We start from the raw sequence: 288,358 nt of genomic DNA on the forward strand, positions 1-288,358 counted from the left end.
GACATCATCAGCAGTGGATTGTGGGTAACAGTATCTCTTGTTTACTCCCTAGAGCTGTCTTTCTTTTCACATAACTGTCTGTTTCCTTCCTTTATACTTACTGTTCTTTTTTTTTTTAAATAATTTTTTTGGTTAGCTTCCGGTTCGCGTACCGGGTAGCGCTCCGGGGAGCGAACTAAGAGAAATAGAGGTTGGCAGAGTTCCAAATATTCTACCAATTTTTTTATAACGGGGAGGTAGTTCTGAAAAGAACTTTTTTTTTCATGTTTTTGTTGTTTTATATTTTTTTTAGTATTTTTTGAACATTTTTTTACTTTTTTTGTATTTTCTGAACGTTTTTATATTTTTTTTGGTTTTTTTTGGGGGGGGGAAACAAAAACGATCCATTGGAAAGGGCTCAACAGGAGCAACAAAAAAAAAAGAATTTATTTTTTGGGGCTTTTCGGACAAACATTAACATGATTCTGAATAGCTCGCATAATCAAAATGATGCTACTTTCCCTGTAGCAAATGAAATCGCCGCAGTGCACGCACACTTGCTTCACGTGCCCAAACAACATTTGAATGTTTGGGATCATCTCCCTCGCCTCTGGTCCCGACACCTCTGGAACAACCGATCTTCTTGCCATCGGAAGGGGATTTTGTTGCTCATCACGTAGCTGGGCAGCACTATAATTATTAGGATGCCACCTACTCATATGCCGATGCATAGTGTAGTTGCCGTAACTGTACTTTTTTTCAGTTCCCCTTGACAGTCTATCACCGCATATACGGCAAAACACGTAGCGTGCATTTACTTTTTTTTGCCCCTCAGGAAATTTATAGAATTGCCAAATGTAGTTCTCTTTTCGATTATACCTCCTGGGCTCCTCTGGCAAAAACCTTGGCTCTTCCTCCTCTTCCTCCTCTTCCTGTTCTTCCTCTTCTTGTTGTAAAATTACTTCAGCAGGTGGTCCTCTCTTCTTTGGATTTGGTGGAGGTGGTGGGTTAGAACCAGCTGAAGCCACTAATGAAGCCATGTCAGAATGCAAATAAAGGGTCTTTCTCTCACCAAGATGAAAGTCAGAGTGAGGAAAGAAGGAGGGGTTTTCATCATTTTGGGAAAAGCAAAAGTTCTAAACCAATGAAAAGTGTTCATTTTAGATCACATGACCTAGTATTACATCATTAGGAAACCAAAAGTGAAATGAACCAATGAAAAGTGTTATTACCGAGTCACATGACCTGCTGTGTTTACGTTACGCGGTCGGCGCCGCGCCGCGGATCGCTTCCGGTTCGCGTACCGCTGCGCTTCCGGGTACGCTACCGTAGCACGTCATATGACGTATCACGCGAGAACGCGAAACGTCATGCTGACGCGACGCGACAGTTGCGCAAACGGAACGTTTACCGGTTCGCGGACCAGGTCGCGGCTCCGAATTGAGCTAACGGGAAGCTAACCGGTTCGCGTACCGGGAGCGAAACAATAAAAATAATTTAAAAAAAATTGTATTAAAAACATGTAAAAAATATTTTTCGATTTAAAGAAGAATACATTGTAAAGGTTTTGATATTTGCTATTAAAAAACCATTGAAATTCACTGAAAAAACCATAGGTTATAGACCATATATAGTTAGGAATTAGCATTTACAAAACCTTGAAAATTCACTGAAAAAACCATAGGTTATAGACCATATATAGTTAGGGATTAGCATTTACAAAACCTTATTTTACTCACACAAAACCATTGAAATTCCATATATAGTTAGTTGTACTAACTATATATCGCGCACCCGCAATCCACTGCTGATCATGTCACATATTACATCATTCATGACATGGTCAGTGACATCACTGATGACATCACTGATGACATCTCAAATGACATCACTGATGACATCTCAAATGACATCACTGATGACATCACTGATGACATCTCAAATGACATCACTGATGACAATACCCAGTGACTGTATTTTTCTGTAAAGTTAAAATATGTCTTGAGTGGATGTATAAGTGTCTGGATGAAGGATTTAGTAGGTGCATGACTGACTGTATGAGTGAGTGATTAAATGTGTCTCACTGAGTGCATGGGTTAGTGACTAAACTGTCTTAATTTGTGCATCATTATGTCTGTTGTTCTGAAAACTGCTGCATGTGTTGTTCAGTAGCTATATGAGTAACTATATGGGTTATTGATTGGTTGCCCAAGTATTTGTATGGGAGACTGAGTGTATGTGTGGGTGGCTGGGAGGTGTATGACTCTGTGCATAGATGTGTGAGCAGTTGATTCACTAGATGTATGGGTTCAAAAGTGCATGTGGAAACAGCTGTATGGGCGGTTGACTGTGTGCATCAGTTTATTGGTGAGTGAATGGATATCTCAGTGCTACATGTCAAAGTAAGTACATATGTAAAACACAGTACATGTGAGACTTGACATATATAAATAACTGTCCATAAGAGCCAGTGAATGTGTGAGTGGCTGTATGCATCATTGTGAACTTGTATCCAGGATTGTATAAGAGAGTAAATATGTTTTAGTATATGTTTGAATAAGTAAGGTGTGTATAACTGAATAGTTGGGAAAATGGAGGTGTGATTGATTGTTTGCATGACTGACTAGGTGTGTGTGTGTAACTTCATGGATGAATGACAATCTGTGAGTCTGTGTTTACACTGAGTGTATCTAAGGTTATATTAGAGTCTGAAGAGGTTCATCGTATTATCACATGAATGATGTCATCAGTGATGTGATCAGTAATGTCAAATGAGATGTCATCAGTGATGTCATCAGTGATGTCATTTGAGATGTCATCAGTGATGTCATCAGTGATGTCATTTGAGATGTCATCAGTGATGTCATCAGTGATGTCATTTGAGATGTCATCAGTGATGTCATCAGTGATGTCATTTGAGATGTCATCAGTGATGTCATCAGTGATGTCACTGACCATGTCATGAATGATGTAATATGTGACATGATCAGCAGTGGATTGCGGGTGCGCGATATATAGTTAGTACAACTAACTACATATGGAATTTCAATGGTTTTGTGTGAGTAAAATAAGGTTTTGTAAATGCTAATCCCTAACTATATATGGTCTATAACCTATGGTTTTTTCAGTGAATAATATATAAGGTTAGGATGTCTGCTGTACAATACATCATATGTTGTGAGCTTAGTTGCTTAGTTCTATCATGATGTAGGAAATAGATTATGGGAATAGAGGACACCCAAAAGATGGACATAACAAATGTGTGATATCTCATTCCAAAATGAGCTTTGTGACTTTATGGGTATGGAAGCACAAATGACACACAAAATGTACCTGACTATTGCACATCTCACATATGAACTCTGCAATGCAATGTTTGAACTGATGTGCAAATGTGAAACTGGTCAGCCTGTGAATGTACACTCCTTTCAACTTGTCAACAGACATCATACTCATGAGACATGTTAGTCTTAACGGTGAAGGTGTAATCAATGTAATGTGGTGGCATCCTGATTATTTCCCCCTTCCTTCAAATATCAGTAACCTTCTCATACACATTTGTCTGTTGATGTGTCATCTCATTGATGTCAGTGTTGTGTGGAGGTAGCAGCTGGCAATTGCTGCATCTGAGCAGGGGCCCACATGTAAAGTCCACAAAGTAAACATGCTGCACATTGTCCAGGAGTATCCTATTCATGGTCATTGGGAATGACATATACATGTTAGCCCATAGCTACCATCTGGTGTACTGCAATATGGACATGTATGTCTCATCACAGCTGCGGACAGGATGACACCAGTACAGCATACAACAGCATCCTGGGGAATGCAAGACATCCTGGCTGTAGCAGTGAAACCCTTTTGCACCTGTCCAACAGGTAATTGTGGCGTGAAGTGTTTCCCTATCAAAACCATGACAAAGATCAAAATCCCCTTCTGCATAGAACCTGTAGTCGGTATTTACAAAGTTACATACATATAATAAGTGTCACATGTGCCTGTTTGTATATTAGTAATGCAGATGATTGAGAATGGTGTCACTTCCCTCTACAGCTGCTGGATCGGGGACCACTTTGTGAACAAAACCTATGAGGAGCATGGACAACAGTTGACATTGGGGGGATCGCAAAGGGACATAAACTGAGATGTACATTGCACAAGCAAACTCACCATCTCCAGCCACAGCTTTAACACCTCAGTGCTATGGTGTGAGCTGCCACTTGTAGGGGAACCCAAACCAGATCACATGTGCGTCATGTGTTGATGTAAAGTACAGTATAACTAACCCTTGTGTTGCACTACATCTTATACTAGGTCAATTACTTATCTTATTGCAACCTCTGTGTTCCAGGTGATGATGACAATGAGGAGGATGGACCTTCCACCAGTGTTGGACGACGGACAATCAAAGGGGAAAATCCACTGCTCCTCCGGGCAGTATTGTCAGCTGCAAGTGCTGCACAAGTGGAGGAGGAAGTACCTGAGGAGGATGAATGATCGGAAGATGATAGTGACTCTCTGTTCATCCTCTCAGAAGATGAAGATTCTGATGCCATGGGCAGATATTTTCCCACATCGCCCACATTTTGCAAGGCCTCACACCCTCTGCCCTGCAAAGTGCCTCAGCCTCCTCCAAAACAAAAGATTGCCTGTCCCCAGCATAGAGCTAACCAGCCACGGCTTACACATACCCTATCACAGACATCACTCCCTCACAGCCCTCACATCCGGGACAGACGTGGTGGTTCCCCTAGACACTCCTCCCTTGATAATGTGTCCCAGTCATTCTCTCCACCATCTGAGGGACATGCCTGCCCTGTTGTGGTACAGGTATCCCTTGGGCACCATTCTCCTGTACACATGCTTCCACCTGCCACCCTCCCCCGGCTGTTAGACCTGGCGTTCTCATCCATGGCCGACTCCAGCAGAGAGGACCTGCACCTGGCCATGGTGGCCAGTGGGAGCAGGATTTGTTCAAACAGCAGGAAAATGTGAGACAGGATATTAGTGCCATAGGGGCTACCCTGTCAGACATGACTGAGGCCCTGCAGAACATGCGCCAAATCCCTCATGTGGTGGACGGACTGACCCATGTTTTGGATAGGATGGATAGATCTTGGCAAGACATGTCCAAGAATATCAGAGACATAATATCTATCCAAAGGGAAAAGAGTTTAATATACCATGCCTTGGCCATGAAGATGATGGAGAGCATGATGAAAATGATCCAAAGTCTCCCTTCACGGTCAACGCAGGAAGGGGAGCCATCACATGTGCTTGCAGCACATCACACCCACATACCTGTACCACAAACTGCACAGGTCCACAGCAAGGGTACAAACCCACCACAGTGCCCTGAACAGGCACTCACACCACTTCTGCATCTATCACCACCCCCTGAACAGGCACTACCAACACCTGCACAACCAGCCCCTGTCCACACACAAACACCAACTGTACTTATGCCATCCACTCCTGCACATGAACTTCACCCTGTACAGGCACATGCACAACACCCACTTGCACCTCGGCAACCACCCAGATACGATCCCTCACAGCGATCCTCACATCTGAAATTGTGAAGTCGCAAGCACAATCCCCATTGATCACATCCCAAAAACCTTTTGACCAGTGTGAATACGTGTAAATAAAAAGTAGTTTGCTTCACAAATCAACACTCTGTTGCGTATCATGTCCTGATTGGCAAATGTATACCAATCGTGGTGGCCTAGAGATGTGAGGATGTATGTGTGTGTGTGACACATTTACAAGTGTAACCCAATCATTGCAACAAGCCATAACGTGCAGAGCAGATGACTCCCAAAATATATGTTCATATTTTGTACAAGACATTCACAATGAAGTTAAATAAGATAGAGAAAGTATAGTTCAAAATAAGATTTTATGTAAAAACAAGTGTGGGATTTAAAAAACAACAACAGTCCGTTTGGAAGGGAGAAAGGAACAAATGATGTTCTTACTACAGAAGGAGAAGGGTACTTGGATTGGGGTGAGGCAACATAAATAACACATCAGGGAGCGTCAGGGGAACCAGTCTATTTACAAGGGAAGAAGTCACTAATTGTCCACAAAGAAAATTCTGTCCAACAGGTCAAGTGTCCTTCTGGTCATCCTCTAGTATCACAATGTCCAGATCCTCTGAGCCTGATGCAGGCTCCTTGCTGGACAGTTCAGGACCTGGCACCACACAGGGTTGGGACACACAAGGAGTACAGGGGAAACAGTGTGGCGCAATGGACATGGGGAGACTTTGACGGTGGTATGGGAGGGATATTGGGATATGACAGACAACGTGGTTGCAGACAGGGAATTGACACTGGCAGTGAGGGTGGCCAGAGTTCGGGCATTTTCCTCTTGCATCCTGTGCAGCTCTAGACACATCTGCAGCATGATGCGAGTGGACATGTATGGCTGACCCTCATATGCCCAGATCAAGACCTCTGGTACAGCCACAGGAGGAAAAGCACAGGGAGGGGTTTGGGTTGAATATGAGGGGTGCGGTACCTCAGGTTCGGAGCCAATGTTAGTGTCGACCTGGCAGCTACGATGAGGGGGACTGGTTGTAAGGGATGCAGTTGGAAGCCCTGATGGAATGGGGGCCTCTAGAGTTGGAGAGGGGCTGATGACAGGCCCAGGTTGTGTAGTGGTCTGCCCCGGGGAAACCTCACCAAAAGTAACAGGTGAATGGTTCGGGGGAGAGTAGATTTTCCCACCGGCCATAGGTGTCCAGTTCTTCCCCTCTTCAATGTCTTCAGCCTCCACCCGGTCTGTAGCACCAGAGAGGTCTCAATAGCCCTGCCTCCTGATGTCGAAGGTCCAGCCTCATCCTCTTCTTCCTCACAAGTGGAAAGAGGTCCTAGCGTCCGGTGCACCACGGACGTCCTGCTCTGAACCGTGTCCGGCTGTTGGTCCCTTTGGCCAGCTGAGCCCACTAAAATGTAAGACAAATCATGATGTAGTGGCTGTACACGTCAGGACAAGAAAAATGAGCCAAGGTCTTACTTTGTTCTTCTCTGATTACACTATACAGTTGTCAGTGCTTATAAGCTTAGATTACGTGTATGTTCACTGTCATCTCCTGATTTGAGTCTAACATGGACATCTCACAAGATTTTTGGTGGCTTACACATCTGTACTGGCCAACCCTCAACTTTGGCATTAGTGTGATCTGTATGTCCTGTAATGGGCAAGTTCCATTCCCAGTCTACAAAAGGAGATCAGAGAGAGTCCAGATGGTATTGAAATAGGCCTGTTAAATGGAGTCTCTGCACTTTTATGTCTGGACAAATGTTATCTGCTGTGTAGCATTGAATGAGACAACACACATGCCGATTGGGGGGGGGTCACACATCCATATAGGGTCTGGGCAATTAGGTTTGCTAAGTTGTGAGTTTAACCTTTTGATATTCCCTCACAAATGCTGACAATCAAGTGCCACATATTGGCTTCGGAAACTGATCAGGTAGGGCTGTGCACTGGTGAACAGTAGTGGCTTGTTGTTACAGCTACCTGTACAAAAAAAATTGACATACAAGCCACTGAAGGTAAGACATGTGTCTGTGGACACACTTGGCAAAATTGGAAACACTTAAGAGTGTTTAATGGAGGCCGCTGCATCAAAGGCAAGCCCGACTGTGCCCGTCCCTGACCCGTTGAGACTAGCGCCAGGAACCCTGGATCTATAACCACCCTCAGCTACAATGCAACTACCCTTCTCGCCCTGAAGCCCGCAAGGAGCAAATACTGCCAGCTGTCTATGCTAAGCACCACCCACGGGCAGTTCTCCTGCCACCACTGCTGCCAGACCTTCAGCACCAACACCACCCGCTCTGAATTGCAACACCCCCAAAACCCTGAGGTGCATCCTTTTCAAGGTGCGTTTCCTGCACAGACACGTACATAAACTTATAGGAAACAATTCAACAAGTGGACCCATACTCTATTAGACAAAAAAGTACTAACCCAAATGGACATGAAAACATAAATACATAATTTATTAATGACAGAGTTGGTTCTGAAAAATAATGTTTTTCTGTTCAATATTAAATGGTATAAACAATGCCTTGGCACGGCGATGGGTTCCAGATTCGCTCCATTTTTTGCCAACCTCTTCATGGGGTGGTTTGAGACGGAGTGGATCTGGGGCCGTCATGGACACAGATGGATAGAATATATCCATTATTGGGGTCGCTTTATAGACGACTGCCTGATGATATGGACTGGTCCAGTGGAGAAAGTTAGGGAGTTCTTCATTTATTTGAATGATAATTATGTGGATTTGAAGTTTACCACACAGTATGATCAAGAGAGAATAGCATTCCTGGACTTTGAGCTATTTGTTTGTGGTAGCAAGTTGTGTAGTAGAATGTAAAGAAAAGAGACGAGTTGCAATGCATTATTACATGCGAAAAGTTGTCACCCGATGAGTCAAATCAACACGATACCTTTTTGGGAGATGGTGAGAGCGAGACGGAACTGCTCGAATGACAGTGATTTTGATTGGAATGTGGAGGATATTACAAGGAGATTTCAAGTTAGGGGTTATGACCGGATGGTTATAGATAAAGCGAGGAAGAGAGTACGTGGATTGAAGCGGGCACAGACACTGACACCTAAGGTATCAGATACTAAAAACCAGGAAGGGAGCAAAATCAGATTAATTACAAATAACAACATAGAGAGTCATGAGCTATACTCTACTTTGAATAAACACTGGCACCTGCTGACAGCTGATAAAGATGTATCACCCTTTATCGGAACAAGACCAAGTTTGACATTTAGGAAAGGAAGAACATTGGCCAATATTGTCAGTCCTAGTTACCCGTATATAGCAGAGGGTACTTGGCTGGGTGATAAAATTAAGGGTTTCTACAAATGTGGTCGATGTAGCTCTTGTAGGTGGGCTATGAATAGGACTAAGACATTTAGCTACAACAACACAGGAACATATGAGATTGATGTGTTTATCAAATGTGATACCACTTATGTGGTATATGTAATATCTTCTTGTGGTCAGATATACGTGGGCAGCACGATTAGAAGATTACGGAACAGGATAATGGAACACTTTAGAGCATGGAAAAATGGGGATACTAGGTACCCTATTGCAGCTCATGCGGTGCAGAATCATGATGACCATAACAAGCACACTTTCCGATTTCATGGTATAGACCATATGAGGCAGGTCCCGAGAGGGGGTAACAGACAATTGAAGCTCAGGCGGAAAGAGGTTATCTGGTTAATGAAATTGAAAGCAGTAGAATGTGGCATGAATATTGATAACGAATTTCAATATTTTCTGGGACAAGACTGATAAGCAATTAAGATAATACTAGTTTGTGCCCTGGTACAGTTTAGTGAACGATAATAAGACAACTGTCTGGTTCATGGAATGATGATATTGATTTGTATATTTCAAAGGCGTAGCTAGAGCTTGTGGCACCCGGGGCTATCCCTCAGATTGCCGTCCCTGGGGAGGGGGGAGAGGGCTGGGGAAAAAGGACTGAGAGACACGTAGTATTGCGCTAATAGTTACCTCGATCATGCAAGTTACATGCACATACATGACACAGTCCAAGGCTACACAGTTAAATACACCGGTGACCGGCAGTACAAAGGAGAACACACAGGCTGCCACCACACTAACACTTACGTTTGAGACATTTAATTGCAGCTCTCTTCAGCACCAGCACCGCCACATATGCAGTTCAATTCTTAAATCAAATATTGTAGCGTGAAGAACAAACTGACGACTTAACGTTCACTATAAGACAACACATCTTTGCTAACATGGATTGTATGACTTGGATGCATTTCTCAGAATATGTATCTACAAATTGCAAAATGCTCTGACGTCATCCTGAACATCTCTTTGTAAATATATATGTTAATTATTTGGAAACATTCCTCACATTTTTTGTGAAAAAAATAACTGTAAAGGTACTTTAATGTTGTCTGCGTGTGGTATAAAATTTCTTATAAAGAAATAAAAACGTAGAAATTACGAGCATTCGCAGGGTTCTATACTTTATGGAATGTTGTCCGACACCCCACTGTACATCCGGCGGCCATGTCTACGTTTCTGCAGTTGCAGGGCAATGCCTGCAATGTTCAGCTCATGGTTTGTGCACGTGGAGGGGCGCAGCTGGCACTGGAAGTACAGGTAACAACAGCAGGCCGGACATAACATAGCTGCCAAGATTTCAGATTGCTAAGTGTGACATTTTTATAATGTCAACGTAATTATGAGTGACATTTCAACAACTATGAGTGACACTTTTTTGCAAGGAAAATCAAGTAATAAAAACAACGGAAACATAAATATCAGAAATTACACCCATTTGAGCAAAGAGAACTGTAAGAAGGCACACTTACTTCAGTTCACACATCATGCAAAAACATTGTACATCAGGCCCAACCTCTTTCCTGCAATACTTTCTTTGACAGATCAATTTGCTAATGGTAAATGGGTAAATGTGCAGTTTAATTTGTCATAAAAGTCATAACTTTCTAACAGAAATAAGAAAGTAGAAATATTTGTAGTTCTTGCCAAGATGTGAGGTTTTTAACAAACCTACACAAAGGCTCTGAAAAATCTCTTTACATCTTCACGCATGGCTGCATGGATCAGTATCACACATCACTGCCTGGCACATTCCTGCTTGAAACACGACAGCAGGCCACTGAAGACTATCATAATGACCACGCTATTAATTTAAAAGAGAATTTTATTGAGCAGAGAGCTATCATTAGGAACTCACTATTGAGTAACGGGCCGCCTCAAGGTCGCAATGACTCCCACGGAAAACACAGCAGTCTGGCATGCTTCTGGGGCTCAGCGCAGCTCTGCGCAGAAGTGAAGTGCAATCATAGTGGTGGTGTCTTGTCTGGGCTGCTGATAAACCACTCCAGCGTCGACCAGCAGGGTGAGTGTGGTTCACTCAGCTGCCGGTGGATCGTTGGGTCTGCTCGCTGGATTGGCATTTACTTTACCGTGACACACGCAGGAGCAGCACACACTGCCATTGCCAATGCACATAGCTGAAGAGGTTTCAGATTGCTATGTGTGAGATTTTCATAATTTTACTGTAATTATGAGTGACATTTCAATGTCTGTGAGTGATAGAGCGCGCGAGGTCACCCAGCCAATGATTTCGCCGTTTCCGGCTTCAGGGCCCATATACTTTCAATTCACACTATTCATTGACCAGGCGACTTCACGGGCTGCTACCAATTGGGTGTGTTCCCTACTGTTATTACTCAGTGTACCCGACTTACCATCCACCGACACGGGTACCTATGACTTCAATGGATCAGGGGCCTAGCTGTAAAAGGAAAGGCAACAAATGCAATTTCAAATAACATTCAATATTGTTTAAATGACCACGGACAACTGGAAGTTTTAAAATGTTTATCTAAAGTTCGTTTTCTGAAGCATGAGATTTACAAGAATAAGGCAATCGATAATCAAGATAATGAAAAGTACATAACTATAGAGAAATAAAGTCAGGGTAATCATTAAAATGCAATTATGAGATGCAAAGGAAATATACTATGCATTCAAGGCAGGAATTCTTTAGAAAATCTAAGTAAGGTCGTTCTAGACCATATCAGAAAATGACAAACTGCAATGCAAAATATGATTTCTAAAAGATAGGGTAACATGAGAACATATCAAGAAAATTATGCAAAATGACTTTACGTTTCAATAGTTTGCGGCAAAAGCATGGAAAAATCAACGTGTGCAAAGGAGTGTCTTTATTTAAGCAAAAGACAGAAATATAGAAAGGTGCAAGTTTTAAGGAACTTAGAGCAGTATTTACCTAGACTGGTGTGGAAACCAAACCCTGGCCACGGGTCAGTTAAGGACAGGAAACCCTCAAGGAAGGATACCCCTCAAAGGACAGCAGGTGCAGAATGGACACCCCGGACAGGACAGGATACCCTCAGATTAGGAATCAGGACAGGACCTCAGGACAGGACAGCAAACCCTCAGGACAGGACCGCTCAGGACAGGACCGCACCCGCAGTTTGGAAGCAACGCCTGCGCTCCACCCTCTCTGCAGCTATCGATCAAGACCCCGATTGGGTCAGCGAACTCCCAGCAAAGTGCTTCGCCAGCACTTTAAGGTTCAGTAAAACCTTAGTCTATGGTCAATTTCGGACAGAGTGCTCCGCAGCGCTCTGTATCTTCAGTCACCTATTGAGTACGATGGGTCAGTGACAGGTCAGCTAAACCAGACAAGTCGGACGATTTCCCTAGGTGAACCCAGGGTAGATATACTCTTTTGGGTCAGTGTACCACCCCCCAATGTTGCAAAGTGTCAGAATCCCCAATTTCGATTGGTCCTAAGGTAGGCTTTGGGTAACACACCAATCATATCAGTCTATTTAGATGCTACATTTACATATTTGGGTACCGCCTAGCGAGATTGGGGTTCCCATGAGAAACCGTGCAGAAATACGAGTGACAAATTAACAATGTAACACATGAGGAGCAACATTCTCCGCTCTCATAGCGCAGAGGTGGCTTTCCCAGGCGCATCTTGACTGTGGCTGCCAGCTGGCTGAGTTCCACTGTCCAAAGTGGCCACCTTTCAGTGCTCCCTGGTCATGCGCAGAAGAGACCGTCAATATGGCTCCCAATCAGTTCGGACCCCCATTCCCCGCGGTACATGAAAAGTAAGCGAGAACAAATTAATACACAAACATAACGTTATGAAATCACATCACAGGGTTGTACTTTCAACTTATCATCATAAAATATACTTATGCAGTCTAAATGTTAGCTACATAGAAACGGTGACAAGAGCAGTGGCACGAGCAGTACCACGTTGCAGGCAAAGCTATGAATTACGCATGCGCATAAATTTCCCTCCACTTCTGCAGACCCGTCAGGACACGTGAGTGTGGCTGACGCATGCGCAGTAACTAAATACAAGCGGCGGCCATATTTTACAGACACGGATTAACATCATTAGGAATACACATAGGCAAGCTTCTTAATCCTTATTCAAACTAAATATAAACGTTAGTAAGACGTACACTTATTACCTTGTTACACATAAACGAGGTTCATGACTTCGGCAAGATCGCAAAATATGCGAAGCTTTGCTTCATCAATCCCCTCTTTGATGATATTTACTATCATCACAAATAAATGGAACCAGATGCCAACTTTTCTTTCACACCTTATACACTTCTATCTCTTCTAGCAATCGCTCCAGCTTCTCTCGTTCAGTTTTGGTAGGGTGAGAATTCTTCACCTTTTTATAGATCTGATTATTCATCTCTTCTAATTCGAGCTCATCCACACTCCGTTTCACTCCTCTTGTATTTACTTCTCTCGCATTCACCTCATACTTCTTTGTGTGCTTGCGACATTTGCAACAGACAAATATGAAAAATAGGATGAGACCTATAATTCCAATTGGCATTAGTACTTTGAGTAATAAGCCTTTACCTATACTAGCGAACCAATGACCTACATTTGAGAGACCATCTACCAGTCTCTTCCATGCACTATCAACCTCGAGTGGTCTGAGTTCCTTTGCCAAATTAGTAACGTTTCTCACATATCTTTTGAGCTGCACACTTTTATCCGGAATATAAGTGCAACAATGTTGCGCCTTCAACATCCGGCAGACTCCGCCCTCTTTCGCTAATAAGGTGTCAAGAGCAAGTCGATTCTGCAAAACCATTGATCTGATCGCAACCATTTCGGTATTGACCAGCAGAAATCCATGAGCTGTCTCAGTCGACAACACATCCACTATAGTGGACAATTTGCAAATTCTGTGAGTGTTCAGAACCACTCCCACTCCAGGTATCAGTGCACTGAAAATACTACCCATAATTTCACCTATACTTTCTCTTTTACTACGCACTAAGCCATTAGTACTTTCACTGCTTCCAGCAACTCCATTCACATGGTATATTTTCGGGAAGACAATGCCAAAATAGCAACTTCCATACCAGTGATCCGGCAATTTGAAATAAGCCTTGTCCCCACAAATATAATAAATTCCAGGAAACACAGGCTCTGACCCATTTTTGAAACCCCAACCTCCAATTACCTTGTAATTATGTTCGCATTCACTGGAACCAATGAAAATGTTATTATAATAGCTAGTCTTCTCGCGGTGAAGACATAGCTTGCCTTTCTTTTCAAAATCCAGCAACAGAGCAGGACCCGCCCCACCAGTTGAGGTGCCTTCCATGTTCTCTGCCCACTTTGGCCTTTTCTGACTTTCGTCATTTGCCTTCTTTTGTATTTTAATTCTCCTTTTCTCTGCCATGTTTAGGAACATCTTTTCCTGCTCATGCAAAGAACAAGTCAAGTTATCTCTGTGTGCGTCCGCTATGTCAATGTTACCTATAGTCAGGAAATAATCCCCCATGTATCGTATTGCGTCACTTTTGGTATGTACAGGATTCAAGTTCCCACGTATAGGAAGCTCAGAAAAGATCACGTCATTGTTAGAGTAATAGTACTGTAACGGTCCTCTTTTGTAAAATAAACTAGCTAAAATGCTACAGGAAATTCCGTATGTCAGCGGTAAGTGATGGTATGTCACGCCTTCAGCTACAGAAGTAGGTAGCTTCATGCAGACATAGCAATCTTCAATTTCCATAGTCTCTACATAGTGTATCAATAAGTTTGCGAAAACATTTAAGCGTGTCCTGTTTTTGATTCTATGATAATGTAGTTCTTCCTCATCTGATGCTTCTAAGTCTTGTTTTGTTTGTCTCAGTGCTCTCTCATGTCTAGCTACACTCTGTGTTGTCAGGTCTTCACTGTCAGTATTTACAATTTCAGTAGGGACAATATTAGTGTCTTTGCTTACAGCAAAGGGAATGAAAATTGTTAGTCCTATCCAGAGTAATATCAGGACAACTACACTACAGACACATACCTTGCAGCAAGTTTTACAACCGCTGCGACTAGGTCTACCATTCACGTTTGAATCAGACATTTTGGCTTCAGAAGAAGTTTCTCAACCCCTCTTTGTGTCTCTACACAAGTATCTTACTTTGTGCAAATTCACGGTGGCTCGTCTTCTTCTTCGTCAGAGTACTCAGGGACGGGCTCTCCGTCGCTTACGTCAGTGATATCGAGATCTTCAAGTTCTTCTAACACAAGTGTCCATTCAGGTGACTTGTACTTTTTGTTTTGTCTCTTTATCCGATCACTCCTTCTTTTGGAAGAGTCTTCTGGTTGTTCTGCTATACGAGCACTTCTCCTTTCTTCTGCACGGTTTTCTTCTACTGTTTTTATTCTCAATCTCAATTTCTTTATGTATTTAGGCTCAAGATGCTTTCTTTTCTTAAGTCTTTTGGTTGGTACTTGGACTTCGTTTTCTTCTCTTGCCCTCTTATTTTCATTAGCTTGTGGCAATTCTGCTTCAGTTTCTTCTTCTTCTATCTGACTAATTCCAGGGCTAGCATCTGTTTCTTCTTCCTGGGTACTAATCTGGCCTTGTTCAGGTATACTGTGTGTTTGCTCTTCAAGTGTCTCTGACTCTGTTTCCTGAACACGTTCTTCTAATTCTATCTGATCCTGTTCAAGCACTTCGATCTCTGGACTTTCTTCTGCTCGAACTATTACACTATGTCTAGTCTGTCCCTTCCCGATATCAGGTGTCAGTGGAGGAGTATCAATCACTTGTTCTGTATTCCTCTCTTGTTCAGGATCCTTCACTTGTTCAGTATCGGGCACTTGTTCAGTCTTATTCACTTGTTCTGTATCAATCACGTGCTCTATCCCTGTCTGACCTTCTCCTTCCTCAGTTTTGATGTGAATCTCAAGAGTCTGAGGTTCTTCGCCTGTGCCTTGCTTTTCCTCTCTAGTCCACTCTCTACCTTCTTGTAGTCGCTCACTTGTTCGAATGGGGTCTTCAGTGAGATCAATCAAGGGAATCCACTCTTCTGGCCATATGCTTGGCAGCTCGTCTTCAGCTACTTCTGGCTCAGCTTCTTGGACCCCTTCAGCAGGCTGGACTCCTGGCAGTTCGTTATCAACTATTCTTGGGCCAACATCTGCTGATTCTGCAGCTCGACTGGTACTGGGCTGTACGTCGTCAGCTACTTCCGGTCTGGCTCCTGCAGAGTCCTCTGCTGGACGTCCTTCTGCTTCAGGCACTTCGTCTGGTGGTACCTTCTGGGTGTGGCTGGCGTGTATCCAACGCGGAACCCCAGCACACTTGACTGCTGTGGTAGTCACCAGAATCACCTGACGTTTTTCTCCCCACCTTGGCTCCAGGCAGCTCTTCCGAGTATGCTTCTTTATCTTCACCCAATCCCCCGGGACCAGCTTGTGGAGAGGAGTCGTTGGATTGAGGATGGCGTCTTCTCCGATCTGGCGAGAGATAGAACGCACTTGGTCACCCAATCTCTTGCAGTATTCAAGCACCAAATCATTAGTAATACTCAACAGTTTGCTTCCAGGCACCCATGCTTGTCTCATCACTCTTCCCATAATGATTTCATGGGGACTTAGGCCTGTCTTGCGATCAGGAATACTTCTGAGTCCCATCAGGACCAAGGGCAGGGCCTTCACCCAGGTCAGTTTAGTTGCATCACACAGTTTTGCTAGTCTGTTTTTGATAGTTCCATTTATTTGTTCCACTACTCCAGAAGCCTCTGGACGGTAGGCACAGTGAAGCTTTTGGGAAATTCCAAAGGCCTTACAGAGTTCGTCGATCACTTCATTATGAAAATGTGAGCCTTGGTCTGATTCAATAGTGACTGGAACCCCGAACCTAGGTATCAGTTCTTTTAATAAACACTTAGCTACTGTTTTTGCGTCATTTTGGGGAGTAGGGAAAGCTTCCACCCACTTTGAAAATAAACAGACCATGACAAGGACATATCGTTTCCCTTCACAACGGGGCATGGTGATGAAATCAACCTGTATCCTTACAAAGGGACCCCCGGACCTCCCAATTTTCCCCAGTTCCACTACAGTCTTTTTCCCTGGGTTTATCTTTTGACATGTCAGGCACCTCTGGCAGAGGGACTCTGCTACTTTCCTGAACTTTTTACTGTACCAAGTCTGTTGGAACACTAGAATCATGGCGTCCCTACCAATGTGTGATCCTTCATGTATCAACCTTGCCATTGTGCTAAGTAGGTGTCTAGGTAATACAGGCATACCAGTTGGACCTATAATGACACCATCCACACGTCTTGGTCTACACCCATCGTCCTTCCACTTCTCTCTTTCTTGCCAAGGTGCCGCCTGCTGCCACTCTTTCACTTCATCCCATGTAGGCACTTCCTCAAACACTTGAAGTTGGCAGCTGATTCCTGGCCCCCCTCATTTTGGATTTACGATATACCGATCTCTTGCGCACCATTGGGCCACTCGATCAGCATAATCGTTTCCCAGTGATACCTTGTCCATGCTCTTCTTATGAGCAGCACATTTTACCACTGCCAGTTCCTTTGGTAACTGGATTGCCTCTAAAAGGTCTTGGACAACTTTTCCATTTCGAATAGGGGTACCTGATGAAGTCAGGAACTCCCTCTGTAGCCACAACTGGCCAAAGTCATGCACAACCCCATAACAGTACTGACTGTCAGTATACACTGTTATGCGTATGTTCTTCCCAATTTGGCAAGCTTTTATCATAGCAATCAATTCGGCTACTTGTGCAGACTTGATGTGATATAGATAACCTGCTTCCTCAATTTTCTCTAGGGACACTACTGCATAGGCAGCACTCAGGCCTCCTTGTTCATGCCTTAGACATGAACCATCTACAAATAGTTCTTTATCATGCACAGGCAATGGCGTTTCTTTTATGTCTGGGCGTGGCTTGGTATTGAATTCTGTTAGATCAATACAATCATGTTCATCATCCACCCTCCCTTCCATATCCTTTGGGTCGGGGAGTAAGGTGGCTGGGTTCAGAATACTGCACCTAACAATGTTTACATTTGCAGCACCCACAAGAATCCTCTCATATTTAGTCAGCCGACTAGGGGTGAGATACTGAGTTTTTGTTCTGGTCAACAAAATTACCACTCCATGCGGAACATACACAGTTACCGGATGTCCCATGACAATTGACTCACTCTGCTCTAAACTGGCACAGGTAGCAGCTACTGCTTTCAGACAACCTGGTAATCCAGCAGCTACTGGATCTAGAGTGGCAGAGAAATATGCCACAGGCCTTCTCGTCGTGCCATGTTCTTGAGTTAGGACTGACAATGCGCAATTATCGCGAGTGTCACAGAATAGGGCAAACTCTTTGGAATAGTCTGGCATCCCCAATGCAGGAGCAGTACACAGACAATCTCGTAGTTTGGTGAAGGCTGTTAAGCTTTCATCATCCCATTCTACAATTTCGGGTGTTCCTCTCTTAGTCATTTTTATCAAGGGCCTTGCTAGGACTGCAAATCCCAGAATCCACTGCCTGCAGTATCCTATCACACCCAGGAACATTCTGATTTCTTTCTGAGTACGGGGCAACTGCATCTTTTGAATTATCCTCACTCTCTCCGATGTCACTTTTCTGACACCTTTTTCTATCTGATGCCCCAGATATTTCACCGATTTTGCACAAAACTGTAACTTGTCAGGGGACACTTTATGTCCCTTTTCACACAGGTGATTCAGTAGGGCAATGGTGTCAATCACACAATCCTTATGACTTTTAGACGCCACCAAGAGGTCGTCTATGTATTGCACTAAGACAGAGTTCCCAGGTAGGACTAAAGTTTCCAAACATTTTTTCAAGATCTGATTAAAGATAGAGGGGCTCTCTGTATACCCTTGAGGGACCCGGTTCCAGCAATACACGTGACCCTCGAAGGCAAATGAGAAAAGAAATTTGCTATCTGGATGCAAAGGAATGGAAAAGAATGCATGACACAAATCTATCACAGTGAACCACTCAGCATCCCAGGGAATCTGATACAGAATAACTGCTGGATTCGGGACAATAGGGCAACAGGGAACTACTATTTTGTTGACTTTTCGTAGATCCTGTACTACTCTGTACTTGCCACTAGGCTTCTTAATACCCATAATCGAAGAGTTACATGGGCTACTCATCACCTCCTGTATGATGTTTCCTTCTAACAATTTCTGTATTTCCACAGCAACACCAGCTTTCACTTCTGCATTCATCCTGTAGGGTTTAGTATTGGGGTATACTGCATTGTCCTTTATTGCTATCTGTATGGGGTCCACATTTTTCATCAACCCTACATCTTTCCCAGTAAAGTCCCACACCTCTGGCTTCACGGCTTCTTGTAGTTCTTGGGGTAAATCCTGCATGGTCATTCGTTTAATTTCCGAGTCAGGGCGGACTAACATTAATTTATAAATGCCGTCTTCATCTGGGGTCTGAATTTCAACACCCTTTGGTGTGCAAAAGATGGTGCAGTTCATTTTGCACAGCAAATCACGTCCCAGCAAGTTCACTGGACTGGTGTCGCACACGACAAATCTATGCATTTCCTTAAAGTTTCCAATTGAGATCTCCATGGGCTTGGTAACAGGAGTACCAATCAATTGATTAGATACACCCACTACTTGGATGGCTTCTCCCGAGAGGGGTAGGTTTGGAACGTCCACTGTTCTCACAGTAGAACGGGTAGCGCCAGTGTCCAACAGAAAGGTGACATCATTTCCGTCAACCTTTCCTTCAATGTATGGTCCGGACTGGTCTACCGGCAAGGAGGCGCCAAGTACGCACTCCTCGTCCTCCCCTCTCAGGCCCCGTCAGTACTGGTCATCACAAAGGAAGGTATCATTTAAAAGATACTGCGAAGTTGCTGTATTTCCGTTCTCATTGCTTTCCCAGACTTCTATTTCATCTCCCTCTGCCTGTTTTCCCCTGTATACTTGCTTTGGTGCTCGGGGCACCTGAACTGTTTTTACCTGTGGTTGAGTCTTTCTTGGCCTCTCTTTCTGCGTCTGTGGAGTTAAATCAGGAGTTTTGGGGTTATCTTCGGGCAAGTAAGGACACTCGTTACGCCAGTGTCCAATTTCGCCGCTCGCCGCACTGATGGCAGGGAAATTTCTTCAGAGCCTCTTCCCTGCTCATTTTGGGCCGGGGCTTGCCTCCTCCCCCTCCCCCAGGGCCTTCGTTCTTTGCATTTTTGACCATGTTACTCAACTGCTTTTCCTGCTGTTCTGCGAGCTTCACCTGAGCCCACATCACTTTTTCCTTGAGAGCCTTTTTCTTTTCTGCCATCTCGTCCTCGCAGTACTTTGCGTACCGCAGGACCTCGTCTACCTTTTTGGAGTGCCAACAGATTTTGTTATCTTTTATCCACTGACAAATTTCAGGTCTTAAACCGTTTACAAACCTGTAAATGAAGTGCGTCATGTCCTTCATCTCGATGTTATCTATACCACTGTATGTTTTAAACACCTGCAACAGCCTTTCATAATAGGAGTGCACTGTCTCCTCTCTTTCCTGCGTTGTTCTATCTATCCTGGTCCAATCAGTTTCCTTAGCTGGCACCTTTAGTTTCAAGTGCTGAATTACTTGTTCATACTTTCTCATGACTTCCTTCGAAGGTTCCCCTGTTTCTTTATCTCTTGTGTACTCCTCACTGGGCCAGGCTATGGCTATTTTACACTCGGTCCATAGATCGACCGGGACCACAATATCGAAAAACCCATCCAGGTCTTTCCACAGGCATTTCTGCACCTTTACGAACCTTTCCACTTGCCGGTACCATTCAACTGGCTTCTCGCGCAGTTTCGGAAAATCGTTAGTAAAGGACACAATATCCTGTCTGGACCATGGAACGTGCACATACCTCCCACCTGGTACTTCACGCATGGGGCATAATGTTTCGGGCTTGTCTACTTCTCTCAGAGGGAACTCAGGGGTAGCTTGTCTTGATCGGGCCTCATCTTTCTTACGTGCCCACCTCGTTTTCCACCTTTCCACATCTCCCCATTTTTGCAAGACTGCAAGCAATTCTTTAATCTGCAACTTCCTCCCTGACACATTCAAGTTCTCTAAATCCTTATCTGAGAACTCAGCTCGGTATGGTTTCTGCAAGGGCTTCGATCTCGATATATCTATCCCCATACTAGCTGCGGTGTCGGTCAGTTTTTCGTGGAGCACCCTAGTACTTCTGGTAAGACTTTTACACATAAACAGCAACTCTTCTTCAGAATAGGTATTCAATCTGTCTAACCCCACATTTCCTGCCATCAATTCCTCTATTTCTACCCTCAGCTTGTAGAGGTCTAAAGGTTTCGTTTGCGGAGCCTGTTTTTCTAACTCACGACTCCAATTTTCAATCTCTTCTGGCGTTACCAAGGAAACACTCCTAGTCCCTGTTGCTGATTCTAATTTAATTTCTTTCGCATCAAAAGGATTATGCCTCTTCTGCACTCCCTTTCCGGTCTGTTTGTTTGGTAGATCCAAGAACACCACTTCGGACTCGCACACACTGGACTGATCGTCTATCAGTAGGGGCTCTTGCCTCGGCGGGGCCATTATCGGGTTCATAACTGGAGTGTTCGAACTTCCTTGATTATTCCCGTACAATGGAACCACTGGTCCGATTGTTACCGGAATAGTCAAAGCTTCAGGACTGGTATTTAACTGGGAGATCTTCGGAATTATTTCTGTCCTCTGTCTAGCTAGGGCCTCTTGCTCCCTTTCATCTAGTACTCTTCCTAATGTCCGGTCAGGTATCATCTGTGGGGTCAAGTGAGGGGTAAGACTCGGGGCAGTAGGATGCGTTTCACTTGGACCCCCACCATAATTTGGTTTCGGGAACAAAGTTCCTGTCCCCAACGACCTGCGCTCTTCCCCATATGGAGGCTGCAAAAAGGGTACCCCTGAACCTACTGGCTTTTCTTCGTTCTCATAAAGAGGTCTGGGGTAAAATGTTCTTTCACGGGAATATTTTTCCTCTGAGCTCTCGGGCATTCTAGGATATATATTGCGTACCTCCGGGGGCTCGGGCTTCTCGAAATAGGGCAATACCTGGCCCCCTCCCCCCCACATAGGGATCTGTCCTCCTCCTTAATTGATGGACGCTGGAGATTCTCTCCTGCACTGGAAGGTCGGGCTCCCTCATTATAAGGGGGCGGACTTCTCGTAAAGATGTCATCTAACAATTCATCATCTGACTCTCCAAGAGCTCCCCAATGCTTACACTTTTCTGTCCTTTTTTCTCCCCCCGACGGGGTACATGCTGGCATCATAGGAAACAGACCCTCAACAATCATGCTCTGCCTCCACTGTTTCATCCTCTTATCCCTGGTCTCCTGTTTCAGCCTTGGGTACCACTTGGTCAGACCTTTGTCCATCCGGGGTTTCTCCCTTTCGAAAGCCTCAATTTCCCATTCCTCTAATGCCTCATACTGCGTTAGTCTCGGTCTGGGATGTAATTCATTCATGCGGGTTCTCAAATTAAATAAAATTCTGCCATTAAAAGTACCGTCTAACGGAAAAGCCAATACTCCGTCATCTTTTGTGTACTTTACCCAATTCTCCAACCACACACAGGTGTTGTACCCTCGGTCAAACATCATGAATGAGGCAGGAGTATTCGGTGGCGGGATAGTAACGCCCTCTCTAGACTTAATCGGGCTGTCCGTTTTGAAGAAATTCTTTACCCTGCTTACAAGGGACATCTTTCTCTTAGCTCCGTACATAATATCGTATCTATCAGCTTTCCACTGATCCCTTTCAAACCCTTGGTTTCTTGGATCGGGTCTAGTCTCTGGACAATACGAGTGCCACATACGATTTTTATGCTTAACTCTGTTTACAAAGTCACCTCCAATCAGAACGCGTCTTGTAATTCCGTGCGACCAATGAGGTGCACGCGTTCAAGTATTTTCGGCCAATGGGTGCGCGGCCCCTTCGTGAGACTGTTCTCACGCTCCGGCGCTTCACCCCTCCTTTACAATTCCAGCCCCGCTACCCGCCCGCTGCTTCTACCAATCCCAGCGCGGCACGGAGTGACGTCAGAGGCGCTTCGCGACTGACTCCCTCCCTTCACAAGGTAACGGAAACTTTCTTTCCTTTTAAAGTGCTCAGTGCTTGGTTATTTTACAACAAATACACATTCGCCACAGTGCTCAAGTGTCTAGACAGGAAAGATTTCTTTTACTGCAAGTAAACTACTTCCATTTACTTTTCACGCGCTGCGGGCAGATCTCTTCCGCCTACCCTTCACTCTAGCATCGGTGAACCTGTTATTCCCCTAAACTCATCCACTTCTTTCCGGGATATATCCGAGTCTAAGGTTTCCCAGCGGACCCCTTTGCTTTCACCCAAGCTCCGATGAACCTGCTACTCTTCCGATGTGACCCTTACTAGGTTACGCCACTATGGGAATTTTGCCAATGAACCTCGTTACTGACATTTATTCACACATATATTCAGAAAAACCCTAGTTAGTGCTTCCCGGTTATCCTAACCTGCACCTAACTTTCCTTAAGCCTGTGACCTCAGGACAATGGATTCTATTCACCACTTGCCCTTTCAATTCCCCGGGGAGTTCGGACAACAAGAAACAATACGGTTTACAAATACATGGATTAATACATATAACAATATAAGAACAAGAATAATAATGAAAAAACTGTTCATTGATTTCAGCAGCGTATTCACAAGAGAGTGATCAGTCCCCTCGGAACAGCCGCTCTTATAGCAGCATTAATGTACTAGCAGCTTCCGACTTAACTAGTCTAACTAATCCTGCCTAACCTTTAGCTAGTCCCTAACCATCCTCTGATCTACCAGAAAACTGATAGAGCGCGCGAGGTCACCCAGCCAATGATTTCGCCGTTTCCGGCTTCAGGGCCCATATACTTTCAATTCACACTATTCATTGACCAGGCGACTTCACGGGCTGCTACCAATTGGGTGTGTTCCCTACTGTTATTACTCAGTGTACCCGACTTACCATCCACCGACACGGGTACCTATGACTTCAATGGATCAGGGGCCTAGCTGTAAAAGGAAAGGCAACAAATGCAATTTCAAATAACATTCAATATTGTTTAAATGACCACGGACAACTGGAAGTTTTAAAATGTTTATCTAAAGTTCGTTTTCTGAAGCATGAGATTTACAAGAATAAGGCAATCGATAATCAAGATAATGAAAAGTACATAACTATAGAGAAATAAAGTCAGGGTAATCATTAAAATGCAATTATGAGATGCAAAGGAAATATACTATGCATTCAAGGCAGGAATTCTTTAGAAAATCTAAGTAAGGTCGTTCTAGACCATATCAGAAAATGACAAACTGCAATGCAAAATATGATTTCTAAAAGATAGGGTAACATGAGAACATATCAAGAAAATTATGCAAAATGACTTTACGTTTCAATAGTTTGCGGCAAAAGCATGGAAAAATCAACGTGTGCAAAGGAGTGTCTTTATTTAAGCAAAAGACAGAAATATAGAAAGGTGCAAGTTTTAAGGAACTTAGAGCAGTATTTACCTAGACTGGTGTGGAAACCAAACCCTGGCCACGGGTCAGTTAAGGACAGGAAACCCTCAAGGAAGGATACCCCTCAAAGGACAGCAGGTGCAGAATGGACACCCCGGACAGGACAGGATACCCTCAGATTAGGAATCAGGACAGGACCTCAGGACAGGACAGCAAACCCTCAGGACAGGACCGCTCAGGACAGGACCGCACCCGCAGTTTGGAAGCAACGCCTGCGCTCCACCCTCTCTGCAGCTATCGATCAAGACCCCGATTGGGTCAGCGAACTCCCAGCAAAGTGCTTCGCCAGCACTTTAAGGTTCAGTAAAACCTTAGTCTATGGTCAATTTCGGACAGAGTGCTCCGCAGCGCTCTGTATCTTCAGTCACCTATTGAGTACGATGGGTCAGTGACAGGTCAGCTAAACCAGACAAGTCGGACGATTTCCCTAGGTGAACCCAGGGTAGATATACTCTTTTGGGTCAGTGTACCACCCCCCAATGTTGCAAAGTGTCAGAATCCCCAATTTCGATTGGTCCTAAGGTAGGCTTTGGGTAACACACCAATCATATCAGTCTATTTAGATGCTACATTTACATATTTGGGTACCGCCTAGCGAGATTGGGGTTCCCATGAGAAACCGTGCAGAAATACGAGTGACAAATTAACAATGTAACACATGAGGAGCAACATTCTCCGCTCTCATAGCGCAGAGGTGGCTTTCCCAGGCGCATCTTGACTGTGGCTGCCAGCTGGCTGAGTTCCACTGTCCAAAGTGGCCACCTTTCAGTGCTCCCTGGTCATGCGCAGAAGAGACCGTCAATATGGCTCCCAATCAGTTCGGACCCCCATTCCCCGCGGTACATGAAAAGTAAGCGAGAACAAATTAATACACAAACATAACGTTATGAAATCACATCACAGGGTTGTACTTTCAACTTATCATCATAAAATATACTTATGCAGTCTAAATGTTAGCTACATAGAAACGGTGACAAGAGCAGTGGCACGAGCAGTACCACGTTGCAGGCAAAGCTATGAATTACGCATGCGCATAAATTTCCCTCCACTTCTGCAGACCCGTCAGGACACGTGAGTGTGGCTGACGCATGCGCAGTAACTAAATACAAGCGGCGGCCATATTTTACAGACACGGATTAACATCATTAGGAATACACATAGGCAAGCTTCTTAATCCTTATTCAAACTAAATATAAACGTTAGTAAGACGTACACTTATTACCTTGTTACACATAAACGAGGTTCATGACTTCGGCAAGATCGCAAAATATGCGAAGCTTTGCTTCATCAATCCCCTCTTTGATGATATTTACTATCATCACAAATAAATGGAACCAGATGCCAACTTTTCTTTCACACCTTATACACTTCTATCTCTTCTAGCAATCGCTCCAGCTTCTCTCGTTCAGTTTTGGTAGGGTGAGAATTCTTCACCTTTTTATAGATCTGATTATTCATCTCTTCTAATTCGAGCTCATCCACACTCCGTTTCACTCCTCTTGTATTTACTTCTCTCGCATTCACCTCATACTTCTTTGTGTGCTTGCGACATTTGCAACAGACAAATATGAAAAATAGGATGAGACCTATAATTCCAATTGGCATTAGTACTTTGAGTAATAAGCCTTTACCTATACTAGCGAACCAATGACCTACATTTGAGAGACCATCTACCAGTCTCTTCCATGCACTATCAACCTCGAGTGGTCTGAGTTCCTTTGCCAAATTAGTAACGTTTCTCACATATCTTTTGAGCTGCACACTTTTATCCGGAATATAAGTGCAACAATGTTGCGCCTTCAACATCCGGCAGACTCCGCCCTCTTTCGCTAATAAGGTGTCAAGAGCAAGTCGATTCTGCAAAACCATTGATCTGATCGCAACCATTTCGGTATTGACCAGCAGAAATCCATGAGCTGTCTCAGTCGACAACACATCCACTATAGTGGACAATTTGCAAATTCTGTGAGTGTTCAGAACCACTCCCACTCCAGGTATCAGTGCACTGAAAATACTACCCATAATTTCACCTATACTTTCTCTTTTACTACGCACTAAGCCATTAGTACTTTCACTGCTTCCAGCAACTCCATTCACATGGTATATTTTCGGGAAGACAATGCCAAAATAGCAACTTCCATACCAGTGATCCGGCAATTTGAAATAAGCCTTGTCCCCACAAATATAATAAATTCCAGGAAACACAGGCTCTGACCCATTTTTGAAACCCCAACCTCCAATTACCTTGTAATTATGTTCGCATTCACTGGAACCAATGAAAATGTTATTATAATAGCTAGTCTTCTCGCGGTGAAGACATAGCTTGCCTTTCTTTTCAAAATCCAGCAACAGAGCAGGACCCGCCCCACCAGTTGAGGTGCCTTCCATGTTCTCTGCCCACTTTGGCCTTTTCTGACTTTCGTCATTTGCCTTCTTTTGTATTTTAATTCTCCTTTTCTCTGCCATGTTTAGGAACATCTTTTCCTGCTCATGCAAAGAACAAGTCAAGTTATCTCTGTGTGCGTCCGCTATGTCAATGTTACCTATAGTCAGGAAATAATCCCCCATGTATCGTATTGCGTCACTTTTGGTATGTACAGGATTCAAGTTCCCACGTATAGGAAGCTCAGAAAAGATCACGTCATTGTTAGAGTAATAGTACTGTAACGGTCCTCTTTTGTAAAATAAACTAGCTAAAATGCTACAGGAAATTCCGTATGTCAGCGGTAAGTGATGGTATGTCACGCCTTCAGCTACAGAAGTAGGTAGCTTCATGCAGACATAGTGTGAGAAGTTGGCCTGATGTGCAGTGCTCACTATTCTAGTGATCACTATATATCAGTCCAAACAACCCTTATTGATGATTGGTTGTAAGTCAACCTTATAGACCAGCTATCCTAGTAGCATGGATACGAGCAGTCTAAGGCTAAGACTCTAGAGGGCGTGTTAAGCCAGCTGTTTTACCATCACATTACCCCTTGAACACCCAGTGAAAGGACACCACACAAGTGTTATGAAAATAAACAATGTATTTATTAGAATCACAACAACCCTGTACTCTTTATGAGGACAGGGTGCTAAGCACACAACAAAACTCTTATGAAAATACTTAAGTTAGCACGTTATACACAAATGCCCGAGGGGCACGAAAAACCATATACTTTAAAAGTGGAATGCGAAATTACTAGCAGGTAAGTACAGTACTAATAGGCTTTGGAATCGCTAGGACTTGACTAGGGAATCGTTAGATTACTACTAGGAGACCTAGGGGACTCGGGTGCAGAGTGTGCACTCTCACGCGGGATGCGGGACAAAGTCTATGGAGGCTAGTAAAGGCAAAGTTAGTGTTCACGGGCGAACCCGACCTGGTAGGAAGAAAACGACAGTGGATCCTGACCCTAGGGTAGTGAGGCTATGCTGGGACACCGAAGTGCCGAAGTTACCTAGCCCAGGGGCTGCAGCTGCATAGGTCTGAAAAGACGTCGGGGATCTCGTTGCCGGACCAGGAGCCTGGAAGGAAGAAGTTGCTGGCAGGCGACCAGTGAAGGAAAGTTCGATGGATCCAAGCCTGGATCAAGGAAGAAGAAAACCTGAAAGCAGAGGGGACCAAGTTCTTAAATCACTAGCCAGTGATTAAGTGGGCACCAGGATGGCACCGGGCGAAGTCACCGCAGTCAGGTGAGTGGGCGCTGCTGGGCTCTGCAGTCTCTCGGACCAGGAGGCGTTGTCGGCGACCAGGATGGAGGTGCGAGCTGTCCCACGAAGGTTCTTGCTGTCGACGTCGCTGGACCCAGGATTGGGCAACAAGTCTTGGCAAATGCAAGGCCCACGCGGTGGACCTAAAATGGCGTCTTGAGTGGACCAGGAGGGTCCAGGGTACTTCTCCGATGGAGGGAAGCAAGGGCCAGTCTGGAGCAACCAGACCAGCAGCAGAAATGTCGTCGGGCGTCGTCAGGAAGGCCACAAGCCAGCGGGCTAGTAGCCAAACAACGCGGTGAGCAGCAAAAAGCAGAAGGGCCCCACGCAGATCGTGGAGATGCTGGGGGGCTGCTCTTCGGTGCTGGAGCTGCTCAGGGTGGGGGCTTCTCGGACCCCAAAGCACTCACCAGGAATTCACTCGGCGGGCTTGTTGTTCAGAAGTCGTGCAGTCTTGAAGATGGCCGGTCCCTCGAGGTCTCGTCACACCCACGAATCTCAGCGTGACTGATGATGCAGGTAGAGGTCAGAGGTGCCAGGGAAGCCGGTTCTCGTCGAGCTGGACAGTCGGATTCCGGAGGAAGGACTTGCAGCAGACCGCAGTGTTCTGTAGATGGTGCCTGCGGATGCAGGGTGACTACTCCTTAGTCACAAGGGAGAAATCTTAGGAAGAAGTCTTGAGTTCCTTTCGTGGAAAGTAGTTTCAGGATTCAAAGATGATCTGATTTGGAAGGGGGCCAGTCTCTACCTTTATCCTGTAAAAAGGGGCTGGCACGCGACTAAGTCCTGCCCTATGGGTGGGACTAGGAGGGGGGTGGTTACACCCACTTCCTTGGCGGGCTTTTCCCCAGCACAGGGTCTGGAGTGACCCTGGAACTGGTTCCAGCCAGCCTATGCACAGTGAGCACCGGGGTGCCACGTGCAGTCACCTTCCTCTAAAGCCCTGCCTACCTACAATACACAAAACCCTGTCTGGGACGGTGCTGGCACCGCCCCTGGCAGGAAACCCTTTGTCCTTATCTCCTGCTCTGGGAGGACTCCCAGCAGCAGGAGGGCAGACTTGTGTCTCGGTGGCAGCATCCATTTTGTGGATGCTAAGGCTCTGTCTGACTTTTAACCGGGTTATAGGTTACATGCATGTCGTGTCCCTCTAGAAGGGTGGAATGCTAACCCCGTCGCCAGAATTGGCGAGGGGTTAGTATTCCAATTCGTATGACACCTTACTCGACATGTTTTGATAAAGCGATACCAGAGTTGGCACATAACCGCGAGGATTATAATGCACTTAAGAGTATATGGTATGCGATATCATGGAAACGGCTAAGGGATAGATCCCGAAAGCCGCAGACAGGCTCAGCTCATGCCAGAGCACCATCTCACACGATTCCAAGCACTCTGCCTTCAGGATTGTTAAGGCCTGCCATAGGAGTGACTGATAGGAGATCTGTGTGTCCATTTTAGGGTTAGATATAGGTATACTATATCTAAAGCAAAGGGTGAGTACACCACCTTGCCCCAGCTGTCGTGCAGCCAGTTGTGTCAGTTTTAGTTAGTCAATCCAGGGGTGGCACAATACATGCTTCAGCCCCTGGGAGACTTCTGGGTGCACCTCAGCCCTGGGTACAGGGACTTGGAGAGGGCCCAGTGCCAATTCAGTACCTGAGTACAATTTGGATAGAGAGAACAGCTAGGCTGTGGGTCTGATTAGCAGGCCCACAGCCAGGGAAAGTCGTAAACCAGTGCAGCAAAAAGCAAAAATCTGGGTGATCATAGGATTGCAGCCCCTACTCTCCTACATGACCCCCCCCCCAAACTTTGGGACAATAAACTAACCTTGACCAGGTGAGTCTTCTTGCTCTAAGTGGAAATACCTGGAGAGCCCATCAGCATTGCTGTGATCAGTCCCAGGTCTATGCTCCACTGTAAAATCCATCCCCTGTAGGGAAATGGACCACCTAAGCAGTTTGGGGTTTTCACCCTTCATCTGATTTAGCCACAAGAGGGGCTTATGGTCTGTCTGAATGGTGAAGTGAGTGCCAAACAAGTAGGCCCTCAGCTTCTTCAGGGCCCAGACCACAGCAAAGGCCTCCCTCTCAATAGCTGACCAATTTTTCTCTCTGGGTGTCAACCTTCTACTAATGAAAGCAATAGGCTGATCATTACCATCAAAATTCAGTTGAGACAGAACAGCTCCCACACCCAACTCAGAAGCATCTGTTTGGACAATGAATGGCTTGGAGTAATCTGGACTCTTGAGGATAGGTGCTGTGCACATGGCCTGCTTTAGGTCATTGAATGCTTTCTGACAGCTTGCTGTCCACTGAACTTTCTTTGGCATCTTCTTGCTTGTCAGGTCATTAAGGGGGGTCACTATGGACCCATAATTTCTGACAAACTTCCTATAGTACCCAGTCAGGCTCAAGAAAGCTCAAACCTGAGTCTGGGTGATTGGAGGAGTCCAGTCCTTGATGGCCTGTATCTTACTCTCCAGTGGCTGAACCTGGCCTCCACCTACAAGGTGGCCCAGGTATACAACCTGTGACTGCCCTATCTGGCACTTTGTGGCCTTGATAGTGAGGCCTGCCTTTTGCAGGGCCTCTAACACTTTCCTCAGGTGGACCAGGTGATCCTCCCAGGTGGAGCTAAAGACAGCAATATCGTCAAGATAAGCTGCACAGAAGTCATCCAGCCCAGTGAGGACTTGATTCACCAACCTTTGGAAGGTGGCAGGTGCATTTTTCAGTCCAAAGGGCATTACCACAAATTGATAATGCCCTCCAGGGGTAGAAAATGCTGTCTTAGGTTTGGCTTCCTCAGCTAACCTGATTTGCCAATACCCAGCTGTCAAATCAAATGTGCTTAAGAAGTTGGCAGAAGCCAATCTATCTATAAGCTCATCTGCTCTTGGTATTGGGTGGGCATCAGTCTTAGTGACTGCATTGAGGCCTCTGTAGTCTACGCAAAACCTCATCTCTCTCTTACCACCCTGGGTGTGAGGCTTTGGCACTAGAACTACTGGGCTAGCCCAAGGGCTATCTGAGGGCTCAATGACTCCCAGTTCCAACATTTTCTGCACTTCAGTTTTGATGCAGTCTCTAACATGATCAGGCTGTCTGTAGATTTTACTCTTGACAGGCAGACTGTCTCCAGTGTCAACATCATGGGTACACCAATCAGTTTGGCTGGGTGTCAGAGAGAACATATGTCGAAAGGATTGCAGAACTTGCCTGCAATCCTGTTGCTGATGTTCAGTGAGGCTGCCACAAAAGACAACACCATCAACTGACCCATCATCAGGATTCTGAGTGAGCAGGTCTGGGAGAGGGTCACTCTCTTCCTCCTGTCCCTCATCTGTGGCCATGAGCAAGCTCATGTCCTTCCTGTCAACATATGCCTTGAGCCTGTTAACATGGAGCACTCTGAGAGGGCTCCTGGGAGTTCCAAGGTCCACCAAGTAGGTAACCTCTCCCTTTTGCTCAATGATGGTGTGGGGCCCAGACCATTTGTCTTTCAGAGCTGCTGGGGCCACTGGCTCCAGCACCCACACCTTCTGTCCTGGCTGGTACACAGTCAGTACAGCCTTTTGGTCATGCCAAGCTTTTTGAAGTTCCTGGCTGGCCTCAAGGTTTTTGGATGCCTTTTCCATATACTCAGCCATCCTGGAGCGGAGACCAAGTACATAGTCCACTATGTTGGTTGCAGGCTTTTTGAGAGGTCTCTCCCATCCTTCCTTCACCAAACACAGGGGTCCTCTTACAGGATGCCCATACAGAAGCTCAAAAGGGCTGTAGCCAACCCCCTTCTGTGAGACCTCTCTGTAAGCAAACAAGAGGCAGGGGATCAGGACATCCCATCTTCTCCTAAGAGGTTCAGGTAGTCCCAGAATCATCCCTTTCAGGGTCCTGTTGAATCTCTCAACAAGCCCATTGCATTGTGGATGATAGGGTGTGGTGAACTTGTAGTTCACACCACACTCTTTCCACATGGCAGTCAGATATCCTGACATGAAGTTTGTACCTCTGTCAGAAACGACCTCCTTAGGGAAACCCACTCTGGAGAACACTCCAACTAGGGCTCTTGCCACTACAGGGGCTGTAGTGGTCCTAAGGGGAATAGCCTCAGGATACCTGGTGGCATGGTCCACCACCACCAGTATAAACTTGTGTCCTGATGCTGTCTGGGGTTCCATTGGACCAACAATGTCAATCCCCACTCTTTCAAAGGGAACCCCCACCACAGGTAGTGGTATGAGGGGGGCCTTTGTTGTGCCACCTGACTTACCACTGGCTTGGCAAGTGACACATGAGCGACAAAACTCCTTGGTATTCTCATTCATATGGGGCCAGTGAAAGTGTGAGACAAGCCTGTCCCAAGTCTTTGTCTGACCTAAATGACCTGCAAGGGGAATCTCATGGGCCAAGGTGAGAAGGAAACCTCTCAGAGACAAGGGGATGACCAGCCTCCTGGTTGCACCAGGCTTGGGGTCTCTTGACTCAGAGTACAGGAGTCCATCTTCCCAGTATACCCTGTGGGCACCTGTGGCATTCCCTGCAGCCTCAGCAGCAGCCTGCTGTCTGAGGGGTTCAAGGGAAGGGCAGCTCAACTGTTCCTTCCCCAGGTCTGCTCTGGAGGGTCCCCCTGAGCCCAGAAACTCAACTTGATCAAGTTCAAGCTCTTTAGGCTCAGTTTCCCTCAGCTCTTCTAGATCAGCCTCCTCAGAGACTTGATCCTCAACCTGGGGCAAGGGGGAAGGCAAAGCCTTACCCTTACTGCTCTTCTTCTTGGGAGGTGTCTGGTCCATAATTTCAGGATCCAGCACCTGTTCAGTGGGGCATCTTCTGGCCTGTGACCTAGTCACAGCAAGCACATGTGCTGGCAAGCCTAACATCTCCATGTGAGTCCTCTGCTCCACTTCTGACCATTGTGATGACTCCAAATCATTGCCCAACAAACAATCAACTGGGAGGTCTGAACTGACTACAACTTTCTTTTGTCCCTTCACTCCACCCCAGGAGAAAGCCACAATTGCCACACTATGGCTAGTAGTGACATTGCTGGCATTGGTCACCAGGAAATCAGTACCTGGCATGATCTGTCCAGGGTCCACAAAGTTAGGTGTCACCATGGTGACACTGGCACAAGTGTCCCTATAGGCCTGAGCCATCTTGCCATTAATCAAAGGTGTCTGCCTGTATTTGCCCAAAGTATTGGGACTTATTTCAGGGGACATATCCATATCCCCTGTACAGACAAGGACAGCCTGAGTGAGTGTGCCAACTAAGTTGTCAGACCCCTCAGTACCCAAGGTTAACCCAACTAATGCCTTGGGAGTGACACTACCACTACTGACTGTACTAGGGGGTGCAGTTGCTTTAGGAGCTGTAGTGGCAGGAGTTTGTCCTCCTCTTTTGGTGCACTCACTAAACCAGTGAGATTTACTTTTGCAGTACTGGCACCACCTTTTTGACTGGCCTTCCTGAGTCTTCTTCTTCTGGGAAGCCTGACCCCCACCCTCTTTGGTTTGTTGGGGACCTGGTGAAGACTTCTGGTCATTTTGCTCATTCTTAACATTACCCTTCTGGTCTGCTTTCTTCTGACCACCCTGGTTCTGGTTCTGGTTCTGCTTGATCCTTGTCCTGACCCATTTGTCTGCCTTCTTTCCCAATTCTTGGGGAGAGGTCAGATCTGAATCAACAAGGTGCTGGTGCAGCAACTGGTTCTGACAATTGTTCAAAATTTGTTCTCTCATCATTAGATTATACAATCCTGTGTAATCTGTAACCTTGCTACCCAGCAACCAGCCCTCCAAAGCCTTAGTGGCACAATCCACAAAATCAGACCAGTCCTGAGACTGAGTTTTCTGGGTGTCTCTGAACAGCAACCTGTACTGCTCAGTGGTTAAACCAAACCCATCAACCAGTGTATTCTTCAGGACCTGGTAATTGTTAGCATCCTCCACTCTTGTAGTGAGGAGCTTATCTCTACCTTTACCATCAAAGGAGAGCCACAGTATAGCTGCCCACTGACTCTGGGGAATGCCCTGCACAGTGCAGGCCCTCTCCAGAGCAGCCATCCATTTCTGGATATCATCCCCTTGCTTAAAGGGGGGCACTATTTTAGTCAGGTGTTTAGTATCTAAACCCTTCTCTCTATCTCTTGGGAGATTGCTGCCACCAGTGGGAGCTAGCCCACTCATCTGCTGCTCTCTTGCCAGGGCAAGCTTCTCTTTGGCCAGGGCAATTTCTTCCCTTTCAATCCTCAGTTCAGCTTGTCTCATCCTAGCTTCATGCTCCCTTCTCTGAGGGGAAGCAAACCTCCTCTGTGGAGGATTCCTTCTTCCCTGAGAAGAGGCATTAGAGTGCAGAGATCTATTGGAGTCCCTAGAAAGAGATCTATCTCTCCTAACTCCAAGGTTAGGCCCACTTCGGGTTAGTACTGGGGGGCCCCCAGATCCTAGCCCAAGTAAGTCTAAGTTGGTCCTAGTTAGCCTTCTGACTACCTCAAGACCTTTGTCTACCTCATCCCCAGAGAGTACCTCTTGATCCTCCTCCTCAACTGCTGAATCAGTGTTGGGGAGGTCTGGATCCCCAGAGGTTCCCTCTAAGGCTGGCATGTTCTCATGTAACTGAGAAAGCTTTCTGGCATCATATGTCTCTAAGAGACCTATCAGAAAGGGAGTGGTGGGGTTAGACCCCTGCTTCAGTTTTCTGGAGACACAGATTTGTCTCATCTCCTGGAAACTGAGAGCTGCATATCTTGAAGTGACCTGTGGAGGGTCAACACTGACCAGGGGAGTCTCAGTAGATTCTCCCTGGGTAGACATGCTTTTCTAGTGAGGTGTAAGTGGTGCACTTACCTACACTATATGTTTGCCTACTGATCCCTTGCTAGAGTTGTAGTTTAGGGTGTGCTAGGCCCTAGGAGCTACAACAGCTGGTTCAGTAGAACTCAGAGTATTCTAAGCTAAGTTATATGTACCTTTAGTACTTATGTGATCTTTCACAAGATATTCTTAGGGCATGTGTGGTAAAACAACAGCAAGCTCAAATCCCAACCGCTGCTCACCAATGTGAGAAGTTGGCCTGATGTGCAGTGCTCACTATTCTAGTGATCACTATATATCAGTCCAAACAACCCTTATTGATGATTGGTTGTAAGTCAACCTTATAGACCAGCTATCCTAGTAGCATGGATACGAGCAGTCTAAGGCTAAGACTCTAGAGGGCGTGTTAAGCCAGCTGTTTTACCATCACATTACCCCTTGAACACCCAGTGAAAGGACACCACACAAGTGTTATGAAAATAAACAATGTATTTATTAGAATCACAACAACCCTGTACTCTTTATGAGGACAGGGTGCTAAGCACACAACAAAACTCTTATGAAAATACTTAAGTTAGCACGTTATACACAAATGCCCGAGGGGCACGAAAAACCATATACTTTAAAAGTGGAATGCGAAATTACTAGCAGGTAAGTACAGTACTAATAGGCTTTGGAATCGCTAGGACTTGACTAGGGAATCGTTAGATTACTACTAGGAGACCTAGGGGACTCGGGTGCAGAGTGTGCACTCTCACGCGGGATGCGGGACAAAGTCTATGGAGGCTAGTAAAGGCAAAGTTAGTGTTCACGGGCGAACCCGACCTGGTAGGAAGAAAACGACAGTGGATCCTGACCCTAGGGTAGTGAGGCTATGCTGGGACACCGAAGTGCCGAAGTTACCTAGCCCAGGGGCTGCAGCTGCATAGGTCTGAAAAGACGTCGGGGATCTCGTTGCCGGACCAGGAGCCTGGAAGGAAGAAGTTGCTGGCAGGCGACCAGTGAAGGAAAGTTCGATGGATCCAAGCCTGGATCAAGGAAGAAGAAAACCTGAAAGCAGAGGGGACCAAGTTCTTAAATCACTAGCCAGTGATTAAGTGGGCACCAGGATGGCACCGGGCGAAGTCACCGCAGTCAGGTGAGTGGGCGCTGCTGGGCTCTGCAGTCTCTCGGACCAGGAGGCGTTGTCGGCGACCAGGATGGAGGTGCGAGCTGTCCCACGAAGGTTCTTGCTGTCGACGTCGCTGGACCCAGGATTGGGCAACAAGTCTTGGCAAATGCAAGGCCCACGCGGTGGACCTAAAATGGCGTCTTGAGTGGACCAGGAGGGTCCAGGGTACTTCTCCGATGGAGGGAAGCAAGGGCCAGTCTGGAGCAACCAGACCAGCAGCAGAAATGTCGTCGGGCGTCGTCAGGAAGGCCACAAGCCAGCGGGCTAGTAGCCAAACAACGCGGTGAGCAGCAAAAAGCAGAAGGGCCCCACGCAGATCGTGGAGATGCTGGGGGGCTGCTCTTCGGTGCTGGAGCTGCTCAGGGTGGGGGCTTCTCGGACCCCAAAGCACTCACCAGGAATTCACTCGGCGGGCTTGTTGTTCAGAAGTCGTGCAGTCTTGAAGATGGCCGGTCCCTCGAGGTCTCGTCACACCCACGAATCTCAGCGTGACTGATGATGCAGGTAGAGGTCAGAGGTGCCAGGGAAGCCGGTTCTCGTCGAGCTGGACAGTCGGATTCCGGAGGAAGGACTTGCAGCAGACCGCAGTGTTCTGTAGATGGTGCCTGCGGATGCAGGGTGACTACTCCTTAGTCACAAGGGAGAAATCTTAGGAAGAAGTCTTGAGTTCCTTTCGTGGAAAGTAGTTTCAGGATTCAAAGATGATCTGATTTGGAAGGGGGCCAGTCTCTACCTTTATCCTGTAAAAAGGGGCTGGCACGCGACTAAGTCCTGCCCTATGGGTGGGACTAGGAGGGGGGTGGTTACACCCACTTCCTTGGCGGGCTTTTCCCCAGCACAGGGTCTGGAGTGACCCTGGAACTGGTCCAGCCAGCCTATGCACAGTGAGCACCGGGGTGCCACGTGCAGTCACCTTCCTCTAAAGCCCTGCCTACCTACAATACACAAAACCCTGTCTGGGACGGTGCTGGCACCGCCCCTGGCAGGAAACCCTTTGTCCTTATCTCCTGCTCTGGGAGGACTCCCAGCAGCAGGAGGGCAGACTTGTGTCTCGGTGGCAGCATCCATTTTGTGGATGCTAAGGCTCTGTCTGACTTTTAACCGGGTTATAGGTTACATGCATGTCGTGTCCCTCTAGAAGGGTGGAATGCTAACCCCGTCGCCAGAATTGGCGAGGGGTTAGTATTCCAATTCGTATGACACCTTACTCGACATGTTTTGATAAAGCGATACCAGAGTTGGCACATAACCGCGAGGATTATAATGCACTTAAGAGTATATGGTATGCGATATCATGGAAACGGCTAAGGGATAGATCCCGAAAGCCGCAGACAGGCTCAGCTCATGCCAGAGCACCATCTCACACGATTCCAAGCACTCTGCCTTCAGGATTGTTAAGGCCTGCCATAGGAGTGACTGATAGGAGATCTGTGTGTCCATTTTAGGGTTAGATATAGGTATACTGTATCTAAAGCAAAGGGTGAGTACACCACCTTGCCCCAGCTGTCGTGCAGCCAGTTGTGTCAGTTTTAGTTAGTCAATCCAGGGGTGGCACAATACATGCTTCAGCCCCTGGGAGACTTCTGGGTGCACCTCAGCCCTGGGTACAGGGACTTGGAGAGGGCCCAGTGCCAATTCAGTACCTGAGTACAATTTGGATAGAGAGAACAGCTAGGCTGTGGGTCTGATTAGCAGGCCCACAGCCAGGGAAAGTCGTAAACCAGTGCAGCAAAAAGCAAAAATCTGGGTGATCATAGGATTGCAGACCCTACTCTCCTACACATAGCAATCTTCAATTTCCATAGTCTCTACATAGTGTATCAATAAGTTTGCGAAAACATTTAAGCGTGTCCTGTTTTTGATTCTATGATAATGTAGTTCTTCCTCATCTGATGCTTCTAAGTCTTGTTTTGTTTGTCTCAGTGCTCTCTCATGTCTAGCTACACTCTGTGTTGTCAGGTCTTCACTGTCAGTATTTACAATTTCAGTAGGGACAATATTAGTGTCTTTGCTTACAGCAAAGGGAATGAAAATTGTTAGTCCTATCCAGAGTAATATCAGGACAACTACACTACAGACACATACCTTGCAGCAAGTTTTACAACCGCTGCGACTAGGTCTACCATTCACGTTTGAATCAGACATTTTGGCTTCAGAAGAAGTTTCTCAACCCCTCTTTGTGTCTCTACACAAGTATCTTACTTTGTGCAAATTCACGGTGGCTCGTCTTCTTCTTCGTCAGAGTACTCAGGGACGGGCTCTCCGTCGCTTACGTCAGTGATATCGAGATCTTCAAGTTCTTCTAACACAAGTGTCCATTCAGGTGACTTGTACTTTTTGTTTTGTCTCTTTATCCGATCACTCCTTCTTTTGGAAGAGTCTTCTGGTTGTTCTGCTATACGAGCACTTCTCCTTTCTTCTGCACGGTTTTCTTCTACTGTTTTTATTCTCAATCTCAATTTCTTTATGTATTTAGGCTCAAGATGCTTTCTTTTCTTAAGTCTTTTGGTTGGTACTTGGACTTCGTTTTCTTCTCTTGCCCTCTTATTTTCATTAGCTTGTGGCAATTCTGCTTCAGTTTCTTCTTCTTCTATCTGACTAATTCCAGGGCTAGCATCTGTTTCTTCTTCCTGGGTACTAATCTGGCCTTGTTCAGGTATACTGTGTGTTTGCTCTTCAAGTGTCTCTGACTCTGTTTCCTGAACACGTTCTTCTAATTCTATCTGATCCTGTTCAAGCACTTCGATCTCTGGACTTTCTTCTGCTCGAACTATTACACTATGTCTAGTCTGTCCCTTCCCGATATCAGGTGTCAGTGGAGGAGTATCAATCACTTGTTCTGTATTCCTCTCTTGTTCAGGATCCTTCACTTGTTCAGTATCGGGCACTTGTTCAGTCTTATTCACTTGTTCTGTATCAATCACGTGCTCTATCCCTGTCTGACCTTCTCCTTCCTCAGTTTTGATGTGAATCTCAAGAGTCTGAGGTTCTTCGCCTGTGCCTTGCTTTTCCTCTCTAGTCCACTCTCTACCTTCTTGTAGTCGCTCACTTGTTCGAATGGGGTCTTCAGTGAGATCAATCAAGGGAATCCACTCTTCTGGCCATATGCTTGGCAGCTCGTCTTCAGCTACTTCTGGCTCAGCTTCTTGGACCCCTTCAGCAGGCTGGACTCCTGGCAGTTCGTTATCAACTATTCTTGGGCCAACATCTGCTGATTCTGCAGCTCGACTGGTACTGGGCTGTACGTCGTCAGCTACTTCCGGTCTGGCTCCTGCAGAGTCCTCTGCTGGACGTCCTTCTGCTTCAGGCACTTCGTCTGGTGGTACCTTCTGGGTGTGGCTGGCGTGTATCCAACGCGGAACCCCAGCACACTTGACTGCTGTGGTAGTCACCAGAATCACCTGACGTTTTTCTCCCCACCTTGGCTCCAGGCAGCTCTTCCGAGTATGCTTCTTTATCTTCACCCAGTCCCCCGGGACCAGCTTGTGGAGAGGAGTCGTTGGATTGAGGATGGCGTCTTCTCCGATCTGGCGAGAGATAGAACGCACTTGGTCACCCAATCTCTTGCAGTATTCAAGCACCAAATCATTAGTAATACTCAACAGTTTGCTTCCAGGCACCCATGCTTGTCTCATCACTCTTTCCATAATGATTTCATGGGGACTTAGGCCTGTCTTGCGATCAGGAATACTTCTGAGTTCACTCTAGCATCGGTGAACCTGTTATTCCCCTAAACTCATCCACTTCTTTCCGGGATATATCCGAGTCTAAGGTTTCCCAGCGGACCCCTTTGCTTTCACCCAAGCTCAGATGAACCTGCTACTCTTCCGATGTGACCCTTACTAGGTTACGCCACTATGGGAATTTTGCCAATGAACCTCGTTACTGACATTTATTCACACATATATTCAGAAAAACCCTAGTTAGTGCTTCCCGGTTATCCTAACCTGCACCTAACTTTCCTTAAGCCTGTGACCTCAGGACAATGGATTCTATTCACCACTTGCCCTTTCAATTCCCCGGGGAGTTCGGACAACAAGAAACAATACGGTTTACAAATACATGGATTAATACATATAACAATATAAGAACAAGAATAATAATGAAAAAACAGTTCATTGATTTCAGCAGTGTATTCACAAGAGAGTGACCAGTCCCCTCGGAACAGCCGCTCTTATAGCAGCATTAATGTACTAGCAGCTTCCGACTTAACTAGTCTAACTAATCCTGCCTAACCTTTAGCTAGTCCCTAACCATCCTCTGATCTACCAGAAAACTGATAGAGCGCGCGAGGTCACCCAGCCAATGATTTCGCCGTTTCCGGCTTCAGGGCCCATATACTTTCAATTCACACTATTCATTGACCAGGCGACTTCACGGGCTGCTACCAATTGGGTGTGTTCCCTACTGTTATTACTCAGTGTACCCGACTTACCATCCACCGACACGGGTACCTATGACTTCAATGGATCAGGGGCCTAGCTGTAAAAGGAAAGGCAACAAATGCAATTTCAAATAACATTCAATATTGTTTAAATGACCACGGACAACTGGAAGTTTTAAAATGTTTATCTAAAGTTCGTTTTCTGAAGCATGAGATTTACAAGAATAAGGCAATCGATAATCAAGATAATGAAAAGTACATAACTATAGAGAAATAAAGTCAGGGTAATCATTAAAATGCAATTATGAGATGCAAAGGAAATATACTATGCATTCAAGGCAGGAATTCTTTAGAAAATCTAAGTAAGGTCGTTCTAGACCATATCAGAAAATGACAAACTGCAATGCAAAATATGATTTCTAAAAGATAGGGTAACATGAGAACATATCAAGAAAATTATGCAAAATGACTTTACGTTTCAATACTTTGCACCAAAAGCATGGAAAAATCAACGTGTGCAAAGGAGTGTCTTTATTTAAGCAAAAGACAGAAATATAGAAAGGTGCAAGTTTTAAGGAACTTAGAGCAGTATTTACCTAGACTGGTGTGGAAACCAAACCCTGGCCACGGGTCAGTTAAGGACAGGAAACCCTCAAGGAAGGATACCCCTCAAAGGACAGCAGGTGCAGAATGGACACCCCGGACAGGACAGGATACCCTCAGATTAGGAATCAGGACAGGACCTCAGGACAGGACAGCAAACCCTCAGGACAGGACCGCTCAGGACAGGACCGCACCCGCAGTTTGGAAGCAACGCCTGCGCTCCACCCTCTCTGCAGCTATCGATCAAGACCCCGATTGGGTCAGCGAACTCCCAGCAAAGTGCTTCGCCAGCACTTTAAGGTTCAGTAAAACCTTAGTCTATGGTCAATTTCGGACAGAGTGCTCCAGAGCGCTCTGTATCTTCAGTCACCTATTGAGTACGATGGGTCAGTGACAGGTCAGCTAAACCAGACAAGTCGGACGATTTCCCTAGGTGAACCCAGGGTAGATATACTCTTTTGGGTCAGTGTACCACCCCCCAATGTTGCAAAGTGTCAGAATCCCCAATTTCGATTGGTCCTAAGGTAGGCTTTGGGTAACACACCAATCATATCAGTCTATTTAGATGCTACATTTACATATTTGGGTACCGCCTAGCGAGATTGGGGTTCCCATGAGAAACCGTGCAGAAATACGAGTGACAAATTAACAATGTAACACATGAGGAGCAACATTCTCCGCTCTCATAGCGCAGAGGTGGCTTTCCCAGGCGCATCTTGACTGTGGCTGCCAGCTGGCTGAGTTCCACTGTCCAAAGTGGCCACCTTTCAGTGCTCCCTGGTCATGCGCAGAAGAGACCGTCAATATGGCTCCCAATCAGTTCGGACCCCCATTCCCCGCGGTACATGAAAAGTAAGCGAGAACAAATTAATACACAAACATAACGTTATGAAATCACATCACAGGGTTGTACTTTCAACTTATCATCATAAAATATACTTATGCAGTCTAAATGTTAGCTACATAGAAACGGTGACAAGAGCAGTGGCACGAGCAGTACCACGTTGCTGGCAAAGCTATGAATTACGCATGCGCATAAATTTCCCTCCACTTCTGCAGACCCGTCAGGACACGTGAGTGTGGCTGACGCATGCGCAGTAACTAAATACAAGCGGCGGCCATATTTTACAGACACGGATTAACATCATTAGGAATACACATAGGCAAGCTTCTTAATCCTTATTCAAACTAAATATAAACGTTAGTAAGACGTACACTTATTACCTTGTTACACATAAACGAGGTTCATGACTTCGGCAAGATCGCAAAATATGCGAAGCTTTGCTTCATCATGAGTGACACTTTGTCACGTGCAAAATCACGTGATGAGGGAAACCTAAATATCAGAAAAGACACCCGTTTGAGCAACGAGAAACTCAAGTGACGCCGGCCGTGCTGAAAGTTGACAGGCACCAGTGTGGTCACTGAACGCTGGCGCTGTCTCTGCACTGATTAGGGCTGCCTGGGCCTCCGGTGCTATCTTGATCCTCGGAGGAGATATCTCGGGCCAATTCTTTAGGAATCTATGTGCTGCCCACAGTGGCTCGGGAGATTGTGCCAAGAGGTTTTGTTGCCTGGCAGCTTTGTATGTGGCGAGTACTTCTCGCCTCTTCTCACTCCATTACGTCTCTCAAGTGCATTGGCACTTCTCTTGTGTGTGGTGAGTACTTCTCTACTTATATGTGGTGAGTACTTCTATGCTCTCCACGTGTCTGGCGAGTACTTCTCTTCTCACTCCATAAGCGCGTCTTTCAAGTGCGTTGGGTACTTCTCTTGGGTGGTGAGTACTTCTCTCCATTTGCGTTGCGAGTAGAACTTCTCTCAATATATGTGGCGAGTACTTCTCTGCTCTGAACATGTGTGGCGAGTACTGCTTTCTTTTTCTTTCTTTTTCTCGCCCCATAAGTACGTCTCCCAAGTGCGATGGGTGGGTACTTCCTTGTGTGCGGTGAGTACTTTTACCTCATCTGGCCGCGTGTGCGGTGAGTACTTTTACCTCCTCTGGCCGCGTGTGTGGTGAGTACTTTTCTCACACCCTCCGTCAGCCGTCCTTTTCTCATAGATAATGGTGCTGTCTGTTTTACTGACATGCTGTCATTTACAAGGTTTTGGGTGATAACAGGGGTCAACTTTGGGGTCCCGGGGAGGATTCAGACAAACGGCAACCAACTTTCACTTTTGGTGAAAAACGGTGAATTTGTTTGCACCATATTGGTGCAGGTGCGGTGCCACACAATGCCGCATATAGAGGTCGCTCCGGTTTGTCACAGAAAGATGTGTGCACCAGTCCAAACATTGGGAGATTCATTGTGAAACCAAATGAAAGTATTACATATAAATTATTTTAAATGTGTTGTTGCTGAGTTCTGTCCATACATAACCCTTTTGAGACGCCCAACTAATGTTTTTAACTACAAGCAAGAAAAAACGTAACTAAACGAGTTTGCATCAAACTCAATTGAATGTTTCACAGCTGAAAATTATTGAAAAATATATTTACCTAATTCCGTGTTACATAAATTAAGCAAAAAAATAAATAAAACAAAAACCTGAATTCAAGGTGCTGGAATTTTCCTCTTGTCCAAATGTTAAATCTAGAGAAAATATAGTTTGGTCCAGTCCATGCTAGACACACACCGAAGTTGGTGGAAATGGGTCTGCTCGGCTTCCGTTTGCATCGACGCTGCTTTCAGGATGCGATTGGTGGGAGCTGTGGGAACAGGCAACTGCTCCAGTGGCAAGCGTCGGCTCCGCCATGATTATGCAGCCTGACTTTGGAGTGACCCGGTCACGACCACACCCCCATGCGTGCAACGTGCGTGCGCTGCAGGCAGTAGTTGCAAGCAGGTGAGTTTGCTTGCACTTGATCAAACTGTGCCGCGGCGAGGGCACAGCACTGGTGGCCCGTTGCGGCGGCCTTAATAATTTATTTAGGGGCTGGGGACACTGACCGACAAAGTGTCAGACAGTGAGTGTCCCCAAATAAATCACTAAGGCTGCCGCAACGGGCCACAAGTGCATGCTTGCCGCTGCCAAAACAGTGCCGCCTGGGGCGGTCCGCCCCCCTCACCCCCCCCCTAGCTATGCGGCTGGTATATTTTAGTGTAGAATTTTGCATCACTTGGGTCAGGTTTGATCCTTTGTACTATTGCTCAATAATGACAGTATTTGTATGATGCAAGTCGCTTTAGGCTTTATGAGAATAGAAATAATGGCAATTTTGAAATCTATTTAGGATGTAATGGAGAATGAGAAATTAAGTGTAAAGATAATATTTGTTGTAACACAGGCTTTCGTACCTCTACTTTTCAACTATCATTCTATTCTATTTCTTATATATTTTCCTATTTTCTCACCTCACTTCTAATCATATGGAGTAATATTGGTGTATATATAGTAAGATAATGTACTCATCCCATAAGTCATTATTGGGATATCTTTAGAGGCAATTTTCTCATCCCATGAGTGATTCTGATATATTATTCTCATCCCATGCAAATAGAATAGTGTCTAATACGGATGTATGAGATTCATAGTCTTTAATGTTTGGTTCATGGAACGGTTGAGGTCAAACAGTACTAAGTGTATTATAGGAAGTATGGACGTGGAAAGAAACCTAGGAGCTTGCGCATATGAATTTTGCCATTGGATAATCTAATAAATTAATGGTTGGCGAATCTGAATAATTGGAATGATTCTGGTATTCCAATAATCAAGTGGAGTACCTGTACTTGTTTAGTAACATGGTACTGATAGATACACATGGTTTTTAATGTTCGTTTCATAAACGGTGGAGATCAGGTCTGGCTAAGTCAAAAATGGCTTCTCTAGCCAGAAAGTTGTTAAACCTAACCAAAATCGCTCGTGGGTAGTCCCCCTCTTTTGGCTTTGATTTTAAAGAAAAAGGAAAACAATGAGCACGTTCGATTACCACTTGCCAATCCCAAGACGTAAGTTCAGGAAATGCTGAGGAAAATAGATCACACACAAATTTACGAACATCAGAACCACCTAAATTTTCTGGAACCCCCAAAACTCGTAGATTATTCCTCCGAGACTGATTTTCAAGCTCAGTGAGTTTAAAACTAATATCGTCTCGTTGTGCTTTAACTTGTTTAAGTTCATTTTTTTGAGTAGCAACTTTGTCCTCTAAGGTGGATTTTCTATTCTCAGTCTCTGATACCCTGACGGATATATCGGTACATATTTTGGTGATACGTCGAACTGCATTCTTTTTGGCAAGTGGCTTGGGCACGTGCAATCTCAGTTTTAGTGTCAGATCGATGGGCTAGCATAGTTTGATAAATCATTGACAAAGTCACCTCCGGATCAGAACTAGAATCAATTGTTCCTGAAAGTACTTGATCATTTATGGAGCATGATTGTGTCGATTGCTGGTCTTCCTGGTTACTTGATTTGCTTCTCGAGGACGGTAATTTCCTCAACCGATGTTTCTTGACTGTAATAGTCGAGCCGGGCGAGATCTCACTGACCCCATCATCTTCTTCCTCTTCCATGCTGCTATCTTCTACTGGATAATCAGCCCAATCTTTGTCCAGGCTCTCATCAGATGTTAAATCGGACATGGAGAAAAAAAATTCACTAGCCTCCTGTATAGTGGTTAGATTAGAAACTTCATCACCTTCTCGGAGTACACCAGATTCTGCCATTAATTTAGTTGTGCCCCCCTCAGATGTAATAGAGTTTTTGTTAAATGCAGTTCCAACAGTTCCAACAGCACCAGTACCATTAGATTCAGAAGGGACTACAAGTCCCAGAATGCCGTTTGATGATGCATCTAAATCTAGCCGGGGATTTGTGGCAGAAATTAAATCTGAGGCTACATCTTATTCGTTTATAACTTCATTTATAATTTCAACTCCGGGTTGAGATTCAAGTTCAATGCCAGGTTCATTAGCCCCAGACTCCCCAAAAGTTAGAAAATGCCCAGCCCAGCTTTCTGTGCTCTCTAAGGGAGATAATGCACCATCCGGATGAATAATTTGAGAAGATTGCACCAAAGCGTTTTTTGCTGCTTGTTTCTCGAAAAGAGCAGGTAAAGTTTGGGGTAAATTCTTACTACTATGCTCTCCTCCCCGTTTAATTAGTGAAGCAACAGCAGACTCACCGGTTTTTTGAGCACCCTGGGCTGGGCCAGTAGTTACAGTCTCTTCAGCCCCATTTACATCCGGTACCGCTACAGACTTCAATTTACCGCTCCTGGTGTTAGGAAGTTTCGGCTGAGCATTAGCATTCTTTGGAGGCATTGTCGAAAAAAGCTGAAGGTTGAACGGTAGCCGAACAAGGCACCTGGAAGAAAATCGCTGATATGAGAGTATATGCGGAAAAAGCCGCCGGGAGCAAAGCAGAAGGAGCAGCTGCATCAAATGCCACAGAACAGGTCCTGGTGTTGAACCAAAATCCTGGCGTCGGATTCAAGGAAAGCACCTAAACGGGAGCCCAGAGCCAGGAGCTGGAGAAGCCGGGAAACCGGAGAAGCTGAGGAACCGCAGCTGGAGGAGCCGGAGGAGCCGGGAGCCGGGAGCTGGAAAGAAGGAAATACCGAAATGCCGTAATGCCGTAAGTACAAAGGTCAGTAGTACGGCAAAAAAGCCAAAACAGCAAACAGGGTTCAGTTCCTGCCCCACTGTCGATCATTTCTTCCTTCAAGTCGGGAGCGAGGGAAAGAGCAACTCACACCGCTAGCATAGCGGCCGCCATCTTGCCTCAGCCATGACATGTCATCACCCAGTATCCTCTCATGAGCTCTGCAAAAGGGTGTAGTTTCTTTGTGAGACCCGACTTTTGTCAAGCAACAGTGTCCAAACGCTGGCATCTTAGACAGCTAATTTCTGGTTTTCAAGATTAGGGCGCCACAGTCTACCTCCAGAATCCGGCCAAATTGAAAGTCACTGTAAAAGGACAAACAAGATTTTTTGTGTCTGAAATTGTTGCTAAAGAATACCTGGCTTCTTTATGACCGTTTGTTAAATATGTTGCTAAATGCTCATAGATAAGTATTATTGTGTGTAGTTATACATAGTTCATTTTGAGTGCAATTAACTACTATGACTCTATGCTGATTTAGAATTTTTAGGTTGTTCCTGGCTGGGTTAGGTCGGGCTAGGCTGTCAATCTGCTCGCCTTTTTTTTTCTATTGCTTAGCTTTAAAAAAAAAATTGTTTCTTCCTTTGAGTCAGATGGGAGGGGGGGGGAAAGCACTCGGTGATCCCAGGGACTGGCTGTCCCTGTGCCTCATAAGGTGGGTTGGGGGTGTGGGTGGGGTGGTTGGGTGGGTGTGGGTTGTTTGGGGGGGTGGTGGTGGGGGTGTAAATCAACAGCAGCTGGAACTGAGCAAAACTTGTATATTATGGTACTTTTTTTGTACGGTTTTCCTTCTTTAGATAATTTAGTCTGTCTTACTAAAAGTCCTGATAATAGTATCATAAGGAGATTTCTATTAAATAAATTTTCAATTGGCAAGAATAATAATTGTTTGGTTTTTGGTGGAGACTTGCCGATATTCAATTATTACTTTTGCTGATGGGTAGGGAAATTAAAATTTGTACCTTTAATGTTAACGGTCTTAACGATGGTAAAAAAAGAGGAATCCTAGCCAAAATGATATATCTGTTACAAATTGATATTCTTTGCCTCCAAGAAACTCATGTTTCTTGGGGGAAAAGAGATCTATTAAAGAATCTGGGACTAGACCTGCTGGTTTGCTCCAAACAAACAGGCATTAAACGGGGAGTAGCTATACTTATGAGGCGGAATCTAGGCACTGTTATTCAGACGTCAGCTGATAAGTGGGGTAGGTGGGCCTCGGCAGAAATTCTACTATTTCAGAACAAGATTATGATTTGGCCCCAATCTAGATGATTCAGAATTGTTTAATTCTCTAAACCAGGAGCTCGCATTATGTAATATTCCTATTATTTTTAACGGAGACTTAAACATTCATTTGGAAGCTAGTTTTAATATTAGGAAAAATTAAAGTTATGTTGGCTCTAAACCACGGACGTTTAAGGCTTTAAGGTCTTTGGTAACAGATAATGGTCTCTTTGATGCATGGCACACTTTACATTCTGCAATTCCTGGGTATAGTTTTTTTTCTGCCCCACATAGGAAATTTGTCCGCCTCGATTATTTTTTTCTTTCCCAATTCTTTTCTGATAAATATAAGATACAAGTTCTTCCAAAATTATTGTCTGATCATAATCCTATTTTTCTCAGTTTTAATTTGCCATCTATTGGGCCGTCCCCACAATTCACCTGGTCTTTCCAGAGGAACCTGTTACTACAACAATATTATATACTTTTCATGTTGAATATTATTCAAGAGTTCTTCCAGATAAATAACGGATCCGCATCAATTCCAATAGTCTGGGATACATTTAAATCTATTATAAGAGGTGAAACTTTAAAGTATTCGAATTTTCAGCGTAAATGCAATCGGGATAAATTTAAAAAAGATTGTGATATGGTTCTAGAAGCAGAATTACGATTGGCAGAAAGTACTAAATATAACAGGAATGTAGAAGAATCTCAAATTGATTTAGGCATTAAACGTAACTTAGTTTATTCTCATATTGCTGACCAGGTAGCATTACGCTATTCTCAATATCGTACAGAAAGTTATGAACTGAGCGAACAAACAGGGAAAGTTTTGGCCCAAAGACTTCGTCAGCGCGCAATGTCTAACGAGATCTTTAAAATCTTCGATATAAATGGAAATGTGAAAACTTCGAAAGGTGACATTGTGGTTGCATTTAATGAATTTTATAAAATACTAGTGGCCAGATGTAGGTCGCCAATTACCTGTTGGTAACGGCCGATTTCGGCCGTTACCGACCGGTAATTGGTTTTCGAGATGTAGGGGCAAATATTATACAGATTCGGTAAATTTACCGAAACGGTAAATTTACCGAATCTGTAAAATACCGAATCGGTAATTTTACCGATTCGGTAAAACCCAGATGTAGGTAGCACTGTTGACAGTGCTACAGGCCTTCAGAATTCGGTATTTTACCACCCAATCCAATTGGGTGGTAAAATACCGAATACAGGTGTGCATGGCACACATGTCTGTATTTGGGGTGCTAGAGGGTGTCAAAGTGACACCCCCTGCACCCTTGCTGTAATCGGTATTTACCGAATCTGTAAATACCGATTCGGTAATGCCCATTGATTCCTATGGGCTTCAATGCCCATAGGAATCAACGGGCATTACCGATTCGGTATTTACAGAATCGGTAAATACCGAATCTTAACGATTCGGTATTTACCGATTCAGAAATACCTACATCTCCCCCCATCTATTTTACCACTTCTTAAATACCTAATCGGTATGATTCGGTATTTAAGAAGTGGTAAAATAAAATTACCTACATCTGGCCCTTTATCACCAAGTTAATCAACCATCCGATTTAGATATTAAACAATACCTTGACGCAATTCCTAGAACAGAACTATCGACTGTACAAAAAGAGATACTTAGCGCTCCAATTATCTGGGAAGAAATAGAATCAGCCATTCTTAGCCTAGCTGCCGGCAAGGCAATGGGACCAGATCAGATTCCATTAGAATTTTATCGGGTCTTTATGACTGTCTTAAAGCCAGAATTGACCAAGATTTTTCAGTCTGCTTTTGCCGGTTATCCACCAGAATCATGGTCGTCCGCCACAATAATTATTTTTTAGAAAAAAAGGTCAAAATAGTGAAGAGTTAGGCTCATACAGACCTATTTCTCTTATTACGGCCGACAGCAAAATCTTTTCTAAGATTTTGGCTAATAGATTAAATACATTAATGCCATCTTTAGTTTATATTAGACAACACGGATTTATTTTTAAAAGAGACACCACTGATCATGTAAAAAAAATCATAGCCTTGCTGGATTGGGCTCAGGCCTCAGAGTCCCCCGTTGCGGTGGCCCTGTTGGACGCTGAAAAAGCGTTCGACAGGGTCACCTGGGGGTTTCTCTGGTCTGTACTAACGTGGATGGGATTTCCACATTTCTACCTTACTGCAGTAAAAGCTCTTTATTCCAATCCCAAAGCAGTTATTAGGGTTACAGATACCAATTCTGAAGGTTTTTCTATTTCAAGGGGGACAAGGCAAGGCTGCCCTTGTTTCCCCTTGCTGTTTGCCTTATACTTAGAACCCTACCTTCGCAAACTATGCACTGCAATAGACATCATTCCTGCAACAATTGGTGAGAACCGCTTTAAAGTATTTGCTTATGCAGATGATGTCGCTATTACCACCACAGACATTAGATGGGCACTCCCAAAAATAATTAGTCTAGCCGAAGAATTTGGCGTACTTTCTGGTTATAAATTAAATATAACCAAAACTCAATTGATTCACTCGGATTGGGGGCGTCCACACGAAATAGCCTTTGCTCCAGAAGCCCAATACCTGGGGATAACTATTTCCCCTAAGATTGATGACATTATACACCTCAACATCGAGCCTGTTCTAGCATCTTCTAATAAAGTGTTAGAAAGGTTAAATAATCTACACCTTTCCTTATTCGGCCGTGTGAATGTCATTAAAATGTTAACTTTTCCGAAGTTTTTATACTTATTTCGCACAATTCCTTTACTAATTTCATCACTTTACTTTACAAAAATTGACAGAATGGTATCTAGTTTCCTCTGGGGCTACCATCGCTCAAGGCGTGCCTTAAAATGGTGTATTCTGCCAAGATTAAGAGGCGGCTGGAGAGTCCCGAATTTCCGGCTGTATTATTGGCTTATTTTTTTAAGACATATGGGCATATTACTTTTTAGGGATGTTACCATCGAGGAGTCAGTATATCCGTCAGTTTATGAATTATTGTTAGGTGATAGAGTATCACAAAGCTTGGTAAAAATCTTAGAACCCAGCTATTACAAAAAAAACAAATTCAAAATTATTTTAGCGGCACTTACTGTTTGGCGGCAAATAAAGCGGAAAATGGTAGGCTTAAAAGAATTTCACTACTATTCCCCTATTATAAACAATCATAGCTTGCCAGCAGTTTTCCATGATCAAATTATTACAAGATGGTATCAATCTGGCATCTATGTATTAGGAGATTAATATCAAGATTCTAAACTTATTTCTTTTGCAGATCTCCAAGTTAAATATAGTTTGTCAAAAAATGATTTTTTCAAATACCTCCAGATCCAGAGTTTTTTAGAATCCAAAGGCCTTCTAGATCATAGCTGTATGAATAAAAATTCTATTTTAGAAATAAGTAAGAAAGTTAAAAAAAAAATAGGTTTAGTTTATACTACTGCAATAAGTTTATTTGAAGATGTTCTTTCATCAATAGAGAGTAGATGGAAAAGGAAATTTGAACTTGAGAGCGTTGATATCGGAAGATCTATTGAATTATCAATTAAGATTCTCTTTAACGGCTCACTACAAAGTCAACACTACATGTCAATCTTTGATTTGTATTATTCTCCTATTAAAATAGCGAGATGGAAAACAGGTGCTGATGATAGCTGTAACCGATGTGATGAGACCGGGGCTGATTCTGTCCATATGTTTTTTAAATGTCGGAAACTTTCACGATTTATTGCTGATATAGAAATTTTCATAAATAATTGTTTAGAACTTGATGTAAAGTTAACCCCTAAATTAGTAATTTTAGGTATAAAAACGGATCACATCGGTACTAGATCGACAGCCGAAGAATCTTTTTTGTTTATCTGTATGTCAATTTTTCCTTACTGTATTACTTCTAGATGGATTGATGCTGAACCCCCAATCTTTCATCATTGGCGTTCCAAACTGCTCTCTATTTATCGTTTAGAAATTGCAATGTATAAACTTAAAGGGATAAAAAGAAGGTCACTGGGTTTAAAAATATGGGAGCCTATAATTAACTCGGTTTAACGTGATTTAAGTACCTTACAATAACTGTTTGCATCTTAGAAGTATCATGTATTATCTGATATTTTTATTCATTTGTCTTGGTTTTGATATTCATTTTGCTCATTGTACAGCAGGCTGTTGAAATAAATGCAAAATAAAATAAAAAATAAAAAAACATAAGCGGTGGAGATTTTGTTTATTATGGAACGTGTGGATGCGGTAAATGTCCTAGGAGTTTGCCCATATTATTTGTGCCATTGGATAATTATATTAATGAAGGGTACGCCAAGATAGCGTGGATACAGCTTGACGGCGTCTGAAGACTAGGAGGTGACCGCGTAATGATTTCAGTGACCGCTACATATATAAGCAATTATATCAGATTTAACAGTAGACTAACTGTTAAACTAAATCGTTCTAAGATGGCGCTCATGTGCGCAAGATATCATATGGAATTCCAAGATGGCGCCGGCGTAGAACGCCGGCCACAGAGGATTAGGACACGTGCCCATGTGCGCATAATATAAGTAGGAATTCCAAGATGGCGCCGACGTAGAACGCCGGCTACCGAAGATTGGGACACGGTTTTTGTTAAGCTCCGGGATTAACCCTGGGTGAGTTGTATACTGTGTACTCCACCGGGGCATTTCGGAAACATGTACTTAGATGTACATGGGATATTATAAATGTGGTAATCAATAGATACAACCTGTGAGTTTCTTTGACACGGGATACTCACAACTATGTAACACGGGTATTGGGTGGAGGTTTGCTTAAGATTAAAATGTAGGTACAGGTTGATAGTTTGGACTACTTTACGGGAGTAGGATAAAGAGCATGATTTAGTATATATTGGGGCATGTCACTACAGTGATGACAGTGTTTGGATTATTTTCACGTGAATAGGATAAAGAACATGATTTAGTATATACGGGGGCATGTCACTGCAGTGATGACTGTGTTTATGTACACAATGTTATTATGGCCCCATTACATTTAGGTACCTGTACCCGGGAGGTTTGCTAACTGGGGACGAGGAGCTGGAGAAGTCAAAGTTTGTGAATTTTGGATAACAGGGGGTGAGTAGTCAGGAGGTTTATGTGATATAGGTATACATATGAATTCATATGGGACATTGGTCTAAACATTATTTCTAATTACAATTATAAGAAAGATACATACTGAAAGGATATACTAACAGGAGATATTAAGATTGTGATTACACGGCGATGAACTACAACTATATGGTACATATATATTTTCTGGTATTGGATGCTTACATGGAGTAGTGGCATATGGGACAGAGAATAGGGAATTGTGTTGTTGGTAATATGTATAGAGTAACATTTGACTATATTTTAGGTTATTGAGTTTACTGGTTCTTTGTGAAGAAGCTGAGGAAGACCTTTGTGTTGAGACGGTATAGGAAAGGTGATTTTTTGTATATAGTACTCTTACCTTTATCTTCTTCAGATCTCATTAGGCATCTTGGAACTATGAGTGGTGAGGCTTTTTGTTACTTATGCTTACCACATATTTGGTAATTTGGGATTTGGATCTATACTTTTTCTTTTCTCGCACAGTATTCTTGTACTCTTTATTTTATGGATGTGATGTGCTCTACTGCGTAGTGCGCTTTTGATAGATTTACCCTTATGTAAATTGCAGTGTGTTGATGTATTGTTTGTTTGGGTTGCAGCCCTGACGAAGTCATTGTGCCTCACATAGCACAACGAAACACGTGTGGCTGCCGCTTTGAAGTGAACATTGGATGAAACAAAATTATCTGGAATACAAGGAATTGTCGATTGGATCAATACATGGATTGAATATTTCATACTTTCTGCGATTGGACAAAAACATTTTTGGGGAATATTTATAGACTTTGAGGACATTTGGTTTATATATTTGGTTGGAGTGCTCAGGGAGAAGTCTTTCACATAATTTATTAATACAAAAATATTTTTATTATTATTTTCTTTTCCTTTCTGTATTTTATATATATATATATATATATATATATATATATATATTACCTACTGGCGGTCGCCAGTAGGTATATATAGTTAGGATTTTTTCTCTATGGGATTTTTGAAAATTCTATGTCTAATAACTTTGGCGTTTGTGGACGGAATTGGCTGACATTTTCAGGAAAATGGAACATTTTGTTTCTGAGCAGCCCCTGAAAATTTGGGGGGGGGGGGTCGTCAAGGGGGGGCCGAGAAAAAAGGGGGGTCCCAAAACGTGTTTTTGCCATGCAATTTTCCATAGGGCGGTTGGCCTCACTTTTAGCTCGAACGGCTGAATGGATTTCCACGAAACTTGGCAAAATTGTAGATATTGTTTGCCCGATGTGTCTTTGCTAGGTCTCAAGATATGTGGTCCTGTGAATTTTGAGTAAATTAGGTTTAAAAAAAGATATATATCTAGAGCCGCGCCCGGTACGCGTACAGGGGAGCGCTTCGGGCGCGCCACGCGACTTGCGCACGGCAAGCTGATTGGTTCTCGGGTGTCTGTAAACATTCGAAACAGTCCGCAGCGGCCGCCATCTTGTGTCTCGGTAGGATTGAGACACAAGAGGTGGCAAAAATCAAAGGGGGGAAATGAGCAAAAGGGGGCAGGGTACACCCCCCTGACCCCCTAGTTTTGATGTGGGGGCCATAAAAGGCTCCCGCGGGTAAAAAAAAATAAAATTTTAAAAATCGATTTTCGCGGGGGGGAGCGCCCGGTACGCGCACCGGGGAGCTTACTGGGGAGCGTACCAGGAGATAAAAAATGACAGACTTTTTTTTTTTTTTAAAAAGCATTTTTTTATAAATTGGCGGTAGTTCTGAAAAGAACTTTTTTTTGATTTTGTTGTTTTATATATTTTTTTTTTATTATTTATTTTTTTATTTTTTTTTAGACTTTTTTAAACAATTTTATATTTTTTTGGGATTTTTGTCAAGGGAAAAACAAAAACAGGGATTCCAAAACTGCTCAACAGGAGCAAAAAAAATTGAAAATTTAGGGACTGACAGAGCAGCGGTGTTGCTGTTTCTTTAGGGCAATGAGTTCAACACTCTGCTCCCCATAGCAGAGCAGTTCGTCACACTCCGTGCACAGAAATTTGATGCCTGCAAACACCGGCTGAATGTTAGGGACCATTCTTCCACGGGGTGGTCCCGAAGGTGTTGCTCCACCAGTGGAGGTGCTGCCGCCATCTGTGGGTACATTCCGTGCCAGGTCTCTGACACTCTCCCTGGCAAAGTTGTTAGGGTGTCTTCTTTTCACATGCCTGATTAAATTAGCATTTCCAAAACTATATTTTTTCAGAGGATTGCCTCTGGATAAACTACTCCCACATATTTTGCAGGTTACTTTGGGAGCGTTGACTTTTCTTTGTCCTTCAGGGATGTCATAAAATTTCCAGATGAAATGGGTTTTTTTCTTCTGCTGAGGAGGGTCCTCATCTAAAAATCCCTCTGAATCACTGCTGGATGACTCTCTTGCAGCCATTGCTGTAGATCAGAAAAGTAGGAGATAAACACAGTACACAGAACAGCTCTTGCTCTCTCCAAGTACAAAGCAATAGTGAGAGAAATGGGTGGGTTTCACACAATTTGGAAAAAAAAAAGTTCTGAACCAATGAAAAGTGTTATTTTAAAGTCACATGGTTTGACGCGCTTACGCTATGCGCCCCGGGGCGTGTATCGTAAGCGCATCGGGGCGCTTACGTTGCGCGATCGTATGCGCTTCCGGGTGCCCTTACGCGGTGCGTCATAAGACGCATCTCGCGGTTACGCGATACGTGTCTTATGACGCAAGGCGTGGCGGCTACGCGATACATCACGATGTTGTTTTCGTTCGCGGCAATAGCGCTATCGGGACGCTCATCAGTACTCGCCCCGGGGCGCGTCGCAAGATTGCGCTTACCCGTGCGTTCACCTGTCCGCGCCCCGGGAGCGCACCAAAAAGAATTTTAAAAAAAAATGACAGAATTATAAAATATAAAATTCGATTTAAAATGTATTATTTTTATAAAGATTTGCTATTAAAAAACCTATGAAATTCACTGAAAAAACCATAGGTTATAGACCATATATAGTTAGGAATTAGCATTTACAAAACCTTGAAAATTCACTGAAAAAACCATAGGTTATAGACCATATATAGTTAGGAATTAGCATTTACAAAACCTTGAAAATTCACTGAAAAAACCATAGGTTATAGACCATATATAGTTAGGAATTAGCCTTTACAAAACCTTATTTTACTCACACAAAACCATTGAAATTCCATATATAGTTAGTTGCACTAACTATATATCGCGCACCCACAATCCACTGCTGATGATGTCACATATTATATCATTCATGACATGGTCAGTGACATCACTGATGACATCTCAAATGACATCACTGATGACATCACTGATGACAACATCCAGTGACTGTATGTTTCTGTAAAGTTAAAATATGTCTTACATATTGAAGAATGAGTGGATGTATAAGTGTCTGGATGAAGGATTTAGTAGGTGCATGACTGACAGTATAAGTGAGTGATTAAATGTGTCTCACTGAGTGCATGGGTTAGTGACTAAACTGTTTTAAATTCTGCATCATTGTGTCTGTTGTTTTGTAATCTGATGCATGTGTTGATCATTAGCTATATGACTAACTATATGGGTTATTGATTAGTTGGCCAAGTATTTGTATGGGAGACTGAGTGTGTGTGTGGGTGTCTGGGAGGTGTATGACTCTGTGCATAGATGTGTGAGCAGTTGATTCACTAGATGTATGGGTTCAAAAATGCATGTGGAAACAGCTGTATGGGCGGTTGATTGTGTGCATGAGTGTATTGGTGAGTGAATGGATATCTCAGTGCTACATGTCAAAGTAAGTACATATGTAAAACACAGTACATGTGATAGTTGACATATATAAATAACTGTGCATAAGAGCCAGTGAATGTGTGAGTGGCTGTATGGATTATTGTGAACTTGTATCAGGGATTGTATAACAGAGTAAATATGTGTTATTATATGTTTCAATAAGTAAGGTGTGTATAACTATATAGTTGAGGAAATGGAGGTGTGATTGATTCTTTGCAAGACTGACTAGGTGTGTGAGTAACTCCATGGATGAGTGACAGTCTGTGAGTGTCTGTTTACACTGAGTGTATCTAAGGTTATATTAGAGTCTGAAGAGGTTCATCGTATCATCACATGAATGATGTCATCAGTGATGTGATCAGTAATGTCAAATGAGATGTCATCAGTGATGTCATCAGTGATGTCATTTGAGATGTCATCAGTGATGTCATCAGTGATGTCACTGACCATGTCATGAATGATGTAATATGTGACATCATCAGCAGTGGATTGCGGGTGCGCGATATATAGTTAGTGCAACTAACTATATATGGAATTTCAATGGTTTTGTGTGAGTAAAATAAGGTTTTGTAAATGCTAATTCCTAACTATATATGGTCTATAACCTATGGTTTTTTCAGTGAATATATATATATATATATATATATATATATATATATATATATATATATATATATATTACCTACTGGCGGTCGCCAGTTGTTAGGTATAGTTAGGATCGTTTTCCATAGGAAATCCGCAACATTCTATTGGGAATAACTTTGGCGCCGAATGAGGGATCTGCCTGTAGTTTTCCTTAACTTTGCCTCGTTGCGCTCCGCTCCTTCCCTGAAAGTTTCGGGGGATCCGTCAAGCGGGGGCCGAGATAAAAGGGGGTCCCAAAACGTGTTTTCCCCATGTTAATTTCCATAGGGCGGTTGGACTCACTTTTAGCCCGAACGGCTGAATGGATTTCCACCAAACTTGGCAAAATTGTAGGGACTGGTACCCCGATGTGCCTTTGCTATGTCTCAAGATATATGCTCCAGTGGTTTTTACGAAAATTAACTTTGAAAAAATATATATTGGGCTACATTGGGCTATATATATGTTAGAGCCCAAATGTAGCCCAATGTAGCCCAATGTAGCCCAAAGATGGCCACCAGAGACCAAAAAAAACAAATGTAGCCCAAATATCAGCCAGATGTAGCCCAACTATATCCCAATGACAGAATGTCCCAGAGTGTTCTAAAGAACAACTAGAGCGCTAACAGTCTTACTTATGACAAAAGTATGGCACACCTGAAGTCATCTTGATTGGAATAAAGTGTTAACACTTAAAACATTTAATTTGCAAAGGAACAAAATGAGGGGGTTCATTTTGCCATAGAAATTATGATTAGTGCTGAAGAAAGAAAAATTAGGGCACATTTTGAGTGACTTCTCAAATCCTCTTATATTTCATTAAAAAAATTCTGATATGCAGTCTCCCAAGATGGCCACCAGAGACAAAAGAGCCCAAATGTAGCCCAAATATCAGCCAGATGTAGCCCAACTATAGCCCAATGACAGAATGTCCCAGAGTGTTCTAAAGAAGAACTAGAACGCTAACAGTCTTACTTATGAAAAAAGTATGGCACACCTGAAGTCATCTTGATTGGAATAAAGTGGTAACACTTAATACATTTAATTTGAAAAGGAACAAAATGAGGGGTTTCATTTTGCCATAGAAATTTTATATATATATATATATATATATATATATATATATATATATATATATATATATATATATATATATATCTCCAAACACGCAGCACGAATCCCCGAGCTGTTCACCAAGTAACGACACTCCAGACAATTTTCTTTGTCTCTGCGTTTGATTTATTTTCACGCACACACTCAGTCAACAAACGCGTTTCGGCGTTGCCGCCTTCGTCAGTGTTGGCTGACAGAGACATTTTTCTCATTTAAATAAAGTTTTCAAAAAAGCACATCACATGTTAAAAATGTTTGCTTTTGGCAGCCATCTTGTAACGTCTCAGAGACGTTACAAGATGGCTGCCAAAAGCAAATGAATCAGTGTGCCTCTCTTTATGTTTACCTTTTTAACATGTGATGTGCTTTTTTGAAAACTTCAGTGATGTCATTTGAGATGTCATCAGTGATGTCATGAGTGATGTCACTGACCATGTCATGAGTGATGTAATATGTGACGTCATCAGCAGTGCATTGCACACGCAAGTTATAGTGAGTCCAACTAACTATAACGTGGGAATTTCAATGGTTTTATGCGAGTAAAATTTCCACCTAACTATAACTGGTGTGAAACCTATGGTTTTTTTTCAGTGAATATATATATATATATATATATAAATGCAGAGATGTGACACAATGGCACCATATAAACATATATGTCTGTACAATCAGTAGACTACACTCAACAATATACACATCAGTTTCTATTGGGCGTCTTAATTCATTGACTTCATTCATAGATCGCCAAATGTACAATGGTGCACTTAGACACTTCAGAAAAATCCTTCTTTTGTTGAAACAAACACTAAAACATATCTGATGCAATATATTTACATCAAACATTGTAGATCATCACAAAATTTCATGGCTAAAAAGAAATATATACTGTCTACGTGTGTTTCGGCTGAGCCTTCATCAGGTAGCCATGTATTTTTGATATCTGGAAAAAAAAAGCAAAGGAACACCACTTGTTGTCACAACATTGGTCCAAATGAAAACTAAAGGTAAGTACATACATTAAGAGTCCTACTATATACATCTTATAAATACTATGTTCTAAACAGAACTAATTAATAAAAACCTATACTATACCATACTATTTACACTTATATTACTAGTCACCTGGTAAATAACATGAAAAGCACAGTGAAACCGTGGAGGCCAAATGCAGAAATTAATAATAAACCAGAGAATAGAGCGAATGTAATTAACATGATAACATGATTATTAGCGAGTGAACCAAATAGGGACGGGTGGTGGGAAGGAGGGCGGGGAAGGGGGAATAAAAAAAGGGTAAGGAGGGAAGGGAAAAGACAATGAAGGGGGAGGAAAAGAAAGGCAAAATAAAAGAAAAGGGGAAAAGGGAAAAAAGGAGAAAAAGAAAAGAGAGGAAAGAAAGAAAGGGAAAGGGACAAAATGCGTACACTCTAGAGTCGCCTGCCTCATTAGTAAAGTAATACCAACTATCACTAGGCAATCTACACATTGACTAAAAGCGACAGCTATAAAACAACCTAAAAGGTACCTTTAATTACGACATGTACGGAACCGTGATGGGGGCCCCCTTCTGTATATCGTGAATAGATTGAAGATTGCTAGATCTAGACAGAAACAAAGGTGAATTACTCATGATGTAGTCCTAAGATCCATATAGAGTATCTGAAAATAAAATAAACTAAGAACTGCAATACTGACCCCCTAAGCAAAATCCGGAGGGTTGAAAAAACTCTAGAGGTATGTCAACCACTGTTTTCCCCGGATAGCATTCATCCTAGAACGATAAGCATATACACGTAAGAGCGGTAAATAATGAACGCAACATCCGCTAACGTTCAAAATCCGGAGAGTGTAAAGAAGTTCTAGAAGTATGTCACACACTGTGTTCCCCGGATAGTATACATCCTCGAACGATCTGCATATACACGTAAAAGCGGTGAATAATAAAGCACCACCCGCTAACATTATTCAAAGATTCACTACACATATCCCCTGCGTCCAGACTACTCACAAACCGATCACATGGGGTGGGGTCTAAATAAATACTCCCAAATGAAAGAACTATAACTGAACTACCACGAAGTAAGTAAACACGCCAATAAATGCTGAACGCATTCAGGCGAAATAGCGGTGGCAAGATTCTATCACCTACCTTAAATAGCATAAATTGACAAAAGTGGTGATGTTTGCTGATGATATCGCTAGATGAGATGGCGTCGGCAACATTTCCTGCACAGACACGCCACGGAAGTCTAGGACCTCCTCGACACCCTCTCACCAGACGTTACCTTCTTTACAGAGACCTGGACCAACGCCTCTTCCGCACCCAACATCGCCACTGCCATCCTCGACGGATACAAGATCCAGAAAAAAAGACCGCCCCAACCTCCCAGGAAGAGGACTCACCATCGCACACAAGAGCTCCCTCCGATTCTCCACCTTCACCGCAAATGAACCCATCTCCACCACCGAGTCCCTTCACTTCCAGATACAAACAATCCCGAGAACTACTCTTCATGGCACCCTCACCTACAGACCTCCCAGACCTTGTGGCTCATTCGCTGCAACCATCGCCGACGTCATCACACCCCACGCCATCGCCTCCATAGACTACATGCTCATCGGAGACCTGAACTTCCACCTCGACAACGCCATCAACCCCAACTCCACCACCCTCCTGAACAACCTTGCCAACATCGGCCGGGAAAAGCTCATCACCACACCCACCCACAAGGCAGGACACACCCTTGACCCCATCTTCGCAGGAAGGAGCAACATTAATTTCAGCCATACTACGCAAAACCCCTGGAGGGACCACCACTGCGTACACTTCAACGTCGACAAACCCACCGCCCCCAAACCGGCAATGCACCCTCCACGGAGGAACTGGAGCAAAATCACTGAGGAGCAGCTCAACCACACCTTCATCCGCTGCGCCCCCACAACCTCGGCCGACGCCAACCTCGCTGCCAAAGAACTCCACACATGGATCTCCAACTGCGCAGACAAACTCGCACCCCTATGCAACTCGAACATACAGCGCCCCAGAAAAGTCACCTGGCTCACCACTAACCTCCAAAAATCCAGACGCACCTAAAGACATCTCAAGAAGAACTGGAGAAACAGCTAAACCCGGGAGATCACAACACCTACAAAACTGCCATGACAGAATACCACAAACACATCAGAGCCACCAAAAGGACTTTCATCCAAAATAAGATCACCTCCAACTCCAGCAACTCCAAGGAACTCTTCAGCATCATCCAGGAATCCACCATGCCCCAGCGAAACCACTGACATCACCCCTTCCTAAGACCTCTCCGACAAGCTCAAATCTAAATTCCATCTGAAAATCAAGGGCCTCTACGACTATTTCAGCTACCAAGCAGCTTAGACCCAAACCACCAACCTATCCAGCAACACCAACGGGCCTACCATCTCCTGCTGGACCCCAGCAACCACTGAGGGTACCACCTTGGCCATGAAAGGCATTCACACAGGAGCCCCCATGGACCCCTGCCCACCACACATCTACCACAGAGCCGCCATTGCTCCCAAACTTTGATGCACCATCAACACCACCTTCAAGACTGGCACTTTCAGCGACAACTGGAAACGCGCAGAAGTCAGACCCCTGCTCAAAAAACCATCAGCAGACCCCCACGGACCTCAAGAACGACTGAACCATCTCCCTCCAACCTTTCGTGGTCAAAGACACAGAGAAGCTCGTCAATGCCGAGCTAACTACATTCATTGAAGAAAACTCCATCCTCTACCCCTCCTAATCCGGATTCTGAAGCAACCACAGCACAGAGATCGCCCTATTCGCCGCCACAGACGACATCCGCATCCTCCTCGGCCAAGGACACACCACGGTTCTGATCCTACTCGACCTCTTCGCAATGATTGACACCGTCTACTACCGCACACTAAACAACAGACTCCACGATGCCGGCATACAGGGAACCACCCTCAAATGGATCTGCTTCTTCCTCACAAGCAGAACGCAAAGAATCGGACTGCCACCTTTCTTCTCTACAACCTCGGAAATCAACTGCGGCGTACCCCAAAGATCGTCACCCAGACCCACAATCTTCAACATCTACATGGCTCCCCTCGCCGCCATCATCAGAAACCACGGACTGAGAATAATATCATAATATCCTATGCCGATGACACCCAACTAATCGTCCCCGTCACCAAGGACCCCACCACCACCAGACTCAACTTTCAGGAAGCAATGAAGGACTTCGCATCCTGGATGAGCAACAGCTGCCTGAAGCTCAACTCAGAGAAGACAGAAGTTCTCATCCTCGGACCCTCCCCCTCCACATGGGACAATACCTGGCAGCCCACCGCCCTCTGCAGCCCTCCCACACCCACGAACCACACTAGAAACCTCAGTGTCATACTCAACTTCTCCCTCTCCATGACCCGACTGGTCAACTCTGTTGCCTCCAGCTGCTTCAACATCCACTGCATACTCAGAAAGACCTTCAAATGGATCCCCCTGAATCAAGGATGACCGTCACCCAAGCACTCATAACCAGCAGACTGGACTACGGAAATGCCCTCTACGCTGGAATCAACAAGTCTCTGACCCTGAAACTAAAGACCATACCGAACACCACAGCCAGAGTCGTCATCCCTCGACAGGTACACATCACCCAACACCTGCGCAACCTCCACTGGTTCCCTGTAGAGAAGAGTCACTTTCAAGATACTCACACACGCCTACAAATGACTTTACAATACCAAACCCCAATACCTCAACGAGAGAATCTCCTTCCACGTACCCAAGAGAAACCTCTGATCCGCCAACCTTGCCCTCGCTGAAACCCAACGCACCAGCAAAGAAAGGACAGGAAAAGCATTCTCCCATATAGCGGCCAAGACCTGGAACGCACTCCGCAATCGACATCATACTCGCCCCCCTCCCTAAACATCTTCAGGAAAACACTCAAGACCTGGCTCTTCGACTGAACGGATTTGCGAACCCTCCCCCCCAGCGCCTTGAGACCCTCACGGTCAATCCTTTGACTACTGTCAACAGCTGTGGTTTACATGCACTTAATGTGTCTTGCAAAGTAGTTTCAGGATGGAATTTTGGACAGAGTCGTAATTATCCAACTTTCATCATTGACACCAGACTGCAAACCACATTTTGTCCATGACACAACAGGTTGCTCATATGAAAAACATGGCAACCAGCTGATCAAGGACTTGTATACCCTGACCCCTGTTATGTGCAATTGCCCGTTGTAGGAAAGTAGGATCTGCTTCTTATGGTTACCCCCACATTTTGCTGATGTATCACTGTTTTTGGACTAGTCTGACTGGGATCCTGCTATCCAGGACCCCAGTCTATCAGCTTTGTCCCTTAAAATGTTATGTATGTAATTTAGGTACACTCCAGGTTGGATACTGGGTACCCTTATCAGTCCCTAGTATATGGTACACCATGTACCCAGGGCATAGGTACCCCAGAGGCCTCCCATGGACTGAAGCATATATTATGCCACCCATGAGAGGCCACTCAAAATTACACCACAGGTCTGCTACAGCAGCCTGTGTAACCTGATGCTTGCACCATTTACTTAGATATACGTTCACTATATCTATCTAAATCACTACACTTAAAAACCTATCAGTCACCCCTACCACAGGCAGGTTGCTGGGTTTTACGTGAGAGGGTGCCCCTGCATGAGCAGAGCCCCTCTGCAGCCTTCGGAGACCATTCTCCAGGGTTGGGTGTGATGCAGCCAGACATATAGGTCTAAGTGCATTATAACCTCGCGGTAAATGCTAACTTTAAAACGGCTGCTTAGAAACATGTCGTGTTTGGTGTCAAACACCTTGGAATCATATCTCCACACAGGTAACTGGTGTGGGAGGTATGATTCCACCCTTCTAGAACCACTACTGTGGGTCACCGGTCTACCCGGTACCAGCTTTTTCAACCTGGGCAGCACAAAATGAACGCTCCCAGCCACAGACACGATTCTGCTCTCCTGCTACTGAGCCAAGCTTGCGCAAAGGAAGGCATGACAATAGGCATCCTGTCACAGCGAGGTGTAACCACCTCCCAGACAGGATTTAGTGTATTGGGTGGGTGCACTCTGAGAGTGCCAGAAAGTCTGCACTGGGGGCACATTTGGTGTCCCTGGGCATAGTCCAGCTCAAACCAGTTCTGGGAGCCATTGGCTCCTGCTCTGGCATGAAACTGGACAGATGATGTGAGTGTAGCCACCCCTCTGTCCTGCCCCTCCCCTAGGAGGTCCCACATAATCTTTCCAACCTCTTCCCATGGGTATGAAGTGGGTTACCTGACTACAAGACTTTAGATTTTACCTGGACAAAATTCTGCTAAGAAGAAACTAAGTACTTCGACTGCCTGCATCACGATTGCACAACTGAAGAATCTCCCTTGGAGTAAAGGAGTTTCTCCCCTGCAGTAGCAGGCACCTAAGCGCATCTGACCGGCTTGCTTCTCCAGGGCTCCCGCATACTCCAAAGATTTCAGAAACACAGGAGGTGGCTTCCCAAAGGTCCCTGAGGTAGAGCTGACCTCTCAGTGATTCTGAGACCAGTATCCCTCGTGGGGACCGTGCAACCCGAACCCCTGTGCACCACGTACATTTGCAAGTGCATACACTTGTTGGAGATCCCCGAGCTTGTGCATTGGACTCCATGTAGTCCTGACCCCGAGCAGTCTTTGCACTGAAGATATCCGCCCTCCACTCACAGAGTGATCTGTGGGCTGGTGCTTTGCAGACTCGCTTGAGGTCTCCTTGCAATCCCTGGTTCGTTGTCCTGTGGGTCCTGGCGAGGGTTTTCTTGTTTGTTCTTGGGCTTACCTGGTTTCTACAGACATGCCCTGTCTCCCCATTGCTTGGAGAGTCCCCTGGACATTGCCGGTCCACACCGTAACCTCTTTGCTCTGCCTGCATGGGTTGCATTTTTCAAGGCTTGTTGGTGCTCCAGCCAGACACAACCCCTCAGCACTCGACATCCTTCATGGGACGGCTCACCTATGGATCCTGGTTGTCCTCTACATCTCCTGGTCCCCGTAGCTGCAGAGTCAAGCATCCTTTCGTCGCACCTGAAGCACTGACATCGGTGGGCATTCGACTACCGAGCCCCTGGTCAACTGACGTGACCCAGACTCTGTTCTCTCTGCTTTCAGGTTCCTCTCACCTCAAATCCAGGTTTGGATTCCACCAGACACTCTTGGCCTTCCTGGCAGCAGTACTTCTTTGCCGCTCTCCATTGAAAACAACAGGGTTTCAGACATAACTTGACCCCTATGTACCCGGCTCCTCTGAGATAGGTAACATGGGTACTTCGGTACTCCCTGGTGGGTAAGCTCTAGAACCTCTTATGTTCCAAAGGGTTTGCTTGAAGTCCTTGTAGAAATGTCCTTAAACCTTAACTTTGCAACCGCGACTTCCCATAGAGTTGTACGGAGCATGCAGTCGTGTTTCCTCACTGCACCCATCCTCAGTGGGCTCCCTGTGTCACTCCTCTGGGTGGCTCCATGGGATCTCAGTGATTCTACGTGCTCTAGGCACTGTGTCTATTGAAGTCATGATTGTTATACCATTTTTTTAGAATATGGTTCCGTCTCCCCCTGGAGCCCCCTATCTATTGTGCTACTTACGCATGTTCTTTTGTTACAGTATTGTGTGCTTTATGTTCTAATCTCGTTTAGTGATTAGTAGAGATAGTTATATTAATAAATACATATTTTTATATAACTACTGTCTGCTTCTCCTTTTATTTAGTCATTCAGGAGGTGATATTCTGGTAAAAACATGCTGCTTTACTTTCCTTCAAGATCAAGCCTGAAGGCTGCCTCCATAGCTACCATTAGGTTAGTTTCCAAAAAGGTTATCTTTGACCTCATACATCATAAGGGTTGTGTGGACTGGTACAAGGTGCCCACTTTAATTAGTGAACAGCATATACCAACCCACCTTCTCACACCCATTTTCCTGGAACCAGAGCTATCCAACGTAGAAGAGGTTTGTGTAAGCCATGCGTTAAAGTTATATTGTGCAAAACACAACAGGCTAAAGTGATCTTGCACACGACTTCAGGAGAGTACATCAGCACACCCCCTGTACGGTCAAGACATCTGAATAGTGACTTCAACAGACCAAAAGTATGCTCTTTGATGGCTCGAGTTCGCATGTGTGCTCTATTGTACCTACGCTGCAGTACAGTGGTTAGATGTCTGTAAGGTGTGAGGAGTTGTAGGGAGAGTGCATACCCAGCATCGCCTGAGGAGGAAAAAAGGCGCAATTGGTTACATTTCCCTATTTTATTTACACAGAACATGATCTATACTTTGTTACATGCAGTATCTGTTGAGACCGTGTATGTTGCTTGATCATTCTTACTGTACAATAGTTGTTAATGTAAGGTGGCATTCATACATTTCATTTACACTTATCCCTCACTTTTAGTTCTTGGTACTTACTCAGTAGCCACATGTTGCCAAATTCTCCTGCAGCCATCCGCCGGGCAAGAGATGATATGCGGAATCCAAAGCTGTCATGGGTGCTGCCTGGAAAACACTGCATGCACATCAAAGAATCTTCCACTGGCATCACTGAGAGCCTGCACTTTGATGGAATGCCATCAGTATCTGTTGAAGATGTGCGCAATGTGGCGGGGTGGCTGAAGGGCCACATGGGTACAATCAATTGCAATACATCCAGGGGCGCTAATGCGCGCCCCACCTACCACACTGCAAACATGGGGAACCTTCCCCATATTTCTGTGTCCATTTCTTCAACATTATCCAATGTTATTATCATATAATCTTGTAACATCCATCGTAATCATTGTTTTTAAACACTTTCCAGTCTTTAAAACACAGCAGAGACAGCGTCCTTTCACCTGCAATCTTTTTTTTGGCGTCTTACAAAGTTTACTGAGTGCCCATCCAGGCCTTTTCACAGCAACTCCATACATCAAAGGTGAAACAAAACAGAGTTGGTTCACCCCGTTATGTTCCCAATGCATTTCGAGCCTCATGGGCTCTTAGTCAGGGGTTTCTATAAGAAACAAAAGACAATTCCACTGGTTGTTTTCTGCTGACCTTCACTGTTAAATACCTATCATAAAGACAATCATAATGCACGATATGTGCCCAAGCCTACTACCGCCCATTCATTTCTACATCCCGTGATTCCCTCAATATCTAACCAGACTGGTCAAACAGCAAACAGTCCCCTCCCTTCCATTTCCAACTATACGTGCCCTCTCTCACTAAATTGCCTAAAATAAACAGATGAAACTGAAATGTAATTCCCGATTTTCTATGAACAGAACCCACTTTTAAACAATTGGATTACTCCTCCATTGTGACTCCCTACCTACTCCCCACATTTCGGTGCCCCATCATATGGAATAATAGTGGAATACCTTGATGAAACCGCAGCAAGCGGCCTGACCTCCTCATCCACAATCAATTGCACCCAGCACACGTGGGACGGGAGCAAGGAGATAGAAATCTCTAACTGCCCTTTGTCTCATGGCCAGTGTATGGGGCATTCGTATGTGGTGGTGGGCTCTTGCAGTGATGTAGCTCAGTACCTGATGCAAGCACTACGACTGGCTTGCCTGAGAGATGCCCACAAGGTCACTGGAGACCCTTTTGGAATGCACCTCGTTGCACAAAAATGGAGAGCATAAAGGATCTTGAGATAGTCTGGAATGGCATGGGTGCTGCAGGTCACAGAGTCAAGTTCCTGCTCCCATCCCATCTCCAAGATGACTTCTGGAGGGAAACGGTATCTGGCCCTGACATCTTGGCTGGAAATCCCAAATAGGTAGATCCTTTGTCTGAAGATCCTTTCTAGTCTCCACCTCAAGTATTCTTGTCGCATGGCAAGGGGCAGAGCAACAAACACATTCAGCAACAAGTTGAAAGAGTTTGTGTCTGCTTTCATACATACTACAGGGCTGGGATTGGCTGTTGGGCTGCAGCGTGTCAGCTGATGCATCGTGGGGGATGGTAGGCACTTGGACACGTGTTCAACATTGAGGAAAATGATCGACGGCCAGAGTGCGGGTATTCTGGCCCGGATACGGAGATTCCGGCCCAGGTGTGTGGAAATTTCAGCACAAGTGCTGGATTTTCGCTTCAGGTGCAGAAATTCCAGTCCAAGTGCGGAAATTCCAGCTGAGTGCGGAAGTAAAGTTAGGAGTCGTAAGTGATTTCTGTGAATACCCTGAATCGTAATTGTCTTCTATGAATACCAAAAGTAGTAAGTTTAGAATTTTGTTTCAGATTAGTTCCACTTCCTTTAGAGGACACCTTTTCAGATTGAAATTTTCAGGTGAAATGTATGTTTTGAGCTCTTGTAGAGTTTGTCCTTCACTGGTTTGGTTGTAGCATCTCCGTCAAATAATGCGTTTGTTGGAAGAAGATCATGAGACAGAATGTCTTTGATAAATCCACCCCTTTCTTTTGCTACATCTATCTCTTTATGTGCTTGCAAAAGTTGTTTTTTGTATCCTGTTTTGTAGTGGCTGGTTGGCCAAAACTCTTACTATGGCAATTAAAGTGTGGACGTTTAGCTTTGGTGATTATTTCAAACAGCGTTTTCTCTTTCAATACAAATATCTCCTGCTTCAGTTCTGCGTATAGTTACGAGCCATGTTCCAGGACATCTAGTAGGCATGTCTTTATATCATTATTCATATATTGTTTGGTCACAAAGTTGTGTAGTCGCACAGGCTCAGTCATTTCAAAGGTGTTTCCTTGCTGCTGCATGAAATGAAGAAGGCTGTCAACATGCTAAAACATTCCCCTCTCTTTCCCACAAGTTCATGGTGAAGAACAATTTCACAATGGTCCATTAATTTTCAATTTGTCCTCTCTCTGAAAATATTGCAAATAGAAAGGACTTCATGGTAAACTAGCTGCCATTGAGCAACATATTTACTTTTATCTGTCCGTCCAACAATTCTCTTAGAGCTTTTCTGTGATCTCTGGATCGTCCTTTCCAGTTTCATATCTGAAGCCACAGCATTGAACCTTCCCTCTCCCTTCCCACAACATATCTTTGGATACATTTTCTGTAGACATACCCATATCTCAGGTTGTTTTGCAATCAAATTCACGAAATACAGTATCAGTGACTCCACAGTCTTCATGTGCAGCTCCCAATCACTTCCCGATCAGCATTTAACCAGTTTTTTACTAGAGCTATGATGTGTAAAAAACTTTTCCCCAGTACTTGCAAAGTTCTGATTTTTCATCACATTCTTTGACTGACTCTACTCACTTGATTTTCAGGTCTTCTGAATTTGGACTGAGTGTATTGAACATTGTCTGGCTTTTCATTATGTCTTTTAATTGAAGCGCACCCAGTGCCTTGTTCACTTCTGAGATAAGATATGCAAAACCTAATCTTTCATTCTTGTTCCAGAAAGCATTCCAACATAATGCTTCTATAGCCTCAGATAAGATGAGCTAACCTTATAACAAAGAAACATAATGAGTTTCACTCAGCTCTGACTGGGCATATTGCTTCAAAAGATCTCAGTCTCAATACCTGCACTGTCTATGCCACATCCACTAAAATAACTTCCTGCACATAGCAATGTAACCTTTGTCATGTGGAAACCCCCCATCATTGGATAAAGATCATCAAATTCGACTGGATTGCTCATAAAAATGTCACCTACAAGACAGAAAGCAACTTTCATCACAGAAAAGTGGCAGGATAAGCTGGTCTTCAAGCTGAGCATGCACATTTTGGAATTATTTTTTGAACTGTGTATACTATTGCGTAGTTTGTGACCTGGAGATGGTATTACTAATAAAAAACAAACCTTCTTCAGTGGAATGGAATTCTGGGAGATTAGAGCATGGATTTCAGCTTTTCTTCATCCTTCGATCAGCACCGAATGAGCAATGTGATAAATTCTGTTAAATCAGCTTTGCAGAACACAGCATAAGGCAGAAGAAGATCCATATCCTCAACAACTTTGAAACTTTCTGGTAGAGTGTTACTTGTTGATGGCTTGTAGTGATTTTGCATACATTGGCAAGGTAGTTGGGTTATGAGTTTGCAACTTCGATTGTGTATACCTACAGCTGACACAGCTTGTTTTCCAGCAGCTACTTCATTGGTACAGTGTTGAAAAAACACCATGATAGTTTCATGGTGTGCTGGATGTTCCAGACAAAGAAAAGCTGTCTTCAAAATTAAAATTATCAAGCACAGCAATTGTAAATCCTTTCCTGGTAAAGGGACTAGGAAGGGATATGTTGTCGGATTCACAAGATTTTGCAGCATGAGCTGCCAGCAAATTCCTATGCCGTACTATATTATTATAACTTGTTGATACACCATCTTAATCATTAAAGTGATTAGCTCTCTGCTTTGTCATTGATTGCATGGGCAGTCATCATGTGTAGTGGAGTTTTCTTTTTGACGTAATGAAATTCATAAAACATGATTTGGAAAAGACAGTGCATTTTCACAGCATAAGCCTGTAGGTCAGAGGTCTTCAATCTGTGGGGCGCAACCCCCAGGGGGGCCGTGGGGTCACGGGAAGGGGGGCGCGCATTCACCAGCCTTCTTGTCGACACACACAACAAAGATTGCTTAATGGCATCAGCTCCGAGCGGTAATACTAGACAAAGCCTCGCACTGGGAGCTGCTCAGAAGCAAACATATCTTGCATACTCGTCACTAGTTGATGAAGGAGGATGGGTCTTGGCAACCACGACGAATAGGAAGCAGTCAGGCTCTGCAGGAGGCAAGTGCCAGCTTAATTGAGCCCAGCAGGCCTGTTCATGCAGTGCGCCCACAAGGAAAAGTGTGAGCTGGGCTGGTGGGGGATGAGTATAGGGGGGCGTTCTCACCGAGGGGAAAATGGGATGGAAGTCAGAGGCCAGAACCACCCAACTACAAACTTTCCTTACGTTCTGCTATCATGACATTTGTCATTTTACCTGTGTATATTTCACTTGTACTTAATCTTGCCTTCTGTAAGAGTGTTTGCAGGCCACAACTGAGAGCCCTGGAGTTCCTTGCTCAAAGCAGTGTGAGTTTCTCACAGTGGCCGTCAGTGGTGTCATGTAGGTGTTCAGAATACATGACCATTCAGTCCTTGGCCTCTCCGAAGAAAAAAAGTTCTAGTATTCCAGTTGCAAATGTAATTCTGTACAAATGAGCGTGTGAAGGAGGTAAACAGTTGCCTAAATATTGACACAGCGTGGTCAAAGAAAATGCAGTGCTTACAGGCGAGTGAGTTCTTAGTGTTTTTGTGATGAGTTACGACGTGAAGGAGATATGAAAAAGTGCATTCCAGAGTGACTGAAAAGACAGTGCTGAAGTAGAAACAGAATAGGTGTCGGATAATTAGATGAAAGATGCAGCAAGAAAGAGCGTAGGTGCCGATTGTAGAGTGAAAATTACAGGCGTGATTGAGACACTGAACACCACTACCCACTACTTCCTCAGGCTTCATTAATGTTTATTTACAGTCTCATATGTTCAGTCTGTAAACATATTCAATATTATTTCTAAAATCATTGTTCGTATACATTTATCTTAAATAGTTTCACAATGTACTATTGTGCATTTTCCACTGAGTATCAACTTTTTACATTTATTTTTCATTTAAGCTACCCGTTATTTTATACGTAGCTACCTGGCGGTGTAAAACATTTACAAAGTACAGTGTTTAATATTATTTCCCCACCTTAAAATGATTTGCCAGGAGGGGGTCCTTACACCTAAAAACTTTTGACAAGGGGGTCTTGGCATCAAAAAAGTTTGAAGACCTCTGCTGTAGGTTCATCAGATTGTCCTTCACTTCTTCGCTTATATCTTCAAAGCCATCATCAATGGTGTTGGCTTCTGTTCTGAACTCAAGAACTTTAGTTTGTAACAGTTTCGCTTTGCTGATTTTAAACTATATTGTAAAAAAATGTTAAGACAACATCAGGCCTTCCTGCTGACACCCATGATTTGCAGAGTTCTGGGGCACCACAAAATGTGTCATTAAGCCCAAAATCTAAATCTTTCATGACATTTCTTAAAATGGTTCCTCTTGATTTTACTGTATCCTGTGATCTTATTTTGGCAGAAAGAACTTCAGGAGTTAAATCAGCTGAGAATACCATAAGTGGCTTGTTCTTTTCATTAAACTGACAGAAACGAATTCTGTCAAGTTACATTCTCACCAGAAAAATCTTGATTTAAATAGCACGGATCAATACAGTTTCATCAATGTTGACCATTATTTCTCTAATCTCACTGAGTGTCTACCCGTAGCCAGCACTTAAGAGTGGCTTTAAAACTTATTTTGCTTTTTCACAGAGTGCAAACTTAACTGAAGGCTGGCGGTTAAGTTGCTGCTGGGAACTCATTGTACATTCATATTTTCGAATGTATGCACGCATGCAGTTTGAGTGGGCATACAAATCAACTTAAAGTACATTCACTTCACTGTTTAGATCAGCTACTTGGCTGAAAACGTAATCTTGGAAGGGGGGAAAGAAGTTGGCCTAACGGCTAGGGTGGTCGTCCTTGAATCTGGGAAACTGAGGGGCATATTATCAAGGGATTTATCTCCGCTTTTTTGGCTTTAAAAGCCAAGAAAGCGGAGATAAAATTATCTCCCTATCAGCAACAGGGTGCTAACACGCAAATTTGCATGTTAGCACCCTTTTTCTCTACGCTTCCCCTTGCATCTCTAATGAGATGCAAAGGGGGCGTTCCAGAGAAAAATAATAGGAGAAATGTTGTTAAGCGACATTTCTCCTATTATCAAGGATTTCGCTAACCCTGTTAGTGATAAAAAAAGCAGCGCTAACCGCGGTTAGCACTGCTTTTTTTACACCTGGTATTTTCCTGACTTAGCCATGATATCCTATGGAAGGTGGATATCATGGCTAAGTTTGTGAGCCCCCTATCATCAAGCTAACACCAAACTTCGAGAGATTATCGTTGGTTTTCCAGCGATAATCTCTCATTTGGCAGTTAGCGCGAGGATTTTTATCACTTCTGAGATAAACCTTGCTAATAGCAAGTTATCTCTGCGATAATTTCCGGCGATGCTTAGCGTTAAAAAATTTGTTGCTAAGCATCGTTAGCGATAAATATCGCTACTTGTTGGTAATATGCCCCTGAGTTCGAGTCTCGGCACCGACGTAGAACAGCCTGTGATTCTGGGCAAATCACTTAATCTCCCTTTGCCTAACAAAAAATGAATGTGTCCTCATGTAATGCAACTAGGGCTATATAAAGTGCTTTGATACCCGATTCGGGTCAAGTTCGCTCTATATAAAACTCGGTAAAAAAAACAACTAGCTGCAGATATGAACAGGTTTGCCTTTGAGACTAACATACTCTGTACTTTGTTCTTTCGTCAATCCTTTTGGCCTGTGTTCTGGATAAACCACATATAAAACATTGAAGATCCTCTGTGTTATGATCAGTTGTTGGAAATGGACGAGGGGTAGCCATCTATCTTCTAAGTGAATGGGCATTGGGCTTAGTTGTAGTCACTTTCTCAGAAGACTCGGATTCTTGTTGTGATTCACTGGTTTCTGCTATTTTTTGACAATTTCTTTCCAGACATTTTTCCATTGCATGCAACTTGTAGCACTTGTTGTTACAATGATAAAATATTTGATCCTTTCACTAATCAGTTTCAATCTTTTGTGAACTTCTTCTTGCCGTATTTCTGCAGCATCTCGAACTTTCTTCTGTCCAGCCGCAGTTGCTGTTAGCTTTTCTTTCCAATTGGTTTAGAATATGAAAAATTCTTCCTCGTTGAAGTAGTCCTCAGATTTTTTAGTTATCAACACTCTGTCAGGAGGTACAGATGTGCTACCACCTGCTTCGCTCATGTTTACAAATTTGAATGAATGGAAAGACTAAGAAAAACCAATATTGAAATAAATTACCATATGATGGCTAAAACACATCACTATAGAGCCGTCATTTTGAAAAATGGCAGAAGGGTTACTCTGAGGAGTTATTTTCTGTCTCTATACGACTACTTGACTCCCAATCCTATGTATTGACATCAAAATGAAGTATATAGTTTTCATGTTTCCTGAAATATTACATCATCATTGCAACACATCTGTGATTTTTAGAAATGTCGTCCAGAAAAATTCAGTGCAGATTAGCAATGTCTACCCAAGCTAAATTACTTCTCTAATGATACAAAAAAATGAATCAAAAAAAGAAAATCTCTGGATCCAGTTCCTCCGTCTATGCTCAATGAGAGTACCAATTAGAGGATGCACAGGCCTTCTGATACATGCAAGTTAGGTGTGCATTAACAACTCACTTATTAAAGGACTCTATCATACAGAATTCCTCCCCATCAGAGGACTGCGTCCTAGCAGAACTCTTTTTAAAAAAGGCTATCTCACTGATATATAAGAAAATCATTAACAAATCCCAGACCCTCATGGTGAAGTTGAGGAGTGACTGAGACAGAGATATAGGGAGTTGTGCCCGTTCTGCTTGCGTAGTCTGTTCCCCTCCTGACACAACCACTGCATCGCTAGGTACCCCTTAGGCCATTCCTCAATCACACATCGCGCTTCCCCATACTGTAAATTCCCTTCAGGCCCTCCCACCCTTCCCATCTCTGTCCGTTAGGCCTACCTTTTCTTGGTTAGGTAGGTAACGTGTAAGCAAAATCCATTACCTGGGACCACCTTGGGCATACTTGACTTCTGTTCCACCTCCCAGAGCCTTCAGGCTCCACTTGTTAGGCTACTCAAGCCTAGAATTAGAAAGGCCTCCACTTGTTGTCGGGTGTTTTCTAGAAGGCACGCTCGGGAATGGCAGCCATCTTGCTTGGCCTCAACCCATCTGCAAAGTGAGAGAGAAATTACGTGACCCAGTACTTCACTTACCTGCAGGACGTCATTGGAGCTCATCCGGCACAACTTCCTTGAAACCCATAACCTAGAGAAAAGAAGGAAAAGAACATAGACTAAGTCAAGGTGATAAGATTAGATATTGCAGCAAGAAAAAAGGATACAAATAAGGTTAGTTCATACATTTCGGCAATACCCACGAAGGGTTATGTTTAACAGATTTCCGATGAGTTCTGAGGAAACAAGTCAGACTTGCGAGTGAGTTATTAGGTAACAACTCGAAAATCAATGCCATTTTAAATAAAACAGACATTCAGAGCTGTAGATGATCAACAGGGATTTTATGATTTGAGCGATTTTCAAGACTACACTTCAGAGTCTGAAGGGGGTGGGCAGTCCGGCGACATGTTGACTGACATGCATTGTCAGACCAGCCAGGGACAGGCAGCAGCACAAAAGCGCATAAGTGGGGAAGGTGAGCTAATTTTTTGCCTGTGTCTAGTCATGCGCACTTGTGTTTGCACTGACTTGCGCATGCCCATTAGGAGCCCCTCGGTCTCCTAATGGGCAGGCGGTGTGCGAAGAGTTACCTGTGCCCCAAGCCAATCGGCTGAGGAGTTGCCACTCCATTGCTGTTCCTGTCTGAAGAGGCGCCAAAGCGGACCAGGAGCAGAGGCGGTCAGGTAAGTTTTATAAATTTGTATTCTCCCTCGGACCCCCACCCCCGCTCGACCCCCCCCCCTGCGAGTGCTGCGGGCGATTTGCATGCAAAAACACAGCCCTGCTACTGCTGAAAAAAGACACTGTTATTAGGCTTTTGGTTGCAAATTACATCAGAACATTTGATTGTGCTACGTACAGCATTAGAATTAACATAATAAGCTGCGGGAACAAATAGTAGAAGAAAGTATTAGTTAATCCAAGCACGTTCTCATGCAAAACAAAAAGATTAGCGATCGCGGGCTGCTGGAGCACGACTTTTTAATATGCAAAAAAAGAAACACTGATTAATCAAGTGCATTAGCCATGGCTCTCTGACCCGAAGCCAACCCCCTTCATCCAACTTTATCAACAGCAAGCAAGGTTACATTTAATATTTCCCAAAGATAAATTAGAACATCATCCGATGGTACCCCTAAAGATCAGAGTGAATACTTTGCTTCCCTGTCGATCTTAAGGTCAATGCTCTAATTTTAGACATGCACATGTTACATGTGTTACAGGTGGGGCGCACTTTAGTTTACAGCTAGCAATTCTCCCAGATAATGTTTGATATGGAAAAGATGATTTATTTATCTGCACTTTTATATAGCGTGAAAATTGACCAAGGACATTACAGCGCTTTAAAGGAGGACAGATGCGAACAATCAATAAATTCATGCACACAAACTGGGGATGGAAGCATTACGTGGCATGAGCGTGCTTAACAGAAGGAACTGGTACAGACAGTTGTCACGATCAGACAAAAACGAAAAAGCATTAAAGCATAACAGGGACCTAGCCCAGGTGGATATTAGGAGGGTGTTTTTTAAAAAAAACGTTGGCAAAGTCTCATTCAAGGAAAAGGATTTTGAGTTCCTTTTTAAACGAGGAGTGTCAGCAGAATGGCCACATCGAGAAGTAGGGCTCGAGGGTAACAGTCCACGTAGGTGAGTGTCCATGAGGCTTTAGGGTTTTAGTCTAGCTCTGACTCCTGAAGCCATTGCTCTGTTGCGGGAGGAAGATGACGGCCACATCTATTGGCTAGTGCCAGGCGGGCAACTAGAGCCAAATTTCGGGGAGGGGCTGAAAATATTTCGGGGGGGGGGGCGGGCTAATTCTTCCAACCACGGACAAAGTGGCTGTGAGAAGGGGTGACCACACAACAAGAGCCTCATTTACAACTAAATGGTCTTTTAAAGATCTGTTAAGTACTCGGGGGCGGCTGCAATTACATGCTCGCCAGCCCGCGAAGCTGTGTCAGCCCGGGCTGACAGGCACGACGGGGGGGAAAGGGGAGGGGGCTGAAGCCCCGTGAGCCCAATAGGTGTTGCGCGCCTGGCTAGTGCCGGGAATCAGTTTGCCACCATCTTGATTACCGTAGGGCAGAATTCTGTCACTTTGATAAACCCCTTGCATATCTGAGCAGTGCCTCTTCCACTTACCAGCCTTCAGGAACAGAAACAGTGAGAATGATTATACACTTATCACAGTATTTAAAGGTGATTTTATTTTCCTCTAAATAAACTTTATGAATTGCATGTTTTCTGACAAAGTTTAAAATCTCAAATGGGCACTATTACTTCCATGGAACATACGCGTCGGCTCTACATCCAAGAATGAAATACTTAAATTGAGGTCCATGCACAATGCGCAAACTATTTATATTGCAGTTGTTGCAGGGGCTGCAGTTTGATATCATTGTTCTGAAATATCAAATGAGTGGGTGGTGATACAGCTAATGTGTACTAAAAAATATGTTGTATTCATGTGGGTACCTCATGCAAACTGGCTAATTTCTTCCAGACCTTGTGCGTATCCCTTTAAGCAATCTGTGATGGCCAGGTCAAGATGCCAGCCAGAGGCAGTGGAACTGGTACTTTTCCTACTAGGCGAACTGGCCACAGGCTTAGGCCACTGAAATTATAGGGTTTCTGTAACAAATGAAGCTGTTACTATCCAAGCAACTGCAGCACATGAGCAAAAAAACTTTAAGTGGAGAGCTGAAGGGAAAGAGGTGGATGAGATGGCAGTCAGATACATTTTGTGAAATATGGTTCAGACTGTGTTATGATGCAATATATGAATACATTCTGCTAAAAAAAGAGTTACTAAAAAGAGACTATTGTACCATTTATTTTTTGGATCACTGACATAACCTCGAATGACCGAATATCGACTAGACAAAATATCGGTGACAAATTATCGACCACAAAAATATCGACTGCCAATACTTAACTAAGAAAATACATAAATATCAAAACCACAATATCGTCAATATAAAATATCGACTACATCATTATCGACCTACAATATTATCGATTTCAAAAACCCCAATTTTCACATCTTAACGTGAAACATAGCCAAAATATCGAATACAATATTATAGAATACAAAAATATCGTCATTTAAACATTATCGACTTTAGAAATAACATAAATTATACACTTTGTAATGAAATATAACTATTACATTCTTCACAAATAAACATAAACTCTTTTATAAAATATATACAACATACAATAAATATTACTAAATGTAAAAAATAAACATTTACAACAAACAAACATTTTTAAACACATAAGCAATCTTTGTTAATTATAAAACATTGCTTACCGCACAATATAAAAAAGATAACACTTTAATTAAATAAAATGGCCTTACCTATAGAAAAAAAGTCCCTTGCACTTAAAAAAAATAGTAATTGGCGTCACCCATATAAGGAAACTAATTAGCAAAAATGTAAAAAAAAATCAAATTCACAAATCAGAATAAGCTATCAATTTAAACAACCAATAAACTTTCAGAAACAATTAAACAAATGCTATAAAAACAAGATTTACACCTGCTAAAATTTCTGCCAATACCTCCAAACAAAAGGAAGGAGAAACTCTGCAGGATTGCTACAATAAAACTGATTGACTTCAACTGAAAACCAGCTAAACCTATCTAAAGTAAGTACTACCACCTTGAAATATATCCAAAACCTAACTCTAACTCCTCAAACATTTTTTTAAAATAACAAATATCTTAAACATGTCTTTTATTTCTACTCTATTTTCTACAGAAGTAAAGAAAATACAGAATACCTACACAACATCTGCACTTCAAAGAAAAAAGATAAAAAGTAAGTATATATTTAGAACATTACCTAAAACCTTAATATAGAGGTAGCAAAGTACAAACCAGCTAGCAGAGCACAACCAAAGAAACATAACTGCTTTAAAAAGATCGTAACACATTTTCTCAATGTCCACAGGTACAAAAGAAATTAACAGTAAAGAACAGTTTGAAAAAAATCAACACATCAAAAGAAGAATTTAAAGAAAAGCAACAACTGAAATCAACATACAAATATACAGGTAAATAATAAATGTGCTAAATTGTGTAATTATAATTCAAAATACCTATTTTAAATACTTGTCTAATATTTAAATTTTAATTTCTCCTAGCACCAAAAAGCAAGCATGACTGAAGGAGCTAAATTTATTTATTCTCAAAAAGGGAAAATGCTTCTTTGTTATATGGGATATGTTTACACTCAAGAGAAACAGAAAGATTTGAAAGTTTTTTGGAAGTGTACAAAATATTATTCTAGCAAATGTTATGGTAGAGCTATAACTCAGGAGACCACTGTTACTTATACTAAAGAACATAATCATCCACCCAATGTAACAGAAATAGAGATTAGACAAATGCTAGATTCCCTCAAAGAAGCCAGTACTAGTACGGATAAACCATCAACTACTATTTTGAAAGAACATTTAAGAACACTGCCCCAACATGCTTCTAGCCAACTACCAACTATTGAATCCCTTAAAAGAACTATAGCTAGACAAAAAAGAGCTACATCAACTACTCCTCCCACACCTACATCTTTTGAAGAAGTGCAAATTCCCCCTGAACTCTCTGTAACGCACAATAAAGACCCATTTATACTATATGACAACAACTCTAATGATAAAAGAGTGATACTGTTTGCTACTGCAAACAACATGAATAAACTAAAGCTATGCCAAACTTGGATGATGAACGGTACTTTTTCAGTTTGCCCTAAACCTTTTTACCAATTGTACACTATCCACGGTCATTTCCAAAATGCTAATATTCCCTTCCTATATGCCCTCCTACCAAACAGACAACAAGCTACCTACCAGGAATTACTAACCCAAGTCAAACAACATACTAATGACTATTTTCCCCTAAAAATAATCATTGACTTTGAAAAAGCAATGATAAACAGCATCCTTAAAACATACCCACACACAGCAATACAAGGTTGCTACTATCATTTCAATCAGTGTATATGGCGACGCTTACAAAAACATTAACATTAAGTGTCCAATACGCCACAGACAGCACTTTTGCTTATCAAATAAAAAACTAAATGCCCTAGCCTATGTATCCGTCACAGATGTTGCTGAACACTATAACTTATTAATAGACAGCCCCTACTATAAAAGAAATGAAGAAAGACTAAGCCCTATGCTTCACTACTTCGAAGATACATGGGTAGGCAGACTACACCGATCTGGCCATAGAAGACAGCCAAAATATCAAATAGCCTGGTGGATTGTCTACCTTAGCACATTAAACAAAGAAGCAAAAACAAACAACGCAGATGAAGGATGGCATAATGCCTTCCAATCAACTACAGACAGAGGGAGACCTACCATTCACAAATTACTACAATCCTTACAAAAAGAACAGAGTTACCAAGAGCTCAGAATGGAACAATCAGTAACCCAGATAGGACCGAAAATATGCAAAGAAACCAAAAAAAATGTTTAACCCACTCCAAAGCCAAGTTACCCTCTATCCAACTAGCAAAGGACTGGAATATCTCTCAATGATCGCTAAAACTCTTCTATAAAATATAACATAAATATACATCCAACATTAGCCACTTTGAAATATAAAAATTGCTACCTTTCTTATATGTAACAAATAGTAATTAAATTATCAAATACATTGTAAAAACATATATTAAATGTAATATGATAATTTATTTACCAAATGTTACATATAACATAACAATATAACAAATTAATACAGTTTTCCCATCCAAAAACAAATTTTTTTAATACTTACATTTCCGTCAACGGTTCTGAAGAAATCCAATGGCAAACAATCCATACGAAAGAGTTCAAAATGTCGATATAATCCAAGTAAGCCCAAAAAAATGAAAAAATACAAGCAAATCCACGGCGACTCCTCTCCAATGTAATCCACAGGATGTACCCTTCAAAACCCGAAAATAGTACTTTAAAAAAATAAACGCTCCTGGAAAACCCGAAAATAAAAGTATGTGTGTAAAAATAAGAGTATATAATACTCGTCACACAACTTTAAAAAAAAAAACGACCTCCTCCTAAACTTCGAACCGCGAAGAAAACCTGAAAAATAGAAAACAACATACCCACCAACACAAATACACCCATACAGATATAAAAACACATATTTATACTCTAAACATATCAATTTAAAAACATTTAAACATATTAGCATACCTCACACACCTAGACCTGAAACACGGTAAAAAACAAATATCGTACACTCTAGCTAACACCTATAACACAATCTATGATCGATAATACCATCTAACTAGCCTAAACACACCACACATACACTTGAAATAACTTCATTAAGTAATAAAATATAATTTAACAAACTTACCCTCTCCAACACGAAGCAGCATCCAACCGCTAGCTGTTGAAGCAACAAATGAGCCAAAGTAACATTACGCGGTTAAATAATAGTCCCTGTAAATATGAAAAGGCTATTTAATTTCTATTTTTCAACACTTTAAAGTAAAAAACACAGCCTTCTATTATATATTATTATGGATGAATATTTTTTTTATTATTTATAAAATGGGCTTTATTTTTAAAAATTATTTCCACTATTATTTAACTGACTGTTAAATAGAAACTATTATTTAGATGTACACTTTGTAATTAATTTCAATGAAAAAATGTCTTCTATATGTAACTTACTGTTAATATGATCATAAATATGTTAATGTTATTTTCACAATTGCCTATGTATTTTATTATCTTTTGTATTATTTACCTACGTAAAAATATATATTATTAATATTTTCAATATAAATTTTATTAATTTCTAAATTAACTTATTGCAATTGTTGAACAAAAATTCTTTTATTCTTGTAAAATCTTTATAAAAATGTATCCATCAATATTCTGTACATTAAAATTTAAAAAAATGTATGTACAACAAATATAACAATTATTTGCACCATGTTTATTATTCAAATATTTGTATTTTGTATGTGATTTAAATAATTGTTATTAAATCAATTGTACAATATGTTATTATGTTTATTTGTAAAATTTGCTTTTAAAATAAATGTGAATAAACATAAACATTATTTAAATATAATTTTTAAATATATTGTTAAATGTATATTTTGACTTTCTATATTTTTTGTGATAATAAACACTATCTACTTATTTAATTTGTACTGCTAATAAAATTATTTACTCTACTTACCATTTCTTTTTCAATTTCAATAAACTGTATTTCAATAAGTCCAACAAAATAGCTCAACAAAAAAGAGGCATAACCCACCTCACACCAAATTTCTCCTGACCCGTGGCAGAGTTACAAAACCAATTTAAACTCATGCTCTAGATGTGTACCTTAACACTATACTTCAGGGTCATGGTGTGTTAGTTACTTACCCCCACATGCATCAATGTTCCCGTTTGCGAATTCTTAATTGCGAAAATTAAGGAATCGCAATTAAGAATTCGCAAGCGGCTATGCATTAAAAAATCGCAATTTATTTTGCAATTCCTTAATATTCCTTAATTGCGATTCACAATTTGCGAATCGCAATTAAGGAATCCCTTTCCATTGATTCCTATGGGCCTAGAGGCCCATAGGAATGAATGTGAAGGCATTCTTATTTTGCGATTCGCAAATAAGGAATCGCAAAATGAGAATGCAATTTCAAGGGTGCAGGGGGGGGTCCATTGGACCCCCCCCTGCACCCCTGAAATGTACCTTAAAGTGCTTTTTTCACACACACATGCCCAAAGGGCATGTGTGTGTTTAAAATGAAACTTTGAAAAATGCACTTTTGTGCATTTTTGAAAGTTTTTGAAAATTACCATGAAGGTTAACTTCATGGTAATTTACCACTTCCAATTTGCGAATTCGCAATTGTGAAAAAGTCATGCATTGTATTTAAGAAATCACAAAATTGCGATTTCTTAAATGCAATCACAATTTAAGAAATCGCAAATAAATTGCGATTTCTTAAATTGCGAAAAAGCCAAAAAGGTTAATGCATCCCAAAACAATGAATTGCATTCGCAAATGGCCGAATTTTGCGATTCGCACCGTTTGTGAATGCAATTCAGTTTGATGCATGTGGGCATATTTCCTATAAAATTGCACCCAGGTCAACTCCCTCTCTAAACACTAGAAAAAGTGAGCAAAAAGAGAGTGCCTCACGGTAACACTGCCCGAGGGAGTTCCTGGCTGACAATTGCCATTGTACCCACTTCTCATCATCGGCCACTCTCTCTTTGTGTGAAAAAAGAAAGGAAATTACAAATAGTGATTCCCTAGCTGCTGAAAACACAGTGCAAAAAAGTGAAAATCTTCTAAGTTCCCCAAACTAAATTCAAGTGAAACTCAAATGTGTGTACACTTAGAACCCCTATGATAGCCAAAAACCATCAAAATTAAAAAGGAAACAACTTGCTAGCTGGACTGTTTTATTCGAATGCTGCAACGTCTCCCGTTTAAAAATGGTTAATAATATACCATGTGTCTTTACTCTGTGCCGACATGTTTCATTGCCATGAATTTCAGCAATTTCATCAGGGCAAAATTGGGTTCAGTTTTCAGTCTTTGCTTTAGTAAGTCAGCAGGACCTGATGGCTGCCAGCTACTGCATACCTACAGCCATCAAACGCATTAGACACCGTGTCGTAAGATCACGTGTCTGGTGGTGGCGCAGTTCAAATCTGGCCCCCGCTGCTGAGTCTGCTCTGTCCCAATCGCTGCTGTTGACGCTCCCTTGGTCCTTACTACAGGTTGCAGTGAAAACTTGTTAGGCATGGATTTACTGAAAGCTCTGTATGCGACCATATCATGTAGTCCCCAAGGTGTATCCCTAACAATTCCCCCCACCGAAGCTTCCTATATTTATCTATCAGGTCCCCTCCCACCAGAGTTGCAGTCTTTACCTTCCTTCCTCTGGGCATCATCAGACACTGATGTAGGGTGTCTCAACATATTCCCTCATGTGGTACGCATTCAGCCAGGGACACTTCTCCCCCGCCTCCAGCAGTATCGACTGCCCGCGGAAGGAGAAATGGCCCTTTTAACTATAATATCTGAATTAATGGACAAGGGCGTAGTGGAGGAGACACGTGGAAATATCAGTAACAGTCCCATTATTCCCGTTCTTAAAAAGAACAATGGAGATGCTCTCTCCCCTAAAATATACAGATTTGCGATTGACCTGAGAGCCCTTAACAAAATAGCAATCTCCCAATATCCTGTTGTTCCCGACATTACAGCCCTCTTAACGATGGTCCCTTCTGAAGCCACGCTCGTTTCTGTCATAGACCTGAAGAATGCTTTTTTCAGCATTCCTATACATCCTGACAGCAGACTTTTTTTGGTTTCTCCCTTGGTGGGCGGAGCTTTAGATTCTGCCGCACCCCTCAAGGTTTCACTGAGAGCCCCAGTATCTATAGTCAAGCCCTAAAAAGTCAACTAGATTCCTTGGAACTCCCTGATAATTCCACACTATTACAATATGTAGATGACCTCCTCATTGCTGCAAATTCTACCCCAGCATGTAAAGAAGCTACTCTCTGGTTGTTACGCCACCTTGCCCTCCATAATCACAAAGTCTCCTTTAAAAAGCTTCAGTTTTGTCAAGAGAAGGTGACCTATTTAGGTCATCTCCTCTCGAAGGAGGGAAGGCAGCTCACCGCTGATCGTGTAGCCATTTTCAATGCTATGATGGCCCCACGAACACAAAAGCAGGTGCAAGCCTTCATAGACCTAACCTCATACTGTAGACAGTGGATTTCCAATTTGTCGGCCATGGTCAAACCTCTTCTTGCCCTCACCACTAAAGACATATCAGACAGTTTCTTTCCTTGGACTAGAGAGCATGCGAAGGCCTTCCAAGACTTAAAGAGGGCTCTGTGTACTGCTCCAGTCCTCGGTACTCCTGATTATAACAAACAATTTTTTCTTTTTGTACATGAGACAGACAGCTGTGCATGTGCTGTCTTGACCCAGATGTTCGGAGGTCACCATCGGCCATGTGCCTATTTTTCAGCCACCTTAGATCCTGTTGGAAGGGCTCTCCCAGGATGTCTACGGGCGACCGCTGCGGCTGCCCTCATGGTCCGTCAGAGTTTGGGGATCGTCATGAACTTCCCCCTGATGGTCGCCCATTCTGTAGATACCCTCCTTAATAACACCAAGACACAGTACCTCACTAGCGCACGATTCACAGGACATGAACTGACACTCTTTGCCAGCCACATTAACATGAAAAGATGCACTGTACTAAACCCCACCACATTACTCCCACTGGATACTCAGGATGCCCGCTTAGACCCACATGACTGCATATTAAGGACAGAGGAGGAGACGAAGTGACGGGGTGACTTACAGGACAGTCCGATAGCAGAACCAGAAGGTAAACTGTATGTGGACGGATCATGTCTCAGATGGTAACACCTCAGCCGCCTACGCCCTCACGACATTAGGGCGAGTAGTAGAAACAGCTCAGATTCCGCAGTGCTCTGCTCAAGTAGCAGAATTAGTGGCCCTCACTAGAGCTTGTGAGTTAAGCAGACGGATGACGGTAAATATTTATACTGACAGCCAATATTCCTTCGGGTTGGCCCACAACTTTGGGAGGTTGTGGAAAGAAAGGAATTTCCTTACTTCCCATGGGACCAAGATTCAACATGGTCCCCTAATTCACCGACTGTCAGACTCCCTGACACTCCCCAGAAAGGTGGCCATCATAAAATGTAAAGCCCATAAGAAAGTGACGGATGATGTTGGGAAAGGCAATGCCCTGGCTGACCAGATGGCCAGTGTAGGAACTGGGGTCACCAGTTCCCCGGGGGTAGCCTGGCACGAGCAGGTAGGCACCCAAAAGCTTAGGTGTTAAGTGACTACACAGCACACACATCCACCGAGACAATAAACGCACACGCAATGACTGAGACCACACCAGTGAGTTTGATTTAAAACAATATATTTTTATATAAGATCAAGGTTCAGGGTAATCAAAAGTCACAGCATCAATCACTCATCAAAGCATTTCATCAGAGGGAAGTAAAGAGAGCAGTTCAATATCCAATTTAACACGTCACAAAAAACATTTCATGAAAGGATTAGCATCTCATTACTTCACAATGAACCAGAGTAAACATTTCATGGAGCATTAACTATCAAGGCACCCCGTGAAGGTGAGCCTTCTCATTACACATGGACGACCAGCTCATCAAGCAAGGATAAGCATGTCATGTAGCAAAGGTCCACATGTCATCAGTAACCTGTTCAGTGGGCAAAACAATTAACTTCTCACCAAGCAAGGGTGAACATTTCATTAAACTCCTTTGCAGGAATGAACTTTCAAATAAGCCTAGGTAATTAATTCATTGGCAACATCTCATCATAAGAGAACAAGCATCTCATTAGATAAGGCCAACATTTCATTGAATAGGGATGACCTTCTCATTATGTAAGCAACCTCTTCCTGATAGAACTGTAGGCACTTCAGTCCCCAGGTCAGTAGATCAGAATCAACACTTCAGTACCTACCCTAAGCAGGCATAAACATTTCATTCAGCAGGAATGACTTGTCAGCACTCAAGAGTAACCCTGTTGGTAGATAGAAGTTAGAACACTGGGGCAGGAAGAACAGTTAGTTCAGCATAGGAAAACCATCCCCTAAGCATGGGGAACACATTTCATGGACTAACTGCGGGCTTTCATTTAGCATTTCATTTTATCAGAGTAAACATTTCCTTTAACCAGGGTAGAATTTCCTTACTTAGCAATGAACATTTCACCCTGCCAAGAATGAGCAGGTTATTAAACAAGAGCAAAACATTTCCTGAGGCTGGAGTGAACAGCTCAGTATCCGAAGTAAACCCTTCAGTAATCACCTGGCGCAGGGATAAACACTTCCTCAGGCCAGGAGAACCATCTCAATAATCAAGAAGAACATCCCATTAGGTAAACATGCCCATTTCATTGTGGAAGGTGACCATACATAACGCTTAAATGAGTATTTCATTAATACAAGATAAACACTGCATCAGGCAACAAGGAGTATCACATTAGGCTTGAACATTCCATTAAAGATGGGCCACAATTCATTAGGCAGTGATAACCATGGCATCAAGCGAGGGGAGTATCTCATCAGGCAGGGGGAAACCATGCATAAGGCTCAAATGAGTAATTAACTTTACCCCAGGCAGGGGTTTAACTTATCTAGCCTCGGGCCTAGAGGGCCCGTAACATCCCCCCCCCAGCAGTACTATCCTTGGGGCCTGCCTAGGGCCAGGGTTGAGCAAACAGGCCCCCAACACGGGGGTAACTTCATTAACTCCGGGTCCCCAGCGTGTCCCTCCGGGCTCTAGCCCAGTTCTAGGCCTTGTATACGGCCAACGGGGCCCAGTCACCCCCGAGGGGAGGGGCGGTGGGGAGAGCTACGGCCCTCTGGCAGGCCTCCCGATCGATTTCCGGACTTCCGGGGGCCTACGCTGGCAGGTGGGGCTCTCGGACTCCTCCCGAGCCCCGGGCCGACTCAGAGTCAATCGGGCACAGCTATTGGGGAAGGCGCGGTGACTCCTACCAATGGTGGGGCAGCCTTAGCATGTGCCGAGACCCCAGAGCCAATCCGAGGCTTGCCTGCCGGGGCACGGCCACGAGGCCAATCGCTGTGCGGCGTTGGCAGGGGCGGGCCAGTGACGCCGCCGTCGCCCCCGTCAGGTGACTGTGGATTGCGGCTTCAGGCCCTGTAGGGCCTTGTGCGGCCTAATGTGGACTGCAGTGGCGGCCCTCTCCTGGCTCCGAGGGCCGCCGGGAGGATGCCGATGACAGCGGAGGTCTCCACCAGTGGCGTTGGGTCAGCGACGGTAAGTGTCACCTGCGACCGCGCGTCTCCGCCTCAGCACTTCAGGGCGGGGACACCATGAGACAGGTCGGCGCTCCCTCCCTCAGGGCACAGCGCAGGAAAGCAGACAGGCACTTGGCACTTCTAGCGCCTTAGGAGGCACGGCGCTCTAATGGCCAGCGGCGCTTCAGGCAGCCCAGCGCTAGCAGGACAGGAAGAGCGCCCAGGCACTTCGTGGCGCTTCGGTAGGGGCAGTTATAGCAGTTCTGGTCAAGCTAGCACTTGTGGATACAACAATAGTGCTTTTAAGGGCACCACACTTCTGGGGGGCTAGCGCTCAGCAGTTTCAGTCAGCTTTAGCAGTGGAGATGCGGCAGGACAGTGCAGGGGTCCAGGTTGAGGTCAAGGGGCGCAGAGTGGACACGGCCCGGTACCTGGTTAATCCCAAGTAGTCCTGTGGTAGTTAGGTTCCTTCTTGATGCTTGATGGTCTGGCGCCCTTTGTAAATAGCAGTTTCTGGGTTTCTTGAAGGGGGGGTTGAGTTGAGGGCTGCTGACAGGATTCCTCAGCAGGTCACTTCAGGTGGTCCCTGGGTTCCCCTCCCGCCGGGCCAGATCAGTGGGCTAGTTCAGGGTTCCTCACTCAACTTGAAAGGCAGCACCTAAGCCCTGTCACTCCCAGTGGCATAGGTCCCTGACTAGGCCCTACCGCCTAAATCTCCTGCGTGGGTCCCCCAGGTCAGTGATGCCCCAACTGACTGGAAAGTTTCCCTCCCTTTCTTCATACAGGCCCCGGTCAGGTGACCACCCTCTAAGGCGGCAAAAATAGGCTCCGCCCCTATTCTAGAAGGTGCCAGGAGCTTCCCTGCTCTAACTGTGGGCAGGAAAGGCAGGCTGGAATGGCAACAATGTTTGGGGTCCCAGCCAGGTCCTGGCAACTAGAATGTGCCTGAAAAGACCACGCTGCAGTAACAGGGGCCTATGGCAGCCATGTTGAAGGTAGAGAGCACCTGCACCAAGCATAGATTTTAATAATACACAGGGCATCTCAACCTCACAGGGCCTATACAAAAGTATTACAATGGGGGGACATCCTGAATTAGGGGAAGCAAAAAGCAAAACATTTCCGGGAAAAGGGCCAAGTCCAACAGCCAGACAAACAGCTCTTAAGAAAAGGGAAGGAATGTATGTAGGAGGTCCCCCTAGGTGGGTGGCAGACGAGGGCATGGTTGAAAACACAGTACAGAGTGTGATTGATATTCAGTCCCATACTACTCCTGAGGAACTAAGGGTGTGGAAGGAGCAATTAGCAAAGGAGGGAATTGATGGTTGTTGGGTCCGTACGACTATGAAAAGACAATGGATGTTACCTGACAGTCACGTGCTACCAGTAGTTACGATGGCCCATGGTCCTGCTCACATCAGTGCAAAAGGGATATGTAAACTGTTGGAACCTACATGGTACAACTCTAAGATACCAGCATATGCTGACAAACTGCTTAAAACATGCATGATTTGCCTAATGTATAACCCAGGAAAAGGAACAGTTACTCCTAAGGGAGGATTCTCTCCTCCTACCTTCCCTTTTGAAGTCCTCCAAATGGATTACATCCAGATGGACCGATGTAACAATTTGAAATATGTCCTAGTGGTGGTCTGTACCTTCAACCAATGGGTGGAGGCCTACCCCGTCAAAGACTGCACCGCTATCACTACCGCCAAAGTGCTATTAAAAGAGTACCTCCCACGATTCGGTTTCCCCGCTTGGTCTGGAGTGACAACGGGACCCACTTTACGGCTCAAATTAGGAGTATGTCTGTACAGCATTGGGTATAAAACAAACATTTCATGCAGCTAACCACCCCCAGTCAGCAGGTCTAGTGGAGGTGTACAATGACATCCTAAAAACTAAAATGGCCAAAATAGTAGCCGAGACAGGTGTCACTTGGGTTAATGCTCTGCTCTTAGCCCTACTGTCCACGAGAACAACGGCCCACACCAGAATAGGGCTATCCTCGCATGGAATTGTGTTCGGGAGGCCTGCCAATATATGGGGTGTCCCACGGCCTAAGAAACTGTCTGATGTTGAATACCCTATACTAACTGATTATCTGTACAGTTTAACTAATACCTTTCGTACTCTTTATCACCAGGTGCATGAGGCCATACCTGACAAAAGCGAGGGCCCAGGACACGTCATCCTAACCTGGTGAATATGCCGTGGTGAAAAATGTTCAACGGACTAAGAGCCTAGAGCCCCAATGGACACAGCCCCGTCAGGTGTTGCTGGCCACCAGCACCGCCGTGAAAGTAGAAGGTCAGAAGAATTGGGTGCATTTGTCGCACTGCAGGCGTGTGCCTCTGCCCCTTCCCTATGATCACTAGGTGAGGGAAGGACAAGGAGACTCAGAAACAGAAATAGTCCCGAAGTTTGTCCCATTCAGCGATGCCTGACTGCATTCTACATCTACCGAAGCAGAGAGTGACAGCATACTGAAAGGAAGGGTGGAACCCTCCCTTAACTCTGCTCAACACCAAGAACAATTGTTTACCGACCATACTATCCCTAATTCCGACCGATATAACTTGCGCCCCCGAGGGAAGGCTTGCCCTTGACTTCGCCAATTGCCCATAGGCTGTATGGCTGTGATCTTCCCCGGCTGAGAGTAATGCTGGTTTGTCAGACTAAGGTACGCCAAAGGGCCCTTGGCACCTGCGCCCAGTTAAGCAACCACCAATCATAGACAGCCACTAGAGGTCCCTGGCTTAGCACAATGGCTGCCGTCCAACACACCAGAATCCAGAAACAATATGTTAGTCTCCGACATAGTAAATGCTTCATGGCCACCGTGGTAACACTGTTTGTCTCCCTCATCCTGTCTATCCTTGGTTGGCTGTTCCTGATCTACCACCCTGAAACCTCACCAACTCCTACCTCGACTCCTGCAGAACACCAGTATTTCACGCTACCAGCCCACGAATTACCCCGCCGTGCAGAATTCTTCAATAACACCTTCATCCAAATGTTGCATCATCACCAGCTGATCATGAACACTTCCAACCGCTGGGTTTGTGGACTGATGCCGCATTCCATGATACACCCTGTCCCATTCTTTCCCTACCCCCTTTCCATCTCTGGGTCTTGTCTTGCATAGTGGATGTTGATGCAGGAAGCCTACACTGTCAATGGTACTGCCAATTCTGCCCTTGGAACATTTCGGGACGACTTCTGGCAGAACAGATCTGGCCATGTCAATGCTCCTTTTTGCCCGACCAGCTCGTTCACATCTCTACTATCACCAGATGAACTCGGTGAGATGGTAGTATTCAACTCAACTAATCAACGAACATTTTCCAGATTCCGCACAAGATGGATACTGCCTGATGAAAGAGACACTGTGAATGTCATAAATGTGCAAGGCTGTGTCTGCATCCGTGGCCTAGGTACTAAGAAAGTTGGTACCAGTACGTGTGATATCACAAAAGCTTTACATTCTACATCTCCTCCGAAGCTGGTGGAATCCCCCAACGAATATTTCATCTGTGGCACTGCCGCCTACACTTGGCTCCCCCGTAACTCGTCTGGTACCTGCTATCTGGCCTTCCTACTTCCACCAACGTATTCTACCCATGGAGGTTAACACCTGTCAATGAAGGGCGCTCTGCGCCGCTCACATAGGGGCGTCATATCAGCCGGGGATACAGCAGGCCAGGAAACCGGGGACTTCTTTAAAGGTTTCCTTCCTTTCTGGGGCCCCATGGCAAACAGTCGGGCTGTACGAGGACTGACCAGGGTCCTTGAAGCTACCATCACAGTAACAGCTGGTGCCCTCTCCAACATCACTGTAGAGCTACAGGCGGACCGCCTTATAACGCTTCAGAACCGCATGGTCCTAGACGTCATCCTTGCTGATCGTGCGGTGTGTGTAAATTGATCGGCTCCAGCTGCTGCGTGTACATCCCAGACAACGCACCTACAGTGTACGATGCCATCCAACGTCTGCATCGCCTTTCTTCCGAAATTCATCTGGATGAAGGCAACTGGTCCCTCACAGCCTCCTTTCCCAGTGGGGGTGGAGGATCCTCATCTTCCTTGCCTTGGGAGTAACTGTCCTGGTCTCCTGCTGTTTGTGCTTTTAGTGCCTGCCAGTGCTCTAACATTCACAACACCAATATGATGATGATGCTCCAACAAGAAACCGTTGGCCTTAAGAACATTGACATTTCTTAAAGTATTTGCCACTCAATGGCAAAAGGAGGGACCGAGGAAAAGTGTTCTTCTGATCCGCATCATTTGTACCGGTACTCCATTGTTTTTCCATTGCCATCTTGTGTCAAACACTTCCACATGACCCACCTGGTCGTTTCTGCTGATGCCTGAGGAAAATCTAACTAACACAACAACAACCATCTTGCATTTCTGCCCAGGAACTGTCACACACCCAACCCCCCCTGTTCTTGCAGTTCAACAGAAAGCCATGAGACACTCACACCCTGTGTAAATTATTTGTTTTCCATCTCCTGCTCCCAGCCTGGTAAACATCCTTGACACCGTGATCAGGTTATCTGGACAATGGTCTGACTGCTGGGCCTTGCTCAGGGTGATTAAACAATGACCTGAAAGACCGGGCTTTGATCAAGCTGAGTGAACAATGACCTGAAAGACTGAGCCTTGATCAAGCCGAGTGAACAATGATTTGTGTCCCAAGCCTTGACCAGGTCACCATCTACAAACGTCGTCTGGATCTGGTTATCAACTGCAAACACTGCCCTGATTGAACAATGAACTAACAGCCAAAAGACCAGAATGAAAAAGTATAAAAGGCTTGTAAGCTGCGGAGTAAAGCAGCAGCCTCCTCTGTCTTGTTTCTGACGAGCTTGGGACTCTGTTCCATAGCCTGGGCTATTTGAATAAATCTGGGTTCCTCCTGCAGACGAAGGCTCCTGTGTCTACTTTTACTATGTATGAAGGGTATGGAAGAATTGGGTGATTCCCCCGCCGCCGAGACCCAGTAAGTGGGTTATTACAGTTCTTCAGGAACAAGTCTTCTTAATCAATATATCCAAAAATGAGAATAACACATCAGCACTTCGGGCATACATTCCAGGCCACTTGACTCCAAATGACTTCCAACTCTTCTATATAATCTTCATTTGTTCCAAAATCATTAATTACCCTACAATCTCTGTTTTTTAGCTAAATTTGCATTCTCTAAATTCCAGCATATGTAGATGTACAAAGTACAGTCACAGAAAGTATGCTAATATGAAGCGCATGGTGAGGTATGTTTTCCCATATGTGGCTGCAAGCAGACCACCCTAAATGACACTGGACTGCACAACAAGCAAACACGTTCTTCTCACACAGTGGAGACTTCTGAATTGCTGTCTAATTGTGGTTTGCTAAGGAAATCCAGGCAAGGTATCGTGTATACGCAAAAAGTTTTTATTATTCTACAAAAAGAAAAAAGGTTGTCTTGTCACCCATGTCTTCGGTTCAGAGGTAGGGAAATCATAAGCCTTCTAAATCCTCTACAAAGGGTGTTCCTCATAAACAGGCAAAACAGAAAAGAGGATGTTTTATCAATCCGTCCTGAACAGATCCTAACTAGGAAATTGGGAGTGAGGGGCGAGCTAAGCACCTGGTTTCTCCATCACCAGTGTTGCGGTTCTCCTTTACAGCTGTCAGCTTTACGCGCTCCCAGACCTACAGCTATTTCTTCACCAAGCGTGCTCAACCCCCTTCCTTCTGTTTTAGTGGCATTTCAGTGTCTGAGGTGCCTTTAACAAACCACCCCCTGAGACGGCCACATACCTCAGTGAGCCACGTTCCTCCAGGAACACGGCTGGCAATCTCTTGCTGTCAGATGGGGTCCAGCACCCTTCTTTTACTGCTTTCCTGGCTATTCAGTCCCAGAACAGGGGTGGGTGTCTTCCTTGCGGAGCTATCGAGGTTTTCCTCCTCTTTGTCCTGGATTTCAGGATCCCTTATATGCTGGGTCTCTTCGTCACTCCTTGACTCCTCCTGGTTACTCGGGAACGCCGTCTTCTCCCTTAGGATACCGAATTTGTAGTGAGCTCTCCAGACTTTGAGGGCTCCAATTGGTTCATGTGGCTTAGTCACGTGGGTCGGTGTGGCTTCTAGGTAGTTTAGCTGATTAAAGATATTGTTGAATTCCTCCTCGCCCCGATCAAAGGGAGACTGAAAATAGAGTAGAGGATAGATGTAAGAAGGGAATACATCCTCACTCTCTTCTTCCTCCCGGCCCCGACCAGGCAAGTTGTGACACACCCCTCACCTAGACAGTTCTCATTCGGGGAACTGTGCAATCCGGGAAAGAAAGTCAGCGTTCCCATTTTCAGTACCCTTTCATTGTCGTACTTCAAAGGAAAATGGTTGCAAAGACAAAAACCATCTCAGGATACAGGGGTTGTTCCCATTGTTGTGACACATCCACTATAGGGGTGCGTGGTCAGTGAAAGGGAAAAAAGGGGATCCGCTAGATAGTAACATAGCTTATGTACAGCCCGTGTGACAGCTAAACACTCCTTATCAATGATAGGATATTTCTGTTCACTGGGATATAATTTACGGCTGATAAACACCACAGGAAGTTCCAGCACTTCATTAGAGAGCTGTGATAACACTGCGCCCAAACCCGATTCAGAGACATCTGTTGTAAGGATAAAAGGTTTAGAGAAATCAGGGAAGGTCAAGACAGGACTAGATGTAATGGCCTGTTTTAGCTTGTGAACGCTTGTTTGGCTTGCGGAGGGGGAGAAAAGAAATCTTTAGCTCTCACCTCTTTCTTTAGGAGGTTTATCAAGGGGGATGCTGTCTCAGAGTATTTCGGGATGAATCTACGATAGTATCCTAGCGACCCTAGGAAAGGCCTGACTTCTCTTTTGGTTGTGGGGAACGGAGGGTTGACAATGGCTTTTACTTTTTCTTGCTGAGGTTCGATGACCCCGTTCCCTAGGAGATAGGTTAGCGTGGGCAAACTCTCTCAATTTGTGGATGCAGGACCTTAGGCATTGGGTATAATCAAAAAGGGTTTTACACTTGTCTGGTTTCTCCTGTTTCCAGGCCTCTTTAGTCATTTTCAGGAGGGTACGGGGTTGCCTCCCATGAAGGAGCTCAAAGGGGGAACACCCCAGTCTGCTCTGTTTCTGACACCGAATGACAAAGAGTTCTAAGGGAAGAAGCCTATCCCAATCTTTTCATTCTACCGTCATCATCTTCTTCAGTGTCAACTTGAGGGTGGCATTATACCTCTCACATAAACCATCCATCTGTGGATGGTAAACCGATGTCTTAATCTGGTATATTTTCAATGACTTACAGACCTGACCCATCAGACGGGAATCTAACAGGGCACCTTGGTCTGTGAGGATGTCCCAAGGAAATCCGAGAAGGGAAAATAGTTTGAGGAGTTTGTCACAGATGTTAGAGGTGGTGGAGGCTCTTAGGGAAAAGGCTTCTGGATATCAGGTGGCGTAATCAATTATGACCAAGGCATATTGGTTCCCTTTTCTGGATTTTGGAAGCGGTCCAACAAGATCCACCCCTACCTTTTCAAAGGGATTCCCGATTATTGGAAGTGGTTGTAGTGAAACAGCAGGGACCGATAGGGGTTCTTTTTCTGACATATCTCACATTTTTGGCAATATTTGGTTATGTGAGCAGATATACCAGGCCAATAAAAGTGCTCTAGAATGTTTTGACTAGTTTTCTGTGTTCCGGTATGTCCTGCTAGTAGATGGCTATGGACTCCTACTCTCACATGTATACTATTCCCATCTGGCAACCATACGAGCACCTGTACAACAGAGTAAGTTTTGATGTCCCCATGTACACACCATATAAGTATCTGTTGGTTCCTGAGGATTTGTTCTGGGTCTACTAGGGACCTTTGGATAACCGACTGGCAGTAACCTGAGCCTATTAAGGTTTTTACGTGAACCCAGTTTATCAAGAAACTTACATAAAAACAGGAACCTAGTTCTTCAGTGTACATAATATTTTTGGTGAGGTAACTGACATCCATCGGTTCTTCGTTGGTTTTCTTGTGTGGACGGAATCGTTCTATGTGTCCCCAATTTCCACAGTCAAAACATTGAGGCCCCTTTGACAGGATGGGATCAGGCCTAGGGACACGCATTCTTGGTGGGTCTATTGTGGGTTTATTATATTTCTTTTCAGACTTTCCCATGTAAGAGTGTGTAGTTTTGTCAGTTTCCCAGTAAGGTATTCTTGGTTGAGCTCTAGAGTAAGTGGGGGCCATTTCTACTGCCTCTTCCACTGTGAGTCATGTGTGCTGTCTAAGCCAGCGTTGTGTTGGGAAGGGTAGAGCTTTAATGTATTGCTCCAAATATATCAGCGACATGATCTCCTCCTTTGTTTTTTCTTGATGTTCAGCCGCTGCTTTTAGCTTGCAGAACAAGGTTTTTGGATTATCTCCGGGTGCTCCTCTCTCTTTCCTAAACCTCACTCTGTATGCTTCTGAGTCCATACCCAACTGATCCAATATTATCTCTTTAACCTCATTATAGGACGTGTTTCCTGATGGGTTAGCCACTTGGTAGGCAGCTTGGGCTTTGCTCCTTAACAAAGGAGCTAGAAAGAAAGGCCACTTCTGTTCTGGCCAACCTGAAGCTTTGGCTGCTCTTTCAAAGTTCAAGAGAAAAGCATCAGGGTCATCCCCTGGAGTGTATTTCTGCTAAGCTATATTGGAAAAATCGGGCTGGACTCCCTGTCGAATAGGCATTTGTACAGCGACCCAGCCTTGAGTCTCAGAAACCCTATGGATATATTCCAGCTGTTGGGTGACAGTATCCTTTAACAAGTCCCGATCTGCCTGGGCTGATTTCATCTGTCTTTCTAACGCTTATTCTAGCTTCTCCTGTCCTTGGACTAACTGTTGTATCAAGGTCTCCATATTGGCTTTTCTGTGGAAAAGTTTCCCGCATTCTCCACCACGTGTGGTTTGTTAAAGAAGTCCAGGCAAGGTATTGGGTATACCAAAAGGTTTTTATTATTCTACAAAGAATAAAGGTAGTCTTGTCTCCCACATCTTTGGCTCAGATGTAGGGGAATCCTTAACTCTTTTTAATCCTCCACAAAGAAAGGGTATTCCTCAAAAGAAGACAAAACAGAAAAGAGGATGTTTTAGGACATTCCATCGTGAACAGATACTAACTAGGGAATTGGGAGTGAGTGGTGAGATAAACACCCGGTTCCTCCATCACCAGTGTCGCAGTTCTCCTTTACAGCTGCCAGCTTTATGCGCTCCCAAGCCGACAGCTATTTCTTCGCCAAACATACTCAACCCCCTCCCTTCTCTTTTAGTGGCATCTCAGCATCGGAAGTGCCTTTAACAAACCACCCCCTGAGACGGCACGCTACCTCAGCGTACCACGCTCCTCCAGGAACGCGGCTGGCAATCTTCTGTTGCTGGAAGGGGTCCAGCTCTCTTCTTGTACTACTCTCCCTGCTCTTCAGTGCCAGGTCAGGGGTGGGCATCTTCCTTTCAAAGCCGTTGGGGTTTTCCTCCTATTCGTCCTGGATTATAGGATCCCTTATACGCTGGGTCTCTGTTCTGCTTTCGTCACTCCTTGACTCTTCCTGGTCACTTTCGAACACTGTCTTCTCCCTCAGGATACCGGATATGTAGTCCGCTCTCCAAACTTCGAGGGCTGCAATTGGTTCATGTAACGTAGTCATGTAGGTCAGTTCAGCTTGTAGGAAGTTGAGTCGATTAAAGGTATCGTCGATTTCATCCTGACCCTGATCAAAGGGAGACTGAAAATAGAGTAGAGGAGAGACGTAAGGGGGGAATACATCCTCACTATCTTCTGCCTCCCAGCCCCGACCAGGCAAGTCGTGACACCAATATATTTCCAAAGCACTCAACTACAGTTCCTTGATATCGTGCAATGAACAAGTTATTTATCCCTGAGCAATAAAACTAGTACTTAAAGTCCATTAAACTCCACCCTTTCTCAATGGGTAATTACAATGGCAATATGTGAAGGGCTCCAAATATATGCCACAACTACTTGCAGTTAGGCCAGAAAAACATGCTCCTCTTTTCCAGGCGCCATAGTTCTGTGTGCCCAAGTACCTACTGTTTCCTCATGTTTCTACAGCTAAATAAATGTTAAGCAATCAGGTCTTACAGCGAGGGCAAGATTTGCAGGCATGTAGAGTGGATGTTGTAGAGGGAGTTATTCCATGGGAATCCATGACTCCTGATGCTCCAAGATTAGTACTGAAAACTAGTGCTTGATTTGTAAAAACAAATAGGTGCCATGGACTGTGTCAGGACGCCACTGCAGCTTGCAACACCCATTCCCTCTGACATTGGCTGCCAATTACAGGATAGTGATATGGAGATTCTAGCACTTCTCTGTTCAAAGCCAGAAGTTTTCAAGAAACGTGTGCTGACCTTACCCCCCCCGGTAGGCAGTATGGGGTTAAATGAAGTGGGAGGACTAGGGTGATTATCATTACAAGGGAAGGGAGATCACACTATAATTTGCTCTGTATATTTGGTGCCAGTAAAATGAGAAGAGTTAAAGGAGAATATCAAGTTGACAGCTCTCTGGGGGGGGGGGGCGTGGTGAGCAGCCGAGCATGGCGGTCGTCTCGTAGACGAGCTCCGGGCCTGGGCCGAAGAATCCTGGCGTACACTTGCTAAAAAATGCTGGATGGACACCAAAAGTGAAGAGGTGAAGAGGCGATCAGCTGAGGCAGGCGTGAGGACTCAGTGCTGCTTACCGGACGGAGGTTGCGGACACATTTGATGCTACGATCCCTGAGGCTTATCGGCGCAGCCGAGTGCTGACAGCCATGAAGGGACTGGCAGGAGGAGTCCTAAAACCAACGGCTACGGGACTGTGGCGGTAACAAGTGTGCGCCGCTCCACCGGCTGTGAAAGTCCTATGCCGGGAAGTGAATGAGGAAAAGCGAGGCTACAAGAACCAGGAGTGGATCGCTGCAGGGGAGGTGAGCCTGCAGAGCAGGACCTGCGATTACGTGAGCCCGGGGATGTGGAGTGGCCTGCTCTCCTGTGACGCAGAAGGAAGTTGTGGTGTACTGATGGTGGCGGCGCTTCCCAGATAGTGCCAACACTGACGGCAGGCAAAAGGCAAAAGAGGCCACAAGTGTATGCGGAGCAGAAGCCTAGTGGATGATCCCCGACGGTTTCGAACTGTTGTGGTGGCTTGAGGAACTATTGGACAGTGCTAGGTGTGTGGCCATTACGCTGACACAGAGAAGCACGGGCGAGATGGCGGAGTACAGCGGCCAGTAACTCCTTCGACATACATGAGGAGGGGGTGTTGGCAAGAAAGAGGCGGCATAATTTTGATGACTCCTGAGGGAACAAAGGAGGCAGCGAAGGCTATATAAAAACTGCTGAGATGGGGTCGACTGCACAGGAATCGCAGAGTGTCTTGGAGTAGTCAAACGCCGGAGGGACTCCTGGTTGCTGTGACTCGGCATGATTGCACCACATGTCTCTGCAAACACGGAGCGCGAACAATGGTATACTACAGCGAGTGAATTTGCGCTGAACTTGCCGAGATTGCTACGGCGCATCTGGTGCAATCAGACTAAGGCCGCCCACCCCTGTTCGGATACCACGTTACCGCACTGAAGGGCAGGCATTGAAAGGCAGTGTGGTGTCTGGTGTGAGTGAGAGGCGAAACGGCTAAAGGAGGACTGAGGGGGAGTGCTGAGGTAGTGTACTGAAGAACCTTGACAGGACTGCTGGGAGACTGCTCTCGACCTAACCAACCTGTCTGTTGTAGGATCGACCTGTAAGATGGGGCGTAATAGAGTGAAGCAGCAGGACCAAGGCGGACAGGACAAGTAAGAATGGATGTACTCTGCCTACTGACATGCCCGCACGTGTGGACAAGCTGGATCTCATACTACAGGAAGTGCGTGACTTGAGGAAGGTGATAGAACTTCAGGTTGGGGCGCTGACTACTGGCCTTAACTTGCTTCGGGCGGACCACACTAAGCTGGCGGACAAAGTGAAAGAGAATGCCGCAACGCTGGAGGAAGTGATCCCACGACAAAAACAGATTGAAACCAAGGTAAAACAGCTACAGGACCAGGTAGCTATCCTACTAGACCGGGTGGAAGACGCAGAAGGCAGGGCCCACCGTAATAACATACGAGTCATTGGACTGCCCGAAAAAAGTGAGGGGAATGATGGGACAAGATATATGGAGCAGTGGTTCCGGGATCATGTCACTACTGAGGGACTTTCTACACAATACTGCATAGAGCGAGTGCACAGGATACCTACCGGCCGACCAAAACCAGGGGCTCCCCCTCGGCCTCTCATTGTGAAACTACGGAACTTTAGCGACAGAGACACTCTCCTGCAAAAAGCTTGTGAATCATCCCGACACATTTTGAAAATACAAAAATTTCATTGTACCCGGACTACACAGTGTTGGTACAAAGACAGCGGTCTTACTTCTTGGAGGTTAAAAAGAAGCTCAGAGACTTAAACCTGAAATACGCACTACTCTACCCAGCGCGTTTAAAAATTTAGCATGAACAAAAATCTTATTTCTTTGAGAGCCCCGGGAATGTGGAGAACTGGCTTGAAGTGATGGAACTAACTAATGCTGCAACAACTAACACTGAACTCACCTGAAAGAGCCAAACCAGCTTAGCAGCATCCGTTGCTTGAGGCAGTGGGAGAATGTGCCGGACTCCTGCATGCAAGTATATCACCATGCAACAGATGCGACAGAATAAATCACAGGCGATTATCGCTGCGGCCACCTTCACGCATGCCTCAGGACTGGAGGCCAAGTCCTCCTCGGAAGAAGAAGCCACGCACGAATCGGACTCTGAAGGCGGTGTGGCTCTGTTCCCGTCTGCGACTCTACAACTCATTAAGGACTTATATGGCTGATTTATTTATTTATTTATTTATTTATTTAACTTATATAGCGCGTTATAACCACCGGGGTCTCTAAGCGCTGTTTGTCCAGATTTACATGATGAGGTATAGCATTCACTTGATCCCATTTCTGCGCCTAGGAACTGCTCCATGCTTGTTTAAAGAGTAACGTTTTTAATTTTCTCCTAAAGGATAGTAGATTACTTTCCTTCCTAAGCTCTGGAGCCAATTTGTTCCACAGGGCTGGGAGTGTGTTAGAGAAAGCACGACCCCCCACCGTGGTCAATTTAAAGCGGGATTGGGACAGAAGGGTAGCATCCGACGAGCGCAAAGTCCTTCCAGGTATGTAAGGGAATAGACGGGATTTCACATAACTTGGAGCTTTGCCATACAACGCCTTGTGTACGATGCACATTCCTTTGAAGACGACCCTCTGGCGGATCGGGAGCCAGTGTAACTCCTGCATCAGGGGGGAAGAACGGGCGGATCTGGGTTTTTTATAGATCAACCTGGCTGCATCGTTCATAACCCCCTGTAATTTGTCCAGCAGCCGCTGGGGTAGGCCTATGTATAAGGAGTTCCCGTAGTCCAGCCTAGCCAAAATTGTGGCTGAGACCACGTGCCTCAAAGTGGAGAAAGAAAGTAAGGCAGAGATCTTCCTTAGTTGATTGTACCCACGAGTATAGCTTTTGTAACTGTAGAGTGTTCTATTGTAACATGATAACGGTAGCAGAAAGTACATTCGAAGTGTTTAAATACTAATTAGGCCCAGGCTCCTTAGAAGCTTATCTGTATTGTTATGTCAAAGGATGCATTGTGTGCGAAGCGCTGGTGATGTCCCCCAAATGGCGAAGGCACTTTTAATGACTAGTGAGTTCTTATTGGTTCAGTTAAGTTATGTGGTCCGGAATAGTTGGACGACCAGACCGAGTATTGGGTTGTTTAGCGGGTGGGACAGTCTCATGGTACGGATGTGGATAGTTAGGCTCTATCATTTGTATATTACACTAGCATTTCAACAGATACAGAAACTACACGATGAATGCACATGGTAAATACACCATAATAACCAGGAACATACGGGGTATGGGTTCGATACAGAAGCGGCATAGAATACATACACAGCTGCAGCGCCGCAAGGCGTAGATAGTATATTTACAAGAGTCTCATATAGTGGATAGCGAAGCGGTGATATAGCGCAAAAAATGGAGGGGACACATTTTCTCCACTTCTTACTCCAGCTTTGCGAGGGGGACCACAATATGGGTGAGGTATGGAGTACCATTCATAGCTTTGGAACAAAGGGTGGACAAGTTAGGGAGGTATATATTTTTCAAGGGTACGTCAGATGGCCAACCTGTAATATTGGGTACGGTGTATGCTCCAAATTTTGATCAAGATAAATATTGGGACATAGTGAGCGGGGCGCTAGCGGGATGGGATTCACAACCGTGGATAATGGGAGGAGACTTCAACACGGTAATGGACGTGTCCCTATATATGTCACACCCGCCCCTCAATGGAGCAGGAGTGTTGAAGCAAACTGAGGCATTGGGTAGACAGGCGGCTGGATGGGAACTATGTGATGTTTGGAGGATGCGGCACCCAGCACACAAAGAGTACTCATATTATTCCGCAATGCATGATTTACATACCAGAATAGATAAGATATATTTCTCCACCAGGATAGCGATGCAAACACTTTACGCCACGTATTTGCCCAAAACCTTCTCGGATCATAATCCACTAGAGATCATTATTGGGTGGGGAAGGGTGCCCACCCCGGTTCCCACGTGGCGGCTGTGGCTACAGATGCTGGAAGATTCAGTATTCCGTAGTGATCTAATAGAGACCATTGATCATTATTTTGCAGAAAATAGCAATACAGCGACTAGGAGGCTAACAGAATGGGATGCTTTTAAAGTTGTAATACAGGGGAAGGCTATTACTACGACTGTGGGCGTGAGACAGGAATACATCAGGCTATAATAGAAGTAGAAGATAATATGGGCAAGTTGGAGCAAGAGGCGATAGCGAATGAAGACCGAAAGGGCCCACTACTAGAGTCATTGTGGGTCATTGACTATCAGGCATATTCGAGGCGCGCCCACACCAAAGCGGATAAGTCTGGGACTCTGCTCGCCAGGCTAATCCGAGATGCCCCTCCTACGGTGGTAATTTCTGAAGTCACAACTGTGGACGGGAACAAGGTCAACACTCAGGCAGATATTAACGCGGCCTTCCGTCAATATTACACTACATTATATAGTGCACCGGAACGCAACTCAGAGACTCAAAAGGAAGCCTTCCTATCTAACTTGACATACCTGAGACTCACAGCTGCAGCAAAGAAGAACCTCACGGGCCCATTACCCAGGCATAGATCAGAGTAGCTATGAAGGGACTTCCGCATAAAAAAAAACCTGGGATAGCTGGGCTCATGGGACAGCATGGGAGGAGGGATCTTTACCACGCAAAATGGCCGAGCATTAGTTATATCACTCCCGAAGGCAGGGAGAGACCCCACCGACAAGGCCAACTACCGACCGTTGTCATTACTGACCACGGAATATAAAATACTAAGTAAGGTGCTAGCTCACAGACTATTGTACTCTTTGCCCAAGCTAATTCATATAGATCAAACTGGGTTTTTACCAACACGTAGCACATCATTAAATATCAGAAAGTTACACTATCCGATGACAGAAGCACCGCACGGATACTCTCACGTGGGCTGTCTTTCTCTGGATCTTAGACAAGCATTTGATTAAATTAATTGGGAGTATATGTTTCAAGCTTTGGTGAAATTTGGGATTCCAGAGGGATATATTGCCTGGTTGCGCCTACTATTTAAGGCCCCTACTGCGCGAGCCAGCACTGGTAGTCACATTTCTGTGGAATACTCCATACATAAAGGGACTCAGCAGGGCTGTCCTCTGTCACCTCTTATCTTTATACTGGCCCTGGAACCATTGGCCATAAAAATGCAGACAGAATTTACAGACAAGGATATACCGATAGGGAACACATCGCACCTATTCTCGGCATACGCGCACAACATCATTTTGTATCTGCAGGACCTCTGTCTGCCCTTAGCCCCGTTATATGAGACATTCTGTCACTTTGAAAAGGTGTCCGGATTGGCCATTAATGTTACAAAGTCGCATGCCTTCTTCTTCACGGCACAGGCAGAAATTGCAGACATAGTTTTTGCAGACACTAGACTGTAGGTGGCCCGAACACATTCAAGTACCTAGGTATACAAATTTATAGAACACATGCAGATATGTTGGAAGGCAATTTAAACAGAGCAATCCGTGCCTTGCGCTCCATTATTACTTTTTGGACAGCATTGCCGCTATCTGTTATGGGGAGGGCGGCGCTAGGAAAAATGGTGGTCCTGCCAAGACTCCTATACTACTTTACTAACTTACCACTATTAATACCACAAGCCACGTTCAAATTGCTGGACACATTGCTCATTGACCTTATATTGGGAAATAGTAGACGCCGTATAAGCCTGAAAAAACTGCAAGTAGGTACGCGCATGAGAGGCTTGGGCGTTCCAGATTTACGGGCATATTATTATGCATGCCAACTACAGTGGCTATCGTACTGGATAGACAGAGGCGGACATAGACAGTGGGGCATTACATGTCCTATTGTTGCCTGGTAGCAGACCCCCGCGAGATCTCCCCCCACTACTAAACACAGCGCTCCAATGCTGGAAGGCGGCGCTACAGTATGCGCAGGCACCCCCTGCATATGCAGGTAACATTCCTTTGCTGGGGATTCCACAGGCGGGAGGCAGGCTCACAATGCACACGTTGACACCCTGGTTGGAGGTGGGGATTAGCACAGTGGCTGTCCTATTCGGTTACGGGACGCTGCTGGACCATGATACCTTTGTTAATGAAACTGGGGCCCAACACATTTATATTTACTACATGCTGCACTATTTCAATATACAAAATTGCATTGGGCCCCGCAGGGGCAAGAACCCCCTAACAATGACTTGGTCAAGATGGTATATTATATGGGTAGAGACAGACACCTTATTAGATGGCTTTACTCTGGCATCAGCTCACATACAAGAGATACACTGAGGGCTGCATGAACGGAATACATAGATAGGGACCTAACAGATACAGAATTGGCGAAGGTGCTTGAGCATCCAAGGAAAGCTTCGAGAAATGCAAAATTTTAATTTATTCAAACTATGGTGCTGCACCGAGCTTACCTCACTCCGCATAGATTAGATAGTATGTTCCCCCAAATGCAACATTACTGCTCGAGATGCTTGTCAGAAGGAGCGAGCCTACTTCACATGTTATGAACTTGTCAGAAAGTGCAGGGATACTGGGACACTGTCAGGCAGAGAACAGGGGAAGCGGTACACCGAGAAATACAAAACACAATAGAGGAATTCATTCTAGGGCTGCATAAACAAGCGTCCAAGCATAAAGTGCAATATCGTTTTATAGATCTAGCGCTAATTTTAGCCATACGAAACATCACTATGTGATGGAAATCACGAAAAACCCCAGATATATTAACCTGGCACACAGAACTGCTGCATTGGGGTAATGCTGAGAGTGCTGCACTACGCAGAGAAGAACTCAGGGGTTTGCGGAAAAACACCAATAGCGCTGGAATGGGACGCTATACTAGAGGCCATAAAAACAATGGATAATGGGGGCGTGGCTTGGACGGCAAGAGCAATGGCCGCCTAGTCTGTCCGCGCATCTCACAGGACTTGAAACCGTGGCAAAAACAGTGGGTTGCAGAGCCAGAAGCTATGCGACAAAGACGGATTTGGTGAGCGCTTTACCTCGCGCTCATCAGGGTAATCCCATACTGCCAGCTCAGCGTCCAGAAACGGGTTAGACCACCAGCCCTGATGTAGACCGGGAGACACGAGGCTCAACCGCCATTTTGTGGACGGGGACAAGGACGAAGATCGGACCCAGACTCGGTTGGTCCGCTTACAGCCCAATCCCATCTACTATGCCAGAACAGACATGAGGTGAGAGCGGGCCCAAATATATAAGAATCTATAAGAAGCGGCACCTTACCCAATGCTAGCGCGGAGCTCTGGGGGCCACAGTGATACGAGACTCCCTTACAATCACTGCCTGCCTGACTTGAAAACGGCGCCCATAACAACTAGGTGCGAGATACCCATGAAATAACCCAGCGCTATATCGCAAATCCCTAATCGCCACAGCGGGCCCCCTTGCAGTGGACCACCTATAAACTCCTGTGTAGCGGTTCAACCAAAACAGGCACCCGGGGATATCAGGTGGTACTCGCGAACAATCAGCGCAGCCTGACCCTAAAATGGCGGGAATTGAGACAGTATCATGAAGCACTAGGCCCTACGAGGGAAGCGAGGCCCTATGAATGAAGCCAGAATTACTCCCATAGAAGCAGCGTTTGTACCCTATAACGATCAAGACACGAATGAATGCATAATGACCAGCGTATGAAGCCAGCCCCTATGTGCGTCAGCGTGTCAGTGAGTCTGCAAAATGCTTAATGGGAGAGTATACAGAGAGTAATACATGTCTTTGGATGAGCAGCCGATCAACAAGTGACCACTTGATGATTGCCAGCAATAAATAGTCACGAGCAAGTACTGCTATGCATGAGTCACATACACGGTCATAACCCACGGTCATAACACATGGGTCTCTGACCACCAGTGTCAGCCCTAAACGTACCTCTCAGCTATCACCTTGCTCATATTCATTGCTATTAGTGATTTAATTTTTTATAAGAACCAACTCTCATTACCAAGAACTGATGAAGATCTGCTGTAAATCAACAATCTCGGCCATAAAAGACATACAATTAGAGTCTTTGCTGACCAAACCATATCGAGTGCAAAACTCCAGGTACAACTCTCCTCGTCAGTGACCTCGCCGGCCTATCCACTGCTCTCTCAGACCTGCCTATCCTGACCAGTGTTTCAACATACCACCAACAATGGCGGAAAGAGATAACAAAAACAAGAAGGTTCGCCCTGAATCCTCTATTTCTGACTCACCCATTAAAAACAAGGGTAATATTTCAGGCACCCTAGACACGATCCTAAAAAAGTTGACGGACGTACATGACCTCGCAAAATCTACAAAATGCAACAGCGACTCGATGCAGCTTGAGCTCACTGCAATCAGAACCGACATGAACGCCATGAATCTCCGCCTAGACGAAGCCGAATAAAGGATCAGCAATGCCGAAGATAAAGCTTCAAACAGCGCAGAAATCATACAACACCTCCAAGCTACTACCAGTGACTTAAGACGCCAAACTACAGAATTGGAGGACCGCAATAGGAGGGGCAACGTGCGTATCTTAGGGGTACCTGAAGATTCCGAAAAGAATGCGGACTCACGTGTCTCATTTCTAGAGGCTTGGATTCCAACAGTCACTGGAATCAAATTCCAACATGGATTGGAGCTGTATAGAGCCCACAGAGGTCCGACCTTTTCAAGAAGTACAACAAGAGGCCCTCGCCCGCTCATATGTAAGCCACTCTGATACCAACACACGGAAGCTATCCTACAGTACGCCAGGAAAACCAACACATCACCTGGGAAGGGCACCGAATTATTTTTACCCAAGACTATTCCAGAGAAACAGTGGAATTACGTAAAGGCTTCCTGGCTCTACGTGAAAAACTACGTGCTAGAGACATTCAATTTTCCTTTGCAGGACCGGCAAAATTCAGGATCATAGACCAAGGACGCCCACGTTTTTTCTCCAGCCCACACGACCTGTCAAGTTATTTGAATGACTCGCCTCAACAAGAAATGGATCTATCAGGCAGCCAATCCAATAAAAGGAAACCGGAGTCGCATGACAAAAGAAATCAAGATTGACTTCACAGATATTGATTAGCAATCTATACTCGCGATTTTGCTTCAAGGTCTACCCGTACCATAGTCTGTAACAGCTTCATACTTATCTCCCTAAGACTGTCTTCCTGAAACCATAAATGGTCATGCTTCTGTAGCTTTGTTGCAGTCTCGTCCTGTCTGCAGGTTGGTGTTGGACCTTTTGTACTATATACAGCAGACTACCAATTATTTTCCCATCTTTGTATGTATTTTTTTCACATAGGACGAATAATTTGCAGTTGGGTCATTTCAATCTACCTAACTACTTCAGACTGTTTATGAGGGAGCAAGCTCACAAGACAGACGTCACATAGCGCATTCTAACTCCATAAGACAGATGTTTAGTCACTGGGGTATCATCCTGGCTATGCTTTAGGACAGATGTTATAGTAACCAATGGTTACCACGTATATATGGTCAGCCAAGGCATTGCTCCGCCTCAATGAAACTCCTAAAACAGTGCCTCAGGGGAGTGATGATGTTCTTAACACTAATTTGTAACTAAGGGTTCAACACGAAAGTCACTGTTCCTTTGCATGCATAAGAAGTATAAGAACTAGAGATGGTTAAGACCTCACTGTTTCAGCTATCTATGTTTTCATTCCTGTGGGAGCTTGGACAGCACTGCCGTCACAGCTCTTAGGTTCGAGTTTTTTTCAGGGGGGGGAGGGAAGGGGCAGGAAGGGGTTGGGGATGAGGGATCGGGGGAACGGGGGCAAGGTCGGGGGGGGCTCAGGCTGTGTGACATTGGGGGGTAAACACCGAAGTTTCAGTATTAATGATGCTGTGCTCTATTCTCTACTCAACTTATTCCTTTCCTCTTTCCTTAATTTATCTCCTCTGCTGCCACCATGGGTATCCTCCGCACATGACTCGCAACAGACATATACCGGTATCTGACGTAGCTCATACTACACACACTCAGATGGCTCAGTTAGGCTTAACTAGCCCGGACAGACACACGATCAGACCAACATACATAACGAGTCTGCCACAAGATACTTACCATTTCAATCTCTACCATGGCTGCGGATAAGAGTTTAGCAGCTTCTCTGAATGTAGTCTCACTAAATGTTAAGGGGCTTAATCACCCAGTCAAACGAAAAAAGATTTTAGATTATCTTGCTAAGTCAAAAGGGGATATAATTCTCCTCCCGGAGACCAGACTATCCAAGGAAGATGCAGAAATCTTTAAACAATCTTGGACATCCCACACATTATCTTCCCCTGCTACTCACAAAAAAAGAGGGGTGATCACCCTTATCGCCAAAAAGTCAAATCTAGCCCTGGTTTCTCATTCTAAAGGTGAGGAAGGTAGGCTAAGCATTGTTCATCTCCAAAGAGATGAAGACCATATACACGTGGCAAACATCTATGGGCCTAACGCTGATCTCCCTGAATTTTGGGAATATGTCTTGAAAGAACTGGAGGTAATACCCCAAGACGAGCTTCTGGTGGTGGGCGGAGACTTTAATCTCCCACTTGATCCCCTACTAGACAGGCAATCTAAGTGTACTTACCAACCCTCACGCTCTCATGGAGCGCTGTGGCGTTTATGCTCTAAATTCCACCTACATGACTCGTGGCGCTTACAACACCCAGATGGTCGTGACTACACCTTCTACTCCCCACCACACAATTCCTACTCGAGGATAGACTATTTATTGATCTCGAACCCCTTCACACACCTTATCGACGAAACAGGTATAGCTCCGATCTTGGTGTTAGACCACTCCTGTATACACATGAAACTAGCAGGGTCACACACACTGTCCCTCCTAAGAGGTGGCGTCTCAATGAAGAGATTTTGCAGGTCCCTGAGAACAGGAAAACTATAGAACTCGCAATTCAAGAATATTTCGAGATAAACTCCCACCCTGATGCGCATAACGCAATGGTTTGGGACGCCTTTAAGGCCATGATAAGAGGCACAGTAATAGGAATTAGAGCTCGTATGAACAAGAACCTGAACTCTGAACTGGACTCCCTAGAAAAAGAAATTAGGCAACTAGAGTCTTACCACACCACTAATTTAAATGGCAAGACGGTTCTTGACCGTCTGACAAACCTGAAATATAAATATAATGCCATCTAAGCAAAAGGGCGGGAGTATGGAATAACAAATTTAAGGCGCTGAAACTCTGTGAAGGTAACAAAGCGGGGAAACTACTAGCGTCCTATCTTAAGCACAAAAGGAAACAATTTCACATCACCTCTATCAAAGACCAGACCAACAATACCTTTACCAAACAGAAGGATATCCTTCGCACCTTCCAGTCATTCTATGAGGACCTTTATAAAAACAAAACACAATTCAACCAAGAGGCATGCTCTAACTATTTAAAATCAATACACCTACCCAGCATATCCGAGGCGGAAAAAACGAAACTAGGGGCTCCATTCACTCTTAAAGAAATCTCGAACGAGGTCAGGTCACTAAAGAATAATAGAGTCAGCCTTCCGGACTTCAAGAGATACCAAGTAGCCTTCTTAGCTAAACAAGGCTCCTATTGGCTGTCCCCTCCCGCAGACTACTTGCCTATGTGGTTAGACATAGAATCATCTGTTCTGGGAGACATCCATCCCATCTCGATCCTATCGATGAAGGCGAGTCAAATCCCCTGCTCAAAATCCATATTTATTAACACCAAGCTAGCTCTATTTAAAATCGACAAACTGTTAGACACAACTATAAGAAGATCTAGATGGGAGTCGATATGGAAGAACCCTAGCATCACATATAAAGGCAAGCCGCTGTACAACCTTTCTTGGATTAAAAATGGCATCCTCTTCCCCCACCAACTCTACGATGGTGCATACTCCTTGCCCTTTTCAGGAATCCAGGTGAAATTCGGGATTAATGATTCAGATTTCTATATATTTCTACATATTAAATCTGCCATTACAAGAGCGGGTTTGTCCCACACACCACCAGCAATCCTCACATTTTTCTCCAGACTAAATAGACTAGGCCACCAAGTTTCTCGGCTGTACAAATTACTGAGTCCACAATCCTCCAGATTAAATGAAAAAACTACACAATTCTGGTCCTCTCTGGCCTCTTTTCACATCACTGAGCCGGAATGGGCCGCGACTTGGAAATCCTGTATGAGCCACAAAATAAGCCCTACATTATCACAAACCAAATACTGGCTCATGCATAGGGTCTTCTGGACGCCAGCCCGCCTCTATTCTCACAGAATTAGCCCTGACGCTTTCTGTTGGAACTGCAAACATGCTGAAGGTGATTTGGACCACTTTATCCTCCAATGTGACTCCGTCTCATCCTATTGGGACAAAGTATTCATGTTCATCCACAATCTGTTCAACATTACACCTCCCAAGGAACTCCCTTATCTTGTGTTTGGCTCTGTTAAAGAAACACAGCTCTCTGAACCAGACAGAGCCCTACTAGACCTCCTACTTATAGCGGTTGTTAAGGTCGTCCTAAATAACTGGAAAGACACCAAAAAAGCGAGCTATGCCTGTAGGCTGAACAGGGTGATTAACCTCCGAGGGGCAGACAACATCACGCTCCAGACCACACCATGGCGACCCCCACGAAGGACAATGTGGAACTCACTTGATATCTATTTTGACACTCATAAACCTCCATGAATAGTCACCTCTATTGACCACCCGTAACCCTTGATGGCCTTCTAAACCGATCAGGACATACACAACCGAGTAACACTGGACTGGTCGGAACTGTTGATCCCATGGTGGCACACCTCTACACCTCCTTCACCTCCTTCTCCTCTTCTTCTTCTCTCCCCTTCTTCCTAGCCTCTTCTTATATAGGCCTATTCTCTCTCACTCTTCCTCTTCCTCTTGGCCTCCATCTTAATGAGGCCTCTTGAATTTGTTGAGATACAAACAAATGTCCGGTTACATCTGTATGTAACATTGTCCTTCTGGATTATCCGTGCTAATACTTGGTCTATCGTATTCAACAAGATATCACTATCCCTGCTCAGATGTACCCTCACCAGCACATGTAATGTTTTCTCAGGATATTATTTGTTGTACTGAAATATTCAATAAACATTTCTTGAAATAAAAAAAAAAACAATGGATAATGACTAGGAGCCTGTATGAGTTGTACAGCTGAATGAACAAAGCAATACCCATACAAGATACACAAGATGTACAAGTATACTTGAGACGGAGGGACTCGGGAGGGGGGAGTTGTGGACAAGTTTGTTTTAATTATGTGATAACATATGATTAACAGCCGAGATGGAGCTCTTGACAAGGAGACTGTGGACTTTTATAGTATTATCAGGAGGTATTGTTTATATCGCAATTGAAGGAAGCAGATGTGTAACATGATTATATGATATATAAAAGAGGTACATTAATAAAAGTATGTCTCAAAAAAAAAGTTCTCTGGAACAAATAAGGCAGGGTGCATTTATGGCTGTGTAAAGGAGCTCTTTTACCATGCAGGGTATGTATTCTTTGTATGGCAAATTAATGCTGTGATCCACTGGATATCCAGGAAGTTTTCACTTAGCTGAAGATCCAAAGATATCTTTCACCACAACTTCATTTGGTTCACTATGAATCCTTGCGTATAGATTGTCTTAAAGACTGGGTGTCTGCATTGCAGATTAGGTTACAGTGGAAGCTCCGACCAACCATATTTTTCAATCGGGGCAGATGTGGGCCATCTTTGTCATCACCAACGTCAAGTACTGTAATGACCTGAGCAACCTTGCTATATGTGGATGACGCTGTACTTTTAGCAGGAACTGCAAAAATCCTCCAGATTTTATTAGATGCCGGCATGTCCTGATAGTGAAATATTGCCAATATTGTTTTTCTATATTGAAAGGCTATCTGTCCCATAGGATAGAATGGGCAGTTTACTTATAACATCTTATAATTATAACTTCCCATGGGAACAAGATAGGAAAATGGAGTTTAGTTTGCATGAACAAAGACTGTAAAGATGCATCTTTTAGTAAGGATGATTTTTACATTCTATGTTTGAAAATACCACTTTTTAGAAAGTAGGTATTTTCTTACTTAGCCATCCAGTGTGCCTCTGCTAGGTTTGTGTATTGACTGTCTGGCTTTGGTGTGACAGGGGCTGGGGATGTGTATTCTGTTCAGACATCACTTGGGGGCAGTGAGGTGTGCCCTGCCTTTCTAGGGTGAGTCAGAACTGGGGTGAAAAGACCTGGACTGCATTCAAAGTAGGGGGGAGGAGATTTCTTTCACACCTGAGTGGGCCTCTGCCTTGGACAATGCTGTCGCCACCTCCTGCCAGGAAGCTGGGCCAAAGAGGACGGAACTGGTTTTGCTGAGCACATACACTCTCTGCCTCCAGAGAACTGGATTTTGTACTGTAAAAAGTGGGGCGCAGACCCCTGAACTTTAGATCACTTTTGGAACTCAAGAGGAACCTATGCCAAGGAGAAGAGTGTGGAGAAGCTGCAGGAGAAGTACTGCCCCTTTGCTGTGTGCTCTCTGGGTTTGACCTGCAGTAGCTGGTTCTACCAAGGAGAGGAACTGTGTGTGTATCCTGCTTGACAAGGTATCTCCAAGGGCTTGAGGTAGAGCTTGCCCTCAAAATAGCCCCATTATGCTGAGATAGACACAGTGGTGTGTGCTCAGTGCACGTGGGATGGCTTGCGATGGCCTGCCCATCTCAAATGCTTATGTGCTCCTAACATGCCACTAGCTAAAAATCCTATGCTCCCAATGATGGGGTGCCTGCCGGCAGGCTTGTCAGCTGCGGCTCTCAACGCTTGGCGATCTCTACCCAACTGAACTCTTCATCCAATCACATTTCTGCCACTTCTAATGTTCCCGCTTCCACTCCCACCTCCAACACTTCAAGGGCAAACTTAGAGAAACTTGAACAATTAAAGAAAAAACAAATCCTGACAGATCTACATGCCCGCATGTTGACAGACTACCTTAGATCAGGAGTGATCCCATTGGGTTTACAAATCCGTAATACCCCGGCCATTTTTACTACTGACCCTTTATTCCGAACCAAGTTCAGTCATCTAGTGACCACCTGCTCCAGACATTGGATGGTCCTTGGCATAGACACTGCAATCGAACATAGCCGTCGTGAACTTGAAGAAATAGCGGAATTGGAAAAACTAATCCTAGCTGATTCTTCGTTAACAGATGCTAAGACCTTACTTGAGAAGATTGCCTCTACCATTGCCACATTCAATACATTTGAACATAACAAAAAGGTGAACAAAATTGAAAAGGATATTAAATATTACAAGGTGGAACAAACGTATCCTTACTTAAAAGACGAGTTCTACAACACTCCTTTCACTCCCGCCAGAACACGCAATTGGGGACGATTTAGAAATAATCAAAGAATTACTTTCTCTGATTCCTCTAACACCTCTGGGGAGGAAACCGATCCGGGCCAGGGCCCAAGTACATCTAGAAGTAACAACAGACCCCAGCCATTACTATCAAGTGGTTTTTTAGCCAGAGGCCGGAGACGCGGCCAACCTCCACCTCAAAACCGCGCCACAAGAAATCGACAGTATCAACCAACCTTTGCAGGTGACCGACAAACACGCAATCGCTATTACCAATGGGGGCCCCCACAGTAAATAGCATTGACCCAGAAGTCACTGGCGATCTCTCTATACCTATTTTCAATTTATCAGATTACTGTCTCAGCCAAGAAGAAACGTCCCTCCTTTCCAGAGGTCTAACATTTGTACCAACCGAACGTACAGATTTCCTGGAACTACAAACTAATCTCCTTAAGTTCTTCAGAAGAATTAGGCTCAAGCAATTCTTTGTTGATAAAAAAGCCTCCTCAAGGACCACCCTTTCTCCCTTCCGACCTCCGTCCACCTTCAATCCCCCTTCCCACTCAATGCCTTCGGAGATCCTCACATTTGAACATCTAGTGATGAGGGATATAATGAATTTAAAATCTAAACCTTACTTTACACCATACAATCTGCCCATGGCCGAAAAACAAGCCCTCCTGTCTCTGAAAAACAATGCAGAACTTGTTATAAAACCGGCAGATAAGGGTGGGGGGATTGTAGTCATCAGTCTCAACAAATACGATCAGGAAATACAGAGACAACTCTCTAACCGTAATCACTATAAACCACTGTCAAAAGATCCATTGGAAGATATCAGATTAAAAATATTGACAGTAACACAGGAAGCGAAGGATCTCAACATCATCACGACAAAGGAATTTGAATTTTTGAACAACCCCAGCCCCAGGACTCCTGTGATATATATCTTGCCTAAGATACATAAGGATCAACTCAACCCACCTGGAAGACCGATAATATCTGGTTGCGGTTCCATTCTGGAACCGCTGGGCAAATACATCGATGCGGCTATCAAAGAATTCGTCCCCTGCACTGATACCTTTATTTGAATTTGAATTTAAAAACATTTCTATAGCGCACTTTTACCACGCGGTTTCTTGGCGCTTATTCGTGATACCACTGATCTAATAATCACAATAGAAGATCTACCCTATGATAGTACATCTCAACTACTAGTAAGCATGGATATCGAATCCCTCTATACAAACATTCCACATGATGAGGGTCTCCATGTGATACGGTCACTTCTTCAATCGAGACCACAACCAACTAAGATACCAACGGATTTTATTATGTCATTATTACGCATCGCCCTTCAGAACAACTACTTTCTGTACAATAACATCTTCTACCTGCAAGTGAAGGGAGTCGCCATGGGCGCTTGTTTTGCCCCAAACTTTTCTATTTTGTTTGCACATGATTTGGAGAAATCTGTGATTCTTACCCCCGTCAATCCATTTTTTTCACAGATTTGCTTATGGCGTCGATACATCGACGATATTCTTATGATTTGGAATGGAGATATTCTTTCCCTGAACTCATTCACTAATTGGCTCAACCAGGCACAGGAACATTTGAAATTCACAAATGAGCAAAAAACCAACGATCTTCCGTTTCTGGATGTCACAATTCATGCAGAAGACGGTAAATTGGGTACCACCCTGTTCCGAAAGCCTACGGAGAAAAATACCTTGTTGGAATACTCAAGTTATCATCCCAGAGGCTTACGAGATGGCTTACCGTATGGACAATTTTTACGCATTCGGCGGAATTGCAAGTGGCGAAAGGACTACTTTAGGGAGGCGGAGGTCCTAACTAAAAAACGTATCCATAGAGGCTACGCACGACGTCTGGTCTCTCAAGCCAGAAAAAGGGCATGGTACTGTCACAGGGATACGCTCCTCTTGCCACAACCTAAAAAGACCTTGAATCAGATCCCGTTTGTGTCTACATTCAGTCCGCACAGCAATGAAGTCAACAAAATCATTAAGAAGAACTGGCCAATACTTCGAATACATGAATCTTTTACTGATTTACCTCTTTTTTCCTACCAATGTGGCCGAAACATCGCCAGCCACTTGGTACATGCCATCACATGGCCACAATCTACAAAAGAAAAACACACCATTACCACTGCATGGGGACTGGATCCAGTGGTTGGACACTTTAAATGTCAAAATTGCAGCGTTTGCCAACTGACCAAAAACAACAAGGTCTTTACCTATAAAGACCGTACATATAAATTGAAGACTCACACCAATTGCAGAACACAGAACGTTATCTATGCCATTACATGCCCTTGTGGTCTCATTTATATAGGGCAGACAACCCAAATGATTAAACAAAGGATCATCCAGCATAAGAGCAGGATCAATTGTAAAATACTTACTGCCCCTCTAGTACCACACTTCATTGATTCAGGTCACCTAGACACAGACATTTTATGGCAAGTGATCGACAATCCGTCCCTCCCTGTCCGTGGAGGAGACATCAAGACTCTGTTGAATAAAGCTGAATGTAAGTGGATGACCATTTGCGATTCGGTGGCATCCGGGCTTAATACACTTGATGAGTGGAATAATACCGTTACCATCTAGCAGCCCTGCTCTATATTGCCCTTGGTCCTTTTTCACTCAGTTCACCTTATCGCCTATTGAAAGCTATGCCATCTAGAATGCATTATTCTTGCTATTTCTCTCCTCATGAATATCTTCCAATTATACAACTATATCTGATGCCCCGTTTTTCTGAAATACCCTGACTATGTCTGTATAAATACAAAATGTACATATTGCTTGCACTGAGGCAGGACTGTTCAGCAATACATGTGTGGCATATTTCAATCTCTTGTTGGATAAAAAAATGTTGATACACTACGGTGATTGTATGTAACATTGTTCTGTCAAGCTTCTGATGCACTATGTTTATTACATGCAGTAATTTTTGTTTATGCCTCGGACTCTCTCCTGAATGAATTCGAACCTTCACTCTGCCCTGTCTCTTTAAATTGTTTCACTTTCTCCAAATAGGGTCCCTCCAGTCACGCCCATCCCCGCCCACCAACCGTCGATCCCGCCCCCCTTGTCACGCAGTGCCTCCTCCTAGTAGTTTTCCCCTCGTAGTCAGTGTTTGATCCTGCCCGCGATTCAGACGCTACCTGTTGGCCTCCTGACCCTTGGCTGGCTGCCGACCCGTATTCATTACGTGACCGGCTCCTGCATTTCCTCAGGTAAGCTGCTACAAGCCCTGCTTCGCAGTACCTGCCTCATTTATGTACATCACGGGCCCTGACCGTTTTCTTCGGTTTTAGGTCCCACGGTCCACCTATTACAACGGTCTACGCGGTTTCTCTCCAATGACCGATCTAGAAGATTAAGGTAACTTATTCATAATTTTGTAGCACTGTTTCACTGGGACTTGATTTACATGATTTCCGGTCTTCCCCTTCTAGTATCTAGAGGTAAAGATTACTCCCAGCCGGATCCTCGGATCAGGGCTCGAGCTCTGCCTGCCTACAGGTAAGACCGGCACCCGGTCTTCTACGCGCCCTTTCCACACGTGTGCGGGTGGATGCCTCTATTAACTCTATCCCTCCCATGTGGTTATCTGTCCGACCCACTAACCAGCATGACGCGCCTTTCACACCTAAGGACTGGACAGCCTTACACATGTACTATTTTTACCATCTGCACCGTGACCACTTCCTAGTTCCAGGGGCGGATTATAATGACCACCAGACCCCACGTATACCTGTGTCCTCACACGCCGGTTTCACCAGGGTATTCTCTTTTGCCCTAGCGGTCTCCCTTTCACGTCCCCCACCCTTACCTTTCCATTGTCACGTAATTATGACTGTCCCAGGACCCTAACCCATTTCCCTCTTTCCTGACAGCCCTCCAAACGAGACAACCCAGTCCTGATGATGGTCTGCATTTATTAAGGACCGAAACGCCGTCGACTCCACAGCGCAAATTATAGGCGCATTCCGCTGTGACCCCAACTAAAAAATTGCGAATTGTGTAACATAAAGTCGCTGATTGTTGGTCACTTGTTGAGCCAGTCACTGTATATATGTCACCTTGCTCACTCTGCGCCGTTTACCGCTGTTCACCTTTTTCACTTGTGTCGCCACTTATCACTTGTATATATTGAGCACCAAGTTTTATGGGTTGTCATTTTGAATTTTTCTAATTATGTGCTGTATATAATCCCTGTGGCATGAATTTGTCTTTATATGATTTGAATATCAAGAAACTAAAGATCATTTTTTGACTTTATACTTCTGTGAATAAGTGTCTCCTTGTTCTGACCATTGTAATGCTTCGTGCATGCAATATAAATTGTCTTTCTATTCATACCTGTTGGGATACTGTTATTCCTTTATACTTCTGAACCCCAATCCCGATTGGTTTATGGGTCACACTCCTGTCCTTATTTACATCATCCAATCACATAGCATAGGGGACAACCAGTCACACACGGTACTTGGCATCCTTCCATACACTAGCTTTGTGCCGCATGTCATGCCTTACACCCCACGTTCCTGAAACCTGCCCCTACACTTCATGCACTAGACAACATAATAGCCAGTCCTTCCCCCTGAAGGCTCATCACCTGTCTATACACCATAATGAAAGATAAATCACCTGTGTTTGTCCCCAAGGTCCCTGCTGCCTGGCAGGCAGACATAATGCTGTGCTCAATCTAGGACTCTCTCGCCAAACTACAGCTCAGACTAATTAATTCTAGATTCATGCTCAAAATATATTGCACACCTGCCCAACTGCACAGAATGGGATATATGGATGAAGCAAGATGTTTGAGATTCGCTGCTCCATTGCTCTCCTTTCTCCACCTTGTGTGGGACTGCCTCACCATGGTGAGTTTTTAAACTACTGTTTATGAACATGAGAACACCACAGGTAGCCCTTCTGGGTTACATAAAGGAGATCCTTCCTGAAGCTTGACAACTTACTTCAATGTTGCTCTTTCTGGAGAGTGTCCATTCACTGGGGGTGATGACATGCTCCAAAAAATTTCAGACTGGCTGTAGGATGCTGCATATTGTCAAGAACAGCATGCAACTTACTGGGAACCCATGCCAGACCGCTCTCGGCCTAAAGATATATGGGCCCTTCTGGTTGCTCATCTAGGCCTGTGAGGAGAGGCCAGGACCCAAGGGGCCAGAGTGGGCCCTCTGGCGTAGGAAGTGGGGGTGCGGTGGGTGCGGGCCGCCCCAGGTGTAATCACTAAGGGGGGTGACAAAATGGCACAAATATGTGTTTTAAACACATATTTTTGCCATTTTGTCAAGCCGAAGGTGACAAGAAATCACTGAGGGGGGTGACAATTTGGCAAAAATATGTGTTTTAAACACATATTTTTGCCATTTTGCCAAGCCGGAGGTGACCAGAAATTTTCTGCACCGGGTACCACCTGACCTTGTTACACCACTGAGTGGGTCAGGCAGTCCTGAATGATACTCCCTGATTATCGGCGGCCTCCGCTGTCATTACGCCCCACGGCCTTGCTTGCCCCTCCTAACCGGAACTATTGGTGTGACATCAGACCACTAACTGCTACTGCGAACACTGTATTCGGGGGTTACAACTCATGCATATCTTCCTGCTGTTGTCACAAGCTATTTTTATGTATATAAGGCGTGACCCTTTCTTCCCCTCAATTCAGTTTTGTTTACTCCTTCCCTTGATTGTTGTTAAAAGACAATAAATAAAAATAAAAATAAAACACTCTTATAAAAAAAAGACGATCTGCAAGGCCTGAGAAACCTTTGGTCTTCCTTCAAACTTCTCCTTTCCACTCACAAACACCTCTGGTGCACCACAATCTCTGTGAATCTGCCCTTTGAGATCCTCAGGGTACCCTTAGAGACGTTAAGTCGCAGCCAGATTTTAAACAACCCTAGTTGGTCCTTATGTAACTTGGCCGGTCCTAACCACAACATCAGACATTTCCAACTGGTCATTAGATTGCACCAGATTTCCCTCCCTGGCCCTGACTCTGCCTTCAGACAACCCTAGAAGGCCCTCAGAAACACTCAGCCAGCCCACAGACACCCTTACTCTCCCTTCAAACACTCTAGGGCCACTCTCAGAAATCTTCAACTGCTCCATAAGGATCAGAGTGGTCCAAAAGGGGGTGGTGATGGACGGAGCATCTGAACCAATCAAACACTCACACCCAGTCAACAGATCTGGGTTTAATCCATCACCGTTCTTTAGCCCACTCTGCCACCCCAGTTCAGACATGGCCATATGCAAATCAGTCTGACCCTGTGTGAGTGTTTGATTGGTTCAGATGCTCCGTCCATCACCACCCCCTTTTGTACCACTTTGTTCGCCATAAGTTGGCAGGGTATGCTCAGACGTGAGTCTCTTGCTCACTTTGCCACTGGATTCAGGAAAGCCGGGCTGAACACAGCTGTAATGTCAGAAACCAGTCCTCGGAAGCTTGTTTCCGGTCCAGGGAAGGCATGGCTTGGCAGTTCGGGCTGGACTGTTCCCATGAGGCACAGGGTCAGACTGATTTGCATATGGCCATGTCTGAACTAGGGTGGCAGAGTGGGCCACAGAACGGTGATGGATTAAACCCAGATCTGTTGACTGGGTGTGAGTGTTTGATTGGTTCAGATGCTCCGTCCATCACCACCCCCTTTTGTACCGCTTTGTTCGCCATAAGTTGGCAGGGTATGCTCAGACGTTGAGTCCCTTGCTCACTTTGCCACTGGATTCAATCAAGCCTGGCTGAAGACAGCTGTAATGCCAGAAACGGGTCCTAGGAAGCTTGATTCAGGGGGGCGTGGCCTGGAGCCGAAGATGGTGGACGTGTAGCTCTAGTGCTCCGTCCGTAGCCCTAAACACAAGCAAGTTATCCTGATTCCCCCACCTGCAGCCCACCTGAAACCTGTACCGGAGACCCCAGGGGGGGTCCTGCTGGAAGCGGAGCGGTGTTTATCTACTCTGCCCGTCCTGTGAACGCGCTGCCGCAGCGGCTCCGGCTGCGGCCTACTGATTGCGGTGCAGCCCCGGGCTCGAGTGAGTGATCCTCCCGGCCTCCCCATAGGCATTGGCGCGGACCGGTCGAGACTCTACACCGGGACGCAACGGCAGATACCAGCGGCAGGCGCCATCGCCTATGAAGCACCCTGATCCCACTGCGGCTCTGCGACCTCCCTCTCTGATGCGGAGCCCTGCCCGGCCGCCCTGCTGTGGGGCCTTCGGAGGCTTTCCCTGACCGGCCAGCCGGCTCCCCGCTGGCCCGCACAGTGAGTGACCCACCTGTTGCCTGAGCCGCTGACCGAGTCTGTGAGGCAGGCGGTGCCAGACGCCCGACACCGGCGCTGTGGCCCGGGCTCTCCCCGGCCCTCCCGAGACACTGCAGACCTGCTACGCAGTACCATCGGCGCCATTTTGTCTGCGAGTCCGGGACGGACAGCGTCCCCGACTCCATGCGGAGACATCTCTTTGACCCCCACACTTGCCGACTGGCGGATCTGGGACAGGGAATAGCCTTGGAGTAACACACGGCTGGGGTCGGTGTGTCCAGTGGCGCACAGCGGACAGCGGTCAGCAGACCCGGAATACCCAGGCAGCCAGCCCAGACCAGCGACAAGGGTGGGCACCACGTGCATTGCGGACCTGCCACCACGCACTAGCCCAGATTTCTACTACACTCCTTCTGGAAGCCGGGCACAATTGCATTTGCGGTGATCCGTCTCTCTCCCTCCGTCTGTCCTCTGGTGGGTCAAGGTCAAGTACACCCAAAGGGCCCTCAGGTGGACACTGTCCCTCCCACTACAGGCGATACGATCACAGATCCCAAGCATTCCCTGCCAGGGCTGGATCTACACGACCACCGCCCTTGATCACCACACCCTGAGCCTGCGGTGTCCGCGGCCCAGTGCCAGGAGAACGTACTTGAGTGGGCGACGGCGGTCCGCTGTGCCCCTTCCAGCACCACCCTGCTAACAAGATCAATGGGCAAACACAGGGACAAGACCCATGATCGGGGCGCTGCGGCGGACCTACAATCCACGGGTTCCGAGGACCCGCTGGCCTCCTCCAATATGGACATCATTCCGCCGACAGGAAAAGGATCCCAAGACGCAAAGTTGGACCTTATCCTCAATGAGATACGTGCGACCCGCGAAGCCCTGGAATCGCGTATTGACAACATGGCGACTGGCCTATCGCTATTAAGGGCGGACCACAATAAATTGGCGGAACGGGTGGCGGAGCAGAAAATAGCGCTGAATGACCTAGTGCCTCAACAGACAGAACATTCCACGAAGTTGGAGAGCATGGAGAAGCAGCTCAAACATCTCTGGGACAGGGTGGACGAGGCCGAAGGACGAGCGCGCCGCAACAACGTCCGCATTTTGGGCATTCCGGAGAGAAGCGAGGGGAGGAACCCCACCCAATTTGTGGAGGACTGGTTGCGAACGCTGGTGGGCCAAGAAGACCTCACTGCCCTGTACAGCGTGGAACGGGCACATAGGATGCCTCCACGGCCCCCCAAACCAGGGGCGCCTCCTCGCCCCCTGATCGCGCGCCTCCTTCACTACAGAGACCGAGACACTGTACTACGTGCGGCCAGAGAGAAAGCACCGATACGCTTTGAGGATACAAACATTTCAGTCTATCCTGATTTCACGCCCACTGTGCAACGCGCCAGATCCACATTCATGGGTGTGAAACGCAAATTGAGAGACAGAAATATGAAATATGCACTACTGTTCCCTGCCCGGCTCAAAATCCTGCACGGTAATAAATCTCACTTCTTTGACTCGCCGGAGGAGGCAGAGGAATGGATGGAGGTCACTCTAACGCCACCAACCTCGCAGGACCCATTTGAGGATCGTCATGGAGGCGGACACAGCGACCACGGAGACCCTCCGGATCGGCGGCACAACACTCCCAGTCCGAGGCACCGCTCCTCCCATGGTTCTTTAACAGAGACACGTCCTCCTGGTGCTCGAATGGCAGACCACCCGTCGTCGACACAACGGCAACAGCTCACAGAGGCGGCACTTGCAGCTCACGACGCAGAAGCACGTAGAGAAAGGAACACAGCCACCACCGATACTCATACAGAGGTGTCTGGATCAGTAGACAGCTTGCCGCTGTTCCCGAAAATTACAGCGCAAATTGCAGCGGAGTTCTGACCTGTTGAGAGTATGATCCCCTCCGGGTGGTAATGTATAACTGCACCTTCCACCCCCCCTTTTCTTTGTCTATGGTGGGTTGCACGGGGAACCCACTTTGTTGAGGGCTAACTAGCCTATGCAGACCGTTCAGTGACAGCCGACAGAGGACTGTCATCCCCCGTTCTGCACATGGACTTCATTGACTTGTGCCCACGTTGGGCACCGTGGTTTGGCTCCCGGGCACGTTGGCTTGGGGACCTTTTTGTTCAGGGGTTGTATGTTTTCACGACCCTCTCACCTCCTCACTATACAGACTTGACATGGGTACCCGGGTGTTTCACTGGGTTGCGTCACACAGATGGTTATGGGGCCACTTAATAATTACCACCTATGCACCTGGAACGTGCGTGGCATGGGAGCAGTGCAGAAACAACATCGAATATTGGCCCAGCTCAATCGCAGGGGGACTCAGATTGCATGCCTGCAAGAGACACATTTGAACGCTGCTGAAGCTGTGAAGCTACGCAAAAAATGGAGGGGACAACTATTTGCTACCTCCTATTCAGCGTTTTCGAGGGGAGCAGCGATTTGGTTTCGCGGCTCTGTCCCCTTCCAGATGTTAGAACAATGTATCGATAATGAGGGTCGTTATGTATTTGTGCGGGGGCTGTTAGACGGGGATGCTATTGTGATTGGATGTGTGTACTCACCGAACTTGAATCAGTCGTAGTTCCTGGCAACAGTGAATGGGGTGCTAGCGAGATGGGTTGATTATCGTTGGTTCATTGGGGGTGATTTCAATGCTGTGCTTGATGTTACGTTGGACAGGTCACACCCCCCTTTACAAGCGACTGAGAGTAGGAAACAGGCAGATGCTCTTACTAGGTGGGCTGAGGGCTGGGACCTGACAGATGCATGGCGCAGCACACATTCACAAGAGAGGGAATACACTTTTTTCTCCCCACCGCATCAGCTTCATACCAGAATTGACCACATTTTCTGCTCCCGCTCCATAGCAGATGCCATTGTCCAGGCCCAACATGTAGGGAAAACTGTATCCGATCACAGCTCTGTGGAACTCACCTGGCATTGGGGCAGGCGGCTGACCCCATCCCCACCTGGAGACTGTCTCCGGATCTCCTTGAAGACTCGGTATTTCGGGCCTCCCTGACCGATGCCATAGTAACTTACTTCTCCACTAACGTGAACACGGCCAGCACCCGTCAAGTGGAATGGGACGCATTTAAAGTCTGTCTGAGGGGGACAGCAATGGCCGCTGGAGTGGGTAGGAAACGGGAGGTAATTAATCAACTGAAGGAGGTGGAGGGCTCACTTGCGTCACTAGAGAATGAGGCTGCAGGCACACATGCACCATTCACACCACTACAGGAGGCTCATATTAGGCACGCAGAGCTACTGGAGGACCTGAGGCTCATAGATTATAGGGAATACACAAGCAGGCAACATACACAGGCAGATAGAGCCGGTCCCCTTCTAGCCCGCCTCTTACGAGACTCCCCAGTAACCCACCCCATTTTGAAAATATTGGACCAGACGGGCAGCCCGACTACCACCCAGGTCGGGATTAACACGGCGTTCAAGGAATACTACACCACGCTGTACAGCCCCCCACAGCCACTCCCGGAGATTGCACTCGAGGCCTTCACAAGGGACTTAGCCCTGCCTCGTCTCAAGACCTGAAGCGCGACATCACCATAGCTGAAATCAGGCAGGCAATACGTGCCCTCCCTAAGGGCAAGACCCCTGGAACGGATGGCCTACCAGCCGATTTTTATGCAGCATACATAGACCTATTGGCCCCACGTCTTCACGCTGTTTATATAGAAGCGCTGCGGACGACTGCTTTACCACAATCGTCCATGCAGGCATTAATCACGTCCCTCTTGAAACCTAATAAAGAGGGGCTTCAAATGGCTGACTATAGACCCCTGTCCCTTCTCAATACTGACTCCAAGATATTGAGCAAGGTACTAGCATCGAGGCTCGTGCAATACGTACCTCAGCTGGTCCACTCGGACCAGTGTGGTTTTGTTTCGGGCCGCAACACGGCCATGTACCTCAGACGATTAGCCCAGCTCATGCTCGGAGACCGTGAGGACACGAGCTCCGAAGGCTGCATTTCACTAGATTTGAAGCAAGCATTTGATTCCCTTAGATGGGACTATATGTTTAACACGTTGTCAAAATTTGGGATCGCACCCGAATTCCTCGCTTGGGTCAGATTGCTGTACACCTCCCCCACCGCTAGAGTGCGCACCTCCGGCCATATATCAGCATCTATAGCCATCGCACGGGGCACCAGACAGGGCTGTCCACTATCCCCCCTCCTCTTCGTCCTTGCACTTGAGCCTATGCTCTGTAAACTCAGGCTGATGGCCCCCCGATATGGCATCCTACGGCATGGGACAGCGCACATAGTGTCCGCCTATGCGGATGATATCATCTTGTATCTCCGGGACCTGAGGGGCGACTTGAGCCCCATTGCCCGGTTCTTTGAAGACTTTAGGACGGTCTCAGGCCTGACCATAAGTGAATCCAAGTCATACGGGTTCGCATTTGCAATTACAGGCCTGGCTGTTCCCCTACCTTTCGCCCCCCACGTGTTCCAGATGGCTGAAACCACCTTTAGGTACCTGGGGATGCAGATTTACAGGGAAGCCGACACGATGATTGACGGTAATCTTGGGAGGGCCATCAGGGCACTGAAATCGCAGGTACAATTTTGGCTCACACTTCCACTCTCCATACCCGGCAGAGCGGCGATCTCCAAGATGGTGATGCTCCCCCGTCTTCTCTATCACTTCACTAACTTGCCATACCTGATCCCAGCAGCGACATTTAAGACCCTAGACACTTTGCTCACCGAACTTGCTTGGGGGCACGGCCGCAGGCGTGTAGGTCTGTCCAAGCTACAACTCCCCTCTGACGCTGGTGGTATGGGCCTACCGGACTTTAGAGCTAACAACTACGCTTGTCAGCTACAATGGCTGGCCTTCTGGGTGGCGGGTCGCAACCTTCAGGAGGTCGATATGACGGTTGGGGAGCATGCAATGGGGAAACTACATACGTTGCTATTGCCCAACTCGGTTATACCGAGGGATGCCCCACCTCTCCTCAAACTAGCGATACTTTACTGGCGAAAGGCATTGAAGTATACGTCCCCTGGATCGACCTATGCACCCACAATCCCGCTCTTGGGCATCCCATTGGCCGCGGGAACTCTGACGACGGACTCACTGGAGCGTTGGCATGATGCAGGAGTGTCGCATGTAGGTGACCTGTTTGCAGGAGGGCGCCTGTTGTCCTTTGAAGACTTTAAAACCACCCATGGAGTCCCTGGAGGCACCTTCCTCCTACACGCGGGCCTTCGCCGATATATCGCACACAAGTGGTCCCCTGAGAACCAAGAGCCAGATACAAACCCTCTCATCACAATGCACTATCTGATGGGCACGGGCGCCCACCTGACAAAGTGGCTCACTGCTAGTATTAAGGGGGGAAGGGCATTCAATCTGTCATTACTTCGGGCAGCATGGGAGGGAGACGTAGGGAGGCCCCTACGAGACGGAGAATGGAAACGTATCCTCCAGTTTCCCAAGAAAGTGGCCAGGAACCCCAAGTTTAGGTTTATTCAATTGATGCTACTACATAGGGCCTACCTGACCCCACACCGCATACATGTGATGTTCCCTGATGCGAAAAGCAATTGCCCCCGATGCGACACCGAAGATGCATCACTGACGCACATGCTCTGGCAATGCCCCAAACTAGGATATTACTGGGCCACGGTTCATGATTCGCTTAAGAGAGCGGGCGCTCTGTCCAGATCTCCTACACTGGAATGCACATTATTGGGGTTGGGGCCCTCACGACGCACCAGATCCGTGGCGGCACGTTTCTCGGACCTGGCCCTGTTGCTGGCGAAACGTGCCATCACGATGAGATGGAAGTCACCCAAACCTCCCAATCCTGAACCGTGGAAGGCGGAGGTAGTGCGATGGGGTAAGGCAGAGGGGGAGGCTCTGCAGCGTGAGGAATACAGAGGCCTGAGGAAAACGCCAATCTCCCTAGACTGGTTTACCACCCTGGGTATGTTTAAAGCTGGGGACGATGAGGAGGACGGGGATACACATGCCTCGTCAAATGCAGGATGCATGGGCACTTAGCCAGACTGTCAGGCACTGATGCTAACTGTGGTGCGCTCTGATGAGGTGCGAGGAACTCTGAATCACATTACTGTATTTGCCTCGTTCCACCTGTGTGTGCAAAGGGATGAAGCCTTACGTTGCAATGCCGTAAGTGGCCCGGTCTACTGATTTTTTTAGTTCTAGATGGTTGTGAAAGTGTCCGGTGGGTTGGTTGAGGGTGGGGGGAGGGATGGCATTGACCGGGGTTTGTCTATCGTTGGACGTTTATTGTCATCATCAACAAAATTGAAAACTCCAGATACTTATGCATGTATATGCTCTAAGCGCAAATATGACTGTATTACCCTGTTTTTTGCTGTGACTGTAATTTCTGTAACTGCTTTACCTGCTATGCTAATAAACAGATTTTCAAAAAAAAAGGAAGCTTGATTCAGGTCCAGGGAAGGCATGGCTTGGCAGTTCGGGCTGGACTGTTCCCATGAGGCACAGGGTCAGACTGATTTGCATATGGCCATGTCTGAACTGGGGTGGCAGAGTGGGCTAAAGAACGGTGATGGATTAAACCCAGATCTGTTGACTGGGTGTGAGTGTTTGATTGGTTCAGATGCTCCGTCCATCACCACCCCCTTTTGTACCTTAAGGATCAGAAGCAGCTTCTACTCTGGCCTTTAGACACCTCTATTTGTGGCATATTCTCTGGTAGTATTGATTCGCTATTGTGTCATTTCTACACGTTATCTCTAGGCAGAAAATTCAACTCATTAATGTCAGTTAATACCTAAATGTAGCTGTCAAGAACTGATCGGGGACCAGGTAACCTTTACAAAGAGCCTGCCTTTGCTTTGAAACATTGTGTCAGGATTTTTCATAACTTGTGATCCGTTGAGTGAGAAACACAATTTTTGTTCAACTATGGGACGTAAAAAGCAGACTATGGATTATGTTGCAAGTGTGGCACATTTATAATTATACAGAGAACGCTGCAGCTGTGAAATCACATAATTAGAGTGGTCCTGTGACTAGATGATGCTTTTTTGGCCCACATTCACACATTTTCTAATTAGTCACAGACAACAGTGTAAGATCAATTCTTCAATCTGTCACTTCCAGTCACATACCCCTGACTCTAGAAACGCATAACTAAAATAACGATAGTTTCCAAAGATAATATTGTTTTTGTGGACTGTAGGAACAGTGTAATGTGTTAGGAGTTGCTTCATAAGGCATGCATATGATTTATGTGGTATTGTATTTTTATGATTTCCTTGTGGTGTGTTTTGTGATACATTTTGTGATATTACTTATGCTTCCAAAAGAAATCTGTTTTTGATCTTGAAAATGGTACATAGGCACATAAAAGGCAAAAAAAATACACTCACCTTTAATTTAGAATGCTTGGCAAAAAAGATATACTGGTGTTTGGGAACAAAATTAGGGCATTTATTGCTTAGTGCATCAGTTGGCACTAAAACAAATATGCCATCAACAGAGTTTACTTTCTGGCTGATGTAGTTATTTCGTGGTCCATATAGAGGTATTTCAGGATCTTCTTTCGCTTCATTATCAGTAACTGGTTTTGTTATCTTAATCCTAAATATAGGCGTAAACTCATGAATTACTCTATTGTCTAAGAGATTGTAAAAACTGTATAACTATTCATTTTCTCATCCTGCTTGCCAATATTATAATACAAGACAGATAATGTTTTTGGAATGGGCATGATGGGTAAATGAGGGTAAGTGAAAGGTAGAAGTAAATTAAGGCATTTTATACATTTTGAACAATGATAGGAGGGTATGTCAATTGCATACACAGTTTATCCATAAGCTTCAGTTGAACATCCTGTAAAACTAACACTGGTTTGTCAAATGTCTTGAACAGTGCTTTAAAATGCTAGCTAAATACTCATGTCCCACTAGCCTTGATTACTTCAGGGCCACTGTGTGCAGTGAGCACAGGACCCATACTTGGGCATTCCCATCTGACTTGGGGCATTTCACTATGAAATACAAACACGCATTAGCCACCCCAATATGTCTCACCCATGAGAGCTATTAGCTTTGGCAATGTTTTTTAGCTATGATATGCAGCAGCGCAGTGCTTTACATGTGGCTAAAACGAATTTTAAAAAGTGCTATGACACAGCCAGGCCTAATGCATGTTTTTTTTTTTTTTGTTTTTTTTTAAAGTGCATTTATGCTACATGCATTGTAGTCCTTTTATATTATTATTTTTGGACATACTGCATAGCACCTACGCTGCTATACAGCATGGCTACAAATAGTTGACAAACTCGGCAATGCCTATGCTGTACAACAGGGAAAAAAGGCAATAGCAAAGCCAATAGTATCAAAGCTGAGGCCTATTTGCTTTGCCAATGCTTGCTACTACTTGGCCCAACACTCCTGTGATTTCGAGCAAACCAGTGCATCTTCCTTTGTGTGAAAAAGAAAAAAAATATGTTGCTTGGCAAAAAAAACTATCACATTAAGAAAGGAATTGCATCCATGACTTACTGAAAATACATTTGGTAGCAGATAACATATGTTACCTCAATACACATCCATTTCAAAGAAGACATTTGGCTTCTTTGAAGTGTGTGTGGCATAATAAAACACAGCTACTAATGGCAAGAGGCTAAACAAAATGACAGGGAAGATGAAAGTAGTACCACAATCACAACTAGATCAGCGGAAGGACAGTAATCAATCTGAAGCAATCAGTACTTAGGCAATGCTTCAGTCGAAAGAATAGAAAGTTAAGCCAGCACAAGCTGCCCAATTAAAAGGCAGCAAATAAGAGTAACAATGAAGCCAACGCATGCTAAGCATTGATCAGACTGCTGGTCCCTGATTGTATACAATATCTCTTGCAAGCGAGAGCGCATGTAAGGCATGCATTGTCACAGGTTAGACCAAAAAAGTGAAGCATGGCCCAAGGAAACTCAGCAGTGTTTTGTATGAGATGTGTACTCAAGAAACACACTACAGTTCAAATTACTTTGTAATGTTAACCAAGCATGGGTAAACCACAAGATATTATGCGATGTTCCTGTTGCTCATTATTTTAACTTGATTTCATGAAAAGCCACGACATAAACCTAGCTTTTTGGGGATTCCAAAGGTATTTGCATTGTTCACCCCCATAAGACCCCTATGCATATATTATCAGGGGGTTGGGTATCTGTGAGGCAAAGTCTTTTTTTTGGGAACTCATCAACTTTGGGTTAAAGCAAGTTTTTGAGCATGAAAGTTGATTGACGCTGACTTTTAGGCAGTTTCGGGCCGCATGAGTGCCCTGTTGTGCAATAGTAAATCTGGACCTTATTATTTTACAAATCAGGAATTGGTTCATGAAAAGATGTACAACAAGAGCTACTTCATTATTGCTTGAAAGGTATTCTTAGACGACTACAGGATCACTGACAGGCTACTTATGTTTTTTAATTCAATAAATTATGTAGTTTTATTGCAATATAACTATTTTTGTTTGGAATTTATACAAGAAAACATGCTGTACTTGAACATTTCCAAACTGCTCTTTTACTGCTCTTCCAAAATATTTTTAGATTGTCTGTAATGTAGCTGAACGAAGATGCTCCACGGAAGGCATGTGTTACATTTTTGTGGTTTACAGTAAAACCCTTTAAGCCCTCCGCATGTGTTTTTCTTTCCACATTCTTTGCTGAAAAAAGGAAAAAAGCTGTGACAGAGGCGTAACAGGAACAGGAAAAGTGTGTGTGCGGGTGTGTGCGCCAGTCTGTTTGTGTGTAACCACAATCTGATTACAATACATGCATCAAACTTAGATTTTGCGATTCCTTAATAGCGAATTTTAAGGAAGCGCTAATAAGGAATCGCAAAAATGCAGTGCACCAAAACAAAACGCTAAAACAATTAGCGAATCGGTAATGCTCGCAATAGGTATTAGCGATTGCATATTACCGACTCGCTAATTGCAAAATCGCAATTTGCAAGTCGCAAATTGCGATGTTGTTTCTGGTGCAGCTTGATGACATCACAGTTAGGAAGTGATGCATCCCATGCTGATTCCAGTGCACTGAGAGAGCCGGAGGAGGAGGCAGAGTGCAGGAGCACAGCTGAAGTTACCATTTTTGCTTTGCTAAAACTGATCTGGGACAAAAGCATGGCTTCAGGAGCAACTGGGAAGAAGGCTGCTAATCGAAAAAGGAAACTGAAATTCAGTGAAAAGGAGATAGAAATCATCATTGACGAGGTTATGAGGAGCCATGACAAGGTGTTTGGCAAGCTATTACTCCAGGTTCCTGAGTCAGAGAAGTGAAAAATCTGGCTCAGGATACAATCCAAAGTGAAAGCAGTGGGGGTCACCCAACGCACAATACGAGACCTGTGCAAACGGTGGTATGACCTGAGCTGCTGTGCAAAGGAGAGGGTTGCTTCAAGGCTTTCAGAGGCAAAGCAGACTGAAGGGGGGCCTGCAAAACTGCCTGGGAATACACCCCTGGAGCACCTAGTGGAGTCCACACTCCAGCCTGAAGCTGTAGTCGGAGTGATGGAGTTGGACACCTCTGCACCAGCCAGTACTTCACAAGGTAAGATGCATGCAAATGTCCATTTAATGCAGAATATAAAAATAGAAACATCACGTCAGATCAGGTCTAGTGTTCAGAATCATACTCCAGTCCACATTTTACTTGCTACACCCAAATGCATTATGGGAGGAACAGGCAGGGGAGGAAAGTTGAGAGGAAAACAGCATTGTTGCCCACAAATACAACAAGAAAGTGAAACATATGGACACTGTGTGTCAGATAGTAATTTAATGGAACACAAAAATGCACTATGTGAGACACAAATTTTTACAAAATAACAAAAAATTGCACAGTTTAATATCACAGATGCAGCTGTACAGAAACCAGAGGGAAGTGAAGGCAGAGACACCCAGGAGACTCCAGCTGAGGCTGATGTGGAGACATACGTGGGCCCACAAACCCTGCACCCACTAAATGCAGGTCCACAGTCCAACCACTACCTGCCATGGAAGTTGAGGAAGAGAGCGAACATGATCCCCAAACATCCTAGCCTGGACGTACACCCACGACAAGACCCCATTCACAGGTCCGGCGTTGCAATAACCTAATCCGGAGGCGCAGGTCAAGGGCACAGATGACAACACCAGAGGATGAAAGTCCAAATGTCTGGGGTGGGCTGGAGAGCCAAATGCTGAGGGTGCAGCGCCTGCAGGCAAAGAACATGAGATTAATGCAGGCACAACTTTGCACTATGCCAAACAACATGGCAGACATGAGGGACTGTGTGAAAGAGCTGACTTCAGCCGTGGTGGTATGACATAGACAGTCCAAAGAAGCCATACAGGAGTTATACAGGGTGATGCAGCAGAACCAGGTTTCCCAAAGAAAAAGGCATTGCCAATTCTTTGGGGCGCCTAGATGGCTACACCAGATCCATAAACCGGCTGAGCACCAACACAGCTCTGCTGCCCATCTTTCTATGGCCATGCAGGTCGAAATAAGCCATTGCTGTGGATTCGTGGCCAAGGGACTCATCCAGGTCACAAATGCAGTAGAGGAAATTCAGACTGCTTCTTCTGGCGGCAGCAATATATTGAGAGTAGTGGAGCGTGAGGAGGCGTCCAGCCTCAGTAGTCTCTTAGTGCCAGTGACTACATGCAGGAGGCGCACTACTAAGAGTACCACTGTTTCAGAAGGCTCCATGAGGGACGTGAATGAGGCCACAGAAATGTGTTTGGGAGTGCATAATCGCAAAAAATAGGGTGGCATTGGCAGACTACCTCCTATATGGTGATGTAACTATTATCATGGCAATAGTTGTGACTGACATTCAAGTCCAATGATGATGTCTTGTTAATTTTTTTGTTTACACTCACTGTGCTATTTAGCACCTGGTATGTGTGCATGAACACCACCACATTTCTACTTTAAAAGCATCCACTACAGTTCAACCATGCAGTGTCATGTCTCATCATTACTTACCCCAAAAATAATGCTGTGTAATTTCTGCACGTCTCCTTCTCCCTTCTGCTAAGCTTACCCCAGCTGCTGCTCGTAGTGGTTGCCCAGGCTGGTTGTTCTCCTCAGGCTCGCTGTCAGACACTTCCAGGGTTATGCCTCTCCTAGAGGCGATGTTGTACAACATGACACAAGTGGCCACAATTCTGCAGCAGGTCTCTTGTCGGTACTGCATTGCCCCACCAATCTTGGGGAGGCAGCGAAACCTAGTTTTCTGTAGGCCAAAGGTGCGCTCTATGACGTGTCAAATTGCGATGTGCGCTGTATTGTAATGCTGCTCACTTGGCATACTTGGGTTGAGGTATGGCGTCAGGATGTAGTTGCGCACAGCGTATGCGCTGTCACCTATAGGGTAGTAAGCAAATGGTTAGTAACAGATATGCGTTACCATTTGGCCATAGTGTTAGAGACATTGTAACATATGTTTACCAAGCAGATATACTTCTCCAAATTCACCCCGAAGGAGACGAGTGTGTATGCCACTGTGTCTGAATATGTAGGAGTCATGTGTGCTGCCAGGTTATTGTGCCACTATGTCAGTGATGATGTTTTTTGAATTGCAGACCACTTGGATATTCAGTGAATGGTAGGATTTCCGGTTCCTAAAGATGTACTCATTCACTGATGGTGACCAGATGGCTACATGCGTTCCATCAATGCAACCTATTACATGGGGAAACCAGGATACCTGACAGATTTCTAATTTTGTCTGATGCACATCTTGAGGGGTTGAGGGGAAGCTAATATGGTGGTGTATCCTAGTCAACTTGGCGTTAAGGAATTAATTAAAAAGACGTGACAGGGCTCTTTGTGACACCCCTCCAGCTACAGCTACTGCACCCTGGAAGCTACTTGACTCTAGTAGGTGCAGGGAACATAGGACCTGCACATGAGTGGGGATGGCATGTGTCCTGCGAGTCTGACGCTGCAGTAGGGTATCCAATTCAGCAATCAGATCATGGCAGCATTTAACCTATACTTGTCATAGATCTATTTCTCTGTCTGCCCCAAAAATGTAATGCGCACTCTAAAAATGCACTCCTGGATCCTCCTTCTCTGTGTTGCTGCTCGTAGCCTCATCCTCCTCGCCATGACGTAGGGCGCTGCCATTGTGAAACATTGTGAGGCCTCCTGGGCCTGTTTAAATACTTTGCTGATGTTCCCCCCCAGTTTTGATTGTTTTCACCTGTTTACCACCTGCCTGTACAATTCGGTAATTAGCGATCGCTAATTTGCGATTTTAATGAAGATCGCAATTTGCGATTTATCTTGCATAGCTTTGCGACCCTCTACTAGCAACTCGCAATTAAGGAATCACAATTTTGGTCTTCGCAAAATTGTGCGGCCACATGCATCAATGTTGCCGTTTGCGAATCCTTAATTGCGAAAATTAAGGAATCGCAATTAAGAATTCGCAAACGGCAATGCATGAATAATTCGCATTTTTCTTAGCGATTTCTTATTTTTCCTTAATTGCGATTCACAATTTGCGAATCGCAATTAAGGAAAACCCTTCCCATTGATTCCTATGGGCCAAGAGGCCCTTAGGAATCAATAGGAAGGCATTTACAATTTGCGATTTTCAATTTCCGAATCGCAAATTGAAAATGCAATTTCAAGGGTGCAGGGGGGGTCCAAAGAACCCCTCCCTGCACCCCTGAAATTAAACTTAAGTGCAATTTACACACACACATGTCCCAAGGACATGTGTTTGTGTGTAAAATGCAACTTGCTAATTTTAAAAATGATCATGCATTACATTTAAGAAATCTGAAATTGCGATTTCTTAAATGCAATCGCAATTTTAGAAATCGCAACATGATTGCGATTCCTAAAATTGCGAAATACATGATGCATTCCAATTTTGATAATTGCATTCGCAAACGGTCGAAAATTGCGATTCGCACCGTTTGCAAATGCAATTATCGTTGATGCATGTGCCTGTTGATTCCTTATTTTTGCGAATTTCTTATTTCTCAGACTTGTATTGATGCATTGAAAGGGCTAATTTGCGAGCGCAAAAGGCCTGTTTTTGCACTTCGCTATTTTTGCGCTCGCAAATTAGCTTGATGCATGTGTACCTTAGTGCTTGATTATTAAAATAGTAAGTGACAGGGCCCTGGCCAAGAGGCCTCTGCAACTTGCACCACCCATTGACCCTGTCATCGCTGCCAATGATGGTACCAAAACAACTCTCGCCTGCAAGTGCAACAGTTCTGATTATTCGAGGTCTCCATAACAAAAGGAATGGCTAGAGAGGCAGGTATTAGTCATTTTTAATACGTATTGTATTAATAAGCAACCGTTGTTCTGCTCATCTCTAAATTAGATGAGCAGCGCCACCATGTGGCAGACTGTCAAAGGTGTGCTGTTGACAATTAAGTGCCGGTGCCGAACAAGAAATGAATATGACTGTTGTACAGCTCATAAAATCCTAATAAAAATAATTCATAAAAAAATACTAAAGAGAAATGACCAAATAACTGCAACAAAATATGTGAATCTAAACTATATTTAGTTCTACTATATTTAATTCTACTTAAAACTACTTCCAGTCGAGTCAATAAAGCAATTAAGCAAATATTTAAGTCTGAAGTTAAGTATTGCTCAACAAAGAATTTTCATTACACTGCCGTTGTATTTTAAAAACACCAATGGTTGTAGCAGAGATGACGAACTCAGTTTGCAAATTATAGGCACCTAATGTCGCTCAGTTAATTCTCGAAATGTACGCAAATCCTTTTTAAAACATCTTAACAATAAAAATGTAAGCGAGAGCACGATTATAGATTCTAATTGGCTACCCTACAACAAGTATTTAAAGCGTTTTACATCTTACTCTTCTGACATCCGCGGTTTTTGTCTACGGTTTTCCCGTTCAGGGAATGAACGTATCATTGAGGTCAATTGCAATGTAAAGTTACTTGAACAAATGAAAAAGTCCACAATGTAATACTAAAGTGATTACCGTTTAGGCCATACTGCTTACTTAATCGAAATGTGGTTAACCAAACACAACTATAGTAAAAATAATTTTTGGGGAATTGCCGAAACATTCCCTAGTTACATGTTACGAGCAGCCCAGTTCATTGAGATATCAGTGTTAATTCCTGTTACTGCATATATCGCAATTATGAGTTCTGTGACAAATATCAGCAGGTCGAACTTTCCAATATTTTTTGGGGAACAAATGACTGGTATTTACTGGAACATGCATATGTTGGTGCAGTAAGCATTTTATTCCCCCAACACTCCTAAGTGTGCAGTATTTAGCCTACCTGCGCCCTTTGTTCAGGCCAGTGAGTGATGGCAAACACCCCATTTTAAGGAGCAATTACAACATATGGAAAATGGAATGAACAGCAGCTCAACAGAAAAGAAGTTACACTGTGACATATTTACCTACAGTGGTGGTTGGGAGACTCCTAGCCAGATGACATTTGGACCTCGGTATATACTCTAAGCAAGTACACTTTTCAACTGTGACCAAGAGTATATGCTCTATTAAGTGGACAACAAGTGATTGAGATGAGGTACTCTCCAGCGAGTACTGAAACGTTGGAGCCTCACATTTGTACCTACTTGTCACTTTAATTATGCTTCATTTTTAAGTCTAGCATGGAGACAGCTTCAGATGTCTAGCCAACCTCATATAATCAAAACAATTAAAAAATAAAATAAACATATTTGCATACATAGGTGTCATTTGTGTCAGTTCTCTTCCTCCATTGGTCTGTTCAACTACCATTTATCTCTGCTTCCACCCACCGCAGAATACTGCAGTAGGTTGCGCAACTTCAACCATTGGATTGCAAGTGAGCACATTTTTCCAAATCGTGTGCACATCTAAAAAGATGTGAACTCAGTACCAGGGCTGGTGGGACAATGCTTTACTTTGAAATGCTTTGTTTTTTATCTTCCATTCTGTATCAGACACCTTTGTTAAAGTCCTATTGTCTACAGTAAAATAATATAGAGAATGGACTTAAGGTAAGCGCCTTTGCCATGTCTGAATGTCTTTATTAGCTAGCTCAGTTTGAAGCTCCTGAATTTTTTACGTTTCTTCCTATTCTTGTTTTTGCCCAGCCAATGGAATATAGTTTCTCTACAATTGTTTTGATTGAATGAGTTGTAGTATTCCACTTCTGACAACAGGCAACTATTTTTTCAAGTGTCACTGAGCACTCTATGGAGAGCATGGCCACCCTTTCGCTGTCGAATTCTCTCTCTCTCTCTCTCACTCTCTTTGTCTCTCTATCTCCCCACCCATTCATCACCACTCACAAGTTACCTTCTGCTCGTCAGTTGTTTCCCTGAACGTCCCCTAACCAATTCACTGATTTATTTACCCAAATCACACTATTTGTTTAAATATTTGATTGTTCCTGCTTCATTCGCTTTGTGCAGCATATTTTGTTTCCTTTCAATAATTATTGTTCTTAAATGGGTATCAGCCATCTTAAAAGTGTAAACCAAACTGTAACTAAAAATAAATCCAAAAATAGGCACTGATCCATCGCGATATATGTGCACACATGTGAATACATATGCACATAAAGGCGGCCATCTTGAAGCTCTTTTTTAATTATAAAACACATTCCAGAATAGCTGCTCAAGTGTGCACATGCATGTGATTCATCAGAGGCCATCTTGGAAATGATGTCCAGAATAAAAAAAAATCAAAATGATCCTTGATATGTCTTGAAGCATGTGCGCATGTGCACATATGCACATGCATGGATGGCCATTTTGGAATGCACATTTTTATGTTTTTAAAAAAAAAATTAGAAAAGCGTTCCAAGATGGTAACCCATATGCGTGCATATGTGCACTTGATTCATTACCCACCAATAGTCATTTCTTTTCCTTTTACTCAAGCCAATGCAAACAACCAATGGCTTTCACCTTTTAAAGGCGAGATCTGTTGACTTTGTCAATGTTTGTTAATTGTTTCCCAATCCTTATGTATTTAAACTATGTTTTCAGGTTACAAGTATTCAATATCCACCGATTGGTCTAAGTAAATTCTTGTAATATATTTGGATTCATTTATGCAATTTTGTATGGTGGCCCAAACTGTGGTTAATGACACACTCTTTTGTAAATTCACAAATATCTTACTCTTTCAAGTCTGATTTGATAACTGAAACGTACTATATATGGCAGCAGTATGACTGTTGATTCCACAGCTGTCTACCGTGATTTTGGAAGGGGGGGGGGGCGGTATCGGCCCCGCCGCAGTTATGGCGGGGCGCACCGGCCCCCACTCGCCCCGGGTTCCCTGGTGACCCCGAAGTGATTGGGTCACTTCCGGGCCACAAAGGTAACAAAGGCCAGGCCGGTTAGATCCGGCCTGGCCTGCGAAGGGTTAAAAGGCCATGCAGCGTGGGAGTCGGCCTCTTTGACTCCTGCGCGCCACAGCCTGCCCCTTCCAACCTCTAGGAGGCTGTAATTAATTTTTCGTTTATTTTCCAGGTGTTGGTGCTCGGGGATCGCATTGGACTGCTCGTAATTGGGGGTTTTCGCTGCCCAGAAGGAGGGGCAATCAGGTTGGCAGCGCAACAGTGGGGTCCCATAAGTCAGCTGCGACAGATGGATCGCGGTCTGCGCAACGGTTTCTGGTGGTGCACAGTGGTCACGGCATGGCACAATGCAGGTGAATAGTACGAGTGGGAGCAATGGTGGGGGACCACCGTAGCGTATGCTTCCTTTGGCCTTGTCAATTAGGCAGGACGACTCGTTGAGTTTGGCTTAACGGCTGGGGCGCCGATTCCGATGCGGGGGATCCAGGTTCGTGTCTAGTGAGGTGCAGGCATCGGGCGAGGCAAAGCTATAAATTAAGTGTGTGCCTCGGTAATGCAACTGGGGCGATGGTAAAGCGCTCTGAGATATCTGTGGGTTGCGCTATTCTGCAAGTATTTCAGCCGCGAGGGGCGGGGAGTGTTACCGTATTTTGCGCACATCTGTGAAATATTTAGCGCGCCACGTCGAAGGGTACAGGTAGCGGCGGGCAGCGCGTGGGGAGCGATATGGGAACTCATAAGTATATCTAGAAATTCAGTGCAGACTGCTAGAATTTACTGTTGTGTACCGGATTAACACTGAGTGCGGGCGGCACGTGGCGCGTGGGGAGCGCTATGAGAGCTCATAAGTATATGTAGAGATTCAGCGCAGGCTGTTAGAATTTACTGTTGTGTACCGGATTAGCACTGAGTGCGGGCAGCGCGTGGCGCGTGGGGAGCGCTATGAGAACTCATAAGTATATGTAGAAATTTAGCGCAGACTGCTAGAATTTACTGTTGTGTACCGATGCAGTCGGGGTATCAGGTTTTGCCTGCACATGCACGGTACTTTTGTATCATGCCCAATTGTAATTTTCTACCCATGTAACGCTGCTGTTTCTATGTGAAGCGCTTTGACACATTCAGGTTAAGTTCGCGCTATACAAAAGCACTTAAAAACAAATGAAAATGAAGTTGCACGAGAGTCTGGGAGGGGTTCTTTTTTCGGCATGCAGGAGATTAAATCTGGCAGCCTATGCTACCACCTAGTGGGCATGTTGAGGATATCAGGAATGATTTTGTAAAGTACATGCCTTTCCGATGTAATGGAGAATTTTTTCGTCTGTTGGGAAGGAAGACACTTCATGACGAAATAGGTTGGCAATGATAGCTAACATCAAAGAGTGGTTTATGCCGCCATCTCCCAATGGAATAGAGGCAATGAGCGCGGGGCACCTAGCGCCCACAGATGACATGGGTTTTTTGCTGCTGGCGATATAAGGGCACAATAACAAGAACACTAAGGTTCCCCTAATCGGTTTCCAGGGCTGTTCACTGGACGAAGTGCGCGGGCGATGAACTTGGTTCCCTGCAAATGCATCCTAGCGGTAGGCAGAGCGGAACCACCCTCGCCCCCCCTTTTTTAGTTCAAATCTATTTTATTTTTGAACACAGCGTTAAGCCTACAACCTCGTGGCGAGGCCGGCCGCGTATGATATAGCTCTTTGAATTCAGTGCCAGAGCGACCGGGGAAAAAGCTTTAACACAGCGCCTTGCCTACAACCCTCTCAGGAGGGCCGGCCGCATGGCTTAGGGATGCAATGTCGAAATGCTTGTCGTGGGCAGAAGTGCATTCGCTTTAGCAAGTAGGATATGTGAAGGGCGGGTAGCCCAACTGTCTCTAACTGCCCAACGGGGCGCAACCGTCTCAAAGAGAGACAAGTGCCAGAGTGGCAAGCAGGAAGAAAGAAAGTGGGAAGGGTAGAGAAGCCTAAGAGCAGATAGAGAGGGGGAGGGGGATAGAATGGTGGGTATAGGCGGCATGGTGGAGGGCAGCTGGCTAGGGGGCGTGCGTGTTTGCAGCCGCAGCTGTGATGCGTATGGTGGTCAAGGATGCAGTCTGGCCGGGTCTCTAGGGACAAGCGCGTCCTCGAAGAGGTGCAGAGCGCGGAGTCTAGTGGGCATGTGTCGCGCATATTCTACAGAGCAGAGGTGACGCACCAAAGGCTCCCAGACCGCCTTGAAGCGCGTATCCCGCGCCTGGAGACGTGCCGTAAGTAGCTCCATCGCTAGGACCTGCCAAAGGCGCACGAACCAGGAAGCTATGGGTGGCGCCTCCGCTCGCTTCCAGTACAAGGCAATGAGTTGTTTAGCGGCACCTAGCATTTGGAGTGTGAGGGTCCAGTCGCCGCGAATAAGTGCCTTGAGCGCAGCAGGGCGTATGCCAAGTAGGATCGTGCTCACTTCTTCGGGCAAAGGGAACCCCAGCACCCCCTTGATGTGGCTAAGCACCTCCTTCCAGAAAACAGTAAGGGTCGGACACGTCCACCATATATGCACAAAGTCACCAGTCGCAGATTCACATCTCCAGCACATCGGGGAAGCGTTGGGGAACATCTGGCTAAGGTGGAGAGGGGTGTAGTACCATTGTGTAAGCAGTTTGTAAGCGTTTTCCCTCTGTGGGATGCTGCGATATACCTTGGGTATATCCCGCCACAGTCTGCTCCATTGGGAGGGGTCAATGTCCGTGCCCGACACTAATTGCCATTTCCTCTGATAGGGATGCGCAGGCGCCAATGTAGGGTGCTGCAGTATGCTATATATTTGAGAGATCAGCCTCTTCAGTCCCCCGAGGGAGCGCGCCAGCTTCTCAAAGGGCGTGTATGCTCGGGTATCCGCTTGGTACATTTCGTCGCTTGCAGTCCAGTGGCGTAGCTGAGCATGTTGTAGGCTAGCCTGTGGCGGCACCCGAAATTCCTCCCTGCAATCTTCCCAAGTTTTGGGCATGCCCTCGAGGAAGAGGTCTCCAGCTACTCTACAGTCCCCTTGAGTCCATCTATCAAACGCCCGAGTCCGGTGGGCCGGGGGGAACTGCGGGTTCCCCGCGATCGGGGTGTGTGGGGACGGAAACGTGGTCAGACCTCTCGTCACGGCTATGCTGTCCCAGATGTCCAGCACCGTTTTTGTGGGGACTGCAAGATATGCGCTTCTGGAGCGCGCCGCCCGCGGAAGCCAGGGTAGGTCCCATATGGTACGTCCAGTGACCGCCCGGTCCATGTGGAACCAGTGCTTATCGCTTTCGCGCGCGCCCCATTCCACTACGAAGCGGAGGTGTGCCGCCCAATAATAATGCACCAAGTTGGGGCATGCCAGGCCTCCACTGTCTCTTGGTTCCATGAGGACCTTTTGCGAGAACCGGGGGCGCTTCCCACCCCAGACAAAAGTTGTGATCTTGCGCTGAAGGCTCCGAATACAGTGAAGCGGTATAGGGGTCGGCAGACATTGGAATACGTAGAGGATGCGAGGGAGGATCGACATTTTAACTGCGTTAAGGCGCCCCAGCCAGGATATCATCAGAGGTTTCCATTTCCTAAGGTCCTCCAGCACTGCTTTGCGGCATTCCGTCCAGTTCACCGAGGACCAGGAGTCTAAGTGAGGGGTAAGGGCGAGGCCCAAGTATCTAATGTGGCTCTCCGCCCATTGATAGGGCACAGCCTCCTTCAGAGAGAAGAAGTCCTCGGTAGTCACAGTGAGGTTGAGTGCCCAAGATTTAGTGTGATTTATTTTGAGGCCCGACGCCCGTTCATAGAGGCAGAGGACGTCGTGGACCGCTGGTAGAGACGCACGAGGATGTGTGAGGGTGAGGATCAGATCGTCCGCGAAGAGCGCCACCTTATTGACCCTCCCCCCATGGGCTATTCCATGTATTCTGGGATCACTTCTGATCAGCGCCGCCAGGGGCTCCACTGCCAGGGCAAACAGGAGTGGCGAGAGTGGACACCCCTGCCTCGTGCCTCGGTGAATCGCTAGCGGTGATGTTAACTGGCCATTTACCCTGATCCTGGCCTGCGGTCCCAGGTATGGGGCCATGATACTCGCTATCATTTTGGGGCCCAGGCCTAGCTTCCGGAGGACCTCCTTTAAGAAGGTCCAGTCCACCCGGTCGAAGGCCTTCTCTGCGTCAAGCGAGAGAAGGCAAGCAGGGATATCCCAGTGTCGCACCTTGCCCACCAGGTGGGCCAGTCTGCGCACGTTGTCTGCCCCTTGCCGGTCTCGGATGAACCCCACTTGATCCGGATTCACCAACCCCGGCATGTATGGGTCTAATCGCTTAGCCAGGATCTTGGTATAGACCTTCAGGTCGGTGTTTAAGAGGGCAATAGGCCGATAGGAGGCACATAGTGCAGGGTCCTTCCCTGGCTTCGGTATTAGTGCGATCTCCGCCATTCCCATGTCGGGGGACGGACCCACCGTGTCCGACAAGGAGCTGAACAACCTCAGCAGCTGGGGGCGAAGCTGGGTTTGGAAGACTCGGTAGAAGGATAGCGGCAAGCCATCGGGTCCCGGAGTTTTCCCCATGGGGAGGTCTTTGAGAGCCGAAGAAATCTCATCTTCTAGTATGGGCCCTTCCAGCTCCGCTGTTTGGGCTGGTGATAGGGGGGTCCCCTCAAAGTCAGCGAGGAGGGCAGCCCGCACCTCCGCTGATGTAGGTTCCTCCGCGTATAGGGAAGTGTAGTAGGCCACAAAGGCGTCCTGCTTGGCTCGCTCAGTGACGGCACTTGTGCCATCCTGAAGTCGTAGATTAGCGATATGAGCTCTAGCTGCCCGTGCCCTCAGCCGTCCCGCCAGCTGTCTCCCCACTTTATCCCCCCCTTCGTAGTACTTTTGTTTCAATGCTAGAAGGGAGTGTTCTGCCTTGTTGGTGCGTATGAGGCGAAGTTGTCCCCTGAGGTTCGCCAGCTTCCTTCTGGACGCCAGCGAGGGCCGTTCTCTATCATGTGCCTCCGCCTGTTTGATCTCGCTTGCCAGATCGGCCTCCAGCTTATAGGCCGCCCTTCTTCTCGCTATCGCCAGGGAAGTGATGTGCCCCCGTATGGTGGTCTTAAAGGCATCCCATACCACCGGAAATGGCGTCTCCGGAATATCATTGAGAGCGAAATACGAGTCTATGGCTTCCTGAATGTTGTCAACGTCTTCCGGGTCCCGAAGGTTGCTCGGTGGGAGAGTCCAGCGTCGCTCCCGGGGGGCGCGCGCCATTGGGTCCTGCAGCAGCAGTTCCACATGCGCATGGTCCGATATCGAGATATCGGAGATGGTGACCTTCAGCGTGTCCCGCGCCAAGTCGAGAGAAGTGAAGAGATAGTCAATGCGTGAGTACGTTCGGTGGGAGTGTGAGTAGAAGGTGTAGTCACGGACTCCTGGATTATGGTATCTCCACACATCTACTAGCCCTAAGTCCGTAAGCTGGTCCTTCAGTGTGGCCGACATTGCGCCCGCGCCGCTAAATGCGTTGTCCCCACGATCCATGTCTGGGTCCCACACTAGATTGAAGTCCCCGCCTAAGATTGTGCGCGGCGCGCCAGACTGAAACTGCTCCCGTAGGAGGTCCTGGAGAAACTTATCTTGCGACTGGTTAGGTGCATATACATTGCCTAGAGTGTACTGTGTTCCTCCCATCTGTACTGTGGCCCGAAGGAAGCGTCCGTCTCCACTCTTGTAGGGTTTTGTGGATCCCCGCCGAAAGCCAGCTCTGCATAAAATGGCCACCCCCGCCGTTTTAGTGTCAGCCGACGCCCAGAATTGTGTGGGGTACCTGGGGTGCGCCATGCGTCCAGTGTCTCCCCGCAGGAGGTGTGTCTCCTGAAGGAAGACAATGTCAGGGGAGTGGTGAAGGAGGTAGCGCCACACCTGGTTCCGTTTGTTGGGGGAGTTAAGTCCTTTGACATTAAGTGTCAAGATTTTGAGAGGTGCTGGAATACTCATCGCCATGGCACTAAGGGGGTTAAGGCCGCTTCATCACCCAGCATCCCCCACCCCATCAAGCAAGGGGGGCTCGCCTTTCTCACCCACCGTGACCGTGCAGGCACTACCAACAGTCCCCGGGCAGCCATACTACACAACTGGAGAGGGAGCCAGATAGAGGGAAAGGTCAAGTGAGAAGTAGGAAGAGTAGAACAGGCAAGAAAGAAGGGAACACAGAGAAAGTATATAACCACAACAGGCCAACGTGGCCGTAGTACAATGTCCCAGGTTCCGGGCATCCTCTACCCGAGGGTTTGGATGTACTCAGGAATGTCACTTCCTAGGGGACAAAGAGTGGGGCGTCCTTGTCAGAGGGATGAGTCTTATTTGCCCCGAGGCCCGTCCGCCCCGCTACTCAAGAGTGATTCGGGGGTAAGTAGCATAGAGGCAATATAGGGAGAGTCGTGGCATAGCAGCCAGTTCAGCAGTGGTAGGCCCCAACAGGTAGGATACCATTCCCGGATCATCCGGCTGTCGGAGTCGGCCTCTGTGAGCGTCCACGGGAGATCAGCAGTGAGCCATTGTCTTCCAAAACAGTCCCTTTCCCATCAGTGTCTCGCTAGGGCCCCCCTCAGCGTCCTGTCGGCCCCACTTGGTGACGCGGTGGACTCCGGTGGCATGGATGCACGCTGCCTAGTACGCCTGGACACGTAGTTGCAGAGGGGCCGCAGACGTGCAGGGGTCGTCTAGGCACTCTGCAAGGAGCTCAAAGTCTCAAGAAATGTCCAATGCAGCAATATGGGGCGTGACAACGTTCTCCCCGTTGGTCTTGGAGCGCCGAGGGTCCGGTGCCGATTCAATATGGGTCGGGTTGAGATAGTTCACGGAGTGTGGGGTACCGAGGCTTGTCCCCCGCGGTCGTTTTCAAGGGAACGGATGTGTTCTATGATGTCCTGCTTAGCCTGGGACATGGAGCCTGCATCCATCGGGGGAGATCGGCGGCGTCGGGTCACCGTGGTCCAGTCGGGTCGGGCCGGGAGCCTCACCGGGCGGTTGGTGCGGGCGGGGCTACGTTCTGGGGAGTCCAAGAGTCCAAGCAGCTGTGCCGCCTCGTTGTAGGAGCGGATGACTTTACGCTTGCCTTCCCAACGAAAGATGAGAGCAAAGGGATGCCCCCACTGGTAGGGGATTTCGAGGGCCCGCAGCTTCTCCGTCACCGGGCGGAAGACTTTCCGTCTGTGCAGCGTGTTGGGGGCCAAGTCCTGGAAAATTTGGATCTTGTGGTCTCCATAACGCAGGTCCTGCTTGTCCCTTGCCGCTTTCAAAATGGCCTCCTTCTCCGTGAAATAGTGCACTCGGGTGATGATGTTAGGGAGGAGACCCGCCTTGCCTCCCGCACCGAAGATTCGGTGGGCACGGTCCAAGAGCGGCGGGGGGGCTTCCTTGTTGCCCCATACCTCATGCAGGAGTTGCGCCACGTAGGCCATGGTGTCCGTCCCTTCTTCTCCGAGTGGCACACCCCGTATGCGGAGGTTGTTGCGGCGCCCCCTATTTTCAAGGTCCTCCTGTTTGATCTGGAGTTCGATGTTCTGCTCTTCCAGGGCTGCCACCCTCTGCCACAGCTGTTCCGTGTCTTCAGTGCGCGAGTCCACCAACTTCTCGAGTCCGTCGACCCTGTCCCCCAGCTCCGACACGTCCTTACGCAGCTCCTTAATGCACGATTGCACCTCCGATCTCAAGGATCCTATCTCAGACTTCAGGTCTGCCATGAAAGAGGACATGAAGGCTTGTGTCACCGGCGGGGAGTCAGCAACCGGTGGCGGCACTTCTTCAGTTGGCGCTGCTGCTCCTGCCTTGCCCCACATGGCAACCACCGAAGTGTCCTTGGAGGTCGCCGCCTGGGCCCTCCTGCCTCCTCTACCGCGGGTCATGGTCCGTCCTTAGCGTAGCACTCAGCCACCCGATGCGTCGCTCGTCGCTGTGGGCGCAGCACCCCCCTGGTGCTGCAGTAGTGCGGCGGCGGGTCAGGATACCACCAGTCGACCTCCCCGGTGTCAAGCGCCTCCTCCCGCGCAGTTCTGTGTCGCTCAGAGAGTGGTGCGTGTAGGCCCGCTTCTTCAGGGAATCGCAGGGTGATCTCAGCACTCAATAGGGTCACCACGGGGGCCAACCCCCACCTCGAGTTTGGAATGCTGCGTCGTGCGCCCCCTCCTCCAGTGATGGCGCCTCTCAGGAGTGGCTGGGGTGCGAGCCCACCCCCGCCGCTTCCCCCGAAGGGCAGCTGGGTCTCAGGTCCCCTGAATAGAAAGAGGGGTACTCACGTTTTGTAGGGACCTCTCTCCCCTGTCTCAGGCCGAGCCACTAGGCCGCAGGGGTACAGTCTCCAACGGGGTGGCGTGGGCAGTCCAGCCAGCCACCCGTTAAGTCTCTGCCAGCAAGGGGGTCCAAGCTGCACACTCCCGCAGCACTGGTCCGGCGAGCGGGAAGAGAGGCGCCCGATCCGTCCACACGGCCTCCCAGGCGGCAACGAGCGTTCCAGGATCCGCTCGGGGGCCGGGGGGCAGGGGCCCAGGGCCAGCGCGGGTGCACCTGCAGCGTCGGCCGGGCCGGACACTCACCAAGGGCCCCCACAGGCCGCAAAGTCAGGCGCTCCGGGTGCGGATGCCAGTGGATGGAGCTAAGATGGTGGGCGAGGCCCCGTCCGGGAGCTCAAAATGGCGGGCAGCTCCTCCGGCGCTCTGAGTCCTAGCGCAGCGGCTCAAGGCGCCGTCGCGGCACCAGGCAGCAGGTCGATGAGGGTCCGCTGGGCACAACTTACCAGGGCGATCGTAGGTCCGCAGTCATGCGGCGGGGAGCCGCCCCGCCCCCGTCGCGGCCCTGCAGCCACACCAAAGCCGGGTCCTCGCGCAAGGCCGGCAGCCGGGTCAGCTCCACGTCCCCGCCCAGGGGTCACTCCACCGCCGGTAGCTCCGCCGCCGCTGCCCGCCTGTCCCGCGGCGTGTCGACCCCAGCCGTGGTCCACCTGAGATATTCCGGTTGCGTCGCCAAGCGTCTTCTGGCTCTGTGCGCCGCCCTCCAGAGAAGCGGGGCCGAGGCGCGGAGAGAAGATGGCCGCGGTGCTCCGGCAGCCGGACTGCCGAGTCCTCAATCGCCCCTAGCAGTGACACCCGCACCGGAGCGGTCGCCGTGTGGATCTCCTCACCTCCAGGGGCCCGGCAGATATCAGGATCTCTGAAAAAGCCCCCGAAAATTGCTATTAATCGCTTAATAAGGCAACGGGGCGACGGAGCTCACTCGAGGTGCGCCCGTTTACATCCCCGCCGTAGCCACGCCCCGCCCCCCCTTTTTTAATGGATGCTTGTAACAATCTTTTTCAAGAGGTAGAAACACCTACAAGGTGTCAAATTATTGAGTGAATTTTTAAACTGAATATTAAATGTACATATACATTGTGCAGCTCTACAAGTCCAGGTAAAACTGCCCACACATGGAAAAAGACACATTGTACATTCACCATGTAAGGAGGTACATCAGGATCATGCTGGCAAAGTTTACTGGAGACTCTGCGACCTAAGGGCATACTGTGTCTTTTAATGTATATTCAGGACTAAGGCAAGAGTGGGTAACCCTTTCACTTGCATATACTCACCGGGGCGGCAGCCCACTTCTGTCCACAGATGCTGCTTTGTGGGGCACGCTAAGGTTAGCTTAAACAGTTTGTCATATAGGAAGAGTAGACATGTCTTTCTCTGCAATGTATGTACAAAACATGGGGGCAGAGTTGGTAGTGTAAATTAATGTTTGCTCATGAAGAACTTTACAATTTACATTCCTGTAGGGCTATCACTATTTCAAGCGTGATTGTCACTCGCATGCAGCACTTGCATCGACCATTGATGCTCCCAGAAGCCTGGGCTCTGCAGGATTTAATTCATTCCTTGCTGTGAATGACTGACTGTCTTGTGCAGTTCGCAATCATTGCAGGGAATTACAAGCAGCACTGATTTTGGAAATCTAGGAATGTTCAATGATGCCGCTAGTGAAAAGCTCATGTGAAAGGTTTCTTCTTGTGGTCTTGTGAGTTACCTCATTTGGGGCCAGATGTAGGTCGGAAAATACCGGTCGGTAACGGCCGATTTCGGCCGTTACCGACCGGTATTTGCAAATGGAGATGTAGGGGCCTTAAAATTTACAGAATCAGTATATTTACCGAATCGGTAAAGTTACTGATTCGGTAAAATACCGATTCTGTAAATTTACCGAATCGGTAAATCAATATGTAGTTGGCACTGAAAACAGTGCCACAGGCCCCTACTGATTCGTTATTTACCATGTAATACTATTGCATGGTAAATAACGAATACCTGTGTACATGCACATCTGTGCATGTACACCTGTGCCATGTGGCACACATACATGCCCTAAGGGCATGAATGTGTGTCACATGGCACACAAGCCACAAACAGGGGTGCAACAGGGTGTCAAAGTGACACCCTGTCCCCCTTGGCAATTCGGTAATTTTACAGATTCTGTAATTACCGAATCAGTATTTGCCATTGAATCCTATGGGCTTCAAGGCCCATAGGAATCAATGACAAATACCGATTCTGTAATTACAGAATCAGTAAATACCGAATCCTATCGATTCGGTATTTTTTTACTGAAAAATTACCTACATTAGATTTACCGATTCATGAATACCGAATCGGTAAAATTCGGTATTTATGAATCGGTAAATCTAATTTACCTACATCGGGCCCTTAATGTTTCCACTATGAGGTATTCAGTGGTATTAGTAGATTCTCAGATGTAGCTAGCTACCTCTTTATTGTATAGAATATTCAATGAGTAATCTCTTGCCCAGGGCTCGTGAATGGCGTTTCTTTAATAGAATTCCTGCCTGGTTTAAAAATGTTCCTCATGCAGCACAACTGCAAATGTTTAAAGTGCTGCTGACTTGCTGGAAAACAGAACCTGGGTGAGGACACTTTGAAGTGATTGCTTTTGACTCTTAATTTGCTGACCCGGTCTCAGTTGGTTATAGGTTTCGGGTAATTCACTGCAATCTTCTTTACATGTGTTACCTCCGAGGTTGGCTACAGGAGTCCACATTGGGTGAAATTACTTACTGAGGGAGTTATGCTTGGCCTATTAGAGCAAGTTATTTGCAGGGTTGGTGCTATGCTAGGCACCCTCAATGTAAGCATAATTTTAATGCTCCTCATGTAACACAACCGTTGCTATGCTAAGCGCTCACAGTGGAAAGTCTGAGGGGTATGCAACTGGTGCTAATCTCTTGTGGTAATTTTGGAAGAGGTGCCCAGGTGGACAACTGGGGCTATGCCAGGCACCCGCATTGAAGGCCTAAATTCAATCAGCTAGGCGACGGCCACGGGCAAACGTTGTCAGGCCCTAAAGGGATAATAACTTTAGTACTTATGGCACAGGCACCAAGTTATTAAGCTTCTAAAAAAGGACAGGGCTACGCCACTTGGTTCTAATAACACATTTAGCCGACAGGGCACACTTCCTACCTTTAGTTTAACCACGGAGAAAGCCTTATCTGTAGCCCATGCAATTGCAGGTGCAATGATAGGATTAGATCCCTCACTGGGGTACTTTGATTTGTAATCTCAGGGACGATGTTGGGAAGAGAAATCGGGACATAGGTTTACCAGTGGATTGATAATTAATTAACAGCACCATGCAGTCATCGAACAATGATCTTCCTGGACAAGACGTCCCAACAATGTTCTTACTGGACTAAATGGCACACGTCAGGGCCAGTAAGCTAAATGCTGCTTCTTCTTTACATTGCTAATTAATTAACAGCACCATGCAGTCATCGAACAATGATCTAACTGGACAAGACGTCCCAACAATGTTCTTACTGGACTAAACAGCACACGTCAGGGCCAGTAAGCTAAATGCTGCTTCTTCTTTACATGGCTGGCCTCACAAAAAAAAGAAAAAAATATATACTTGGCAATGGCATTGGGGAGGGTCACCCAGGTACTCTCTCAACACTGATGACATCAAAGCGGTACACCCCGGGCCCTGTGGGCATACCTTCAAGGGTAACCCTTCGCACAGTGCGGCGGTACATAAGAATTTGGGGGCCTGTGTCTAACGCCATTGGCACCATGTGCTGGTACACGTAAGCTTTGGTGGGGTGTCATGTCACAAAGTTACGCTCATACACGTATGTGTTGTCGGACTTCGGGAGTACCGTTAGCATCTGCCTGGCTAGAGATGTGCTTGGCTGCGGCATAATTTTTGGTAACCATGAAGGCGCTGTGTCACTGCACTTCACACTGTGAACTATTCTTTAATGAAGGTCATACTACCGGGCACCCTCTCTGTAACACTAATTCAAACACTCCACATGTGACACAGACTGATGCTATGCTAAACACTTACAGTTGGAAGTGTTGATGGGAATGCATCTGGTGCTAATCTTAGCTAAGACTTATCATGTGACGGCAATGTAATACAGACACGTGTACTGCATCTATCGTCAAGAAGCCAGAAACACTAATCGTTTGTGTTTGTCTTTTCCGTTTATGTATGGCCGGGTCCATGGCGGATATCTGGGAAGTGCTCCCCACTGCAACAACTGCAACAGGTGGACAGCCAAGAGGACCCATACTTCAGGAACAGGAATGGCAAGCAACGATAGCAAGAGTGATGGGCGATTGATCAAGGACTCAAAAGGTGCCAACACTGGGTTGATTGTTTATTGATGTGTTAACCCTAGATTTGGCTGGCCGCAGTAATGTAGCGGGATGTTGCTTCACATAAGATGGCAGTATGTTCCTTATCAGGAAACTGTATTTCTACAGTAACGGCGCCTGTGCTCGCAGGGCCACCGTGGTCGTCATAGTATATTCATAGGTTACCAATTGGTAGGGATAACGATAGTAATGCGGCAGTGCACAGGGGTGTGCCTGGCCAGCCTGGCAAAACCCAGGAGTAAAAGGCCTATGCAGCACCTCAGCATCCCTTGTCGGGAAGGTGGACTCTGCCTTTACGGGGGCCCGAGCTCCCAATTGCCATTTTAATAGTCACAGCGCGTTTGGGGACTTCCATAGTAAGGAGGTAGACATACACTGACGGGTAGCCTTTTCAGTTGCACTGACAGTGGGTGGCAGCGCCAGGAGCGCCGTGTATTATCGGGCGCAGCATAATGCCATTCAATTAAGCCCATCTGGTGGCCTATGGCGGCACGTTTAATTTCCCTGGATCAGTCAGCCCTAGCATAATTAGCACGCATTTGGGGGGGGGGGCCTGAATGAACAGGTACACCAGGACGCCTGGGTAGAAAGGGGTCGACATGTCCGTACTCGGGGTACACCCTGGCGCAGCCATTTCAGGGCTGCCGAAGTGGGGAAGTCAGTTTGTGAGGCCATATTGTGCCCATGGAAGCAAATACCTAGTAACAACAGTAGTGAGGCTTGCTAATTGCAGACCGTAGCCCAGGGGTACATCTGGGGGAGTCGTGCTTCTTGCAAGACGGCGTCCGTTTGTACACGTCTGGGGTTGAAACCATTGCAGAGAATTTTTCTTGCCTACGAAAGGGAGTATAGGGACAAGATATGATCTTGCAAGGAGGTGGTAGGGCCCGATAGTTGGACTAAACATATGATGGCTAGGTGTGAGAATTTAAGGTTAGGGTATGACCTTTCAGTGTAGGAGGGTAGGGGGGCCAGACAGTCGGTCAACTACGCTGGCCTGTGGCGGTAAGGTCATGATTGGTGAGCAGTTAATTTAAGGTCCTTAGGGGGGGCGGCACCATTCTCGAATGTGGTCGCCCAAAGGGAGAGACAAGTGGTCTCTCATAGAACTCCAGGGGCAGGTACAGCCTGTTGGGTACATGGGTGCGGTGGAGACAGTCACGCTTTCCATAGGCTGTTCGGCCACCCCGCACGTGCACAATGATGCCAGTAAACGGCGCAGAGATGCAAGGGCCCCCTTTAATGCAGTTAATGGAGCGTACGGGGTAACCGGGGGGCCAAAGTACCCTCATGGTAAGCGGTTAATAGGGCGTACGGGGGTAACCGGGGAGGGGATGTGCCCCCACGGTAAACGGGCCTTCCTGCGCACGCGCACTCCGACTGGAGGGCGTGGTTAAATAGGGCATACGGGGGGTAACCGGGGAGGGGATGTGCCCCCACGGTAAAAGGGCCTTCCTGCGCATGCGCACTCCGACAGGAGGGCGTGGTGAAATAGGGCGTACGGGGGTAACCGGGGAGGGGATGTGCCCCCACGGTAAACAGGCCCTCCTGCTCATGCGCACTCCTTCAGGACGGTGTGGTTTAGTGATAAAGATCTGACACCAGTTATTGACCTTGGTGTAGGCCCAAATAGGTACGCAGAAAATGATCTATTGTATAATGTGAATTGATATGTTAGTTTCGGATAGGAAATACCTTGTACTAGAAATATGTTAAGGTTAGCCATCTGAATACCTGTATATATCAATTGTAACATTTTCTGCGTAATTGTGTAAATATTGTTTATTTCAATTTTGATTTATTTTGTATGTTTTAATAAATATGGCCGGGGCGGTCGAAAGATCCCCCGCCTCCCAAAGAAAGCCCTCTCACGTCCTATTAATAATGTTATGTTGGTTAACGGAAGGGTGGGGGTCCTCCGGCAGTCCCTGGCCATATGGAAAGGCGGGGCCGGCATCAGCCCCGCCGCACTTATGGCGGTGTGCACCGGCCCCCCACTCGCCCTGGGTTCCCTGGTGACCCGGAAGTGATTGAGTCACTTCCGGGCCACGAAGGGAACAAAGGCCAGGCCGGTTAGATCCGGTCTGGCCTGCGAAGGGTTAAAAGGCCGTGCAGCGCGGGAGTCGGCCTCTTTGACTCCTGCGCGCCACGGCCTGCCCTTTCCAGCCTCTAAGAGGCTGTAATTCATTTTCCCACCCACCATCCCCTAAAACAGATGATTGTTATTGTGTGTTATGAAGGTTTTCATAATTTGGTTACAAGTGTTTATGTATGACAAAGTGTGTGATTAATACATTTTGTTCCTTAGAACTTTCTCCCATTTTCAGGTCATCAATCGTCATATTTATTACTATGCCTTGGTCAGGCGGTAAGGTCATGATTGGTGAGCAGTTAATTTAAGGTCCTTAGGGGGGCGGCGCCATTCTCGAATGGGGTCGCTCAAAGGGAGAGACAAGTGGTCTCTCATAGAACTCATGGGGCAGGTACAGCCTGTTGCGTACATGGGTGCGGGGGAGACAGTCATGCCTTCTCTAGGCGGTTTGGCCACCCTGCACGTGCACAATGACGCCAGTAAACGATGCAGAGATGCAAGGGGCCCCTTTAATGGAGTTAATGGAGCGTACGTGGTAACCGGGGGGCCAAAGTATCCTCACGGTGAGTAGGCCCTCTGCGCATGACAACAGTTTAATGTGATTAAAACGTGAGGAAATGCATGTTAAGTGATTGGGTAATATAGTTAGTTTTGAATGTAGGTGTACATAAAGACACAACAATTGTATGAAATTATTTTAAAACATGTAATAGTCTTGGTCAAACAGAATTTTTGCTCATGCGTAAAATACTTTGCTGCATTGCTGCGTCACAAATAAAGATGTGATTTTGGTGAATTAAAACGGAGCTAAAATTCAGAAAAGAAATTCTCTAAGCCAATAAAACAGGCCCCCTAATTTCTTTTTGAATAGCTGGATAATATAGTACGTCTGGCCACAATTTCTGTATCCACTTTACAGCTGAATTCTGGCTTATGATGTGATCTGTTATATATTTGACTATAAAGCTCCTTTCTGGTATCACAAACGTTTTTGGCGCCGCCCCATAACCTCCTTCTCAGATTGCCTCACTACCACCAGGTAAAAATGGACTGACATAGAGAAACATTATGTACATTTCAGAACCAAGGAAGACCCGTCCATAATGGAATTTTACTAGCAGGTGCATCTGAAACAAAGAAGTACATTAGGATGAGCTTCGACTCTGAGGCTGGGCACACATTATCTCTATGCCAAGGTTGTTCTGTCCGTGGCTACTGCTAGACTAGTGGGAGAAGGCCTCTATCTAGAGGGAAAGGTATACGCAAATGAGAACAGTGTATTCATTAGTACAGCAAGGCTTAACCTTGGAGAGATGAAACTTTCCACAGCCTGCTTTACGCAGAGGGAATATGTAGTTAATGGCATTATTCAAAATGGCGGCTAAACATAGGATGGCGCTGAAAATGCTAACTTACACAGAGCTAGAAGTAAACAACAAAGCAAATAAATTTGTATTCTAACAAAATGACAAAAGTTTGAACATCAGTGGCAGCAGTTCAAATAACAAAAAGCCATAAAACACGCCCTATACAAATCACCTTCATTGCTGCTGCCCTGGGGGATTGCATCGAGGACTACTGTCTCCAGAACCCTTTGCGGCCAATACGAGTTCCTCCCAGGAGGGAGAGGCGACCAGCGCTCTTAAGCGCCACAGCACCACGGCAGCGCGGGACGCACTATACAAATCATCACAACTGCTGCTGCCCTGGGGGATTACATCAAGGACTACTGCCTCCAGAACCCTTTGTGGCCAATCCAAGTTCCTCCCAGGAGGAAGGGGCAACCAGCGTTCTTAAGCGCCACAGCACCACGGCGGCGCGGGGTGCGCTATACAGATCACCGCAACTGCTGCTGCCCTGGGGGATTGCGTCGAGGACTACTGTCTCCAGAACCCTGTGTGGCCAATCCAAGTTCCTCCCAGGAGGGAGAGGCGACCAGCACTCTTAAGCACCACAGCACCATCCCGGTGTGGGAGGCACGCAGGCAGTGCCCGGGCGAAACGTGGGCCAAGGGCGGGCCCGTTGCTGCCCGTCATCGCCCACAGGAGGCCGAGCTTGGCCAGGGCTCTTAGGTTTGTTTTTTGGGACCTTCCCGCCTGGAAAAGCGCGAAGCGTCTTTGCGTGGTGAGTCGTTCACACTATTCTATCACTGTTCTTGGGTGTTGCCTTTGTTACAAAGTACTTTTCCTGTCGGCTTGCTTGAAGGCTGAAGTGGGGAATAGGAAGATAATTAGAAGACCTGTCAGTCGCAATGGGCAAAAGGAAAGCTACAAGCCACCAAGCAAAACCACAGACAAAGTCGGGGGAGGGTCCCGTTTGACACTATTGAATTATCTCACAGGGCCATGGGGGCCATAGAAAAGGAGATTATCTCTGTGGAGGAGGCAATGAACCTGACAAAAACAACCACTGCATCCGGATTGATTGCTCTTGAGACATCAAAGGATTTATGGATCCCTCTATCAGAAGCATCTAGTAGTAAGATGCTGGAAAATGGTTGTATAACATATGTATCTGATGATATCTCTTTAAGTGACCAGGAAAGTGCTACCTAACCACCTACAAAACGCCCCAGTAATCTAGATATATCGCATAATACAATGGAGGAACTAAGGCCAGACTTAACATCAAAGCTTATTGTATCTCGCAAGAAGGCCTCTAAAAAGAGTACAAATCTTCCAACACGTAAGCCAGCCAAGAAACAAAAACTCAATGCTAATGTATCTAATGTATCTATACAGAATGACTTTTCTAGATTAAATACTAAATTGGATGCACTGGACACCTACCTTTGAGATACCTTAACTAAGGTAACAAGTAGAGTAGGTGTGATGGAAGGCCTATTGGAAAAAAGCTTAAGCATTCATCTGTTAAATTTCTTGACTAAGTCTGGTAACGGTAATATAGGACCGCCTACCCGAGAAGGTGGTACTAGAGCATATACGAGCACAGCACAAATCACAAACTCAAATATTATAAAATCCCCTCAAGTTCCTTGTGATAGGGACCTTCTTGTACAGAATATGAACCCTGCCACTTTGTATCCCTCAGTAAATGTAGCATCAGCGAGGCACTTGCTAACTCAACCGCAGTCTGATAATACAACAGTACCGGCAACTAGGAGTAAAAATCCGGAAGGGCCGTCTTTGACTAGTATCAGAACTGAGAGATTACCGATTCCAGCATGTAGATAGAGCCCAAAAGGACCTATTTCTATTTACCACCTGATGTCACTCCCTACACAGTAGTGCTGGCTAACGTGCCCATGCTACCTACTGGTAAATTGGAATTATGGGTCACATTGAGAAATAAGGCTTTATTCTTGTTAGGACCGAAAACAGGCTTAACTGAAAAACTCTTTGCAGAATTCAGAATGGGCAGAAGAATATGAGTTGGATTGGGAGAGGACGCAAGAGCCTTCATGGGGACTGTGTGGTACTTGGTACAAACGATATTAGGTAGAGCAGGTAATCATCCCATCTCAACTCAAGGTATTAACCTAGTCCCTCTAGGTTACTTATATTAGCCTGCGATTAACAATGATATCAACGTTCCCAATGGCCCCCATGAACTTAACCGAGGCCCTCTTTATAACGTCCCAGTATCCAACCGATTCGATATACTCCCAATCTTAGAAGAGGTAGATTGACTAACAACAGTAGATATTAGGCATGGCATGACAGCGGTAAATATGCAGCTTTTAGAAGAAATATTATGTCCTGATACCCAACCTTCACAATCAATAATTGTTCCACTTAGCATTCAGTCTACTCCATCTGATTTGTCGTTACTAATTAGTAGGGCCCTTAATATCCCAGCCATTAATGATGGAACTGAGAGAGATATCCCCTTACCCCCAATTGATGTTTCTACACCTTCTCGAAATAGCATTATGACAGAGATGAATAATGGTCATAAGGGGGACGAGCTGTGCCACGTAATGTTTTGGAATGTGGCAGGTTTAAAAACTAAGGTGAATAACCGGGCTTGGTCTGAATCAGTTGAAAACTTTGACATATTTAGTCTTCAAGAAACCTGGGCGGAAGAGCCTATTTATATTAATGGTTTCAAAACATATCATTCTGCAGCAATTCCATCGGCTCATGGAAGATTGAAGGGGGGCCTATGTATGTATATCTCTAACCGTATGACCATACGGAAAATTGCACTGAATGTAACTGATATATATTTTCAACTTATTACCATTCATATTGATAAATGACTTCGTATTGGCTTATTGAACTATTATAATAACATTCCCCACAATTTGATTGAGAAGGCATTAAGAAGAATAAGTCACCATCTACATAGTTTACAGGCTTCTATAACAAAGGATTTACTTATCATCTGGGGAGGGGATTTTAATACTGCTGTATGTCAACAGGGTGATAGAGGTGTCTGTGGTATGTCGATAGATGAAGATACGTATTTGCAACACTTCCACATGATACCTGAGGGGACATGCTAAATGAAATTATCTTTAATGTTGATCTAGGTTTTGCCAATAATTTATGATCACCACCGATCCCTTTTAGTCCAACATTATACTGTCGTGGTATATTCTCAACAATAGAGTTTCTATTATTGTCAAATAGATATGCATCGAGGATCCGAAGTTTTTGTACGCACGCAATCACTTTGAGTGACCACTTCCCATTGAGTGGTTCAACCCCTGTTGTTGAGAACCTGACTCTGAGTAGGCTAAATCTAAATGGGTACGCGCTTCGCTAGGTAAATGTGGACTCTGAAGAACTTATAAAAAAGGTTGTGTCAAGTTGTAAAAATGCTTTTCTTGTTTGTCTTATTGAAACCACCCCTCAAAGTGACATAATAAAAGGCTTCACTAATATAGCCCACATTAAACAAGCATTTCCAATGCAATAGGTCTCGCATTAGGAAAGTTTGAGCTATTGGTAGTGTAAATGACACATTTTTTAATTATGTGTTGGTTTTGAAAATAGTGAAATTAATAGCTTTGTCATTTACAATGACAATAGTTTTAACTTTCGCAAATGTGACACCTATAGCATTTGTAATGCAATATGTGTTGTATTTATGCGACTTAGATGTATTGATATTACAAATAACAATGTTTTTTTTTCAATAATTAATACTTACATGAAAGCTATTGTAATTTATAATGGCAATAGCTTAAACTTTTGTAGATAACTTTTGTGAGGATTATGTTCAGTGTATTTTATTGTGACGAAAATCCAAGAACAGAAGTGAAATATTAACATCTTTTTGCGACATTTGTAATAAAGCTTGAAACATTGAGAGAACATATTCGAGCCAGTTATTGTTGAATGGTTGCACAAATTGATGCTGTGGGATATGAGAAGGAAGGGAATAAATCGGTAACCACTTTGAAACCACACAGAAGGAAAATATATCTGCTGGTCCTTCTTATCAAATCGAGTTAATTATGTACCACGCTTGGGTATTGGATGAAGAAACTGACGAGAAAGAGACAAGTGGAGAACAAATACTGGGAAGCACTAAGAAAAACACGCCAAAAGCAAAGCAGTTGCAACATCGGAACACAAGCGATGCGTGCTCTGTGCTGTGGGAGGGGGAGGGCCGTTAGCCTTTGAGAACTCGCGGCGGAGATCAAAGGAAGGGTGGGAGGGACATTGGCGAGCGAGGGGTGAGGGGGTGTGCAGCCTGGTGAGCTGAAGTGGCAGCAGAGGCAGAGCGCAGCGCGCGCGCACAAAGTGTCTGGTGGCAAATGGAAGCTGTGCACAATGCGCGTGGTTGTGTTCACATGCACTGTACCCGATCCGCTCTTTGGGTGCACTTTTGAAAGCCCTTTCTTTAGTCTCGCCAAAGCATCCCTAACCGGATTGCTTCAGCGAGACCTAAAAAGCGCTATTTGTGAAGTTCAACAAAAAAGTTAAGAAAGGAACTGGATTCTTTGACTCTAAATGCACCAAGGCTTACTCGAAACTTACCCGTGTTCTCCACAACCCTATTAGAAATCGAGCGGATATCAAAGAGGCCAGAAGGGAATATAGGCAGGTGCTAAGAGATCGGAAATACGCACTAAAAGAAGAAGCTTGGCACGACCTGCTTAGAGCCTCTGAGACCAGAGATATGACAACTTGTTGGAAGGCTGTCAATGGTCCATTTTTGGTAAACAATGACACATCATCTATTGAGATAGCTATCAGTGAGACTGAGTGGGTGGCACACTTCACAAAACTGTAAAACAATCCAGTAGGCGAATTAAGTGGAGACACAGGCATAGCCAACGACCCAGAAATATTGCCAGGTAATAACCAAATTGACATATATATTGATCTTGCCGAGGTTAACCAGGCTATCATGTCAAGAGCGGGAGGAAAGGCACCCAGACCCGATGGTATCCGGGTGGACCTTTATAAATCAAACATCTTATTATGGGGACCGCTCTTAACCCAAGTAATTGATGAATGCTGCTCGACACGTTTCCTGCCAACATGGTCCGAATCAATCCTGGTGCCTATGTTTAAAAAAGGTGACAGGGAGAACCCAGCATGCTACGGTCCAATCTCGCTGCTGGATCCTACAGTCAAAATTATTGGACGGGTAATTTTAACTAGATTACAGAAATGGGCGGAGGACCATTCGATTATCAGCGACGTGCAATATGATTTTCGCAAGGGTTTGGGTACTGTGGAGCAGGGCCTTAATTTAAATATTATTTTAGGCAAGTACACACAGGCAAAAAGGGGTAAGTGGTACCTGGGCTTCGTGGATTTAACTGCAGCTTTTGACTGTGTCATTCACGAGAAGCTTTGGGAAATTTTAGAGGGATTGGGGTGGAAAAGCAAAGGCTAGAGTTCGTTATGGAGTTGGGGCGGAATGCTTAAAAATTATTTAGGATAATGCAAGGTGTAAGACAAGGATGTGCCCTGGCACCCTTTCTCTTTACTCTCTATATAAATGAACTAGGAGCTTTGTTAGCGAAGGAGTGCCAGGACCTGCCGTTAGTTGATAAACATCCCCTACCCGCACCTCTGTTCGCGGAGGATGTGGTCCTTATGGCCCGCACTCCGCGGGACCTTCAACCGGTAGTTAATAGTTTTGTTACCTTTATGTCTGATTTGGGTCTTACCGTTAATACTTTCAAAACATTTATTATGAATTTTTTAGGGTAGGCAGCAATAAGAGTAGGCATGTCTATATAGATGCCAGAAGGTTATAAAGTCCAAATACCTTTTCTTATCTAGGGATTCTGTGTGATTGCACAAATACTTGGACAGAGGCAATTAAAACCATAAGATTGCTATTTATAAAGGCCTTGGCTGCCCTATCTAACTTTAGTAGAAAGTTGGGTAGACGTCCCCCATGAGAACTGCTCCAAATCTATAAAGCTAAGTGTGTAGCTATTCCTACCTATGGTGCTGGTATCTGGGGCCTCGCTGAGTTCAATTCCCTACTGATCACAAAGAACACCTTCAGATGTCTGTTGGCTGTCCCTGACAGTAACTTCACGTATATTTGCCACACAGAGCTGGGGTTGCCGTACTTAGTGGATATCATACAGATCCAGCCAGTTTTACTCTGGCATAGGATCTGGACCACCGAGGAGGCACTTCTTAATCGCCAAATTCTGAATGACAGTAGGGGTCTAGATGGGGCAATGCAAATTAGCTGGTTAAATTATGTAAAAACTTTTACTCATAATCTTGGTCATCCAGAGTACTACAACGACCCGAAAACTATGGGGGCGATCACTAGGAAAGACTTTAAAAATAGCTGCCTGCACTGGATGGATGGAAAGAGAATTAGCACTGAAATGATAAAAACAACTGTACAGACCCATCATCTTATCTTAACTAATTTTTATGTGCAACCATATATAAGGATTGTCACAGGTGACTATGACAGGTTTTTGTTAACCCGTTTTAGACTAGGCATGATACACAGAACAACGAGTTTTCCTGATCTAAATTGACTGGTCGAGACCAATGTGTAAAAGCCTGTATGATGATGTATTGTCTCAATCGACATTGCATTTCTTTCCTCTGTAAATTCTATTCCATTCACAGAAGGAGATGGCTAGTTCCAATTTTAAGATCATTTGGTTTTAGGCATTGCCGTCCTGCTCTCCTGGCCCTACAATCCCTATAAAATGAATTTATTATCGCTTCCGTTACTGTATGTTGAAAAATGTTATTAAATGTAGAAAAACAATTATCATGTGAAAAGTCAAGATTTTGATAAACTAAAAAGGGTATGGTTTTTAATCAATATTAATTTCCAACATTGTACATTTTATATATTTAGAGAAAGGATAATTCTATTGTATACTATGTGCTTTTATGAATGTCTTACTCAAGAATTCTATTAAAGTTTTATTGATTGATTGATTGATAATGGCGTTGTTCAAAATGGCGGCTAAACAAAATGGTGCCATGAATGCTAAATTACACAGAGCAATAAGTAAACAACGCAGCAAAGGCATTTTTTTCTAACAGACCCTCATTTTAGCATTCGCTAACAAATGTTGTATGGTGGGTGGAAAAGACATAACATTCTACGAAGCAAAAGGACATCAGTACTCAGAACAATCCATATGCTCAGTATCAGGAATAGAAGCTGCAAGGGATGATGCCGAACCAAAGATACCCACATCGATCTGCATCATGTCTTCAATGTCCTTCTGCAACATGATGGCAGCATTAGTATCATGAACTGATATTTTCTATATAGGGGTGAGAATATTTACACAATAGGTGCAGCAAGTAGGGAGACAGTGTATACATAGGCAACATGTGAAGAAACTGGCGGCATCCACAGCTAGAAAAGTGAGGATCTTCCAACCCCAGGATATAAGTATGTTCCAGAACCACCCTGATAGGGTCCAAGTACCTGTCTCTTGGTGTACGTCAGACGAAAGTCTATGCAATTTTTGTATAGCTGCATACCACTGCACCACGTCACCACGTCTTCAACAAGGCCGACGCCGTCATCGCACCCCACCTGCGAGACATCATCAACACATCCTTCGACACCACCATCTTCCCGGAGAGCTGGAAACACGCCGAACTCAGCGCTCTACTCAAGAAACCAACAGCGGACCCCACCGACCTCAAGAATTACCGCCCCATCTCGCTCCTCCCGTTTCCTGCCAAAGTCATCGAGAAGACCGTCAACAAACAGATGGCCGCCTTCCTCGAGACGAACGGATCCCTCGACCCCTCACAGTCCGGCTTCCGAGCCAACCACAGCACCGAGACCGCCCTCATCGCCGCCACCGATGACATCCGAGCCCTGATGGACAATGGAGAAACAGCGGCCCTCATCCTCCTAGACCTCTCCGCGGCATTCGACACAGTCTGCCACCGCACCCTAGTAAGGCGCCTCGGCAACATCGGAATCCAGGACAAGGCGCTGGAATGGATCATCTCCTTCCTCGACGGCAGAACACAGAGAGTCCGCCTACCACCGTACAAGTCAGAGGCCTCCGACGTCATCTGCGGCGTCCCCCAAGGATCATCTCTGAGCCCCACCCTCTTCAACGTCTACATGAGTCCCCTCGCGGCCATCGTACGCAAACACAACCTCAGCATAATCTCCTACGCCGACGACACCCAGCTGATCCTCTCCCTGACCCACGACCCCGCCGCCGCCAGAGCCAACCTGCACGAAGGGATGAAAGAGGTAGCCGAGTGGATGACGACCAGCCGCCTGAAGCTGAACTCGGACAAGACGGAGGTTCTCATCCTGGGCTCCTCACCCTCCGCCTGGGACGACTCCTGGTGGCCTCCCGCCCTGGGCACCGCACCCAAACCGACAGACCATGCACGAAACCTGGGCTTCATCCTGGACTCCTCCCTCTCCATGACCAGGCAAGTCAACGCCGTCTCCTCGTCGTGCTTCAACATCCTACGCATGCTACGGAAGATCTTCTGGTGGATCCCCACCGAGACCAGGAAGACCGTCACCCAGGCCCTCGTCACCAGCCGACTGGACTACGGCAACGCCCTCTACGCCGGTACCACCGCCAAGCTCCAGAAGAGACTCCAGCGGATCCAGAACGCCTCAGCCAGACTCATCCTCGACATCCCACGAACCAGCCACATCTCCGGACATCTGAGAGACCTTCACTGGCTCCCCGTCAACAAAAGAATCACCTTCCGCCTCCTCACCCACGCACACAAAGCCCTACACGACCAAGGCCCGAGCTACCTCAACAGCCGAGTCAACTTCTACGCTCCCAAACGCCACCTCCGATCAGCCAACCACGCCCTCGCCGCCGTCCCCCGCATCCGAAGAGCGACTACGGGAGGAAGGTCCTTCTCCTACCTGGCCGCCAAGACCTGGAACTCCCTCCCGACCGACCTGCGCCTGACCCAAGACCACCTCTCCTTCAGGAAGAAGCTGAAGACCTGGCTGTTCGAGCAGTAGCAGTAGCGGCACCCCCCCCCCCCCCCCAGCGCCTTGAGACCCTACGGGTATGTAGCGCGCTCTATAAGTGCCACTGATTGATTGATTGATTGCAATTTTTGTATAGCTGCATACACATTGGGGGCGTGGTCAGGTATGTAAATGCAAGAGCTACTGCCAATGATACAATAGGCCCCTCCCCGATCTGCAGGGATGACGTCTAAAACCCTCCGGTTCTGCAGAGTGACTAATCTCGAAGCCTGCCGCTCAGCAGTAATATTTGCCATTATTCCAGCAGTTGTATTGATAACCCCTTCAACAACCCTTGTTAACCGACAAAGTTGAAGACTATTAGACATGGAGCCCCAAAAAGGTAGGTGGCCCTTAGGGCATCCTCAAACTGTTGTGTAGTGGTGTCTGTCTGATCTATATTCTTTGTGTCAATAACCCTTCTGACTCAGGACAAGTATGTAATCCTACGCTGCAGCCGATGATCTTTATGATAATTGGACGGGGCAACATACACAGGGGGAAGGAGGAAAGAGAGGTAACATCTGCCTGACCATCCACTCGGAAGCCAGACATGAGCTTGGGATCCACAGACAAAATAGACATTAGGGGGTAGGATCAAAGGCGAACTACCAATCGCTCTCAGTCTGTAGGTGAAATTGCATCTACTCTCCCCCACCTTAACCTCCCCGGTCCCCTGGACACGGAAACTAGCTGTTGTGTTGACCACGGACACCAGCATTTGTTTGTCCTTAGTAATATTGTGAGTTTGGAACGATTCAAAATACTCTCAGGTTTTGAACATTTGGAACTCAGCCATTTCCATTTGAAGCCATGTTTTGTTCCTCATTTTGTCATACTTATTCATAAAGGAATTTGGGGGCAATGTACCAGAAGTCCCTTGCCCTGCCGTTTTTATGGGAGTAAATCTGTGATATAAACTTATATACTCTACCACAGTGCGAGAATCAGCAGGTGTCATATCCTGAGTAGAAAATTGGAAGTGGTATTGCGACATAACGAAATGTTCAAACCAACCTTCACAGCTACCAACATATGACAATGGCATGAAAAACAAATTATCGCTCTTATGAGTAACTGAGGGAAGCCATCCACAAACTGAACAATTTGTTGAATTGGAGACTACATGAACTAGATGCAACCCTTGTATGAAAACATTATTTGTATACGACTTTCTATGCTCTTCTTTGTGAGGGGCCAAAGTAACAAAAATGTGCTATAGGGAAGTGGGCATCGTACCAACCAAAGTGTGTACAGGATACTTTTCCTCTAGAAACCAGGATATTCCAAATATTAGTATTAGCGTAATCACAACAATTAGTTTGCAAACTATTTCACTCTTTGTTAACCACCCCGTGCTAAACGCGGTGGTGCAAACGGCTGCTCCTCCTCCTCAATAAGTCGGCACAAACTGATGCATAATGAAGCAAAAGAGGAATGCTATAAAATTGATAGCAAAGGTGAGTGTTCCCAGTGTCCGTCTGAGCCTCACTGGTACAGGTGTAAGGAATTCTCATGTACTGAACTCCCACCATTCATGTGTCATTTGCCAACATCCTTCTGGGGTCTATGTGTTTCTGTTATTTTTAATCATGTACCAACATGTATTTTTAGCAATGCTTGTTTGATTCCATATTTGTTTTGGGCAATGCTTGTTAGGTTTTCTGGTATCACACACAGATTGTTTATGAACACTTGCCAGGGAACTTAATGTCACGCTTGAAATTAATATGTGACTAACGTAGGAACCACACCCTAGCTTCAACTATAAATAGCCACACCCAGCGCTGAGAAACTTGAAGAAGTGAACTCCGGAATTCTTCAGGCCTTCTTCAATCAAGTGAGTTCACGAGGACAAGAAAGCTAAGTGACATGTTAAATGCGCACTGTATTTGAAAGCGCATTTGAAGTAATTTCCGTGTTGTTTGAAAAGCAAGTTCTGCATTAGACACTCTTGTGTTTTACCGAGTCAGGAAGTTAAGTGACATGTTAAATGCGCTCAGTATTTGCAGGTGCATTTGAAGTAATCTCCGTGTAGCTGTAATGGCGAGTTCTGCATTATTAAGTGCTTTTGATTTTATCGTGTCAGGAACAGAAAAATATGCGTGTGAGGCATTTTAAAGGAAAACTAATTAAGAGGCACTCAAGAGTTCCAAGGCTACGAGAGAACATAAATTAAGGCCTAAAAAGACAATTTGTTCAGGACTTAAAAGCGAACCTCTTCAGCATTGTGTAATTATGTTAAGCTTTTATTGAAGAAGAGGATGAGAAAACTGAATGACTTTTTATATGAAGTTCCAATGAACACAGTTTACACATTTTCTTCGCACTGAGTCACGATTCTGTGGAATCCTTGATGAACCTTGACCCCCATGTTTGACAAGTGTCTGGTTATTGAGGTATATTATTTGAGAGCCTTATTTCTGGGACTTAATTAACAAAAAAGTATTTCAAAGTCATTGCATGTACTTATTGTGTTTCATATTCCCCTTTAACAGTTAATTGTCATTTAAAATATAGAAGTGTAATTTGTCATCACTGTGAATTCCAAGAAACAAAGAGATTTACGGTGCATCAACAGTCATTATTAGGATAATTCTAGATATAGCTCGATTCTTTTTAGGAGCTAATTATGTTTATTGATGCCTAAGTATATTTCACCTATAATTTACAGAAAGAAGATACACAAACAACACCTGCTCACAAGAACTCAGATTCTGGCTGGTCCAGGTGGTAGATGATTGTGGTGTCTTCTCTTTTCTCTCTTGTCTTCCCAATCCCCTTCCCTTTTGGGACAATTGCTAAGCCTTCTGTTCTACCAGTAGCTTTTAGAATTGTTCTAAAAGGATTGGAGATCTAGCATCGCCCCTGCAAATCTTCCTGAATATTTAGGTGAGTCTCATCTGACAACAGGCTCCTATTGTTCACCAACGTTGGCGCTCGAGCACCACCGGTAGAGCTTGCTCATTCCTAAACTCTCGATGAATCAATCCCACGTTGCACAGGATAATGGACCCCCCTCCTGGGGAGCACGTTTGATCTATCCTGTCCATTGAGAACAGTGCACCAATCTCACAACACCCGTTGACACTATAGCAAAGTACACCCTAACTTACACAGTCCATCCCTAACTAATCTGACGTCTCCTTTGGTGCACTATTCCTCAGCCGAGGACGCAAAATGTACCTGGTGACTCTAGACGCAGAGGGGTCAACAAAAAGCGGCTCCTTAATGGCTCGAATTTCTGGAGGGACCGCTGCATTTAGCACATCATCATTCTCTGCATCCGTTTGGGTCCATGTTAATTTTACATTGCTAAAAGGGATGAACTGAGGCACCTTTTCACACTCAGTATCCCCAACTCCATCAGCAACCCATTGGTTATAGGGAAAAGGTAGAAGTACTTGTTTAGAGTGAGCGCCGTGGATCCAGTTCTTCCGGCAAGCAACCTTGACTGCGCTTCTGGTGGCTAGAAGGACCTGTTCAGGCCCCTTCCAACACGGCTCCAAACTTTTCTTCTTCTGAAAATTCTACAGTAGAATCCACCTGGCTGGATGTTGTGTCCGGGCCCCTCTGGTATATCTGGGAAGTGTCCCGAACCTGTTGGTGAATAGAAGGCACATTTTTGGTTAACTGGCATAGGTAATTTGTCAATAGTGGATACTCAATATCAGAGAACTTACGAGGGTGCAGGATGCCCCAGACATTTGCTGGGCGTCCAAACACAACCTCGTAAGGTGACAATCCTGTTCCAGAATGTGCTGTTGTTCTTGTCGACAAAAGAGCTAATGGTAAAGATATGGCCACTGCAACTCTGTTGTCTCCAGAATCTTTGCCAATTTCAGTTTGAGAGTACCATTGTACTTCTCAACCAAACCTGCTGACTGGGGGTGATTTGCAGCATGGAATTTCAGTTTTATATGCAGGCCATCACAAGTTAACTTTGCCATTAAAGTGATTTCCGTTATCACTCCAGATCAAACGGGGCAAGCCAAAGCATGGAAAGAACTCCTTCAGGAGTACCATTGCAGTCGCCATGGCCATATTGTCTTTAGTGGAGTAGCTTCAACCCATTTACTGAATGCACAAACAACCGCCAAAACATACTTCCGATTATTGACCCTTTCTAACTCGATGTAATCTAGCTGAAGGACCTCAAAAGGAAAAGTGGGTGGGGTAAAATTATTGGGTGGCGTGGGGGTACCCTTCCCAGGATTGTGTATCATGCAAACCATACAGTACATCACTAAACGTACAGCTGTCTTCGAAATGTTGTAATTTTTCCATATGGGGTCTAATAATGTGTAAATACCTTTAGCACTGATATGGGCTGGGACATGAGCCATCGTGACTACAGGAAGAACATATACATCTGGCAAAATCCATCTTTGCTTCCCTGACTTGTCAATACCACATCCCTCACTGTTCAATTGTGCTGTACTTTCTTGCCACACTGCTAATTCCTCCACTGTGGCTTCACTCTGAATCTCCTTAATTCTCAAGAGTGGCCTCAAACAGTATATAAACCTTGGGCACCCACCTAGCGGGGCCTGCTACGAACATTCTTTTAATTCTAAACCAGGCGGTTTCCTTAGCTGTCTGATCTGCAAAAGCGTTTCCTTTACCTACATTGTCAGTAACTTTCCTATGGGTGCTACACTTCACTATTGCGAATTTCGTTGGGAGTGTAAAAGCGGACAAAAGCCTATATATAAGGTGACCGTGCGGAATCTTTGTCCCATTGGAAGTAAGGAACCCTCTCTCTGCCCAGAGTCGCCCAAAAATATGGGCGACTACAAAGGCGTTCTGGCTGTCAGTATAAATATTATCAACCAGTCCCTCACTCAATTCGCAGGCTCATATTAGGGCAATGAGCTCTGCCGCTTGAGCCGACTGATAGGGAACTGGTGCTGTATGAACTACCATGCGCAGCATAGTGATATAGTGATAGCATACGCATCAGTTGTAGTGTCATCTGGTAATTTAAAACAAGAGGCATAGAGTACCCCTTGGGGGTCAGATAAGGGAACAACAGGCAGGTCTAACCGTCCTTCATCTCTTTTTCCGTACGGAAGATACGATCATGTATATCAATCTCCTAATTCTCGGAAGGGAGGGGTAGTAACGTGGCTGGATTCAGAGTGGCACATTGTTTGATCGTAATGTGTTTGGCAAACAGCGTTAGCTCATAACCTTTCAGACGTGCACTGGTGAGGTGCTGCATCTTTGCCTTATTCAAACGTGTATCTACAGCATGGATACCATGACTGTGAGGTCAGTGTCAAGTATGAGTCCAGCTGATTGTCTTATTGAGACAGCCACAGCCACGATTGCTCTGTGACAGCTCGGGAGAGCTCTTGCGACAGGGTCAAGAACTGCAGAGAAATAAGCACACGGCCGTTGCTTATCACCAAATTTTTGTGTTAGAACAGAAAGCGCACAAGCAGCCGTCTTATGGACATATAATACAAATGGCTTGCTATAGTTAGGCGTGCCAAGCATTGGAGCCGAACAAAGCGCAGTTTTTAATTGCTCAAAATACTGCTGACATTCAGGCGTCCAAGGCAAGGGTTCATGCACATCTTTAGTAGTTAAAGCAAGCAGGGGTTTGGTTAAAAGGAATAATTTGGAATCCATTGGCAACAGTAGAAAGTAATGCCAATGAAAGTGCGCACATCTTTTTGAGTTTGCGGAATGGACATTTTAACAATGGTACTGATGCGCTCAGTTGTCAATCTCCTACCCTCCTCCGACAGTAAGTGACCTAAGTAGGTTACCTCTTATCAACAATACTTGAATTTGGAAAGGGATATTTTATGGCCATGCTCAGCCAAAAGTAGCAACAATTTAACCATACTGTCTTTACAACCTTGCTCTGTATCCGAAGCAATGAGCAAGTCATCGACATATTGAAGCAATATATTACCTGTAGGGAGCGACAAGGAATTCAGCTAACCTCTCAATGCCTGACTATAGATACTCGGGCTCTCTGTATAGCCTTGAGGAGTGCAACAGAATCTAAAGCTTCTACCAGCTAGGGTGAACTCAAACAGATACCTGCTGTCAGGATCAATGGAAATACTGAAGAACGCATTTTTCAAATCAATGACAGAAAAGTATGTGGCAGAAGAAGGAATCATTGACAAAAGCGTCGTAATGTCAGGGACCACCGGGAACTGAGGTATCACTATTTTATGAACTTCCCCCAAGTCAATCACAAAGCGATAAACATCTGCATGATCATCAGAGGAACCCGTAGGTGTCCATTTAAGAATGGGAAGAATAGGGCTATTACAAACATTAGCCGTCATCTCCTTAACCACTCCTTTCTTAATCAAGTCCTGTATAATTTGCAATAGAGCTCGCTCACCCACCTGCGGTATTTTTTACTGCGGGATGCGAGGTAAAATAGCATTGCCTTTAACTCAGATCAAAACTGGCAGTATCTGTAACAGTCCCACATAAGTGTCACCTGTCGCCCAAAGAGTTGGCGGCACATCTTTAAACTCTGCAGGAAGATGTGCATCTTTGGACAGGCACTGCGTAGCGTGCACCACATCCGGATCTATTGTCATGTAAACACCTGCAAGGGAGCAGTAAATCGTAGCATGCAATTTCTTCAACAAGTCCAAACCCATCAAATCATCTCCACAATTAGATGTCAACAAAAATGGTGAATCCACAGTGAAAGAACCAATAGTCAACGCAAGGGGTTTTGAAATGGGGCTCACAACTGGTACACCAGAAAAACCTATCGAAACATTATTACAGCCAGACAGAGCTGCCCCATAGACCAAGGAATGAGAAATAGAACTGTTCGTTGCACCTGTATCCACCAAGAACTCCTTAGTCGAACCATGCACATCCACACTAACATACAGACCACGTTTATACACAGGTATCGGAACTGGTCCCTCACTCTGTCCTTGGCTGTCCTAGCTGCAGGACATCCTGTCACCTCATCTGTACCGTAATCATCAATATAATACCGGCCTCCCCGAAGGTCATCAAAATGATTTTGATCAGAACGACCTTGCGGGGCCACAGCTCTCTGAGCCCGGTCCAGGCCACCAGCTCAACTATCACGCCCACGAGAACCTCTCCTCTCGGGACCGCCACCTTCTGCAAAAGCACAGGACCCTGCTACGCCAGTGTCACTCCTCTTTGCAATACGCACACTGATTCGGCCCTACGGGCGTAATATTGCTGCTAGTACGTGGGAGCTGCCGGGCCAAACCACCATGTCCTCTACCATTCCCCCTATAAGCCTGCTGCAACAACACCTTTGTCTTCAAATCCTTGTGCTTCTTCTCCATCCTCTACTTATCCTCATTTTCCATGTGCTCATAATACTGTGCCATATTCAAAATAACTGAAGGGGAATATGTGGACCAGGTGCTCTCGGAAGCCTGTAATCGGGACGCAATCTCGTGAATCAAATTGGAAACAAATTTATTAACAATCGAACACCACCTTAGATCGACAAATCCTGCCCACTATAGTCTAGAAACACACCTTCAAACTAAGTGAAAAAATCAGACACACTCCCATCTTTCTTTTGACGGCAAGCTGATAACTTGTCCCAATCAACTTTTCTCAGCGGAATAAGAGAATGCATATACGTAATGATACAGCCAGGCAAAGCAAATATCTCTGGTATAGGCTTATCACCTGGCTTCTGTTCTTGATCCCATGCCTTAATTTGGTCCCAGGTACCATCCAATTCCTCACGTAATCCTGTGTGTGTACTTGTCTCCAAATATCAACTGGAACTAGTAAACCAAAAAACATTTCAATATCAGCAAGTGTTATCACTGTAGAAGAGGCAACTTCAGTCAATTATTTGTAATAAGCAGTCAGATTTTTCCTTGGGTCAGGTAACTGACTCTTAAGGGACAAAACCTCACTCCTTTTCAATTGAGTATAAACCCATTGTTCTTGGAAACAGGCCGCTACACCTTGTCTAATAACATTATCGTGCTGATCCTTTTGCTCTGGTATTTCGGGATGATGGATAGGATGAACCTCCCATTTTGGAAACTGAGATACTGGGGTGGGACTCTTCTCAAGTAGCCTACCCCGATAAGCAACCAAAGTTGCAACATTACCAAAGACTTGACCAGGCGCCATATCAGCAGCATATACATGATCCTTAATATCATATATAATCTGCGGTACTGCATCATTGAAACACTGCTCCCAAAGACTGATCAAAGTAGCCGACATGCTTATGGGCATGCTCTTGTACAAAAGGCTCATAATCTTTCATCACACTCCACACATCTTCCACACCATAAATGGGGTTTCGTGCCCACTGCCACTACCTTTTTCTCCTCATCTCCCATATCAGAACGGACTAACGTCTGCCCCATACGTTCCTTAAATGTCATCCAGTCCCTATCCTCAAATCCACGTACTGGTGTCCCACTACTCTGCAATATCAGGGGATGGAGGAACACAGTGGGGGTAGCAATAGAGGGAGCAGGCACTAACGTCGCTGCTGGCTGCGTCGCAGGTGTAAGAGCTGGCAAAAGAGACGCAGAAGCAATGGGCGTTGCAGGAGTACTAACAGTCATAGTTCCCACAGACGGCGAAGGCAAAGAAAGGATAGGGGGTGCCATGGCTAAGGCAGTCTGATCAGCAGTAACAGAAGCAGAAACAGCAGAGACAGAAGAACCGGGTAGCTGGACCTAGGAAGGAAGAGCAGGATATATGCTCCGCGGGGCATATGGGGGTGAGGGTCTAGTATCTAGCAATTCTTCCACAAAAGTATTGTTTTCTTCTCGAGCTACATAAGATTTACCAATATTCAATCGAAACCTCCTATCTTCACATTACATTCCTATCTCTTGTTTCTCTCTATCATGTGCTACAGCCTTCTGAGGCAATGTTTGCATTGCATTCTTCCCTTCCAGGCCGCTTTCTCTGCTTGTTTTCGCCTCTGTTTAGCCTACCTTTGCCACGTTCGAAGAGAATCAAGCATAGACTGTCTACTTCTTCTCGGAATCAACTACTCCTGTAAAAACCCAATTGTTTGTTCATCAAAAGTACCCATCAACGGCCACTGCAACACGACATTGTCCCTCGTATATTTGTGCCATAGCATACTAAACATATTAGAACCAAGGCCATGCTTCACATACATATCAAAGTTCGGAGTGCCTTCTGGGGGCGCCGGCTGACTTTCTTCCAATCGAGCATCTGCAGAACAACAACGACAACAAGAAACCGAGAACCTGCTAAACCCAGGCATTTTCAAAAGTGAGCCAGATTCATTATGTTGCCTGACAAAGTGTTCGCAAACACCTCGTACCAAAATTGGTCCTCAAACCATGCCAAAATTGTACCATATCCACAAAGAACCAAAGCAAACTCACCTTGTGCACACAGGTCAAACAAATGTATTCTCCACTGCCGACTCTTCGGACCAAATGGTCAGATCCAAGGGTTTCTCCATTCAGGACCCCAGTCGGAAGGACCCCAGGGCGAGGCATCGTCTGGCGGGACAGAAGGGGCAGTTGTGAGTTCAGGAACTCTCTCGTGCAGGGATCCCTGGTGCGTTCAACCCAACGATGGACTTGACCTTCCCACCCGGGAAGGGCCACTCACTCAATGGAGTCCTTGTTTGTGCGCCAAACTGAAGGAAGTGATCCGATTACGGTCACCTGGGTCACTCGCGACCACCTCTCAGGCTTCCATACAAATGAAGAGTCGGTCAGATAGTAGAGAATACAAAGTATATGTTTATTCAGATACACTCAAGCAGAGCCCCGTCTGCCCAGTCACTTAGGGATGCTGCAGAGAGGACTGACATCAACAAACATAGAGAAACAGTATGTATTTCAGAACTAAGAAAGATCTGCCCATAATGGAATTTTACTAGCAGGTGCAGCTGAAACAAAGAAGAACAGTAAGATGCACTTCGACTCTGAGACCGGGCACTCCTTATCTCTATGCCAAGGTCGTTCTGTCCGTGCCTACGGCTAGACTAGTGGGAGAAGGCCTCTATCTAGTGGGAAATGTCAAATCAAATCAAAGATGCTTTATTCGAGTTTTTCTCATAAAAGCGCTTGCAATCACAAATATAAAAACATCATTAAGAATGCACTTCAATTGTAAATGACAATCAGATTTAAAACGTATACAACTTTTACAAAACATTAATTCACAGGTAAAAGTTACGAATAAAATATTCAAATAAGATAAAATACAGACGAACCTTGGATACAATAAAAGACAATCAGCTGCCTAAAACCCTCTGTCGGATAGTCCATGCCCATCCAAGATATTTGGCTGTAGCTATAACTAGAGGCAATAAAGTGCTAGTACATATAATTCTTAGAGCTACAGCGCTACTGGTGGTACCTAAGTTTTTGCACACTGGTGTTAACCAAAAGCGCCTGGGTTCTGCATAGGTCTTACAAGCAAATAAGAAGTGACCAATTGTTTCCTTGTGGACTCCACAGGCTGGACAATTGCTATCAGATGAACCCCCCCACCTGCCTGTTAAAGACCTGAGGGGGAGGGCACCTGCTCTAATTTGAAAAAAAGAGCTTCCTGTCCCTAGGCAGGGTTATAGTATCCCAATAGAGTTCTAAGCTGGGATACAGTTTAGCTTCTAAGAAACTTCCAGCCATAGAACCAGCATTATTATCTCTCCAATTCCGAGTAGCCACATTTTCCCAATAGATTTCTTTAGGGCTTTTTTACTTGGGAATGAGGCTCCTGTCGGGTCATCCCAGAGCATTTGGAGACCAAGATCACCCAGCACTGTTCTAAGAACATTCAGCCAGCCTATTTTATGGAACACATCCGCTTTGATTATGGCTAGAAACCCCTCAGCGTAATGGTAAAGCTCGGGTGTAGTCCAGAGCCTCCTCCAATATAAAATAGGACGGAGCCTCGCCAGGTCTACTACAGCCTTCCTGCGCAGATCGTACCTGAGTGGGAGCAATGGAGTACTTTTAGGAAGACCAGTGATTGCCCTGAAAAACTTATTTTCCGATGTTTGTAGTGACTGGAGCTTCTCAAAGCCCCACAACTCGGCACCATATAGTGCAGAGCCGAGGGCCTTGGCCTCGTAGACCTGCAATGCTGGTTTAATTGGTTTAGTCCTAGATTTTCTATGCTCTGAACCAAGAACACCAGCCAATTGTCTATGCCTTAGAGCTGCAATATCTATATGCTGGGACCATCTAAGATCGTTTGTTACATGGATACCCAAATACATGAAAGCTTTAACTATCTCTAGAGGGCGATCATTCATGATCAGCTTGGATCTAAAACTTCGATGGGGGTTAAAAGCCATAAGCTTAGTTTTATCCGTATTGACTTCTAAGCCATGCTCCCCACAGAAATGGTCAAAAATAAGTAATGCTCGCTGTAGGCCGCTCGGAGTCTTTGATAAAATCAAGGTATCGTCTGCGAACATTAAAATCGGTATCTTAGTACCAGCCAGAGAAGGAGCGTCCACATTAGCAGATAGCATGCGAGCCACGACTCTGTTAAGAAACAGGGAAAAGAGCGCGGGGGTCATCGAACATCCTTGTCGAACTCCCCGCTCCCCCGGGAAATCTACGGTGACCGCTCCCTGTCCCCCCCACTGAATCTTGGCAAAATTCGCTTTGTGCAGCCGCATTATCATCGACAGTAGTTCTCTGGTAGACCCAGGTTCCTCAGTACCAACCACAGTTTAGACCTAGGAACCAGGTCGAAGGCAGCCCGCAAATTGACAAAAGCCACGTACAGGCTGCCCTCGCCCAGTATCACAGTTCGCCACTGCAATAAGGTAATTTGGAAAACCTGGTCCACCGTACTGGTGGATTTCCGAAACCCAGCTTGGAATGGAGACAGGGCATTATTCTCCTCAACCCAGTTAAGGAGCTTGTTGACAACCATCCTCCCCACCACCTTTTGGATGGTGTCAATTAAGCTTATAGGTATATAGTTCCCGGGTTTAGATCGATCTCCCTTCTTGAATACAGGTATTATGATTGCACCTTGCCAGGATGTCGGTACAGGTGCTCCCTGGGCCACTGCATTAACAAGGAGAAAGATGTACTTACACCAGCGCTCTTTATCATTAATAAAGAGATCTGCCGGGAAATGTATGTGCTAATAAGAACAGTGTATTCATTAGTACAGCAACGCCTAACCTTGGAGAAATGAAACTTTCTACAGCCTGCTTCTCACAGAGGTAAGAAGTAGTTAATGTCATGATTCAAAATGGCGGCTAAACATAAAATGGTGCCGCAAATGCTAACTTACACAGAGCAATAAGTAAACAACACAGCAAAGACATTTTTATTCTAACAAAATGACAAAAGTTTGCCCATCAGTAGCAGAAGTTCAAATACCAAAATGCCATAAAACACTGTCAAAAAATTAGACCATAACGTTTGAGCTTTGAATTGCATATATGGCAGCAATGGGCCAATTTTAAAAACACAGAGAAGTCTTTCTGGGTAAAAGAGATATGTTTGGGTTACACTTATGATGAGTTTTAGGTTTAAGTGTGGGCTTTACTAGTATCGCAAAACACACAAGATGATGGACGGAATGTTGCACAATGGCAAAACATTCACTCCCAGCCACAGATCTGGGTTTAATCCATTGTTATTTTGCTCACCAAGCCACCCCAGTTCAGACATGGTCATATGCAAATCAGTCTTGACCCTGTGCCTCATGGGAACAGTCCAGACCGAATTGCCAAGCCATGTCTTTCCTGGACCGGAATCCAGCATCCTAGGACCGGTTTCTGGCTATCAGCCGTCTTCAGCCAGGATAGCTTGACTCCAATGGCTTAGTGAGCACGGGACCCACGTCTGGGCATACCCTTCCCACAAAGGGTGAAGAGAAAAACACACAGGATGATGGACGGAATGTTGCACAATGGAAAAACATTCACCCCCAGTCACAGATCTGGGTATAATCCATCGTTATTTTGCTCACCAAGCCACCCCAGTTCAGACATGGCCATATGCAAATCAGCCTTGACCCTGTGCCTCTTGGAAACAGTCCAGACCAAATTGCCAAGCCATGTCTTTCCTGAACCGGAATCAAGCATCCTAGGACCGGTTTCTGGCTATCAGCCGTCTTCAGACAGGATAGCTTGACTCCATTGGCTTAGTGAGCATGGGACCCACGTCTGGGCATACCCTTCCCACAAAGGGTGAACAGCAAAACACACAAGATGATGGACGGAATGTTGCACAATGGAAAAACATTCACCCCAGTCACAGATCTGGGTTTAATCCATCGTTATTTTGCTCACTAAGCCACCCCAGTTCAGACATGGCCATATATGCAAATCAGTCTTGACCCTGTGCCTAATGGGAACAGTCCAGACCGAACTGGCATGCCATGTCTTTCCTGGACCGGATTCAAGCATCCTAGGACCGGTTTCTGGCTATCAGTCATCTTCAGCCAGGATAGCTTGACTCCAGTGGCTTAGTGAGCACGGCACCCACGTCTGGGCATACCCTTCCCACAAAGGGTGAACAGCAAAACACACAAGATGATGGATAGAATGTTGCACAATGGCAAAACATTCACCCCAGTCACAGATCTGGGTTTAACCCATCGTTATTTTGCTCACCAAGCCACCCCAGTTCAGACATGGCCATATGCAAATCAGTCTTGACCCTGTGCCTCATGGTAACAGTCCTGACCGAACTGCCAAGCCATGTCTTTCCTGGACCGGAATCAAGCATCCTAGGACCGGTTTCTGGCTATCAGCCGTCTTCAGCCAGGATAGCTTGCCTCCAGTGGCTTAGTGAGCACGGGACCCACGTCTGGGCATACCCTTCCCACAAAGGGTGAACAGCAAAACACACAAGATGATGGACGGAATGTTGCACAATGGCAAAACATTCACCCCCAGTCACAGATCTGGGTTTAATCCATCATTATTTTGCTCACCAAGCCACCCCAGTTCAGACATGGCCATTTGCAAATCAGTCTTGGCCCTGTGTCTCATGGGAACAGTCCAGACCGAACTGCCAAGCCATGTCTTTCCTGGACCGGAATCAAGCATCCTAGGACCGGTTTCTCGCTATCAGCCGTCTTCAGCCAGGATAGCTTGACTCCAGTGGCTTAGTGAGCACGGTACCCACGTCTGGGCATACCCTTCCCACAAAGGGTGAACAGCAAAACACACAAGATGATGGACGGAATGTTGCACAATGGCAACACATTCACCCCCAGTCACAGATCTGGGTTTAATCCATTGTTATTTTGCTCACCAAGCCACCCCAGTTCAGACATGGCCATATGCAAATCAGTCTTGACCCTGTGCCTCATGGGAAGAGTCCAGACCGAACTGCCAAGCCAAGTCTTTCCTGGACCAGAATCAAGCATCCTAGGACCGGTTTCTGGCTATCCGCCGTCTTCATCCAGGATAGCGGCTTTACTAGTATCGGCATAAGCACCGGACGTACGTTCACAGTTTTTCTCTGGTGCTGAAGACATTTTGCACCCTGACATCAAACAAGGATATCCAGAAATTGTACAATAGAACAAAAACCTCTGTGCAGTCTCCAAATGATTAAGAAACAAAACTGTTACAATCCTCAGGATATCACAGAGGTTTTGAAGCCACAGCCCTCAAAAGGGTCATTAGTTTGAGCTGACTAAAGCACAAACTACAACGAATGGCGTCAGAGATACTTGCTCAACAAAATACAAAAATACCAACTATTGTTATTCAGGTGACCAAGTTTCTTCTTGAGAATTAGCCTCTTCATCCTAATGTGTGTTGATTTAGATGAACTAACATAGAAGTATTGACCTGAAATCACAGGCTAGGCATCTGCAGCCTCAAATCGTATGACAGTGCTTATGTGACTGCAAGTGAAACAATCTTAAGATGAATTCAAACTAGCATTTGCAAAGCTGTTAGGTCTTGGCCATTAACACTATTGGCTTTTGCCAATGCTTTTTGTTTCATGAAGAAGGCCATGACAAATGTCTGTTCATCCTTGGTGCATATCTTAGTTTGGGAATTTTAGAAATTAAAGAAATTGCACAGAAACATAACCTCTGCATAAAGGCCGATGGACACCATCATCGAGTGGGATTTGTAAAACCAGAAATAATTCTAAGTATGCCTGTAGTAACTAATACTCCGGTGCACATTTGTGGAAGTACTTTATTGCTCAGTTCAGCACCGACACTGTCAGTGGAGGAGAGCTAAGGGCCTGATTACGAGTGTAGCCCACAGCAGTGGCGATCTACCCTCCGCCGGATTACAACTTTCAAAGTTGTATCAGCGGTGGACTGCTGGCAGCACCAGGGAACTGGCAGTGGCAGTGGCAGAGCTGCGCCGCAATGTAAAATGCTCAGCAGGACTGCACCAGTCCTGCTGAGCATATTAAGAGTTCCTGCACGGCCAGCCATTTCATGGCGGGAGCCCTGCCATGAAAAGGCTGGCGGTGTAGAAACAATGGGGCCCTACAGGGCCCCCATCCCCCACCATAGGGATACACTCAGGGGACACAACATGTGCCCCTCGTCTGTTCCCCCAAAGTCCCAGTATGGCATGGACGTAACCTTCAATGCTGTGCTGGAACTTTTTGGGCCATTTCCATTGCGGTGCCTGTTTTCCAGGCATGGCCATGGGAGGGGAAACGGACCATCCGCCTTCCACTAGTCCAACTCGTAATAAGGCAGGTGGTCATTGCGCTTCTTTCGTGAAGCTGTGCCACGGAGAGTCGGCGCAACTGTGCCAAAGTTGTAATCGGGCCTTAAGTAACTTTTGCTGCCAACCTTCCAGAATCTTCCATAGAATCCTGACCACACGTTCTTTATTACATCATATAAACACTTACGGAAAGTAACCCCAAAGGTACAAGATTCCTGATGTAAAAGCTTGCATTACGACACATGCTAATCCTTTAACAAACCTTAAGAACATATCATTTAAACTTACTATAAACAACTAACCACATGGAAAGAAAGAGAAAACAGAATGCAGTTACATAAAATACAATACTGTAGTGTGTACACACACATAAATTAGAGCCTGTTTGTGTGTTAATAAATGTAGGCTTTATTCCACGACTCCCCTGAGCAGGTTGACTTCCCTGCTCAGTTTCAACTCTACTTCTTCCTTGAAACACAACATCGCCAGTGTTATGCATTCAACATTCCTTTACAGAACACAGGCTCCACTTACATTACTACATGAACAGTTTTGTGATGTTTAAAACATAACATATGTCCTCACTTACAATAAACATTACAAAGGAGAAAATATTGCCAACAGATAAATATTAATCAAAACTATCAAATTACTGTACAAAATACTATACCCACAAACGTAAGATAAAATATACAGATGCCTGAACACACAAATTCTTTGTACTTCTTCAGAAATGTAATTTCTCGTTTCTTTCTGCCACAGTCTTGCTCCTCCAATTCAGTCAAACCTTCATTTTCTCTAATATCACACTCTAGAGTGTTTTGCTCAATATCGCTCCAGCATCCTTTCCTTCCCAACCATTGTCTCCACACACATCACTTACTTTTACTAACCTGCTTTTATTCCATCTTGATGCATCCTGCAATTCTACATACCTACTCCTTACTTTCTTGACCACCTTGGGTCTGAAATTTCCGATCTTCCTTTTCTTATGCATCCTGGCAATTTCATTTTGACCTTTTGACCACACAACACATTAAGCTCTTTAGCTCTGGTCCTCTCATCAAAATACCTTTTATACAAGATTTGCTTTTCACTACCCTTCTCCTGCAATTCCTTCCCATCAACCTCAATACCTCTTGCCTTGTAACCAAAAGCAACAGCCAGTTTCCATTTCCTCTTTCTCAGTAGTTAAAACGGAGATAAACCTGTGGTACAGTGTATACTAGTTCTGTATGCCCATAACATTTTGTTTGCATGATTGATAACATTTTTCCCATTTGCCACTGCCAATTGAATACTTTCCTTCACAATTCTATTGACCCTTTCAACAAGGCCATTGGCCCTGGGATTGTATACTGCTGTTTTGCAATGACGAATGTTCCTGTGACGCAAATAAGTTTCCACATCCTGGGAACAGAATTGTGGGACATTGTCCGATATAATTTCTTCTGGATAATGTTTTCTAATGAATAATTTCTCCATAAATTGTATTACATTTTTACTTGTAACTTCACTCATGAATTCAATCTCAAACCATGACGAATAATAGTCGACCATTCCTACCATAAACCTGTTGTTGTGTCCCATAATGTCAAAAGGACACATTATATCTTTGGCAACCTTCAACCAAGGACCAGCAGGATAACTAAGAGGTTGAAGTGGTTGTGTGTTAGTTTTCACAATGTTGTCACTCTTTCCACATAGAGTACAATCTTTAACTACTTCCTCCACATCCTTATCTGTTCCACCAGAACAATTCTTTCAACCTACTCTTTGTCTTGTTCCTTCCCAGATGACCCTGGTGGCCACCATCTACAATTCTTTTCCTCAATGCCCTGGGAGGAATGAGTTAGCCACCTCTCCTGACACCCCATTCATCCACATTCAATTAATCTTCAACTTGTGCATGCCCTTCCATGTCCGTAACATCAGACCAGTCTTCTTTAACACACTTGGCCAGCATTGCCAATTCGGTATCTTCCTTAACCACATCCAACCATTCTTTTATTGCGATTAATTCTTCATCAAAACGTTCTGCAAACCAAACAAATTCTTGCAAATCGTCCCCAGAAATATTGTGTGCCTCCGCCACAACATTGTTCCCAGATAGAGCAATGAGCTAAAACAATTTTTGTATCCCAGAACAAATTGCTTCACAAAATTTAATTCTTCCAGATCGGCCAATCTTCTTGCAATTCCAGGTGACAAAATGCTTCAACCCTGGGTTGAAAAAACATTTATCAACAGCTTATGATCCATTTTGATCACAAAAGGTATGCCCCATATAAAAGTTCTAAAGTGTCTGGCAGCCCAAAAAACAGCTAATGCTTCTCTTTCAATCACTGAATAGCGTTGTTCCATTTCAAATAATGTGGAAGAAGTATAAGCTATTACAATCTCTTCACCTTCCTGAATTTGTGTAAGAACTGCTCCTAACCCATATGCACTGGCATCAATGGAAAGTAGAGTCTTGCAGTACATATCAAAATTACCTAAATGCGGTGCGTTTGCTAATTCCAACTGATTGTTGTCAAATTCCTTATGATAACCTTCGCACTACTCAAATTTGGAAGATTAAATTCCTCATTGAATTAGTCTTGTACAAAAAATGTTCCATACATTTGGCGTTGTCCTTGTTGCTAGGTAACATACTTTAACAATACTATCTACCAGTTTATCACGAGATCTTACCCCATTGACATCCATAGTGTGTCATAAATAAGTCACATTATTTACCTTAATTTAAAATTTAGCATTTTTCTGCTTTCACTGTGAGACAGCTGCTTTGCAATTTTTCTAAAACATTGTTCAATTTATCAACATGATCTGTCTCATCCTTCCCATATAGCAATATGTCATCCTGAAAATCACATACTCCCTTCCTGCTCCCAAACCTTTTTTGCATTCACCTCTGAAAAACTGAGGCCGCAGAGGCTAACCCCAACGGCATATGCTTAAAGCGATATGCCTCAAAAGGTGTGACAATATATGTTAAGTGTTTGGATCCATTATACAATTCAATTTGATGGCAAGCAGATGATAGGTCAATCGTTGAAAACCATTTGTTGTTTCCAATGGTGGCAATCATCTTATTGATGTTTGGCAATGGGTGTCTGTCAATCCATATAGCATTTTTCAAATATCGCAAATCAATGCACACTCTGATGGATTAATCAGGTATTCACACTGCTACAATGAGCACCAACCACAAAGATGATTCAATTTCTTCAATAATATTGCCATCAATCGATTTGGTTATAACAGATTTTACATCATCCTTCACAGCCAATGGTAAACTACGTGCCTTATGAATCTTAGGTTGACAACCTTGACGTAGCACAATTTGATGCTTAAAATCTTTTAACTTCTCTAATTTGTCAGAAAATATCTCTGGAAACTTTTGTACTATGCTTTCTTCTTGTGTAGTGGCCCCCACTAGAATTGCCTGTTCCTTGTCACCTGGATGAAATTACATTCCCAGAGCAGTTTGGTGAATCGGACTAAATAAGAGTGCCACTTTCTTTGCAACATACACTCTTCCTGATATTTTCTTTTGCATTACATGCAATTAAAGCAATAAAAAATCCCCAAATTTCTAAACATTCATCATTATATGATTTGGGATTTACATCTGGTTTGCACAATTACTTTGCTTTAAACATTTCACGTTGCCTAAAATCTTCTTCGGAAATAATAGTATATCGAGCTCCAGAGTCCACAAAACATATGGAAAGGATTGCCATCAATTTCAATAACACACTTAGGTTCTCTGACTCTCAAGCATCTCTCTTTATCATAATCAATGACTGACAAGACTACTTGTTCATCACATTCTTCTCCATCAACATCAGTAATACACAAAATGTGATCATCAGACCCATCTTCATTCTCTGAGTCAACATAACTCATGTCACTTACAACTCCAACATATTTGGATGACATACCTCTGCAAACATGTGCATAGTGCCCTCATTTTTTGCATTTCATGCATGTAACATTACGTGCAGGACAAGACATCATTTGCCCAATGGCCCATATTGCCACATCTCATACATTAACTTTTCTGCCCCTTTGATATTTTCCTTTAGTTTTCTCTGTTGTTTTGCTATGCTGTCCTGCTTTCGCCTTATCCTTGACTATACAAATTTGTTGCCCTTTACACCATTTCTCATCTTTTGTTTTATCCTGATTAACAGCCTTAACACATTTATTAGTTAGCTCTTCACTTCTAACAATATCAAGTGCTTCCAATAAAGTAGGATTGTGTGCACTCCATAATTTATTTGAATTGCAGGGTTAAAAGTATGCATCATGAGTTGATCACAAATATATTCGGCCTGATTACCTGTGAATGCACACTTCACTATTAATGCTCTCAGACCTGTTACAAACTAATCAATATTTTCATCGTCTGCCTATTTGCGCGAAAAGAATTATAATGCTCTAAAATAATATTTTCGCAATACCACCGTTATTTGCCCACACCAGGGGAAGAAAAATGGGAGAAATTCTTAAACAAAACCGACGATCACGACTCAGTTCAAAGGTACAAGACCTTGCTTAAACTGTGTGGAACTACAATAATATAATAAGTGGCAACATCATATCACATCCCATGAAGGGATTTAACATCAAACTCAAAGTCTTAGCCACCTGTGACACATCCAATGTTATTTATTTGTTGAAATGCCCGTGCGGAAAAGTGTATGTAGGCAAGACGGAAAGGAAAATCTAAATACGCATTACGAAACACAAGTCAAACATTCGCACCCGCAACATGAAATCATCAGTTGCGACTCCTTTTGTTGAGGAGCACCACAATATCTCGCAGCTAAAGTTCACTGTACTGGAATGTATTGAAAGAAAGGAAGGAAGAGACAATAACAAGTATTTACTACAACGCGAAAACGTTTGGATACAGAGACTGAGTTCAAGCAAACCGAATGGTCTCAATGACCAGATAGAATTAGCCTGTTATTTATAAATATCATACATAGCTAACCAGATGCTATGTAAGTTGCCTGGAGTCTTGCTTCATCATCTTGGTGCAGACTGTATCATCGATTGATCACGGATATTAATCATGTGTACTATTGTCACTGTATACTTTTGGAATGTACATTACACCATATTCACACCCAAACACCCGTTTTTTCATACCCAAACACCCGTTTATTTTTATTTTATTATTTTTTATGCACACGCGTTTTTATTAAATGCGCTTGATACTGCCGTGGTTGAGTCTGTCTTTCATTTCCTTGTCTCTGACACACATCACGTGATAATCGAGGCTCCCAATCGCGCGAACTCTGATTAAATAAACACAGAAACGCCGGTAAGCGTTCCAGTAAGCTCAATTTTGAACGCGTCGGAAATGAACCTCTAAACAAGATTAGTGATGCATTTTTAGGGATTCGGAACGGGAGTTTGAGCTCATACCTGCTGTGCATTTATCGTTTTTGCTTGTGATATTTTTTTCAGAGACACGAGTATTCGCTAATGAAAGACATGTACGTTTTGGTTCTTTTTACACGGTCGGCACGTTATCGAGTCACGTTTGATGCACATACAGTTCACGGGCACATCATAAACAGAATCCTGGCACTTATACACGTGTGTTACACAGTCACCATAGTTTATCGCAGATACTGATGGTATAAACAAAGTTTTGTTGACATTTGACAGATTGATGTGATTATGTTATTCTTGAATTAACAGTGATGCTCCCTGAGGAAGGGCTGTCCATTGCCCGAAATGAATAGGAGCCAACAAAGCAGCAATGTCATGAAAGAATAATAATGTTGAATTTAATGGAATGATACATGAATTTCATTAAGGAAATCATTCATGAATCTGAACTTTATGAATAAAAGGAAAGATTGTATAAATTCATTGAACTGTGTGGAGTCCTCAATTTGATGGAGGAACCCATGTCTGAGTGCCTGAAAGGGATGCAACTAATGATTCATTAGGAGCACGTTTTGTTTACTAAAATAATATTTGTCATATTATGCAAGTACAACTGCTTAATGGTCTTAGCATACAATGACAAAGTATCACCTTCTTCCTGATTAGGAATATCAGGGAGAGTACGATACATTTTTAAACCCTCTTTGCCTAAAGAATGCAATAGCATGGCTTGCTTCCTGTCACCAGCCATTCTATCAAGTCCAGCAGCCAACATAATAATTTTAAAACCATCAATCCTCTCCTCCCATGGAGTCACAGGACCAACTGGATTAGGTAAAAACTTTGGCGGAACTAATAAATTGTGTGACATTCTGTACACTGAAAGTAATAAATTAAAACAAATACAGTTGTCACCGTCGTGTCACTGCACTCAAAATAATAAATAAAACTAATCAAAGCTGTTACCGTCATCTCAGCTGCTTGCAAGAAATCGCAAAGTGTGCAAATTACCAGATTTTAAGTGTAGTTGCTGATATAAAACTGTATTTAAAGTAAATTCCAAAATGACTGCCACTGTAGTATTCTGATAAGCCAGCTCCAGCCGGTTTCAACAATGAAGAACGTGAAAAACTGAAATCCCTACTTTATTTCTGATCAAAATGCAATGAATTGAGAATGTTGGGAGAGAAAAATACTGCTGTGGCCAAAGCAATAGGTGAGTAGAACGGGTATCACAACTTGAGGCAAACGCTAACAGACTGCTAAAACTTACTGCAGTGTTATTTGAATTTTGCCTTTAACCGCCCTGAGTCTTTCAGCATAGTTAATTGTCTATTCTCGCGGTAGGAGATTAAGTTTTATTTCTACACTGCTCCGAGCTGTGATAATTGCCTGCTTTCAGAATTCAGTTCCCCTGTCCGACCGGGGCTCAATAACTAAAGTCAGCAAAGTAACCTTGCAAACAGATGATCGCACAGGATCTCCACTGATTGGCAATTTCAATAAATTCAGTTAGTATGCTGCAGCTCTGAGTAATGAGAAACCTGCAGTATAAAACACAAAATTGCTGAAAATGTATTACCAGAAATCTATACCTTGCGGAGCACAACTCACCAGCAGTGCACAACATGAGGAACCGTGGGTGGAGAACTCTGCTCCGCCGGCAGAGTGTGCGGAGCTTTGCTTGCTCCGCGTTCCGCAGAGAACGCGGAGTCAGTGGTGGACGGTGACATTTGAAATTGGTGGGGAGTAAAATGATTGTCATAATTCAGTGTAGCGAGCGAGCATAGCGAACCAGCCCGAACAACCTAAGGGGGGTTTGGGGGGTTCTCCTCCCGAGAAAAATTTGAAAAAAAGAGTGGAAAAATTGTGCATTTTCAGGCAAATTTGAGAAAGCAGGAAGGTTAATAAAGCAATTGTGAAAGTGCAGTTATTACATTATTAGAGAGATGCCATATAACATAGGTAGCTGCTTTTTCAGTATAACGAGTTATATACAAAACAATATCCCAACTGGTATTATTGAGCTAGTTACTTGACAGTACTTTAGGAGGATATCTATACAGTATTATCCTACAAAAATCAAGGAGTCAGTTATGATATTCATGACAATGCTAAAGAGCAATATTTTATATTCAAGGAAAATTAAAGGATAATGGCAAAATAAACGCAATTCATTACAGCACTGTGTAAACAATTAAACAATTAACAAATATCAGCCCATAGGGTGGTACAAGGTGCACGAGTGCAGTGAGTTGTGACACTACGGCAGCGCAAGTGACAAAGAATACAGCGTGAACGGCGCAAGGTGCAAGGTGCAAATATATACAGTGAATGAACACAAAGGTTTCCAAATCAATTCTGGTTTCACAGTTCAGTGTTTTTAAGGGAAAACCAATGTGGAGGGGCGCCTGGAGTCTGGCTGTTGGGTCGACGGCGTTTCGATCCGTGTAAATTGGGATCATCTTCAGGACATGGTGGGCTGGGTACAGTGCTGTGTGGGAGGGTGGGAGACAAGGGTAAGGAGAGTTAGATCATAAATGATATTGGTGGTGGCAGGGGGGCGGGGGGTGCTTACCGTGAATCAAGAATTGTCGGACTAATGTGGAAGGATTTCAATTACAGTCAAGCTCGAGTTGGTCCCAATCCTGGTGACACATGGAAGACTGAAATTATAAATGTAAATATCATTTAGGCTAAACCTACACTTTGAAAAGAAATTAGTAGAGCGTGCCAGAGCCCTGACACTACTCACCAATGTGAAACTGGAGTAATGAGTAGTCCAGGAAGGGCAGGTGCCGTCAGGTGGCGTCAGAACGTCCACTTCGGCGATATATAAGTTAATTATCTGGGAAAATGAATGCAGGGGTCAGAATAGGAACAACAATCTCGGGGCATGGAAAGAGCACAATCAGGACGGGCTTAGGGGATCTCGGCGGCTTACCTTTAAGCTGTCGCACGAGTCACATGAAGGAGGAATAAATCTGTGGAGAGAGAAGCGTGGTTCAGAAAGGTCTATAGTTGACATCGAAGGGTCCTAAGAAACGGGAGAACGCCATGGCGTCTTACCGTCTCCAATACTGGCCGTGAGTTGAGTCTAGTCGCAGCAGTCAATCACTATGGTGACTGGCTGCTTTCAAGATATACATATCGCGATTGGCTCATGCAGGCGGGAACGCCTACTAATGAAAGGAGGGCTCGGATAGGTGTATGGAGGGGAATGGCGAAAAACGTCATGGGTTCCGAGTACGGCGGACTAGACAACCCGTATGTGTGGGAATGTCTGTCGAGTACACAGTCCGGGTATTCAATGACTGGATATAAATAAACAACAGAGTTAGCAGCATAAAATGCAAGGAGTGGCCCCTTTTAGAGATGTATAACAGCGTAAGGGTGGCCATATATCAAACGTTAATTGGACAAGGGGACATCAAGGAGAGAGGCAGCGGATGTATTGGTACCTGATTACTCAGTGTATGAAGGAGTATGGAGCATGCAATCAAATAGCAGACCTAAATATACAGTGGTCGACATTCATGTTTACATATACATACTGGAGGAATAGTTACTGGTCAAACATAGTAGAGATGATATTTCAACTATGTACATACATGCAGTCATTGACAGAATCGATATCTGGTGATTATCACGGAAAGAGGCATACAGTTAGGCGAATCATATCAAGATGGTACTGTTCCATTCGTCAATAGTGTTCATCCCTTGGTTTACTGAGTTACATAAAGTGATCCATTTACTTTCACTTTTGTTCAACAATGTGTGAATATTGCCACCCCTGGTTGGTAAAGTGATCTGTTCAATGACCTGCCACTTCAAGTCCGTGTCTTTATGATTTAGTTGCAGAAAGTGGGGGACCATGGGTGATGTAGTCACTTCGCAGTTAATGCGGCTTTTATGCTGTATGATCCTGTTTTTTACCATTTGTGTGGTCTGGCCAATGTACAGAAGGCCACACGGACATACGATTGCATAAATTACATTAGTTGATCTGCAATTGGTGTGACTCTTAAGGGTCTGTGTCTTTCCATTGTATTGGAATGTCTTGGTGTTCAGTGTAAGTTTGCATACAGAGCAATTTTGGCATTTGTAATGTCCAAAGACCGGTGGCAATCCCCATGCTGCGGTGATGCTGGTTTGTTCAGGTTTTTTTTCCTGCCAAGTGATGGCTCGTACTAGATGTGTGGAGAGATTGTCTCCCCTTTGGTAAGAAAAGAGAGGGTCATTCTTGAAGGCCGCAAATGGACGTAGGATGGACCAATTTCTTTTGATTATTTTGGCCACTTGATTGCTGTTGGGAGAGAATTTTGAGACGAAGGGGATTCTCTTCAAAGGTTGTTTAGTCTGGGGCGCAAGGAGATGTTCTCGGTGACAATACCATGCTCTCTTGCGAGCTCGAGTGATTCGTTTTTTTGGGTATCCGCGTGAGAGGAGCTTTTGAGTCAGAACCTCCGCTTCCCTGAAGTAATCATGGCGCCATTTGCAGTTGCGCCTGAGTCGTAGAAACTGTCCATATGGCAGGCCATCCCGGAGTCCTCTGGCATGAAAACTGGTGTACTGTAACAGGGTGTTTCTTTCCGTGGTTTTCCGAAAGAGACAGGTTCCCAGTTTACCTTCTTTGGCGTGAATGGTCACGTCTAGGAAAGGTAAGTCGTTAGTTTTGCAATCACTGGTGAAACGTAAATGGTCTTGGGATTCATTTAGCCAGTCCATGAAGCATCGTAGATGTTCTCTTGTACCTGTCCAAAGCAGCAGAATATCGTCAATGTAACAACGCCAAAGACGAATATTACTGTAGAACGGGTTAGTGGGCTGAAGGAAAATCGTTTTTTCAAGATGGTACACGTACAGTATCGCAAAATTTGGGGCAAAACAAGCCCCCATTGATACATTGTTGGTATCTGTTAGTGGCACGAATTCCTTCAGGATCGCATCTAGATATTTACCTAGTGGTTCCAGAATGGATCCACAACCGGATACGATCGGTCTTCCTGGGGGACCGATCGTATCCGGTTGTGGATCCATTCTAGAAGGAATTTGTGCCACTAACAGATACCTTCATCAGAGACACCACGCATCTGATTAACATCATCGATGATCTAGATTACAATGAAGAACTTGACTTGATGGCAGGATTGGATATCGAATCGTTGTATACCAACATTCCTCATCAGGAAGGTCTATGTGTCATTGAAACCCTGCTCCACACTAGACCGTTACCCACCAGAATTCCCACACAATTCATTATGAACCTACTCCGTATTGCCCTCCAGAACAATTATTTTTTATATCAAGACACCTTTTACTTACAGATTAAAGGTGTATCAATGGGGGCTTGTTTTGCCCCAAATTTTGCGATACTGTACGTGTACCATCTTGAAAAAACGATTTTCCTTCAGCCCACTAACCCGTTCTACAGTAATATTCGTCTTTGGCGTCGTTACATTGACGATATTCTGCTGCTTTGGACAGGTACAAGAGAACATCTACGATGCTTCATGGACTGGCTAAATGAATCCCAAGACCATTTACGTTTCACCAGTGAGTGCAAAACTAACGACTTACCTTTCCTAGACGTGACCATTCACGCCGAAGAAGGTAAACTGGGAACCCGTCTCTTTCGGAAAACCACGGAAAGAAACACCCTGTTACAGTACACCACTTTTCATCCCAGAGGACTCCGGGATGGCCTGCCATATGGACAGTTTCTACGACTCAGGCGCAACTGCAAATGGCGCCATGATTACTTCAGGGAAGCGGAGGTTCTGACTCAAAAGCTCCTCTCACGCGGATACCCAAAAAAACTAATCACTCGAGCTCGCAAGAGAGCATGGTATTGTCACCGAGAACTTCTCCTTGCGCCCCAGACTAAACAACCTTTGAAGAGAATCCCCTTCGTCTCAAAATTATCTCCCAACAGCAATCAAGTGGCCAAAATAATCAAAAGAAATTGGTCCATCCTACGTCCATTTGCCGCCTTCAAGAATGACCCTCTCTTTTCTTACCAAAGGGGAGACAATCTCTCCACACATCTAGTACGAGCCATCACTTGGCAGGAAAAAAAACCTGAACAAACCAGCATCACCGCAGCATGGGGATTGCCACCGGTCTTTGGACATTACAAATGCCAAAATTGCTCTGTATGCGAACTTACACTGAACACCAAGACATTCCAATACAATGGAAAGACACAGACCCTTAAGAGTCACACCAATTGCAGATCAACTAATGTAATTTATGCAATCGTATGTCCGTGTGGCCTTCTGTACATTGGCCAGACCACACAAATGGTAAAAAACAGGATCATACAGCATAAAAGCCGCATTAACTGCGAAGTGACTACATCACCCATGGTCCCGCACTTTCTGCAACTAAATCATAAAGACACGGACTTGAAGTGGCAGGTCATTGAACAGATCACTTTACCAACCAGGGGTGGCAATATTCACACATTGTTGAACAAAAGTGAGGGTAAATGGATCACTTTATGTAACTCAGTAAACCAAGGGATGAACACTATTGATGAATGGAACAGTACCATTTTGATATGATTCGCCTAACTGTATGCCTCTTTCCGTGATAATCACCAGATATCTATTCTGTCAATGATTGCATGTATGTACATAGTTGAAATATCATCTCTACTATGTTTGACCAGTAACTATTCCTCCAGTATGTATATGTAAACATGAATGTCGACCACTGTATATTTAGGTCTGCTATTTGATTGCATGCTCCATACTCCTTCATACACCGAGTAATCAGGTACCAATACATCCGCTGCCTCTCTCCTTGATGTCCCCTTGTCCTATTAACGTTTGAGATATGGCCACCCTTACGCTGTTATACATCTCTAAAAGGGGCCATTCCTTGCATTTTATGCTGCTAACTCTGTTGTTTATTTATATCCAGTCATTGAACACCCGGACTGTGTACGCGACAGACATTCCCACACATACGGGTTGTCTAGTCCGCCGTACTCGGAACCCATGACGTTTTTCGCCATTCCCCTCCATACACCTATCCGAGCCCTCCTTTCATTAGTAGGCGTTCCCGCCTGCATGAGCCAATCGCGATATGTATATCTTGAAAGCAGCCAGTCACCATAGTGATTGACTGCTGCGACTAGACTCAACTCACGGCCAGTATTGGAGACGGTAAGACGCCATGGCGTTCTCCCGTTTCTTATGACCCTTCGATGTCAACTATAGACCTTTCTGAACCATGCTTCTCTCTCCACAGATTTATTCCTCCTTCATGTGACTCGTGCGACAGCTTGAAGGTAAGCCGCCGAGATCCCCTAAGCCCGTCCTGATTGTGCTCTTTCCATGCCCCGAGATTGTTGTTCCTATTCTGACCCCTGCATTCATTTTCCCAGATAATTAACTTATATATCGCCGAAGTGGACGTTCTGACGCCACCTGACGGCACCTGCCCTTCCTGGACTACTCATTACTCCAGTTTCACATTGGTGAGTAGTGTCAGTGCTCTGGCACGCTCTACTAATTTCTTTTCAAAGTGTAGGTTTAGCCTAAATGATATTTACATTTATAATTTCAGTCTTCCACGTGTCACCAGGATTGGGACCAACTCGAGCTTGACTGTAATTGAAATCCTTCCACATTAGTCCGACAATTCTTGATTCACGGTAAGCACTATACCGTAACACCCACCCCCCGCCCCCTTGCCACCACCAATATCATTTATGATCTAACTCTCCTTACCCTTGTCTCCCACCCTCCCACACAGCACTGTACCCAGCCCACCATGTCCTGAAGATGATCCCAATTTACACGGATCGAAACGCCGTAGACCCAACAGCCAGACTCCAGGCGCCCCTCCACATTGGTTTTCCCTTAAAAAACACTGAACTGTGAAACCAGAATTGATTTGGAAACCTTTGTGTTCATTCACTGTATATATTTGCACCTTGCACCTTGCGCCGTTCACGCTGTATTCTTTGTCACTTGCGCTGCCGTAGTGTCACAACTCACTGCACTCGTGCACCTTGTACCACCCTATGGGCTGATATTTGTTAATTGTTTAATTGTTTACACAGTGCTGTAATGAATTGCGTTTATTTTGCCATTATCCTTTAATTTTCCTTGAATATAAAATATTGCTCTTTAGCATTGTCATGAATATCATAACTGACTCCTTGATTTTTGTAGGATGATACTGTATAGATATCCTCCTAAAGTACTGTTCAGGTAACTAGCTCAATAATACCAGTTGGGATATTGTTTTGTATATAACTCCTAAACCCCAATCCCAATAGGTTGATGGGTTCATACTCCTGTTTTTTCACATATATTTTCAGTATAACCACAGAGCTTCATAATAGACATTGAGATATAATGCAATTCTGAGTACCTCACAAATGTTTTTTATTCAACAAACAACTAAACAGGTCGCAAACTAGCACCATTCAACATATGTTTACTTTTTGTATCTAAATTCAGCATGTTTGTCTTTAAGCCTAGCAAACTTTTCAATTACTTGAATGTTAAATGCAGTGATATTATGAACTAGCTTGCTCTCTATAGAGAGCATTGCCAAAGCATTGAGTCTTTCCTGAAGCATGGTGTTCCTCAGGAATGTCTTAATCCTCTTTAAGGCAGAAAAAGATCGTTCTGCCTCTGATGTTGTCATAGGAGTGGTAATGACCATTTTTAGTAAATCCACTGTCTCTGTAAATGTATTTTCCATATTAAGTTCATGAATTAAAGACAGCAAAGACCTGGCATCTTTGGCCTTCCAGTACACAAGCATTGAGTACAGTACAGTCAACTCAGTTTTCAGGTGCTCTAGGTTGAGCATCGGATTAGCTTCCACAGCCGCATGCAGAGCATGCTGAGGGAAGGATTCATCATATTTAGCAAAGTATTTACTTTCCAATAATGCGGCACTCTCCAAATGTTTTGTGAAAGCAAAAGGTTCTTGTGCATGCACAATTACAATGTCACATATCTCTTTTGCATTTCGGACCAGAGTGGTGATGTTTTTCCTGTGGTTTGAAAAAGTTGAAGCCTCTGGCAGTTGGCTGTCTAAATTGTCAACCTCATCTCTCACTTTGTTTATGCTTTCGACAAACTCAGCAGTATATCTTTTCACAGAGACAGTATCCATGTCTCGTCCTTGTAACTTATTGTATAAAATCTGGACAGCTGACATTATCTTTTGAAATAAAAACAGAAAGAGCTGAAACTCTCTATATTTTAGTGTTCTAGCAAAGCCACGGGTTTCACTGCGAGTTTTCAAATCAAAGGTTTCATTGGCTTCTATGGCTTCAAAACATTTCACAAGGTCCTCACTATATTGAAATATTAGTTGGACTGTACATATGTTATAGTTCCAACGAGTTGAGGCTCCCCTTGCACCCCTTTTGTCCACAATCTCCTGAAGTGCTTCCGTTCTTTTTGGGGAACGTGAGAAGATTGCTCTCATGCCTCCTACATCCTGAAAGAAAATTCATGTCTCGGAGATCTTTGATACTGCCTGTTGCATAATAAGATTAAGTTGGTGGGCATAACAATGCACATAATGAGCATACGTTTACACATCTCTAATTCTTTTCTGTACTCCACAATGGCTTCCACTCATTACAAACACACCATCATACCTTTGTGCAGTACGTTTTTTTTATGCACCTCTGGAAAAATGAAGTTCAGTTGATGCAGTATAGCTGCAGTAATGGTTTCTGCAGTAGAGTCTCTTAAATGAGTGAAACCATAGAACCTCTCCACAACATTATAGCCATTGTCCAGGTACCGAAAGACTAATATGGACTGTGTTTGTGTGGCCACATCAGTGGTGTCATCAGCCTGAATAGCCACAAAGTCTGTGTTTTGCAACTCTTGGACAATATAATTTATAAATACATAATTTCTAGTATACACTCAAGGAGTTAATTTTGTATCATTTTAGAAGTGCCCTTAAAGACTGTAGCACTTTTTAAATGTGCTTCCATTTTCTTGTCTATGCTTGCTACTAAATCCACAAGGCCTAAGAATATTCCAGGATTTGTGGAACCTTCTGATTCATCATGGCCTCGCAATGCCAGTTCGAAAGCAAAACAGAAACTAATGCAATCAATTATTTTTGATAGTATGTGTCTATTCCTATCAACTGTTTCATTGTGTTTCTGTATTGTTTAGCAATATGCATCGTTTATGTGCTGCTCAATCGGCGCGTCTCCCAACATTCCCAGTCTCGTCACGTTTTCCATATGCTTTCTTGTGTGTGCATGCTTCTTTATTTTTTCAAAACAAAAGGGGCTAGTACTTGAGTCCAGTAGGCTTGTGTTGCCTACTAGCCCCTTTTGTTTTGATATTGAGTGGGTGTTTAGGTACACCCCATCAGGTACAGCACACAGATCATAATACGAAGTATTAGTACAGGTAAAGATAGTTAAACCAGGTGTGCTCAGAGCACCTACTCAATTCTTTATTTTTTCAGAATGATGCTTCATGTCTTTCACTCCTACTCTTGTCCAAGGAAAGTCACCATTAAGCAGCAAGCAGGGGGAGCATAACAGTTTGTTTCTTGAAGGGCACCCTGTAAGCCAATCAGCTTTTGTGTACCAGGTATTTGAGAATGTACGTTTGTAAGATTTTCCTCTGTCCTGGGTAACTTGTTGCAGTTGTAGATCAGGCCGATCAGGCCGTTCAGGTCCTAATCTCTTTATCTGTAGTATCTCTTCTAGTGGCCGTGCATGGAATGACCGTGTAATTAATTGTTCTATCGTATTCATCATGCCGATGCTGTCCTTACCAATATGAAAGAAGCCTGTCAATAGTCAAAGTATAACGTATAAGATTTGGTGCAATAATCTCAAATTTCAGTACAAATACATATATCTTGTGCATTACCGCAATATATCTACAACAGCTCCCCTTTGGACAACAGGACTGCTAAAAATACAGCCTTACTGCCTGCTTCCTCTGTGTGCCATAGTGGTTGCCGAAGGCACTGAAACAGACACTGTTTGAGGGCTTTGAACAAGGCAAGGAATAGATAATGCCTTTAACAACCGTTATTGCCCAAAGCCCAGGGGTAAGGCTCAGTATTAGTCAATTCCATCCACTGAGGGTACAATGTTCAGAATGTGCACCCACCCCAACCACCATGTAGAGTGACCACAAACATAGCTCTAACTCCAATCTAAAAAAAAAAATCATCAGTTTCCTTACCTTGAACACAGTTGTTTGCTGGGTCGTAGCCGGGATGAAAGAGCAGCAAAGGAGGTTGGGGCCTCTTTTTCTTTTTCCAAATATTGCCCAAAAAGATAGGTAAAGGTTCAGGTTGCCAGGCTTTACCAGGTGCTGAAAATAAAAATATAACAAATTATTTTTGAGACATTAGGGTAATCAAACAAAGACCGGGGGGGGGGGGGGGGAAACATAACGGTACAATTTTTACCTTGCAGTTTGCATGCAGCTCTTAAATGACAGTTAATAGCTCTCTGTTGTATGTTAGGATTTTTACTTACAAACTGAAAGTAACAAAATGATCTCTCTGACAAATGCAGTGACTCACTGACCTATTTACATCATATGCATTTTCTGATCTGCATCAGGTACATGTTCTTTGCAACAGGCACATTATCCTTCTGTGCTACCTTTCCATGAGTCAAAACTTCCATTAGATAAAACTCTAATCTCTCTCTAGGAAAAACATTAACAATATCCTTGGTGCAAAAACATCAGGTGTTGCCTGGCTAAACATTTATAAGGTCCCAAAGGCGAGACCTATTGGCTATGCCAATGCTTGTTCTGTTTACAGTGGCATCCCCGTGCAAAAGGAAGACTCACAACATTGGGACTTATTCCTATAGTAATCTGTTCTCAATCTCACAACGCCAGGATTAAGGCATTAACGCTGGATAATTTTTAATTTGTATAGGAATAACAGGAGAAAACCCATAGACCTCGTTGGGATGGGTGTATCGTGTAAGCAAGAACAATTCCCAACAGGATTTATGTAGAGACAGTTTCAAAAATGTATGCAATATGCATTACAAAGGAGGAAGAGACAAGGAGTCAATTGATTTTTAGAGGAGGTGGTATAATTTACCAAGAAGCAAGGGAAAAGATCATTCATATGTCAATACAGTTTGAAACAGCACTGTACAGAGCGGATCTTGTGACAACCCAGTGACACTTGGTGCAAGGTGATATATACAATATGGTGATAGTGAATGTGCAAGTGCTTAAAAACAACAGCATTGGCGACGCATTAACCGAAGTATTTACATCAAATAATGGCTCCAAAAAACAAGTTATAATCACTCGAAACACAGTTATTTATACAGGAGCACAAGACGTGATATGCGTCGTAAAATTCAAGCTGTACAGTCGACGGCGTTTCGATCCCCTTTAGTCGGGATCGTCATCAGGACAGGGTTGTCGATGGAAACAGTGCTGTGGGCAGAAAGGGCAATTTTGAGCGGGGAGGGTCACGGGTTTGGACAAGGCAGGGGGTGAGGTGGTGGGCGGGTTGGAGATCAGGTTAACATTAAAGGTTTAATGTGCATAGGGTGTGGATGGGGTGCGGGCCGGGACGAGGGGTCGCAGTAGTGTTTTTAGGGGGTGACTAACGTTGAGACATAAGGAGATGATTGGTATATCTATTTATATCCAGTGAAATCAATCACGGTGTCAGTCGGTGTTTGAAGATTCGGTACGTGAATAGTGAGGGCGTGTCGGGCAGGGAGCGGACAGGAAGAAACTTACAATTATACCCAGGCGGGCGAGCGAGGGTGTTTGAAGTCCGATTGGTCACTCAATGGTCGATCGCTGCTGGGGAGTAAAGGATAAGGAATTAAGAAAAGGCGACAAGGGGCGACCTGTCACTCAGACTCAAAACCACGGGTGGTGGTGTTACCTGATAGAAGCTTTGACTGGAGCAGCGGGCGGGACTTGCTGCGCCTGCGGGGAGGAAAAGTACTGGGAGTAAACACGAGCCGGTGGCGAGAGAACATAAAGGGTCTCAGGTATTGAAAACACCGGACGTATAGGAAATGTCCTGGATTTACCTGATTGAAGCAGGGCGGCAGAAGGCAAAAGGGGCTCTTCTGGTGGATGGGCTGCCGGCAGTGAATGCGGGAGCTACCTAGGCGCGTGTAGTGGCTCCATATAAATCAGGAAGTGTAGGGCTGGGGGCGGAGTACGGTAGCCGCGAGGGGCGGGGCAGGGGGCGTGTGGCATGGTAAGCGAGGTGACATTGGCTAGGGGAAGGCTAGGGGCGGAGTGCCGCCATCATTGGAGACAGAGTGGGGGGCGTGTAGCACGGTTACCTAGGTAACCTAGACTAACAGGAAGTGGCTGGGTCAAGAACAGAAATCAGGGCAGGTCTAGCATGCATGACGCGATGGGGGCGTGATGGGCGGACGTATGCTCGAGTCAGGGGGAGAGAGGCAGGGTAGCGCACGCATTAGTGGCTGGAGCAAGGGCACAATTAAGGTACATACTATATCAATTGCGTGTGCATAAAAAATGATACAAATATATCCACTACACTTTTCTTCTGAGAAAAGAGGGAACGATATCCATGATATCAATATATGGTGTAACAACTTGAAATGGAACTTAACATATCGAAGGACCAGGTTTTAAACCGGACGTTTAGGTACATGGCACTTGTCTATGTAGGTGGACAATGGACTTACATCTAAATGAAGGCTGTGATAATGGAATTGAGTGCACAGTTTACGGTACCAATTACTTCAACTATACATTTCTATCCAGAGTATAGAGAGGTAATGAGAGGAGGGATAGATACAAGAGATAAGTGGACAGTGGGATTAGATGGAGATGGTGTTTGTCCATTCATCAAGGGTGTTTAACCCGTGGTTGACCGAGTCAACCCGTGCAATCCATTTACATTCAGCTCTGTTGAGTAGAGAGGACATGTTCCCACCTCTGATGGGTAGTGTGGGTTTCTCAATTACCATCCACCTCAGGTCAGTGTCCTTATGTGATTTTTCCATGAAATGTGTGACCAATGGGGCAGTGAGCACTTTGCAGTTGATTCTGCTCTTGTGCTGTATTATCCGTTGTTTGACCATTTGGGTGGTCTGGCCAATGTAAATAAGTTCGCATGGACAACGGATAGCGTAAATAACATTTTGGGTCTTGCAGTTTGAGTGGTGAGATAACTGATGAGTCTGTCCATTGTAAACAAATTCTTTGGTGTTACATGTTAGCTCACAGACGCTACAGGATTGACACTTGAAGTGTCCAATTACAGGAGTCATACCCCACGCAGCTGTGATGGTGTGTTTTTCAGTTGCGGCGGTTGGCCAAGTGATGGCTCGAACAAGATGGTTGGCAATGTTGTTACCTCTCTGGTACGAGAATAGTGGTGGTGTATGGAATTGTTCATCAAATCGTAGCACAGACCAGTTTTTTTTTATTATTTTGGCTACCCTATTGCTGTCCGGGCTGAAGACAGAGACAAAGGGGATTCTGTTCATAGATTTTCTGTTTTGATTCGGCTTTAGTAAATCTTCACGGTGGTTATACCATGCTCGTTTCTTCGCTTGTTTAACCAGACGTCGCGGGTAGCCTCTGTTGATAAGTTTTATGGCCAAGATGTCTGCCTCCTTGAAGTAGTCCTTGCGCCATTTGCAATTGCGCCGAATTCGAAGGAACTGGCCAAAAGGAAGTCCATCACGTAAGCCCCTTGGATGGTTGCTTGAATAGTGTAGCAATGTGTTTCGTTCTGTGGGCTTACGAAAGAGCGATGTTCCAAGTTTCCCCTCTTCTGCATGTATAATGACATCAAGGAATGGTAAGTCATTAGGTTTGGTTTCACGTGTGAATTTGAGATGTTCTTGTGACGAATTTAACCAGTCCATGAAGGGTTGTAAGGACTCGGCCGTGCCATTCCAGATCAACAAAATGTCATCAATGTATCGACGCCATAGGTGGATTTGGGGGTCGATACGGATTGATGGAGTTAAGGATTAGTAATTTTTCCAGATCATGTACGTATAGAATGGCAAAGTTGGGAGCGAAGCAAGCGCCCATTGATACTCCCTTGATTTGGAGGTAGTATATATTTTTGTACATGAAATAGTTGTTTTGTAAGGCCACTCTTAAAAGGTCCATAATGAAGTCAGTGGGGATTTGGGAGGGTTGGGGTCTAGAAATCAGTAGATTCTTGATTACTTCGAGTCCTTCGCGATGCGGGATGTTGGTGTAAAGGGACTCGATGTCCAGACTTGCCATCATTTGACTATCCAGGTCGAAGGGTTGATCTTCTATGGTATTGATCAAATCCATGGTATCACGTATGTAGGTGTCTGTGATGGGTACAAATTCCTTAATGACTGAGTCCAGATATTTCCCCAGAGGTTCCAGAATGGACCCACACCCTGATACGATGGGGCGTCCAGGTGGATTTCTCGCATCTTTGTGAATTTTGGGGAGAACATATAGGACCGGTGTCCTGGGATGTGGATTGTTTAAGTACTCAAATTCTTTCTTTCTTGGTGATGATATTATTGTCTCTAGCTGTGGTAGTGATAGAGAGAATCTTCTGTCTAATATCTGCCAAGGGATCTTTAGAAAGAACACGGTAATGTTCGTTGTTGGTGAGTTGTCGTTCAACCTCTTTGTCGTACTGTGTATTGTTTAGAACGACAATCCCTCCACCCTTGTCTGCGGGTTTGATGACAATATCCGGATTATTTTGGAGGGTGTTTAGGGCTTCTTTCTCCGTCAAGGGTAGATTGTAGGGGATAAAGCGCGGGGTAGTTTTGAGACCCATTACTTCCTTTAAAACTAGCCGTTCAAAAGCCAGAATTTCAGGTGACATTTGATTGGATGGAGGATTAAAGGTAGAGGGCAGCCGAAACGGAGAGATTTGGTTCATTCCCGTATCTGGTTTGTCAGCAAAGAAATATTTTAACCGGATTCTTCTAAAGAATTTTAGAAGGTTAGATTGCAGTTCCAGGAAGTTGGTTCTGACCGTTGGCACGAATGAAAGACCACGTGAGAGAAGTCTAGTTTCTTCTGGTGACAGAATGTGGTTTGATAAATTGAAAATGGGGATGGACATGGCAGTAGTGGTTACGTCCTGGTTGTCGATTACTGTGGTTGTCCCCATTGATAATACCGATTGCGGGTTTGGCGGTTGCCTGGAGCTGGAGGTTGGTATTGTTTGGTCCTTGCTTGACGGTTCTGTGGCGGTGGGTGTTGCCCTCGTCCTCGGCCTCGTCCTAAAAAACCAGGAGGTAGTAGTGGCTGTGGTCCAGAGGATGTTGTGTCTGTGTCGTCTGCAGAGCTATTGGAAGAGACAGAGAAAGTGACGCGTTGATTGTTTTTATAACGTCCCCAATTCAGTCTTCCTTGAGGGTTCTGTTGAGTGTTGTAGAATTCCTCGTTTAGGTAGGGGTATGTGTTCTCAACTTTGTAATTTTTAATGTCTTTTTCTATTTTGTTAATCTTTTTGTTGACTTCAAAAGTGTTGAAGGTGTCGATGGTACTGTTGATTTTTTCTAAGAGGCTTTTGGCATCAGTGAGGGTGGTGTCTTCTTGGATGCGTTTTTCCAGTTCCTCAATTTCTTGTAATTCCAGACGGCTGTGTTCTATGGCTGTATCTATTCCCAGGACCATCCAATGGCGAGAGCAGGTGGTCGCTAGATGGCTGAAGCTGATTCTAAATTTGGGGTCCTGTGTAAAAATAGCCGGGGTATTACGAATTTGGAGCCCTAGGGGGATGACGCCTGAGCGTAGGTAATCCGTAAGCATTCGGGCATGCAGATCCGTCCTGATCTGTTTCTTCTTCAGCTTTTCGAGTTTGTCCAATAGGACACGGGAAGTATTTGGGGCAGTCGATGTGGTCGCAGACTGAGGTGCACCGGATAGTAATGAGGGGCCGGTCAGTCTCGACTGGATATATTCCTCTGAATAGGTGAGGGACTCCTTGGACATCGTGTGTAGGCCGGAAGGTAATACACAGATGAATACCTTATTATTTGAGGTATATTAGATGAAGTAAACAGAGGTACCACTCTCGCAGCTATCTAGCTGCTCCTAATATGTATAGGAATAACAGGAGAAAACCCATAGACCTCGTTGGGATGGGTGTATCGTGTAAGCAAGAACAATTCCCAACAGGATTTATGTAGAGACAGTTTCAAAAATGTATGCAATATGCATTACAAAGGAGGAAGAGACAAGGAGTCAATTGATTTTTAGAGCAGGTGGTATAATTTACCAAGAAGCAAGGGAAAAGATCCTTCATATGTCAATACAGTTTGAAACAGCACTGTACAGAGCGGATCTTGTGACAACCCAGTGACACTTGGTGCAAGGTGATATATACAATATGGTGATAGTGAATGTGCAAGTGCCGTCGACTGTACAGCTTGAATTTTACGACGCATATCACGTCTTGTGCTCCTGTATAAATAACTGTGTTTCGAGTGATTATAACTTGTTTTTTGGAGCCATTATTTGATGTAAATACTTCGGTTAATGCGTCGCCAATGCTGTTGTTTTTAAGCACTTGCACATTCACTATCACCATATTGTATATATCACCTTGCACCAAGTGTCACTGGGTTGTCACAAGATCCGCTCTGTACAGTGCTGTTTCAAACTGTATTGACATATGAATGATCTTTTCCCTTGCTTCTTGGTAAATTATACCACCTCCTCTAAAAATCAATTGACTCCTTGTCTCTTCCTCCTTTGTAATGCATATTGCATACATTTTTGAAACTGTCTCTACATAAATCCTGTTGGGAATTGTTCTTGCTTACACGATACACCCATCCCAACGAGGTCTATGGGTTTTCCCCTGTTATTCCTATACATATTAGGAGCAGCTAGATAGCTGCGAGAGTGGTACCTCTGTGTACTTCATCTAATATACCTCAAATAATAAGGTATTCATCTGTGTATTACCTTCCGGCCTACACACGATGTCCAAGGAGTCCCTCACCTATTCAGAGGAATATATCCAGTCGAGACTGACCGGCCCCTCATTACTATCCGGTGCACCTCAGTCTGCGACCACATCGACTGCCCCAAATACTTCCCGTGTCCTATTGGACAAACTCGAAAAGCTGAAGAGGAAACAGATCAGGACGGATCTGCATGCCCGAATGCTTACGGATTACCTACGCTCAGGCGTCATCCCCCTAGGGCTCCAAATTCGTAATACCCCGGCTATTTTCACACAGGACCCCAAATTTAGAATCAGCTTCAGCCATCTAGCGACCACCTGCTCTCGCCATTGGATGGTCCTGGGAATAGATACAGCCATAGAACACAGCCGTCTGGAATTACAAGAAATTGAGGAACTGGAAAAACGCATCCAAGAAGACACCACCCTCACTGATGCCAAAAGCCTCTTAGAAAAAATCAACAGTACCATCGACACCTTCAACACTTTTGAAGTCAACAAAAAGATTAACAAAATAGAAAAAGACATTAAAAATTACAAAGTTGAGAACACATACCCCTACCTAAACGAGGAATTCTACAACACTCAACAGAACCCTCAAGGAAGACAGAATTGGGGACGTTATAAAAACAATCAACGCGTCACTTTCTCTGTCTCTTCCAATAGCTCTGCAGACGACACAGACACAACATCCTCTGGACCACAGCCACTACTACCTCCTGGTTTTTTAGGACGAGGCCGAGGACGAGGGCAACACACACCGCCACAGAACCGTCAAGCAAGGACCAAACAATACCAACCTCCAGCTCCAGGCAACCGCCAAACCTGCAATCGGTATTATCAATGGGGACAACCACAGTAATCGACAACCAGGACGTAACCACTACTGCCATGTCCATCCCCATTTTCAATTTATCAGACCACATTCTGTCACCAGAAGAAACTAGACTTCTCTCACGTGGTCTTTCATTCGTGCCAACGGTCAGAACCAACTTCCTGGAACTGCAATCTAACCTTCTAAAATTCTTTAGAAGAATCCGGTTAAAATATTTCTTTGCTGACAAACCAGATACGGGAATGAACCAAATCTCTCCGTTTCGGCTGCCCTCTACCTTTAATCCTCCATCCAATCAAATGTCACCTGAAATTCTGGCTTTTGAACGGCTAGTTTTAAAGGAAGTAATGGGTCTCAAAACTACCCCGCGCTTTATCCCCTACAATCTACCCTTGACGGAGAAAGAAGCCCTAAACACCCTCCAAAATAATCCGGATATTGTCATCAAACCCGCAGACAAGGGTGGAGGGATTGTCGTTCTAAACAATACACAGTACGACAAAGAGGTTGAACGACAACTCACCAACAACGAACATTACCGTGTTCTTTCTAAAGATCCCTTGGCAGATATTAGACAGAAGATTCTCTCTATCACTACCACAGCTAGAGACAATAATATCATCACCAAGAAAGAATTTGAGTACTTAAACAATCCACATCCCAGGACACCGGTCCTATATGTTCTCCCCAAAATTCACAAAGATGCGAGAAATCCACCTGGACGCCCCATCGTATCAGGGTGTGGGTCCATTCTGGAACCTCTGGGGAAATATCTGGACTCAGTCATTAAGGAATTTGTACCCATCACAGACACCTACATACGTGATACCATGGATTTGATCAATACCATAGAAGATCAACCCTTCGACCTGGATAGTCAAATGATGGCAAGTCTGGACATCGAGTCCCTCTACACCAACATCCCGCATCGCGAAGGACTCGAAGTAATCAAGAATCTACTGATTTCTAGACCCCAACCCTCCCAAATCCCCACTGACTTCATTATGGACCTTTTAAGAGTGGCCTTACAAAACAACTATTTCATGTACAAAAATATATACTACCTCCAAATCAAGGGAGTATCAATGGGCGCTTGCTTCGCTCCCAACTTTGCCATTCTATACGTACATGATCTGGAAAAATCACTAATCCTTAACTCCATCAATCCGTATCGACCCCAAATCCACCTATGGCGTCGATACATTGATGACATTTTGTTGATCTGGAATGGCACGGCCGAGTCCTTACAACCCTTCATGGACTGGTTAAATTCGTCACAAGAACATCTCAAATTCACACGTGAAACCAAACCTAATGACTTACCATTCCTTGATGTCATTATACATGCAGAAGAGGGGAAACTTGGAACATCGCTCTTTCGTAAGCCCACAGAACGAAACACATTGCTACACTATTCAAGCAACCATCCAAGGGGCTTACGTGATGGACTTCCTTTTGGCCAGTTCCTTCGAATTCGGCGCAATTGCAAATGGCGCAAGGACTACTTCAAGGAGGCAGACATCTTGGCCATAAAACTTATCAACAGAGGCTACCCGCAACGTCTGGTTAAACAAGCGAAGAAACGAGCATGGTATAACCACCGTGAGGATTTACTAAAGCCGAATCAAAACAGAAAATCTATGAACAGAATCCCCTTTGTCTCTGTCTTCAGCCCGGACAGCAATAGGGTAGCCAAAATAATTAAAAAAAACTGGTCTGTGCTACGATTTGATGAACAATTCCACACACCACCACTATTCTCGTACCAGAGAGGTAACAACATTGCCAACCATCCCTTTCGAGCCATCACTTGGCCAACCGCCGCAACTGAAAAACACACCATCACAGCTGCGTGGGGTATGACTCCTGTAATTGGACACTTCAAGTGTCAATCCTGTAGCGTCTGTGAGCTAACATGTAACACCAAAGAATTTGTTTACAATGGACAGACTCATCAGTTATCTCACCACTCAAACTGCAAGACCCAAAATGTTATTTACGCTATCCGTTGTCCATGCAAACTTATTTACATTGGCCAGACCACCCAAATGGTCAAACAACGGATAATACAGCACAAGAGCAGAATCAACTGCAAAGTGCTCACTGACCCATTGGTCACACATTTCATGGAAAAATCACATAAGGACACTGACCTGAGGTGGATGGTAATTGAGAAACCCACACTACCCATCAGAGGTGGGAACATGTCCTCTCTACTCAACAGAGCTGAATGTAAATGGATTGCACGGGTTGACTCGGTCAACCACGGGTTAAACACCCTTGATGAATGGACAAACACCATCTCCATCTAATCCCACTGTCCACTTATCTCTTGTATCTATCCCTCCTCTCATTACCTCTCTATACTCTGGATAGAAATGTATAGTTGAAGTAATTGGTACCGTAAACTGTGCACTCAATTCCATTATCACAGCCTTCATTTAGATGTAAGTCCATTGTCCACCTACATAGACAAGTGCCATGTACCTAAACGTCCGGTTTAAAACCTGGTCCTTCGATATGTTAAGTTCCATTTCAAGTTGTTACACCATATATTGATATCATGGATATTGTTCCCTCTTTTCTCAGAAGAAAAGTGTAGTGGATATATTTGTATCATTTTTTATGCACACGCAATTGATATAGTATGTACCTTAATTGTGCCCTTGCTCCAGCCACTAATGCGTGCGCTACCCTGTCTCTCTCCCCCTGACTCGAGCATACGTCCGCCCATCACGCCCCCATCGCGTCATGCATGCTAGACCTGCCCTGATTTCTGTTCTTGACCCAGCCACTTCCTGTTAGTCTAGGTTACCTAGGTAACCGTGCTACACGCCCCCCACTCTGTCTCCAATGATGGCGGCACTCCGCCCCTAGCCTTCCCCTAGCCAATGTCACCTCGCTTACCATGCCACACGCCCCCTGCCCCGCCCCTCACGGCTACCGTACTCCGCCCCCAGCCCTACACTTCCTGATTTATATGGAGCCACTACACGCGCCTAGGTAGCTCCCGCATTCACTGCCGGCAGCCCATCCACCAGAAGAGCCCCTTTTGCCTTCTGCCGCCCTGCTTCAATCAGGTAAATCCAGGACATTTCCTATACGTCCGGTGTTTTCAATACCTGAGACCCTTTATGTTCTCTCGCCACCGGCTCGTGTTTACTCCCAGTACTTTTCCTCCCCGCAGGCGCAGCAAGTACCGCCCGCTGCTCCAGCCAAAGCTTCTATCAGGTAACACCACCACCCGTGGTTTTGAGTCTGAGTGACAGGTCGCCCCTTGTCGCCTTTTCTTAATTCCTTATCCTTTACTCCCCAGCAGCGATCGACCATTGAGTGACCAATCGGACTTCAAACACCCTCGCTCGCCCGCCTGGGTATAATTGTAAGTTTCTTCCTGTCCGCTCCCTGCCCGACACGCCCTCACTATTCACGTACCGAATCTTCAAACACCGACTGACACCGTGATTGATTTCACTGGATATAAATAGATATACCAATCATCTCCTTATGTCTCAACGTTAGTCACCTCCTAAAAACACTACTGCGACCCCTCGTCCCGGCCCGCACCCCATCCACACCCTATGCACATTAAACCTTTAATGTTAACCTGATCTCCAACCCGCCCACCACCTCACCCCCTGCCTTGTCCAAACCCGTGACCCTCCCAGCTCAAAATTGCCCTTTCTGCCCACAGCACTGTTTCCATCGACAACCCTGTCCTGATGACGATCCCGACTAAAGGGGATCGAAACGCCGTCGACTGTACAGCTTGAATTTTACGACGCATATCACGTCTTGTGCTCCTGTATAAATAACTGTGTTTCGAGTGATTATAACTTGTTTTTTGGAGCCATTATTTGATGTAAATACTTCCGTTAATGCGTCGCCAATGCTGTTGTTTTTAAGCACTTGCACATTCACTATCACCATATTGTATATATCACCTTGCACCAAGTGTCACTGGGTTGTCACAAGATCCGCTCTGTACAGTGCTGTTTCAAACTGTATTGACATATGAATGATCTTTTCCCTTGCTTCTTGGTAAATTATACCACCTCCTCTAAAAATCAATTGACTCCTTGTCTCTTCCTCCTTTGTAATGCATATTGCATACATTTTTGAAACTGTCTCTACATAAATCCTGTTGGATAATTTTTAATGGCGGTCTGCTATTTCTTTAACGCCTTAACCGCGGCGGTTTTTCCACCGCGGTGCGAGCGCTCTAAATGGTGGGCGGGCCGTGTCGGCCGTTGGACGTGCGCAGCATCAGGGAGGTAGCTCGGGCAAAGTCCAATGGCCGACGGCAGCAGGGAAGGGGTTAATTGGGCTGTGAGCGTACCACTGGGGTCCCACTGTATCTGCCAGTGTGTATTTATGTCCATGTTTGTGTGTGTGTACTTCTGCTCTGCGTGCCGTATGTGTGTACCTGTAGTATTCCATTCCAGGAAATTTCACTGTGAGCAACGCCTGATATTCCTCTGAATGGCTGAGCAAGTTGGCATTGCGATGTGATTATCCATTCCATGTGCAAAATAAAAATAAATTATAATATTTATGTTTTCTCAGATTTTTCAAAAGCATGAAGGCATCTTGGCCTACCTTCTGCTCATTTCTTAAACATGGAAGGAAAAACATAGAAGTGTATTATTTGTTTAACAAACATATTTTAAGAACAGAAAAAAGCACACGAAACGCGGCGCACCGAAAAACTGATATGCCTGAGGAGAGGAAAAGGCACAGCCTGGGCTGAGGGAGAATATGCGTTTAAATAAGTCTCCTAGTTGAGGGATAAAAAATTTGCTAGCATTCGCGCCAAGAATTTTCAATTCTATTAAGGACACGGAGGCGAGGATTATGCTTCTCTTTCTTATATTTGCTACTCACAGCAGACAATGAAAAACGTTTTGTATGCAAATAAAACTACATTTCCCATGATGCTTGCCCATACATCACATCCTGTATAGCCCCAATAAGAGCTGCTGCACCCTGTGTCTCCTCCTCTTTCTTTGCACGAACCTATATAGACCACATAATAATAAATCTAATCCACATTAACAAATCCAGTCCAATCCGCGGGATATGAGTCCCAATAATTATCCTTCAACATGGAGAACCATCTTCAAACTGGAAAGTTTACGTCTTCGAAGCCAGAAGAACACCTTCACCTTCTTCTTACTCGAAGCTTAACAGTCAGTAACATTATTAATTGCAGTCCAAAACCAAGGAGAGGGAGTCCCAACAACCATCCTCCAACGGAGAAGAACTACATTCCGACTGGGAAGTTTACGTCATCGAAACCAGAAGCACACCTGCTCCGTCGTCTGTTCTGAACCTGAAAGGAACGAGACAGGAAGAACCCGTAACTTTTGCTTAAAAAGCATATCAAATACATGCGGGAGGGTAATTATTACCAATATAGTAATAACCGGGTGGGATAATCCTCGCCTCCGTGTCCTTAATAGAATTGAAAATTCTTGGCGCGAATGCTAGCAAATTCTTTATTCTATTACAGGACCGGAGGCTTCGTATTATGCTAGTTTAACGCTTATAATACACAACAACATTTATATCACCCACCGATTTGTGATAATTGCTGAAACAGAATTCAGAAATCGAGACCTTGAGGTGATTAAACATTCAGAAATAATCATAACATTAAGAACCATGGCATCAGGAGCATACTGTGACCAGACATTTGGTATGAAATTATTCCCAGACATAATAGTCCTCAACCATGTGATTAGTATAGTCGCTGGCACCTGTTAAAATAATTTGTGTAATGCAACCAACCATTAATATATCTTGGATACTGAAGCACCTGGAACAGAATGTGCCCCAAACAGTTGGGGAGGAACCCTTGCTGCTTTATAGCAAACGCGAACCAGTAGCTATCAAGACCGCAGTAACAAAGACCTTTTGTAAATTATAAGACAGTAAATCATAAGTTGAAGCTGGAAACTTGTTATACAGCAGATCCTGGTAAGCTGTGATCCTGGTATAAAATGAAACGAAAGCGTGTTTGAAAAATGTCTACCGTACCTGTAAAAATCCAGTCCGTTATACCTGCTGTCGGAACTGTGACCGGTATAACATCCTAGCATCACCGCATAAACCGGAATCTAATCCTGGGTAGCATGTATGAATAGACTATTATACATAGGGAAAGCCAAAGAAAAAAACCCGTCCCTTGGAAAGGAATATTCTAATCTGGGAGGGAGTTGATAGACTACCCGACGAAAAATTGGCACAAGCCCATCCAGTCACCCTCTGTTGGCAAATACTAGCCGAAAACGGTTGAGCGGCTGAAGTAAGCCGAGCAAAAAAAATCAATATGTACAACATTTGGATAGAAGAGCGTCAGCCATGTGAGGGAAATTTAACCCCACAGTAGAGTCCTGTGAGCGGATACAAAGCCCTTGAGCAGTACACAACCCTTCGCCCCGGGTGTGAAGTTGGCATAGAAACCTTCATACAACTGAGATGTTAAGACCTGTTTCTGCTGACAGTGAAGGTGTAATAATAATAATCCACAATGTAAAGCGCGAATGATCGCTCGCAAGGGCTTCTCAAGGCGCAGGCCGTCATGAAGATTAAGCCAGCTATTGCCCGAGTCACATGGTGCTGGGCTAATCTGGCGCAGAGGATCGAACCGTGATACCCAGATTACAGCGTCAGTCCGTAGCGCCACACCCCTTCCCAATGGAAGGCCTTGGAAGGCCGTTTGAGAGATTAGGATTTGACCCTTCCAACAGTAAGCAGATCAGGAAAAACTCCAATTTGGCGGTAGCTTTGGCTACAAATACCTTGCACAAGTGTCAAAAACTAACGTGAACGAAGGTAATAACACCAGCACACTAACAAGTGCCCGAAGGGACTCATGCATTGAAAACTCCAGAATAAGCTTTAAGGGGAATATTACGCAAAGGATCGCACCCTCAGAGACAAGTCAGTGAACGATTTACTGATGGGAAGGCGAACCCCCTGAGGCATAGGGGAACTGAAGAGTAGCTGGAACCAGCCATGATATTGTGTATTCCCGAAAAGGGACCGGAAGCTGCAACCCTGAAGCATAAGGGATTATAACCGAAAATGGCCATAAAAAGTGCAAACGTAAAGGACTGTTATTATGAAGTATCTTTGGGAACCTAGGGGAAAGTTAAAAGTTGCGCCTATGCTCTAGATACCTAAACAACGAAGCTAATGGTGAACGATCACCATTCGACATGGTTAAATTATCCATTTTGCAGAAAAAAGGATTTGCAGCTCTTGGAAGAAATGAGCCGAAAATGCACCCCAAACATATCGTGTTCACTGTAACCCGCGGAGCCACAGGAAAACTGAGCCATCTAGCACGACAGTTCCGGAATAATCCGTCTTATAAAGAACTAAAATCAGGAGGAAGCGTACATCAACGGTAGGGAGAAGACCAACCCTAGCGCTAGGAGAGAGAAATAGGAGGAAAGGACAAGAAAATGAAACAAGACAAGAAACTTGACAAACAACAACAACGCCCAAAGGATATGCGTGAATAATTATGATGGGCGTTCATGGAAACTGGCTACCCCGTGCTGGGGACTGTATTCCTGGGGCCCTGGTGACCGACACCGGGACGGAAAATCCCGATTGGCACACAGTTCATTCGGGGGCGAAGCGCTCCTTTAATGTAGATTTCATCCTCCTTGTATCTCACCCTGCCTGCGTAAGGGTGTCTGAATGCAATATAGTAGTGCCAGGCACCAATCACGGAGGAGAAAAGGGGGAGCCAAACCTTTGCAAACTGGAAGTGAAACAATAATAATAATATATCTGGCTCCTCAGCAAAGCTGTAGTCCAAGTCATTCCAGCCCACAAGGGCGTACGAGCCGTGTCTAGTTATAAGGAGCGTGTGCGCACTCCGAGGCCCTCCTGTTGTTACAGCCCGGAATGGCGTAAGACAAAAATTGCTCCATTTGAACATAAGGCATTAGGAACCTAGGAGCAAACTGGGAACGCGTGCGAAGTGCGTGATCCAAACTGGTATAAATTGAACCTGATTGGGTTACGCCCCCCGGAGCATCATCGCCTCTAATCCGCACTCAGCCACTAAGGAAGGCCTTTGGCGGGTAAGCGCGAAACTGCGCCATGAATGGGAGTATTCTCTTATAAAACACATGGACGTACTCTGAAGAAACTAGATCTGAACAACATATTACCTACCTGCATTGAACACAATAATCCTCGGTATATATTAAGATACCTTAACCACTATCTGACAGTGGCTTAGTAGGTACGCTGGGGACCCAGCGCAGTGCTTTGCTCTCCTGGGTGCGTATGTATTTTGTGTCCAGCTGGATCAATATGCATATCCACTCCCATGGGAGCGTTTTCAGGTTACGGGACCGGTAGGGGTTAACGTTTCGTGTAATAACACACACTCATCTACTAGGCAGCTGGGGCATGAGCGTATAGTGCAAAATTGCGCAGGCAATGCAATTTGGGACGCACATTGCTAAAACCCAACCGGTCGGGAACACGTCAATTATCTCGCCCGTTGGCGCAAAACCAATCCCTGGCGGGAACGCTCAATAAGTATGAAAAAACTAAAGGAACAGTAGATAACACAGAGTTGCAAGGTCCTTCCTATAACAGGTATAAATACTTATGAATATATGTGTGACAGAGAGCTGCAAGGCCTTCACTGTGAAAACATATCAACACATTGACTACACATAACAGAGATCCGTCAGGCCTTTATTGTACAGGTATAATACCCATGGATACATTCAAAAAATAGGGTATCCAAACGCACTAAAAGAGTGGAAGTCCAGCTGAGCGCGAGCTACCGTAATCTGAATAGCAGATGTCGACATCAGACGTACACTGTACCTACAGCTCTAGAGGGAGGCAGCACTAGCCGCTATACTGCGTGCTTCAAACGAAGTCTGACTAGCCGGCCGCGCGGGCCGCAGCGAGAGAATGCGTTACCAGCCCTGCAGGGAGCAGACACAGACAACACCTAGCAAGCAGGCTGGAAGTCTTAAAACAGCATTTGCGCCCGCCGGAAGCGGAAGAAGGGCTTTCGCGCGTGAGCGGCCAAATCATTCGGCACAGCCGCATTAAAGAATATTTAGGCCTTAAATGGGGGAAAAACTAAGAGCGCTAACTCAACTGACCCGAAGCACATTAGCTACGCGGGTGAATAATTATGAGCCCGGGGGCCGCCCGCATGAAGCCTTAGCTCTGCTGTCAGCGAGAGCCTCTTCGAGTTAACTCTCCCGGCATGGGTAATCTGCGTGATGCATCCGATACACGCTGCAACACCGAAATGCTTAAACGCAGCGCGGTGCGTGCAGAAGCTTAAAGACATTAAAATTTGGAGAGTATTGCTTTGCAAATGAAGCTTGAATAGCGCATTACACGCGGCTGAACCATTATTTTAGCAATCAGCGCGAAGCGCGCATACAAAGAAAACAGCAGAGTTTTAGACGTAGCGCGATCTACGTGTAAGCATAACAATAGAATCATAATCGTCACAAATTAACAATACAAGAAAACAAATATCATATTACAGTTCTGGAGCACTTAACTTTCTGCGTGAGCAGCAAAGAAAGAGGAGGAGACACAGGGTGCAGCAGCTCTTATTGGGGCTATACAGGATGTGATGTATGGGCAAGCATCATGGGAAATGTAGTTTTATTTGCATACAAAACGTTTTTCATTGGCTGCTGTGAGTATTAAATATAAGAAAGAGAAGCATAATACGAAGCCTCCGGTCCTGTAATAGAATTGGGCCTTAAGCTGGCAAAACTGCACCTCACAATTGGTGCAGAGCATGACAGCAAGATACTGGAAAACAGTGCACTCCTGGGTATGAAAAGGCATGTCTTATACTGGACCACTCGACACCTTTAGGAAGTGAACTTGATATGGGCTGGAATCTATGCTGCCTGCCTAGCCTTGGCTCGTCTTGTCAGCAATTAACCAGTGGGAGCCCGAGGGGCCTGAAGCCCTAAGCTGTGACTGGGGCTCTTCTAAGGCATCCTTCATGCTTACGACTGCTTCTTCACCCTGCCTTCACTTGGAATCCTACATTAAGGCTTTTCCACTGAAAAAACAAGGACCAAACGTTTGGAGCAAAATGTATCTTTTCATTCCTTATTGTGAAAGCAGTACATGGTGCGCATTGGCTTGGCTTTGCTCCATTCTTTCCACCAGTGCAACGGTGACGTTATGTAGTGACATGAGTAATCTTGTCATCATGTGGCTGCAATGAGGGTGCAGAATAGCTGCCCGTTTCCCACTCCTGATAAAGAGATTTCCATCTTGATTGCATAAAAACCCTCACAAAACCAATAAAATACAAAGAAAGGACCTGAAAGTAATTGGATTTTGTGTGGTCAAGTTGTTGATAGTTTTGAGATCCTCTGACTCTCCTCCTTGCCTGCCTAGCCGAAGAGATTGGTTTTGGGAAGGGGTGCAGTGCTTTAAGGATACGTTCTAGTGTAGCCCCCTTACAGAGAACTGCCACTTAAACAACCACACCCCCCATCTACACCTGTGTCAGCAGGTCATGGGACCCAGCTAAGACAAGGGAGCTGTGAGGATTTACCCTTACTAGTCACCAGCAGCGCTGTGTTCTTTGTGTCTTACTTTATACTAAGCTGCGTATACAGAGATACACCGCCAAGCGTCGGCTGGAGAGAGTGATATGCGTGGCAACCCCTATTATGAAACTCCCATCTGCTTCAGAGACAATGGGGCAATACAAAATGATGGGGCCTCCGAGACTGCCATATCTCACAGATATTAATTGGAATTGGCCTGAATGGGGATCACCTTAAATGTAGGTGGACCCCTTGCACTGCAGGGGCATTTGTTGGGTGCTTGTTCGTGGAGGTACACTTGAGCCGTGAGCCCTGGCTGAACCTAGCAGGATGAGCCATGCCTGTTTCTCGAACGCTATACATTCTGCCACATATTTACATTTGATGGTGCCCCTTCTGGCACACGCGCAATCATGAGGTGTTGCTTCATCTCTGTGCCTGTCTGCGTAAGGTGTGTTTCTGCTGCTATAAACGGTTATACGACTGAGTCCCAACAGATACGCGCACAATAGAGACGTGCACTTGTGTTCAGTGTCAGGTGCATGTGGCCCCCAACACGGAAGCTCTAAAAGTGCTTAAGTCCTGTGAGTGCCGCCAGGTGTGTCCTGGCCTCGTGCGCCTCCCTCCCTGGCACTGCGGGCTCCAGGACTGCGCACGTGACCAGCCTCTCCCAGGCGCACGCATTCTTACTGAGCACCGATCTATGAGCGGATATAGACATGTATACGGCTATATGCTTCTATATATGCACATATGCAACCGCATTTCTATAGCTTAGTTCTTGTTCGCTCGAAGACCGTTGTCCATTCACATATTGTACGAAGGTCGATGTACATACATGTACACTACAGTGACTACACATGTAATTGTATTTGAGTTCGAAACGTGCAGCACGCACGCAGCTTGTATGTTCCGATTATCCAATCGATCTATGCACACTCGATGTGCCGTCCACGTGTTTATTATGGATGATCTATGTGGGTCGGACCAGGGCTAAAGGCCGGCAGTATGTCACAACAGTGCTTCAAAATAGATTAGACACACAGAATTTGTTTTGTCTGCGCAGTGCCCTCCAAGGCCTAACTGCGGCAGACAGGCTTATACGCCCCGGACAATTGCCCCCCCAGACACACTACAATCATTCATGCCACCCCCGCACACCCCCTGGCTGTACACACACTACACAGTCACTATGACTCACTGTGTAAAAAAAACTTACATTTATATGAGGAACGAACTTGGAAGGGAGTACTTCAGACAGCGAGTCAGGCACAAGGTCTACTCTACACGACACTCTCATCTCGTGACTCTGACTCGTCGTGGCACAGGCACTAGCGCGCCAGGTGCTGTGACGTGCCAACAGCATAGAGGAAATGGCCAATCCATTGCATGGCTTCACATAAGCCACGGTGTGATTGGCCATACAGTGCGGCACTGAGCAGCCGCCACCACCCAAGCACGGCGGCACCATCTGCAGTCTGCGCGGTGTTGTCTCTGCCAATCCTGGTGCTGCATTAGCAGCGCTGCTGTGCCAGGATTGGCTAAGAGCAGGGTTATTGCCTGCCCATAATGAGACCCGGGGCCCGGGTCCCTGCCAGTCTGAGTCGCAAATAGGGAGGAGGAGGAAAGCGTGTGCGCATGCGCGGGCCAGTCCTAAAAATGACTAGCACTAAAATTGACATGCGCACACTGCTGCAGCGCTGTTTCTGCATTCTGCTGCATTGTCACTCACTGCCGCAGCCCCACCCCCACAACCTTCCGCGGTGCGATGTCCGATTCAGCCGGGCTTGTCCTGGTAGAGCTCTCTCTGAGCTGGAGGCGGGTGTGTGCGCTCTCAGAAAGAGATTCATATTATTTTTAAAATCAAATGCGTGAGCAGCATGACGGTCGTCCATGGCTAGTGGGGCAATGCCCCAATGACCCCAATGGACGCACCGCCACTGCGCGGAGTAGGCAAATCTCAGCACACTACGCGGCGGTGCGGAGTTGTCCAGCCCCAGTCACCCACCCGCTCTATTAAGAATTGGGTAAAACTATTAAAAAACTGACTTGTCAGACTGTTTCAACAATAAAAGCAACTGTCTAGGTAAGACATTGTGAGAAATTGGGTTGTTGGATGACTGGGGTATTAGCCCTGGTAAAGCAACAGCCACAATCTCAGGCAGGGTGAACCACTAAAAGAAGTCAAGCTTAACTTAGAGGCAAAGTGTAAAGTATTTATGTAGCACCCACCCAGTAATGAAGTGAAAACACAATGCCAAACCACTTTAGAAAAATAGAGAACATTTTAATAAATGATTTGATACCAAAACGACAAAAAGCCAATCAGTAGAACTGGAGTAATGTATTTTTAAAGTTTTTATTAAAAACTAGCGCCTCCAAGATCAAAGCGCCAATTGCACACATCTAGTTGCGCAAGATCGGGTCAAAGTCAAAAAATGTGGCTGACCGCGATGGCTCGGTCAGAGCTTACCTTTCGATTTAGAAGAAATTCTTGAAAAAAATTTCTGAGAAGGTAAAGCTCAGTGGGGCACGGCTGCAGGCAGTGTCCAAGGAGAGAACATCTTCCTCAGGGAGCCGCTGGATGTTGTTATATTTGTTATGTTATAGGTTTTTATTATGCGCACAGCTACTCCAGCTAAGGAGCGTCCTGGCGCATTGACAAGAGAGAGCATAAGAAATATAACACAGCTAAAAGAACCAAAAAGGACCACTCTAAATACGTAACACGGACTGGGGGTAAAAAACTAAAACAGGAACGTTTTTAAGGCTTTCCTAAAAGCCATAAGATCCTCTAACAGACGCAATTCCACCGGGAGGGAGTTCCAAGCTGATGCCGCCTTTACACCAAAGGAACGGCCGCCCATGCGGCAGAGCCTGTATCTGGGGACTACAGCCAAGGCCTGGCCTTGGGAGCGAAGAGCGCGGGTAGGGGCGTACAGAGAAAGAGAGCCAGACAAGATTTCGGGGCCCATGCCTCTCAAGATCTTAAAAGCGAGGCAGAGTATCTTAAAAAGAATCCGCTTCCGTATTGGGAGCCAGTGTAGGGAGCGAAGAACATTTGCGACCGAACAGAATTTAGGGAGGCCGACAATTGCCCTGGCTGCGGCATTTTGTACCCGTTGTAGTCGAGTAAGTTCGGCCTGGTTAGCCCCGGCGAGAAGAGAACTCGCGTAATCCAGGCGAGAGATGACAGTAGCCTGGATTACAAGCTGTCTAGTTGGGGCATCGAAGTACTTAAGAACGGGTCTTAAGCCTCTCAACAGACCGAAGCACGGTGAAGACATCTGTATTGGGGCAATATGTACAAAAAATAAGAATTGTGATATCCTAATTGCGGTTTTGACCAAATTGCAATTAGGAAATCACAATTCCGAATAAAAGAAAACTTACAAACTTCAGATAGAAATTCCTAATAAGGTTGCAAATAGACCTACCCTATGAATATGATGTAGGTCACAATTTGTCACCTGTTCGGAATTGCAGCCATCACAGGGATTTTTTTTTTACATGCAGCCCCTTTTCCTTAAAGGAAAACAATATGTGCTTCAAAAAATCAACTGAAACATCTAAGTTTCATTTTTTAAGAGTATTTGTTACAATATTCACAAAGGGGAAGGAGTTTCGTGTGGACCCCTTCCCATTTGCAAATGGTTACCACCCACTATCCTTGAGGTGTCAGTAAAAAATGAATGCCCTAAACACGCCTCTTCCAAATACTGAATCACTGAACACAAATTGCGATTCGATAACATGTTACCGAATCGCAGTTTGTGTTTTGTACATATGAAAAAGCATTTTTGGGTCAGAAATGGCCTGAATCTGCAAATTGGGCTGCATCAACTGCAAAAATGCTTCTGTACATATGGCTTTGTCGTCACTTTTTTGGAAGTCGAAAATTTCCGGCAGTACAAGGCAGGAGGCTGTAGACAACAAAGTTCCAGGAAGCCACACACCTCTTTCATGCAAACCATTGAACACAATTTGCTGTTGCGAAGAATAATGTAGTAGTAGCAGTCACAAACTCGGGGTTGGCCAGCTACATCCTGTGCAGATACACAAGCAGGTTAGTTACTGTTGTCCCTAGGTTCTCAGAGCAGTTTTTAGCTAAAGTTTTATCCCAAGTTTTGGCACCTTCAGCACCACCATAAAGGGTCCAGGATTGGAGGGGCAACAATTTGGGGTTAGGACTCACTCAGAAAAGTGTGGGTTCGAGATGGTTGGAATCTTTTCTGTTCCTGAGGCCCTGATCAGGAGGCCAGCCAACTAGACCTCGAGTCATTTCATTTCATTTGTATACTTTATTTCGGTCATAGACCATAAAAGCAATAAGGCACAATACAGTACAAGTAAAATACTTCCAGTCAGGTCTAATAACAATACATTAAAAGAATAAAATAACAAGCATAGCAATGATAACACTAGTCAAAATGTATTGAATAGCAAAGCACAGTTTTGGAAATAAAATATCCTCACCCAATGGGCTGGGCTGAACTGTGTTTAAGTTAAAAGATGTTTAGAAAAACTGCACGGGTAAAATTTAGGGGACTAGCGGTTGATGCTCGCCTGATAGTAAGACACAATCTTTTTCAAAATAAGAGTTTAAAGTGGTGCTCACAAGGAAGGAGTGTTTACCCTGTGCTCCTCATGATGAGACCCACTAGAGGGAGCCATATGCAATAATTGACGAGTCCTGGGCACACACTACATATACACATGGTTAATTACCATACAGTAGTTGTTATCAATAACACACTAGAATAGCCTTGCCTACTTAAACTGCAAACAAGATCTACAAATAAAAGATCTGTGCTTACGCAAAAGAATCGGGTGATCTCCTTATTTACATGAAACTGAATAATGTTCTTTTCTATTCTAATGTGTAATTGATAACAACTACTGTATGGTAATTAACCATCTGTATATGTAGTTTGTGCCCAGGACTCATCAATTAGGTTAAAAGATGATAAAAAGTTACCCCAAATGGGCCAGATGCTCTCTAAAAGCATTGCAATTGAACAAACTATAACTAGGGGTGTTTCGGCTCTGCTGATTCTCACTGCTACCCTGTAGCGTTGAACACCAAGGAAGCGACAGAGAGGAACTATCCAGCACCTTCTTTGCATATTGTATTTTGAACAGAATAATAATATGTGGTCTGTCATTTCCTCGGCTTCTCCACATGCAGGGCAGAAATTGGTCCCCCCAGTATTGACTTTCCATTTGCTGGTAGCTGTTGCTAAAGGTAAGGTGCCCAGCCTAAACCTGATGTACAACGCTTTTATAAATGAAGGGGATCTATTTCAGCCATATAATTCACAAGGGAAGAGAATGGCTTGAGTTCTAGAAAGGATTCGGTCTGTTTCCCCAAGCCAGGCCGATGGAGTAGTTCGAAACCCACCTGATCCCAGTACATTGCCTTCAGGTTCATTATTTCAAGTGAGGAAATGGAACGTGGATCCAACCAGTACTTTTGCAAACCTAATGAATAGCAGGTCTGTTTCACAAAGGCCATCCACGGAAGCTTCCTTCCACCCTGGTAGACCCTCTCTGTAGGTAGCTGGACTTAGGCCACACAGCCAGGCGCAGTCAATTTACTCTCACTTTGAACCTCAATCTAAAGTGTCTTTGACTAGGCCTTGTGACCTTGCTACTTATGGACCTTTGGGAAATCTGAATAACCCTGGGGTTCGAACAAGTAAACCCCATTCTCCCCCGGCAGGAAGTAAGAACCAGAGCCATGGCCTTGTTCAATACCTCGACCATGAGAAGTGTTCCAATGCGAGGGAAACAAGGTGGTTGGTATCTAAATCAGTGTACTTACTTTTCTTACCTTCTGAAATCCCCTGCACGCCCAACACTCGACACTATAGCGGAACAATTTATTCTCACACCCCCCCTTGTTGTTCACTAAACAAAATGCCTATTCTTCTATCAGGATGATACTTATGACGAGAATCCCAAACCTTTCCTCGCAAGTTAGAGAAGACAAGGCTTCTCTGATTAACAAAGTGATCCATTGGATCAGTAATGTGAGGAATTGGTCCAGTGTTATCCGCTCAGACATAACAAGGGCCTCTCAAATCCCCTTTTCTGACAATTTGGATTGCATCAAGCTACCCATCACTTTACTGAGAATGGGCTCATCTCTATGCAATCCAATACAGCCACAACTTCTCAGATCCATTTTAAAAGCAGGGTTTTCCCTCTACAAGAAGCTGAGCATGCCCAATTATCTTCACGTCTTTCTTGCGTGGATTGACTGGTTAGCTCGGAGATTCCGACGATGTCAACAAGTATTGGTAGGAAGCTACATTTTATGGGGCCCTCCCCCTTTCGCCCTTGCTACCCCTTAGATAGGTTACAGGAGGCTCACTGTGATGCTGTCCACCTTGGCATTAAAGAAATTGTCAAATCCCCTAATAGTGTATCAAGCATGGTACAATCGTGTGATATGCCCACTAACGGACAAAATGCTCAAAACTCACCTAATTTCAGTTTGTTAGACTCTTCCACTTCGACCTTTGACACCATGAACCATGACAACCTCGTTCTAAGGCTTCAGAAGCTGGGAGTCTCAAGTTTAGCTTTAAGCTTGCTTAAATCCTACCTTAATAATAGGCGACAGTTTGTTCAGATTGATGACTCTTGTTCGAAACAATTTTCACTTACTTGTGGGGTTCTACAGGGCTCGTCTTTGAGCCCTACATTGTTTAATTTGTATGTCACCCCCCCTAGCAGATGTCATCAGGCAGTTTGGATTCTCGCTAGTATCCTACACTAATGATACCCAGATTGTAGTTTCCATCTCAGGAAATCCGGATGATACAGCGGCTCGCTTGAGTCGGTGTATGACCTGCGTGGATCACTGGATGAGCACAAACTGCCTAAAGCTGAATGGAAGTAAGACGGAGGTGCTTCTCCTGGGCTCAGAATCTACCATTTGGTCTGAGAAACGGTGACCCCAGATGATGGGAATACTTCCCACCCCAGTGCAAAAGGCTAAAAATCTAGGAGTCATCTTTGCTGATAGCCTCACGTTCCAATATCAAACCAATAAGGTCGCATCTCAGGTACATCTAACTCTAAAACTAATTCAGATGGTGAAACCTTATATTCCGTCAGCTGCAGTAAAAACATTAGTAACAACTTTGGCATTGGCCAGACTGGACTATGGAAATGCCCTTTATCTGGGCCTTCAGAAACAACACCTGCTCAAACTTCAACAAGTTCAAAACTCCGTTGCCAGGATATTGTTGAATATTCCTAAGTTCCAGTCTGTGTCCCATGGCCTAAAACAACTACACTGGCGACCGGTGAAGAAGAGAGTTGAATTTAAAGCCTTATGCTTAGCATTCAAGGCCCTTCAGGGAACAGGACTTGAATACCTGAAACGGCATCTGTTATGGTATCTTCCAAGTAGAACACTTCGCTCAGCTACGAGCAAACCCCTTCAGATGCCCAAATTCAGGAGACTGCGTTGGAGAGGAAGTAGTTTTTTCCTACAAACTGTTAAACTGTGGAACACACTTCCATTATCCATGAAGAACTGCACAACACTTCTTTCCTTTAGAAAGGCATTGAAAACCTGGTTTCTCCACCTAACCTATTCTTTTCTGGCATCCTCCTCCGCTGTAGCGCCTAGACGCCCCCGGGCATTCAAGCGCTATATAAATTTTAAATTCAATTCAATTCAATTCGATTTCATGGAATATTGCAGACCTGGGGAAAAAGCTAGTGCAGGGGAAATTGGAGGTTTTCATAGATAAAGGCTGACATTGTTTTGCTCCAGGAAACATGGGAAATTACTCCCTCTCACAGGTAGGCTTTTATGACATTACATGTGCCTGCATGCAAGTTAAAACCTGGTGGACCTTCAGGTGGACTCACTACATGGGTAAGGGTTTCTTTGGGGTGTCAGGTGACAGCTATTTATTGCCTCCTCAGATATCCTTGACCTTGACATTACTGTACCTAACAAAAAAGATAAACTTCACCTGTTCAAAGTTTATTGTAGGAGTGTTCCCAGGTTAGCTGAGTCCCTTGTAATTCAAAAAGTCAATGACATTATTAACTCTAACCCTAAAGGAGAATTACCTCTAATTATAGGTGGGAACAGTAATGTGTATTTTGGTCCTTGGAGTCACTATAGTAGTCCTGGGTTCAAGCAGTGGAACAGGGCTCAAGCAGCAGGACAGACCTCTGAGGGTTTAAGGCAGGCTACAGGCAGCAAAGCAGCCCTTCCAGGTCAGGTACAGCAAAGCTGTCTAGTGGAGTACACAGCAGGCCAAAGTAGCAGGCAGTGCTCTCAGAGTCCTTCCACAGGTCCAGAAAGTGAACTGAAGTGTAGATCTAAGAGACCCCATTTTGTGCCTGGTGCCTTCTTTGAAGTAGGAGAAGTTTCTAGAGGATCCCCTTTGAAGTCCTAGAAGTATCCTGACTCCCCTACCTTGGCTCCAAGCTGGCTGCATGAACAATGCAAGGGTGACAAGTCTTTGTATGAAGGCAGAGCACAGTTTATTCAGTTGCAAGTGGGGCTGTGCCCAGCTCTGCCCCCATCCAGCCAGTTGATGACCCATTCAGACACAGATAATGCCGCTATTGTGTGACTGTCTGGGAAGAATAAGCTAAGTCCAACTGCCAACTATGCCCAGCCATGTGACCTAAGACCTGCTGCAGGCACCACATAGTAAGGGCAGGAAAATGCCAAGTTTCTAAAAGTGACATTTTCAAAATTGTAATTGTTAGAAATTGAGCTTCTGGTTGACTGGAGTGTGAGCCCTGATCAAGCAGTCACAGCAATCCTTGTCAGTGTAAGGTACAAGCAAACCCCATATTTACCTGTGCTCGCCCTCTGGTAGCTTGGCATCGAGCAGACAGGCTTAATTTGAAGGAAATGTGTAAAGTATTTGTGCAAATCCTGGTTGCTGAGCAATGTGTGGATCTGAGGCGAACAAGCATCATGCAGTCAAAGGGCTGCGTCAGTTCCGAGATGCGGCGAGGCTGCAGTGCAAGGTCCCGTCATGTCGTAGTCGAGGATCCCGCCGATGGGGCTTGTGATGCAAAGCCCGGGTGTCAGGGATGCAGCACGCAGCTGGAGATGTGTCCGTTTCAAAGAGCTGCAAGACTGCGACACAGAGGCCAGCATCGTTATTGAGCTTCTGTCAACGAGGGGTTGCAAGGACCTGGGTCAGAGATGTGCTGTGCCTCCGGACATGCATCGGCAATGAGGACTGTGAAGGCGATGCAAACCTTCTGTTCCGAGTCCAATCAACGGGGCACAACAATGTGCCGGTTCTGCTCGAGGATGCGCCGCTCAGCTGAGTATATGCGTCGGTTTGACTCAAGGTTGTGCTGCTCAGCAGAGAAGATGCATTGGTTCTACTGGTAAGCACCTTAGGCCCACTCCAACGGGTACAGGGCTAGGGAGGCACTACTTGGCAGGGCGGAGTCCAGGTGCAGAAGCTGTTATGTCCCTGAGGATGAAGATCAGGAGGCCAGCCAACTAGCCCTTGGAGTCACTCTGGGTTCAAGAGATGCAGGTTCAGTTCTTTTCACCCAGGCAGAAGGGCAGCACGTAGTAGGTCAGCACCGATAGCCAGAGTCCTGCAGGGCAGCAGTCCAGCTGAATGGCAGCCCTTTCAGCAGCACAGCAGTCCATCTTCCTGAATGAGTATCCACATGTCCAGAAGTGTACTGAACTGGTGGTGTCTGAGGCCCAGTACTTATACTGGGCTCCAGATACCACCACTTCAGTGCACTATGCTACTAGTGGGCCTACAGCACTGGTTGTGCCAGCCATATAAGTAGCCCTTTAAGCATGTCCCAGGCCGGCCATTGCACAACCTTCCTTTTTAATACATATAAGTCACCCCTAGGTTAGGCCCTGGACAGCCTAGACAGCAGAGTGCAATGTATTTTAACGGTAGGACATGTACTTTTATGTTTTACATGTCCTGGTAGTAAAAAACACTTGTTTTTCACTACTGCAAGGTCTATCTCTCCCATAGGATAAAATTAAAGTTATATTATCACAAGTGTAATTTCCAAATTAAAAGAGATAACTGTAGGAAGCTGGCCATTTATGTAGTGTACCAAATGTAGGGGCACAGCATAGCCCAGCTGGCCCTTATTGGTTTACAGGGGCTTACTTTAATAATCCAAGTGCTCTTCTAGTGGTAGTGTGGTCAAGAAGCGTAGGCTTATCAGAGGGGAGTGTTGAGCATTTGTTGTGCACACAGGGTCAATCAATGAGACACACACTCAAAGAGAAATAGGAGAGCAATTCAGAAAAATAATAAAGTGATTTATATAATTTTAGACACCAAGATCTTTAGGATCAGGTAAGTACTTTAGATGGTATAGATTTTTACAGGTAAAACAGTAGAAAATCACTGCTGTGGGAGGAAAAGACATGTACTGCGTAGGTATACTTGCAAACGGTTGCAGAAGGTATCCTGTAGTGTTTAAGGTGCTAAGGACCCAGGGTCCAAGAAACCACCAGCAGTTCAGGTCGCACTGCCCTGGGGTGTCTGGGTGCAGAGGTGCTGCAGGTCGCATTGGTAGCCTCGAGCGATAAGCAGTAAAGTTTAAAGGGACCTGTCAAAAACAACAGAGTCCGCTCGGGGGACTTGGGGACAGTCCAGTATAACCCAACAGGGGGCTCAGCTCTTGGGGGCTCCTAGGCCAAGAGAATGCAAGCAGAAGTTGTGTACTTGGGCTGTGGAGCTCAAGTGCAGAGGTGCTGGCTGGCCTCTTAGCAATGGAGACTCTTGTGGGTCTTGAGTTACCTGCAGAGGAGGGAATAGAAACACAGCAGGGCCACTCTTGGTATGGATTCCCTCGACATGCAGGTACATTTTGCAGCAGTGGTGATCAGATTGAACACCAATAAGCCTTGGTGAGTGCAAGTGCCCAGGTAGTAAGGGTATTGGTGCAAGAAGACTCCAGAAGTGTCTATCATCTCGAATCTCAGCAGGGAAACAGGGCTGATCTACTAGAGCCTCAGAGACCTCCTCCTGACACTCTGCTCCTTCAGTGGGCCCGATGGCCAGCAACACAAGGTACTGGGTAGATGGTTTTGGTGCCTGCAGATGCAGGGGTATGGCTCCTCCACTCCAAGGGAGATGCTGCTTGCTTGTTGAAGGTGCTGGATGGTCCTCCACAGCTTGGAGAGGATGCACAGCTTCTGTACGAGTCTGGTCCATGCAGTTGTTGAGGTTCCAGCCGCAAGTTAGAGTTTGGCACCAAGTAGTGGTAAAGTCCTCAGTTTTTGCGGTGACTGGTCTCCTTCACTTTCTTCTACGACTCTCCCCTTTGAGACAATGCAAACTTTTAATTAGGTATCTTACCTAGATAGTTGTTTTTATTGTTGAAATCATCAGACAAGTCACATATATTGGCATTCTTAAATGTAAGTTGCTTGCAGAAGACCTAATGTAGATTTACTAGCTAAGCTTAGGTCTCAGTTATAGACGTCTTTTGCTGCCTTCGACCTTCATTTAGCTGTCTCTTGGCTAGACTTACCTTACATATTCATTGAGTGGCCCCTTCCTCATGACTAGATGGCTGTGTTGGGTGTCTCGCTCCTGTGCTCCTGATTCTATGGCTTTCCTCCTTATTTTTCTGTTTGACCATCCAGAGTACTTTGTTCTCATAGTGTTTAGACTGGTTGACTTGCTTGTCTACTGCTGACATCAGACATCGCATTCCAGTGCATGTGAGGGATTATTTTGTCTCTCTTGCTTTCTCTCACCCTGCTCAAACTTGCCCTCATTTATTGCCCCCCTTCCTTCTCATAACCCCCACCCAGCATATACTTGTTACCCCATTCTTTCTTCTAAACTTCAAACCTCAATATCTTTTGTTGACCTACTGCACTTTTAGCAGACAGCTAACTTATTTTTGTTTTAACAAAAACCAAGATGATTTCTTGCATATGCATGCATTTGTTTGTAAATTATAATGACATACATTCTTAGCACTGAGTGTTAGTTAGATGTTACATTTTATTATTTTACATAATTGCAGTTTGTTTATCTGTAATGTCAGTATGCATTTTCTTGTATTTATATAGATTATTGTTTTCTCTTTCTTGACTTGTGTTTAGTTTCTTGTAGTAAGTTTAAGAGACATGTTCATAATTTTTGTTAAAGATGGAGGATGTGTCGTTATTACATAAGGAATTATGTACGGCGGGGGTTACTGTCCTGTAAGTGTTAATATCATGTAATATAAATAGTGTGGTCAGGATTCTATGGAAGATGTTGGGAGATTGGCAAATGTGAATTGTGTAAGGTGAAGGAGAGGAAAGAACATTTTGACAAAAGGCATTCTGTTGGCAAGGTGTTCATTGATGCTGGTAACTCCTTTAAGATTCTATTAAATCCCTCCACTATCCTATTGGTTTGTTTGTGGGTGGTTAAGAGAAGTCTTGATATGCACAAAATCATTAGACTTAAAAAAAACCTATCCATTTCATGAGACCAAAATTGAACTCCATTGTCCATTAAAGTGATTGTATGCCCCCATTCTCTCATCAATACATTTTCTAGAAATTTACAATTGCTCTTGAACTGTACCTGAAACATAAGCAAACTGCCTACAAAACAGTCCAAGGGGGCCTGGTCATATATAGCAGTATACTGGCAGTATCACTAGTTTTATTTTTCTTCCTGTGGCCTACTAAACACCTCAATTGGAATTACAGAAATACTGCATAATAATTAGCATCTGACAGTGCTTTAGCGGTTCATCCAATAACCAAAGAATCCTAGACAAAATGAGAATGAAAATTGAGTGGGGTCCAAGCAAGGGGCAGACAATTCAACTGCTGTTAAATGTACCCTCTTAAATTGTACAAGAATATTTGATTGATACAAGACAGTTATGACCTTATTATGGAAAGCCTGTTTTTGTTTATGTCCTGGGATTTATACAGGTCTGTTCTGCAAGCCTATTTTAGCGTATGAAATGAGCATTCTACATGGTTTTAAGATGATGGTTCGAATCAATTGTACTGTAACATTTTATCTTTTTATATTGTTTTGCTTTTTGTTTTTTTGTGTTGTTGAGGATTTTAATTAATCAAACAAAAAATTATACTTTGACTTTGAAAAAGGTATGGTGTGGTGTTCTCCCCTCTCAATGGGCCTACAAGATCCTTAGCTATGTCCTGCCATGGTCCATCAGGCAAACTCTTACAAGCCATGGGTACAGTTCTCACCTTGCAAATTTGGTCACTTTCTCTACATTCAAAATACTCACAAATGTTCCTCTTAAGTTGCAGATCCAAACCCAGCCACCAAACATTTTCATAAATTCTTGCCTTGGTTTCTACCATCCCCAAATGCCCTTCATGAGCAATGTTGTCCTTTTCGACATTGCAAAAGAACCGTGTTCTGCTCCAGTCCCGCTTTCCATTCCTCCTGCAAAATACTTCCACAAGTAGTGGCACACACACTTTCATCATTCTACCCTTCAACAAGACCCACTTCCTCCTAATTCCCAAACACTAACAACTTTATGTGAAAGTCAGCAATGCAGTTCTTTACACCTGGAACATAATCAGTCAAAAACGAGAATTACTCCATTACCGAATTCTTGCTGAGATCAAATACAAGCCCTTTTTCATATACATTTCCTTTAAGGGTTTGTGGTCAGTCCAGACATAAAAGTGAGCACCCCTTAAGAAATGTCTAAACTTTTTGAAAGCCAACGAACAGCAAGAGTCTCCCTCTCAATAAAAAAATTATTTGCCTCTGCCCCTCTTAACACTTGGGAGATACAAGCGATTTGTTTCTTCTGCAATCAATGTCTTGCATCAGGACTGCGCCCAAACCCTTATTACGGGCATCCAGAAAGAGTATTGTTTTTCCCCTGGAACAAAAACACCCAAATAAGGAGCATTTTCCAACTTTATTTTGATTTCCTTAAACTCCTTTTTGCACTCTTCAGACCATTCAAAAAACACATTCTTCTTACATTAAGTTTTCATTGTGTTACTACTATAGGACACATTTTGGAAAAAGTGAGCATAAAATGTGACCATACCCAAAAACGACAATATCTCATCCTTATTCATAGGGGATCACTGACATAATATCGACGACACAAATATCGAGATACACAAATATCGAGTCAAAAATATCGATTGACAAAATATCGACTCCCTATCTTCAAACAGGTAAGTACCAAAATATCGACTCCAAAATATCGACTTACAAAAATATAGACTGTCAAAATATCGATTTTTTAAAATGTCTTAAAATTAAGTTAAAACTAATATAGTAATACATATATTTAATATAAACTTAGAAATAATTATTAAAAAAATATAATTTTAATAAATAATTTATATAATTAAAAAAATTATATCACCAAAAATTACACACACACATATATATATATATATATATATATATATATATATATATATATATATATATATATATTTAAACATATTATTAAATAAACATATATAACATTTTAGAAAATGTTTAAAATTTATTGTTACAACTATAGTGAGTTCAACATTAGCAAAAGTGTTGGATAGCGTAGAGGTAAAATTTACTACTCCCACTCCAGTGGGTGCAACAGTAGGGAAAGCGCTGGATAGCGTAGAGGTTAAAATTACTATTCCCACTCCAGGGATGTATGACGTTACAACGCATACTTTTACAACGCCTACCATTACAACAAAACTTTTACAACGCAAAAACTTTTACAACGCATACATTTACAACGCAAGATTTTACAACGCATATACCTTTACAACGCATACCATTACAACATAAGTATTGGTAAGTATATAATAATTTTTTGAATATAAATTAATAAAAAATATTATAATATAATTTAATATAATTTAATTTTATTAAATAAATGTAATTTAAATGTAATTTTACTTTATTTTTACAAAGTACCCCTGTACCCCAAAAACCCAAAACTGACCCTGAACCCTAAAAATACCCCTTTACCCATAAACTGAAAACTGACCCTGAACCCTAAAAATACCCCTTTACCCGAAAACTGAAAACTGACCCTGAACCCTAAAAATACCCCTTTACCCAAAAACTGAAAACTGACCCTGAACCCTAAAAATACCCCTTTACCTACAAACTGAAAACTGACCCTGAACCCTAAAAATACCCCTTTACCCCAAAAACTGAAAACTGACCCTGAACCCTAAAAATACCCCTTTACCCAAAAACTGAAAACTGACCCTGAACCCTAAAAATACCCCTTTACCTACAAACTGAAAACTGACCCTGAACCCTAAAAATACCCCTTTACCCCAAAAACTGAAAACTGACCCTGAACCCTAAAAATACCCCTTTACCCAAAAACTGAAATCTGACCCTGAACCCTAAAAATACCCCTTTACCCAAAAACTGAAAACTGACCCTGAACCCTAAAAATACCCCTTTACCCAAAAACTGAAAACTGACCCTGAACCCTAAAAATACCCCTTTACCTACAAACTGAAAACTGACCCTGAACCCTAAAAATACCCCTTTACCCCAAAAACTGAAAACTGACCCTGAACCCTAAAAATACCCCTTTACCCAAAAACTGAAAACTGACCCTGAACCCTAAAAATACCCCTTTACCCAAAAACTGAAAACTGACCCTGAACCCTAAAATTAAAATATTTATCAATTAATCAATTATAATTAATTACCAATTATATTTTAATTAATTACCAATTAATAATTAATTAACAATTAATTTTTTAAAAATATCAATAAATAAATTAACATATTTAATTAATTATAATTAAATTACTTCCCACCCTATTCCCCTATAAACCCACAACCCGCTACAGAAAATAAATTACTAAAATTAAAATATTTATCAATTAATCAATTATAATTAATTACCAATTATATTTTAATTAATTACCAATTAATAATTAATTAACAATTAATTCTAAATTATTATCAATAAATAAATTAACATATTTAATTAATTATAATTAAATTACTTCCCACCCTATTCCCCTATAAACCCACAACCCGCTACAGAAAATAAATTACTAAAATTAAAATATTTATCAATTAATCAATTATAATTAATTACCAATTATATTTTAATTAATTACCAATTAATAATTAATTAACAATTAATTCTAAATATATATCAATAAATAAATTAACATATTTAATTAATTAGAATTAAATTACTTCCCACCCTATTCCCCTATAAACCCACAACCCGCTACAGACTTATATTACACAAAAAATAAAAATTATTATTAACTTACCTTAAATTCGATATTTTTGTTGTCTATATTATGTCTAGTCGATATTATGTCCATTCTATATTTTTGATTCGATATTATGTCCATTCTATTCGATATTAATTTTCTCTAGTCGATATTTTTGTTGTCTATATTATGTCTAGTCGATATTATGTCCATTCTATATTTTTTACTCGATATTCTGTCCAGTCGAAATAATTGACTCGATATTATGACTGTACACCATTCATAGGAGCACAAAGATTACATATCGAGTCAATCAACTCATTCTCGGGTCTGACCACAGACCCCCCCCCCATCTTTGGTTATACAATGCCCCCAAAAATTATTTTTTTACTTACCAAATACACATTTTCAACATTTGATGTTAAACTTGCTTCCTTGAATGTCTCAAGAATTACACACACTCTTATTATTATCTTCCCAATTCGAAGTAAATCTCTGAACCTTGTCTTGTAAGCAATACACTCCTTTTAAATCTCCCAGAATAAATTTAAAAGAACCCATAGGTGTAATGAAACTTGTGAGATTTTGAAAGTCAGGATTCCATCTTATCTGATGGAGCTCTGACTTTAAGTCTGATATAGTAAGGATTTTGGCATCTGACATAGTAGTCAGTCAGTCAAAACACTTTATTTGATTACTTAAAATCATAAAAGACAAGGTAAAAACATTTTTCTTAAAAAATTTTATAAATCATATATATACAATAAGTGCAATCAGTATAAATTATACAGTAGAGCCAGGGTATACATCCTCAGTTTAAAAACTGCTAAAAAAGCTAAAAGTCAGGCAGGGATGCTATGGATGGCCAATCTTTTGTTATTGATCCGAGCAGCAGCCACCAGAAAACTAGCGACACAATAGATATCACGAGTGCTACTTAACATTTGCAAATAAATCAAAGCGGGCCTAACTTGTAAAAAACCCGCCTCTCTTAAAATTGGAGTTAACTTTTTTTTCTGGATCTCAGAATAATACTCACAAAACATAATGAAATGCAACGTGTCTTGTGTGGAACAATTATCACAGTGGCATGGCATAGAGTGTTCTGGTTTACCCCATGTTGGAAAAACTCCTAGGGTTAAATGAATTAGGTTAAAACGGAATCTAATCCACAGCTGAGATGAAATGGCCTAGTTACAATTTTTAGATATGGTTCCAGTGAGGGGTAGTTAATAATACATAGTTTGCTTTAACACACAGCTTCTTTAACTCCTGCTCCTCCCGTTCCATTTCTAACATATTCAGGAATGTGTTCTTAATCCAGCTTATATCCTCTATTTTAATACGTTCCGGTGATGTGTAAATCTCGGGGCGCCCAAGCTTGGTGAACATCGCTCTAACGTACACCAGCCATGGGACCCTGTTTACCTTGTCCATAGATACTCAATCACTGAGGATCAGATGGTTCAAGGTGATTTCTTCGTTCAACCAAGTCTTCAGCCAACAGATCAGTGGGGCAACTTTTAACTGATCTGTAATGTAACCTAGACCTAATTCTGTGTGTAAAGAATAGGTTGGGGTCGACTGAGGAACTACTAGGAGTGATCTTAAAAACTTATTTTCCGCCACTTGTATCTTATCCTGAGATGTATAGCCCCATAGAGATGCACCATAAGTAGCAATGGCCAAACATTTGGATTTGTAGATTTTTAGTATTGCCTCCATTGGTCTTGTCCCCAGCCGCTTAGCAAAACCCATGAGTGCTGAGGTAGACCTGGCTACAGAATTGCTTTTAAGCTTCTGCTGTGGTCCCCAGGTTCCTTTTTCGTCAAAGAGGACCCCAAGATATGTAAAAACCGGGACCTTAGTCACCTCGGCGCCATTACAAAAAAAGGTTTTTATCTTCGGTTTCCTATTTCGAACCCCAGCCACCATGACATGTGATTTTTTAAAGTTGACTTTCACATCCAAGGACTCCATGAAGTTCCCGAAATGGTCCAGTAACCTCTGGAGACCAAGGCTAGTGCGTGCCAATAAGACTGCATCATCCGCGTATAGGAGAACCGGAATAACAGACTCCCCTATACACGGAACATCCAAAATGGACACACCCGGAGACTTCTCTAAAGCGTTGATGTATATAGCAAAAAGAAGGGGGGGCCAGGATACATCCTTGTCTGACGCCCCTCTTTGAACTAAAGTGGCTAGTGCATCAACCCTCCCGAGTAACCCTGACTGACGCTAAAAGGTCCTGATGTAAAACAGCTAAAACATTGACCAGTGGTGGGTCAATACCTATTTCTTGCAAGATTGACCAAAGTTTAGACCGATTTACCAGATCAAACGCTGAGGAGAGATCCATAAAACCCATATACAAAAACTCTTCTTTGGCCACTGTGTATTTACTGATAAGGAGATGTAGGTTCATGCATTGGTCCAAAGTACTCCTGTGCTCTCTGAATCCATATTGAAGGTTAGAGAGGACCCCCCTGCCATCCAGCCAATCCCTAAGTTTATGCAGGATGACTCTGCCCAAGATCTTCACTGCTGAGTCTATCAAAGAGATTGGTCTATAGCACGAGGGGTTCCCTCTAACCCCCTTTTTAAATATCGGGACTATGACAGATGTAGCCCATGACATTGGAAACCTGGCTGTACTTGAGGCATTAAAGACATTAGTCAGAATTTTAGCCCTGAATTTAAGGAAACATCTACATAGGTCTGCTGGTACCCCGTCCAGGCCTGGTGCTTTGTTTTTTGACATATCTTCGATTGCCTTTTCTACATCGATCACATCGAAGATTAAAGGGGACGCACCCTGAATGGGGATTTTATCTGCTTCCAGCGACTCTAGACCCTCATTATCATACATTTCCCTAAAGTGTGAGAGCCAACATTCGTCAGGAATGACACAATCCATATTTGAGTTCTCTTGTTCTGAGAAAAACGGATGGTCGCAGTTGAGAGAAGATTGTTCCAAGCCTCCTCTTTAAGTTCTTGCTTACGTCTAGCAATAGCAAGTTTATATGTCTTCCTATAATAAGCAACGAGAGCCCTATCTCTAGGTCTTATCTTCAACACTTGGAGAAGGGCACCATGGGCTTTGGAGCAACTACTGTCAAACCATCTTTGTGCCTTATTAGGTCTATCTATGTTTTCAGCCTCTAGATCCTTCGCAATCTGACTACATACAGCAACATATGCTCCAATAATCTCCACACTGGGCGGAGAATTATCTAAAAAAATTGCCAAATTTACATTTGCCTTAGTAGAGAGCTCCTCAGAGAAGGCTTCAGGGACCACCCTGGACCATTTAATCCTTCTCCCCTGATCTTTTGTGGACAAGTTTCCAATCCCCCCCCTCCCTTTACCCTTAGGACCACACACTTTACCTAGGTCCACTTCTAATAGGACCGGGTTATGGTCACTAAACGTCGAAAGCACCACTTTATAGGATATAATCCTATATATAACAGCAGACGATGAAATGCAGTCAATGACTGTATTTGACCCTCTTCCTATGAAGGTAGGGACCCTCTCCACCCCCTCACCAAGACCTGACTCGAATAAATTCATATTAGCTAAGAATTCCTCTAGGGCCTCTCCCTGTCTACTGTGTTCAAAATGTGGAACCACAGAGCTGGGCGGCCCTTGGAGATCATCCAGGTGGCAGTCCCATCTGCAAGGGTGTATATTAAAATCTCCCATGAGAATAACTTCAAAAACATTGTTATGATTGATTTTATAATCTGACAAAAAATAATCCAGAGCGCCCAAATGTTGGTTAGCCTGCTCGCCATCTTTGGCATTGTAGAAGTTAATTATTAAAAAATTTGGCGAGTTTGGGATGCTCCACTCCAGAATCAAAACATTACTGGAATCTAGCTGCAGCCTTTTAAAATCACCTTTCAGAATTAATGAGATAAGGAGGATTAAACCTCCCTTTGGTCTGCCGGCTGTCCCCGGTGAAGCTGGGACAACAAAGCTTGAGTATCCATCCATACAAAAATTTCTCGCAACATCCCATGTTTCATGAAGGGCAATAATATCATGTTGCTTCACAAAATCCACCCAGATATCGTCAGTTCTTTTGAGCCTGATGCCCGCCACATTCCAGCTCAGGATCTTACATAATACTGTCCGATTAGCCCCAACAACTCGTTCCCCATGACACTGATTAATGGCGTATTGTCAATCGTTTGCTTCCATGTGTGTCAGGGGTGAAAAACGATTAGTATATGCAACTGTATTGGGGAGGAGCGAGTTGGTTCTACAGCTGAATTAACTCTTTCTGCCCTCTGAAGGGACCCCCCTGCTATGTTGCTCTGTATAGTATCCTGCGGTTTATTTGGGGCCCAAATGGACCTCTTGTGAGTAGGCAGTGAAAGATATCTAGTGGGGGGTTTTGGGTATGCCCTAGCTGGAGGATAGAAATAGCCCAGAGGTACTGGTCTAATGCCCGAGTTATCCAACTCTGAGGCATCCCAAAATAATCTATCAGTTATTTTCTGGCTGTTAAAATTGGCAACCACACAATCCCCCCTGATGCACTTAGGGCGGCGACCAATCCAGCTAACCCTTCGGGCCATAATAATTGATGTAGTGATATCTAAGCCTCCGCTACTATGTTGTGCACACCAGTGTCTAGCTAGCTTAAGGAGGTCATGAGTAGATTCATTCATGCCATACCTTAATGGTGGAAACCCTGTGAATACAGCCACCAGTGGTGCGGCGTCTGGGGGGAGATCCAGAGTAATACCGGGAAGATTCTCCTGCCTATGGCTAAGGGGAGAGGGCCTCGGTAATTTTTTAACTCCAAGATTAATGGTCGCTAGCCCTGCATTATTAATAATAGGGAGTGTACTTCCTTTAACTAGTTTGTAGTTCTTCCTACTCGTTCCCTGTTTCCCAATCCGTGAGTTTATGCTCAGGGGTTCTGGTGATAAATGTACAGTACATTCACCCAAAGATCCTTTCTCCTCCCTAAGTTTAACAGGTTGGGTTACCTGGGCCTGATTGGCCATCACTTGTTGGCCTCTGTACTCTTTAATAAACAGGTCAATTTTTTCAATTTTTTTTAACAAGCCCGCTAGACAGGTATTGAGAGTGTCAACAATGTCCTTGGCGATACCCCCTAAGGCTGGCTCCAGCCATTAAATAAACATCTCCTCCACCAGTTCCGCCACAAAGTCAGTGGTATTGGAGTCCGTGCTTTGTGCAACAACAGAATGTTTTTGCCGCTTTGAAGGCTTCTTAACCAGTCTGCGCTTCCCCAAAGTACGTTGTGCCGGGGCACCAGAGCATTCCCCACCCTCTCCACCAGCAACACTCGCAGTATCTGCAGGGACAGATTGAGGCTTGGTCACCATTAGTGGGGATATAATCACAATTTCCGGCTCCAAGGGTATGTTAGATATAGGCACAGGCAAGGGGACAGGGTCTTCGGGAAATATAGTGGGTAGGGCCAATCCCAGTTCTTTCTCCGCATTAGCAATTTCTTTAGATAAGACCCCCACGGCTGATGTCAGATATGAAATAATCGATTCTGACTTCCTCGGGACCTTAGCCTTTTTGCCCTCCTGCTCCCCATTGCTTTGCTGTTTACGCTTACCCATTTGAAAGTTCAGAGGGGTGGCCCGACCCAGCCTCTTCCAGCCCCTGACGGCCACAGATGGCCCGCCCTTTGCCCGCCCTTTGCCCGGCGCCAGCCCGCGCGCGTCCCGTACTGCGGGAAGAGCCGGTTATTTTAAGTCCTTCTGGGATCAGGGGGGGAGGGGCGAGTGGTCCGTTGCGTTCAGCCCCCAACCTGCAGCACGTCACCTGGGCGAAACATCTCCCATGGAGCGGGAGACACGAGCAGTAGATGTAGCCCGCGCACTCAGGGGGGAGTGGCGAGTGGTCCGTTGTGTTCAGCCCCCAACCTGCAGCACGTCACCTGGGCGAAGCGTCTCCCGCGGAGCAGGAGACGCAAGCAGTAGATGTAGCCCCCGGACTCAGCGGGGAGGGGCGAGTGGTCCATTGTGTTCAGCCCCCAACCTGCAGCACGTCACCTGGGCGAAGCATCTCCCGCGGAGCGGGAGACGCGAACAGTAGATGTAGCCCCCGGACTCAGGGCGGAGGGGCGAGTAGTCCATTGTGTTCAGCCCCCAACCTGCAGTCTAAACGTTATCCTGCTAACTTTAGCAGCAACCGGGAAAGCCCCCTGTTTTAGGTAGATGTAGTATGAATATCCCTTAACAAATCCCATGTTTGTACTGAAAACACCCAAAGAAATATTTTCAAAGTGTAAACACACTTTGCACATCTAATGCACACATACATGTGGCTCAGTATTAGGGTCCAAATACATACTCAGTTCTTTTTGGTGGGGCCTCCCCAAAATGTTGTCCCCTTTAACTAAAACGTAAATCTTCCCTAGAATAATATGATTCGTAAATGCAAGTGTCCTCACAAAATAACCTTACATCATGATTTCCAGCCCCCCCTCATGTTCACCAGAGTTAATATTGATTTTACACAGTTTGATATTGTTTTTAAACAAGCGGTTAAAAACTTACTAAGAAATAATACAAAGATCAAGAATAAGACATCATTGAAATAGGTGATTTATTGAACAAAACTTCCTCAGTCTGATTGCCTGGATCTGTGTTGCTAATCACTAGTAGTAAAAGTTTATTTTGGAAAGTTGATTCCATAAAACATACAAATAATAAAACAATCATTAATATGGTGTTTTTTTATTTTTTATTATGACCAGGTAAAAAACTCTTCAAACCTTTTCCATTACACATAAAATCACTTTAGAAGAAATAAAAACAGTTTTTATACCACAAAGGGGAGTAAAAACTCTTACATGTGCAAAATAGCAGTCAGTGGCATGGAACTAAGGGGCATATGTAGGAAACCCATTTCCTGTTTGTAAACGGGCCGATTCTCAGAATCGGTGCCCGTTTGCGAACGTTTGCGAACGGGAACAAGCCTTTACGAATGTATCATCCCAAAAGGCCCTCGCAAAATAGGGAATCGCAAACTTTGCGATTCCCTATTTTGCGAATGCATTTAAGGAATGCAAATTGTGATTCCTTGAAAGGGATGTAGAAAGCACCCAAGTTGTGTGATTTCTCCTTAAGAAATCGCAAATTACCACCAACTTCAAGTTGGTGGTAATTTGCGTATGTGCGCCACATTTGCACACATGCTCATTTCAGGGGTGCAACAGGGTATCCTTATGACACCCTTGCACCCTTAAAATTACGAATGTCTTCCCATTCATTCCTTAGGGCCTCTAGCTCATAGGCATGAATGGGAAGGTATTCCTTAACTGTGATTCGCAATTTGCTAATCGCAATTAAGGAATACTTAAGGAATACCAAGGAATCGCAAATCTTTGTGATTTTTTTATTACATCCCTTTTACGATGCTCAAATAGTGAGTATCTAAAAATCGCTATTTGAGAATCGGAATAACTGCATTTGATACATATGCCCCTTAATTCTCCTAGTCTAAAATTTAAGACTGTTGGTTTTCCTAATAAGTCCTACCGTGAATAAGAACTTGCTTACAGCAAAAACAGTATATATAGATGTGTCACCCTTCAAAATTCTCAGAGCAGGGAGTGGTTTGCAGCCGCGGAAGATGGTGGCTTCTTAATCGAGCTGTGCTAGCAGTTTGGGAGTAAACCCCAACATCTGTCAAAATCCGTGCACCGTCGGTGCAACCAAGGACACTCAACGAAACCGGAGTGTGGTGGTGACCTGTGGCAGTGACAGGAGGATGAGTGGTGGGGCCGTGGGCACTGTAACAGCGAGCGGAGGTCTGGGGTGAAAGAAATCGAAAATGCCATCTCCAGTGAACCCGTGAGCTGAGCTCGCTAATCCTCCCCTGATTGCCTGCAGCGGGGTCGGAACTGACCCTTCCTGAGAAGCTAAGTGCATCGGGAATACTGTGGAAAAAGGCACCTGAGGCGCGCAGCCCGTACACTACGGCGGTGCGAGGGTGACCAGAATGATCCGGTGCCTCCTCTGAGACAAAGGTCAGGCACTTGGGGTGACATTGGAAGGTGGAAGATCCGACCGGGGGCCCACGTTGAACGGAGCCAGAAGCCTGACCTTACCGGTGAGCGGCCCCTCCCCCATCGGACGTTCAGTGGTGGCAGTTGCTGGCGCGCTGTACCGGCGACACTGGGAGGGCTCCTGGGCCTCCCCTACTGAGACTACAACCCTAAATACCTGAGCGAGTGCCCCATCCGCAGAGGGAGTGAAGAACTCGGACTGCATTGCCTCAATTGTTGTGTACACGCTGGTGGGCGCAGTCACAGTGATGTATCAGCCCACCCGACCCCATTCCTAGGTGGCGGGCTGCTGCATGCTGGGGGGCCTTTCTGGTGGATGCCACGTGACAGAACAAACCCTGGCCTTGGATCGCTGTTTGTCACCCTTGGGCCGAGACACGGTGGGGTGGCCACGGCCCACGGTGAGGGCCCATCTGGTCCTGGCTGCAATCTGGTGGTCCAGAGACAGTGCCTGCGGGGTGGTCTCCACCGTCTTTACAGGTCCTGACAAAGCTCTTTTAATTGCAGGCGCGTTGCTGCAACATCGTCCACGATTCGCCATGGGCCGCAACAGGACAGGGGGTCCGAGCCAACCAACCAAGTAGACAAAAACACTGTTGCTATGGGTAGGGAAGACGGAGCGATGGGTGGTGGTCAACATGACGACCCTGAAGACAGCGGTAAGGACCCCACTCTGAAGGACATCATGAGCCCATTAGGAATTTCCACGTTATCCTGGAGCTGAAATTGAACTCAGTGACTGAAGAAGTAAACCTCCTACGAGCGGACTTTAGGAAAATGTCCGAGAAGGTTTCCGCAGCGGAGACTGGGCTTGGGGGCCTTCAGTCTAAGACCAAGAGGCTGTAAAAACAAGTTGTCGCCCTCACAAAGTACCAAGCCGATATCTATGCTCGGCTGGAGGACCAGGAAGGTCTTGCTAGACGTAAGAACATACGCATAGTGAGGGTGCCAGAGGGAATGGAGGGGCCCTCCATGGACTGGTTCGTGGAAGACCTGGTGTTGAACCACTTGAAGCCTAAACCCTTATCGAACCTTTTCTCTGTCGAACGGGCACACCGGGCCTTAGGGGGCAAGCCCAAACCCAGGGCTCTTCCCCGCACGATCATCGCCCACATCCTGAATTTCAGGGATAAGGATGCTATCTTACAGGCCGCACGTACCCATGGAGATCTTCAGCTGGAAAACGCCACCATCTGCTTCTTTCCAGATTTCACGCTTCACGCTCCTTTGATGGGGTAAAGAAGGCCCTTAGAGACCAGGATGTGAAATACATGATGCTCTTCCCGGCCAGACTCTAAATCCTAGACGGCTAATAGGCCTACTTCTTTGATGCGCCGGCGGAGGCCTGCGACTGGCTGGAACGGTGGCAAACTGTTGGTCAGAAGAGAAGACAGCAACGCTCGGTATCGAACCGGGATGAGGAAGTCACTGAACTTGATGAGGGGCGGACCGTTGGTGTCAGAGAGCAGCGGACGGCTGAGTGACTTTGAGACAGTTCTGACATTGCTGGGCCAGACAGTAAGCCTCGTGTGCCCCCCTCCTATGGGTCCTTGATTATGGGGTGGCGAGCGGCATGGGTTTGATGCGGTTGAGTGGCAGGGACCTGCGATCTTGGTTTTATTATTGACTCAAACACTGAATGGATGGAGGACATTCGATGTTATCTATGTGGCTCCGGGGTCCGAGGTATGTGACTGAACTGTTACGTGAGGTGCTAACTAGATACCCATAGTAAGGGGGTGTACCTTTCGATACTTGATATATACCTCTTCCCGTTGACTGCAAGTTCACGTTCCCTCGCAAATGTTTCTATTTGTGTTATCGGGGTGACAGGCACTCTGCGAGGTTACAAGATGGGCGGTTAGGGACTCACATGGCAGAGCGGCAGGGAGGGGGGAGTTGGGTCTCTGGATTGTTATGTTCTTGGGGTTTTGGGGAACTTGGGGGATGGGAAGTTTGCTAGTGGCCAAAATATTCACCGTTCATTAGGGATTGCTCCGGGGGTCACATCAGGAACAATGGTCTCTCTGAGAGGGTGGGCATGTTTTCGAGATAATGGGTGACCGTGCTCAGGTACAGGTCTGGACCTGGAACGTCAATGGGCTGGGCAACAAAATTAAACGTACATTAGTACTGCAACACCTAAAGAGACACTCCCCAGATATAGTCCTTATTCAAGAATCACGTCTGCGGGGGAATAGATGTAAAGCCCTAGATCGTTTTGGCTGTAAAATGGTTGCACACTAGGGGTTCACCTCTGGATCCCGAGGAGGGGGAATCCTGGTACGCAACACCCTACCTTATGTTGTTCCAGGCACGTGGGCGGATGACGTGGGCTGTTTTACAGCAGTGGCGGGCAGACGGGAGGGACGTTCAATGATTTTTTTACTCCTGCTATATACCCCTGGGCCTACACTCCGTGTGTTTCCCAAAGTTGAGGGCGTTCCTGACGAGCCTCCCTACGGGAGTACTACTTATCGGTGGTGACACAAATGCAGTCATGTACCCGGTATTTGACCAGTCCAATGCCCCCTCGGGCAGTCAAGGGGTACGGGGCCTGTCAGACTTTATAACGGCTATGGTACTGGGCGACCTGTGGCAGGCACACCACCCCTCACTTCGGCAATACACGTTCCATTCGGCGCTGCACAGGTCCTTCTCCAGGATCAATCACTTCTTTATCCACAAGGATTGGGGAATTCGGAAACACTAAACATATGGCTCGGGGGATTTCGGATCACTCCACTGTTAGTACCACCCTTAGAGGCCCGATAGTAAATAGGGCAACCTTTCAGAGAATAGATCCCTGGCGCCTCCGGGACCCGAAAATCAGGGACAAACTTTGAGAGGGGTCCAGGTTGTTCTTCAAAGAGAACTTGGGGTCCGTGGACTCCCAAGTTACTCTGTGGGAGGCCTACAAGATGGTGCTGAGGGGCTTGGCCCAGTCATTAATTGGGGCACAGAAGAAGGAGGAGTCCCTTCAGATCCGGCTCTTAGAGTGTGAAATCGAGCAGCTAGACAGGGACTATGTAACGACCCCATCTGTGGAACAGCCACAGACTGAAGTTGAAACAGAAAGATCTTAGGGCCCTAGCTGAGGGTGAGGCCCGTGCCTAGGAGCTGGCCACATAGCACCGGATTTATGACGTAAGGGACAAAGCACTGAAACTGCGAGCGTGGCTAGAGCGCCGGGATAGGGAGAGCTCATGGGTATCTGCAGTAAGGAACGCGTCGGGTTCACTCTGCTCATCCAGCATGAACATAGCTGAGGCCTTTGCGGCTTATTTCGAGCGAGTGTACTCTCCTGTATGCACGAGAACCGAAAGGGACTGTGCAGAATTCTTACGTGACTTTGCACTTCCCACCATATCTGAGGCAATGAGTGCACGTCTAGAGGCAGACATCATGGTGGAGGAGCTCTGTAATGCTCTAAACTCCCTGCAGTCGGGGAAGGCCTCTGGTCCTAATGGGCTTCCAATTGAAATCTATAAAAAACAAGCCATGATTGTAACAGCACCTATGCTTGGGATGCTTAATGAGGCGCGTGAATCCGGGAGCCTGCCCCCTGATCAAAGAGAGGCCATATTCGTAGAGATCCACAAAGCAGGGAAGCCAGCAGACCAATGCGCCTCGTACCAACCAATATCTTTACTAAATGTGGAGGCCAAGGTTCTAGCCAAGGTCCTGGCTGATCGATTGCTGTCGGTGGTAACAGACTTGGTATACATTGACCAATCCGGGTTCATGCCCCGCAGAAGCACCCATCACAACCTTTGGTGGTACTATACATAACCGAAGATGTTGGAGATACTCAGATGGTATTGATGGCGCTGGACGCCTCGATGGCCTTCGACAGTATCGGATGGCCATATTTGTTCATGGTACTTCGAGGTTGGGATTCGGACCGATCTTCTGTAGTTGGGTACGCTCCTACAAGAACGACCCACAGCTCGAGTGCGAGGCAACCGGCTATATCTAGGGCCTTTTCCCTGCAGAGGGGGACTCGGCAGGTATGCCCCCTATCTCCCCTCCTTTTTGCCCTCGCACTGGAGCCTCTGGCCCACTGGATCAGGAGGGACCCCTCAATTTGGGACTTGGTGGCAACTGAAGAATAGGAAGAGGGTATATCCCACTACGCCGACGATATCATCCTATATCTAGCAAGACCATATCACTCGATTCCTCAAGTAATACAACCATTAATTAGTTAATTAGTTGAAATCTGTGATCTTCCCTCTGTCGGCTCTCCCCCTCGGATCCCATCTCGGTGCTTGGCTTTGGTGGTCTCCAAGGGATTTAAAAACCTAGGAGTCCACGTCACACGCAACAGGAAGGAGTTTTTTGAAAGAATCTTGAGCCTCAGCTTGCTCGCCAGAATGCCGACGTAACTCACTGGCGTACCCTTCCGCTCTCTCATGGGTAGGGCGGCCTTGTTTAAGATGCTTACACTCCAGAGACTTCTGTACGTTCTGCACAACACTCCATACCTGGTCCCCACAAGTGTATTCAAATGGATCTCGCAGGCGGTGTGGACCTTGCTGTGGGTCGGATGGTTCCCTAGGACAGTGCTACACAAGCTACACAGGGGGGTGTATGATGGAGGGCTGGTGATCCCGGATGTTAAACTATATTACTGGGCCTCAAACGACTGAGTGTACACAGATAGGGACGAGTCCGCCTATAGGGAGGATAGAATGGTTATGCCGTGGGGCAATTGTGAACCTCTTCTTTATGCCTGTAGGCCGCAGAAGTCATGGCCTGAACACACTAAGGTAGTTCTACAATGTTGGAAGGAGGCAAATCGGCTCCTGGGCTGGGCAGGCACATTGACTTGGCGAACTCCACTGTGGCAGGGTGAGCTGCTGCGTGAAGTGACGGCTCTGACATAGTTCAAGGGGTGGCAACAGATTAGCATCGACCACCTAGGGGATGTGTGGAAAAGGGGCTCTCCCCGCACCTTCGAATACCTCCAGGAGTATAACTTACATCACTCACAGAGATATCAGCACATACGTCTCCTGCATGCCCTAAGATCCCATTGACCGAGTGGCACATCCATCCCGGAATACTCCCCAATGGAGGATAGGTTATTAGTCGACCCCATTGCGGAGAAACCCACATCAACCATCTATCACAAATTAATAAATAATATACCCGATCCCTTGGTTAATCCCAGAGCGGCCTGGGCCAGGGACGTTGGGCGTCTCGATGAGGAAGACTGGCAAGATGCGCAACAGGGTCCTAGAGAGATTGCAATCCGCTTTAGGTCCAGGCTAGTGCAGCTTAAAATCCTTCACCGTACCTACAAATCCTCGCACTATCCCTTATGCATGGGGAAGGTACCAGTTGGCATCCTGTGTGAGGGGATGTCAACAGGAGGGCACCTTCTTTCATATCCTATGGGAGTGTCCGCAGATATTCCCCTTCTGGACGAAGGTAACGGACACTATGACTTTGGTAATGGGGGTGACGGTTCAGATGGACTCTAAGTGGCTTCTACTGCTGATTAAAGGGGACACTGATTGGTCGAGATATGTTGAAATTTGGTTGGCCTTGGCTGCGGGGGTAGCAAAACGGAACATTGCCAGGGGATGGGGGTGCAGGCGCCCCCGCTCTTGGAGGATTGGCAGCACGACTTCGACTGGTGCCAAGAAGGTATGGGCACCCTAGCGAAAATATAGAGGAACGGGTACACTCTTGGAGGGGTTGTAAAATTGAAACGTTGGATGGCCCTTGTGCTTCCCTGATGGGTAATTTCCTGCTAACATTTGTATTATTTCCTAATGTGATGTACAGACATGATGTTGTATTGTATGGTCTCACGAGCATTGTTAATAAAAAAAGAGTTTTAAAAAGTTCTCGGTGCCTCCAAATAGCTCTGAATGCCATGATACCAGCACAGTGGACATATCCATTTCCCACTAGGTTTTGTGTGTGCTGTACAGAAGAATAGCACATGATGTACTGTTTCAATGGCGTGGCTTGACTGGCAATGGAGTCAGACGTGTAGCTTCGGAGCTCCGTCTGTGGCTCCCTTCCCTGGCAGCAGTAATTCATCAGTAACTGAGCTGAGGGGGCAGCTGCGAGCCGCGGCTTCTCCTAAAACGATCCCGATGCCCTGCTGAGAACATTAATTGACGGAAGTAGCAGAACACTGTAACGGACCCGCTGAGGGCTGAGCGCGGCTCCAGGACGTTGGGCTGGTTGAGGTACGTGGTGCCGGGGACTGGCCCACCCCTTAGGCCCTGATCAGCGCTGCAGCCCAGAATTGTTTCCCGGACCTCCCGCTGCCGCGATAACCCGGTTTTCATTTGCATGTCACCAAGAGGGATGGGAAGTTAATCCTGCTCGGCCCCGGACTGAACCCCACTGATTCTGGGCGACTGAGCGCGGAGCGCTGCTGCCGGATGTGCTTCCCAACGCAAGGCTGGGGTCTAGCTCCGCCCATCGGGCCAACTCGGGTGAAGTGGAGCTGCTTTGTAGAAGAGGCCGCGTCCTGCTGTGCGGACCCTGTGATCGCTAGTGAGGCTGATGTGGGTACTGGCGGTGGAGAGGCTGGTACACAGAAATTGATCTATCCCCCTCCATGATTGATGCGTGGGGCACAACAGTAATGTAGGACTCGCAGCATGCTAATGCTTGGTGGCTGCCCCGCCCTTTGAGCCCGGGTGGACGCATTGGAGTTCCCTCTGTCCTGGACATTCATAACACCTGAGGGGCACCGCTCTTAAAAATTTGCGTGGAGCTAGTGCACCATCTGCCCAAATCGACGCCTGCGGCCTGAGCAGTTTGGGCGAAGTAACTGCGGCCTACTGAGGCTGACTGAGTCACCACTCCCCTTGAACTGACTAAGTCATGCAGAGACAGCTCAAGAACCCCAGGGGATACCAAGTGGGGCACGCCTCATTTCTGAATGGCCCACTTCGAGAAACTTGCTGCAAGGGGTGCCTAACCCACCGGTACCATACTGAGTTAAATTGACAAAGCTGCTGCTGCAGCTATGGACTGATACATGGTGGCAAGCTGCAACTAGTCACATCCGCCATGCCTCACTCTCCAAGATACTACTACCGGACTCGGGGGTGGTGTGACTCACCTAACTACCTGCAAGTAACTGACTAGCAGCACAGCCACGAGCAGCATAGGTGAGACGCGCCTGCCCCTTGAATTGATTGCGGGCTTTACTTGTGGTGGATGGCGGATGGGGCACTCGGCACTGCTCCGGCGGTAGCTGAGGAGTGATATGTCCAACACAGTGCTCGTTCTCTGCAGCTTCATGTTGCGAGGAGGACGAACGAAGACTGGCACTGAGGTTGTGACAGGCCTTCATCCACCGACCCAGGCGCAGGCAGAGAAAATGGTGGAGGCGGGTACGACAGATCCTATGACACATAAGCTAGATGCGGTGCTGGCGGCAGTTAAGAAATTCAGAGAGACTATAAATCAAATCCGCACCTCTTTAGAAGGTAAAATAGACAAAGTGGCAATTGGTCTAACGCTGCAGCATGCAGACCATCGCAAACTCGCCGATCGTACTGCTGCAACTGAAGGGGACATTGCAGAGGTCTCACCACAAATATCAACAGCTGAAAAGAACATCCGTGATCTGCTCAACCGAGTTGAATTCCTTGAAGATAGGGCAGAAGATGGCGAAGGAAGGGCCCGCTGCAATAACGTGCGCGTAATGGGCCTTTCGGAGGGATCGAAAGGGAAGAACGCAGTAACGTACGCGGAAGATTGGATCTGTTCGCTGCCTGGAGAGGCCCTATCCCTGCACTTTGTTGTTGAAAGAACACACAGAGTCCTCCCCAAACCTGCACCTCCGGGCTTGAATCCAAGACTATTTCTAATCCGTCTATTAAACTACAGGGATAGAAATGCTGTTCTTCAAGAAACTAGAAAGTTGCAAGATATACAAGTGAACAATCACAGAGTGATGATCTTCCCGGACTACACTTTTCAAGTTCAGAAGCAGCGCCACTCTTATTTAGCGGTGAAGAGACGTCTGAGGCAATGTGATCTTAAATATTCGCTGTTGTTTCCTGCAAAGCTGAGGGTTGTGGCAAATGGAAAAAACCCTTTTTTTAATACTCCGGAAGGTGCAGAGGAATGGCTGGACTCTTTCAATTCATCACAAACTGGGCGGAGAGAGCAACTATCAGAAACTATACTCCAGCCCCGTAGGCGGAGAAGGTCGCAGTCTTCCACCCACCAGGCATCTGGCCCGACGCCAGAGCTGATATTGAGTGGACAACTCGAGGCGGTGCAGGCAGTAGCCACTATCAGCGGGTCCCTGAAGAGGGAATCCAACTCAGACTCCAATCACCGAGGGTCAAATAGTGATGAGGAACTCTCGGACGCTTCCCCAGTTTCCCAGGGCTCCTGCGGACTGCCACATGTCACCCCACAGACCGCCGATAACATTGCCTGAGTGTGGAAATGTTCATTGCTTTTCTTTTCTGTTCTCTGTACCTTGGTAGATGCATGGACCTTTTGGTAACGCAAGTATAAGAAATACTAAGTATGTTGTATTTGCACTGTATTAATTGTGTCTAATGTTCATGCACAGGCCAGTGTTGCGGGGTGGGTCCTGGAATTGTTGACATGCTCTTTCCATTAGCATCGTACTATTTGAGAATTTTATGTATAATAAGCTGGCAGTGGCCCCGTTCAGACAAGAGCCTGGCCGTGGAGGGGCTCAGCTATACAAGACAGTCTCCTCTGTTTTCTTTGGCTCCTAGGTAGTTGTGCACAACAGCCTCCCCAGAAGTTAGCTGTGTGCTATTGCATTACAAGTTTGGGCGATTGCCTGTTGCAAAATTGCTCTCATGGTATTTTTGATAGTATTTTGTTTTTATGTTTCCTCTGCCATCCTTTTTAGACAAGACCATGATGTGGTACAGTCGAGCTCTCCTATGAAGCACACACTACAAAGGTCTGTACACACACACCCACTGCCACCCTCTCCCGTAACTCGGCAGGGTAAACCCAGATGCACCCCACACATTCACTGGTTATGGCACCCATAAAATAGGCACATGGAACGTGCGAGGCATTCACAGCCCGAAATGCCGTTATCTCATATACTCTTATCTGAAACGTCATCACGTACAAATAGCGCTTCTTCAGGAGACACATTTAGTCCAAACAGAAATCACAAGACTCCATAGACGATGGAGGGGGCAACTATATGTGACAGGATACTCTGCATAGGTACGGGGAGTCCTATTGTGGGTGAGGCTGGGAACTCCATTTAAAGTGGTGGACGCACTGGTAGACGGAGAGGGCAGATATGTTATAGTTAAAGGGGTGCTTGATGAAAAACCGGTAGTATTGGCATCACTCTAGGCACCCAATACTGAGCAAGCAGCCTTCGTAGATCTTATATCGCAAAAATTGTCCGTATGGCATGATCCCCCTATGATTCTGGGTGGAGACTATAATTGTGTGCTGGACGTCCTCCTGGATCGTTCCTTCCCTCCCCTTGCCAGGCACAGCCACACACAGAGCCGTGAAAGCGCTTGGACACAGTGGCGCTTCTCTGATGTATGACGCTAGAGAAACCCACTGGACAGGGTATATTCCTACTACTCTCGGGCACACAGGCTACACGTACGGCTAAACCGTTTCATGGTGTCAAACGATCTCCTACCATGCATTCCAGACTCCACATACGTGGGGTGTACACACTTTGATCACAATCCGCACTTCCTGGAGCTACAGTGGGAGGATGAGTTGCCACCAATCCCGATCTGGTGCCTTCAGCCGGATGTCCTTCTGGATGCACCCTTTCGGGATTTGCTAACCACTTTTGTGGCACAATATTTTGAAGAAAATGCGGGTACAGCTACGTCGCCATTGGTGGAATGGGCCGCCCTTAAGGTGGTTGTCAGGGGACACTGTTTGGAGGCACAGGCAGGTATGCGCACACAATTGGAAAAGGAACTCACCGCTTTAGAGCTCAGGCTGGCCACCATAGAGCAGGCAGATACAGACGACACCCAGGGGCAGCTGGGCCCCCTTAAGGAGGAACATGCGTGCTTGCTAGAGCAACTGAGGTGCCTTAACTATGCTGCATATTCAGCAAGGACTCACCATATAGGCGACAAAGCGGGCAATCTGCTCTCATCGCTCATCCGTCAGAATGAGTCGTCGGCACCCATAGTGTCGGTAAAGAAGGCGACGGGGGAAAGCGTATATACACAGCGGGGCATTCCCAGCGCTTTTGTGACACATTACCGGGAACTGTATAAATTGCGCGTACAAGTTACGTCGCCTAGAGATACAGACATACCTGGACGGTTTAGACCTACCGCGGCTGACACATGCACAAAGCGAAGAACGAAATGCCCTTCTCCATTCAGAGGAACTCAGAGACAGTATTTTTTCCCTTTCCAGAGGGAAGTCACCAGGACCGGACGGACTGCCGACTGAATTTTACAAAGCATACACACACATTTTAGTACCACAACTGTTAAAAGTGTATGAAACAGCGCTTGAAGACACTACCCTCACTGATATTCAAAATGAGGCTTTGTTGGTCTCCCTTCTCAAACCTGACAAGAATCCCGACCTCTTAGGCTTCTATCGTCCGCTAGCGCTCCTTAACACAAATTATAAAATTTTTGCCTCGCTATTAGCTAAGTGGCTCTCGCCCCTTGTTAAAACGTTGGTGCACCCCGATCAGAATGGTTTTGTTCCTGCGCGCTGCACCTCCCTAAACATACAGAGATTTTTTAGAGTGCAACAGTACGCCACACATGCCTGGCCTTGGTTGGGCTGCCTGGTACTAGATTTGGAGAAGGCCTTTGATTCATTGGAATGGCCTTATCTGGCGTCTGTGCTGGGCACATAAGAGTTGGAGGAATATTATTTTTAAGTTAATATCGGGTTGTATTGGGGTAAGGTGAGGGACCCGTCAAGGATGTCCACTATCTCCGTTGTTGTTCTCCCTAGCTATAGAGCCTTTAGCAATGTTGCTCTGGAGAGATGGCGAGGAGTGGGGGATATGGTTGGGAGATGGGCTACATGCCATTTCCCTGTACGTGGATAATCAGTTGTTTTATTTTCAGGATGTCACTGCAATCCTGGCGTCCGTCGCAGACACACTTACGTACTATGAGGAAAAGTCAGGGCTCCGAATAAATTGGGCTAAATCAGGGATCTATTCATTCAGTGCTAACGCACCAGAGGTAGCTGTCTCTCTAAATGGCGCGCCCCTCTCTTGGTACCCCACCAGGTTCAGATACCTTGGTGTTTTTATATATCGCTCGCCTGAAGACTTAATGGAATGCAATTTGACGAGAGCGATATCAGCCATACGAGCTCAATCGCAATTCTGGAAGACACTTCCGTTGACTGTAATGAGCTTTATCACCGTGCTGAAAATGATAGTACTCCCCAAACTGCTGTACTATTTTTCAAACCTCCCACTTTACATCCCACCCAAAACATTCTGAGACCAAGAGCGACTCTCCCGGGACTTGATATGGAACAAAGGAAGGCCGCGTATCGCCTTGTGGAAGATGTATGCTCCCATTAGCCAGAGCGCATTGTCGATCCCTAATATGGAACTGTACTATTTAGCTGCCCAGCTTCAAAGGGCAATGAAGTGATTAAATGACAGGTGCCTGGAAGACACAGCAACCTTGCACCAGCCCTGGACTCATTCCCAGAGTTGTCACCTGCTCCACCACATCGCCAAACTCCCTCGGCCACCAGAGTTACACTTGGGGTTAGCCCATAAATGCTACAAAAGAAGTTAATATCTCACCCGTAAGACACCTCCTTATGCTCCGATTTTACTATTGCTGGGGACACCAAGGGGCAAGTTGGGTGCCTCTGAAGGTCGCTCTGACCGCCTGGCATGCGGCAGAGCTTGACACATTGGGCGACCTATATAGGGACAGCGCACTAATACCATTTGAAGCTCTAGTCGAGGACAATTAATTGCCAGTGGGCCAATTTCGGCTACACATTTCCAACCTGAAGGCTTTGTCAACTGCTTGGGGGGATCTGACAATTGAGCCACTGACACATCTGTTAGTAGAATACTTACACGTAATGAGAGTGGGGTCACATGTGGTGCATTGGCTGGCGGAGGCACTTCTCACACACACGCTGAGGCCGATGCAACGACTAAGAATCAGGTGGGAGGCAGACAGAGGTCAGCCTTGGACAGACAAGGAATGGGATGCCATATTAGCGGGCGCTGAGAATATACCCAGGAACTCGAGATTCAAGCCTATTCAAACATATACCATACAAAGGGCATGTCTCTCACCGGACACGATAAATAGATATTTCCACATTGCCCCTTCTGCATGTCCACGCTGTCAGCATCCCGATGCAGACCTGCTGCACATGTTGTGGACTTTTACATTCCTCCAGAGTTATTGGCGAGAGGTAGTCACGACACTAGCTACATGTACAAACACGGTGATGCCATTGTTATGAGAGGTTTGCGTTTTAGGGCTGTACACCAGATCCAAAAAAACTAAAGTCACCTCAAGGTTCCGAGAACTGGGTCTCATTACTGCAAAACGTTTCATAACTAAAAAATGGAAAAAGGCAGCCCCACCTGAGATACTTAGTTGTAAGCGCTCATTTATAATATAGGCACAGGCAGAAAGTACAGCATTACATAAAGAGGAGACAGCAGGGCTTTGTAAATTCCCAATTGCACAGAGCTGGGATACGTTGTTGGCTGCCTTGAGGGCTGGCAACCCGAAAGCGGCTGATATGGCCTTATTAGCAAATCAGTGACGAACCACGAGCCATCCATCTTTTAGCCAACGGGAGCTGACACGCCTCAAAAACTGTAGACTGGGTAACTGTTGTTTCCCCTAACCTGGTATAGATAGCCACTTGCACCTCACCCGCCCTTAGGCATAAAGGTCCTAGTTGCTGGCACATTAGTATGCCCTGTTGTGTGCATTCTTTCAACCATTCGCCAGATATGTGGCTACGCAGAAATGTACCTATAATATCTTTGTAACTCAATGATACACCAGGAATATTGTTTGTATTTAATGGATGGCAGATTTTCTTTATAAGTTCTAAGTTTCAGTTTATTTCGAATGTCTTTGGAAAATTAGATTTATTGGTGTTAATGGGTGATCATTATCTGTGCTCTATCGTCACTTAAGTCCTTTCTCCTATTAAGCAGGTAATAGACGATACGACCCGACTGTTACAGTTTTGTGTGTATACAGTACACATGCGTGAAATCCTGTCAGGACTGCTCAGATAAGTTGTATTCAGCGTAAGTAGTAAACAACGACAGTACTTTATAAAATATGATACAACTAAACTGTGAGCAATGGCATGCAGAGGCACTAGCACATATTCCCATGTATGATATAACTGTCTGTACTAGTGAATAGCACATGGTGTTGTTTATATAATACTCTGAAGATATAATGCTAGTCTGACCATGGGTCTGTATGTCTGATATCAGATTTCAAACATCTCTGTACGAATTGAGGATGACAGTCATGTTAAATTTAAAATACCAATGAAGATATTTAAACAAAAAAAATGATGTACGTTTCAATTGCTGACAGAGAACACATAGTACAAAAATATGATTGGACCGTGCTCCTGTCAGAGCTCCATAGTGCGATAAATTACCCCAATACAAGTGTATCATAGCGAAATTTCAGGTATAAAGATTTCACTAATTGTTGGAGCGGCATATCAAGAAAGGTTTTGTAAGAGGGACGGTCCTTAGTAAGCATCAATTGGTGTGTCAGCCTACCAAGGATAGAACTACAAAAGAGATTGGTTTGGATGTACTCCAAACAGTAAATGTATAGCTTGACATTGGAAGTAGCCACCAGCGATGAGGGTTCCAACCAAAATAATCCAAGGTCCAATCTTTCAAACCAGCGGTGGGCATGTTTGAACCACGGGAAGGTGAGGCCCTTGTCAAGGGCTAACAGTTCCTCCACTGCCCTTCGATACGGCATCAGCTTCTCTGGGGCCCAAAGCATCAGCCAATGTAGGAGGGGCCTATGTCTAGCTATCTCACCCACTTTTTTCAGGTCTACATAAAAAAACAATGGTATGAGAGGGGTGCTCATGGGGATAAGTAAGCGGTCAAACTTGTTTTCGCTTGTGGTGAGAGAATCAAGTTGGCGTATCCCCAAATTTCATGCCATAGAAGACAGCAGATGGGGCCTTTAGTTTGTATAGCTCAAGAGCCGGAAGTAGGGCTCTTAAAGCTGTTCCCTGGAACCTCCTATAGATTACTGATGCTTGATATTGTATTACAGCTTTTCTCTTCTCAATATTTGGACACCATGACAGTCTGTTATCAAGCATTATGCCCAGATACTCAAATATGGAGACACGTCCTCATTTTTAGTTTGCCAGGGACAGATTGGACTTTAATGTCTTATGTGGTCTGACTGTCACAAATTTAGTTTTTGAGATATTATTCTTAAGACCCTTGGATGAGCAGAAAGCATTAAAATTTAGCAAAAGTTGTTGAAGGCCCCAAAAAGTCTGGGAGATTAAAAGGCTGTTGTCAGCAAATAAAAGTGTGGGCACCCTGACCCCATCAGGTTAGGTGTAACTATATTCTCTTGTAAGAAATTCCCCACTATGCTGTTGATGTATATGGAAACGAGGGTGGGAGCCAAGACACACCCTTGCCTCACTCTCCTGCTAATCAGGATTCAATCAGTCAGTTTCCCTCCAGGTCCCCAGCGGACTAGGGCAAAATTGCTCTGGTGGAGGCAAGTTATCTATGCAAGAAGGACATTCAGGACCCAAAGTTTCTTTAAAAATGCCCAGAAAAGTCCCCTGGGGACCCTGTCAAAGACAGCTCTGAGGATGACGAATACAATGTAAATGTGTCCCTCTCTGAACCTCGTGTTTTTGCCAGAGAATAATCAGCAGCCTTAGGACTTGTTCAGTAGTGCTCCCTTTTTGTCTAATCCTTGCTTGGTATGGGGTCAGGATTTCTGCACTCCCAATTGAATTCTTAATGTTATGTACCAGTTGTGTAGCATACACTTACTGTAGGGCATCTAGGAGGCTAATTGGCCTATAATTTTCTGCGCTTCCCCGATCCCCCTTTTTTAACAAGCATTTGCAATGCAATAGGTCTCGCATTTGCGAGAGTTTGAACTATTGGCATTGTAAAGGACAATGCCTTTTATTTATGCATTTAAAAACCTGCAAGCTGTGTGTAAACAAGAACTTTGTACTTATAGCTCTTGCTTATGAGAAGCAAAGCTGGCAGTCTCCTTTACTGACAGCCTTGCTTCTCGTAAGCAAACACTATACGTACAAAGTACTGCTTGCAGGGTTTTAAAACAAATTAATAAAAGGCATTGTCATTTACAATGCCAATGATTATCATCAAGTTTTAGGGCACCACTCCAATACAATACAGTCAATTCCAGTTTTTCAGAGTCCTCATCCAATTAAGGAGTCTTGATATTTCCTCAGTTCGTGTTTATTTTCTTATACCAATTTGTCAAAAGAATCATCAGCCAACGCGTTTCGTTCTGAACACCAGAACTTCTTCAGGGCTGGAATAATCAAACATACATAAAGACAAAATGTCACATGGATATATATAAAAACACATATAAAAATACATACAACCATATAAATACATATAAAAAACATATAACATGTGTGCACATTTAGAATACACAACAATGACGTTGCATGACAATGCATTTGCTGGGTATGTAGTTTTTGGAGGACTACAACCTCATTTTTCATTAGTCATAATAAACTCTCAATGATTGTTAATAAGACAACGGACTCTTACAACCTGAGTTGACAATTAAAGCTCAAAAATTCTATAAAAGTAAGAAAACGACATTGGAAATAATAAAAGAGACACTGAAAGAGGATGGGAAAGAAGAGTCTCTGCATACCGTATGTGATTGTGGGCACCATGTACAGTGATTTTCACAGATGTATATTGGATCCTTCCAAACAACAATCTTATTCTGATTTAAGTGTCTGAATTAACGTAACTGAAAAGAGGAGATATGTAGAACAAATCACAAAGGACATAATACCAATAGCCACAGATGTTGATACAGAGTAAACACACCACTAAGCATATTTGGTAGGTTAAAACCCCGTAGTCTAATCACCATGCATAGGATTCGTTGTTAATCCCAAAAAGTGGATTGGGGAGTGGATAAGTCTCCAAACATAATAATGCTCCATATAATAAGAAGGGTTCCAAATATAAGTATGAACCTATGTCTGGAAGGTTGGGAGGAAAAACTTTTGCATAGGTTCCATATGGTCTTGACCCTGGGCGGAATACACGTGTATAAATAGTTAAAAAGTACAATCATCAGTATCAGCGCGGTGGCAAAATAGGAGAATAAATAAATCTCCAAACAATATATTGCTCCTTATAGAAAGAAGGGTTCCATATACAAGTATAAACCTATGTCGGGGAGGCTGAAAAGAATAACATTATTACTAGTCTGGAAATAAAACATTTGAAAAGGTTCCATATGGTCTTGACCCTGGGCGAAATACACGCGTATATACTGTTGAAAAGTGCAACCATCAGTATCAACGCAGTGGCGAAATGTCACATGATAATACTAGTGAGCTCTCCTACCTGAATGAGTATTTCTCTCCCTTCAATCATCAATTTAAACAAATCTTCGCAGGATTGGGTTAAAGAATATGATAGTCTGACGTCAAATATTGTTATCACAGTAGAAAGCCTATAAGTAACCAAAATAGGCCATTTCAGAATCATATAAGACACTTGGCGTAATTACGTGTTATTTCAATTAAACACCTAGAACTGACGCAATGATAAGCCAGAAACAAGGACAGTCATACCTTATTCAAGGTCTTAGGTATATATCCTCCTTAATATTCTGATAAATAATCCAACAGAGTATAATCCAAATACGTGATACTAATCAAGCGTTGGCTGATGATTCTTTTGACAAATTGGTATAAGAAAATAAACACGAACTGAGCAAATATCAAGACTCCTTAATTGGATGAGGACTCTGAAAAACTGGAATTGACTGTATTGTATTGGAGTGGTGCCCTAAAACTTGATGATAATCATTTTGGACTTGTGCTTCACGTGTGGTGCCCTTGGACAGAGGGTATCGGTTTTGCAAGTGGCACACTGAATCTATTTGTGAATTAATTATTATCTTTGGTTGATACAAGATTGGTGCTATATCTTGGTGCTTATATCCACTGTCCGTTCTCTAGTCTCAGATTTACAATGCCAATAGCTCCAACTCTAGCAAATGCGAGACCTATTGCATTGCAAATGCTTGTTTTGGTAAGTGAAGGGTTTTCCAACAGATTGTGATGAAAGTAAAAGGGGTTGATCAAGGACCTCTCCATCGGGCAGTACTAAATGCAAAGTGTCAAAGTAGCGACTGTTAGTGACCCCACCCCCCACCCCCACCGTCAGCAGGTGCTAGATGTGACTTCACACTGGTCACCAAGGGCCTCTCTCACCCCGAATCCACAATCTGGCTTGCCAGGGACTAGCTTTTTTGACCTGCATTAGAGGTTGCATAAGTTTAGTTCTTGCCAAATAAATAACCCTCAGAGGAAAAAACATCACTTACATTGTCATCTACAGCGTATGCGTTGATGAAGTGGGACAGGAGATTACAGCACCACAAGAAAATCACCTCTCCCAATATATGAGGAACCAAACCCCTGGGAGAAAAAAAAACAGCACAATATGAAAATGGATAATAGAGACTGCCAACAAATACACCATTACTATCTGCAAAACCTTAAAATGCTGCAGTTTGACTCAAGGCCACAAGATAATAAATCAGAGATAGCCAATCATTTGTATCACCACACAGGAAATCTATACCACTGCTCTCACACATAGGAAATGAGCACTTCCAGGCGTTACGTTAAAATGTTAAAAGGCATTTTCAGGTAAAGAAGTTCCTAACAACACATGATTGAGTTGGTGAGCCATAACTTTTTATCACATCTGCTTGGGTTAAGAGAAATTGCAAGAAACTCTAATTGTCAAACATGACTTATCCAGTAGATGAAACAGATACATTAGTGTAAGTCTGAAAGGTCTTTCGCTGTATTTTGTCAGGGAAAATATTAAGTGTAAACCATAACAAGATAGACCTGTGCGCAGTCCGCTTATGTTGTTCAAAAGTGTCTGTTCACATTTAGGGAACTAGAGGGTCTTAAAGTGTTGCCTAAGAGAATGTGATGTATTCCTATTTGTTCATTCATAGCATTTATATAATGCACTCTGGCTGAGAATCTCTCAGTGGAGTCTCACTATTGCCTTTTTACAGATATGTTGTACGGGTACAGTAAATGTGCTATGAGCAGAAACTATAAGATACCATTAAAAGGTTCTGCCATCATTAGAGTTAAATGTAATAATTTTAAAAAGCAAAGAAGCGTTTTGTCTTGACTACCAAGCGTTCTCACTGGGTGGGATAGTGAGGAACAGACAGATATGGAGATGCTAGATTGTTCCCATCTTTATACATCCAGCAGCCCAGTATGAAATTCCTTCTGTCAGCTCCAGCAACCACTGTCTAGCCTATGACATAGTAGTCAGAATCACTGCATAATTTTCTGCTCTCTACAAATAGCCAATGCATGTAGTTGGCAGACCACCATGCAAGCTGTTACAGTAAGCCAGTTTCACAACCACTCAAGAGTTATGTATTTGTTTTCTCTAGGTCAAAGTCTAATGAGGACAAATACGTGTTTGTCCCTAAAAATGAGTTCTGGTGGACCCTACCTGCAACCTCTCGGAGTCTAGCTCAAATTGAGAACTGCTCTTGGCAAGATACCAATTGTTTCCATTTCGGTTGCTTTTGCTTCTGAGACAGCTCAGCAGCGATAGCCATTTATATTAATGATTCTTTTTTTAGATTCAGCCAGGTTTAGACGGTTGCCAGTGGTCCAATTCCTCTATCAGTCTTTGAAGCAGGAAGTCTGCTACCCGTTCTGATTAAGTTTGCAACACCTACAGTACATGAGCAGTACATGAATGAGGAACTTGGGAACAGTAGATCATTCTGCACATGTAGGGTCTAACGTTGGTAAAGAAGACACAGATAAAAGCTCACTGATCTAAATGGAGCAGCAGGACTTAAAACAGAAATTCAAACAAAAAACAAACCAGCAGCATTGAACAGCACTGCAGAAAATCACCTTGAGAAAAAGAGCTTGGTAAAAGAACTACTGGGGTATGCCGGAAAGGGCCTAGCTTTTCAAGGTACATTAAGCTTGCACAGGGACAAAAGAAGAAAGAAAGAAGCACCAGTGATGGAGGGCAAAAGGGGCACATCCACAGCAGGGAAAACAATGTGAAATCACTGGTTCCCCACCAAAAACATAATTAACAATAGAGGCGAGCCAAGCAGACTTCATTCCCATCATCCATCTGCTGCATTTTCCAGCATCTACTCTACTGAAACTTACATCATTTCCTGTCTTCACTACTTCAATCACCTACTCAGGATGCCCCACTCTCGGACCGGCACCAGCGAAGGGCACCGACAACGGCACTGCCTATTAGTGCCCTGGGTCAGAAGGTATAATCATGTATCTCGCCCAGCAATCTGTACAGCCAGTCTCCACAATCACCTGAAACCTAGAGAACAAAAACACCTAAGTAGCATCCTCACAACACATAGGCCCAGCCCATACACATCCCACTAACTACCACACCCTCTCACACTACAGAAATTACTCAAACTTCCTGCTCATTTATGTTCGATCTGCATAATTCCATGCACCAGATATTGCAGTCCTCATTCCCTATAACAAGCCTTACGCCCTCTTCAACAGAGAAACATGGTTCACTCCCACATCCTCGCACATCCTAGATGTCTTTCTTTCCACAGGCTCCAGCATCCGTCATGTGACAGTGCAAATACAAGCATTTGCAATGCAATAGGTCTCGCATTTACGCGAGTTTAAGCTATTGGCATTGTAAATGGCAATGCCTATTATTTATGTTTTAAAAACCAAAACATAAAAAAGGCATTGTTATTTACAATGCCAATAGCTCAAACTTGCGTAAATGCGAGACCTATTGCATTGCCAATGCTTGTTACTGTTACTCAGTTTGTAATTCATGCTCAGTGTGACTAGAGAGGAGGAAACCAGGCAGCTGAGGCATTCAACACGTATGCAGAGTTAATTGCTCATTCAATAAGTGACTTCGCAAAAAAAGACAATCTGTTCACTGCACGCGCGTGGTACGACTCAAGCATGCTACCAGTTCTCAGTATAGTTAGTAGATAAGTTTACAGTTCACCCAAGTGAATTGGAGAGGTCAAATAATTATGTTTGGTCACAAACATACGAATGGCGAAATCTGGACTTTGGCCTCAGACTTCTCAGAGACCACCACAAGGACACGATGCTCCAGGCCTGGCTTTTCCTTCTTCAAACGTTTGTAATCTGGTAGCATAGGCGTCCGCAGGGGAGGGCAAGAGGGGGCACTTGCCCCCCCCCCCTGGAACACCGGTCCGTCACTATTGACAGCCCCCACAGACAGTGGTGTTTGTCTGCAGGGCCGTCAATTTTAAAAGCGTGAGAAAGCGCTTGCAATGACGGTCCTGCTTGATGAGCGGTAAAACTGCTGCTGAGGGGCAAGAGAGAAGGTCGGGGCCTGGCTGCTCCCACAGCTTGAAGCAGAGGCGCACCTAGAGTCAAATTCCGGGGGGTGGGGGGGCTGCGGGGGTACATTTTTCAAGCTAAGGAAGAGTGGAGCTGCAGGGGCCCTAGGAAGGGGTAAAAAACATCAGTAGCGACCACTGTGATGCTGCAAATTGTAAGCTTTATGACCACAACATCCTTTTGTATATAAGGGGTCTAGTTATTTAGATAAAGCAGGATGTGCAGTGAAAGGAATGACGTTACAAATGAGTAGAGCCTTTAATGCTCTGGAAATGCTAGGTTCTCCAATCTACCTCTCTACCTCTCTCTCTCTACCTCTTTCTCTACCTCTCTCTCTCTACCTCTACCTCTCTCTCTACCTCTCTACCTCTCTCTACCTCTCTACCTCTCTTACTTCTCTACCTCTCTCTTTACGTCTCTCTACCTCTCTCTCTACGTGGCTCTACCTCTCTCTACCTCTCTCTCTACGTCTCTCTCTTTACCTCTCTATCTCTACCTACCTCTCTACACCATTCTCTCTACCTCTCTCTCTCTACCTCTCTCTACCTCTCTCTCTCTACCTCTCTCTCTTTACCTCTCTCTCTCTACCTCTCTACCTCTACCTGTCTCTCTACCTCTCTCTCTCTACCTCTCTCTCTCTACCTCTCTACCTCTCCCTCTCTCCCTCTCTCTATCTCTCTCTCTCTACCTCTCTCTCTCCACCTCTCTCTCTCCACCTCTCTCTCTCCACTCTCTCTCTACCTCTCTCTCTCTACCTCTCTCTCTCTCTCTCTCTCTACCTCTCTCTACCTCTCTACAGCTCTCTACCTCTACCTCTCTCTCTCTACCTCTCTCTCTACCTCTCTCTCCCTACCTCTCTCTCTACCTCTCTCTCTCTACCTCCCTCTCTCTCTCTACCTCTCTCTCTCTCTCTCTCTATCTCTCTACCTCTCTCTCTACCTCCCTCTCTACCTCTCTCTCTACCTCTCTCTCTCTACCTCTACCTCTCTCTCTCTACCTCTCTCTCTACCTCTCTACACCTCTCTACCTCTACCTCTTTCTCTCTACCTCTCTCTCTCTACCTCTCTCTCTCTACCTCTCTCTCTCTTCCTCTCTCTCTCTCTACCGCTCTCTCTCTCTCTACCTCTCTCTCTACCTCTCTCTCTACCCCTCTCTCTACCTCTCTACCTCTACCTGTCTCTCTACCTCTACCTGTCTCTCTACCTCTCTCTCTCTCTCTACCTCTCCCTCTCTACCTCTCTCTTTCTATCTCTCTCGCTCTACCTCCCGCTCTCTACCTCTCTCTCCACCTCTCTCTCTCCACCTCTCTCTACCTCTCTCTACCTCTCTCTCTCTACCTCTCTCTACCTCTACCTCTATCTCTACCTCTCTTTCCCTCTCTCTCTCTACCGCTCTCTCGCTCTACCTCGCTCTCTACCTCTCTCCCTACCCCCCTCTACCCCTCTCTCTACCACTCTTTCTACCTCTCTCTTCCTCTCTCTCTCTCTACCTCTCTCTCTACCTCTCTCTACCTCATTACCTCTCTCTCCCTCTCTACCTCTCCCTCTACCACTCTCTCTCTACCTTTACATCTCTACCTCTACCTCCCTCTACCTCTCTCTCTACCTCTCTCTCTCTGCCTCTCTCTCTCCCTGCCTCTACCTCTCTCTCTCTACCTCTCTCTCTACCTCTCTACCCCTCTCTACCTCTCTCTCTACCTCTCTCTCTTCCTCTCTCTCTCTACCTCTCTCTCTTCCTCTCTCTCTACCTCTCTCTCTCCACCTCTCTCTCTCTACCCCTCTCTCTCTCTACCCCTCTCTCTCTACCTCTCTCTCTCTCTCTCCCTACCTCTACCTCTCTCTCTCTTTACTTCTTTCTCTACCTCTCTCCCTACCTCTCTCTACACCTCTCTTCCTCTCTCTCTACCTCTCTCTCTTCCTCCCTCTCTCTCTACCTCTCTCTCTACCTCTCTCTACCTCTTTACCTCTCTCTCTCTCGCTACCTCTCCCTCTACCACTCTCTACCTCTCTCCCACTACCTCTCTCTCCCTACCTCTACCTCTCTGTCTATATCTCTCTCTACCACTCTCTCTCTCTACCTCTCTCTCTACCTCTCTCTCTCTTTACCTCTCTCTCTCTACCTCTCTCTCGCTACCTCTCTCTCTCTACCTCTCTCTCTCTCTCTCTCTCTCTACCTTTCTACCACTACCTCTCTCTCTACCTCTCTCTACCTCTCTCTCTCTACCTCTACCTCTCTCTACCTCTCTCTCTACCCCTCTCTACCTCTCTCTCTACCTTTCTCTCTTCCTCTCTCCCTTCCTCTCTCCCTCTCTACCTCTCTCTCTCTACCTCTCTCTCTCTACCTCTCTCTCTCTACCTCTTTACCTCTCTCTACCTCTCCCTCTACCACTCTCTCTCTACCTCTACCTCTCAACCTCTTTCTCTACCTCTCCTCCTTTACCTCTCTCTCTCTCTCTACCTCTACCTCTACCTCTCTCTACCTACCTCTCTACCTCTCTCTCTCTACCTCTCCCTCTACCTCTCTCTACCTCTCTACACCTCTCTCTCTCTACCTCTCTACACCTGTCCACCTCTCAACCAGTTGAATTCCGGGAAGCCCAAACCATCAGTATTTCAAATCTGTGCATGAAACGTGGGTAGGATGAGCTGTGTAGCTCAGAATGGGATGCTCTTTTTACATAATTTGTATTTAATAGAATTGGGAAGCAGGAGAGCAGTCTCACAGTTGAGATAGGGATTAACATACACTGGTGACAGCTTTTAAATTGGCTTTAAAACCATTCAAAGATGGCTGCAGCATCTACGTGGGATGTGGTGGACTAAGTGGCAGCCGGAGCCCTATAGCACTGCTTGTCATTAAAAAAAAAAAACAGCATTGACATAGCCAATAGGTCTCCCCTTTGGGACCTTATAAGTGTTTAGTTGTCCAGTACAATATCCTTGGTGCAACAACATCAAGTGTTGCATGGCTAAACACTTATAAGGTCCCAAAGGCGAGACCTATGGGCTATGCCATTGCTTGTTTATTTTTTCCACTGTTTCATTGTGGTTGCCAGGTAATCTGCTGTGAAGCCTTACATGATATTTCTCCCACCCCATGGGTTTCTTTTGTTATTTAAGCTCTTTTGTTTTATTAGATTTTTTATTTGTTTATTTAATACTTGTGCTCAATTATGTCGGAGGATGGTGATGAAGTAAAAATGTTGCCCCCCCCTGGAAACATTTCTGCGGACGCCCATGTCTGGTAGTTGAGTCTATTGGGCTCCTTGATGAAATCAAAAATACAAGGGCCAGAATGCATTGCCGTTTTTAACAACAGCCCTGGTCAGGATCATTGTGACATGGGGTCAGCTGCTGCTCAACCCACGGTATCGCCATACAAATGTAATGATAATTGTATAGTAATCTATTCCAGAATGGTTTTAACAAGGTGTTTATTTTTTGAACATGGGTTATTATTCACGCAAATTCCAATTTTTAAAAGGCGTCAATGTTCCTTTTGATTAATTACGTGTCTGTTGCATACCGGGTGTATATAACCTTTCTGTATTGTTTATTTAAACCGTCTAACCCCTGCTTGCTAGGAAATTCGTAATGACCTTTACACGGACAAGTTGTATATTTACATTCAAGTGACAAGCTGCGTTCGATTTCTTGGCGCTACTTAACCCAAACAAACCGTGTGATTCTGGGCCAAGTAAAATCCCATTGAACTACGTTTTAGAAAGCCCGCCCCCCCCCCCCCATATCTGAACCTGACCTCTAGGCGCCTGGAAGGGGCCTCTATACTCTAGGCGCTAGGAAGGTACATACACACTCGTACATACTCTAGGTGCTAGGAAGTAGCCTCCAGCCTCGAACAGCCTCTAGCTGCTATAAACAGACGTCACCACCCAGCACGACCAAATATCCGTACTCCGGTAGGAAGAATACAAAAGTAACCACGATAGACAATAGTGATACGTGACACATCTCAGGCCCGGGTTCCATGCTTCCGCCTGCTGTAGGCAGTGTTGTGTGTTTTCCAGTCCACTCACATCCGCGGGCAGGGGCGCAGGATCAGCTGACAGAGAGGGATTTGTGTCGTGTGCTCTTGGACACACCCCGTCTGTGGTATCCTTGTTCGTGTGTACACTGGACACCGTCCTACACAAGTCAAGTCAAGTCAATACAAGCTTTATTCGATTAATTAAAATCATAAAAGCATTTCCAGCACAAATATACAAACAAAAATTTCATATAATAAAAACATTTCATGTAAATAATTTAGTTAAAAAGGAGAAGCATAAAAGAGAACAAATTCATATAATTACATGGGATAGTGCAATAATGCAAATCATCAGAACGGCTAATGGTAAGTAGATTTAAAAAACGTATCATGGAACGATTATCTTCAATTGTTTAGACTTCATACGTGTAGCTGCAACTAAAAAGCTTGCGAACCCGAATATTACTTTAGTGCTACTCAGGAGCTGTAGGTAGCGGAGAGCGGGACAAACTTGTATAAACCCTGCTTCTCTCAGAATAGGTAGTAAAAACTGTTTCCTACATTCCTCATAGTAGCTACAAAACATAATAAAGTGCATCAGGGTTTGCTCGGAAAAATTGTCGCATGTGGAGAGGGTGTGCGCAGACCGTCGCGGGTGCATTAACCCTGTTCCTACCGCACTGGAGCATCTTTAAAGGAGAGCGGGGTCACGGAAGTAGAGCCCCCACGAGTGATTTTTACAGATTCATATGTAAGACCCCCCTCTATAAAAGGTGATCCATTCAGACGTCACTGTCTGCGCGGCCCTGGAGCCCCATCTGCTGCCCCCAGACCCTCCATTATTGTCTCTTCTTTGTGTGATGATATATGGTCCCGGCCCGCCTCACCCATCTGCATATTAAAAGGGCTCAGATGGCGTTCCTCATCCGCCCGGGACCCCCAGCCCCCTCACCTTCTGGATTTATTGACATCTCCTGGGCCTGGCTCCGGCAGGCACCTTGGTTTGCCCATCTCGTCTTCTTTCAACAGAGAAGGCGGGATCCACGTTTCTCCATCAGTTATTATAAGGCCTCTCTCCTCAGTCAGTCATAAAACAAGTGGGAGTTGTGTAAACATGCGCGCGGATGACGTCAGGGACGCGGCTGACGTCAGCGACGCGGCTGACGTCAGCGACGCGGCCACCTGGGCTTGGAGGCTGCTGGAGCGCGAGACGGGCGCGCGGGCAAAGAGTTGGTGGCGGAGCAAGGAGTATTGCGGGGGTACGCGGGCAGCCGAGAGGGAGCCGGAGCCTCAGGAAGACGCGCGGGTGGAACGACGGGCCCCAGTGGCGCCTCCCATGGCGCGGGCGCGAGCTGCAATACTCGGGACTGGACTTGCGAGAACTACACAGGTAAGGAGAGCTGCGACAGATCTGGGTGCTGTGGGGCGGGTGAGCCCTTCTCAATTGTGCTAGTGTGCTGTGCTAGCGGAAGGGAGCACTTCGGGTCGCGTCTGTGTGTGCCTGTCTGTTTACGTCCATATCCATTGTGTGTGTGTGTGTGTGAAGAGCCTGCCGGAATCGGAGCGCGTGTTCACGCGCATGACCTGATCCGATTCCGGCAGGCTGCGTGCGCATGCCAGTCTCTTGTCTCCAAGTCGTGCTAATCCTTGAAAGCTGAAACGATCGCAATAGGCTCGCTTTGCGACAGCAGGCGCGAGACCTAAAAATGGGGATAATGTTCACCACTTTCTGTGAATTGGGAATTGGGGATCCTACAGCTATAGAATTAGTCAACCAGCTGACATAGGGGACCCATATACACAGATTGTGGTCAAAATAGTGTCCTCGAGTGGAAAATAAGGCTCTATTGGAATGTAGCTAGAATTTGTAAGATATTGTACATGGGTGTCTATAGGGGGCTGTTTATATAAGCGGTAAAATCGGTCCACTCAAGCCCCAGGATTCTGTTGGCAATCTACCTCTGAGGTTGAGGTCCTGCTCCCAGTGGTAATTATATTCCAAAACAAAGACTTGTCCCCCATTTTAACAGCCATTACCAAATCCCCCCACCACACTTACTGCCATGCTATCCGTATGGATCTAATTGTTTTCTTGAATAATCCCCTTAAAGCACATACATCCTGCAAATGATTATTTTTTAATGCAGCTATGAGTGCTTTTTGGCATCACAGCAAGCCTTTGTGTGAATGCATGTTGTTACAATGCATGTCTTTAAAACGCAGTGTTTACATCGCAACATCCATTACAAAGCATGATTTTACCACGCATGCCATCACAGCGCATTTTTAGGAACTACATTTACAACACATTCCATTACAACGCATACCATTACAACACATACCATTACAACGCATATTACTTTTAGGGCAACAGTAGGGTAAGTGTTGGATAGTCTAGGTGTAAAAATTACTATTCCCACTCCAGTGAGTGCAACCGTAGGGTACTGGTTGGATAGTGTAGGGGTAAAAATTACTATTCCCACTCCAGTGAGTGCAACAGTAGGGTAAGTGTTGGATAGTGTAGGGGTAAAAATTACTATTCCCACTACAGTGAGTGCAATAGTAGGGTAAGTGTTGGATAGTGTAGGGTTAAAAATTACTATTCCCACTCCAGTGAGTGCAACCGTAGGGTACTTGTTGGATAGTGTAGGGGTAAAAATTACTATTCCCACTCCAGTGAGTGCAACAGTAGGGTTAGTGTTGGATAGTGTAGGGGTAAAAATTACTATTCCCACTACATTGAGTGCAATAGTAGGGTAAGTGTTGGATAGTGTAGGGGTAAAATTGACTATTCCCACTCCAGTGAGTGCAATAGTAGGGTGAGTGTTGGATAGTGTAGGGTTAAAAATTACTATTCCCGAGCGAGCCATCATGGCGGACGTCTGCTAAGCGAGCTCCATCCAGCCCGCCAATTAACCTGCAATTATCCTTGCTCTCCTGACCCATCAGCGATTCCAGCAACGATCCAGCAGCTCTGTGAATCCTGGAGGAAATTTGGTGCGATTTCCAGGCATCTGAGACAATTGTTGGCCGGGCGTGTGGGACCCGTGTGGAGTGCGGCATAGCGGCGAGCGGAAGAGCCGGGGCGTTGTGCCCGGGGAGGTGATCCTGTTCAGCTGGTGGCGTTGGTGGGCTGCCGGGGGTGGCCCGGCGGCGCTGAGAGGCGGAGGCGGCAGCCGGGAGTGTCCCTGCGGCTTGGTGACCCTGCGGAGCGGCCACTGCTGGGAGCGGAGGTGGAGACACGGCAGCGGTCATAAGATCGCACAGGTGAGGAGCGGCTGGGAGAGGCCAGAGCAGAGACCTGCGCCCGAAAATCCTCGGCTGCGGGGGCGCTCCCTGGAGACCAGACCCATGGCGGAGGCAGTGGCTGGTGGCGAGGCAAGGTGGGGTGATCAGCGGCGGAATCGAGCCGGTGGTGAGGAGCAGTGGGGTCTGCTGCTGGCCTGGTACCCCTCCCCCGCTTGACTCTCTCCCCCCTTCCCGCGCCGTGGGTCTGCAGCATCGGTGGTCAGGCGAATCGCGAGGGCCCTCGGGGCTGGGGATATCGGTGGCCGACAGTTGGACGAGAACGCATGGGGCGTGAGAGAGGGGCCCCCTCCCTCCACTGTTCATACGCGCCACCACTTCAGCGGTCAGTCGGACCAGGCGCACACCATGGGAAGGGCCTGCAAGTGGGGGAATTGGTCGGTGCTCTGAGGCTGCCATTGGGGATATCTGCGGAGGGCCCCGGCTAGATTACAGGGGCTGGCCCGGCGATGATCTCCACATCTGCCGCTTGATGACCCGGCGGTGTGGCTGGCAGTAGGACTGGGGAGGGTGGTGCTGTGCCACCTGACTGGTGAGATATCTCCTCAGGGACTGGAGCCTCGACAAAGGGTGAAGACGGCGCCGGGAGTTGCGCCCATTCCTACATTGTTAGCTACTGCAGGGGATCAGCGGCATAATCGGCCTGCGTGGGGAGGAGATCGGGCCGGCTGCCGGACCATCCTCGGCCACTTTTCCATTCTTCTCTTCTCTGATACCTTCCCCCCCAGGGGTCACTTGCACCGGCGGCAGGTCGGGCCGTGCAGCCCCCTGGGTTTGCCACCAGCAATGCGGGCCACATGAGTTCTCCCCCCGGGGAGCATTCTTATCGACTATCGGTTGGGCCGGGGGGCCCTAGGGGTGCTGCCGGCGGCGGGACTGCACGGCCCCAGATGTGGGCCCTTAAGGAGGTTTGCTGGCCCTGGGTTTGGGGCGCCTCCCCTCCGAAATCAGCTTGGGTCCTGGACTAATTGGATCATACCTGAGTTGCCGCCTGGCCGGGCTTCGCTTGTACCTGCGGGCAACCACTGAGGGCAGTCATGACGAGGGACAAGGGCGGCGGGGGCTCGACCAAACATGGGCCCATAGATAAATTCAGTGGCCTGGGGGCGGCGGCTGGTGCTGCTGGGGGCCAGCGGGAGGCCATTCCAGATGGCGGCGATCACCCAATCACACATGCTGGATGCAAAAAATGGCGGGGTTGCCTCGGACATCATGCTGCTGCGCCAGGACCTCCGGAACGCAGTATCCCACATTACGGAGGCAGAGACCCGCATCTCAGGAGTAGAGGACGATGTGGCGACTCTGAAGCAAAAGGTGGCGAATATGGAGAACATTCAGAAAGGTCTGGTGCTCCGGGTCGAAGATGCAGAAGAGCGGGCCCGGTGGAACAATCTGAGATTCGTTTGATTTCCAGAGAGTTGCGAAAATGGTAACATGGAATGCTTCCTTGCACAATGGCTTGAGAGCTAGCTCCCTCCGGAGGCTTTATCCCGGTGCTTCGTTGTGGAGCGGGCCCATAGAGCGCTGATCCAGAAACCCCCAGTGGGGGCCAGTCCGCGGCCGGTGATAGCCAAACTTTTAAATTATCTTGACCGAGATATCATATTGAAACAAGCCAAAGAACCCCTGCTCTATGAGAATGCCCGAATCCTCATATTTCCGGACTACACACGGTTGGTCCAGCAACAACGTCAATCATTTATGGCCGTGAAAGCCCGGCTAAGAGATCTCAATACGCCCTCTTGTTTCCGGCTCGCCTACGAGTGGTCTATCGCTCCGGCACCCACTTCTTTGATACACCTGAGGAAATCTTTAAATGGACAGATGAAACGGTTCGAGTGCGGGTGCACACTCCGCCGGGGCGGCATTCAGACTCCTCCTCGAGTGAAGTTGCGCCGAGGGGACGCCGAGGGCAGCAGCGAAGGGGCAATAGACGATGCAGATCCCGGCGACGCTCCAAGTCACGCGGGGCCTCCTCCCGAGGGGGCTTTGCTCCAAGCCAACAGACATTGAAACCTTGACCTATGTTATCCAGGTGGTGCTGGTTTGCTCTTCTAACGGCTTAGGTGAATGCTCTGTATTAAATTGGTCAGGGGAGCCTTAACGTGGGCTGGACCCCGGCCTACTGGACGCTGCTTGGGGTTAGGCCCGAAGGCTATGGGCTGTAAGTTGGAGATCTATTAGACGGGGTGGCCCTCGTCTTCCTGTTGGAGACTGGGAGTCCACCCCGCATCGACAGATACTTCAGTGTTTTTGAGGTATGGGGTGGAGGTTTTGTTGGGGGGGTTGTTTCAGAGTACGAGGTGCACTTCCACAATGGGTCCACTACACTACACACACGCGCTCCCATGGCCCTACATCCGTGCCATGGCAATGCCCGTTCCCTAATGGCTGATCGCTCTGCAGGTGGGCGGGTGTCCTCGGGTACCCTCTGCATTGTCAGTTGGAATGTTCGCAGGGCCCTAGATAAAATCAAACGCAGAGCTATTCTTTGCCAGGCCAAGAGGGCCAGAGCCGACATCCTTTTGCTGCAAAAAAAAAAACACCAAATGGGTACGAAGGCCCTTTGCCTGCAGCGATATGGGTACCAGCAGGTTTTCCATGCCGGATTTACGAGGGACTTGAGTGGGTTAGCAATACTAGTGCACCCAGAATCCCATATGTGCACTCCAAACAGTGGGCTGACACACAGGGGCGCTACTTATTCATCCGAGGCATGATTGGGGAGGATCCCTTGATACTGGGTTGCGTCTATGCCCCCCCTTTACAGTGGTCACTGGTTGAGAAGCTGTTCACCCTAAGGGCGGATATGCCCGATGCAATAGCTGTGGTGGGCGAGGACTGGAAAGATGTCATGGATGTGATCAAGGACAGGAACAGGGCTGGGGCAGCTCAGGCGGTGGCCAGCCCACGAAATTACATGATATGTCGGTGGGCCTAGATTGGGTGGACACATGGCGGCGTGTACATGGGGAGAGAAGGGAATATACCTATCTTTCAGCGGTCCATAAGTCCTTCTCCAGACTTGACTATATCTTTGTTCCCCGAGTAATGGCAGGCAGGGTGGTGACGGCCGAGATTCTCCCCTGCAGAATCTCAGGTCACTCTCCGGTGTCTGTTGAACTACAGATGGGCAGGGGGCGGCAGCCCTTCTGTTGGCGCCTCTTGGTATGGCACCTACAAAAGGAGGAATATGGGAAACACATGAGCGAGGCCATTGCAAACTACCTCATTGCCAATGAGGGGTCGGTCTCCAGTGCCGGGACTCTGTGGGAGGCTTTGAAGACCACCTTGCGGGGGGTGGATATAGCCTGGTGCGTGGCGGCCCATAAACGGCGCAGGGTAGAGTTAGTACGGGCCGAGGCAGAGATAGAGACACTGGAGGGCCAGAGCCGTGAAGCAGGTGAGGGGCAGGCGGTGAGGCGGTTGCTCCTGGCACAACAGTCCTATGCAGCCCTCCTGCTGGACAAAGCCCGACAGGCAAGGCTAGCAACGCGTAGCAGGATATGTCAATGGGTGGACAAGTCCGGCAAGATGCTACATCGGCTCTGTCAGGGCATCTTTCATGCTCAGACCTTCCCGGGTGTATTGGATGAGGCGGGAGTTCCGATTACAGATCCGGTTGTCCTAGCGGAAAGTTTTGCTACATACTATGTGGAGCTCTATGCCCCTCGGGAGTGCCTACCGGAGTATATGGTGGACAAATTCATAGCGGACTTGTGGCCCAAAGCGGTGTCGGATGAAGTGCATGATCAGTTGGAGCTCATTCTGACCGATGAGGAACTCGCACCGCACTAGGTGAGCTTAACATCGGGAAGGCTCCTGGACCCAATAGGTTCCCAAGCGAATTCTTTAAACAATATCATCTACAGTTGGCCCCTCACTATCGGGCGGCCTTGGAAGAGGCCAGGAAGCAGGGCAGACTTCCCCCGGATTGGTGTTCCATAAGCCGGGTCGGCCCCCAGAGCAGCATGCCTCCTACCACCCCATTTCCCTCCTGAATATGGAGGCCAAGGTCCTGGCCAAAGCATTGGCTAATCCGCTCCTGCCCCACATCTCAGCACTTTTGCACCCGGACCAGGCCGGATTTATGCCCCAGAGGGTGACTAGATACAACATACGGCGGGCGCACGTGGCAATGGCGGCAGTTCGACAGACTGGGGAGCCGGCGGCGCTCCTCTTAGTGGACATGGACAGGGCATTTGACTCTCTGAGCTGGGTCAACCTGTTCGCGCTGCTGCATCGACTTAATCTTGGCCCCTATTTCATGTCATACTTGACTCTCCTATACACGGATCTGACAACATCGGTTCAGGTGGCAGGAGCGGTCTCGTCCAGTTTCTCATTCAGATGCGACAGCAGAAAAGGGTGCCCCTTCTCACCATATTTATTCGCCCTGGCTATGGAGCCATTGGCGGCGTGGGTGCGCATAGACGCACAGCTTAGAGTATTTGAGTGGGCTCCGGGACTGTCCAACAGGATCGCTTTATATGCAGATGGCAGTGGGGGGCCTCAAATATCTAGGGGTGTTCATCTCGGCGGTGCCAGCCATCTCATGGGAGCGTAATCTGGTGCCGGTATGAGAGCGAGTCCGCGCGGATATTAGGACCTGGTCGCGCATGCCTCTGACATTCTATGGCAGATCAGCCATCTTTAAGATGGTAGCGCTTCCTCAGTTACTTTACCAGCTACAGAATTACCCGTACCCGATCCTATCCAAATGGTTCCGGCTGGTGAATTCTGTGCTTGGGCTGTTGTTGTGGGAGGGGGCTGCAGTACGTGTAGCGCTGCACACCTGCTTTCTTTCCACCTACTGCGGAGGGCTCACGACGTTGGATATCCTCTCCTACTACCAAGCCTCACACCATGGGAGGACCCGGCGTATGTGCTAGAGCGTAATCTAATGGGGTCCCACACACTACACACCATTCTTTACTCTGCATCGTTGCGGGGCATGCTGCCATCAGCCACACGGGTGGTGTTTCAAATTTGGATACAAGCACTGCGGCACATGGGGTGGTGGAATACCTTGACCCGAGAAACCCCCCATTGGCATAATGGGCGGTTGCCCGATCTAGTGGCCCTGCCGGGCTTCCGGGGCTGGGATGCTATCGGCATATCAACCCTGGGAGATGTTACAGAGGCTCCGGGGGGTATGGAAAGAAGATGTGGGCACACTGGAGGAGGAGGATTGGAGGGAGGCGCCGCTGGGGGCGGCCATAGCAATGCGTCTCTGCCTCATCCAATTAAATACTTGCACAGGGCCTACTACCCCCGGGTTCGACTGTGGCGGGCGGGTCTCATTGCCTCCCCGGAGTGTCTCCGGTGTGGCCGGGAAGAGGGAACATTTCTCCACACTGTTTGGAGCTGCATGTCCCTGGACCGATTCTGGAGAGGGATCTTTGCTTGTTTGTCGGAGGTGTTGGGGTGGGAGCTCCCACGTACGCCACAGTTCGCCCTGCTACACGTCATGGAGGGAATAGGGGGCAATGTCTATAAAAGGCACCTTATGCAACTTGGCCTCACACTGGCAAAATGGGATATAGCTAAGGCTTGGAAGGCTCCACGGACCCGTCAGTGGCAGCGTGGAAAAATGGCCTGGACTTCTGCATGGGGTTGGAACAGCCAATTTGTGTTGCTAGGGGTTGGCCACATAAGCATTATAAAATATGGAAACGTTGGGCGGAGTACCGTGGCCTGTGGCTGGAGCCTCCTGATGTGGCAGAAGACCTTCCAGGGATATAAATGTGGGGATGTATGGGTCTGTTTTGGTGCGGGGAGGGTTCGGGGCGTGTGTACATATGCTAAGAGTTTTTCGTTCTATAAAGGGTGATCGTGGACTGGACTCTGTGGACATAGTGAGACTCTGGGGGAGGGGGAGTTGGGGGGGAGGTTTCTTTAAAATTCTTGCTTGATACACACATTCATGTATCTTACTTGCTCATCTAAAACATTGATTGCTTCCATGCTGATGCAATGTTTGATACTGCAGTGGTCTCTGGAGTGCAGAGCCCTGCACCATATGTGCAATTTGGCAATAAAATACGTTTAAAAAAAAAAAGACTATTCCCCATTACTTACCTTATAATACGTTGTAATGGCATGCGTTGTAATGACATGCGTTGTAGTGACATGCATTGTAATGGCTGCGTTGTAATGGCATGCAATGTAAAGGATGTTGCATTGTAATGACTGGGTTGTAAAGGTAGTGCGTTGTAATGACTGTGTTGTAAAGGTTGTTTCCCATTTGTGTACCATAAGTTGCTTTCAACCATGTGTGGCCTGGCTAATGCTTTCTTTGGAGGGAGTTTAGTCAAAATCAATTTCAAGGATATTGCCAACTTGGTGTGGGTATCTGTAATAAATAAATGGGGAGGGCCCGGGGTATAATCTTCTGGAAAGGCCTCTACAAAGGCATTATATACATCTGTAAGGGTTCCTTGGTTCCTTAATACAAGGGGCCATTTGACAGACCTGCGGTTATTTACTAGCAAAGGTGATATAGCTAGAATTGCTAAGGTAGAAAGAGTTTTAGGTCCATAGCAAACTAGTTTGTCGCAGAAGGGATAGTGGTCATTTTCCTTCCTATGATCTCTGTAAAAATCTTGCAGCTATATATGGAGGTTTTATCATGGGCACAGTGTTTCTCATCAATCTAACCTATCTCTCAAGAGCCGTTAGTCTGTCCAAAATGAGTGCAGTGGTGAGTATGTCCTTAAATTCAGCCGTAGCCCCCCCCATGCACAATTTAGGGTAATTAAGAGTCAAATGAGAGAAAATGGCATGAGCTGCAGATGGCTGGTTGCTAGAGGCAGGGTTTTTTCTGTTAGATTTACAGCCCTGATTTTTTTGTATTGGTTAGAGCAGGACATAGATTCCCTTTCTTTTGGCCGTGGGCTCACACATGATGATGATGCTTGTGGAGAGTTCAGTCACAACCACTGAGCCTGGGCCAGACTCCCTTTTCTCTGCACCTAGAACAAGGGGGTTAGACTCCTGGGGGATAGAGGCCATGAGTCCTGAATCGAGGGGGAAGGTTAGCGAGTCATAGCATACTATGTTGTGTTGTACCTGCACCTTGCTTTTCAAGATCAGTATATCTGCCTTAGGAATGACTTATATGAAATGAAAGGTTTGGGCTTTGCCATTGGTTTGAATGGCAAAGTTGAGTTAGCAGTTTAAAAACTGTTCTGCCAGCCAGCAATGGCGGACTGGGAGTCATGCTTTGCGTTGTCATGCATGTGGTGGCACAATAACTGCTACAGTCCAGAAAGTACACTATAATTTATAGGCTCTAGGTACCCCTAGTGCCCTATACTAGGGACCTATAAGTAAGTTAACTTAAGTCAACAGTCTGTAAGCCGAGTGCACATATACCTTTTAAGGGTCTGAGTGCTGGCACTGAGGCCTAATTGTCAGGATTCAGAGTCTGAAAACTAGCAGCATCAGCCCAAACTTTTAAGGGTGAATATGCAGAAAAGGTCTTTCCTTACATTTGTGAATATAGGAAGACATGTAAAATTGTACCAGAAAGAAAGAAACTATCACTCTCTGTGACAGCAGTCGTAATCCTTTTCTATAGTGAGACCTACTTTGTATGACTGAGTACATTCCTGGGCCACTGCCCAACATAAGGCTCCTGAAAGGGTACACAACTTAAACACCATGAATCAAGTACCCCCAGTTGTGCTCCAGTAAGCATTACAATATTGCTACAATAATGAGCTGTATCACAAAAGAGGAGATGAGTGAAAAAAAGAAAAGTAAAGGAGCATAGAAAATAAAGTAAAAGAAATGGAAGAAAGAATGAAGAAAGTAGAAAAAGAAAGAAGCAGAAAAATAGAAAGAAAGGAAGAAAGAAAAAAGAAAGAACAAGGTACAGAAATAAAAAAAAGAAGTAAAAAAGAATGAAAAGGGGAATAAAATGAAAGGAAGAAGAAAGAAGTTGGAAAGGAAAGATGTAAAGCAAGAGAACGCTGCAGAAAAAGAGAAAAAAGGAAGAAAAGCAATTAGAAATAAGCAAAATGGGGAGAATGAAAGCCAAAGAAGCAGAAAATAAAACAAAGCATATTAAGTAAAGTAAGAAGGAATGAGCAAGAAAAAAGAAAATAAAAAAAGAGCTAGAAAGAAACAGAAATAAAGAATAAAGAGAAATGTAGAGGAAAAAAGGAAACGAAAGAAAAAAGTAGAGAGAAAAACAACAGCAAGAAAAGGAAGGAAACTAAGAAAAAGAAAGGTAAGAAGGAAAAAACAGAAGAACAAAAAACATAGTAAGAAATAGAGAAAGAGTGAATAAGGAGGGAAAGCAAGAAAGAGTTGAGAAAAAGTGAATCAAGAAAAAAGCCTAGAAATCAAAGCAAAGGGGTTAAAGGAAGAAAAGAGAAAAAGAAACAAGTATAAAAAGATAGAAATATAAAGAACATTTGCTGAAGAGGGTACTCTGTACTGTGAGCTTCCTAGACCAACCAGAATGGGGTACACATTGTTTCAAAGTGCTGCCTTTGGAAAAGGGTGTATTGCTCTGGACTAGTTAATTTTATGGACAGACAAGCTGTAACGAAATTATTTTTGAACTAGACTCCTACACCCTGGATAGAGCCCACAGCCAGGGATACGTCAGAATTCACTCAATCATCTTCCATGAATAGAAGTAGTTCTTAAACCTATAACGATATTTCCGTTATGTGAGGGGAGAAACCTCTTGCTCCACCATATGAAGCAGTCTGGATCACTAAATATCCAGGCATTCAAATTCCAAAGATGCCATCATCTGGCCAATTTTAAAATCCATTGAGTTAATTTTGGATAAATGATTTCCAGAGTCTCCAGAACAATTCCGAGTTGGCCGTGTACATCGAATCGGCACATGGAAACCAGACATGGTGAAAAGGCCTTGGGTGGAACCAAAGTGGTCAGACACTAACAGCTAATTAATAGAGTTGTGGGCTTGGTAACATTGTAATCTATCAGATTAAGAGGCATAACTTTAGGTAGTAATTTAGAGATTGATGTAGCATGGGAACAGAAATAAATTGTAGGTCACCCGTCCCACTAAACTCATGGTTCTCTTGCCTCATTCAGAGGTAGGAGAAATGTGAGAGTTCCACTGGTGAATCCATTGTTTGCTCTGTCAATGTAAACGCGTGATCTAGCGGACCCTCTGCCATTGGACTGCTTGAAAATACTGGCATTTGCTTTTACCTACTTATGGTAACAGTCACAAAATGTCTGTGTCTGCACCACCAAGTAAAGCATGGTGGTCTCTGCCAGTGAAATCGAACAATTGTCCTGATGTGCATACAGTAAACTATCTGAGTGTCAGGCTAAAGCCATTTTTGTTTTTCAAAAACAAACTCCTGCTTTGAAATTTAAGGGCTGATTACGATGGCGCACCGTATAGAAAACGGGACCGCCCGACATGCTGTTGTCGGTCCCGTAAAAGGCATTACAATGCGACTGCCACCACAATGGGTGCAATGCCTATGTTTTGCATTGTGGCGGGTGCTGCTGGCTGTACACCTGCCGCAATGCAAAATGGGGACACCTGACATATCCCTGCACTACGTGGCAGGCACCATGTGGTGCCTGCCACATGGCGCAAGGATATGTAGGAGGAGACAATAGGTGCCCCCCACAGTGCCCCCAGCTTAGGGCCAGAGGGAAAGGGGGGCCTGCTCGGGTCCCCAAAGTCCCTTTCCACCTGCCTGTTCATGACGGTTAACCCGCTATGAACAGGCGGGTGGAAAGGAACATCATTATCCCTACGGCGGTGCCAGGTAGGGATATGATTTCCGTCCAACGGTCCGATGGGCTCCGACCGCCAACAAAATGCCCACCATTGTACTATGGCGGGCGTGAAACCTGCTTACGATGGCTGTGAGACCACTACCGACAGGCTGTTGGTGGCGGTCTCACCACCATTGTAATCATGCCCTAAGTTTTTGAAAAAACAAAAAGTTATCAGGGCTCAGCCAACACCACACTATGGCCTTAACTGCAACTTCCAAACTAGCAGTTGCATTGAAGACAGTGACAGAGATATCCTAACAGGACTGGCACTTTCTCTTCAGGGTGGGTGGGCTTGGGGGCAGGGAGCGGTTGCTCAGCCTCTGCTGATCTGACAGGCTGCTGGGTCTCCCACCTAACTCTAAATGACCCAGTAAGTCTTAGTCGAAAGCACAGTGAGCCTTTTGGCATCGCTCTGAACTTCGAGGAGTCTCTTTCAAAGCTGAGGTAGAGAGACCACAATATATTGGATTGCACATAATACTCGCCTTCCTGATATAGATGCTTGCTATTGGTCATGTTCCAACAACTTGAATGCTGAGGTCACTGAAATGTATCCAAAAAAAGAAGAAAATGGAAAAAGTTACTGAAACATTTTTGTAAGAAAAGCTACATTCAGCAAAATACTGGACAGTCAGATCTGACAGCAACACATACATAGATTCCAAAACACTTAATCAAATTCCATAAACTCAATTTCAGTCAAACAATATCACGTACATCCTGCACTTCTAACCAAAGTAAATTATCAACCCATTATTAACGGAGAAGCAAGATTCATGGGTGGGAAATCCTATTAGCTATGAAGATTACTGGAACAGAAGCATTGCCACTTCTGTCTTTTCAGCGATATTCAATACCGCTCCTTTCTTAAGCCATTAAAACGAGCAATGGCGCATAGCGCAGTATAAATGCTTTACGAGAAGACTTGCATAACGTGAAACAGCTTCTAATTCGCAACTGCCAATTAATTAAAAAAAAAAACGGTTGAACTTCCAAGCCACAAACGTCTGGCATTCCTGGGAAACATTGAGTGAAGGAAACATTCAAGGTACAGGGGCATATTACCAACAACTAGCGATAATTTTTGTCTCTAACTTGTTTAGAGACAAAAATTATCGCCGCACATCGGCGATTTTTATCGCAGATAAACCTTGCTATTAGCAAGGTTTATCGCAAATGCGATAAAAAACGCCCGCAATGCATGAATATCGCTGAAAAGTCAGCGATATTCATGCATTATCGAGCAAATGCTCTTAGCCATGTTATCCACCTCCCATTGGATAACATGGCTAAGAACTGCTCAGGGCAGGTGTTAGCTTTTGGAGATATTCGCGCTTAGCGCAAATATCTCCAAAAGTTGGTAATAGGAGATAGCGATGTTAGCGACTGTTTCCAGTCGCTAACATCTTGGCACGCCCACTTTGCATATCATTAGTGATAAATATCACTGACATGCAAAGTGGGGCCCATGATGGTCGCTATCTCCTATTAGCTGTCACTAACTGGTGTTAGCGACAGCTTGGTAATAGGGAGATAATTTTATCTCCGCTTTCTTGGCTTTTAAAGCCAAAAAAGCGGAGATAAAACCCCTTGATAATATACCCCTGTGTTTTTTGACAGCTGTCTAACAAAATTAACGACCCCCTTTGAAACTGCTGTTCTGCTTCTATGATATTTATTATGTTATACATACAATTTCATTTGTGAAGACATTGTTTGAATAAATCATTTTTTATGAACTGATTACTGCTTCCAAAGAACTCGGAACAAATCGTACAAGGACACGCAAACCATAAAGTCCATTGCAGCATCTTGGAGATTAATTTGATCGGGGACCATATGTAAATTAGCGCCAAAACCTTACATGGAGGTATTGCAGCGTTTCACACTAGCAGTATACAAAGATGAAAAAATACCAGGGCATATTATCAAGGGGGTTTATCTCCGCTTTTTTGGCTTTAAAAGCCAAGAAAGCGGAGATAAAATGATCTCCCTATTACCTAGCTGTCGCTAACACCAGTTAGCGACAGCTAGTAGGAGATAGCGACCATCTTGGGCCCCACTTTGCATGTCAGTGATATTTATCACTAATGACATGCAAAGTGGGCGTGCCAAGATGTTAGCGACTGGAAACAGTCGCTAACATCGCTATCTCCTATTACCAACTTTTGGAGATATTCGCGCTAAGCGCGAATATCTCCAAAAGCTAACACCTGCCCTGAGCAGTTCTTAGCCATGTTATCCAATGGGAGGTGGATAACATGGCTAAGAGCATTAGCTCGGTAATGCATGAATATCGCTGACTTTTCAGCGATATTAATGCATTGCGGCCGTTTTTTATCGCATTTGCGATAAACCTTGGTAATACCAAGGTTTATCTGCGATGAAAATCACCGCAGCTCAGCGGTAAAATTTTGTCTCTAACCAAGCAATAGCGATAATTATCGCTATTGCTTGGTAATATGCCCCACCGTTTGTTACATTGAATATCCAATTCCTTCTATTTTGTGCTTCTGAATTTGCACTCAATTTTGTTCTTCTGTTTCATAGTACATATTAAACATAAAAAAGTTATCTAAACATACTACACAGAGGATAAAAGTAACAAGAGAGGCTGAATTGTAAGCAAATAAGTGGGCAGAGATCGAGCGACATGACTGGTGGGAAGGAACCACAGAAGGGGGAGATGGATGGCGAAACGGGAGTAACAGATAACAGTAGGCGGGAAGGCAGAAGAGTGGATCATCTTGGACTACTGTTCAAATCACACTTTGGAGGTACTTCCTAAGAGTGTACATTTTTGTGTTTGTCCTAGGATCAGGAAGCAGGCTGATAAACAGAAGAAAGAAACAAAAAATGGTCGGATTACTATTCAGTAATCTTCATTATTTTAGCCACAGTCATCTCTTCACAGACTTTACTCTATTGTTGTTGTTTATTATTAAATTAGCACAGTTAATTAAAACCATTGCAATAAAATGTGATTGTAGCACTGCTGCCACATTAAAATCAAAGCGAAGCAAACCATCACATTTCAATTCATACACGTTACTGACGAGGCAGTCTTGTAGTTACTGTTGTAATCCGTGACAGGCTTTAAAAACCAAGGATAAAATGATTTGGTGCAGAGACACTAGGGCAAGGTGCAAACATAGTCTGCGCTAAGTTTTTGGGGAGTGGTAGCTGGTAGGGTGGGGACAGGAGAAGGAGAAAGCAGATTGTCCAAGAGTCTCACATATTTTCCGGACCTTGCAAGCACTTGAATATCTGGATAAGTAAAGCAGAGAGCAGATGCCTCCCAACATGTACTGATGCCCCTTTTTAGATATAAGGGTTATAAGAGAAGTCTTCTGGGAGCGTCAAGGGTGGGGCAACAGCACAGAAGATGCAGCCATGATTCAGACCTATAATTGCACAGTCTGCATGCCCCCTCCTCACTGGCTGGAGCCCATCGGTTGAAGGCAGTGGAGCGCAGACCTAGGAGACGCATGAACATTATATTTTTGCGGGCCGCTACGTTCAGACTATCAAGAAGATATGGTTGAGGCACCCCAGGGAGGTATGAGTTGTTCAAGGTGAGCAGGATAATTGATGTTTTTATGACCTGAATGTCCATCTAGTAGAAAATGTGTCTAACCTGCTTGTTGATAACCCTTTTCCAGACAGTGTATGGAATAGAGTCTGCAGTTAGTGATGTTTCGTCAATATGTAGCAATCTTATGGCTTTTACAATTTGACAGTTCCATGGATTCCCGGAGCTGGCAAGAGTTTCTTTTAACCAGGCTTTAAGTGTGTTATCTGCAGCTTTTAGTGCCCATATATAGTGCTTCCGGGTGTCAGCCTCACAGAAAATTGATTGTCTTTGAAGGCCCAACTCCAGTCGTAGTCTTGACCTGTGGATGTAATTCGGGAGACGGAAAATCTAGACCTTAGTTGTATCCTGGTTAATTTTAAGAGCATTAGTTGTGTTGTGTTTGTGGAGCGTGTGTGAGAAGTTGGCCTGGTATATGATGTCCACTATTCTAGTGGGCACCTTGCACCAGTCCAAACAACCCTTATGGTAATGGTTGTAAAGTCAACCTTACAGACCAGCTATCCTAGTGGTAGCATGAACACAGCAGTCTTAGGCTAAAACTTCAGAGAGCATGTGAAGCCAACTGTTTTACCATATATAATCCCTTGAATACCAAATGAAAGGACACCACACAAGGTATATATCAAATATATATGTATTTATTACTAACACAACCCCTCTGCACTCTTTATGAGGTCAGAGTTCGAGATACAGCACAAGTTACTCAATAAGCATACTATAAGTTGCACAAATACAATTCTGCCCTAGGGGTCTCACGAACCATATACTAAAGAAGTGGTATAAGAACCACTTCAGGAAAGGTGAGTAGGCCTAGGGCCAAGGAAATCGCTGGGGCTACACTGAACAACCAAGGGATTGGAAGTAGGAGGCCCACGGGAAGCGTGTGCAGTGTCTAAACACACACGCGAGTTACCATGGAGTTTCAATGGAAACGTAAAAGTTACAAAGTAGTAGATTTTGGACACTTCTGGATGGACTACGGGAAAACCCTGTTAAACTAGGACACTTGGATAGTTGTTACCCACGGGAGCACCGGAGTACTCGAGTTACCTCACCCAGGGAAACCGGGTGCATGGGTGTTCTTTCGTGTCGGGTTTCGTCGCTGTTTCCTATGGAGAGCTGCAAGAAAGTGCTGCAGGCGACCAGGAGAAAAGTGTCCAGGTGGATCCAAGGGTGGATCGCAGTCGAGAAGAATCTGAAAGCAGAGGGGACAGAGTCTGTGTCACTAGCCAGTGACCAGGAAGGAACCAGGAAGGAACCAGGCGATGTCGAGATGCAATCAGGTGAAGAGGTGAAGCTTGTCTCTGCAGCCATGAGAACCAGGAGGCGTCGGCGACAACCAAGAGTTGGAGTTGAGCTGTCCCATGACGGATCTAGCTGTTGGCGGTGTATCCGGATTGGACCCAACAAACCTTGGCAAATGCAATCCACGTAGGATGGGAAGATTGGCTTCAGTTCAGACCAGCAAAGGTCTGGGGAGATTCTCATTCGCAGGAAAGCTGGAGCAAGCCCGGAGCATCCAGACAAGCAGTGTAGTTTCACAAAGATGACTTTAGAGGGCCAACTAGCCAACGGGCTAGCAACTGCAAAGACACGTTGAGCTGAAAAAAAGGCGCAGGCCCCACGCGGCACTCGTGGAGTGTGGAGGGCTGAGCTTCAGTGCAAATGCTGCTTGGGTCTGGGGCTTCTAAAACCCCAATGCACAACTTCGAGGGTACCTCAGGAACTGCACAGGTAGCGAAAAGCAGGTAGTCCAGGATGTCCGGTCCCACGTCTCTTGTGTCCGCCACGGGTCTCAGCTTTGCTGTGGATGTGGGTCGGAGTCAGATAAGTCTATAAGTCCAGTCCCTGCGTCGCTAAGTCTTCGGGTTCTAGTGGGAGCGTCGACAAAGCAAACCGGCAAGTTACTGTTGGTGCCTGTTTGCACAGGGTGGTCACTCCTTGACCACAAGGGAGATGTCTTCAGCCTTCCAGTCGATATGGAACGTCGAAGGTCCAAGAGTTTCGTTTCAGAGTTTCTTTCCAGGATAAATCTAAAGTCTCTAGACTCAGCTCCTAACTTTATACTAAACTAAGGGGCTGGATTACCTGCTAGGTCCCTCCTATGGGTGGAACCTGGGAAGGGGGCAGTTACACCCCTTTCCCTTTGTCCAGTTTCGCGCCAGAGCTGGGGCTGGAGTGCCCCAGCAACTGGTTTGAACCGGGCTATGCGTGGAGCACCTTGTGTGCCCCAGGCAGTGTCTCATTTCTCAGCCCTCCCTGCCCCAATACACTAAAAGCCTGTCTGGGGAGGTGCTAGCACCTCCCCAGGCAGGAAACCTATTGTCCAGGCCTCCCCTGACGGAGTTTCGTCCAGCAGCAGGAGGTCAGACTTGTGTCTGTGGCAGCAGCATCCATTTTGAGATGCTGAGGCTCTGTTTAACTTTAACCAGGTAAAGCAGTAACTACATGTCTTCTCCCTCTAGAAGGGTGGAATGCTACCCCCTGCCACCAGAACTGGTGGGGGGTAGTATTTCAAAGTGTTTGACACCTTACACAACATGTTTTGATAAAGCCAAACCAAAGTTAGCATTAACCGCGAGGAATATAATGCACTTAAGAGTATATGGTATGGCTATATCATAGGACAGCTATAAGGACATGGTTCCGAAAGCTGTAGATGGGCTCAGCTCATGCTAGAGCGCCATCTCACATAAAACCAAGCACTCTGCCTCCAGGATTGTTAAGGCCTGCCATAGGAGTGACTTATAGGTACATATGTGTCTATATATAAGGTTAGATATAGGTATACTATATCTAAGCAAGGGGTGATTACACCACCTTGCCCAAGCTGAATGATCAGCCTGTGGTGTCAGTTTGGATGGCCAGCCAGGGGTGGCATAATTCATGCTGCAGCCCCTGGTAGGACTTGGATGCACCTATGCCCTGGGTACTTATGGTACACTATACAGGGGCTCACAAGGTGACCCAATCCCCAATTAGGTATGTACCTAAAGTACATGGAGTCCATTTTACAGAGAGAGCGGATAGTCTGGGGTCCTGAATAGCAGGATCATAGGCCAACTAAGTCAAAAACCAGCCAAACACTAGGCAAAAAGTTGGGGTAACCATATAGTCAGATATCCACCTTCCTACAGCGTGCACAAGGCTCTTTGGAGGCCAGACTTTGCCGGGTCCATTATAACAAGCCTCGCAGCAGGATTTTGGTGTGTTGCCCACGGAGTACACTGACCCCTTTGCTGTTTCCCTGACTGTGGCTGTTGTGGATACGATCGAGTGTGGAGGAGCCTGATAACGAGGATCTTCAGCGGGAGCCCGGGACTGCGAGGACCAGCATTCCTTTGACAACCTACAGCTGGTGCCTCTTCCCGGGCGTGCCCCGCCTCCTTCTGCCGCTTCATCACTGCTCGCGGCCCCCACTTCGCGGGAGCCGCTCGCAGCAGGATTTTGGTGTGTTGCCCACGGAGTACACTGACCGCTTTGCTGTTTCCCTGACTGTGGCTGTTGTGGAGACGATTGAGTGTGGAGGAGCCTGGTAACGAGGATCTTCAGCGGGAGCCCGGGACTGCGAGGACCAGCATTCTTTTGACAACCTACAGCTGGTGCCTCTTCACGGGCGTGCCCCGCCTCCTTCTAGTATTTACCCTACACACCCTCCGCGCATTGCGGGACGCGCGCGGGGCGAAGCCCGGGCAAAGGGCGGGCCGTCTGTGGCCGTCAGGAGCTGGTAGAGGCTGGGCTGGGCCACCCCCTTAAAGTTGTGAGTGTGACAAACCTTGATTGTAAAGTAATTTACTTGGTTGCTTAGATTTTATTGTTTAGCATAGGTTTTATTCTAATATTGTCTTGCTCCGGAGGGTATCATGAGCCACCGTAACAGTCTAGGTAGATTATCATCGGCGGGGGGTAGTATAAGGGGGACACTTGATGCTTTTATCACTAGAGCTACTTCCGTGTTGGAAAAAGAGATTGTTTTAACGGAAAAGCGTTTGTCCCAGGAGCTTATGAGTAAAAAACGCTCTTCTTTAGGGGCAATAATGTTGGCAGTAACTCCACTTAGACAGCAGCTAGAAGAGATCCCCTCACCCAGGGATACTGATAACTTGCATACTGTAAATGATCTGTCTCGATCGCCACAGCTTGATTTAATTACAAATGACTTCGATGAAGTAGAGCCATTGTTAGAAATCACGCCAAGTTTATCCCCCGTCCCAGTAGTGAGAACTCCTATTAGAGAATCTGCTAGTAGTGAGATCCAGATACAAAAATGTACTGCTCCGCCTCCAAAGAAGAGGAAACTCCGATTTAAGAATCAGGGAGATAATAGCTATAAGCGCAGGTCTATAACCAAAGCGCAAACAAAAAAAACATCTCCGGCTACTTCTGATCCCCCATAACAGAAAAACTTTCATTAACCTTAGTAAATGAACTGTTGCCAAATATAGAAAAATTGGTAAGATCCTTAATCCTCCCCCTATTCGAAAGGGTGAAGAGAATAGGTGAACAGCTAGACTCAGTGGAAAAGGAAGTATTAAAGACCTCTATGATGCTAAGTAAGCAACATGTCTGTTCTGGGCCCAAAAATATTGGAGATGGCAAAAAGTCACCATCGGAATCTCCTGTAAAGGGTCAGAACCCTCTTCCTAAACAGAAAGAAATAGTGCCCAAAGTACCACAAGTTCCTAAATCGAGTGTTCCAAAAAAGAGAGATAGTGTAGGAACATCCACTAAATTGATTCTAGATGGAAATGAGGGTAAGGGGCCGGTTGAGAAAAAAAATGTATTCAGCTCAAATAAAAGAAGGGTAGATTTACCTCCGGAATCGGCTCCTTACGTTGTGATTATGGCAGGAGTTCCGGTTCTCCCTGTAGAAGTAAGGGAAGACCAACGAGCCCTTAAAAATAAAGTAATCTTCTGGCTGCGCAAAAATAGACCCTTGCCAGCTCATATTAATGGAGTAATCTTAAATGTCAGGAGAGTTAACTGGATTGGCACTAGGCCTGAAGATAGAACAGGAGACATTATTATCATCAATTTTAAAGATACCAGAGCAGTCAGGTACATTGGTGACTGATGGGATATAGGAGGTGGTGAAGGCATCTCCACACATCACTTAAGCTACATTTATCCTCAAACCTCCTTTTTGAATTCCCAAGGCCCCTTTCCAGGTCATAGGGTACCAAATCACCATAACATAGGATCTAATGGTTATACCCATCAAACCTTTAGTTATCCACAAAATCCAACTTGGGGAAATGGGGATGCAAATAGACATAACATCGACCACTATGGTTTTAACATTCCAACATTTAATCAATTCTCGCTCCTATATGGGTTGGAAGATGTGGACTGACTTCAATGTTTGGATAGTGAGAAGCTGTCCATATCCGACAGTCATGAACTCCCTAATACTGAGCATAATGTAACTATTGTGGATGGGGAAGTGGAACCTTCTTGTATTTATGAGTGTGACTGTCCAGGAGAAATCCTAAATACCTACAAAAATACTAGCCTTAGTACAGCAGAAGAAGGCGTATCTATATTAACTAATGTGAAAGATAGGGATCCAGATGCACCCCTGAACTCTATTAGCCTTCTTTCTTGGAATATAGCTGGTTTACAAAAAAAAATGGGTATTCCTGAATGGAACGACTTTATTGGCTCATTTAATGTTTGTATGTTCCAAGAGACTTGGAGCATGGTTCCGCTCCATAAAAGTGGATATGCTACCTACTTTATTCCTGCAACCTCATCAGGAAGAGGAAGACCATTGGGTGGCCTACATATATGGATAAGCATAGCATTAAACTTGTCTATTATTACCCACGATTTGCCCTCAGATGATTTATTACATCTCTCTCTGAGGGACCTGAGGGGTGGAACTACATTAGAATTGTTCTGTATATATGCTAGAGGTTCTAAAGGAGGGCAATTATCTCCAACAATAACCCTACTTGATGAAACTCTGGCGTTCATTCCATCCAAGGCCAAAGTGTTAATAGGAGGCGATTTTAACTGTACTTTCGAACCCTTATATGATGAAGGGTTAGTGGGACTTACTGTAGATGACTGGAAACAATCGATTCCTTTGGTTAATGTAAAACCAATTAAAAAGTGGACGGCTAGAGCTATACAGATGAATGCCCTCACCCTTGAGCATAATTTACGGGCACTAAATGGGAGAACCGCCTCTGATCCGGATGGGGCAATGACATATAATAGACAGGGATGACCTTCGCGTATTGATTATATATTGATGGATATGCAATCTTGGGATAGTGTGGTAGATATGATGGTAAAGCCATCCCAGGATAGCGACCATAACCCACTCTGTATGACTTTTCTTTGGGGTAATAAGCTTAAAGCTGCGAAGATGGCTACTAAAGAAGTCATCCCTTCGAATTGCAACCGGAAAGTAAAATGGAGTAGGGTCAGTTGTGAGGAAAGAAAATTAAATAGCATTAGAGACTTGGTAGATACGGAGATCAGAAAGCTAACAGCTAATAGCCTAATAAATTCCACTTCAAAAGATTACAAACCAATGGACTCATTTAAGATCTTAGTAGATAAAATAAGAGTCTTTTTTACTATTGAGTCGAAAAAGGGCTTTAGTACTACCAGAGCCCCAAATGTTACCCCGTGGTACACTGCTGAGTGTAAGGTAAAGAGAAAGGCTATAACAGCTGCTATTAAAAACAATGATCCTCTAGCAGTAAGGATGGCTAGAAAGGAGTACAGCAGGATTATCAAAGTATCCAAGATGAACTGGGAAGAGGATCATTGGCAGCAACTTAAAGTAGCTGCCTATGCCAAAGACTCAACCCAGTTTTGGAGTTTGATTAACAAAATGGAAAGAAGAGGGGCAGAGGCTATGCCAAATCACATAACAGAACGACAGTGGCATGCCCATTTTTTTAAATTATGATAGGGATAGCAGATCAAGAGGATTCTCTAGGTGTCTATAATACTAATAATATGGAAAAACAAATCCAGTTAGAAAACTTTGTCCCCCGGGAAGTCCAGGAAGCTATCACTAACATAATACCAGGTAAGGCGGCAGGACCGGATGGACTGCCGGGTGACTTACTCCTGCACGACCCTAAGTTATGGTCGGACCTTATTGCACGTTTAATGAACCTTGTTATGATAGGACATCCGGTCCCAGAATCCTGGAAAGGTGCTGAGGTTGTTACCATATACAAAAAAGGTAACAAAGAGGACCCTGCCAACTACAGACCAATAAGTTTAATTGACACAATTCAGAAGGTAGTTGGCAGGGTCATAGTTAATAGAATTGAGACATGGCTCCATGAGTGTAACATTCTAACTCACTTCCAGGCGGGCTTTAAGAAAAATGTAGGCACGATGGACCAGGTTTTCAGGTTTTGCGCAGTATATTGGAAAACTGTGACCATTGCAAAAGGTAGCTTATATTTGGCCTTCATCGATTTAAAAACAGCATTCGATGTAATTCCCCGTGCCAAACTTTGGAATGTCCTGTTGGCTATGGGATTTCCATGTTATCTTTTGCAGCTTGTTGTAAAGCTTCATGAAGACACCTATGCTAGAATCCGCTGGGGTAGTCAAGGTCAACTCCCAGAGAGGGTGCCAGTCAGCAGAGGGGTTTGTCAGGGCTGTGTTATGGCTCCGTCATTGTTCTCCCTCTTTATCAATGGGGTGGTAGACCATTTGAGGGAGGACTCTGCGGATGCCCCAGTCCTGACAGGGGAGAAAACACCGACCCTCCTCTTTGCTGACGACACTCTCCTGATGTCCAAAACCCCATCAGGTTTGCAGAAACTCCTTGATCGGTTTAGTGTGTTCTGTGATGAGCGAGAGCTAACAATTAACACCCTTAAAACAAAGCTGATGGTGCTAGCACAAAGAAAGCTTAGGAAACCAAATCTCACCCTGAATGGGTCCGCCTTTGAAGTGGTTGAAGAATTTGATTACCTGGGAGTCCGATTATGTAACAACATGAAATGGGATTCTCACCTAGCGAA

The sequence above is a fragment of the Lissotriton helveticus genome, chromosome 6 (assembly GCF_964261635.1).
Source record: "Lissotriton helveticus chromosome 6, aLisHel1.1, whole genome shotgun sequence".
Classification (NCBI taxonomy): Eukaryota; Metazoa; Chordata; class Amphibia; order Caudata; family Salamandridae; genus Lissotriton; species Lissotriton helveticus.